Consider the following 288,358-nt stretch of genomic DNA (forward strand, 5'->3'; position numbering starts at 1 on the left):
GAGTCAGTAGATAAATGTTCCGACTCCGACTCGGGAGTTTTCTGTACTTCCAACTCCGACTCCGACTCCCCGACTCAGACTCCTCTGTATTAATATGCAAATGTATTTTATAAATTTCTTGAAGGAAAGAAAGGCAACATACATGTCATTACTACAGGACTACTGGCTGGGAAGCCAACAGTCTACTGTATTAAACAGTTTGAGTGCTGATCTGCTGCTGAAGATAGGGCAGTGGGAGGATCCAGGTTGGGGTATTTATTATAAAACATGATTTCCCTAGTAGAATCCCATAGTCATGTTTAAAGTTTAAAGGGGTACTCCTCCCCTCGACATCTTATCAGAGGCGGCTCTCTAATTAGGCGATTTAGGCGACCGCCTAAGGCCTCGCGCTAAAAGGGGCCTCGCGGCCGCCTAGATCGTGTGATTAGGACAGTACTTTCCCTCCCCGTCGCCACAGGGGAAGGGAAGTTTGTGTGCGCTGGCCTGAGGCTGTAACAGGACCTGCGATGATGTCTCCGTCATGTGATCGGTCACATAAAGGAGGAGTCACATGATCAGCACTGTACAGGCATTCAATCGCTGCAAACATCCAAGGACCGTGGCAACAGTAATTACACATGAGGTATTTACTTATGAGGGCTGTGTATATGAGGATGGGGGTGGCGTATATGGGGATAGGCTGTGTGTATGCAGGGCTGTGTATATGTGTGTATGCAGGGCTGTGTATATGTTTGTATGCAGGGCTGTGTATATGTGTGCATGCAGGGCTGTGTATATGTGTGTATATGTGTGTATGCAGAGCGGTATATATGTGTGTATGCAGGGCTGTGTATATGTGTGTATGCAGGGCTGTGTATATGTGTGTATACAGGGTTGTATATATGTGTGTATGCAGGGCTTTTTATATGTGTGTATATGTGTGTATGCAGGGCTGTGTATATGTTTGTATGCAGGGCTGTGTATATGTGTGTCTGCAGGGCTGTGTATATGTGTGTATATGTGTGAATGCAGGGCTGTATATATGTGTGTATGCAGGGCTGTGTATATGTGTGTATGCAGGGCTGTGTATATGTGTGTATGCAGGGCTGTGTATATGTGTGTATGCAGGGCTGTATATATGTGTGTATGCAGGGCTGTGTATATGTGTGTATATGTGTGTATGCAGGGCTGTATATATGTGTGTATGCAGGGCTGTGTATATGTGTGTATGCAGGGCTGTGTATATGTGTGTATGCAGGGCTGTGTATATGTGTGTCTGCAGGGCTGTATATATGTGTGTATGCAGGGCTGTATATATGTGTGTATGCAGGGCTGTATATATGTGTGTATGCAGGGCTTTATATATGTGTGTATGCAGGGCTGTATATATGTGTGTATGCAGGGCTGTATATATGTGTGTATGCAGGGCTGTATATATGTGTGTATGCAGGGCTGTGTATATGTGTGTATATGTGTGTATGCAGGGCTATGTATACGTGTGTATGCAGGGTTGTATATAGGTGTGTATGCAGGGCTGTGTATATGTGTGTATGCAGGGCTGTATATATGTGTGTATGCAGAACTGTATATGTGTGTGTATGCAGGGCTGTATATATGTGTGTATGCAGGGCTGTATATATGTGTGTATGCAGGGCTGTATATATGTGTGTATATCTGTGTATGCAGGGCTGTATATATGTGTATATGCAGGGCTGTGTATATGTGTGTATGCAGGGCTGCATATATGTGTGTATGCAGGGCTGTGTATATGTGTGTATGCAGGGCTGTATATATGTGTGTATGCAGGGCTGTGTATATGTGTGTATGTGTGTGCATGCAGGGCTGTATATATGTATGTATGTAGGGCTGTATATATGTGGGTATGTAGGGCTGTGTATATTTCTGTATATGTGTGTAGGCAGGGCTGTATATATGTGTGTATGCAGGGCTGTGTATATGTGTGTATATGTGTGTATGCAGGGCTGTATATATGTGTGTATGCAGGGCTGTATATATGTGTGTGTATGCAGGGCTGTGTATATGTGTGTATATGTGTGTATGCAGGGCTGTGTATATGTGTGTATGCAGGGCTGTATATATGGGTTTATGCAGGGCTGTGTATATGTGTGTATATGTGTGTATGCAGGGCTGTGTATATGTGTGTATATGTGTGCATGCAGGGCTGTATATATGTGTGTATGCAGGACTGTATATATGTGGGTATGCAGGGCTGTGTATATGTGTGTATATGTGTGTATGCAGGGCTGTATATATGTGTGTATGCAGGGCTGTGTATATGTGTGTCTGCAGGGCTGTGTATATGTGTGTCTGCAGGGCTGTATATATGTGTGTATGCAGGGCTGTATATATGTGTGTATATATGTGTATGCAGGGCTGTATATATGTGTGTATGCAGGGATGTATATATGTGTGTATATGTGTGTATGCAGGGCTGTGTATATGTGTGTCTGCAGGGCTGTGTATATGTGTGTATATGTGTGAATGCAGGGCTGTATATATGTGTGTATGCAGGGATGTATATATGTGTGTATGCAGGGCTGTGTATATGTGTGTATATGTGTGTCTGCAGGGCTGTATATGTGTGTGTATGTAGGGCTGTGTATATGTGTGTATGCAAGGCTGCATATATGTGTGTATGCAGGGCTGTGTATATGTGTGTATGTAGGGTTGTATATATTTGTGTATGCAGGGCTGTGTATATGGGGGCTGTGTATATGTGTGTATATGTGTGTCTGCAGGGCTGTATATATGTGTGTATGCAGGGCTGTGTATATGTGTGTATATGTGTGTCTGCAGGGCTGTATATATGTGTGTATGTAGGGCTGTGTATATGTGTGTATGCAAGGCTGTATATATGTGTGTATGCAGGGCTGTGTATATGTGTGTATGTAGGGTTGTATATATGTGTGTATGCAGGGCTGTGTATATGGGGGCTGTGTATGTGTGGATATGAGAGTAAAGTTTGCAGAGGGAAACTTTTTGTTTTTAATGAAACATGTTCTGCACGGTGTGTGTGTGTATACATTTTAAAATTCCCCCCCCCCCCTACTTTTGTCACCGGCCCCCCATGTGCCACCCCTAAATATGAATGCTGATGATCAGGGGGTGCTGTTCTAGGCCTCAGCATACCCCTACGTCCCCCAGCGTCCCTTAGCTTCACCCTCCCCCTGTGGCCCAGAGAGGGGAAGTATGCAGAAGCTGCGCCGGCCCAGTGTAGTGACCCATGCCCCAGCGTCCCCCTCCCTCCAGTGGCGCAGTGAATGATTGCCCTGCCGGAGCCCTGAGTCGGTGCCCTGCCGGAGAGGGGAAAAACGGGGAAGAAAAATGGCCTGCTTAAGGTACTGTACCATGTCCCTCCCTCCCCCCCCCCTCTCACCCATGTTCATTCCCCCCCTCTCACCCATGTTCATTCCCCCCCTGTCCACCCCCCCCCTCACCCATGTCCATCCCCCCTCACCCATGTCCATTTCCTTCTCATCTTCTGGGAATCATAACTCTTATATAACCATCCACAGACCCGTATGAGGCTTTTTTATTTTTTATTTTTGCATGACCAATTGGTTATGACATTGCTCATTTTACCATAAAATTTACAGCGAACCCAAAAAAATATTATTTTGTGGGGAAATTAAAAAGAAGACCACAATTTTGCAGCTTTTGGGGGGTATAATTTTTAAGCAGTACACTATATGTTAAAAGGGGCATATTTTCTTTATTCTGTAGGTCAAATTTAAAATGATACCCATGAGTACATGCTTTACTATTATTGTACTGGTTTAAAAAAAAAACCTCAGACTTTTTAACAAAATCAGTATGCAAAATTGCCCTATTCTGCCCCTATAACTTTATAATTTTTCCATGTACGGCGATGTATGAGCGTTGCTTTTTGGCACTGTTTATCTGTAGTTTTTATTGGTTTTACTTTAGTGAATATGTGACTTTTTGTTCACAATTTCATTTTCTGAAATAAATCATGTGACCAAAAAGCAGCAATTTGAGGTTGTTTGTTTCTTTACGTATACACTATTCACTGTATGGGATCATTAACATTATATATTATTTTAATCGGGCACCAAAAGCCAGAAGAAGACCGGGGCCGGAGGAGGGGACTGCGGTATTGGCGGCACCTGGGGAGCGGTGAAAGGTTAGTTAAAGTTTATTAGTATTTTGGCAGCCTGGACATAGTGGATGAATTTTTTTGTTACTGAAGTTCTCTTTCTGGGTACATTCACACGCTCGTAATGAGAAAATCCGCTGCGGGTTATGCTACCATTCATTTTAACGGTTCTGCAAATCTGCCACTATTGCGGACTGTCCATGTACCCAAACAAGTGAATGGTGGTGTAACTTGCAGTGGAAACCTACTGCTAGTTACAAATGTGTGAACGTTCTCTTACACACAGAAAATATTTACAATAAATTTTAGATGTGGACCCTGATACGTTTGTATTATGGCCTTTGATACGTTTCCCCTAATTGGGATCTTAGGCCGTATTCACATGGTGCGTGATCAGTAACTTAGTGCTGTGTATTCTACAGGGTGGGCCATTTATATGGATACACCTTAATAAAATGGGAATGGTTGGTGATATTAACTTCCCGTTTGTGGCACATTAGTAAATGTGGGGGGGGAAACTTTTCAAGATGGGTGGTGACCATGGCGGCCATTTTGTCGGCTATTTTGAATCCAACTTTAGTTTTTTCAATAGGAAGAGGGTCATGTGACACATCAAACTTATTGGGAATTTCACAAGAAAAACAATGATGTGCTTGGTTTTAACGTAACTTTATTCTTTCATGAGTTATTTACAAGTGTCTTGCTGGAAAAACTCAGGGAACGTGCCAGCTTCAGTGCATAAAGAGGGAAACACATCATCATGTAGCAATTTCGCATATCCAGTGGCCTACATAATGATGTGTTTCCCTCTTTATGCACTGAAGCTGGCACGTTCCCTGAGTTTTTCCAGCAAGATGGTGCACCACCACATTATGGGAATCCGGTCCGAGCATTCCTAGATGAACAGTTTCCTGGAAAGTGGATTGGTTGTCGTGGGCCAGTTGAATGGCCCCCAAGGTCTCCCGATCTGACCCCCTTAGACTTTTATCTTTGGGGTCATCTAAAGGCAATTGTCTATGCTGTGAAGATACGAGATGTGCAGCACCTGAAACTACGGATACTGGAAGCCTGTGCTAGCATTTCTCCTGCGGTGTTGCTATCAGTGTGTGAAGAGTGGGAGAAGAGGGTTGCATTGACAATCCAACACAATGGGCAGCACATTGAATACATTTTATAAGTGGTCAGAAACTTGTAAATAACTCATGAAAGAATAAAGTTATGTTAAAACCAATCACATCATTGTTTTTCTTGTGAAATTCCCAATAAGTTTGATGTGTCATATGACCCTCTTCCTATTGAAAAAACAAAAGTTCGATTCAAAATGACCGACTTCAAAATGGCAGCCATGGTCACCACCCATCTTGAAAAGTTTCCCCCCTCACATATACTAATGTGCCACAAACAGGAAGTTAATATCACCAACCATTCCCATTTTATTAAGGTGTATCCATATAAATGGCCCACCCTGTATATCACAAAACAGAGGAAACCAGGAAGATCTTTGGTCACGTAATTCAGGGCCCTATTTTTAATTTTGCTCAGGGCCTTACTTAGTCTAAAAACCGGCCCTGGTTGGATACCAATGTATGACTTAGCAATGATAATTAAAATGTATCTGAACCATCGCTTTCAATTCCAGCGAATCCTTGATAAGGTTAATAAAAAAAATCAGAGAGAATGTTCTGCTTTGTTCCCATTAGGTAGATGGTTGAGGAAAAAGCGACACTTTCCAACAGATACTTTTAATCAATTTACATTGGGTTTTATGCACTTACAGAGGGACATTGAATTGTGTTGGTAATAAAATGGACACTGTTGCAATCTTACAAAGAGTCATGTGACAGATCCCCGCACAGAACATCATTATGGTGATGAAAAAGACACAAAAACAACATCAGACACCATCAAATGTTCTAATAGAGAACATAATAGACAGAAGAGATAAGCGGCATCATCACAGCACTGACATCATTGCATTGTGAATCATGTCTAACCCAGCTCTGCATGTTCTCCGAAAATAAAAATAAGATGGCTGCCATTAAAAGAAACCAGTCATAAGAATTTAGGATATATATATATATATATATATATATATATATATATATGTATATATATATGACCACTATGATTACATTACAGCTGTCAAAACAAATGAATAGGTAAATTTAGATTGTGAGCCCTAATGGGGACAGGGACCAATGTCAGTGTACACTGTACAGGACTGTGGACTATAATGGCGCTATATTAATAAAGGAAATTATATTATAAGATGCAAGGTAGTTTCAGTTATCCAAAAAGTGCATAATGAGTTTTGTTCACGCTTTGCTTGTCAATTATGCCATGACTAGTTGCACCCTGCTCCTGACCTTCATGACTACCTGGGGCCAATCTGCATACGGTGCATGCATGAGAATAAAACTATAATTTCTGGCATTTTGGATAACTGAAATTACCCTACAAGACATGGTAGGGAAGTTTTTATTAACAGCTATAATTCACTTCCAGTGGTTACATAATGCTAAATTCTGATGACAGGTCCCCTTTAGATCAAATATGCTTCAAAGTATTCTAAACAACTGCTAAACAAGCTTAAAGAGTACCAGAACACAAGCTTGCATTCCTTAAAGGGGTATTCTGCCCCTAGACATTTTATACCCTATATCCTTAGGGGATAAGATGTCTGATCATGGGGGATCTGGTCGCTGGGACTCACGTAATCTCCGACCCAGCACCCAGGCGTTCGGAACACTTATGCTTAGAATGCTAGCAATGCTAGGCTTCGGGCGACTGTGGTCATCACCCCCCCTCCATTAACTTCTTCAGGACGCAGGGCATATGCATATGCCCTGCATGCTGAGACCTTAAGGATGCAGGGCATACAAGTACGCCTGTGAGAATTCCAATCCCCACCGCTCGCCGGGCGGGGACCGGACCGGAGTGACGTCTGATATCTATCAGCAGGCACCCCGTGCAAACCCCTGGGGGGGTCCAGCAATTTGCAGCTATTCCGGGTTAATCGGGTCTCTGGTCTGGTGACCCGGTGACCCCAAAAAAGGGGTGAATGGGGCTGTCTGAGACAGCCCCATTCACCCTTACCCAGCAGGAGTGAGGTGGCACGGTTGCCGCCTCACGATCACGTGATTGATCGATCGGAACGACCCCGGTGGCGGTGACAGGAGCAGCAGGAGTGGTGGCAGCAGCGGCGGTGGTCCCGATGGCAGGATAAAGCAGGAGGTGAGGCCTGTTCACCTCCTGATGTTTCTTAGCAACAACCCTCAGCATGCAAAGCCAAAGGACATGCTGGGAGTTGTAGTTTTGCAACAGCTGGAGTTCCAACAACAACTCCCAGCATGCCCTTTGGTAGTATGTGCATGCTGGGGGTTGTAGTTATGCAACAGCTGGAGGCACATTTTTCTAGGAAAAAGTGTGTATCCAGCTGTTGCATAACTACAACTCCCAATATGCACAGACTACCAAAGGGCATGCTGGGAGTTGTAGCAGTGTGCCTCCAGCTGTTGCAAAACTACAACTCTCAGCATGCCCTTCAACTGTCAATACATGCTGATTGTTGCAGTTTTGCAACAGCTGGAGACACATTGGTTGCAAAACAGAGTTTGTTACCTAACTCAGTGCTTTGCAACCAGTGTGCCTCCAGCTGTTGCTAAAATACAACTCCCAGCATGCACTGAGAGACTGTACATGCTGGGAGTTCTAGTTTTGCAACAGCTGGAGGCACACTGGTTGCAAAACACTGAGTTAAGTAACAAACTCTCAGTGTTTCACAACCAATGTGCCTCCAGCTGTACAACTCCCAGCATGTATGGTCTGTCAGTGAATGCTGGGAGTTGTAGTTTTGCAACAGCTGAAAGTCCCCCCCACCCCATGTGAATGTACAGGTTACATTCACAAGGGCGGGTTTACAGCGAGTTTTCTGCTGCAAGTTTGAAATGCAAATGACTGTCCAGGCATGCTGGGAGTTTTGCAACAGCTGGAGACACCCCATTTGGGAAACACTGCCGTAGGGTATTTTTGTGGCGGATTCAAATCCCCAATTTAGGCCTCAAATGCGCATGGTGCTCTCTTGCTTTGGAGCCCTATTGTATTTCAAGGAAACAGTTTAGGGCCACATATAGCATATGTCTGTACTCGGGAGAAATTGCGTTACAAATTTTGGGGGGCTTTTTCTCCTTTTACCCCTTATGAAAAGGTAAAGTTGGGGTCTACACCAGCATGTTAGTGTAAAAAATTCCTGTAAAAGGAAAAAAAGACCCTCAAAATTTGTAACACAATTTCTCCTGAGTACAGAACTAACCCATATGTGGGCGTAAAGTGCTCGGCGGGCGCACAACATGGCTCAGGAGTAAGAGCGGACTATGTGTATTTGAGGTCTAAATTGGTGATTTGCACAGGGGTGGCTGATTTTACAGCGGTTCTGACATAAACACAAAACAATAAATACCCAGATGTGACCCCATTTTGGAAACTACACCCCTCACGGAATGTAACAAGGGGTGCAGTGAGCCTTAACACCCTACAGGTGTTTGACGAATTTCCGTTAAAGTTGGATGTGAAAATGAAAAAAAAAATTTCACTAAAATGCTGGTGTTAGCCTACATTTTTCATTTTCACAAGGGATAATAGGAAAAATGCCCCCCAAAATTTGTAGCCCCATTTCTTCTAAGTAAGAACATAACCCATATGTGGATGAAAGGTGCTCTGCGGTCAAACTACAATGCTCAGAAGAGAAGGAGCGCCATTGGGCTTTTGGAGAGAGAATGTGTCCGAAATTGAAGGCCATGTGTGTTTACAAAGCCCCCATAGTGCCAGAACAGTGGACCACCCCCCATATGTGACCCCATTTTGGAAACTACACCCCTCACGGAATGTAATAAGGGGTACAGTGGGCATTTACACCCCACAGGTGTCTGACACATTTTTGGAACAGTGGTCCGTGAAAATGAAAAATTTTATTTTTCATTGGCACAGCCCACTGTTCCAAAGATCTGTTAAACTCCAGTGGGGTGTAAATGTTCACTGCACCCCTTATTAAATTCTGTGAGGGGTGTAGTTTCCAAAATGGGGTCATATGTGGGGGGTTGTTCTCTTTTCTGGCACCACGGGGGGCTTTGTATTCCAACCAAATTCTCTCACCAAAAGCTCAATGGCGCTCCTTCTCTTCTGAGCATTTTAGTTCACCCACAGAGCACTTTACATCCACATATGGGTTACAAATTTTGGGAGGCTTTTTCTCCAATTACCCTTTGTGAAAATGAAAAATTTGGGTAACACCAGCATTTTAGTGAGAAAAATCTAATTTTTCATTTTCACGTCCAACTTCAGTGAAAATTTGTCAAGCACCTGTGGGGTGTTAAGGCTCACTGTATCCCTTGTTACATTCCTTGAGGGGTGTAATTTCCAAAATAGTATGCCATGTGGTTTTTTTTTTTGTTGCTGTTCTGGCATATAAGGGCTTCATAAATGCGACATGCCCCCCAAAAATCATTTCAGCAAAATTTGCTTTCCAAAAGCCAAATGTGACTTCTTCTCTTCTGAGCATTGTCATGCATCCGCAGTTCACTTGACGTCCACATATGGCGTATTTCCATACTCAGAAGAGATGGGGGTTACAAATTTTGGGGGGCATTTTCTCCTGTAACACCTTGTAAAAAATTTTAATTTGGGGGAAATCCAGCATTTTAGTGAAAACATTTTTTTATTTACACCTCCGACTTTAACGAAAAGTCGTCAAACACCTGTGAGGTGTTAAGGCTCACTGGACCCCTTGTTACGTTCCTTGAGGGGTGTAGTTTCCAAAATAGTATGCCATGTTGTGTTTTTTTTGCTGTTCTGGCACCATAGGGGCTTCCTAAATGTAATATGCCCCCCAAAATCCATTTCAGAAAAATTCACTCTCCAAAATCGCTCCTTCCCTTCTGAGCCTTGTAGTGCATCCACAGGGCACCGGACATCCACATATGAGGTATTTAAACTCGAGAGAAATTGGGTTACAATGTTTGGGGGGCTTTTTTTCCTTTTACACCTTGTAAAATTTCGAAAACTGGGTCTACAAGAAACATGTGAGTGTAAAAAATGAAGATTTTGAATTTTCTCCTTCACCTTGCTGCTATTCCTGTGAAACACCTAAAGGGTTAAAAAAAACTTTCTGAATATCATTTTGAATACATTGGGGTGGGTGGGGGTGCCGTTTTTATAATTGGGCCATTTATGGGCTATTTCTAATATGAGGCCCCCTCAAATCCACTTCAAAACGGAACTGGTCCCTGAAAAATTCAGATTTTGAAAATTTTGTGAAAAATTGGTAAATTGCTACTGAACTTTGAAGCCCTTTGATGTTTTCCAAAAGTAAAAATATGTAAATTTTATGATGCAAATATAAAGTAAACATATTGCATATGTGAATCAATATATAATTTATTTGGAATTACCATTTTCCTTACGAGCAGAGATTTTCAAATTTGTGAAAAAAATTTTCACCAAGAAAGGATGCAAGTAACAACGAAAATTTACCACTGTGTTAAAGTAGAATATGTCACAAAAAACTATCTTGGAATCAGAATAATCGGTAAAAGCATTCCAGAGTTATTACTGCATAAAGTGATAGTGGTCAGAATTGCAAAAACGGTCTTTAAGGGGGAAAAGGGCTGAGTCCTTAAGGGGTTAATGTCTATGGGAGGGGGTGTGATGGCTGTGGTCGCGCATAATGCGGCACAGAGCAGAGTTCTCTCGATGCAGTGGATTACTGGAATGTCAGAGATTGAGGGGGTCCCAGCAGCAAGTACAAGCTACAATACAGCAGAGAACATAAGCAGCTCAAATTTGTTTCGCCAGCTTTCTACTCACTAAGTGCAAAAGTTCACCCCAGAATGTATGGAGGGGCAGGTAATCAGTCCATGCAAAAAGTCGAACCCTCACAGTCCACCTATAGGACTCGCCTTAATGTGATCAGGCCCATCACGAGTTTTAGAATGCATAATCCTATACTGCGTCTTCCGCCACACCTCATTTACCACTGTTTTCCTGACTTTCAACCAGCCCACTAGTATAGGTTTGTTAAGGTCATTTCTCTTCAGTTTGGTTTCCCAATTGTTAAATAAAGATGCTTAAGAAGTGTCCAGCAGCGGTAAAAAAGTGAGTGGATGGTCATCTTGAATTTGCCAATTTTTCAATTAGGTCAACTTTTTTACTGTTGATTTTGATGTCCAAACGTACAAAATTAAATGACAGATTACTTAATTTTGGAGGGGGACCAAAAGCTTACAGGTCATTTCTTAAATAATGAATAATGAAATTTTTACACCAAAGTCTGGTTTATGCAGCTTGAAAGTGTAGTACACAGCCTAGTGGGAAAACCAGCAGAAGAGAGAGCCCCTGAGCTGACTGGGCCCAGTGGTTTCACATGTCAGGTGACCTTGAGTGGTCCTGCAGGATGTCCATTGTTCTGTGGGCGGGCACTGTCTTTCCCTGAAAATACGACATCCCCAAAAATAAGGCCTATTGCTCATTTTGCATTCTGGCTAAATATAAGGCCTTCCCCCCAAATATAAGGTCTCCCGAATATAAGGGCCCCTGAATATAAGGACCCCCCCCCCCCGCCCCAGAAAAAAAAAATCTATGTCAGAAAGCACGCTGTCACTTTCAACTAGTGAGCTGCGGTGGCCGGCTCTCTGAATGATGATTGCGCAGGGGGACATCACTTGTCATCCCAGAACCCACGCAGTCACACCAGGACTACGGTAGTCGCCACCTGCTCCTTGCTCTGTGACAGTGAGTGAGTCGCGTGGGGCAGGAGGCGGGCAATGTGTGTTAAAGGGGGGGAATGTGAGGTGGGAGGGGAGACGAGACTCATGAACCCCACAGGATTCTCTAGACTCCCCCCCCCCCCAGCTTCACCGCTGTTCTGTGGCAGTGGATTCAGTCCAGTGGCACAGGGATGATGCTAAGGGGAAGGGGGGGTAGAGACTAAATAATCCAGGCAGGAGCAGTCAAGCGCCGATAACTCTGATCACAGGCGTGTTAATACACGCCAGTGATCAGCATGAGAGATCAGTGTGTGCAATGTTATAGGTCCCTATGGGACCTATAACACTGCAAAAAAAAGTTTAAAAAAAGTGTTAATAAAGGTCATTTAACCCCTTCCCTAATAAAAGTTGGAATCACCCCCCTTTTCCCATAAAAAAAATTAAACAGTGTAAATTAAAAAAAATAAACATATGTGGTATCGCCGCATGCGTAAATGTCCGAACTATAAAAATATATAATTAATTAAACTGCAAGGTCAATGGCGTACGCGCAAAAAAATTCCAAAGTCCCAAAAAGCTTCTTTTTTGGTCACTTTTTATACCATTAAAAAATTAATAAAAATGTATCATAAAGTCCGATCAAAACCAAAATTGTACCGATAAAGACTTCAGATCATGGTGCAAAAAATGAGTCCTCATACCGCCCTGTACGTCGAAAAATAAAAAAGTTATAGGGGTCAGAAGATGACATTTTTAAACGTATACATTTTCCTGCATGTAGTTATGATTTTTTCCAGAAGTACGACAAAATCAAACCTATATAAGTAGGGTATCATTTTAACCGTATGGACCTATAGAATAAAGATAAATGTACTGTGTAGAAACGGAAGCCCCCAAAAGTTAAAAAATAGCATTTTTTCTTCGATTTTGTCGCACAATGATTTTTTTTTCCGTTTCGCCATGAATTTTTGGGTAAAATGACTAATGTCACTGCAAAGTAGAATTGGTGACGCAAAAAATAAGCCATAATATGGATTTTTAGGTGGAAAATTGAAAGGGTTATGATTTTTAAAAGGTAAGGAGGAAAAAAATGAAAAATGCTGAGTCCTTTAGGGGTTGAAGAGTAATCACATCCAACAACAAATAAATAATGGAAAAAGCCCTGCAGTGGGGCACTGCAAAAGGATGTACTGATGGCCATCTTCTTATGCAAAGGAAAAATCCCTTATCTTTTATCATGAGTGAAATTAAAGGACAGAAACAATTACCTAATCCTGGACCCTTTAAATTCATGCACAATTTTCCAACAATGCAAAATGTTTTACGTTGCCTGTACGCAGTTTTGGCAGGCATCTGATAAAGTGTGCGCTATTACTGTGAAAAATGTTGCATTGTGGGAAAATAAACCTTCTTGTGCTTATACATCTACTGTGTTAATGTTCAGTCAGCGCCTCATGAAACCATCTATAGGGCTGATTTGAGTATAAGGAGAGCTGACTAAATACCTGGGTCCCAGCAGCTTTTTCTAAATCAAACTCCATTTAAGAGGAAATAATAGTGCGCAAGATAGCACTTCCTGTGTCTGTTTCACGCTGCCTGCTGTTTAGGCAGCATAAAACGGGTAACAGGTTGCTTTGCTTAATTTTTTCTTAAAAAGCTAGGCTCCCTCTGGAGCTGTAATAACAGCCATAATACTTGTCACCCATTTTCCCCAGACACATATATAAAGATTTTTTTTTAACATCAACTGGTGCCAAAAAAGTTAAACAGATTTGTAAATGAATTCGGGTAGAAAACCGACATGGTGCACATCTACAATCTTGTATGATGATCTGATTGCTTCTCAGCATAATATCAAAAACTTAACAGGTTGTTAGTATACATTTTTGATCAAAAAGTACAAGCCCACTCGCCACGTCAAGGCCACCTATTTAGAGTGAGTCCCTAACGTCCCTAGCATAAAATGGCGTAGCACTGGGCGGTGACCACCACCGCCGCGACACCAGTGCCCACGGGGGGGGGGGGGGGGGGGGGGAAACGACCCACTGGCAGAGCGGCCCCAATGCCACTCAAACCAGTCTATGGGTCGCACCTCCCCGCAGACACGGCGCCACGGCAGCAACGGACACCGAACAGCACCACACCAGTGTGAACAAGGTGTAATAGCTAACTTACCATGCTCTCCCAGTCAGACTGGGAGGCTGCTAGGAAAGAAATGGCCCTTGTGTAGCTAATTACTACTTATATAGGGTTGGGCTGAGGGGGTGGGGAAGAGTGCAGCACATGTTAAAGCAAAAAAAAAAGGGGGATAGAAAACACAGTGTGAATTTGGGTAGAAAACAGACATGGAGCACATCTACAATCTTGTATGATGATCTGATTGCTTCTCAGCATAATATCAAAAACTTAACAGGTTGTTAGTATACATTTTTGATCAAAAAGTACAAGCCCACTCGCCACGTCAAGGCCACCTATTTAGAGTGGGTCCCTAACGTCCCTAGCATAAAATGGCGTAGCACTGGGCGGTGACCACCACCGCCGCGACACCAGTGCCCACGGGGGGGGAAACGACCCACTGGCAGAGCGGCCCCATTGCCACTCAAACCAGTCTATGGGTCGCACCTCCCTGCAGACACGGTGCCATGGCAGCAACGGACGCCGCACAGCACCACGCCAGTGAGAACAAGGTGTAATAGCTCACTTACCATGCTCTCCCAGTCAGACTGGGAGGCTGCTAGGAAAGAAATGGCCCTTGTGTAGCTAACTACTACTTATATAGGGTTGGGCTAAGGGGGTGGGGAAGAGTGCAGCACATGTTCAAACAAAAAAAAAAAAGGAGGGGATAGAAAACACAGTGTGAATTCGGGTAGAAAACAGACATGGTGCACATCTACAATCATGTATAATGATCTGATTGCTTCTCAGCATAATATCAAACACTAACAGGTTGTTAGTATACATTTTTGATCAAAAAGTACAAGCCCACTCGCCACGTCAAGGCCACCTATTTAGAGTGGGTCCCTAACGTCCCTAGCATAAAATGGCGTAGCACTGGGCGGTGACCACCACCGCCGCGACACCAGTGCCCACCGGGGGGAAACGACCCACTGGCAGAGCGGCTCCAATGCCACTCAAACCAGTCCATGGGTCGCACCTCCCCGCAGACACGGCAGCAACGGACGCCGCACATAGGTGGCCTTGACGTGGCGAGTGGGCTTGTACTTTTTGATCAAAAATGTATACTAACAACCTGTTAGTTTTTGATATTATGCTGAGAAGCAATCAGATCATTATACAAGATTGTAGATGTGCACCATGTCTGTTTTCTACCCGAATTCAGATTTGTAAATGACTTCTTTATAAAAATCTTAATCCATCCAGTACTTATCAGCTGCTGTATGCTCCAGAGGAAGTGGTATTGTTCTTTTCTGTCTGACCACAGTGCTCTCTGCAAACACCTCTGTCAGGAACTGTCCAGAGAAGGTGAGGTTTGCTATAGGAATATGCCTCTGCTCTGGACAGTTCCTGACATAGACAGAAGTGGCAGCAGAGAGGCACTGTGGTCAGGCAGAAAACAGTATACAACTTCCTGTGGAGCATACAGCAGCTGATAAGTACTGTAAAGATTCAGATTTTTAAATAGACTAATTTACAAATCTGTTTAACTTTTTGGCACCGGTTGATTAAAAAACAGAGTACCCCTTAAATCATGACAACGGACGCATGGACCCAAAGAGAAAATACTCTCCCTTTGGGAGCCATAGTTCTTAGCCTTTTTGCAGTGTCAATATGCGGCAGCAGTCTGTGGATTCAGTGACTGACTGGAACATAACCAAGAAGGGCGATTCTGTTCAGTATCAGCAACACGCGTGTCCCATGTTACATGATAAATATTTGGGCGTCAAGGAATACTAGATATTTTATAATCTGCTACTGAATATACAAATACAATAAATCTCACAGCTGACAATTTGTTGTAGTGTTATCTAGGTTTTTTACTGGACTTGGGATACAAGTTTTGTATTAGAGCTCAGGAATTTCACGTGGCACCTAGAGCTTAGTCTTCTAGTCACCTTAACCTTGTGTAACATTCATTCCATTGTTTTTAATTGGAATTTGCCTTAGTTGGCATTGTAAATTGCTGCTCATATTTTTGTGCACCGTGTAAATTTAAATCTGCGTGGAAAATCTTTAGTAGCATGTCACTTTTTGATGTCCTTTCCACAGGGAAAATGGAGAGTGGAAAAGGGCAGCAGAAATCTAAGGTTATGTCTTCTGCTGTGTAATTTACAGAGCAAGACATGCTCTGGTTATATAGCCTGAAATATACATTTCATTTAGATCTAACAGTAAATTTTAAACATAATGTCGTAAAAATCTCTGCCGAAACAATTAGCTCTACCCATAGAGAGGCCCCACCAGTCAGTAGCAGTAGCATCAGGACGGGAGCACAACATAGGGCAGACACAGGTCAGTGGGATCTCAGGCTTTCCTGATTGTGCTGGGTTTGGCCTTCGTCCAGTGCTGGAGTCTCCTGCACATATCACACACATCTGGTGCCGCTCAATGCTGGGGCCTCCCCTGGTATTGACACACAGTATATATTTCTTTGATATATGATGCTGTGATATTCTGAGGGGGCAGACGCTAACACATGTAGATCCTATACACATTCACATCTCCCCAGGCAAACAGAGAGAATATACATTCCAGGACTGTTAGGCTGAGTTCACATATCATATTTTAGTCAGTATTTGGTTAGCATTTTAGCTAACATCAGTAGTGAGTCCAAACACAGAAAACAAATCTGAAAATCTTTCCTTTATAGTTTTTTACTTGGTTGGTTCCACTCCTTGTTTCAGCTAAAAAATACTGGCATGTGTGGTGTCACAGTGCAGGAGTTCCAGCTGCTACCCACTAAAGATTGTCAGGTGGCTATGTATTAAAAGGTTTTCTGGATGTTGTGTATTTCAGGTACTGGAGACATTCACTGTGTTTTTGTACATTACCTTTTAATCTAAAGCATACACTGAGGTATTAAATATTTCTAAGGGTTAAAGTTGATCACATGTCTTGTATTTCATTGTACAGCTGAATGACCATTTGGTCACTTATGGTCTCCTATTCAGAAATTGCAAGAGAGTTTCTAGCCCAGCCTTCCTCTCCTAGGGGTCCAAAGGGGTTCTAGTTAATGCAGGCATGTCCTTTGCCAATGCCACATGTTTTTCCCTCAGCTCTGCTATCCCAAGTATTGTGGACCTAGGTTTACTAAAGTCAGGCATACCTTACAGGCTTCATGTAACCTGCTAACAAGTCATTGTTCCTAATCCAAGTTCCATGTCTATACTGTGAGGATATTTTTCTACATTATCTTAGCCCCCAAGAGGGAGATTTTGTCTTACAAGAAAGGCTAGAGCTGAACAAGGGCCTTTTTGTCTTTCACTGTTCTCTTTTATTGACCTCTGTTTGGGCCAGTACTAACCTGTCTTCCAAATCAGGGGAACTTCCCTGAATACATCTTTCTGTGTGTTGTGTCGCAGATTATCTCCAAAGGGATGAGTAAAGTGGACTCCTATATTGCACCTTACACCACGAGTAATCAATCCATGAAGGTTCTCATCCAGTAGCTTTAGTAATTTGGACTTTTCGACAGCTAGAGAACCTTAAAGGGGTCTTATGGGCTTTTTTTTCATAGTGGTCTCGGTATTCTTATAAGATCTTTGCCTCAAAGTTTATTTTTCACAGCATACAAAATGACTGGCGTCTCAAGTTTTCCCAGGTTTCAATGCGGTTCGAGAAAATACATCACTAGTCAGGTGTTCAGAAGGAGCCTGTCTTTGCTTTAATGGGTGGAGTGACCCCTGGGTGGGAGGGAGATCATTCTGCAAGAATTGTAGTTTTGCAACAGCTGGAGGCACCCTGGTGAGAAAACACTGGTCTATTACATGGAAGGGATCACAGGTGTGTTTCAATGAGTGGGATGGCTGATGTGTGGGAGGGAGTAAAGTGATCTCACAATTACAAGCAATGAATCATAAGACTTATAGTTTGGGAGAACAGACTCCAACAGGAAAAAGCCAGTTCACTAAAAGATAGCCTCAGTGTTATGGTAATCTCACAACATAAAAATCCAACAATAAGTATTCACCCAAAGTGTGTCAAATCGTCTGCAAGATATTGGTAGGAGACATGTAAGGCTTCTCAGGCTTCCATGTGCAACTGCACTAGCACTCTCTCATTCAGCCGTCTCCATACACTGCAGGTCTGGTAGGAACGTCTGCAACGTTTCAGAGGCAACGCCTCCCATGTCAAGCATGGTGCAAATTCCCATCACCACAATACATAGATCAGAAACTCTCGCAAGATTTCACTTCTCAAAAAACATGTTACAAGAGAGAAAATCATTTCAATGTACCGTATATGGATTTGGATAGAAGCAGCAAAAATATTCAAAGGAACACATTAAAGTTACAAATCTCGTTGATCCCATGGGGCTGTAAAGTGTCCAGCGTACCTCACTTCTTAATAGTTTTGTTTTAATCTGTTCTTTATTATCTCCTTCTATACTCTCCAAAATCTGCCATCTCAATTCATTAACCTTATGTCTCTTTGCAAAAAAAATGTCTAGCTACACTTGTTTCAAATTTTTCTTTCTGTTTCTGACTACTTTCTTCGGGTCCTTTTTATATGTACGGATGGCGCTTTTATGTTCATTAATCCTCTGTTTAATGGTTCTCATAGTTTGCCCCACATAACCTTTCCCACAGGGGCACTTCAACAGATAAACCACTTGGGTACTATTATAGGAATGCCATCCCTTGATAGGAATTTTAGTCCCCCTCATGCGATGTGTTACTATGTCAGCTTTGATGATAGTATTACAGTTCTGGCACGACAGGCAGGCAAATGTGCCCGACTGGCCCCTAGGAATGTCTGTTTCCCTGTTTTTTTATCTTTCACATCTGCCCTTATCAGATAATTGGCAATAGATTTATTCTTCCTATATATAAATCTAGAGTGATCTCGAAACAGACGGCCAACCTTCTCGTCTGCGTTCAACAAGCCCCAGTATTTACAAATGGTTTGTTTAATAATTTTTGAGTGACAATAATAGGTAGAGAAAAAACCAACCTCTGTCTCCTGTTGTTTTTTCTTAGGTTTATTCTTCCTCAAATCCTCTCTAGGTAATGCACCAACCTCTTTACTAATTTCCTCCATTTCCTTCTTATCAAATCCTCTCTGTACAAATTTTTCAATCACCATTTCTTTATTTTTCTCAAACTCACTTTCTTTATTGCAAATCATTTTTGTTCTAATTATTTGGCCTTTTGGTATACCTTTGGTAAAAACCTGTGGGACATGTCCACTGTCACGATGTAATAAATTATTCCGATCTGTATCTTTCACATATTATGTGGTATCAAGCATCCCTTCTGGGTTTTTCATCACTTTTACATTTAAGTAATGTATCTCTTTTTCATTCATCTCACATGAGAATTCAATGAGAGGATGGCATCCATTAAGATATTCTACATTTTCGAGAAGCTGGGGTCATGCGCTCGTCCAGAGGACGAACACATCGTCCCCATAACAGACCCACAGACCCACCTTCTCACTCAGGACATGCCCTTTAACAAAATTATCCTCAAATTTACACATAAATATGTTAGCCAGACTTGGAGCCACAGGGGACCCCATCGAAGTCCCATGTTTCTGGAGGGAAAACTCCTCCCCAAATCTGTAATAGTTTCTGTAGAGAATGATCTCCAGTAGAACCATCAGAAATAAAATTTTAGCATTGGTTAAAGTGCTATCTTTAATAAGATGTTCCTTAATAGCAAGTATACCCTCTTGTGTAGGGATGTTCGAGTATAAACTCTTAATGTCTCGAGTGCATAGCAGAGCCCCCTGGACATCTTTTAGCTACGCTATACAGTCCAGAAACTGATTAGTATCACTTAAACAATTAGGAAGTGATGCAACAATTTTTTGAAGGTAGCTATCAACTTAGATTGCCAAAGGGCTCAAAATGGAGTCAACCCCCGAGATGATGGGACATTATAAGGGTTTCTCTCCTTTTAAGTGTGCAAGAAAAAAGTGCTCTAATGAATGATTTTCCCTGCACCCCAGTGCTGTATTTGTTGCCAAAGGTGCACAAAAAATGACTCAATTTTGAACCCTTTGGCAATCTATGTTGGTTGATAGCTACCTTTTAAAAATCGTTACATCACTAATTGTTTATGTGATACTAATCAGTTTCTGGACTGTATAGCAGAGCTAAAAGACGTCCAGGGGGCTCTACTATGCACTCGAGACATTAAGAGTTTATACACTAACATCCCTACACAAGAGGATATACTTGCTATTAAGGAACATCTTATTAAAGATAGCACTTTAAGCATTGCTAAAATTAGATTTCTGACAGATCTACTGGAGATCATTCTCTACAGAAACTATTTCAGATTTGGGGAGGAGTTTTTCTTCCAGAAACAGGGGACTTCGATGGGGTCCCCTGTGGCTCCAAGTCTGGCTAAAATATTTATGTGTAAGTTTGAGGATAATTTTGTTAAAGGAAATGTCCTGAGTGAGAAGGTGGAGCTGTGGGTCCATTATGGGGACAATGTGTTCGTCCTCTGGATGGACAGATGACCCCAGCTTCTCGAATATGTAGAATATCTTAACCCCTTAAGGACCAAGCCCCTTTTCACCTTAAGGACTAGAGTGTTTTTTGCACATTTTACCACTGTCACTTTAAGCATTAATAACTCTAGGATGCTATTACTTATGAATTTGATTCCGAGAATGTTTTTTCATGACATATTCTACTTTAACATAGCGGTAAAATTTTGTCGATACTTGCATCATTTCTTGGTGAAAAATTCCAAAATTTCATGAAGAATGTGAAAATGTAGCATTTTATTTAACTTTGAAACTCTGTGCTTGTAAGGAAAATAGACATTCCAAATAAATTATATATTGATTCACATATACAATATGTCTACTTTATGTTTGCATCATAAAGTTGACATTTTTTTTTACTTTTGGAAGATATCAGAGGGCTTCAAACTTCAGCAGCAATTTTCGAATTTTTCACAAAATTTTCAAATTCAGAATTTTTCACAGACCAGTTCAGTTTTTAAGTGGATTTGAAGGGCCTTCATATTAGAAATACCCCATAAATGACCCCATGATAAAAACTGCACCCCTCAAAGTATTCAAAATTAAATTCAGTAAGTTTGTTAACCCTTTAGGTGTTTCACAGGAATAGCAGCGAAGTGAAGGAGAAAATTCAAAATCTGCATTTTTTACACTTGCATGTTCTTGTAGACCCAGTTTTTTTTATTTTTACAAGGGGTAAAAGGAGAGAAATTTACCCAAAATTTGTAACCCAATTTCTCTTGAGTAAGGAAATACCTCATATGTGGATGTAAAGTGCTCGGCGGACACAGTAGAGGGCTCAGAAGAGAAGGAGCCACATTTGGCTTTTAGAAAGCAAATTTTGCTGAAATGGTTTTTATGGGGCATGTCGCATTTAGGAAGCCCCTATGGTGCCAGAACAGCAAAAAAAAAAAAAAACTCACATGGCATGCTATTTTGGAACCTACACCTCTCAAAGAACGTAACAAGGGGTCCAGTGAGCCATAACACCCCACAGTTGTTTGGCGACTTTTCGTTAAAGTCAGATGTGTAAATGAAAAAAAAAATTTCACTGAAATTCAGTTTTTTCCCCCCAAACTTACCATTTTTACAAGAGGTAATAGGAGAAAATGCCCCACAAAATATGTAACCCCATTTCTTCTGAGGAGCGCCATTGGGCTTTTTGAGAGATACTTTGTTTGGAATGGAGGTCGGGGGTCATGAGTATTTACAAAGCCCCCCGTGGTGCGAGAACTGTGGACCCCCCCACATGGGACCCTATTTCGGAAACTACACCCCTCACATAATGTAATAAGGGGTGCAGTGAGCATTTACACCCCACTGGCCTTTGATAGATCTTTGGAACAGTGGGCTGTGCAAATGAAAAATTCAATTTTTCATTTTCACGGATGACTGTTCAAAAAATCTGTCAGACACCTGTGGGGCGTAAATGCTCACTGTATCCCTTATTAAATTCCTTGAGGGGTTTCCAAACTGGGGTCACATGTGGGGGGGGGCATTGTTCTGGCACCATGGGGGCTTTGTAAACACACATGGCTTTCAATTCCAGACACATTCTCTCTCCAAAAGACCAATGGCGCTCCTTCTCTTCTGAGCCCTGTAGTTCACCCACAGAGCATTTTACATCCAGATATGGGGTATTTATATACTCATAAGAAATGGAGTTACACATTTTGGGGGGCTTTTTTTTCCTATTACCCCTTGTAAAAATGAAAAATTTTGGATAACACCAGCATTTTTGTAAAAAAATTCATTTTCATGTCCAACTTTAATGAAAATTCGCCAAACACCTGTGGGGTGTTAAGGCTCACTATATCCCTTGTTACGTTCCTTGAGGAGTGCAGTTTCCAAAATGGGGTCACATGTGAGTGAGTTTTTTTTTTTGTGTTTATGTCACTACCGCTGTAACGGTCAGCCACCCCTGTGCAAATCACCTCAAATGTCCATGGTGTGCTCTCACTCCTGAGCCTTGTTGTGCGCCCGCAGAGTATTTTACGTCCACATATGGGGTATTTTCGTACTCAAGAAATTGCGTTTTGGGGGTCTTTTTTTCCTTTTACCTATTGTGAGAATGAAAAGTATGTGGCAACACCAGCATGTTAGTGTAAAAAATTAAAAAATGTTTTACAATGACATGCTGGAGTAGACCCCAACTTCACCTATTCATAAGGGGTAAAAGGAGAAAAAGTCCACCAAAATTTGTTAGGCAATTTCTCCTGAGTACAGAAATACCCCATATGTGGCCCTAAACTGTTGCCTTGAAATACGACAGGGCTCCGAAGTGAGAGAGTGACATGCGCATTTGAGGAATAAATAAGGGATTTGCATAGGGACGGACTCCGATACCAAAAATACCCTGACAGTGTATCCCCAAACAGGGTGCCTCCAGCTGTTGCAAAACTTCCAGCATGCCTGGAAAGTCAGTCGCTGTCTGGCAATGCTGGGAGTTGTCTTGCAACAGCTGAAGGCTCTGTTTTGTAAACAGTGTCATACGAGAATTACATTTTTTTATTTGGGGGGGGGGGGCTGTGTAGGGGTATGTGTATATGAAGGGGGCAAACCTCCAACTGTTGCAAAGCTACCACTACCAGCATGCCCTTTGGCTGTCCGTGCATGCTGGGGGTTTAAGTTATGCAACAGCTGGAGGCACACTGGTTGCAAAACACAGTTTGTTACTTAACTCAGTGTTTCCCAACCAGGGTGCCTCCAGCTGTTGCAAAACTACAACTCCCAGCATGCCCAAACAGCCGAAAGACATGTTGGGAGTTGTAGTTTTGCAACATCTGGAGGGCCTCAGTTTGGAGACCACTGTGCAGTGGTGTCCAAACTGTAGCCCTCCAGATGTTGCAAAACTTCAACTCCAAGCATGCCCAGACTGTCCAGACATGCTGGGAGTTGTGGTTCTGCAACATCTGAAGGGCCAGATGTTACAGAACTACAACTCCCAGCATGCATGGACTCTCTGGGCATGCTGGGAGTTGTAGTTTTGCAACATCTGGAAGGGCTACAGTTTCGACACCACTGCACAGTGGTCTCCAAACTGTGGCCCTCCAGATGTTGCAAAACTACAACTCCCAGCATGCCCAGACAGCCTTTGGCTGTCTGGGCTTGCTGGGAGTTGTAGTTTGGCAACTCCTGGAAGGCAGCAGTGAAGATCACTTATCACTGATCTTTATTGCTGCCTCCGCCACTGCCTCTGCCGGTCCCGATGCTGCCTGCAGCAGGTCCAGCCACAATCGCCGGTCCCGGCACCCGCGGCCATCTTCCCCCCACTCTGCCCCGACATCCAGGGGTTGGCAGAGCAGGGGATTTCAACTTTAACCTCCTGCCATTGGTCGGCTAGTCCTAACGACCGATGGCAGGGGATAGGAGAGAGGTAGCAGCTGCCACCTCTTTCCTATCCCTCAGGATGATCGGAGCTGTCTCTGACAGCTCCGATCATCCCTATTTTCCAGGCTATCGGATCACCAGAGACCCGATCAGCCCGGAACCCTGCAAGTCCTTGTCATTAGTCAGTCACTGACTGACTAATGACAACGATCAGCAGCAATGGACCCTTCTGATTGGTCCCAAGCTGCATAATGTCATCGACCAGCTGTTCAGAACAGCTGCGATGACGTTTCTATCACCATTCCAACAGACATGGAGATAGAAAATGTATTGGACGTTTATGAACATCCATTTGCCTTAAGTTACAGGAAAAATGGAAGTTCATAAACGTCCATTTGCTGGAAGGGGTTAATGGATACCATTCTCTCATTGAATTCTCATGTGAGATGATTGATAAAGAGATACATTACTTAGATGTAAAAGTGATGAAAAACCCAGAAGGGATGCTTGATACCACATAATATGTGAAAGATACAGATCGGAATAATTTATTACATCGTGACAGTGGACATGTCCCACAGGTTTTTAAAGGTATACCAAAAGGCCAACTAATTAGAACAAAAAGGATTTGCAATAAAGAAAGTGAGTTTCAGAAAAATAAAGAAATTGTGATTGAAAAATTTGGACAAAGAGGATATGATAAGAAGGAAATGGAGGAAATTAGTAAAGAGGTTGGAGTAGTATTACCTAGAGAGGATTTGAGGAAGAATAAACCTAAGAAAAAACAACAGGAGACAGAGGTTGTTTTTTTCTATTGTCGCTCAAAAATGATTAAACAAACCATAAGTAAATACTGGGAATTGTTGAGTGCGGACGAGAAGGTCGGCCGTCTGTTTCGAGATCGCCCTAGATTTATATATAGGAAGAATAAATCCATTGCCAATCATCTGATAAGGGAAGATTTGAAAGATTAAAAAACAACTAAAATTCCCATAAAGGGATGGCATTCCTGTAATAGTACCCAAGTGGTTTATCTGTTGAAGTGCCCCTGTGGGAAAGGTTATGTGGGGCAAACTATGAGAACCATTAAACAGAGGATTAATGAACATAAAAGCGCCATCTGTACATATAAAAAGGACCCGAAGAAAGTAGTTAGAAACAGAAAGAAAAATATGAAACAAGTGAAGCTAGACATTTTTTTTGAGAAAGGACATAAGGTTAATGAGTTGAGATTGCGGATTTTGGAGAGTATAGAAGGAGATAATAAAGAACAGATTAAAACAAAACTATTAAGAAGCGAGGTACGCTGGATTCAATTGAAATGATTTTCTCTCTTGTAACATGTTTTTGTATGCATTTACCTGAGAAGTGAAATCTTGCGATAGTTTCTGATCTATGTATTGTGGTGATGGGAATTTGCACCATGCTTGACATGGGAGGCGTTGCCTCTGAAACGTTGCAGACGTTCCTACCAGACCTGCAGTGTATGAGAGTGAATGAGAGAGTGCTAGTACAGTAGCACATGGAAGCCTGAGAAGCCTTATATGTCTCCTACCAATATCTTGCAGACGATTTGACACACTTTGGGTGAATACTTATTGTTGGATTTTTGTAACATTGATTTAAAAAAAAAAAAGAAGAAAAGAAGAATTGTTGCATTAACTATAGCGTATGTGCCTATTTTTTGACTGAGATTATACTGGGTTTGTAAAGCACCCAGCCACTACGCTTTCACCCGAATACCAGGTATCCTACACTGTGTTTTGAAAGCTTTTATGAGGGACCAGATGGACAAAGCAATCCAGAATGAATCCCCATGCTGTTTCCCAACCTTTTCCACCTTGGGGCATCCTTTGGAAGAAATATTTAACTCTGGGTAAATTACTGTACTGCTATATGCAGAGACATACATCTTAGGCTCCACATTTTTCCTTGATATCACACGCAGAAAAGTGGGTAGACAAGTGGGTTGGTCGGATCCCGTATGTAGGACTCCCTTGTAGAAAGGACCCCCTTTAGGTAGTTTGCCCCTATAGGCAAGACTTCCTAAAGATAGTTTCCCTCTCCTGTAGGAAGGACTGAAGGTAGTTTGCCCCCCTGTATGTAGTTTTTCCCCCTGTAGATAGGACCCCCTAAGGTAGTTTGCTCCCTCCTTGTAGCTAGGACCCACCTAAAGGGAGCCCCCGCCAATGTATGTAGAATCCTCTGCAGGTAGTTTGGCCCTCTGTAGGTAGAACCCCTCCTTAAAAGTTAAAAAAAAATAAATAAAACAGTGGAAGAGACACTCCTAGCCTCTAGTGGCCACAGATAATGGCCTAGAAGAGGACAATGCTAAGCACATGTTAGAAGATCTGCAGAGTTCTTGGGGCATCCATTTGCCATCTTACGCACTGGACTGCCTCGTTTAACCCCAGTTAGGAAATAGGAACCACTATACTAACCACTGCATATCAGGAACATCCCAGCAGACCTGCCATTTTGAAGATGTTAAGACCCATCCATTACAATTTGGCCCCTGATAAAGTTGTTCAGCTCCTTACCCATGCCCATTTTTCCGGCCTCCAGCGAACTGACTTTGAGAACTGACTGTTCTCTTGCTGCCTAAACCCCTCAACAGATGTTATTACCACAAAATAAATAAGGTTAATCTTGTCACTTGTCAGTGATTTTAATGTTACAGCTGATTGTGTATATTGGTGTGTATGTGAACATCTGCTGAGGGATGTGCTAGTCCAGAGACATGGATTTGATCCATTTTAATTCATACGATAGTTTTATTGCATTCTTCTCTATAATCAGACCATCAGCTACAAGGACATGAAGCATCAAGCCTTGGACACCACTGTGATTGCTTTACAATGATATACTGAGAGATTGCATCCACTAAACACTAGATATGAGCATCCCTGCTGTCTGCCTCAGCAGAAACTCTTTGGAAGTTCTGCACTGCCATCTTGTGGTAGACCAAATTTACTGCAACCTGTTCTCCTGAATGACTACTCTGCCGCTTAGCTATGCAGTTATATAGGGTTGGGTGTTGTATGACATCATGGCTGAATCATGTTTATATACACCCTTTTTCTTGCCCAGTGGTGGTACTAACCCCTTTGGCCCCTCTGCCATTACGCTTGGTCTTGTCTTACTGCTGTGGTATCCCGGTACTGGACCTTGGCCCTTACCTTAGTCGTGGGTCCCCATAGTCAGAGTTCCTCCGTGCTGATAGGGCTCTCTTGGTGGATTACCCCTAGTCGCCTCCTAATGTCATTAAAACTGTATATATTTGTAATGAATGTACAGGACCTTAGGTCATGTGATATTTAATAATTCTGTTATACTAAGGTTAAGGACCTTTGGGTCATGTGATAGGTCATGTGATGTACCATAATGCTTTTTACTAGGACTGACAGGTTTGGGGAACCAATAAGATTTGATCCTGCCCCTTCTGTATATAAGGGTGCTGTATCCAATAATCGCGCTCTTCTCTCTTGTATCCTGGATATGAAAGAAAGCAGATCTGTTATTGCAGTGATAAGACAATCTAGGCCTGAAGCCTTCCACTTCAGCCGCATTCGAAACCGTGAGTTAATACAACTCCATCCTACCAAATCCTAGGTGACTACTGAACCTAAATATACCCCTAAATTCAGTGGAACAGCATACAAAAGGAATCAAAGCTTATTTTCTACAAAGTCCCAACCAACCTGTGAGGAGCCTAAATCCCGGTCCTCTTGTAAAGACTGTTAATTGCATCCTACATAAAATCTGCAGTAAAGTTATTTCAATTTTATTACAATTCCGGCTGTTGACAATCCTTTATTCCTCCCTATCGCTCTTGGGACGGGCGGTGGTAGGACATATAGATACAGAGGAAGCCCTCACCCTGGCATCACAACAATAAAGAGTTAATCCTATACCCAGCAACACTACATTGCAACACCCCTGTTCAGCCCTATACCCCCCAAGCTACCACACTGCAATCTAAGTTTATTATTCTTCTATTTGCTTGACTGCGTGTACTGGAGCAACTAGAGACCAGAAGTACCCCTGCAACAACAACAACAACAACAACAAGACCTACTCACAGAGGACCCAGTTTAATCAGTAGTGGACACACAAAGCCACAATCCCCTTAACGTGGGTTTGATTGGAGGTGCAGAGTCTAATGTATTGATTTTATTGCAGGTGGATCTCCAGGTTACGGTCCCCAGAATACTTTTGGATTGGTAGCAGTTATGCCATGCAGGGCCGCCATCAGGGGGGTACAGCCAGTACAGCAGTAAGGGGCCCATGCTCCCAGGGGGCCCAGACCCCAGCTGCACCCCCCTGCAGCAGCCCCCGCACAGAAGCAGGAGACCGCTGTAAAGCAGTCTCCTGCTCCCAGAGCCATACTGATGGTCGGGCATTTCCTGAGCCAGAGGGGGCCTGCTGCTGCCACATTTTTTCTTTACACCTGCATAGCACAGGGGCTGCACTGTCTGCCTGAGATGAGAAGAGTAGAGAGGTATGGCCCTCCTCTCCCCCCTCACACTATTGGTGATGCAGGGGCACATGTCCTGCTCCACAGACTCTGATACCAGCTCACCGTTGGGAAGAGGAAGCCTTCCAATGCCTACAGCTGGGTCCTGCCCATCAAAAAGTAAGTAAGTTTCTAGGAAGGAGGGGGGGGGGGTCGTTTTGTGTGTGCAGGATGCAATTTGGGGATTATTGGGAAGTATATAGGCATTATCCTATTATCTAATGCAACAGATGGAGGCACCCTGGTTAAGAAACATTGTGATAATGTCTATTTACCTCCATCTCATTGTTTCTTAACAAGGGTGCCCCCAGCTGTTCCAAAACTGAAAAACTACAACTTCCAGAATGCCTTTGACTGTGTGGATATGCTGGGAGTTGTAGTGTTGTAACAGCTGGAAGTGCACTGGTTGAGAAACAATGAGAGTGTATATTTACCTCCATCTCTTTGTTCCTCAACCAGGGTGCCCCCAGCTGTTCCAAAACTACAACTCCCAGCATGCCCACATAGCCAAAGGTATGCTGGGAGTTGTAGTTTTGCAAAAGCTGTAGGCACCCTTTTTGAGAAACAACGAGTTGGAGGTAAATATACACTATCTCATTGTTTCTCAACCAGGGTGCCTCCAGCTTGTTTAACCCTTATCACTCATGACGCCAGGGTGAGGGCTCCTCTGTATATGCTTGTCCCATCGCCACCTGTCCCAAGAACAATAGGGAGGTATAATAAATGATTGTCCACAACCGGAGGTTTTCAGAAAACTGTCGGAACTTTTACTGCAGCTTTTATGCAACATTAAACAGGAACAGTCTTTGTACAAGAGTCTATTAAGATCCTGACAGTTGGTTGCGACCTCGTGAGTTCTGAGCTTAGAAAAGGCATAAGTGCTGTTCCGCTGGATTTAGGGGATTGAGTTTAGGTCCAGCAGTCACACTAGCTTTAGCGGGGATTGATATCGTAACGCACGATTAGATTCAGGCTGAGGCTGGCAGGCTTCAGGCCTAAGCTTGTCTTTGTAAGTTGCACGCATCACTTCTCTATCTCCATTAGTCCGGAACCCAAGAGATATGCTGCTTGCTTTGCAGTACAGGAACAAGAGTGCAAGGATTGGCTGGCAGCTCCCTTATATGGGCAGGGGCTGGCCTTGAGCTCATTGGACCATACCATCTTTCATTCACTTTACAAGGAATTATGGTCTAACCATGTGACCACACGAGACCTCCAAAAGGTCCTTCAACACACCTTACTAGAATTAACATGAGTCATGTGACCTAAGGTCCTGCGACACTATATAACTAATTAAACTTATAATTATTTATACATGTAAACATCCCAGAATCAAAGAAAGAGGTGACTAGGGGCTATCCCACCAGGAGGATGCTACTGGAACCATATTACTGACTTTGGGGACCACCACACAAGGTACGGTATACAATACGGTACCGGGACACCACACAAAACTACAACTTCCAGGATGCCCAGACAGCCAAAGCCATCTATCTATTTCATATCTATTATATCTATCTCATATCTATTTATCTATTATATCTATCTCATATCTATCTATATCTATCTATCTCTCATATTTAGATGCGAAAAAATGCCAGCAGCACACCCGTTGTTAAACTGCAAAAGGTGGGATTTTATTGACCCATATCAAGTGCGACGTTTCGACGGCATCCCGCCATCTTTTTCAAGCATGGTACACAGTGTTCACAAACCCCATTATATCAGGTGTACAATTAACAGATAATTAAATATAAAATACAGCATAGCAGTGATCAAAATCAGATATATAAATATACATATAATAAAATATAAAAAAACCTAAATTGTGCAAAGTATATATATATAAGCAACACATTATCCATAAATCATCCATAAAAAACACTTCAAACCATAAAAAATATATAATACAATATTTTCCCGCTTAGTAAAAACACAGGTGTGATGTGTCTGTAGTGAATAAAAAAAAAATTAAAAACAACAGTTGTACCTTAGAGACAGATCCATGCTTCCATGCACCCAGAGACGCCATCACGGCGTTCCTAACTTCCCTGTTAGCGTCCAGCGGTCACATGACTGTCATGTGACCAAGCTGCGTCACATGAGTCTCGTCAGCCCCAGCCGGCCGACTCGGTCACTGCGCATGCGTCACTATGGTGTAATAAAGTATAGAATCAAGATTTATTTCATAAACTTATTGTATTGTGTTTCACTGTATGATCATGAGTTATAAAGTTTCGTACTGAATAGAAATATAGAGAACATCACTGCGTTCAACAGAACCTCAGTGAAGCCGCAGACTAGTGTGAATAGTGTCTATGTAGTGTGCAAATGAAAATGTGGTGTGAATGTAGTAGATAACGTGTGGAAAAACATTTATAGCTTAAATCTAAAAGTAGTGCATTACCCAGACTTGTGTGAAATGCACCAAAGACGCTACTTATGTGAATGGTACGTTTAGGGAACTCCCCTGGAGAGCTATCTCCAGGAAAATCCCCCAAATAAAAAACTAAACGGGTGGATGTTCAGTGGGCTACCCATTAAAAGGGAACGCACTGAAATCACATATAAGTGTGAATGGCAATCTACAGAAAATTGTCTGCAGAGAATCCTCCGCAGAAAATTTCCAAAAAAATGACTGGTCATCTAGATAAATACGTGAAGGATGCGAGTTAAAGTGAAAAATAAAATGGTGACTGGTGTCAAGTGACGAGTGTCCAACTAATGTGTTAAAATATAGATGTGTTAATTTCAAAACATAAAATGAAACACCAAAGTGATGTGTAACATAGTTCTTTTCAAGAAATGATTCTAAATAAATTTTCCCATAATTCATATCAACTTGTCATACTGGTAAATGGGTCAAAGGGAAATGTTGGATCTGTCGCTCCGGTCTCACAAATGCATTGAAATCTATAAGAAAAGAAAAATAGTATCAGTATAACCAGGCTATCATATCTATATAGCATAGCAGATAGTTATAAACAAATATATTCAGTTGTTACTTCCTGTGCACTGAACTCCAATTCTGGACACCAGTTCTAGGCTTTATAGATGGAGGGGGTTATGGTAAAATCTACATTAAGTCCCATCGGACGTAAAGTGTTCAACTCAAAAATCCAGAAAAGTTCTCTTTTCTTTAGGAGACTAGTTCTGTCCCCACCTCGTTTCAAGACTGGGACATGGTCAATCAGTGTGTATCTTAGGTCGCCCTCTGTATGACCCGCCTCAACAAAATGTTTGGACACCGGTAAATCCATCCTGGCCTTCCGGATGGAGTACCGGTGTTGGTTGAGGCGGGTATGGAAGTCAAGAGTTGTCAGAATATACACTACATGGTCAGAGGTACATGTTAGGTAATGGGGGATTTTGTATTCTCGATTGGTCCTGGGGTGTGTAAATGTCGGTCCTTTATTCATGCGGGGACAATTAATACATCCCTGACATGGGAAGGAACCTTTTAGTTTAACAGTCAGATACTTCTGTTGGTCAGCTTGTTTCAAGGACACATCGGTCTTTACCAGCTTGTCCTTTAGACTTGGTGTCTTACGATATGCCATCAGCGGGGGTATTTTAAATTCAGAGACTGTCGGATGGCAGTCTCTGATAATTGACCAGTGTTTGCGGATAATATTCGCAATTTTACCCGAATGAGAATTATATGTGGAGACAAACGCAATTCTGGGGGGCCCAGTTTTTTTCTGTGTAGAATGTATAAGTTTTTTTCCTGTCCATATCCAGGACTTTCTGTTTACTGTCACATAAAAGGTCAAGAGGATAAACCCTCTTCCTAAAGTTAGAAATCATCGTGTTAAGGGCAGGTTCTAATTTCTCTTCCATCCCCACCACACGGCGGACCCTCATATCTGGCTTGATGTGAGGGACCGAACCATGGGGCGGGGATGATGACTATCGTACCTTACAATAGAATTACTGTCTGTCAGTTTTACGTACAGGTCAGTGTTTAAATGGTCTCCCTCAATTAAGACTAACGTATCAAGAAATTGTGTAGATATTGAGGAGGATGTCAGAGTAAATTTGACATATTCATCAGCCTGATTCAAAAAGCAAAAGAAATCCTGAAGTTGTGAGTCAATCCCTGTCCAAATGAGGAAGATGTGGTCAAAGTAGCGCAACCACCCCAGCACATGGCTGAAGTGGTGACACACATAGACGACATCTTCCTCCAGGGCCGCCATGAACACGTTAGCGAATGTGGGCGCCACGTTCGTGCCCATGGCGGTCCCTGTTAACTATAAATAAAAAGAATCATTAAACATAAAATAGTTGTTTTTAACCCCTTCACGACGAGCGATGTACATGTACGGCGCCGTGAAGTGTCACTTGGCGCGTGGCGACGTACATGTACGTCGCGGGGTTCCGGGAGCGCCGTGTCACCGGTAGCGGTGATCGGGCCGGGATGACTGCTGTTATCTAACAGCAGGCATCCCGGCACATCGCCGAGGGGGGTCCTGAGACCCCTCTATTACCCCGATGCGCGCAAATCGCAGGTCAATTCAGACCTGCGATCTGCGCGATTCCGGGTCATACGGGTCACTGGTGACCCGGTGACCCGGAAAATAAGAGGGATCGAGGGTGTCCGAGACACCCTCGATCCCCCTAAAGGGATAGGAGTTTGGTGGTAGGGGTGCCACCCCTCCTATCCCTGCTATTGGTCGGCCGAGCGACCGACCGATAGCAGACCAGGGGAGGGGGGGTTAAAGTTCGGTTCCCCCGCTTTGCCCACCTATCGGTGTCCGGGCAAAACGGGGGAACCGTCCAGGGAAGGTCGGCGCCGAAGGTCCCTACCTGGATCCAAGATCCCCGTTCGCGATCCTCCCCCACGTGCGGCGGTGGCAGCAGCAATATTTCCGGGTCCTGCTAGGTGAGTTGTTGCCTAGCAACATCCGGAGGGCCACAGTTTACAGTGGTCTCTAAACCGTGGCCCTCCAGATGTTGCAAAACTACAACTCCCAGCATGCCCAGACAGCTGTTTGCTTTGTGGGGATGCTGGGACTTGTAGTTTTGCAATATTTAGAGGGGTTCAGGTTGTAGATCACTAAGTGGTCTCAAACTGTAGCGCTCCATATGTTGCAAAACTACAACTCTCAGCATGCCCAGACAGCAGTTTGCTGTCTGGGCATGCTGCGAGTTGTAGTTTTGCAACATCTGGAGGGCCACAGTTTTGAGACCACTAAACAGTGATTTACAACTTGAACCCCTCTAAATCTTGCAAAACTACAACTCCCAGCATTCAGGAACAGCATAAGGCTGTCTCTGCATGCTGGGAGTTGTACTTGCGTGCCTCCAGCCATTGCATAACTACATCTCCCAGCATGCCCTTCTGCAATCAGTACATGCTGGGAGTTGTAGTTTTGCAACAGCTGGAGGCACACTGGTTGGAAAATACTGAGTTAGGTCATAGAACCTAACTCAAGGTTTTCCAGCCAGTGTGCCTCCAGCTGTTGCAAAACAACAACTCCCAGCATGCATGGTCTGTCAGTGCATGCTGGGAGTTGTAGTTTTGACCCCCCTCCCGTGTGAATGTACAGGCTACATTCACACTGGCGGCAGATTACAGTGAGTTCCCCGCTACAAATTTGAGCTGCGGCAAATTTTCCGCCGCAGCTCAAACTCCTACCGGGAGACTCAGTGTAATCTGCCGCCAGTGTGCCTAAACAAATTTTGGGGGGCTTTTTCTCCTTTTACCCCTTATGAAAAGGAACAGTTGGGGCCTACACCAGCATGTTAGTGTAAAAAAAGAATTTTTACACTAACATGCTGGTGTTGCCCTATACTTTTCATTTTCACAAGAGGTGAAAGGGAAAAACGCCCCCCAAAATTTGTAACGCAATTTCTCCCGAGTACGGAGATACCCCATATGTGGGCGCAAAGTGCTCTGGGGGCGCACAACAAGGCCCAGAAGGGAGAGTGCGCCATGTACATTTGAGGTGATTTGCACAGGGGTGGCTGATTGTTACAGCGGTTCTGACAAACGCAAAAAAAAAAACACACCCACATATGACCCCATTTTGGAAACTACACCCCTCACGGAATGTAATAAGGGGTGCAGTGAGAATTTACACCCCACAGGTATCTGACGGATCTTTGGAACAGTGGTCCGTGAAAATAAAAAATTTTGCACAGCCCACTGTTCCAAAGATCTGTCAGACACCAGTGGGGGGCTAAATGCTCACTGTACCCCTCATTACATTCTGTGAGGGGTCTAGTTTCCAAAATGATATGCCATGTGTATATTTTTTGCTGTTCTGGCACCATAGGGGCTTCCTAAATGCAACATGCCCCCCGAGCAAAATTTGCTCTCAAAAAGCCAAATATGACTCCTTCTCTTCTGAGCATTGTAGTTCGTCCGCAGTGCACTTCAGGTCCACTTATGGGGTACCTCTATACTCAGAAGAGATGGGGTTACAAATTTTGAGGGGGTCTTTTCTGCTATTAACCCTTTAAAAAATGTGAAATTTGGGGGAAAACCAACATTTTAGTGAATTTTTTTTTTTTTTTTTTTACATATGCAAAAGTCGTGAAACACCTGTGGGTATTAAGGCTCACTTTATTCCTTCTTATGTTCCTCAAGGGGTCTAGTTTCCAAAATGGTATGCCATGTGTTTTTTTTTTGCTGTTCTGGCACCATAGGGGCTTCCTAAATGCGACATGCCCTCCAAAAACCATTTCAGAAAAACGTACTCTCTAAAATCCCCTTGTCGCTCCTTCACTTCTGAGCCCTCTACTGCGCCCGCCGAACACTTTACATAGACATATGAGGTATGTGCTTACTCGAGAGAAATTGGGCTACAAATATAAGTATACATTTTCTTCTTTTACCCCTTGTAAAAATTCAAAAATTGGGTCTACAAGAAAATGCGAGCGTAAAAAATGAAGATTTTGAATTTTCTCCTTCAATTTGCTGCTTTTCCTGTGAAACACCTAAAGGGTTAAAACATTTACTGAATGTCATTTTGAATACTTTGGGGGGTGCAGTTTCTATAATGGGGTCATTTATGGGGTATTTGTAATATGAAGACCCTTCAAATCCACTTCAAACCTGAACTGGTCCCTGAAAAATTGCGAGTTTGAAAATTTTGTGAAAAATTGGAAAATTGCTGCTGAACTTTGAAGCGGTTGTTACAGCGGTTTGGTGTCTTCCAAAAGTAAAAACTCGTCAATTTTATGATGCAAACATAAAGTAGACATATTGTATATGTGAATCCCCCTCAAAAAATTTTTGGAATATCCATTTTCCTTACAAGCAAAGAGCTTCAAAGTTAGAAAAATGCAAAATTTTCAATTTTTTCATCAAATTTTGGGATTTTTCACCAAGAAAGGATGCAAGTTACCACAAAATTTTACCACTATGTTAAAGTAGAATATGTCACGAAAAAACAATCTCGGAATCAGAATGATAACTAAAAGCATTCCAGAGTTATTAATGTTTAAAGTGACAGTGGTCAGATTTTCAAAAAAGGGCTTCGTCCTAGAGGTGAAAATGGGCTCCGTCCTTAAGGGGTTAAGTACCATCTCCAATAATGTCAAAATGAACTGGCTTTTTTCAATTGAGAAATCTGGTGAAATGACATTCCTCACTGCAGCCAATCCCGCCTCATGGGGAATGGACGTATACAGGGACGTAACGTCCAATGAGGCGAGGATGGCACCAGGAGGAATCTTGATATTTTCAATCTTCAAAAAGTCTTAAGTATCACAAATAAAGGATTTTGCGCCTGTTGCGTATAGAGGCCACACGCGATCCAGAAAGATGGAGATGGAACTTGTAATAGACCCCCGCCCGGAGACTATTGGTCTTCCCGGTGGGTCTATTAAAGAATTATGAATTTTTGGTAAAGTGTATAAAAAAGGAGTGGTAAGGTGCATAACATACAAAACTTCAAACAGAGTTTTGTCAATCAAACCATCTTGTAGTGCAGTTGTCAAGTATCTACATATTTTTTTATCAATTTCACCTTTGGGATTTGTGTTCAGCTTCCAATATGTAGAAATATCCGAAAGCTGCCTATACACCTCACCCAGATATTTTGATCGGTCCATGACCACAACCGCACCACCCTTGTCAGCCGACTTAATGATGAGGTTGTGGTCAGGAGTGCTAGACGCTGAGCATGTGACAAATTGGGATGACCATAGTCCTGACTTTCTAACCTGAGTTTTTCTAGATCCTGTTTCACCAAGATACTGAAGGTATCAATAGATTTGGAGCCAGTCTGGGGGTTAAAGTTGCTGGGGACTCTCAAATCGTAGTCCACAGCTCTAAAGCCCACAGGATGGCTTATAGTAGAGGTTGTCACAACCGGGTTTGCGGGTCTCTCAGCAAACCAGGTTTTTAATTTCAGTTTCCTAAAAAATTGCATACAATCTAATTCCATTTGAAACCAATTGGGGCTATAGGTGGGACAAAAGCTGAGTCCTTTAGCTAATAATTGTAATTGTACATCAGTAGGGTTGACAGAAGAGATATTTACCACTTCCTTTTTGGATAGGTTTTGATCTGTGGTCCTTTCTTATTGCGTTGTCTCGTCTTCACGCTGCTGCCGGTGGCACCGACCTCTTCGTCTGGTGAGGTGTCGCTTGCGTGATGTTGTGACCCTAAAAAATGTTGTGGAACAGAACCAGAGGATATGGAGGATTGTGCAGTATTTGACTGTCCAGTCAGAAGATTGACCTTTCCTTCCTGTGGTCTTTTGGGTAATCTCTTGGTAGTAGATGTCTGTGTACCCCAAAGGTATACACGTTTGTTGACATAATCGGCAGTGTCTCTAAACCATTTATGTCTTTTAGTTTTTTCCAACTCTGTCTTGGTCTTCTGTAGGTTTGAGGCATATTTAGATTGGATTTTTTCAAAATCCTTCTCAGCGAGTAAGGATTTGAGAGTAGCTTTCGCACTCTTCGTTTTTTCTTTTGAGATAACGATGTCAGTCTGCAGAAAGTCCATATTTAGTAGTATTAAATCAAGGGAATACCTGTTAGCGATCAGTTCATACTGTTGCCGGAATTCCAGGTTCCCCATATGTGCGGTGTCCCGTGGCTGTATGCGCATGCCTCTGCGCTTTGAAATATTCTCCAAGTGTAGATAGATGTAACGTGAGGGAAAGAAGACGTTTGGATTCATATTCAAACTGCCTCTGTATGTCCATTGCTGTAGGAACATGCAGAAATGCCATGTCCCCCTCCACCGAGCCCAAAATCCTGTTGATGTCCTCATTAGAGATCCTGACAGTTGGTTGCGACCTCGTGAGTTCTGAGCTTTCTAAGCTATTCTAAGGAATAAGTGCTGTTCCGCTGGATTTAGGGGATTGAGTTTAGGTCCAGCAGTCACACTAGCTTTAGCGGGGATTGATATCATAACTCACGATTAGATTCAAGCTGAGGCTGGCAGGCTTCAGGCCTAAGCTTGTCTTTGTAAGTTGCACGAATCACTTCTCTATCTCAATTAGTCCGGAACCCAAGATATATGCTGCTTGCTTTGCAGTACAGGAACAAGAGTGCGAGGATTGGCTGGCAGCTCCCTTATATGGGCAGGGGCTGGCCTTGAGCTCATTGGACGATACCATCTGTCATTCACTTTACAAGGAATTATGGTCTAACCATGTGACCACACATGAGACCTCCAAAAGGTCCTTCAACACACCTTACTAGAATTAACATGAGTCATGTGACCTAAGGTCCTGAGACACTATATAACTAATTAAACTTACAATTATTTATACATGTAAACATCACAGAATCAAAGAAAGAGGCGACTAGGGGCTATTCCACCAGGAGGATGCTACTGGAACCAAATAACTGACTTTGGGGACCACCACACAAGGTACGGTATACAATACGGTACCGGGACACCACACAAAACTACAACTTCCAGGATGCCCAGACAGCCAAAGCCATCTATCTATTTCATATCTATTATATCTATCTCATATCTATTTACCTATCTATTATATCTATCTCATATCTATCTCTCATATTTATCTCTCTCTCTATCTCCTATCTATCTTTCTCATTTCTCATATCTATCTATCTCTCTCTTTAGCTGTGCGGTGACTAAAAAAGGGTGTCTGGTTAACCCTTTCTATTCGTAACGCCAGGGTGAGTGCTCCTCTGTAATGCTTGTCCTACCGCCACCCTTCCCAAGAGTGATAGGGAGGTATAGAATAATTGAATGCCCACAACCGTAGAGTTTGCTGAAAACAGTTGGAACTTTACTGAAGATTTTATGCAAGCTTCATAACCAGAACAATCTCTATACATGCAAAGTCTCTTAGAGATTGACAGTGGTTGAGACCTTAAGCAATTTAGAGTCCTTAGACTGATATGCGCTGTTCCACTGGATTTAGTTTCGGTCCAGTAGTCACGCTAGCTTTAGCTGGGATTAGTTTAGAACTCACGGTTTAGTTTAGGCTGAGGCCGGTAGGTTTTCAGGCCTAGCGTGTCTTTGAAAGTTGCGCAGATCCGTCCTGCTAGTCTGGCATCCACGAGAGCGATAATTGGCTACAGCTCCCTTATATGGGCAGGGGCTGGACTAGAGCTGATTGGTCCAGTACTTCTGTCAATCATCTTTACAAAGGGTTATGGGTAAACATGTAACCCAAGGACCTCCAAAAGGTCCTCCAACATACCATAGAGGAATTAACATAGTCACATGACCGAAGGTCCTGCGACACTACCAAGGTAAGTATACTAATAAGCATTATATTAAATATACACATTATTATTAAATATGTACATATAAGCATCACAGAATTAGAATAAAGGAGAGGCGACTAGGGGCTGTCCCACCTGGGGGACCCTACTTGAACGTAGTTACTCTGACTTTGGGGACCACCATACAAGGTATGGTATGCAATACGGTACCGGGACACCACAAACCCCCTTACTTAAAATAAGTCGGCCTCGACGTCTGTCCCCTAAGACAGAGGGACGAAGTGAAGGTTGCTTTATAACAGTCCTGAGCATAACTTTTCAATATCCATTAATCAGGCTGTATAACACTGTATAGCTATTTAACTTTTTTGCGGTACATACATATGCATGGTTAAACTCATGAACAGGATTACTTGGTTCATGAATTTAGTAACAGGATGATATTATTATACATGAGATACATCCTACTTAACATTTTTGAATCTCGCTAGACATTTTTGAATCTCACTAGACATTTTTGCCACACTAGTTACCTGTTTAGTACACTGAGGGTTTTACTGGCTTGCCTGAGGCTATCTACCAATAAATTAGCTACTAGGGTCCATTGGCTATACGCTCTTATCCCTAGAACACAACAGATAAACCTAACCTAGGTTACCTTTTTGATTACGTGTATTATTTTAGCTCGCAAGAGCACCTACTGGCCGGGCAGGGCATCTCGCACACGTAAGAGAAAGAAGAGAACAGTTAGTGTACATAACAGTGGTAGGAATTGGAACATGACATAGGCTACAATTCCCAAAGCATTTACTTGAGTGTGAGATATTTTTGTTGTTTGGTGTACTAGGTTTAAGTGAGGTGAGTAAACTTAAGTGATTAGTTTGAGGTACTATGTGTACAGTAATACGTGAAAGGTCAGTCTTGGTGCCTTAAGGGTAGTTTCCCTTGTGTAGACCTTTGAGACCGACGCAACACCACTTCCTGACTCTCAGGAACCTCATCAAACGACATTTCTCTAGAAACTTCAGTCCCCGAGGGACCAACTTGAGGGCTGGGAACAGGAGTCATATCTTCTGCAGAACTGGTGTGACCCATGAGGCTTGGTGAGGCGAGTCCTGGAGTACTTGGATCTTTCACTGGAATACTTGGAGCTGTCACTGGAGTGCAACTGATGCTGGGCGAGGAGATCAAGGACGGTTGGGCTAAAGCTGAACACGGTACGCCATAGATCATTGCAGGCTGATGAGGGGAGTACAGTGGCATGTCAATTGCAGGATGGATTCCCTCTCCTGGAACATATTCTCTCATTGGCCTGGCTTCTGGGGAAGCAGGAGGAGGCGGCTCTGGCAAGTCGTCCTTCACACACAGTTTTATCCTATTTCGGTGGACCACTTGTGGTTGAAACCCCTCCTTCTGTACTTCGTAAACATCCGTGTCGGGAAATGGCATTGCCGTAACAGTGTAAGGCTCCGTCTTCCACAGAGAATCCAGCTTATGTGACCGAGGGAATTTTCTGAGCCACACTCTGTCTCCAAGTTGCAGTGGCTGGGCGGAGGCATGCCGATTGTAATCCTTTTGCTGCCTGTACTGTGCCTTGCCCATTTTCTTTTCTAAAATATCCTTGGCTTCTTCAATCTTCCTTCGATGCTCAGAAACCCAATCTTGAGAGGTTTGAGGGGAATTGTTGAAGGGTGCTTGTAACCCGAAGGCTCTATCCTTGGGCAGTTGGCCATGTCGGCCCATCATAAGGAAGAAAGGAGTGTATCCTGTGGAGAGGTGGATAGTATTGTTGTAGATCTCCAACAGTTAAGGTAGAAGTCGGGGCCACTCTTCGTGTTTTGACACAGATGCTGCCCTTAGCATGTGGATGAATACCTGATTAATCCTTTCGCACAACCCATTCCCCTGAGGGTGATAGGCGGTGGTCCGAAGCTTCTTGCAATCATGGAATTGGCAAAGTTCTTGAAATAACTGAGCCTCGCACGCAGTCCCTCGATCAGTGAGGACCGATTCAGGACATCCCAAGGGTTGGACCCATTGGCTGTAGAAGAATAGAGCAGCTGTTCTGGCAGTAAGATCCTTTAGGGGTACAACGACCACCCACTTAGAATAATGGTTCACCATGGTCAGGGCATAGGTATATCCTGATCGGGTAGGGGATAACTTCACGTGGTCCAGAGCAACCAGTTGATTAGGCCTCTCGGAATGGATGGGGTGTAGAGGTGCTCTTGCGTCCTTGCGAGGATTCTTAGTGATGTTGCAGATGGTGCATTCGGCACACCACTTCTCAATATCTCCACGCATTCCCACCCAGTAAAACCTTCTTCTGATGGTAGCCTCGGTCTTGTGGACCCCAAAGTGGCATTAAGGCATTAAGAACCATGGCTGCATCCCTTCGAGGGACTAAGATCTGATGCAGGCGTTCTCCTGAGACCGGATCCAAGGAATTTCTGCATAGCAGTCCCTTGTGGAACGCTCTTCTGCAATAGATAGTCCAAGAGATCCCCCATGACCCAACTCTCATCTTGCAAGGTCTTCCAGGTATACAGATCTTTGGGAACCTTAGGAGGCCCAGGGTCATCACCTTCTTGAGCCGTCAGGTTACTCTGACTCACGAATTGCTGGTAAAAGGGCGGCATCTCTACATCTTCCCACATATCTTCCATGGGTGGTTCCTCACTGGGAGCCATACGGGAGAGCACATCCGCATTGACATTGGTCTTCCCACTTCGATACTTGATGTTGAAGTCGTAGTTGGCCAATCTAGAGGCCCAGCATTGGCAGTGTTAAGGTGTTATCGGTGTAGACCGTAAAGGGAGTAGCCGTCAAATAGAGCTTAAAATTTTCAGTGACCTCCCAGACCAAAGCAAGAAGTTCTAGCTTGAAGGAGCTATATGTAGCATCCTTTCTTTCTGCACCCCGTAGGTTCCTACTGGCATAGGCTATAACTCTCTCTTTACCATCCTGTATCTGCAAAAGAATGGCCCCCAAACCTTCAAAGCTGGCATCAGTGTACAGTCGAAATGGCTAGCTGTAGTCAGGGTACGCTAGAATGGGGGGTTCAGTAAGGAGGCGCTTCAGGGCCCGGAAGGCTATTTCTTGATCTTCATCCCACTGTATCGGGAGTCTGCCATTGTAGTTTTCCTTGGCAACTCCCCGCAACAGAGCAGTCAGAGGCCCAGCAATTTGAGCGAAGTGAGGGATGAACCGTCTGTAATAGCCCGCAAATCCCAAGAAACTCCTTAGGTCACGTACAGTTCTAGGCGTGGGCCACTCTTTCACAGCACTCACTTTATCAGGATCAGGTTGTACTCCTTCGACACTGACGACATGTCCCCGGTAGTGGACTTTGGGCTTCAATAAATGGACTTGGAGGGCTTGACTTTCAGTCCATATTGTATCAGGACTTGGAAGACTTCTCTGAGATGGTCCAGGTATTCCTGGTATGACCGAGAGTAGACAATGACATCATCCAGGTAAAGAAGAACACTTTGGAAGTTAAGGTGCCCAAGGCATCTTTCCATCAAACGTTGAAAGGTAGCCGGTGCATTGCAGAGTCCAAAGGGCATGCTTTTAAATTCAAAGAGCCCCATCGGGGTCACAGACGCTGTCTTCTCCCTATCTTCCTCGGCCATGGGTACATGCCAGTAATCACTGGTCAGGTCTAGTGTAGAAAAATAGGCTGCGGATCCCAAGGCAGTGAGGGACTCTTCTATCCTAGGAAGAGGGTAGGCATCTTTGTGGGTTACATCATTCAACTTCCTGTAGTCCACACAAAATTGAATGGTTCCATCCTTCTTTTTAACAAGCACCAAAGGAGCAGCCCAGGGGCTCTGGCTCTCCTGAATGACATCGGCATCCCTCAACACCTGCAGCATTTTCTTCACCGTCTGGTACATCCCAGGCGTGACTGGCCGGTGTCTCTCTTTGATGGGCGGACTATATCTGGTGGGGTGCTTACTGAAAGCTTCCTGGAATTGTCTAGCCACTTGAATGACTCCTCCAACCTGGTCCCGGGGAGTATCTTCCTCCCCTATCTGCAACTGAGTCCACCATGGTTCCACTGGACCCTTGTTGGCCCCTTGGGCAGCCTGAGCAGTCCACTGTCTAGCAACTTGTGGTTTCGACATCACATCTTGGGAATCCAGGTGATGTAGCTGAGCTATGGGAGTATAAGTGGTTAATCTGGTAACGGCCTGGGAGAGGTCAGCCACTCGAACCGGAACTCTTCCATTTTTCACAGTCACAAGGCTTCTAGCTGCGCGTACCAAAGGGTAGTCCTCCAGTTGCATGGGTTCCAAGAGTGCTTGGTTATCTTGATTCTTCACCTCTGGTCGGGCACGGCACCAAATAATAGTCTCCGTCTGCGACTGCAGGGTAACAGCCCGTATGTCTTGGATTCTGACCCGGCAGATCTCCCCTCGAGGGTTGACAAACTTTTGTTCAGCTTGGAGTGTCCTGAGGTGGTGTTGCGCGGCTCGCTGGCCAGAGGGTGACATGTAGGGAAGCGAGGCATGCAATGAGTTAACTATGTCATAAAAACAGTATCTCATGATGTTCATCTCTAAAATAAACTCAGCTGCATGTTCATCGCCAACACTGGTAACAATAACACCTTGTCCTCTAAGGACATGATTCCCTACCTGCACCGTGGGCTCCCAGTAACCCTGCCTGGGTACTGGTTTCCCATTTCCCGCAATCACCCGAAAGTCTACATCATTAGGTTCACATAACATTTCAGGACCCCGATATTTGTAAAACACCCCTTAAGGAATAGTGGACACTTGGGACCCAGTGTCGATCAGGGCCTGCAGTTTAATCCCTTATACCACAATTTGCACATAGGGGCAGGGGGCAACATATATCGATAGTCCTATTTTAGTGCTAGTTGATCCTGAACCTTCACTGAAACTTGAACACTTGATAGAGCCCCTCAAAAATTCTCTCTACTGTAGCCTTGTCGGCCGGTGGCCAGGTGCGTACCTCCTCCAATGCAGGCCCTTGCAACTGCCCTGTAAGTAACTGCACCTGTTGATGAGGTGGAAAAGCATAAAACCCGAAGAGGCTGTATATCTTCTCCTTGAAGTCCCTCAATGTAAAAGGGTCACCGTTGTAGTTTGGAAGGACCGGATTTCCCAGGAAGACAGGTGCGGTGGCAGATGTTCTTGAGATGAGTGCAGCAGCTGGAGATGAATCAGGTTGAACTGGGCCCGCTGACTGTGCTGGTTCTGTGGAGAAAACCACCGGAGCACCACCATCTTGCTGAATAGGGGGTGCAGGTGCCGAAGGGGGCTGGAACAGGCATTTGAGCAGGTTCTGGAGGTGGAGCAGGTCCTGGAAGCAGTATTGGTGCTGCCGGATCCGACATTTTGATAAACGGAGCCAGCCCTTAAAATGAAGCTCGGGAACGTCGGTCCCTTTAAGAGACACAGCTGTTCTTTAATCTGGAACTTGAGTGCACAGATCTCGAACTTGAGAGCGCTGATCTGGAAATTGAGTGCGTTGAGCTGGAACTTGAGTGCGACGATCGGGAGCCGTGGCTCTGTAGACCTCGGTGGGCGGAGTTTCAGGATCACACGCGCGGGAAGGACCAGCGCTGCTTTTAAACCCCTGCGCTGCGAATTGCGGCTCAGCTTTTCTTTTCGCCTCCCCCCTTACACCCGTATCCTGTTTGTGACGCCAAAAAGCTATGTGATAGCCTGGGGGAGTAGGGTATATGGGGTGTAGCTGTGCGGTGACTAAAAAAGGGTGTCTGGTTAACCCTTTCTATTCATGACGCCAGGGTGAGGGCTCCTCTGTAATGCTTGTCCTACCGCCACCCTTCCCAAGAGCTATAGGAAGGTATAGAATAATTGAATGTCCACAACCGGGATTAGCGGGGATTAGTAAACTAATCCCCGGCTTTAGCGGGGATTAGTTTAGAACTCACGGTTTAGTTTAGGCTGAGGCCGGTAGGTTTTCAGGCCTAGCGTGTCTTTGAAAGTTGCACAGATCCGTCCTGCTAGTCCGGCATCCAGGAGAGCAGCAACCCAAGAGAGCGATAATTGGCTACAGCTCCCTTATATGGGCAGGGGCTGGACTAGAGCTGATTGGTCCAGTACTTCTGTCAATCATCTTTACAAAGGGTTATGGGTAAACATGTGACCCAAGGACCTCCAAAGGTCCTCCAACATACCATAGAGAAATTAAAATAGTCGCATGATCGAAGGTTCTGCGACACTACCAAGGTAAGTATACTAATACGCATTATATTAAATATAAACATTATTATTAAATATGTACATATGAACACCACAGAATTAGAATAGAGGAGAGGCGACTAGGGGCTGTGCCACCTGGGGCACCCTACCTGAACGTAGTTACTCTGACTTTGGGGTCCACCATACAAGGTACAGTATGCAAGACGGTACCGGGACACCACATATATCTCTTTCATATCTATCTATATATCTCATATCTATCTGTCTATCCACACCAAAAAAACAGGGACCGCAGCAATTCCAATGTGGGAAGGTGAAAAAGATTTATTGACCTGACATCAAGGAACAACATTTCAAGCTCAAGCTTGAGAAAGACTGCAATTGGGCAGTTGAAAAGTTGTTCCTTGATGTCAGGTCAATAAATCTTTTTCACCTTCCCACATTGGAATTGCTGCGGTCCCTGTTTTTTGGTGTGGATATCTATAGGACCCCTGACCTGGGACCTTTTCACCGCTTGCACCCACTGTTCCCTTTAAGAGGTTGTGCTGCTCTCTTTGCTTTTTTGGCTGTCTGTCTATCTATCTCATATCCATCTCTCTGCCAGCCCTTCATTCCAGGTCTTCGGGCTAACACCCTTCACTTAGATGCCAGGATGGGCTGAGGGCCCTTTACAATCAGCACCGGGGCTGCTACTATCTACCCGGGGCATTACTTACCTGGTGGAACTACCTATTGGAGGCGTTACCTACCTGGGGGATGGCTACTGATGGCACTTCCTACTAGGACATTACCTACCTGGGGGGGGGGGGGGGACACTATTTCCTGGGAGCATTACCTACCTGGGGGAATAACTTACTACCTACTGGGGGTATTATCTACAACCTATCTAGCTGCATGATGTACTGCCTACCTACTGGGACATAACCTACCTGGGAGCATTACTGAGGGCATTATCGACCTACTGGTGGGGTTCTACCTTAAATAACCTACCCTCCACCCTATCCCCCTACCCTTTTCTCCAACACACTTAACTACTTCCTTATACTATTCAGGGCACCAAGTAAGGCATTATTTGGGGGCACTTAGAGTAGGGAACATGTGGGAAATGTGCTGAAAAAGTGTGAACATAATATATTTGTTAATAAGCAGGAGGGGAAGAGATGCCGGCACATACGTAATCAAGCAACACTCAAAGCGGAAGATACACCCTTGGATGAGATTCACAGAAAAGCCTGTAGCTGAGGTGCGTAGCCAGATAGAGAGCACAATGTGAAGACAAGAAACAGGCAGAGGCCTCACTCACCAATCAGGTCTTTTATTCCAATCCAGCTGGCATAACGGTGGCTACAGACGGGGGAGCAGGATAGGAGGTGGGGAACTCCGGGACAAGTTGTTTTGTGCAACTTAGCGCACTTCCTCTAGCACTTTCCGGCTAGAGGAAGTGCACTAAGTCGCATAAAACAACTTGTCCCGGAGTTCCCCACCTCCTATCCAGCTCCCCCGCCTGTAGCCACCGTTATGCCTACTGGATTGGAGTAAAAGACCTGATTGGTGAGTGCGGCCTCTGCCTGTTTCTTGTCTTCGCATAATATATTTGTTGTCTGGCAGATTCTGTGAAGAGGAGTAATGGTTGGAAGAAGACTTTATGAGGGTCAGAGCAAGATAGAAAAGGAAAGAGAACCACTCCAAGAAGACACCTCCTGTGAGTCAGCTGATGTTACTGCTCTGTTATCACAGGAACTGCAATACCAGGGTCACTACTATGTGGACTTTGTATGGGGGGATATTGGTCTATGTTCAGCGGTTTTATTTCAATCACTATGTGGTGGTCATGGTGTGGCGGTATTATTCTTACATTTATACTAGTATAATATTTGAATAATCTCCTATCAAAAATTGCACCAAACAAAAAAATAAATGAAGAAACAAATTTTATTAGACAAATAATAATAAATAAAAAACATAAATAGTGAGATCAGCAATAGCCAGAAAGATATATATGAGGATCCAATATAAAATGCTCCTAGAACATTGCCATTATTAGTGAAGCATATAAGGCAGTAGAATCACTGTCACAGTGTGCATACATGAAAGAGGCAAATATTAACATAATTAAAACTAGGAGAAAGGAGACAACGTGGATATATGATCACGAAGGTGTACTATGAGAGCCTGGAAGCCTGGAGGCAGTAATGTAAACCTTTCCCACTAAGGGGAAAGAAATATGTTAAAACCAGGCTCCCACAAGACATCCACGATCACCGCGTCATACTCACGGGGAGGATAATTTTCCTCCTTGCATACTGGTATTATTGATAAAATGGGTCTCAGTACACAGGATTTGGTCAGTAACTGTAAGATGGTAATATTTATAGTGAGATTTCCTCTTTCCTTCCTCTTTAAATTAAAGGGCTCTTGTTTTTCTTGACGTGTGTTTTAAAATATTTCTTTTCATAGACAGTGGGTAAGATAGCAGGCGGGCACTGGGGCAGACTTGGTAGTGGGCCATGGGAGGGGAGCCCAAGCCTTGAGCTGTGTAAGGAGCCTCAAAATTTCTGATGGCAGCCCTGATGCCATGGATGGATATACATGACTACATGATTACCATGTCTCTACCTGCAGTGTACTTCCAGTTGTGACTGTACTTTTGTGCTTTATGATGAATGAAATATATATATATTTTTAATGATATTGTATTTAAATAAAGCTTTGGATATTATTTTGGTAATGGTGTCTTATTTTGGGGTACATTTCGATGTAACAATAGACCTGTAGGTGTTGGTTGGTGGGACTATTTTCCCACTTGTTTTTTTGTGTATAACATGGTGAAAAATTCCAAAATTTCATGAAAAATGTAAAAATCTTGCTTTTTTTTTTTTTTTTTTTTTTTTTTTTACTTTGAAGCTCTCTGCTTGTAAATGAAAGTGGACATCCCAAATAAATTATAAATTGATTCACATATACAATATGTCTACTTTATGTTGACATCATAAAGTTGACATATTTTTACTTTTGGAAGACATCAGAGGGCTTCAAAGTTCAGCAGCAATTTTCAAATTTTTCACGTAAATTTCAAAATCAGATTTTTTCAGGGACCAGTTAAGTTTTTAAGTGAATTTGAAGGTCTTTATGTTAGGAATACCCCATAATGGACCCCATTATGAAAAGTGCCCCCTCAACATATTCAAAATGACATTTAGAAAGTTTGTTAATCCTTTAGGTGTTTCACAGGAATAGCAGCAAATTGGAGGTGAAAATTCAAAATCTTCATTTTTTTACACTAACATGATCTTGTAGACCGATATTTTTTTATTTTTACAAGGGATAAAAGAAGAAAAAGCCCCCCAAAATATGTAACACAATTTCTCTCGAGTAAGGAAATACCTCATATGTGGATGTAAAGTGCTCTGCGGGTGCACTAGAGGGCTCAGAAGAGAAGGAGCAACAATGGGATTTTGGAGAAATGGTTTTTGCGATGTCACATTTAGGAAGCCCCCATGGTGCCAGAACAGCAAAAAACACTCCACATGGCATACCATTTGGGAAACATCACCCCTCAAGGAACGTAACAAGGGGTACAGTGAGCCGTAACACCCCACAGGTGTTTGACGAATTTTCAATAAAGTTGGACATGAAAATGAAAAATGTGGGGTAACTTTTTTTTTTCATTTTCACAAGGGGTAATAAGTGAAAATGTCCCCCCAAATTTGTAACCCCATTTCTCTCGAGTAAGGAAATATCTCATATGCTCAGAAGGGAAGGAGCAACAATGGAATTTTGGAGAGAGTATCTGTTTGGAATAAAGTCTGGGGCCATGTGCGTTAACAGAGCCCCCATGGTGTCAGAATAGTGTCCCCCCCCCCCCCCCCGCCACATGTGACCCCATTTCCGAAACTACACCCCTCACGAAACGTAACAAGGGGTGCAGTGCGCATATACACCTCACCGGCGTTTGACAGACCTTTGTAACATTGGGCTGTGCAGATGAAAAATTTTATTTTTCATTTTCACGGACCACTGTTCCAAAAATCTGTCAGACACCTGTGTGGTGTGAATGGTCACTGCACCCCTTGTTACTTTCCGTGAGGGGTGTAGTTTCAGAAATGGGGTCACATGTGGGTGTTTTTTTGCGTTTATGTCAGAACCGCTGTAACCAGCATCCACCCCTGTGCAAATCACCAATTTAGGCCTCAAATGTACATGGTATGCTCTCACTCCTGAGCCTTGTTGTGCGCCCGCAGAGCATTTAACTTCCACATATGAAGTATTTCCATACTTGGGAGAAATTGTGTTACAAATTTTGGGGATCTTTTTTTTTTTTTTTTTTCCCTCTTATGAAAAAGTATGTGGCAACAACAGCATGTTAGTGTAAAAAATTAAATTTTTTTTACACTAACATGCTTGTGTAGACCACAACTTTACCTTTTCATAAGGGGTAAAAGGAGAGAAAGCCCCCAAAAATTTGTAATGCAATTTCTCCAGAGTATGGAGATACCCCATATGTGGCCCTAAATACGACAGGCTCTGAATTGAGAGAGTGCCATGGGCATTTGAGGCCTAAATTAAAGGGGTACTCCGGCTCTAAGACATCTTATCCCCTATCCAAAGGATAGGGGATAAGATGCCTGATCGCGAGGGTCCCGCCGCTGGGGACCCCCGTGATCTTGCACACAGCACCCCGTTATAATCAGTCCCCGGAGCATGTTCACTCCGGGTCTGATTACTGGCTGCCACGCCCCCTCGCATAGGCTTGCATTAAGGGGGCGGAGCGTGACGTCACACGGGGGCATGATGTCACAATGCTCCGGCCCCCGTGATCGCCAGTAATCAGACCCGGAGCGAACGTGCTCCGGGGACAGATTATAACAGGGTGCTGTGTGCAAGATCATGGGGGTCCCCAGGGGGGGAACCTTCAGCTGTCGCAAAACTACAACTCCCAGGATGCACTGAGAGACCATGCATGCTGGGAGTTGTAGTTATGCAACAGCTAGAGGCACACTGGTTGGGAAACCCTGAGTTAGGTAACAGACTACCGCAGTGTTTCCGCACCACTGTCTGTTTCCTAACTCAGTGATTCCCAACCCATGTGCCTCCAGCTGTTGCAAAACTACAACTCCCAGGATGCACGGTCGGTCAGTGCATGCTGGAAGTTATAGTTTTGCAACAGCTGGAGGCACATGGGTTGGGAAACACTGAGTTAGGAAATAGACAATGTATCCCAACCAGTGTGCCTCCATTTGTTGCAAAACTTCAACTCCAAGCATGCCCAGACTGCCTAGGCATGCTGGGAGTTGTAGTTCTGCAACATCTGAAGGGCCAGATGTTGCCGAATTAGAACTCCTATTATGCCTGGACAGTGTCAACATGCTTTGAGTTGACATCTGGAGCGCTACAGTTCGGACACCACTGTATAGTGGTCTCCAAACAGTGCCCTTCCAGATGTTGCAAAACTACAACTCCCAGCATGCCTTGAATGTCCAGGCATTCTGGGAGTTGCAGTTCTGCAACATCTGAAGGGCCAGATGTTGCAAAACTACAACTCCCAGCCAGGGTGTCTTTGGCTGTCTGGGCATGCTGGGAGTTGTAGTTTTGAAACTCCTAGAAGCAGCAGTGAAGATCACTGCGATCTTCACTGCTTCCGCTGACGTTGTCGCCGCTGCTTCCACTGGCCTGCTCCTCCTTTCTGCCGCCGGTCCCCAGTTCTACGCAGGTAACTGCCGCCGGTCTCCCCCATATCCATGGCCCCTGCACCATCCCCCGCTCTACCCGGACTTCCAGGGGCAGGCTGAGTGGGGTATCTGAACTTTCACCCCCCACCCCTGCGATTCACCAGTCAGTCCTGACCGGCTAATCGCAGGGGATAGGAGGAGGTGGCACCCCTGCCACCTCACTCCTATCCTTTAGGATGATCGGGGCTGTCACATTGATGGAGTGGTTCAAGTTTCTGTGTATGCCCTATGTTCTTTACAATGACAATATGATCGAATTGTGCCTGGGTAACTGGTGTCTAGTGTTCCACCTAGACAATATGAACATATAGTCATTGACAAAAAAGTGCTACAAAATTTGGCATGCAGTTATGTCTCAGATAGACATGTCTCTACAATACACGCAAAGACATTTTGCCCAGTTGACAGACTTTATAGAGGATGCATCATTGCCCGTCACCTAGGCGGTTTTGACTAAGCTGGTAGAAGTAGTGGTCACACATACACGATGAACAGGCTCTGAATGGCACACACAGGCCACCAGTAGACAGGATTGTTGGATCCACCAAAAAGCAGCAGCTCCCACAGTTTTCTTGTCAGCCATCTAGACACAGGGGGCACCTTCATTATCCCGGTCTGTGCCTGGAACATTTCCAGATGCTTAGCAGAGGCAGAATTGTGTTATGGCACCTACTACACATCCTGTGATTGTCAGCTTACCAACATGGCCTTAGTTTGCAGTAGTGTTGTAAATTATAAATGTGGCATACTGTGAATAGTGTTGGGCGCGAATATTCGCATTTTGATTTTTTATTGCGAATATCGCAAATTTGCGAATTTTACAAATATATTCTCTATATATTCGAAATTGCGAATATTCACTTTTTTCTGCATATGCGCATATTTCTTCTTTTGACTTGTGGGCCAATTAGAATGAGGCAAATACACTTGTCAGAGGTTATCAACAACATCCCTAGCAACCAATAGTAAAGTGGGCAACTTTACCCCCTCACTGTTTTCTTCCTCGAATACGTGAATATGCAAATATTCACATATGCGGATATAGGACGAACATCATCTATATATTCGCGAAATATCGCGAATTCGAATATGGGCAATGCCGCTCATCACTAACTGTGAATTGGAACTGTATTATCACTAGTGACGGTCTGGTTCAAGTATGGAGGCCTTGTGGTGAACACTTCAATCTTGCCTCTGCTGGGAACACACACACTGCTCAAACTGCTTCTGTGATGATCTGGGGCAGTGTTTCCCAACCTTTTTCGGGTCAGGGCACACCTCTGGAAAAAAAAATTCCGCGGGGCACCGCGACCGAGGTTGACAAGCAAAAAAAAAAGGAAAGAACGGTAAAAAACACAATGCATCTATTTATGAGTGGGTATGTAGTTTAAAGTGCTGCTTTATACAGCAACTCACCAATGACGTCTTCTCTAATTTGCATCGTTGCCTTCTCTTCTCCATCTGGTCCGGGCCGTCATCACAATTTCTTCCACACACAATTCTTCACAGTTAAACCTGCAAAACAAACCTATTAGGCTCCACACTTTTTTCTTTACATGGGTGACAGAGGAGTGTAGAAGAGTGTACATGGGTGACAGAGGGGTGTACATGGATGAAAGAGGGGTGTAGAGGAGTGTACATGGGTGACAAAGGGGTGTAGAGGAGTGTACAGAGGGGTGTAGAGGAGTGGACATGGGTGACAAAAGAGTGTAGAGGGGTGTACATGGGTGACAGAGGGGTGTACAGAGGGGTGTAGGGAGGTGTACAAGGGTGACAGATGGGTGTAGAAGAGTGAACATGGGTGACAGGGGCATAGGGGGGTGACAGAGGGGTGGACAGGGGTTGGACATGGGCGACAAGGATGTGGTCAGATGGATGGACAATAGAGGGTGAACATGGGTGACAGAGGGTTGGATGGGGGGGTGGACATGGATGACAGGGGGTCAGAGGGGTGGACAAGGGTGACAAGGGGTAAAAGGGACAGGAGTGACAGAGAGGGGTGGACTGAGGTGACAAAGGGACAGATGGGTGAACAGGAGGGTGGACATGGGTGACAGGGTAGACTACGGGGGTCGACGGGAGGGTAAACATGGGTGACAGGGGAGGGGACAAGGCGGACATGGATAACAGGAGGGTGGACATGGGTGAGAGGGGTGGTGGACATGGGTGACGGGGATGATTGGAGGGTGTACATGAGTGACGGGGGGCTGAACATGGATGACAGGGGGGGTGAACATGGATGACGGGGGGTGGACATAAGTGACGGGGGGTGGGCATGAGTGACGGGGGGGTAGAGGGTGGACCTGGGTGACGGTGGTGGGGAGGGGGTTTGGACAGGGTTGAGAAGGGGTAACAGAGAGGTGGAAACGGTGCGGTACCTTAAGCAAGCCGGCCCGCGCAGCTTGCAGTTCCACGGCAGGCATGGGAGTCCGGCGCAGATGCAGCTCGTTCCGCCCCAGGGCACCATTTTCGGCTCACTGCGCCGCAAGGGAGAGAGGGATGTGGTGTCCCGGTACCGTATTGCATACTGTACCTAGTGTGGTCAGAGTAACTACGCTCAGGTAGGGTCCCCCAGGTGGGACAGCCCCTAGTCGCCTCTCCTCTACACTAATTCTAGAATGTTGATACATGTACATATTTAGTAATAATGTATATTTAATATAATGTATAGTACTTACCGTGTTTAGCGTAGCAGGACCTTTGGTCATGTGACTATGTTGATATCCTCTATGGTATGTTGGAGGACCTTTGGAGGTCCTTGGGTCACATGTTACCCATAATCCTTTGTAATGGTGATTGACACTGGACCAATTAGCACTAGCCCCGCCCCTGCCCATATAAGGGAACTGTAGCCAATTATTGCTCTCTTGGGTTGCTGCTCTCGTGGATGCCGGACGGATCTGCGCAACTTGCAAAGACACGCTAAGACTGAAAACCTACCGGCCTCAGCGGAACTAAACCGTGAGTTCTAAATTACTCCGCGCTAAAGCTAGCGTGACTACTGGACCGCAACTAAATCCCCTAAATCCAGTGGAACCGCGCATATTATCCTAAAGACTCTAAATTGCTAAAGTCCCAAACTTTGTCAATCTCCAAAGAAAGCTTGCATGTATAGCAACTGTCCCGTTTATGAAGCTTGCATAAAATCTTCAGGAAAAGTTACAACTGTTTCAGCAAACTCTCCGGTTGTGGACATTTCATTATAATCTGCCTCCCTATCGCTCTTGGGAAGGGTGACAGTAGGACAAGCATTACTGAGGAGCCCTCACCCTGGCGTCACGAATAGCTAAGGTTAATAAGCACCCTTTTAGTCACTGCACAGCTACACTCCCCATACCCTACTCCCCCAGGCTATCACAGGGACGCAGGGGGGCGCTTTGTGCGCACGCAGGCTTTTTTCCCCTGCGCCGTCAGTCATAAGCGCGCAGGCCGGGGCGGGACATTTAAAAAAAAAAATAACGGCAAAATCCTGTGGCACCACGGGCAGTGCTGAACGGCACACACGTGTGCCGTGGCACCACGGTTGGGAATCACTGATCTGGGGAGCCATTGCATACGACAGTAATTCTGCTCGCTTATTCCTCTCCAATTCATTCAGCAGTGCCATACCCCATAGTATTTAGTTAACTTTCCTCTCCTCAGTTCACACTAGCGGAATTCTGTCACAGAATTCCGTTCCACATGAAGAATGAACCTGTTCTTTCTTCATGCGGAATTTCGGCTCGTAACTCCATAGAAGTCAATGTAAACATTTTTGGCAGTCTGCCACGCTTCTGCGTGGAATTCGCGCATTACTGTGTGTCCTATCCTCTTTAATTTCTGCAAGGAAATCCGAGCGGAGTTCCACGTGGAAAAAAAAACTGCGTTTTTGAGTGGATTTTTTAAGCGAACATTCCGCTTACACCTTAACCAGTGTGAACATACCCTTAGTAATGATAAGAGAGATATTAACAGCTCAGCGATTTGTGCAGGACATCCTGTGGCCACGTGTTGTCTCTCATAGCAGGGGTTCAACTTACATTTTTCAGCTGACTGATGCTCACCCACACACAGCAAGAATTTCCAAGGAATATCAGCAGGTTCAACAACCTATAGGTATGCAAGTCCAGTTGCAACATCAGTGGGCAAATGTGCCATAAGGAACCTGTATGCCTAGTTACTCAACTATATCTCATCTTGCAAATTGCCACCACCCCCACACCCCTTGTCGTTCTCAAGTAATCTGTGTTTTTCTGGCTCTGTTAACCAACTAAAGGAACGTTGTAGGGAACATATCTACAACAATTGTTAGTTTCCTGTGTCCAACGCCCCCTCCAGCTATACAGTATTTAACATCCGGATGTAATCACCTTCTTCCCCAATCAGGTTACAAAACAAAGAGATTTTATGGTCTCCTAACCAGACTGCAGTGTCCTTGGGACTGCATCAAATTACATGGCGTGCTCCCCCTCCTTCTTAGATCGCATTTATTCTGTCACACAAGGAGTTAACTGGGTGGGTCTCCTCAAGGCTCAAGATTTCATTGAAAAGAAACACGTAAAACAAGCGCAGCAGAGCAGGCTCTGAAACACATATAACAGGCCTTTTAACGGAGCAACTTTACAGTGTGAAAGGGGCCTTATATTATGGAACATGCCGGGTAACATTTCTCCATAGACAGTCTGTCATGTGATGGTAACAGACCTCTCATATTTGCTTATTGTATCTTACACACATTTACAGGATTGTAAAGACAATTGCAACATACAGTGGTCCCTCAACATACGATGGTAATCCGTTCCAAACGGATCATCATTTGTTGAAACCATCGTATGTTGAGGGATCCATGTAATGTAAAGTATAGGACCGTGGTCTACAACCTGCGGACCTCCAGATGTTGCAAAACTACAACACCCAGCATGCCCGGACAGCCAACGGATGTCCGGGCATGCTGGGTGTTGTAGTTTTGCAAAATCTGGAGGTCCGCAGGTTGTAGACCACTGTTAGAGAAAGTTGTACTCACCTGTCCTCGCCGCTCCGGACCGTCACCGCTTGTCACCGCTGCCCTGGATGTTGCCTTCCATCGCTGTCGCCGCATCCCCGAGGTGTCCCCGACGCTCCGGCAAGGCCTCTGCTTCCCCGGCAACCGCGCTCTTCGTCGCCTCCATCATGTCGCTACGCATGCCGCTCCTATTGGATGACGGGGCGGCGTGCGCAGCGACGTGATGACGTCGATGGAGAGCTCCGACGATGCAGAGGACGTGCCGGAGCCCCGAGGACAGGTAAGTGACCATCACCGGAGCTCACGGGGCATTGTAAACGGCTATCTGGTGGCAGCTGAAGCAATCTGCGCTGCCGGATAGCCGTTTATGCGATGGCCTCGACATAAAAAAGCATCGTATGTTGATGCTGCCTTGAACATGCGATGGCCTTTGAGAGGCCATCGCTTGTTGAAATTATTGTATATCAGGGCCATCGTATGTCGAGGGGTCACTGTATAAGGCGGTAATGAAAGAAAAAGAAAGAAAAACTATCACAGAAAGATCTGCCCCTTTTTCAATGCTTTGGCTAAAAATACTGATCAATTACTACGGCCGACATTTATCATTGTCTTTACACAGTTTTTTTTGTGTCTAGAAAAGTCACCAAAAAGGCGCAAGCAGGGTTTATTTGCGCCTTTTGGTTTACACATTTCTGCTGATTTTGATTTGCAATCCACTGATATTGGCAATACACATGATATGGAAGGGTTTTATGAACTGTGCCTTTTTGTCAAAAGTCGCAGAAAAGGCGCAAAGCCACTGAAAAGTCTCCAAAACTACACCAGCCCAGACTTAGCTTAGCTTTTTGGTGTATGTGAAGAAAGAAATTTCAGAAAATGTGACTTGCACAAAATGTATCAAATGCTCTGTGACCATTTAATAAATCTGGTTCTCCTACACATTACAGTACACAAAAAAAAGGTGTAGAAAAATGCTTCACTTACACCTACAATGATAAATGCTTCACTTACACCTACAATGATAAATGCTTCACTTACACCTACAATGATAAATTCTTCACTTACACCTACAATGATAAATGCCAGCCTATATGTGTAAACCCAGCCCAAGTATTTATAGCTGGATCCCACCATCACACTGAATCCACTTTTGGCTAGAGGAGTTCATAGTGGCATGGGACTCTATCAGGGCCAGGACAAGATAAGGGGTGCTAGGAGAACATCTTACACACACACACACACACACACACAAATACAGTATATATTGTATGCCTCTAAGCAATAATCTTTCAGCTGCTAAATAATGCTAGACTAGTATACAAAAAGCAGATATCACATTACATATTAACATCATACTGTTAGGGTATGTTCGCACAATGGAATTTCCACATGGAGATTCCGCAGCAGTGGGATTCTGCTGCACTGTGCACACAGTGGAATTTTCAATTCTGGAATCCGCAGAAACAATAGACATGCCCATTCTTTCTGCGAAGTCCACAGGGAAATGCATAGCTGCCTATGAGAGGGCACATTTCCAAGCAGTTATAGCGCTTGTTCTGCCGGTGCTTTGCTGTCAGTGGAATGTCCGCATGGAAATTTTCCGTGTGGACATTCATCCATCTGAACATAACCTTACTGATCAAATCCTGTATACCAAGACCAACATAACCTATAATGACAGCATACAAGGGATAAATAAAACCCCACACACAGTGATTGGCTGTGGCTTTGGTTTCAGTGGGGGAGATTTATCAAAACCTGTGGAGAGAAAAAGTTGCTGAGTTGCCCATAGCAACCAATCAGATCACTCCTTTCATTTTTGAAAAGGCCTCTGAAAAATGAAAGAAACAATCTGATTGGTTGCTATGGGCAACTCCATTCCTTTTCCTCTCCACAGGTTTTGATAAATCTCATCCAGTATGTGGGAATTCAGCCTTAGGCTTTGTTCATACTTGGGAATGTCCGCACGGAAAATCTTCGTGCGGACATTCCGGAGACAGCAATGCATTCCTTGTGGAGTCTGCAACAAGAATGAACATTCTTCCTGTGGACACGGAATTTGGAATCATGTTGAATTCAACAGGACTCTGCTGCAGCGGAATCTCTGTGCAGAATTCCAATGTCGAATTCCGCATGGAAATTCTGAGGTGTGAACATAGCCTTAGTACGAACACACTACATTTCTGCCCCCCATTAATCATATCCGGCAGCATCCTGCTGAAAACTGGGTGCCGACTATACTGTTAAAGGGAGCAATGGACCCCATTCACTTCTATGGCCTAGTGACACTTTTCGGGATGTATGCGCCATTTCAAAAGCACAACAGCCCCGGTCATGAGTCCATTTCAAATAGTGCATTCTTTACGAACAAAGTCACTAGGCATGACTCTATTGTCCATAGAAGTAAATTGGGCCCACTGCTCTCTTTAACAGTATACTTCGGCATCCAGGTTTTGGCAAGATGTCAATGGATACGATTAACGGGGGCAGAAACACAGCACCGATAATGCTGATCAGTGCTGTGTCCTATACATAACACTGAACAGTATTAGCAATCAACTGATTGCTATGAATAGTTCCCTATGAAGACATAAAAAGTGTAAACAAAAAAGTAAAAAAAATGTAAAATAAAAAAGTAAAAAAAATGTGAAAAATCCCCTCCCCAATAAAAAAGTAAAATGTCCGTTTTTCCCATTTTGCCTTCCAAAAAAGCGTAAAAAAAATGAATACACATATTTGGTATTTCCGCGTGCGTAAAAGTCTGAACTAATAAAATATATTGTTAATTATCCCGTACGGTGAACGGCGTAAACGTAATTTTTTTTTTTTTAAAGTCCAAAAATTATGCTTTTTTGTCACATTTTATTCCCAAAAAATGTATAAAAAATTAATAAAAAGTAAAACCTAAACAAAAGTGGTACTGATAAAAACTACAGATCATGGCGCAAAAAATTAGCCCACATATCGCCCCATATACGGAAAAATGAGAAAGTAATAGGTGGTCAAAATAGGGCAATTTCAAACATACTGATTTTGTTAAAATGGCTTGAGATTTTTTTTAAGTGGTACAATTATAGAAAAGCATGTAACATGGTTATCATTTTAATCCCACAGAATAAAGAAAACATGCCATTTTTACTGGAAAGTGTACAGCGTGAAAACAAAACCTTCCAAAATTTGCTAAACTGCGGTTTTCTTTTCAATTTTCCCACATAAATAATATTTGTTTGGTTGCGCCGTACATTTTATGGTAAAATAAGTGATGTATTTACGAAGTACAATTGGTGACGGAAAAAACAAGCCCTCATATGGGTCTGTGGATGAAAATATAAGAGAGTTATGATTTTTAGAAGGTGAGGAGGGAAAAATGAAAATGCAAAAACAAAATGGGCCTGGTCCTTAAGGGGTTAAGGCCTGCTGTCATGTGATTGTAACCCAGGAAGGTACCAGTGACATGTGACCTACAGGGTGACCTATGAGACCCCTCAGAGTCTCCCCCATATAAGTCCAGGGTAGAACCTCTGCTCACTCTCTTTCTGCTTAGCTGAGTACCAGTAAGGTCAAGTCCGAGGTGTGTGTCTGGATTCCGGAAGAGGCCTAAAGTCTACCACACAGCCGCGGATCCACAAGTCCACTACCCCCCAGGTCCAAGTCAAAAACTGGTAAGCTACAAATGGGGTATAGTCAGTCTCCGTCAAATCAATCCAAGTCAATCTGTCTCAAGTCAGCGTGGCTCTGCAGCAAATTGTCCCAGTCCACTATAAGTCCCAGCAAGCCCTGTGGTCTCAGAAGTCACTGGTCAACTCTGTGGACCTAGCCAAGCTGTATAGCCTATTATATCTGTTACATCAGTAAAGCTGCCGTTGTTCCGTAACTTGGCATTGGAGTCATTATTTGCTCCCGTGCCTAGCCCAGAATCCAGTGGCCTACCTTCGGTTGGTGAAGTAGTTAAACCACACCCTGGCGTCACGAACACAAGGGGTTAAAGGGGTATTCCAGGCCAAAACTTTTTTTTATATATCAACTGGTTCCGGAAAGTTAAACAGATTTGTAAATTACTTCTATAAAAAAATCTTAATCCTTCCAATAGTTATTAGCTTCTGAAGTTGAGTTGTTGTTTTCTGTCTAACTGCTCAATGATGATATCACGTCCCGGGAGCTATGCAGTTCCTATGGGGATATTCTCCCATCATGCACAGCTCCCGGGACGTGACATCATCATTGAGCAGTTAGACAGAAAACTTCAGAAGCTAATAACTATTGGAAGGATTAAGATTTTTTTAATAGAAGTAATTTACAAATCTGTTTAACTTTCCGGAGCCAGTTGATATATAAAAACAAGTTTTTGCCTGGATAACCCCTTTAATGCCGACTGCCCCTAGGTTAATTCCATCTGCCCTGCATCACACCCTCACCACATATATATATGAATACAGCTTTGCAAGACTGGCTGACAACTATTGCGTATGGCTACCTTTTAGGCTAGGTTCAGACTACGGAATCTCCGGGCAGAAAATTTCCGCCCGGAGATTCCAAGTTCCGCCTGCGCCGACTGAATTAGTCGGCGCTAGGACCGCGCGGACACTGCAGTCTCCTATAGACTGCTATGTGTTCCGCTCGGATTTCCGCCTGAAGAAAGAGCAACCCCTTTCTTCAGGCGGAAATTTTCTAGCGGATTTTTCATCAGAATTTGTGAAGCGGAAAATCCGGAAGTGTGAATTTGTGAACGGAAAACCATTCACTACACTATGCATTATAGTAAGCGGAATTTCTGCCGGAAATTTCAAAGCCAAAATTCCGGCGGAAATTCCGTAGTCTGAACCTAGCCTTAGGGTACGTTCGCACTACAGAGTTTTCAAAGGGAATTTCAATGGGAGGCTTCAGCTCCATATACACTGAGGTACTTCTGACAAGAAACTGATTCTGCCAAAAGTATAAACATTTTTGTTCTTTTGGTGCAATCCACCCTGAAGGGCACTATCGCCTATAGATGGCACTTAATGTCCGCGTAGACATTAAGCACTGATTGCAGAAAAGACTGCTTTCTACTGAAAATTCAGAACTTCTGTTGAGTGAAGCCTTAGGTCGCTTTCATGTACGGATAATAGGAATGCATGTTTGTGTCCCAATCTGGGGGATCTATAATGCTAACAGTTGGGGTCACCAGACCCGTGGTTGGGCAAGGTCCAGCATCTATAATACTAACTCAAAAGTGTCCATGTGGCATGTAAAAGCGATCTTAGTACTCATTCACACTTTTATATAAGAATATGAATATTAAATACGGATGTGTAATGCAGATTAACCCCTTAAGGACTCAGGGTTTTTCCGTTTTTGCACTTTTGTTTTTTCCTCCTTACCTTTTAAAAATCATAACCCTTTCAATTTTCCACCTAAAAATCCATATTATGGCTTATTTTTTGCGTCGCCAATTCTACTTTGCAGCGACATTAGTCATTTTACCCAAAAATGCACGGCGAAACAGAAAAAAAAAATCATTGTGCGACAAAATCTAAGAAAAAACGCCATTTTGTAACTTTTGGGGGCTTCCGTTTCTACGCAGTGCATATTTTGGTAAAAATTACACCTTATCATTATTCTGTAAGTCCATACGGTTAAAATGATACCCTACTTATATAGGTTTGATTTTGTCGCACTTCTGGAAAAAATCATGCAGGAAAATTTATACGTTTAAAAATGTAATCTTCTGACCCCTATAACTTTTTTATTTTTCCACGTACAGGGCGGTATGAGGACCCATTTTTTGCGCCGTGATCTGAAGTTTTTATCGGTATGATTTTTGTTTTGATCGGACTTTTTGATCACTTTTTATTAATTTTTTAATGGTATAAAAAGTGACCAAAATACGCTTTTTTGGACTTTGGAATTTTTTTGCGCGTACGCCATTGACCGTACGGTTTAATTAATGATACATTTTTATAGTTCGGACATTTACACATGCGGCGATACCACATATGTTTATTTATTTTTTTTTTTTACACTGTTTTATTTTTTTTATGGGAAAAGGGGGGTGATTCAAACTTTTATTAGGGAAGGGGTTAAATGACCTTTATTAACACTTTTTTTTAACATTTTTTTTGCAGTGTTATAGGTCCCATAGGGACCTATAACACTGCACACACTGATCTTTTACACAGATCACAGGCGTGTATTAACACGCCTGTGATCAGTGTTATCGGCGCTTGACTGCTCCTGTCTGGATCTCAGGCACGGAGCAGTCATTCGCCGATCAGACACCGAGGAGGCAGGTAAGGGCCCTCCAGGTGTCCGGTCAGCTGTTCGGGACACCGCGATTTCACCGCAGCGGTCCCAAACAGCCCGATTGAGCAGCCGGGTCACTTTCACTTTCACTTCAGAAGCGGCGGTCAGCTTTGACCGCCGCTTCTAAAGGGTTAATACCGCACATCGCCGCGATCGGCAATGTGTGGTATTAGCCGCGGATCCCGGCCGTTGATGAGCGCCGGGACCGACGCGATATGATGCGGGATCGCGGCGCGATCCCACTTCATATCGCGGGAGCCGGCGCAGGACGTAAATATACGTCCTGCGTCGTTAAGGGGTTAAAGACGGTTTTTTTTCCATTTTTGCACTTTCGTTTTTTGCTCCTTGCCTTTAAAAAATCATAACTCTTTCAATTTTGCACCTAAAAATCCATTGGATACCTTATTTTTTGCGCCACCAATTCTACTTTGTAATGACATCAGTCATTTTGCCCAAAAATCTACGGTGAAACGGAAAAAAAAATCATTGTGCGACAAAATTGAAAAAAAACCCAGCCGTTTTGTAACTTTTCGGGGCTTCCGTTTCTACGTAGTAAATTTTTCGGTAAAAATGACACCTTATCTTTATTCTGTAGGTCCATATGATTAAAATGATACCCTACTTATATAGGTTTGATTTTGTCGTACTTCTGGAAAAAATCATAACTACATGCAGGAAATTAATACGTTTAAAATTGTCATCTTCTGACCCGTATAACTTTTTTATTTTTGCGTGTATGGGGCGGTATGAGGGCTCACTTTTTGCGCCGTGATCTGAAGTTTTTAACGGTTCCATTTTTGCATTGATAGAACTTATTGATCGCTCTTTATTAATTTTTTCATGATATAAAAAGTGACCAATTTTGGAATTTTTATATAAAATTTTTCATGATATAAAAAATCACCAATAGAACTTTTTTGCGCGTACGCCATTGACCGTGCGGTTTAATTAACGATATATTTTTATAATTCGGACATTTCCGCACGCGGCGATACCATACATGTTTATTTTTATTTTTATTTACACAGTTTTTTTTTTTTTTATGGGAAAAGGGGGGTGATTCAAACTTTTAATAGTGGAGGGGTTAAATGGTCTTTATTCACTTTTTGTTTTCACTTTTTTTTTTTGCAGAGTTATAGCTCCCATAGGGACCTATAACACTGCACACACTGATCTTTCACATTGATCACTGGTTTCTCATAAGAAACCAGTGATCGATGATTCTGCTGCTTGACTGCTCAGGCATTGAGCAGTCATTCGGCGATCGGACAGCGAGGAGGCAGGTAGGGACCCTCCGGCTGTCCTGTAAGCTGTTCGGGATGCCGCGATTTCGCCGTGGCTATCCCGGACAGCCCACTGAGCTAACCGGCAGTTTTTACTTTCACTTTTAGCCGCGTGGCTCAGCTTTGAGCGCGCGGCTAAAGGGTTAATAGCGCGCGGCACCGCGATCAGTGCAGTGCGCTATTAACGGCCGGGTCCCGGCTTCACTATGACACTGGGCCCGCCGTGATATGATGCGGGGTCACCGTGGGACCCCGCATTATATCACGGGAGTGGGACCAAGGACGTACTCATGCGTCCTTGGTCCTTAAGGGGTTAAAGGGGTATTCCAGGCCAAAACTTTTTTTTATATATATCAACTGGCTCTGGAAAGTTAAACAGATTTGTAAATTACTTCTATTAAAAAATCTTAATCCTTCCAATAGTTATTAGCTTCTGAAGTTGAATTGTTGTTTTCTGTCTAACTGCTCTCTGATGACTCACGTCCCGGGAACTGTGCAGTTCCTATGGGGATATTCTCCCATCATGCACAGCTCCGGGACGTGACATCATCATTGAGCAGTTGGACAGAAAACTTCAGAAGCTAATAGCTATTGGAAGGATTAAGATTTTTTTAATAGAAGTAATTTACAAATCTGTTTAACTTTCTGGAGCCAGTTGATATATATATATATATATATATATATATATATATATATATATATATATATATATATATATATATATATAAAAAAAAAGGTTTTGCCTGGAATACCCCTTTAAAGGGGTACTCCAGCGCTAAGACATCTTATCCCCTATCCAAAGGATAGGGGATAATATGCCTGATCGCAGGGGTCCTGTCGCTGGGGACCCCCGTGATCTTGCATGCAGCATTCCCTTATAATCAGTCCCTGGAGCATGTTTGCTCCGGGTCTGATTACTGGCGATCACGGGGGCCAGAGCATTGTGACATCACGCTCCGCCCCCTCAATGCAAGCCTATGGGAGGGGGCGTGACAGCTATCACGCCCTCTTCCATAGACTTGCATTGAGGGGGCGGATATAATAAGGTACTATGGCAGCCAGAGGCGTTTACTAGGCCTCCATGGCTGCCATAATAAGGTTCTATTCACGCGGCGGAATTCAACCTTAAATGAAGGCCCAATACACGTCTATGGGATTCCTCACTACCGTTGACATTTTAGAGATTCCGCTATTCTGCAAGCAGGATTTCCAAAGTGTCAACGAGAGTGCGGAATCCCATAGAAGTGTATTCGGCTTTCATTTCAGGCGGAATTCTGCCGGTGGAAATTCCGCCCCGTGAATAGGCCCTAACTCTGCTGATACAGTCTGCCTCAGGCTGTACCAGCAGTGCATGAATCTAACTGATCAATGCTAGGGTATTGTATCTAATAATGGTTTATAAAAGTCCCTTAGAAGGATTTATAAAAGTATAAAAAATGTAATATTTTTTTTTATCATATTTGGTATCAATGTGTGTGGAAATGTCCAAACTAATAACAATTACGTTACTGATCATGCATGGTGAACAGGATCGATGATTGCTAGACTCCAAATGTTGCAGAAAAAAAATCTATACAAAAACAAAGGATAAAATAAATCCACTCCAAAATGGTACAGAGAAAAGCTACAGACTATGGCACAAAAATAAAATAACCCACATACAGCCCTGTAGATAAAAAAAATTTAAATAAAAAAATTTAAAATTACAGGGGTCAGCATTGGATGATTTTGAGCATATTTTATTTTTTTGTTTTTATTTTTAAGATTTTACATTTTTTTTAACAGTAGTAAAAGAAATTAAAAGCTACATAAACTGGGTATAGCTGTAAACCTACTGGATCAAAGAATAACAGGTCTGTTTTACTGTGAAGTGCACTGTGTAAAAACGAAAGCCCTCAAAATGAGCAAAAAATAGTCTTTTTGTATTATTATTATTATTATTATTTTTTTTTAAATAAAATCCCACAAATCTTTTCTATCAGTTTTCACATGATATTTTTATGGTAAAATGAAAGGTGTCATTACAAAGTACAACTGGTTGCACAATTGTACTTTGTAATGATTCCTTATATATTTATGGTGAGAGTGGAAACTTTGGTTAAGGATTGTTTGTATTTACTGCCACAATAGACTGTCAGCAAATAAGTCCATCCCAATGTAGTGAATGTATTGAATCCACGTCCCATCCCCCAGCTTAGACCCCACCTCACATTCTTGCTCTGCACAGAGCAGCCAGAGAACTTCCCTCTCCCCAGCCAAGAGATCCTCAGAGAAGTCTCCCCCATTGAAGAAGATTCCTGCTCATCACTTTTAAGGTACTGACTATTCAGATGTAGCAGAGCCCTGTGGGTAAACCTCAGGGTGTGTTATCTGTGGCTTTACATGGGACTGCAGCCTGCAGGCAGGACCTTCTGCATTATCTGAAGGAAGAGAAGAAACATCTCTGCTACTCTGTTGCTTTCACTAAATACAGTATCTTGATCCTCTGGGTGTTTCTTCAGAGCTTCACAACATTGTGTCTGGCTGAGCTGTTGCAAAACTACACCTCCCAGCATGCCCGAACAGCCAACGGCTGTCCGGGCATGCTGGGAGGTGTAGTTTTGCAACAGCTGGAGGCGCCCTGGTTGGCAAACATTGGCTTATGCTATATGGGTGTTGCCCAGCATGGCGGGGCTTTAGCAATGTATCTGGTCACATGAGTCTTGGGACAATCTGTGGGCACAGTCCAGACTGTTACTCCCAGGTGAAATGTTCTGCAGAATGTACCCTTTTAGTTGGAAGGCGAATAAGATGGGGGGGGCTGCCTTAGAAAACATCAAGCCAATGGGGAATACAGGGCAGCCATAGTCTTTGAGGCAGGGGCAGGGTTGTTGCCTTAAAGAAGCTTTCTAGGAATTAGTATTTATTTTGCTTATACAGCAAAACATATTATTCTCTAATATTATTAGAGAATAATGCGAAGGGTACAGGGGGATATATAGTTACGTAAATCACGCTCTTTTCACTTCCCATTTGGCTGGGGGTATGTCATGTGACATGTACATCCCCCCACCCCACACGTTTTAGCAAAGTGCATGTTCTTCATAACAAAGTAGCTTAGATGTAGTGTGGTCTGGGATGGTGTGAGATTGCGCAAGAATTCAGGGCCATTTTGGTCGCAGTTGGTAGATCTCCGACCACTGCGAAAAACTAACCATGTCTCACTACATTAACATTTTTTTTCTCTTGCGTCTAAATGCATTGTGTGTTTAAAAAAAAAAAAGCTGCAACTCCTCCCCTTGTGTTAACTGATGTGGCAGGCATGGGATAGGCTCCATTTGGATGTAAATTCATCCCTGAATTGGTTCTGTAGTGCGGTCTTAATTTCCCAGTAATCCTCTGGCTTTGGGTGTGGCGTTTAATCACTGCACCTGGTCATCTACTCAGGCTGCTGATGTTCACCCAGGAGAACTCATAAGGCTGGGTTCACACCACGTTTTTGCAATACAGCTCCTGTATACGTTTTCAATTTGAAAACCGTTATTGAAAACCATATGCATTGACTCTTCATTGAAAACCGTATGCATTGACCCTCCATTGAAAACCGTATGCCAAAAGATGCATCCGGTTGTGTCCCTTTTGCATCATGTACAGTTTTTTTCCCGTACCCAAAACCATAGCCTACCACGAATTTTGGTCCGGGTGAAAAACCATATACTTTTTTTTTAACATTAGAGTCAATGGGAACCGTACAGAACCACCTGTGCGTACGGTCCATCCAGTTTTCACCATAGGGTTTTTGACACCAAAATGTTTTTTTTTTTCTTGGAATTTCAATAAAACAAGTGAAACTTTATTCATAATGGAGTGAAAAGTTAAAAACGTATACAGTTTTTTCTTAAAAGACGGATGCAACTGGACATCATATTTTCAAACCGAATACGGTTTTCAACTGTATACGGGTTAAAATTTTTACACCTTTTGATACAGTTTAGTATGGTTTTGAGGAATGCAAAAACATAATGTGAACCCAGCCTAACTGGGTTGTGGTCATTTTTTTTCTCCCCCTTTACAAAACTTAGAAGTAGTAAATTTTGAAAGAAAAACACAAATAAAAAATTCTCATGACAAAGCGAAATGTAATTGTTTCATTGTACTTTAAGAATCAACTTGATATTAAACTCAGGCAAGATGATAGAAATTCATTGATTTCCTTAAAGGGGTTGTGCGCTGCCCTGCCTTTTGGAGCTCCGCACGTAGCGTCCAGAAGTTCATTACTCCGAACGCTGTGTGCGGGCTTCCGTGTTCGCGGCTGCCGGTTGTGCCCCCTTCCCATAGACTTTCGTTGAGGGGGCGGGCGTGACGTCACGCCCAGCGGCCGCGAACACGGAAGCCCGCACACAGCGTTCGGAGTAATGAACTTCTGGATGCTGCATGCGGAGCTCCGAATGGCAGGGCAGCGCACAACCCCTTTAACATGTACAACTAGTGATGTACGCACACACACACACAAAGCAGCAATCCTAGTGACCCCATTCAGGATGTTGTGAATGGAATGTGCTGTTTCCGTTAACAGTAACGTCAGCATCCCGTTTTTGACAAGATGTCGATGAATAGGATTTAAAAGGGCATGAACGCAGTGTGGACCTTGCCTTATCCAGGGATAGAAAAACAGCTAAATTCTTCCAAAACAGGACCCTGTCCTCAGGTTGTGTGGAATTGCAGCTCAGTTCCAATAAAAGTGAATAGAGCCAGGTTGTAATACCCCACACAATCTGAGGTCAGGGATGGTGCTGTATTTGGAAGAAATTAGCACTGTTTCGCTATCCCTGCATGAGCCCATTAATCTACAGTGGGTTTCACATAGTAGTGTATAGAAGGGTTGATGTTGGTTAAACATGGCTATAGTGGATGTAGAGAGATTACTTCCTTTGTAGTAATGATTACTAACAAAAAAAAACTAAAACACAAACTTGGCTAAGGGGAATTTCACTTGGAAATTCTGTGCAGCAGGGTCCCATTGCTGTCAATGGAATCCCACTGCACAGTGCACACTACAAAATTTCTGAAATCAAAATGAACCCATGATTATAAGTCAATGGGGTCTGTGATGCATCAAGTCCAGCAGCACTATCATGATTCCTGTTGTAACAGAAACCATGATTTAAGTGTGAACAGAGACTAATTCTTCAAGTATATTTAAAGGACAGGTATCATGTAAAAAAAACTTATCTATGTGATCTCCTGTTTAGAGCCCTGGCTCTCCTCTATAGCGGCACACGACAAAACCCCTGCCCCCTATATAGTTCTGTGGGAGAGCCGAAGATTGCCAAACTGCTCTCCCATTGAACTATATGAAAAGGGCATGGCGGTCCCCGCTTCGGGCGGGGGTTGTGATGCATCGCTGTATAGGAGAGCCAGGGCTCTAAACAGTAGATCGTTGGCACCTCAGCTGTTGGCTGTCCAGGCATGCTGGGAGTTGTAGTTTTGCAACATCTGGAAGACCACTGGTCTAAGGTGTGTGGGGGTGTCTTCCTGACTCTTTGCAGAGAGATGATGTTGGAGCCACCTTATCTCTTCCAGAACAATAGGGCCGGGAGTGGAAATTCTAGCACACCCGACCCTATTATTCTTGGAGGGATAAGCTGGCTCCAGAGCTGTCTGGCTGCAGCTTAGGCTGCTTTCACACTATGAGTATTCATCCGTTATTAAACATCTGTTTTCTGTATTGTATAATTAAATAACGGATGAAACAACGGTTGCTAACGGAGGAATAATGTCCGTCAAAATAACGGGCATATTCTTCCGTTAAGACCCGTTATAACATCCATCATGTACCGTTATTTTAACACCTCTGCCTACAGATTCCCGCAGCCGGGACTACTACTACTCCCATCATGAAACATACTTGTTTACATGATGGCAGTAGTAGTTCCCTGGCTGCGGGAGTTTGCCAGTTGCTGGGGAGGATACATTAGTGTTTGTACTACTACCTCCATCATGGAACATACTTTGTTCCATGATGGGGGTTGTAGTACATGGACTGAAAGATTGATGGCACCATGCCTCACTTCTGGGACCCAATGCGATCAGAAGTTAGTAAACAGGGCAGCAGGCGGCATGCTCTGCTCCCCTGCGATGTACGGTTTATTTTTACTTAAACTTTTAAATTCCCCGCCGGGAGCCCTGAATGGCCGGTACTGAGGAGCCATTCAGGGCTCCCGGTAGGGTTTTTAAACTACTAATTTGACCCCCAAATGTATGCCCCCCATGCATATTTATAATAATTCATTGGCCCCAGTGTGCTTATCCTTATCCCCCCACCCCCCAGTGTCCTTATTTCTGCTCCTGCTGCCTGCTCCTCATTTTCTTGGAGCAGGGCAGCAGCTGGACATGTCGGGAACCGGTGGCAAGACATGTCCCGCCTGTAGGCTTCATTTATTCACCGCCGCCGCCTGACATGTCCCCGCTGCTGCCCTGCTCCTAGCGCAATCAGCGCACTGCTGGGACATGTCTATTCTCTGCTGCTCATCTCCGTCGGGTACGGAGATGTGGTGTCGGGGCATATGGTGTTGCCCAGGGGTAGATGGTGTTAACCCCTTAATGTTCGACACCAGGGCGTGGTTTGCCAATGTAACCACCCGAAGGTAGCACCGCTAGTCCTAGTTTAGGCAGTGCAAATAATAGTCCAAGGCCAGGTTAGGTTAACGGCAGCTTTTACTGGGGTAGACAGATGGCACAGTCTTTACAGATAGGCCAGGATCCCAGAGAGGGGACCTCAAGGGACACAAGGGACCTCCCAGCTTGCTTGGACTTTCAGTGACTTGACAGACTTTAACACAGCCACACTGACTATAATTGACTTGACTGAAGATAGGGACAGCAGACATAGATGACTTGACTTACTGACTTGTGGCTACAATTCAGGCTTGAGGCCTCCAGATGTGCTGGACACCAGCTCTGAGACATCTGGACTGGACTTGACCTCAGGATCAAGTGAAACTCGAGAGAGATATTGTAGTACCTCCCCTCTTAAAAAGGGGGGCTGAGCAAGGAGCCCATAGGCCAGCTGCGGGTCACATGGTGCTCTCTGGGTAACAAAACATATGACTTAAACATGTGACAACCCTTATCATGTGACTAACAATCATGTGACCAAGGTCCTTTACCCTTAGTATACAACTTATACACATTATGGGGGGACACTGCAGGGGAGCCCTGAGGACATACAGGGACTCAACCTGACAGGACTGTAGGAGCATATCCCATAGTGGGACATCACAGAGATAAGCAGCAGAGAATAGATATGTCCTGGAGGTGCGCTGATTGTGCTAGGAGCAGGGCAGCTGTGGGGACATGTCGGGTGGCAGCGGTGAATGAATGAAGCCTACATGCGGGACATGTCGGCTTCATTCATTCACCGCTGCCGGTTCCTGACATGTCCCACTGCTGCCCTGCTCCAAGAAGATGAGGAGCAGGCAGCAGGAGGGGAAATAAGGACACAAGGGGGGGGGGGGGGGGGAGATAAGGATAAGCCCACTAGGGCCAATTAATTATTATAAATAGGCATGGGGGGGTATACATTTGGGGGTCAAATTAGTAGTTTAACCCCTTAAGGACGCAGGACGTATTCAAACGTCCCCTTTTCCGAGTCCTTAAGGACTCAGGACGTTTGAGTACGTCCTGTCAAATCCCGGCCCCCCGCCGCTAGCCGGAGGGGAGTCGGTGCCTGATGCCTGCTGAAATCGTTCAGCAGGCATCGGGGCATATCGCCCAGGGGGGTCATTATGCCCCCCCATGTCGGCGATGGCCGCAGATCGCTGGACAATTCAGTCCAGCGATCTGCGGCAGATTCCGGGTCAATCGGGTCTCCAGTGACCCGGTGACCCGGAATTACAGGCTGTTCGGGGCCGTCTCCGACGGCCCCGAACAGCCAGAGCCTGCAGGGGTGAGGTGGCACTGGTGCCGGCCGACCAATCAGGGCGCCTGCTGCGGGTGTCACTCCCGCAACCCGCTCCGCCCCTCTTCCGGAGGACGTGAGCGGGTGCGGGACGTGCACCCCGGGTGCTGGGGACCCCGATCTCCGGCGTCAATGTTGGGATCGGGGCCCCAGGAGCGACGGCCGCGGCGGAGACGACGAGGGACTGACCTGTGCGGCGAGGATCGTTGGAGGTGAGTGACAGCCTCCTGCTGTTGCTTAGCAACAGCTCCCAGCATGCAAAAAGGGCATGCTGGGAGCTGTAGTTATGCAACAGCAGGAGGCAGACCACCACAACTCCCAGCATGCCCTTATGGGCATGCTGGGACTTGTAGTTTTGCAACAGCTGGAGGCACATTTTTTCTATGGAAAAGTGTACCTTCAGCTGTTGTGTAACTACAACTCCCAGCTTGCACCAACAGCTAAAGGGCATGCTGGGAGTTGTAGTAGTGCATCTGCTGGTTGCATAACTACAACTCCCAGCATGCCCGTTGGCTGTCGGTGACTGCTGGGAGTTGTAGTTTTGCAACAGCTGAAGGCACAGTGATTTATGTAGCAAACCAGTGTGTCTCCAGCTGTTGCATAACTACAGTCCCCAGCATCCCCAGCCAAAGTAGTATGCCTCCAGCTGTTGCATAACTACAAGACCCAGCATGCCCTTCCGCTGTCCGTACATGCTGGGGGTTGTAGCTTTTGCAACAACTGAAGGCACACTGGTTGCAAAACACTGAGTTTGTTACCAAACTCTGTGTTTCACAACCAGTGTGCCTCCAGCTGTTGCAAAACTACAACTCCCAGCATGCACTGATAGACCGTATATGCTGGGAGTTGTAGTTTTGCAACAGCTGGATGTTCCCCCCCCAATGTGAACGTACAGGGTACACTCACATGGGCGGAGGATTACAGCAAGTATCCGGCTGCAAGTTTGAGCTGCGGCAAATTTTCTGTCGCAGCTCAAACTGCCAGCGAGAAACTACTGTGAACCCCCGCCCGTGCGACTGTACCCTAAAAACACTACACTAACACACAATAAAAAGTAAAAAACACTACGTATACACATACCCCTATACAACCCCCCTCCCCTCCCCAATAAAAATGAAAAACGTCTGGTACGCCACTGTTTCCAAAACGGAGCCTCCAGCGGTTGCAAAACTAGAACTCCCAGCATGCACTGATAGACCGTACATGCTGGGAGTTGTAGTTTTGCAACAGCAGGACGTTCCCCCCCCCCCCCCCCCAATGTGAACGTACAGGGTACACTCACATGGGCGGAGGATTACAGTAAGTATCCGGCTGCAAGTTTGAGCTGCGGCTCAAACTGCCAGCGTGAAACTACTGTGAACCCCCGCCCATGTGACTGTACCCTAAAAACACTACACTACACTAACACACAATAAAATAAAAAGTAAAAAACACTACATATGCACATACCCCTACACAGCCCCCCTCCCCAATAAAAATGAAAAACGTCTGGTACGCCACTGTTTCCAAAACGGAGCCTCCAGCTGTTGCAAAACTACTCCCAGTATTGCCAGATAGCCACTGACTGTCCAGGCATGCTGGGAGTTTTACAACAGCTGGAGGCACCCTGTTTGGGAATCACTGGCGTAGAATACCCCTATATCCTCCCCTATGCAAGTCCCTAATTTAGGCCTCAAATGCGCATGGCGCTCTCACTTTGGAGCCCTGTCGTATTTCAAGGCAACAGTTTAGGGTCACATATGGGGTATCGCCGTACTCGGGGGAAATTGTGTTACAAATTTTGGGGGGGTATTTTCTGCTTTTACCCTTTTTAAAAATGTAAATTTTTTGGGAAATCAAGCATTTTAGGTAAATTTTTTTTTTTTTTTTTACATATGCAAAAGTTGTGAAACCCCTTTGGGGTATTAAGGTTCACTTTACCCCTTTTTACGTTCCCCAAGGGGTCTAGTTTGCAAAATGGTATGCCATCTGGGGTTTTTTGCTGTCCTGGCACCATAGGGGCTTCCTAAATGCGGCATGCCCCCAGAGCAAAATTTCCTTCAAAAAAGCCAAATGTGACTCCTTCTCTTCTGAGACCTGTAGTGCGCCAGCAGAGCACTTTTCACCCCCATATGGGGTGTTTTCTGAATCGGGAGAAATTGGGCTTCAAATTTTGGGGGGTATTTTCTGCTATTACCCTTTTAAAAAATGTAAAACTTTTGGGAAACCAAGCATTTTAGGGATTTTTTTTTTTTTTTTTTTACATATGCAAAAGTTGTGAATCACCTGTGGGGTATTAAGGTTTACTTTACCCCTTGTTATGTTCCCCGAGGGGTCTAGTTTCCAAAATGGTATGCCATGTGTTTTTTTTTTGCTGTTCTGGCACCATAGGGGCTTCCTAAATGTGACATGCCCCCCAAAAACCATTTGTCGCTCCTTCCCTTCTGAGCCCTCTACTGCGCCCGCCGAACAATTAACATAGACATATGAGGTATGTGCTTACTCGAGAGAAATTGGGTTTCAAATACAAGTAAAAATTTTCTCCTTTTTACCCCTTGCAAAAATTCAAAAATTGGGTCTACAAAAACATGCGAGTGTAAAAAATGAAGATTGTGAATTTTCTCCTTCACTTTGCTGCTATTCCTGTGAAACACCTAAAGGGTTAAAACGCTGACTGAATGTCATTTTGAATGTCATTTGAATATTACTTTGGGGGGTGCAGTTTTTATAATGGGGTCATTTATGGGGTATTTCTAATATGAAGGCCCTTCAAATCCACTTCAAACCTGAACTGGTCCCTGAAAAAAAGCGAGTTTCAAAATTTTGTGAAAAATTGGAAAATTGCTGCGGAACTTTGAAGCCCTCTGGTGTCTTCCAAAAGTAAACACTTGTCAATTTTATGATGCAAACATAAAGTAGACATATTGTATATGTGAATAAAAAAAAAAATATTTTGAATATCCATTTTCCTTACAAGCAGAGAGCTTCAAAGTTAGAAAAATGCAAAATTTTCTAATTTTTCATCAAATTTTGGGATTTTTCACCAAGAAAGGATGCAAGTTACCACAAAATTTTACCACTAAGTTAAAGTAGAATATGTCACGAAAAAACATTCTCGGAATCAGATTGATAACTAAAAGCATTCCAGAGTTATAAATGTTTAAAGTGACAGTGGTCAGAATTGCAAAAAATGGCTGAGTCCTTAAGGTGAAAAAGGGCTCAGTCCTTAAGGGGTTAAAAGGCTCATACGTTTACCATAGACTTCAATGTTAACATTTTTACAGACTTTATTCTACTGTTATTTTTGATGGAAGAAAAATTTGTGCATGTTACCTTTTTTCTTCCGTTACAAATGACGCCAGTTATTCATAACGGGCTATAGTTGGTGATAACGGATACTCAAAAAATCACATAGACGTGAATGTGATGCTGGTTTAAGGGTTTTCTAATGGAAGTTTATAGCAGCTCTTTTAATGAAGCAAAAGTATAGTGTGAAAGCAGCCTTACCCTACCCCATAGTGAACACATGAGGTCGGGAGCAATAACTGTTAATAATGCATGGCCGCCTTATTCTGTATGCAATTTTCTCAAAATCCCTTTATTGTAATTGGTGTAGCTGCCTGTTCAGACTCTGGACTGCAGTACAGAAGTGGGTTAGCTCCATAGCGAGCATGTTGCAAATATTGAACCCTATGATACATTTATTGTTTATATGCATAAATTACCCCATTGATGCTCAGGCCATAAGAACAGCTGAGCCAAGTGACAAGGCACCATCAGGACTTCAGTAATTTGATCAACCCTCATGTAAAGGTTATGTATTTATAGCTGGGACTACAGCTCATAACCACTGTCAGAAACTGTGTACAATGTACAAGTACTCCAGACAGATGACATCTGTGCTTGCTGTCATTCCACATATCCATCTATTTCTCATCTGGTACTGGGCTAACAGCTTTTCCCTAAGGACGGCTAACGTTTAGGTTATATCTAGAATAGAAAGCTTAACCACAAGGATCCCCTTAGGAGCCAGGGATCACTTTATTAATCTCAGTTTCAAAAACCCAGGGCACGAAGCCCAGGGCACGTGATCCCTTTAGGGACAACCCCTTTAAAATGTATATGCATTATAAAATCTTTAATGTACACCAGGGGCATACCTAGAGCATTTGGCACCCAGGGGGGACCCTTTGTTTGCCCCCCCCCCCTTAATTACACCTACCTCTCTCCCCCCTCCCCTTTTAATTAAACCCACTCCCTTCCCACCCCCCAGGGGCAGACTAACAACACTCGGGACCCTCGGACCAAAAAAAGGCAAGGGCCCCTGCTGGGCTCTGCAGCTCGTCAATCTTCTTCCATGCCCCTATTCCACGCAAATCCCCCACACACAATAAACTAAAATTTATATACGTAAGAATCACTTTAACATAGGTAAATTTTCATGACCAATAATACTGGAATACAAGGAGTAAATATATACCACCACACAATAACTGGATAATACCGCCATACTGTACTGAATAAAACCTCTATACACAGACCAGTATAGTATACAGGATCTGTATGTCATTTATATACAGGACCATATGGCGGTAGATATCAGCTGTACACAGAATGTGTATACCATATAAGTTAATACAGTTACATTTTGGGACTCACAATTACGTCATTTCTAATCAGCGGCCTCCTCTTTCCTTTTTTTTCTCCGTCCGGATAAGACCACCATGTAGATCTCTTAACATCTGCAGGAAAAACATGTCAGACTCTGCATTTTTCCAGTGCCCTCCCTTCCTCTACACAATCTCATCTATAGTCCCACAAACTGTAATAATGCCCTCCTTGGTGTCCTGCACAGTAAAAGGGCAGGTAGGTAGGTAGCCAAGTAAATAGGTAACTAGGTAGGTAGATCAGGAAGCCAGATATGTAGGTAGGGGACAAGTTAGGTAGGTAGGGGGCTAGCTAGGTAGTTAGGCAGCCATGTATAAAGGCCAGCTTTGTACATAGTTAGGTAGCTGGGTATGTAGGAAAGTAGTTAGACATCCAGGCATAAAGTTAGGTAGCCCCCCTTCCCTGTAGGTATAGGCAGCAGGGTTACCCCCTCTTCCCCCAAGGTATAGGCAGCAGAGTTAGCCCCCACCCTCCCACCCTTCCCCATAGGTATAGGCAGCAGAGTTAAACCCCCTTCCTAATAGGTATAGGAACAGAGTTAACCCCCCTTTCTCCTTAGGTATAGGCAGCAGAGTCCCCCCACCTTTCCCCGTAGGTATAGGCAGAGTTAACCCCCCCCGTTCCCCATAGGTATAGGCAGAGTTAAACCCCTTTTTTCCCATAGGTATAGGCAGAGTTACCCCCTCCTTTCCCTATAGGTATAAGCAGAGTTACACCCCCTCTTTCCCATAGGTAAATGCAGTTACACCCCCCCCTCTTTCCCATAGGTATATGCAGTTACAACCCCCCTCTTTCCCATAGGTATATGCAGTTACACCTCCCCCTCTTTCCCTTAGGTATATGCAGTTACATCCGACCCTCTTTCCCATAGGTATATACAGTTACATCCCACCATCTTTCCAATAGGTATATGCAGAGTCACACCCCCTCTTCCCCATAGATATATGCAGAGCTACACCCCCCCTTCCCCATAGGTATATGTAGAGTTACACCCTCCTCTTCCAAATAGTATTTACAGAGTAACCCCCCCCATCTTCCCCATAGGTATATGCAGAGTAACCCCCCCATCTTCCCCATAGGTATATGCAGAGTAACCCCCCCCCCCCATCTTCCCCATAGGTATATGCAGAGTTGAGACAAAAAAAACATGTTTCATCCTCAATGCCCTTGCTGATGGAAGGAGGTTTTCACTCAAAAGCTTACGATACATGGCCCCATTCAATCTTTACATGGATCAGTCATCCTGGTCCCTTAGCAGAAAAACAGCCCCAAAGCATGATGTTTTGCTTTTGTTACTTTGGTCTCAGCTCTCTGCAGGTCATTCACTAAGTCCCCCTCATGTGGTTCTAGGATTTTTGCTCACCGTTCTTGGTATCATTTTGACACCACTGGGTGAGATCTTGCATGAAGCCCCAGATAGAGGGAGATTATTAGTGGTCTTGTATGTCTTCTGTGGTGGTAGTAGCCGGCGAACTCCTGTACTGGGCCATCGCTTCATCCCACACTTTTCCCAAATTGCAGAACCCCTCACAACTCTCCTATGGGGTATGGTGAAGGAGAATTACAATGGAAGACTACATATTGAATGGTCTGAAGAGCAACACAAACAGCGTTCTGAGCTCTTAAACATCTATTGACAGAACCACCCATTTTGGCATGTCCAGACTACAGTCAGCCGTTCCGGCTATATACTGATGCCAGTTTTGAAGGTCTGGGAGCTGTCCTGTCTCAAGTTCAAGATGGACAAGAGGGAGTGATTGCCTACACCAGTCGTAACCTGCCAGGAGCAGAGAAGAACTATGCCAATTAAAGTTTATTCAAATTGGAACTTCTCACCCTGGTATGGGCTATGACAGAAAAATTTAAAGATTATTTGGCTGCCACGCCATTGACTGTCTACATGGATAATAACCTTGCTGTCACTGAACAAACACAATTGGCTAACAGGCAATTGCGTAAACTGGATCCTATCATGAACTAACTACACCAACAAAAGAAGATACCAGTATACTGATTTGAATACAAAAATAGTGAATAATCTTTATTCAAGTGCATTATAAAATCATACATAAAATACAAGGTACTATACAGATGAAAGCTACAGAAAGAGGTAGTGATACTAAATCCACAATGGTAAACAGTACAGACGGCAGGAATACAGTCCACAGATGTCAAATTGCAACATGCCCATAGATAGTAAAATTAAATAATGGAACATACATATAATGAGTGTACAGAGCTGGTATATATCCTCAAACGGGCTATGAGTAAAGTGCACGTAACAAATTATATAGCACCTAGCCCTGTTCAGAGGTAAATCAGCAGCATTATATAATAGAAAAGAGGAGAGCATGAAAAACAGCAAAAAGTAACAAATACCTGCCATACACCAATAAGGGAGATCACTACCTGTACCCCAACGCGCGTTTCGCGTATGGGCTTCGTCAGGGGGCCATTTACTGTCTACATGGATAATAAGCTGTTGGTCCACCTGAATACTGCCAAGTCGGGTGCCCTTGAACAGAGATGGGCTTCAAGATTAGCTAATTACAGCTTCACCATCAAGTACAGAAGCGGCAAGTCAAATGTCAGTGCCAATGTACTGTCTCCGATGATCCCCCGGCGAAGAACCACCTGTCGAAGACGTGTGGGAAGACGTGGAGATGCCCCCATTTTACCAACGGTTTGTGAACCAGAATGTTGTGACCGCCCTCATGGATGGTGAACCCAGGTCAGAAAATGTTAAAGACCTGTACACTTGGAAGACTCTCGAAGATGAAAGTCTAGTTATAGGGGATCTGTTGGACTACCTTCTGGCAAAAAAGGTACCAACCCTATGTCTATGCTGGGCCCATAGAGACTACGAGTTGAAGCATCTCCGGCAACAGAGGAAGCGACTGACTGTGCACAAAGGACTGTTGTACTGAAATTCTTTGGATCCGGTCTCTGGTGACCGACTTCATCAGATTCTCGCTCCCTGGAGAGATGCAGTGATGGTCTTTAACGTATATCATGACCAGTCAGGGCACTTTAGAGTTCACAAGACCGAAGCCACTGTCAGGCGAGAAGCCACTGTCAGGCGAATATTCTACTGGATTGGAATGCGGAACGACATTAAGAAATGGTGCAGTGAATGTTCTGTCTGTAACATGACCAAGAATGTGCGCAAGGACGCAAGACCACCCCTTCATTCCATCCAGAGTGACAGACCCAACAGTTGGTAGTGCTAGACCATGTGAAATGCTCTCACCATGTGGATCATTACTCCAAGGGGATTGTCGTTGTTCCTGTCAAAGATCACCTACCTACCTACTCCTTGGGCCTAACTGAGCTGTAAAGACTATTCGATCTGTCTACCTCAGTAAAGCTGCTGTTGTTCCGCAACTTGGCGTCGGAGTCATTATTTGCCCCGTGCCTAACCCAGGATCCAGCGGCCATACCTTCGGGTGGTGTAGAGGTAAAACCACACCCTGGCGTCACGAACACAAGGGGTTAATGTTATCTGCCCCTAGGGTAATAACATCTGCCCTATCATCGAACCATCACCACAACTTTCATTTTCTAATAATTGCTCCCACAGTTGATTTCTTCACACCAAGCTGCTTGCCTGTTGCAGATTGTCTTCCCAGCCTGGCGCAGGTCTACAATTTTGTTTCTGATGTCCTTTGACACCTCTTTGGTCTTGGCCATAGTGGAGTTTGGAGAGTGACTGTTTGAGGTTGTGGACAGGTGTCTTTTATACTGATAACACGTTCAAATAGGTGCCATTGATACAGGTAATGAGTGGAGGACAGAGGAGACTCTTAACCTGTTGGGGACAGAGGGCGTACCTGTACGCCCTTCGCCCACTCCCTTTCTATAATATGGGGCCACGCTGTGGCCCCACGTCATAGCGGGTTGAGCCGGGACCTGTGGCTAATAGCGCACGACACTGATCGCGGTGCCACACGCTATTAACCCTTTAGACCTGGTGTTCAAAGTTGAACGCCGAGTCTAAAGTTAAATGAATGCCGGTAAGCTCAGGGGGCTATTTGGAATTGCAGCATCCTGAACAGCTGTAGGACAGCAGGAGGGTCCCCTTACCTGCATCCTGGTGTCCAATCGCCGAATGACTGCTCAGTGCCTGAGATCCAGGCGTGAGCAGTCAAGCAACAGAATCATTGATCAATGGTTTCCTATGAGAAATCATTGATCAATGTAAAAGATCAGTGTGTGCTATAACATTGCAAAAAAAGTGAAAAAAAGTTAATAAAGATCATTTAACCCCTTCCCTAATAAAAGTTTGAATCGCCCCCCTTTTCCCATTAAAAAAAAAAAGTTTAAACAAAAATAAACATGTGATATCGCCGCATGCAGAAATGTCCGAATTATAAAAATATATAGTTAATTAAACCGCATGGTCAATGGCGTACACGCAAAAAATTCCAAAGTCCAAAACAGCGTATTTTTGGTCCCTTTTTTTTTATCATGAAAAAATGAATAAAAAAGCGATCAAAAAGTCTAATCAATACAAATAGAAATGGTACCACTAAAAACTTAAAATCACGGAGCAAAAAATTAGCCCTCATACCGCCCCGTACTCTGAAAAATAAAGTTATAGGGGTCAGAAGATTTTAAACGTATTAATTTTCGTGCATGTAGTTATGATTTTTTTCCAGAAGTACGACAAAATCAGACCGAATATAAGTAGGTTATCAATTTAATCGTATGGACCTACAGAATAAAGAGGTGTCATTTTTACCAAAAAGTTACTGCATTGAAACGGAAGTCCCCAAAAGTTACAAAATAGCGTTTTTTCTTCAATTTTGTCGCACAATGATTTTCTTTTTTCGCTGTAGAATTTTGGGTAAAATGACTGATGTAATTACAAAGTAGAATTAGTGGCGCAAAAAAATAAGCCATCATATGGATTTTTATGTGCAAAATTGAAAGGGTTATGATTTTTAAAAAAGTAGGAAAAAACTAAAGTGGAAAAACCCTCTCTCCCCAAGGGGTTAAAGAAGTTGTTACAGGTCTGTAAGTCAGAAATCTTGCTTGTTTGTAGGTCACCAAATACTTATATTCCACCATAATTTGCAAAAAAATTCTTTAAGAATCAGACAGTGATTTTATGGATTTTTTTTTTCTCATTATGTCTCTCATAGTTGAGGTATACCTATGATGAAAATGACAGGCATCTCATCTTTTTAAGTGGGAGAACTTGCAAAATTGGTGGCTGACTAAAATACTTTTGTGCCCTTATTGTAATTGGGATTAGGTTGCTTCCATTTTAGATGCCAAAGTTGATTGCAGTGTATAAAGGGTTAATGCTGGACATTGGCCCGATCTTTGATGTCCGGCATTAGCGGCAGGTCCTGGTTGCTGATCGCAACCAGGACTCACCAGGTATGAAGAATGCTCAGCCCCTGAGCATTCTTCATACAGCGGGAGCAAGCAATGGACATAAATAGATGTCCATTGTCGTTAAGGGGTTAAACTAACACATGGTTACTATCCACATTTTAATGAATTTTATGATATTGAATGAAATTTTTATACTTATGGTGTCTTTTTATCTACAGTATATAGGGATAGACATAGGATCGTGTGGTCAGGTTCTTATAGGTAGGTGATAAAAACATCAAGGATATATGATCAGCCATAGTAAGACATTGTCAAGCAATGACCGTAGCATCAGAATAAAAACACAAGCAGTAGCAGAATGTGATAAATAGCTGTCTTTAAGGGTATGTGGTAAACTGGGGAATAAAGAGTTGTGGGGTGTAGGGTAGTTAGGGTGTTGTTGTTCAGAATAGTAAAGGGCGCTGTTAACCCTTGTCACTCGTGACGCCAGGGTGAGGGTTAAATTCTGTAATCTCGATAGGCCTATTGCGACCCTTCCCAAGAGCAATAGGTGATGCAGAAATAAAGGATTGTTAACTGAAAACTGGCAGGAACTTTTACTGAAGAATTTCTGTACATGCAGCAATGGTACCAGTCCAGATAACAGAGTCTCTCTAGATATAGCTAAACAGCGATTGACAGTTGGCTGGGATCAGATAAGCTCAATTTAGCTTCTTAGGGATTTTGTAGCATCGATCCGCTGGATTTAAGGGTGCGTTTAGGTCCAGTGATCTTGCGGTGAGTAGCAGGGAATATCTTAGTATATCCGCTATGTTATAGGCCGAGGCCACAAGGCTTTGGCCTAGTAAATTGTCTTGTAAGCTGCGGAGGTCCTACCTCTTCCAGAACCAACAACCCAAGAGAGCGATCAAGATGGCCCAGCTCCCTTATATGGGCAGGGGCTGGCCATTTTGGATTGGTCCATAACGACTGTCACTCACCGTTACATTGCATTGTGGGTGAACACGTCAGGAGAACCACCAAAGGTCCTGTAGCAAAACCATAGAGTTCTAACCTAATCACGTGACCTGCAGGTCCTGCTACGCTCTGAACAGGTAGATTACTAAATATATACACTTTTATACTTATATTTATAAGAACTTCTATACAGTCATAGACTGAGGGGTGACAAGGGGATAACTATAGGAGAGGGACCCCGACATTCCTCGGGACTCTGACTATGGGGACCTCTACAAAGGTAATGTATGAAATACGGTACCGGGACACCACAGGTATGTCCACATGATGGCGTTTCCGTGCAGAATTCCGAAGCAACAGTGTCCCATTGATATCAATGGGATTCTGCTTTTCTGTGTACACAATGGAATTTCTGCAGCAGATGTTTCTGCTATGGAAATCCAGATTCCGGAGTCTGCAGAAAGAATAGACTGTGGAGTCCGCACGGAAATGCATTGCTGTCTATGAGACGGCGCATATCCGAGCAGTCCTAGAGCTAGCATATTCTGCTGGTGCTCTGCTGTCCAGGTAATGTACGCACAGAGATTTTCCATGCGGACGTTCCATCATCTGAACAAAGTCAAAGTTCATTAGTGTGGGGTGTGACCTAGGAATCTGTAGTACAGGGGTGTCCTTTATTGTATGTCAAAGTGTGTGTACTCCTTAATGCAGTCAGTGACTTATCCCCTTCTCCTTTAAAATAGGGATACATTTCTAAAGTGCATAACCCCTTTAAAAAGGTATTGCAGTGAAAAACTTTTTTTTTCATATCAACTGGCTCCAGAAAGTTCAACAGATTTGTAAATTACTTCTATTAAACAATCTTAATCCTTCCAGTACGTATCCGCTGCTGAAGTTGAGTTGTTCTTAAGTGTTCTTTGCTGACACTTCTGTCTGTCTCAGGAACTGTCCAGAGGAGGAGCAAATCCGCATAGCAAACCTCTCATGCTCTGGACAGTTCCTGAGACAGACATAGGTGTCAGAAGAAAGCACTGTTGTCAGAAAAGAACAACTCCACTTCAGCAGCTAAGTACTGAAAGGGTTAAGATTTTTTAATAGAAGCAATTTACAAATCTGTTTAACTTTCTGGAGCCAATTGATATGAAAAAAGAATGTTTTTTTTACTGGAAGACCCCTTTTAAGATCGATATGTACTAAGAGACCTTGGGGGTAATCTTAATGGAATCATAATAAAACAGAAAGGATGTGGTGAGTTAACTCTTATGCTAGAGCCCCCCCCGCCCGCACTCTCCTTAATGCAGACTGAGAGAGCAGCCAAATTACATTGCTCTCTAAGACAATGGATACGACATAACAGCCTGTAATGTTCAATTTTCCAAGTGCAGGGCTAAGATATTGGTTCCTCGAGTGCAGCCGAGGAGTTTATGGTTGGATTGTTCTTTCTGCTTAAAGGGGTATTCCAGGATTTTTTTTTTCTTTTATTTGACTATGCTACAGGGGCTGTAAAGTTAGTGTAGTTCATAATATAGTGTCTGTACCTGTGTGGGATGATTATTTCACAATTCTTCTGTGATTTTCACTCCAATATTTATTTTTACCAGCATACAAAATGACTGTTGTCTCAGATTTTTTCCCAGCTTGCAATGCGGCCGAGACCTGACTCACTAGTCAGCTGATGACAGGGAGCCTGTCTGCTTCAATGGGTGGAGGGATCGCATGGTGGGAGAGAGATCAATCTGCAACTAATGCAACAGCTGTAGGCACCCTGATTGAAAACCACAGGTCTTTTGAATGGATGCAGCTCATTTATGTTTCAATGGGTGGGGTGGCTGATTTGTGGGAGGGAGGAAGATGGAATTGTGGGATTTGTAGTAAAAAAAAAAAAAAGTCAAACAGGAAATACCAGTTCACAAAAAGCTAGCCACAGTGTCATGGTAATCTCGTAACATAGCCATTAAGCCCCAAGACAAGCGCAGATCCTTCTTAAGCCATGTCCATTACTGCCTGCCAGGTATGTACTAAAATCACCCCTTAAGGATAACCCCTTTAAGCCACAACTTCAGTGCATTCAGGAAGCTTTCTATTTTATGTTGTGGCTTTTAAGTTTTCCCACATCATTCTGCACTCAATATTCCATAATGACAAAGTGAAAACAAAATGTTACAAATGTTTACTAATTTATTAAAAAGGAAAAAAACTACAATATTCAGACCCTTTACTTGTGTTTTTTTTTTTTTTTTTACAATTAAATATATATATATATATATATATATATATACATGTATATGTATAGGGGATGAGTATCTAACTCTGCAGGCATTCTGGGTAGGGGAATATGCAAAGCAGCTCATTACACCAACTTCTCAGGCGATGTTCCCTGGTATCAGCTTAGCTCCAGTTACGGAATATAAAAATACTGATCGGGATTAATGCCAAGCCAGACTTACTCCCCAAAAGGGATGTTTCTACCCATCTGCAGACAGCTGAGAAGGTGATCTAATGAGCTGCTTTGCATATTCATATATATATATATAAAAGCAGCAGCAACACCGTTATAAAGTGCAAGATAGTGTCTTTATTCACACAACGTGAGGCGACGTTTCGGTTTGCTCACCAAACCATTTTCAAGCTTGAAAATGGTTTGGTGAGCAAACCGAAACGTCGCCTCACGTTGTGTGAATAAAGACACTATCTTGCACTTTATAACGGTGTTGCTGCTGCTTATCTGTTTGTATCTACCTGGACCCCTGGACCTGGGATCTCGCTGACGGCACCCGTGAACTTTATCGGGGATGTGCGGCTTTCCTTGTGGTGTGTGTGTATTATATATATACATATACATATATACCACAAGGAAAGCCGCACATCCCCGATGAAGTGCATATATATATATATTTTTTTTTTTCCTTAAACCTGCCAAATAACAATGCGAAAAGTGAAAGGTCTGACTGATATCTTTCTCAATGCACTGTATATTTTACTATAGGCTCATGTCATTTGGGATAAAACAAACACATACACTGTTAATGTTCTTCTTTGTTAAAAAAAATAAATAAATAAAACTGTCTAGTCAATGAGCATCTATTCCCTGTATAGCAGTGGATTAGACGTGGCTTCCCCAATCATACCCTCATACACCTGTCAGAGCTGCAGTCATATGGGACTTTACATCTGCATTTTATATCATAAATAATACATATATAATTTCTCACATTTCTAGGGGTTTTCTGTAGGAAAATATTGGTTATTTTCTGCTACAAATATCTTTGTTTTTGTTCAAACAGAACCATGGAAATGCCGGATTATGGACAAGCTGCTCCACTTCTCCATTCAGGATACCCGATGAACCCAGGTAACACTGGACTTTCTTCAGCTGATTGTTTGGAGATTTTCAGCATGAATGATGAGAAGATAGAATGACAAATGTATTATATAACAAGGCTTGGACCCCAGCCTTTGGCATACAAACGTTTGCAGCTTTCCCCCTTTTCACACAGTTCATGGCACCTTTGAAAGTAAGCAGGATATGGCTGCCTACGGCTTAACAGAGTTACCATATGTTACTCAGGCTTTTAGGGGGTTTAGATTTTAAAGTGACACCTCTTATTAAATTTGGTGCATGTTGGAATTTTCCCTTTAGACCTGGCATGATAAATTCCCAGTGTTTTGTGGACTTTGCTGTGGGTTTGCAGCATTTCCACATAATCCTCTGCAGAATTAAAACCTGCACCACAGTTCAATTAATGTGTAGATTCTTCATACAGTGTGTGCAAGATCTCTTAAAGGGGTACTCCGCCCCTTATCCCCTATCAAAAGGAACAAAATGTTCCGAACGCTGGGGCAGCGGACTACCCCTTTTAACCTCTTCAAGATGCAGGGCGTATGCATACGCCCTGAGTCCTTAAGGACTCAGGGCGTACAGGTACAACTGTGGTAATTTTGGTCCCTGCTGCCAGCGGGTCGGGGGCCGGACCAGAATGCCTGCTGAAAACATTCAGCAGGCATCCCGGCACATCTCCGAGGGGTTCTGAGACCCCCCCCCCCCCCCATATCGGCGATCGCTGGTCAATTCAGAACGTCAATTTTCGGCGATTACGGGTCTCTGATGACCCGGAAAATAAGGGGGATTGGGGTTGTCTGACACAGCCCGGTCCCCCTGAAGGGATAGGAGTGGGTGGCAAGGGGGCCACCCCTCCTATCCCTGCAATTGGTCAGAAGCGACCGGCCAATCGCAGAACGGGCAGGGGGGGGGGCTAAAGTTCAGTTCCCCTGCTCTGCCAACCCATTGGTGTCCTGGGGGAACGGTGGTGCTCACCCGATCCAGGGCCAGGCGGCAGCGGGTGCGATGACGTCATCGGACGGCGATCCTGATGTCGTTGCGACGGCAGCGCATAACTTCAGCGGCAGTGATCTGGGTAAGTGGCCTGGAGGTCTGGGGGACCACAGTTTAGAGTCTCTAAGCTGTGGCCCTTCAGATTTTGCAAAACTGCAAATCTCAGCATACCCAGACAGCAAATGGCTGTGTGGGCATGCTAGGATTTGTAGTTTTTGCACAATCTGGAGGGCCACAGTTTAAAGATCACTGGGCAGTGGTCTCTAAACTGTGGCCCTTCAGATGTTGCATAACTACAACTCCCAGCATGCACTAACAGAAAAATGCTGTCTCGGCATGATGGGAGTTGTAGTTGTGTGCCTCCAGCTGTTGCATGGTCTGTCAGTGCATGCTGGTAGTTTTGCCACAGCTGGAGGCAGACTGGTGAGGAAACACAGTTAACAGAACCTAACTCAGTGTTTCCTCACCAGTGTCCCTCCAGCTGTTGCAAAACTACAACTCCCAGCATGCACGGTCTGTCAGTCCAGCTGGAGAGGTTTGTGCCCCCCCCCCATGGGAATGTACAGGGTACATTCACACGGACGGGGATTTACAGTGAGTTTTCTGCTGCAAGTTTGAGCTGCAGCTAATTTTCCAGCTCAGCTCAAACTCTTAGTGGGAAACTCGCTATGAACCCCCGCCCTTGTGACTGTACCCTAAAAACACTATACTACATTAAATAAAGGGTAAAACACTACATATACACACCCTTACACAGTCTTATACGGGGCTGTTGCAAAACAACTCCCAGCATTTCTTGACGGCCATTGACTGTCCAGGCATGCTGGGAGTTTTGAAACAGCTGGAGGCACCCTGTTTGGGAAACACTGCTGTAGTGTATTTGTGGTGGCGGAGGCAATTATAACTCTTGCATCTGGGTCTTCCCCTGTGCAAATCCCTAATCTAGGCCTCAAACGCACATGGCGCTCTCTCACTCTGGAGCCCTGTCTTATTTGAAGGCAACAGTTTAGTGCAACATATGGGGTATTTCCGTACTCTGGAGAAATTGTGTTACAAATTTTGGGGGATTTTTTCTCCTTTTACCCCTTATGAAATGGAAAACCAGTATGATTTGCACAGAGGTGGCTGATAGTTGCAATGGTTCTGACATAAACGCAAAAAAAAAAAACACATGTGACCCCATTTTGGAAACTACACCCCTCACGGAACGTAACAAGGGGTATAGTGAGCCTTAACACCCCACAGGTGTTTGCCAAATTTTCATTAAATTTGGACCTGAAATGGAAAAATGTTTAATTTTTTTTTTCACAAAAAAGCTGGTGTTATCCCAATTTTTTTTTCACAAGGGGTAATAGGAGAAAAAGCCAATTCTTTGGAGTATGGAAATACCCCATATGTGGATGTAGATTGCTCTGTAGGCGCACTACAGGGCTCAGAAGAGAAGGAGCGCCATTGGGCTTTTGGAGAGGGAATTTGGCTGGAATTGAAGGCCATGTACATTTACAAAGCCCCCCATGGTGCCAAAACAGTGCCCCCCCCCACATGTGACCCCATTTTGGAAACTACACTCCTCACGGAATGTAATAAGGGGTACAGTGAGCATTTACATTACATTTACATTACAGGTGTCTGACAGATTTTTTGAATGGTGGTCCACGAAAATGAATTTTTTTTTTTTTCATTTGCACAGCCCACTGTTCCAAAGATCTGTCAAATGCCAGTGGGGTGTAAATGCTCACTGCACCCCTTATTACATTCTGTGAGGGGTAAAGTTTCTGAAATAGGGTCACGTGGGGGGAAATCCACTGTTCTGGCACCATGGGGACCATGTTCTGAGACCTGTAGTGTGCCAGTAGAGCACTTTACGTCCACATATGGGGTATTTTCTTAATCGGGAGAAATTGGGCTTCACATTTAGAGGTCCATTTTCTCCTATTACCCCATGTGAAAATGAAAAGCACCATCATTTTTAGTGTTAAAAATCAAATTTTTTATTTTCACATCCAACTTCAACGCATACCTGTCAAACACCTGTGAGGTGTTAAGGCTCTCTATACCCCTTGTTATGTTCCTTGAGGGGTGTACTTTCCTAAATAGTGTGCCATGTCTCTTTTTTATTTTTTTATTTTTATTTTTTTGCTGCTCTGGCACCATGGGGGCTTTGTAAATGCAACATGTCCCCCATTTCAGCAAAATTCACCCTCCAAAATCCCACAGTTGTTCTTTCCTTCTTTAGCCATGTTGCTAGCCCACAGAGCACTTTACGTCAACATATGAGGTATTTCCTTACTCGAGAGAAATTGGGCTACAAATTTTGTGGGCTTTTTCTCCTTATAACCCTTGTAAAAATGAAGAAAAATTGGGCTACATGAATAGGTTAGTGTAAAAAATTGAGATTTAGATTTTTCTCCTCCACTTTGCTGCTGTTCCTGTGAAACACCTAAAGGGTTAACAAACTTTCTGAATGACATTTTGAATACTTTGAGTGATGCAGCTTCTATGATGGGGTCATTTGTGGGGTATTTCTCACAGAAAGGCCCCTCTAATCACTTAACTGGTCCCTGAAAAACTCAGATATTGAATTTTTCGTGACAATTTTGAAAATTGCTGCTATACATTGAAGCCCTCTGTCTTCAAAAAGTAAAAACATGTCAACTTTATGATGCCAACATAAATTAGACATCTTTTATTTGTGAATCAATAAATAATTTATTTGGAATGTCCATTTTCCTTACAAGCAGAGAGTTTCAAAGTTCGAAAAATGCAAATTTTTCAAAATTTTCATGAAATTTTGGGATTTTTCACCATGAAAGGATGCAAGTAACCATATTTACCACTATGTTAAAGTAGAATATGTCGCAAAAAAACTATCTTGGAATCAGAATGAAAGGTAAAAGCATCCCAGAGTTATTAATATATAAAGTGACAGTGGTCAGATTTGCAAAAAAGGGCTGTGTCCTTAAGGTGAAAATGAGCTGCGTCCTTAAGGGGTTTAAATCCCCTCTATAAGGCTGGTACTGCAATATGTGGCAGATCTTTCTACAACAAATCCTCAGTGTAGCCTTCCTGTGTGAAGGTACTTTAAAGCTGTGATACAACCATCACTGAGGTATGCACAGATTGATGGAATCGTGCTTCTGTGGTGGCCCAGTACAGGAAATGCACCCCTGTACCCTTTCTGTCCTGGCTGGCAGACTCTTTTGCGGTGTCCCCTGAGTCCCCCCTTAAGCTGTGTATTATAAATGGTTAACAAGTGCCTTATCTTATCTATTGCAATGTATGTATAATGTTATGTACCTTTTAAATGTTGTTGCTAAGTCATGTAACCAGGGAAGGTGTCAGTGATCAAATAACTTGTGGGTGACCTATAGGACCCCTCCAAAGTCTCCCCCATATATACAGGAGAGGAGCTCGTCATGTGGCCCGCCGCCAGCCTACACCTTTTAATCTCGCTTTAACAAAAAAATAAAAAAAAATAAAAAAAAGAAAGCCGCCTCTTCAGTGCATGGGCAGCAATCCTTCCTTAGGTCCTCCTGGTCCTCCGCCTCTATGGTTGTACGTCAGTGACGTCCCGTGTGTACAACCATAGAGACGCTGGAGGAACAGGAGGACGCGCGCAGGCCCTGGTAAGTGACCGGCGGCGCATTATCTTCTTCAGCGTTCCGGTCACCGCTCGACCGGTCCTGGCACCTACTGCTATGGTCCATAGGCCATAGCAGTAGATGTGACCCCGGGACGGAGGAGTGGGGGCAGGACACAGACATACAGCCTCCAGCCATACACTGTATATGGCTGGAGGCTGTATGTCTGTGGGGAGGGGGGGGGGGTGCTGCCAACCTAATGTGGGGGGAACTATACTGCCAACTAATGTGGGGGGAACTATACTGCCAACTAATGTGGGGGAACATGCTGCCTACCTAATGTGGGGGGAACTATACTGCCTACCTAATGTGGGGGGAACTATACTGCCAACCTAATGTGGGGGAACTACAAGGTACTGTACATTGCGGTAGGAGGGGTAGTCTTATATGGCGAGTATATCCCAAACTCTTCATTTTAACTGTAAAAGTTGGGGGTCGTCTTATACACCCAGTCGTCTTATACGCCGGCATATACGGTATGTGGGGGGGGGGGGAGGGGTCCTACAGATATAACCGGCCCTTTGAGGGTGACCAAACTGCTGATGCGGCCCCCGATGAATTTGAGTTTGACACCCCTGGTTTAGAGCATGCTGAGGAACAGTCAAGACCTGGAGAGAGTGTCTGGTGTCCTGAGGAGACCCAAGGCCTACCACGCAGCCACGCTTCCACTAACCAAGTGCCCCACAGGTGAACGTCAAAACCTGGTAAGCTACACAAGGGGTGAAGTCTAGTCAGTCCTAGTAAAGTCAGTCAAGATCAGTCTGTCTAAATTCAGCATGGTCCTGCAGCAATTAATCCAAGTCCACTACAAGTCTCAGCGAGCCCGCAAGTCTCTTAAGTCACTGGTCACCTCCTTGGGCCTAACTGAGCTGTAAAGACTATTCCACCTGTCTGCTTCAGTAAAGCTGCCGTTGTTCCAAACTTGGCATTGGAGTCACTGTTTGCCCCACACCTAGCCCAGGATCCAGCTGCCATACCTTTTGGGTGGTGTAGAAGTAAAACCATGCTCTGGCATCACGAACAAAAGGGTTAATGCCATCTGCCCCTAGGGTAATAACATCTGCCCTCATCACACCCTCACCACACTTCCTCTCCAGACAGTAAAGTAAAACCTCTTGGAGACAACCCCCAAACATGCATTAAAAAGTGGTTTAGAGCGGTGGTATTGTTAAGGAAAATGGCCTGCGATAGTGCAGCTGAACACTTGTCACAGGAAATCTGGTCGAGATATTGATCTTCTGTTTAAAGAGGTGATTTTCTGGGGGGTTTCACAGAATTTTCTGATCCTGTCTCAAAATAGTTGCAAAAGTATACAAGTTTCTTTAACCGGCATTTCAAAAGTAGAGTTAAAATGACTCGAGATATGAACTATAATACGTATTTTGTTTTCACATTAATCTAGCAATGCCTCCTGGGCCACCTTACCCAGTTGCTATGAACCCTGCAGTAGCTCCAGGCTATTACCCTTCTGTCAACACACATGCACCTCAGATGGCACCTTATCCCCAGTTTTCTGGCGTTCCTGGCTATGAGGGGCTGGATGGTACTGACAATGGTGAGTAAATAACTTATTTTATTTTCATTGCACATGACTGTACTGAAAAGGTTGAATGTATATAAAGACTGATCATAAAAATGTTTGCACCACTATATTTGTTTAATTCCTTAGTCTGCTGAATCTCATTGAGTGGGAACATTCTTGACGTTCAGAGACTAAAAAGAGGCCATAGAGGCCAAATACTAATCAACTGAGATTGTATCCAAAATAGAAAATGATCAGAAGCTATACAGTCCGTAATCCAATACAGGGGTGTAGCTAAGAGTATGGGGAAGCTTGAGCGTGTGTAGTCAGAGAGGGGCAAACATGGATCTCTGTAATTCCTACCCTCAGTCTATTTGTGCTGCAGTAGGTTGCTACAGTAGGTTACAGCATCTGGAGCTTCTGTCTGGCTGTTGTAACATGATTAATGTTACAGTGTTGGGTTGGACAGATGAGTGAGTTGGAAGGAGATAAGCACCTTCAGGAAGGAGGCACTGATCTGAACTTCGACAAGCAATTATTTGATTGCTCTTTTATATCTGTGCTCTATTGACTTTTGCATTGGCATTGCTGACAGGCTGTTGTCCAGCCATTAGGCACAACCAAACATGTTCTGTGCAGTGAGCAAGTGAAAGTCTATGGTTCCCTTTTTTATTTTTGCCAAGGATGCTGTCACTGACTGCTCCTACCTGGACAAGGAATGGCTTATGCCTAGAGTTGGGCATCCTTTCTCTTTTATCCCCTGCATATGAGATGATACAGGACGTACAGTTATCAAACCCCTAGCCATTAACCAGGTGTTCAGGGAATTTTAAAGGGACCTCTGCACTAGAGGACTGCAATGAGATTGGCATCCTGTAGGACTCCTTATAAAAATATGTGGGAGGTTGCAGAACATATAACGGGTCCCGCAAACTTTTAAAAATGGTTCAAGGGGCTGATGAAATGGCTTAATGTGCTATCTCTAAAATCTGTAACAAAATGTGTGCTGGGGCGGGTGGTTATTGGTCAGAAATCCAGTGGGAACAGACAAGAACAGGATTAAGGATATATCTCGTGCAGGGCCCTACTGTGCACTTCCAGATGTACTGATGCTCAAGGTGTGGTGACCTCCTTCTTTGCGGATCTTACCATTAAAAGTCTGACTAGTGCGCAAGAGGCTACCTTGGATAAAGTGATAAATACACTTAAGACAGTGTTAAAGGGGTATTCCGGGCAAAAGCATTTCATCCCCTATCCAAAGTATAGGGGATAAGATGTCTGATCGCGGGGGGCCCGCTGCTGAGACCCCCCGTGATCTCCCTGCAGCACCGGCTTTCTATGCGGGTGCTGAATTTCCAGTTTCGGAAACCTCCGGGTTTCCGGGACTGGGGACATGACGTCACGCCACGCCCCCTACATTCATTTCTATCGCGGGGGTCTCGGCAGCGAGCTTCCCCGCGATCAGACATCTTATCCCCTATCCTTTGGATAGGGGATAAAATGTTTTTGCCCGGAATACCCCTTTAAATTAACCTAGACAGTGTAATATGCACCTGGTGTATCTTTCAAACTGTCTAATTGAAGTTTGCACCTTCCAAAAGTTGGCTTAGGTTTTTGTGCATTTATGGGCCAATTGACGCTAGCTTCTTGTGGCTTCTTGTCCCTGTCCCTATGTCAATAATGATGACAAAATCTCTGAAATGTGACAAGTATTTTTCTTTTGTCACAATGAGGGATATTTATTAAAATCTGTGTAGAGGAAGAGTAATGATCAGATCGCTTCTTTAATTTTTCACAGGCCTCTTTAAAAATGAAAGAAGGAATCTGGTTGGTATGGGCAACTGTATCACTCTTCCGCTAAGCAGGTTTTCCCCAATGTATCAGTGTCAATAAAATATATTTGTTTGGAGAAGGTTATCAGCTTCTGGGTGTCAAAAAGTGTTCCCATTCACTATGAGCCTCAAAATGCTGATAAACTAAAACAAGAAGGAGATCTCTTCTAATAAAGCAATGTGCACATTCTGTCCAACCTATTCTTCAATGTCTACAGCCTTGTTAAGGAACAGTTTTGGATTAAGAGTGTTTTAATTGTCTGAGAAGTATAGTGCTGACATAACCCTCTTTTATTTTCAGGTGGTAAATATCTACCACCCCCACCAGCTTTTGGAGCAGAACCTGGCCATTTACCTGTTCCCACAAGCAAGGACTGGTTGTAAGTGCCTGTGTAACTTGATGGTATTTTATATAACTTATCCTGAAGTGTTGTAAATGGGTCCCCACTGACATTGGTCCCTGTAAGTAGACTTAGTAGGTAGGTGGCCAGTCTTTGAGAGACCATCAACAGAGGTGGCTATCATACCACAGAGGTGCCCCAACAGGTGTGATAATCATAAAATTCAGCTCAGACTGGCTTCTCTACAATCCCTGCAACATCAGTAAAAGGCTACTGGAATAAGTCATTTTGACTCTCACAATTTTTCTCCTGCTTGCACTCCCTCACTGGCTCTGCTTCTAATATAACCACTACCTAGTTCAAAGCTATGACTCTCTATACCCCATTACTCCCAGGCTCCCTTTCCCTGATATACACCTGATTTAATCGACCTCCCCCTGACACCAAAATCCCCTTTATTGCCCAATGGGGGACTGAGTTGGGTTTTGACCAATCTTTGCCCTGTTGGCATGCTTGTTGTCAGCAACTGGCCAAAGGTAGCTGGCAAGTGTTATTAGTGGAGACAGCCCTTAAAGGGGTTCTCCGGTGCTTATACATCTTCTCCCCTATCCAAAGGATAGGGGATAAGATGCCTGATCGCAGGAGTCCCGCAGCTGGGGACGCCTGCGATCATGCACGCGGCACCCCGTTTATAATCAGTCCCCGGACATGTTCGCTCCAGGTCTGATTACGGGCGACTACAGGGCGGACGGCGTGTGACGTCACGCCCCCGTGTGACGTCACGCTCCGCCCCTCAATGGAAGCCTACGGGAGGGGGCGTGATAGCTATCATGCCCCCTCCCATAGGCTTGCATTGAGGGGCGGAACGTCACACGCCGCCCGCCCTGTAGTCGCCCGTAATCAGACCCGGAGCGAACACGCTCCGGGGACTGATTACAAACGGGGTGCCGCGTGCATGATCGCGGGCGTCCCCAGCTGCGGGACTCCCGCGATCAGGCACCTTATCCCTATCCTTTGGATAGGGGATAAGATGTGCAAGCACCGGAGAACCCCTTTAAGGTCCTCCACTGTACCTATTATGTCCCTACTTGCTTGAACTCTATTTATCAGAAGGTCTCTTCCCCCCCCCCCCCCCCAATTGTTTTAGAGGGTGTTAGGTTGATGGCTCCATGGGGCTTATCTAGTGGCAATGCCTCATTGTTGCTGCCCTCTGGAGGCAAGTTGTGGACCTTATCTCCTCTGTTTTGGGCATGCGCTACCTGAGGCACCCCACTGTCTGTCTCTTGGGTGATAAGCCCTCCACTATAAAATATGCGTAAGTAAGATTTTATTATTGGAGAAAATGTCAGCAGTATGGGAAGTACTTCAACAGTACTTTATGGACCTATTCCATAAAGTATGGCAATCCTGGCCCGACTCTCCACATGCTTCAGATGTCTCCCTTTATCAAAGTCTTTGACTGTATACTGTAGTTTTTTTTCCCCTTGTACACACCCCTGATTTAGTTTTTATATCTGTAGTGTACGACCTGTGCCGCCCCTTCCCTTCACCGTCCTCCCTGTTTTGTTATCTTGTTCGTCCACCCCCATCCTATATGTTTTGCTTTGATTATTGTAACTACTCCGTTCTTGTATTTACTTACTGTTTATTGTATTTACCGTGCCCCAAATTCGGCAACTGTGTTGGCTCACCTGTACTTACCTACCTGTGTTTTCAATAAACAATTTTTTTATTTTTTTTTAACAAAAAAAAAAGTTACTGGAAAATGGAACATGTGAACCCCATTTACATGCTAATTGTTGCCTGTAAGCTGCCACACTTGTACTACTGCGCTGACAACCTTATCTATCCACAGGATTCCATCCATCAATAATGAGACTGCAAAGCATGCCTTGCTGGATTATGCCAATAGTAAGTGTTGTTACGGGTCAAGCCCAGCAGAAGAGATGGAAATTACTCAACTCAGGCCATACAACACCTATCGGGTAGGTGCTACCTCCTATTTTACTTGGCTGTACACTCTTTAATATTCTTTATGTTAATCTTAACTTTTTTTTTTGTTTTACTCCATTTTAGTATCGCCTGGAAACGTTTACAGAGTCTCGGTCATGTGAATGGGTGACTAAGCCCCTGACTGGTTAGTGATGCATATATGTTGCATATTTGTCATATCTCTGTGGGTGGCCACACAGCTTTGCATTCATTTACAGCTGTAACAAATCAAGAAATGGAATACTTCACTATTAAGGAATCTAGAAAAATAACTTAAATGGTGGCCATAACGCTTGGCACTCAGAACTTTGGCAGACTTCTGTTTGAAACCGTCAGTCTCCTTTTCTATAGGAGACCACCGATTAACAAAAAAACTACCTTACTAGCTGGAGTAAGTAAGAGTGCACTAAGAATCTGCAACAGCAACAAGAAAACTAATAGTGCACACACACCAAACTGAGATAATATAATATAAACAATCAATGTTTCTTGAATTTACAATGTACATAAAAACATGAGAGAAACAGAATAGAATCCAAAAGAAGGCAACAGAATACAAACAGACAGATAGGGAAAAGGACTGGAGAGACTAGAAAAAAATGTAACAAATGGACGTAAAGCAAAAGAATGTTACCATATAGGCATGCAATAAAGTGGAACATGGGCCAATGTACAAATGCCAGTGCAGGCAGAACAGAGAGGTGATACAGAGTGCCAGATCTTACCTACCAAACCCCAACAATCGTTTCGCATAAGACAATGCTTCCTCAGGGGGCGTGCCCCCTGAGGAAGCATTTTCTTATGCAAAACGATTGTTGGGGTTTGGTAGGTAAGGTCTGGCACCCTGTAGGTAAGGTCTGGCACCCAGTATCATCTCTCTGTTCTGCCTGCACTGGCATTTGTACATTGGCCCATGTTGCACTTTATTGCATGCCTTTATGGTAACATTCTTTTGCTTTACGTCTATTTGTTAAATTTTTTCCTAGTGTCTCCAGTTCTTTTACCTATCTGTTTGAATTTTGGTGCCTTTCTTTGGATTCTATTCAGTTTATCTCATGTTTTTATGTACATTGTAATTTCAATAGGAAATAGACTACATTTAGGGTATGTTCACACTGAGGAATTGGGGCGGAAATGAAGCAGAAATTTTCTGCCTCAAAATATTGTTACTTTTCCACAAGAACTCAGAGATTTCGCGCGGAATTGGCATGGAAATCACGCGGAATTCACGCAGAATTCCACGCGGAAATGCAGGTTTCATGTGGAGGAGGAGTATCAAGTATTTCTATTCATAATTAATTTTTTTCTTTTTTAATGCGGAAATTCCACGCCAATTCCGCGTGGAAATGCTTCTGACTCAAAAAATATATATAGCATTGATCTCTATGGGAGAACGACGCTGATTTCGCCTCAAAGAAAGAACATGTTCTTTCTTCAAGCGGAAAAGACTTCCTCGTCAGAATTCTGCTTGAGGAAATTCCTCAGTGTGAACTGAGGGGCAGAAATTCTGTACAACTCTATGGGGATTTTCACTGCTGAATGAATTGGAGAGGAAAAAGCCAGCAGAATTACTCGTGGAAATTCCTCTCCAATTCCTCAGTGTGAACATGCCCTTAGTCTCTTGACCCCTATGGTCCTGAAATATCTTTATGATGGTATTTAGCATGTATACCTGTGAAATACAGCCAAAATGCGACACAAGCCCCTTTTTAATTATGCTATTTTATTTTTTATTGTAGAGGGCGTTCTTGACTCTCCTGAAAAAGGTCCTGCTCCTCAGCCCTGGGAAATCCATGTGAAAACTCCATCTCTTTTCCACGATGAAACTCAAAAAGTGCCAGTTCCTCATACGACTTCCAAGAAGGTTAATACATCAGCCCAGCAAGGAAACAAAGATACAGTAGCAATGATATAGAACCATTCCAGTAAAGATCAGTAAAATGTAATTTTGTTTTGTCTTACAGTCCTGCCAAGAGTGCAATGGAAAAGGAAAGATCATCTGCCAGAAATGTAATGGAAATAGTCGGGTAGGTGTGTAATGTTGTAGTGTCAGCAGACAGAGGTCTGCCATATAAGTGACAGTACTGTCTATGGGTAGGTAAGGAGTGGGTTTACAAAGTTTTCCTTATAGATTGACAAGTACTATATTATGTTGGGATACGCCAACCTTATTTACAACAGTATTGATATTATGAGGTTAAACAGAATAAGGCTGTGTTTATATAGGCAAAAGGAATATTCATTCTTTTAGATCCATTATTGTTATCGAACAGACCTAATTCTAACCAGATTTTAACAGTCTGTAATTTAAAATGGTTTCTCGGAAAGGTATGTAAAAATAACAGACCGTTCACATCAGTTTAAGAAAAATATGTAAAATATGCTATAGTGTGCCTCCACCTGTTACCGCCCCCTGTGTGCTGCTCGCAGAGGCAATCTGCCGGTACGAGCAGCCACACAGGGACATTCAAGTTGCCACGTGCATACATAGTGTACTCAAATATTGCAACCGCACGTCCCTGTGTGGCTGCTTGTTGCGGTGGATTGCCAGTGGTACACAGGGGGAAAACAGCTGAAGGCACACTATAGGGTCGGGTCATCGGTGGATCAGCAGTGTAAAATAAGCTGCGGATCTGTTACATGTGACCCTACCCTAAGGGTGTATTCACACGTACAATATCCTGCGCATATTTGAAAGCTGCAGATTTTATGCTACAAAATTCATTGTAAACACAGCTTCAAAACCTGTACATCAAATATGTGCAGGATACTGTACGTGAGATTACACCTGAAATAAGTTTAAAGATCTATTGCTGTTGAATTGGCCGCACTTCCTTAGTTTTCACATCCGTTACATTCCGTTATTGCAACTGAGACTGAAGCTATAGTCACTATAGACTTCAATGTTAGTTAGTAATTTCTGACAGAAAAAAAGTGCATTTTTCATTTATTTTCATCAAAATAACTGATTATAGTGGAGATTTAAATTCACCCATTGAAATGAATGGGATCCATTAATTTCAGTTTCTCAGCCTTAATGGATCTAAGGAACGGAAATGAAAATCACTGATGTGATCCTAGCCTTAGAATGTATTTTCTATTTTCTGTGTTTGTAGGAGAGATGTGAGCACTGTAGTGGATCTGGAAAGCGCTTAGAGGAAGAGTGTGAACACTGCGATGGGACTGGAAATATAGGGTATGTTGTGTGGGGGAGATCTTTGGCTAGGGGATCAGAATAGTCTTCATACTGCCAATGATGCCACCCAAAGCTATAGATTACATCTCTAACTGTGTAGTTGCTATCAGGGCCAGACTGGGGCTAAAAACCAGTCCTGGAAAAATTGTCATACCAGCCCCACAGCATTGTGTCATTATGGCAGCCGCTGGCTGCAGGGAAGGGTCAGGGAAGCCTGGCACTTGATTTGCCATGCCTCTATAAGAGAACTATGCTGTGGGTGCAGCCTCAACATACAAGACAGTAATGTGGTATTAACGCTATGTAAAATCCACTTGGGGAAAACCGTAAAAAATAAAAGCAACCCTCTCTTTTTTGCACTTGCGCTACCGCCAGAGTCACGGAACTCAGTTCCCAGTGTCCAGCACTTCTGGGTTAGGTTACCTGATCTCACAAAGCTGCTCATTCAATTACGGGCCGAAGCAATGTTCAGCCTCAGGCACTGATTGGATGGCTGGCCATGTGATGTCACGTCACCTAACCAAAAGTGCCAGATACCAGGAACAGAATTCCGTCATTTCAGTGGCAGTGTAAAAGCGAGGAATTTTAGTTTTTTTTTTTTTTTTTTACTGTCCCCCTCCCGTAGTAGATATTGCATAGGGTTAAAATACAGTGGGAAGCATAACACTGGTGCAGGCATTGCAACATTGAGACAGTTTTATAATGCTACCAGAATACAGGTAAATAGTCACAGGGGCGGGTCCTGTCGGCTGCTCCCTGCCCAGCCGGCTTGATTGACACGTCTCTCTTGTCTCTAGCAGTGTATACGGAGACCCTGGAAGACAGTGGTCAGCACTACAAAGTCCAACACTACACCTTTTCACGACTTTGCAGGTTCCTGCATACAGACTGGGTGCTCAATCCCAATAGTTTATAGCAGTAAGCATAACAGTCTCACAGTAGAACATTATTGGAAGCACTCACCAATCAACTGGGTGACATTTCCTTTGCACAGGCTTTGATAAATCTCCCCTAGGTCTCCAAACTGTGGACTGTTAGCTGTTCCAACAACAGTCTGTGCATGCTGGGAGTTGTCATTCTGCTGGGAGTTTTGGTTTAGTAACAGCTGGAGATCCACAGTTTGGAGACCACTGATACAGGGAGAGATGCGTCACCTGCCCTGCTGAGACCCGCCCTGAGGACTAATCACCCACTGTTTGGGCAACATAAAACTGATAACAGGTTCCCCTTAACTGTAGTTAAATATAAAATATATATAGTTATTTAGAAATAATGAATAAACAACTTAAATTGCAAAAAAAGAAAAAAAAAAAAAAAAAAGAGAGAGAACCAAAGTGGCCCTCCCTTACAAAGTAGTAACAGCAGGTCTCCTCTTCCCAGAACCTACCCCCTTACCCCACATTACAGGTCCCCCCTCATCACAGGCCTCCATGTCTCCAGCCCCCCTCCCATCTCCAGACCCCCACATCCCAGGTATCCCCTTTCCAGCCCCTCATATCACAGTTCACCCCGTCTCAAGCCCCCCACATCACAGGTCCCCCTCTGCAGCCCCTAATATCACAGGTCTCCCCCTCTGCAGCCCCTAACATCACAGGTCTCCCCCTCTGCAGCCCCTAACATCACAGGTCTCCCCCTCTGCAGCCCCTAACATCACAGGCCTCCCCCTCTGCAGCCTCTAACATCACCGGTCCCCCACTGCAGCTCCCCCCCCCCACACACATCACAGGTCTCCCCCTTACCAGGCCCCCATACACCACATAACAGGTCTGCCCCTTACCAGACCCCCCCACACACACCACATAACGGGACTCCCACCCTTTCCCTTACACAGTAATAACATTCGGTTCCTTTTCCTCTCACCCAGTATAATAGATCTTCCCCCGAGCAGCTGCAGTCACTGTGTGCCGACAGGAGGAGGGGCCAGGAGCAGTGAGGAGGCAGAGAGTAGAGGGGAGTGTACTGTCTGTACAGCTCCCATTACAGACTCTGTACCCCAGACCTCCGGACCTCCGCTCACTGTGTCAGCCTGTCAGGAGCCTCAGGATCTGTGTGTGATGCTGCAGCTGCGGAGCACACAGTTCCAGACACTGCTGACAGACTGACACAGTGACTTGTCGGCAGGGGCGTAGCTAGAAATCACAGGGCCCTGATGCAAAAAATTGTCCTGGGCCCCCCTACCCTCGACGGCTCACTTCCCCAATCCCTGACGAACCCCTTACACGGGCTCAACGGCACAAACATAATAACTTACAGGCAGGGCCGGAATGGGGCCAAAAATAGGCTCGGCATTTTAAAATAAGCAGCCCATTTTTCTGGTGGGGGTACGACTTCTTAGACCCCCCACCAATCACCTTGGTTCAAGTGGCTCTCCAGCTGTTATAAAGCTACAACTCCCATCGTGTCTGGAGATCCTCAGGCATTATGGAAGTTGTTGTTTTGCAACAGCTGGAGAGCCACAGATTGGGTCAGACAGAACACACAGTGATATCAGTGACCTGAGTGACATCTTCTCTGTTGTCTTTTCTTTCTCATCTCGTCCGGGCACCAGGTCTTCTTCCAGCTCCATCTTCTCTGCAGAGTCTGACGGCCGGACATCATTGATTCCTCAGCTTGTCAGCAGATCTCCATTCTCTATATAAAGACATTAATCATTATTATCTTGCCAAATACTGTGCCCCCTGAATATAATACTGCCAGAAACTGTACCCCCTGAATATAATATTACCACCCATTGTACCCTCTAAATATATTATTGCTACACACTGTACCCCCTGAACATAATACTGCCACACACTGTACCCTCTAAATATATTATTGGTACACACAGTACCCCCTGAATATAATACTGCCAACCAGTGTACCCCCTGAATATAATACTGCTACACACTGTAACCCCTGAATATAATACTACCACCCACTGTACCCTCTAAATATATTATTGGTACACACTGTACCCCCTGAATATAATACTGCCAACCAGTGTACCCCCTGAATATAATACTGCTACACACTGTAACCCCTGAGTAAAATACTTCCACAAACTGTATCCTCAGAATATAACCCTGTCACATACTGTTCCCATAATAATAATACTGTCACACAGTGTTTCTCCATAGTCCAGCTGAATCCCACCCCTGCACTGTCCTCCTCCAGACCCATCTATCCTCCTCCAGGCTTCTCTGTCACCCCCCCCCACCAAGACCCCTACATCTTTACCCAAGTCATTACCTCATGCACCGCCATCCACGACCCCCCTGGCATCCCATCCTCAGTCTCCTCCTTATCACCTCATACATCACCCCCCCCCCCGTATCCCATCCTCAGTCTTCTCATACACCGCCACCAAGTCCAACCCCCCCCTGCACCCCACCCTCAGTCTCCTCATACACCACCACCCAGTCCAACCCCCCAGCACCCCATTCTGTCGATCCCCCTGAACCCCATTCCCCAACCACGCCCCCCCATTCTCGGTCTCATCAAACCATCCCTTCCCCCAGCTCCCACACACAGACACACACACACACACACACCCCATCCTCGGTCTCCCCATCAATTAGGCCCCCCCCCCCCGCCCTTTGTCTCATCAATCACCCCCTCCCCTCACCTGCACCCCATACTTGGTCTCCTCATCAATATCCCCCCCCCATCCTATCCTCGGTCTCCTCATCAATCCCCCCCTCCCCCCCATGCACCCCGTCCTTAGTTTCCTCATCAATCCCCCCACCCCCCGCCATCTGTCTCACACCAATCAGTCTAACCCCTCATGAAATTATCACCCCCAGCAACCCCCTCCAGCAGCCCGTCCCGTGTCTCCTCACCTTCCTGGAGATCACTGCAGCGATGTCGGGCGGGCGGCTGCACCTGCCACTGCCTCTGCCTGGTATCGATATCATGGGGTCAGAGGCAGAGACGCATCAGGGGCTTGGAGCAGACGTGCGTGCGTACCTGCGCGGAGCACGTCTACTCCCATCATGCCTCTGGCCTCCCAGCTGATTTTTAAAGGGCCGGTGCGCAGGTAATTAAAAGTTAGTAAAGATTGCTGGCAGCGACGGGTGCAGCCTGAGTGGCGGACCTGTTACTGCAGCTGCATAGTGTAGTGGCAGGGGGCCGGGTCGCAATTGCCATCGGGCCGGGTCGCAACTGCTTGTTGGGATTCAGGCAGCCTGCGCTCCAGCCACTGCCGGCCCACAGTGCAGCGGCCTACCGAGAATATTCCAAATATCCCACTAAGCCAGTCCGGCCCTGGTTGCTATTTGATCCTTTTACCATTTAGTTCATTTTAGAAAAGTATCCCTTATGGTTGTCTTCACCCCCGAGAATCCTAATAAATACCTCCTTAAAGGGGTACTCCGGTGAAAACCTTTTTTCTTTTAAATCAACTGGTGGTAGAAAATTAAACATATTTGTAAATTACTTCTATTAAAAAATCTTAATCCTTCCAGTACTTATTGGCTGCTGAATGCTACAGAGGAAATTCCTTTCTTTTTGGACCACTGATGACATCACGAGCACAGTGCTCTCTGCTGACATCTCTGTACATTTTAGCAACCATGCATAGCAATCATATGCTAAGGGCAGCATGGTGGCTCAGTGGTTAGCACTGCTGCCTTTCAGTGCTGGGGACTTGGGTTCAAATCCCACTAAGGATGACAATAAATAAAGCCTTATTATTATTATTATAATAAAGTCAGCAGAGAGCACTGTGCTCGTGATGTCATCAGTGTTCCAAAAAGAAAATAATTTCCTCTGTAGTATTCAGCAGCTAATAAGTACAGGAAGGATTAAGATTTTTTAATAGAAGTAATTTACAAATATGTTTAACTTTCTGCCACTAGTTGATTTACAAGAAAAAAGGTTTCTACCGGAGTACCCCTTTAAGGGTGTGTTCACACCCTAGTAACTAACAGCGGGTTTCCTGCAGCGTTAGAACCGCTGTGAGTTACGCTACTATTCATTTGAATGAGTCTCGAACAGTCCGCAATAGTGTCAGATTTGCAGACTGCCAGAGTTTGAACACACCCTAAAAGACTTAAAGGCAAGAAAACATCCCTTAACTTTAAATACTGATCTCCTCCAATAACCATGCATGAAACGTAAAGCTCATCCCAAGTCTTTGCTGTTAGTTTGCATTATGGTTTTAGGGATTTCTCCTCCACCAGACTTTACAGCTAACCCAATGCCCTCAATGAGACACTTGTGACTATACCAATCACTTCTAATGTCTGTCTATGGAGATGATGTCATTGTATGCTTGTTCTTATGTATTTTGTAGACTATTGTAGAGCACTGTGCAATACAGTTGCCGCATACGCCCCCCCCTTCAACACAAACCTAGCCTAAGGAGAAAAGTAGAGTGAAAAAGGCACAAATTATACATTTAATACACATTATAGGGAATTTATCTAAGCACGTTATGGGTGTAGGTTTTTTTTTTTTTATCACATTTTTTTTTTTTATTATTTAGAGCATTAAAGTTTTAAAATTTTTATCAATTTACAGATGCAAAACCTGCAACCAGACCAATGTCCAGACTTGTCCAGGCTGCAGTGGAAAAGGCCAAGTGATGACATACATTGAGATGACTGTAACATGGTGAGGACATGGCTATTGCAGTAGCTAAGCTTCCCTATAGTGGGTGACTTTTAACCCACAGATGAATTATTTGAGACGCCAATAATAAATCATAACTGTTCTGTCTGGAAACCCTGATAAGTTATTCAATTGTTTCTACAGTCGGCCTCTCCCCAGGCTGATGAAGTGAACATTAGATTGCATTCAGCTAAACAGGACATTGAGATCATGTATTGTCCTTTTGTAACAGATTGGTGGTGATTTGGGAGCAGCACTGGGTTCACTGTGGATTTTTATTGTTTTGTAGGAAGAATAATGTTTTCGAGTTCATCCCCGATCACCATTCAGAATTCCCGACCGACCTCTTCAAGAAAGTGACTGGGGAGAAGATGTATTCAGATGAGCAGCTACTGGTAGGAAACCAATATATTTGAGAATTGATTTTTGGGGTGCACTGGGGCATTTTCTTATCTAAAGTTATTACAGTATGAAAACAGTGAATATTCATCTGTAGGTTTGTGTGTTTATATGTAGGTTCCTCCTATCATCAATTTTCCCGAGCCGTCTATAAATCAGACCTCTCAGACTGCGGTACAGCAGCATTACTCCCAGTTCATGTCCTCAAGTCGGATCCTGATGCAGGTAAGTTCTAAGCAGCAAGGTCATTCCAGGAGTGGTTTTATCTGTGAGGATATGTTTTTAGGCAGTTTTTTGGGATGGCAAAAACTTTGACTTTCACCCTAATAAAACATACCAGGTGGGGAATAAATGTCTGACTGCTGGAACCCCTTCCCTCCACACCCAACCTCCTGTGCGGGACCCAATTCTCGCCAGTCTACTTACCATGCTCCTGAGCACTCCGACGCCCACCTTCACAGATGTGCAGAAGTGATGGCCTGCTCAGCTAGTCACCAGCTGAGACTGGACTATGTCTCAGTCAGTTATTGGCTGAGCTGGCCGTCACACGAGTGCGACTATGAAGGTGGAGCTGGAGTGTTCAGGGGAGAAGCTGCTGAATGGTTAATTCAGTGCAGGAGCTGGGCTCTGTACAGGAGAGGGCGGGCACCCCCCCCCCCCCCCTAAGGATAGGGGATAAGTTGCAGATCGCGGGGGGTCCGACCGCTGGGGCCCCCTGCGATCTCCTGTACGGAGCCCCGACAGCCCGCGGGAAGGGGGCGTGTTACCCACCGCACGAAGCGGCGGCCGACACGCCCCCTCAATACAACCCTATGGCAGAGCCGAAGCGCTGCCTTTGGCAATCTCTGGCTCTGCCATTGAGATGTATTGAGGGGGCGTGTCGGCCGCGCTTCGTGCGGGGGGTCTACACCCGCTATCTGGCCGGAAAGCCTGGCCCCCGTACAGAGAGATCGCAGGGGGCCCCAGCGGTCGGACCCCCCGCAATCTCAAACATATCCTATATCCTTAGGATAGGGGATACGTTTTTCACCACTGGACTACCCCTTTAAGTGCCTGGCCCTCCTATTTATATCTGTATTTTGACATATAACTGTGAGTGCAAAATATGACCCAAATAAAGAAATATTTAGGCTGTAAGTTTTGCTACAGCCCAAAAGTAGAAATGGAAAAAAAAATTCTCAAAAAACTTTAAAACAATTTTTTTCCTTTTTGAGCTGTAAAATAGGTTTCAAAGATGTCTACACATACCCATAGAGCTAAATGTCAAGTTAAAGCATCTACGAATACTACCTCCTAAGTAAAATAATAGAATTTCTATAATACTGTCTCGTATAGTAGTTATATTCTTGTATATAGAAGGCCATATTATAATATTGTGTACAGAACACAGTATGAAAGTAACATGTTACCGACTCCTATGTACAAGAGTATAACTACTATAATACTGTTCCCTATGAACAATAGGTTAACTACTATAATACTGCCACAATGTACAAGAGTATTGCAGTACATTACAGCATATAATTGTCACATCAATTTCTATGGTTTCTCTTGTTTTCAAAGTGATGTAACCTGGGATTTCGTGCTAGTGTTGCCCACAGTTCCTTCTGCTTCCTATGCACAAGAATATAACTACTTTACTACCCCCTATGTACAGTAACATAACACTACTTTATCCCTGCTCCAATGCTGGTTTCTGACATGTTTGTATAATAATACTTTCCGCAGAGACAAACCATTGAGCTGCTGCCGCTCACTAAGGTTGAGTACAGCTGGAAGGGTAAGAACTGCAATTACTTTGTGTATGGACGGGAGAATAAAGTGGAGACCAAGGATTATCCATCTACGTGCTGCTGCGTCATCCTGTGATAAATTCTAATAAAGAATCACAATATAGAATTGTAATCCGCCACCTGATTATTGGCCCTATGTTAGTGGATGTTGCTAAATGTTATATACTGTCTGGCTGCTAAAATACTCTGGATGCTATAGATTTGTATTGTATGTGATCTGCACAGTGTTTTTATACTTTTTTTATTTTCCTTATTTTAAACCTGTAGTTGCTTCCTGTATTCCGGAGTAGCAAATATTAATTGTTAATTTGGCTTCTGTAAAGCTGTTTGAATATTTTACCAAGTTACCAATATGCTAAATTCCAACGACCAATATGACTGCCAGCATACCTCTTTAATTGGTTGGCAGACATGCTGCCATAGTGCTGAATGGTTATTCTGCCCAGGGAAGTGATGGTATATGAATTTAAAATGCACTACTGCATACCTGTTTAGCATTGACAGTAAGGAGTCTGGGATCCCTGATAAACAACCCATGGGGGTGATAATTTATTCATTACCTGAAATAAAAAGAACTTACAGCTGTATAAAGCTTTACTTGCATATTGGTTGTCACCAAGCTTTCCCAGAAACTGATCTAACCTATAATGGATGAACAGAAGAATAACTGGATATAAGGCAACTGAAGGTTTTATATTTACTGGATTTTTCCTATTATTATTATTTTTTTTATTGAGGGGGTACCCTTTAATTTTAAAGGGATTGTCTGATCCCCAGAGAACTATACTGAAAACATATATGCAAAGAGTGTTTTACTGTGTTGTTTAAAGAACTAGATCTGCTACGTTCCTGTGTCCTAGCATGTTTCAGTTTTTGTTCCTATTTTATGATTGTACAGTAAAGGCATCACTACCTGTTATAGTATCAGTGCAACCGCTGTGTATGTCAATGAGTTTTGTTTTAGATACTCTTGTTTTCTTAAAGAATCCTTTTTAAAATAAATACATTTTTAAACATAATATTGTGTTTTGTCTTAAGGGAGGGGTTGGAGGTCCAAATTAACCCCTTAAGGACCCAGCCAATTTTCACTGTAGGACACGGCCATTTTTTGCACATCTGACCACTGTCACTTTAAACATTAATAACTCTGGGATGCTTTTACCTTTCATTCTGATTCCGAGAGTTTTTTCGTGACATATTCTACTTTAGTGGTAAAATTTTGTGGCTACTTGCATCATTTCTTGGTGAAAAAAATTGAAAATGTTGCATTTTTTTCACTTTGAAGCTCTCTGCTTATAAGGAAAATGAATATTCCAAATAAATTATATATTGATTCACATATACAATATATCTACTTTATGTTTCCATCATAAAGTTGACATGTTTTTACTTTTGGAAGACATCAGAGGGCTTCAAAGTATAGCAGGAATTTTCAGATTTTTCACCAAATTTTCAAAATCGCAATTTTTCAGGGACCAGTTCTGATTTGAAGGGCCTTCTTATTAAAAATACCCCACAAATGACCCCATTATAAAAACTGCACCCCTCAAAGTATTCAAAATGACATTCAAAAGGTTTGTTAACCCTTTGTTTCACAGGAATAGCAGCAAATTGAAGGAGAAAATTCAAAATCTTCATTTTTTACACTCGCATGTTCTTGTAGACCCAGTTATTGAATTTTTACAAGGGGTAAAAGGAGAGAAATAATTCCTAAAATGTGTAACCCAATTTCTCTCGAGTAAGAAAATACCTCATATGTGTATGTCAAGTGTTCGGCGGGCACAGTAGAGGGCTCAAAAGGGAAGGAGCGACAGTGGGATTTTGGAGAGTGAGTTTTTCTGAAATGGTTTTTGGGGGGGGCGTGTCACATTTAGAAAGCCCCTATGGTGCCAGAACAACAAAAAAATAAACACGGGGCATACTGTTTTAGAAACTACACCCCTCAAGGCATGTAACAAGGGGTCCAGTGAGCCTTAACACCCCACAGGTGTTTGACGACTTTTCGTGAAAGTTAGATGTGTAAATGGTTTTTTTTTTTCCACTAAAATGCTAGTTTTCCCTCAAATTTAAAATTTTTACAAGGGGAAATAGGACAAAATGCCCCCCAAAATTTTAAACCCCATCTCTTCTGAGTATGGAAATACCCCATGTGTGGACATCAAGTGCTCTGCTTGCGCACTACAATGCTCAGAAGAGAAGGAGCGCCATTGAGCTTTTGGGAAAAAAATTTTTGAAATGGAAGTCAGGGGCCATGTGCATTTACAAAGCCCCCCGTGGTGCCAGAACAGTGCACCACCCCCCACATGTGACCCTATTTTGGAAACTACACCCCTCACAGAATTTAATAAGGGGTGCAGTGAGTATTTACACCCCACTGGCGTTTGACAGATCTTTGGAACAGTGGGCTGTGTACCACTGTTCCAAAAATCTGTCAGACACCTGTGGGGCGTAAATGCTCATTGTACCCCTTATTACATTACATTACGTGAGGGGTGTAGTTTCCAAAATGGGGTCACATGTGGGTATTTATTTTTTTGCGTTTGTTAGAACCGCTGTAAAATCGGCCACCCCTGTGCAAATCACCAATTTAGGCCTCAAATGTACATGGTGAGCTCTCACTCCTGAGCCTTGTTGTGCGCCCGCAGAGCATTTTACGCCCACATATGGTGTATTTCCGTACTCAGGAGAAATTGCGTTACAAATTTTGGGGGTCCTTTTTTCCTTTTAGCGCTTGTGAAAATAAAAAGTATGGGGCAACACCAGCATGTTAGTGTAAACATTTTTATTTTTTTACACTAACAAGCTGGTGTAGCCCCCAACTTTTCCTTTTCAAAAGGGGTAAAAGGAGAAAAAGCCCCACAAAATTTGTAGTGCATTTTCTCCCGAGTACGGCGATACCCCATATGTGGCCCTAAACTGTTTCCTTGAAATGCGACAGGGCTCCGAAGTGAGAGAGTGCCATGCGCATTAGAGGACTAAATTGGGGATTGCATAGGGGTGGACATAGGGGAATTCTATGCCAGTGATTCCCAAACAGGGTGCCTCCAGCTGTTGCTAAACTCCCAGCAGGCCTGGACAGTCAGTGGCTGTCCAGAAATGCTGGGAGTTGTTGTTTTGCAACAGCTGGAGTCTCCGTTTTGGAAACACTGCCGTACAATACGTTTTTAATTGTTATTGGGGGGGACAGTATAAGGGGGTGTATGTAGTGTTTTACTCTTTATTATGTGTTATTGTAGTGTAGTATTTTTAGGGTACATTCGCACTGGCGGGTTACAGTAAGTTTCCCGCTACGAGTTTGCGCTGCGGCAAAAAATTTGCCGCAGCCCAAACTTGAAGGAAGAAACTTACTGTAAACCTGCCCGTGTGAATGTTCCCTGTACGTTCACCTGGGGGGGGGGGGGGGGGCAAACCTCCAGCTGTTTCAAAACTACAACTCCCAGCATGTACTGACAGACCGTGCATGCTGGGAGTTGTAGTTTTGCAACAGCTGGAGGCACACTGGTTGGGAAACCTTCAGTTAGGTTCTGTCATCTAACTCAGTATTTTCCAACCAGTGTGCCTCCAGCTGTTGCAAAACTACAACTCCCAGCATGTACTGATCACCATAGGGCATGCTGGGAGATGTAGTTATGCAACAGCTGGAGGTACGCAACTACAACTCCCAGCATGCCGAGACAGCTGTTTGGGCATTCTGGGATTTGCAGTTTTGCAACATCTGGAGGGCTACAGTTTTAGAGACCACTGCAAAGTGATCTCCATACTGTGATCCTCCAGCTGTTGCAAAACTACAAATCCCAGCATGCCCAGACAGCAAACAGCTGTTTGGGCATTCTAGGAGTTGTAGTTTTGCAAGATCTGGAGGGCTACAGTTTAGGGACCTATATAGTGGTCTCAAACTGTAGCCCTCCAGCTGTTGCAAAACTACATATTCCAGCATGCCCAAACAGCTGTCTGGGCTGTGCTGGGAGATGTAGTTTTGCAACATCTGGAGGGCTACAGTTAGAGACCACTAGAGATGAGCGAACTTACAGTAAATTCACAAACTTCTCTGCTCGGCCGTTGATGACTTATCCTGCATAAATTAGTTCAGCTTTCAGGTGCTCCGGTGGGCTGGAAAAGGTGGATACAGTCCTAGGAAAGAGTCTCCTAGGACTGTATCCACCTTTTCCAGCCCACGGAAGCACCTGAAAGCTGAACTAATTTACCTGTCACTGGCCGGAGTACAGAGCAGAGATGTGAGCGCTGTATAAGCTGCTCCCCATATTTATCACATGCCATTTGACTTTTTCAGAAATCTGGTGCACATACATATTGCCACTACAGAAAAGTGTTGCAAAATTGTTCATCTACACCAAAAATGTCCCCTTTTAGTCAAACTGAGGCTAATATCCATGTGCCGGCAGTGTCCCTGATGTATACGTCCACTGTATACCTAAAATAGATCTGTCATACATATGCTGATCGTTGTAAATCTACCCCACAAGGCTAAGTTCACACGACGGAATTTCCACCTGCAATTCCGCTTTTAAATTGCAGGGGAAATTCCGCTTGCTCAAATGTATAGTGTAGTAAATGGGTTTCCGTTCACAAATTCTGAAGTGTGAATTTGTGAAGTGGAATTTGTGAACAGGAAATCCGCTAGGAAATTTCCGCTTGAAGAATAGCTTTGCTCTTTCTTCAGGTGGAAATACTCGCGGAACACATTGCAGTCTTTTGGAGACTGCAGTGTTCGCGCGGTCCTAACGCCGACTGAATCAGTCAGCGCTGGCCGCACTCGGAATCTCCGGGCAGAAAATTTTCTGATTCCATAGTCTGAACCTAGCCTAAAAGTAACAAGAAAAACCTATAGATCTGCACAAAAATTAGCCATCACATCGATTTTCAGGAAAATATAACAGTTACAAGGGGTCAGAAAATGGTGAAAAAGCTACCGTATTTTTCGCCGTATAAGACGCACTTTTTCTTCCCCAAAACTGGAGGGGAAAAGTCGGTGCGTCTTATACGACGAATACACCCCTATCGCGGCGGTCCCTGCGGCCATCAACGGCCGGGACCCGCGGCTAATACAGGACATCACCGATCGCAGTGATGCCCTGTATTAACCCTTCAGACGCGGCGATCAAAGCTGACTGCTGCGTCTGAAGGGAAAGTGACACTAACCCGGCTGTTCAGTCGGGCTGTTCGGGACCGCCGCGATTTCACCGCGGCGGTCCTGAACAGCCCGACTGAATAGCCGGGTTAGTGCTTACAGGACACCGGGAGGGACCTTACCTGCCTCCTCGGTGTCTTCTCCATTCAGGGATCCCCTGTATGGCCGGCGCTCTCCTTCCTCGTCATCGCGTACGTGCGTAACGACGTGATGGCGGCGACGGAGAGCGAGGATACCCGGCCGGCAACAGAGACGTTCCGGAGTGACGGGGACACGGCGACAGCGATGGAGCGACATCCAGGGCAGCGGTGACGGGTCCGGAGCGGCGGGGACACGTGAGTATTACCTCCTATGCAGTGGTCTTCAATCTGCGAACCTCCAGATGTTGCAAAACTACAACTCCCAGCATGCCCGGACAGCCAACGGCTGTCCGGGCATGCTGAGAGTTGTAGTTTTGCAACATTTGGAGGTCCACAGGTTGAAGACCACTATTGGGTTCAAAATCTTTATTTTTTTAGATTTTGCACCTATAAATTGGGTGCGTCTTATACGCTGGTGCGTCCTATAGGGCGAAAAATACGGTATTTTGTTTTATTTAAAACAAAACATAAAAAACATTTTGGATTTAATATAGAACTATAAATTTGTGTGACTGTACTGAAAATAAAGTTAATATGTTGTTTATACTGTACTGTGAACTTGGTGTGTGCAATTGTATGTATTTATTTCCTTCAGTGTTACCCTACAAATCATTGTGTTCACTAAATCATTTTATGGTAATATAAAGGGTGCCGATAAAAAGTGCATCTTGTCCTGCAAAAAACAATTCCTACGTTTTGACACAGGTTTTTTTCTGGCATTTTTTGGACAACTGCCGCTGCAGTTTTTGAGCCGAAGTCAGAAATGAATCCAGTAGGAAGGAGAAGTGTAAGTCCTTCCTTTATATGTCCTATTCCTTTTGAATACATTTCTGGTTTTGGCTTGAAAACTGCAGGGGCTGTATTCCAAAAAAATGCCAGAAAAAAACGGTGTGGAAACCTAGACTTATATAGCTCTGTAGTTGGATAAATAATGTGTCATGATCACTTTATTTCTGTCATGGTGTTCATGACATGGATGGAAAAGAAGAGTGTGCTTTAGGGAATTGTATGGGGCACATAGTCCTGGATGTGGATCACAGTAGGGGCCCCAGTCAAATCCTGCTGATAACTCGAGCTGCACTGATGAGAGAGTCTGATAAAGAGACCCGATACTGAGCCTACTCACTGCACACTGCCCATGTTACATAGTTAGTATGGTTGAAAAAAGACATACGTCCATCAAGTCCAACCAGGGAATTGAAGTGAAGGGTGTAAGGGGATAAGGGAAAGGGATGTAGTTTTATAATTCTGCATAAGCATTAATGTTATTTTGTTCCAGGAATGTATCTAACCCTGTTTTAAAGCTGTTAATTGTTCCTGCTGTGACCAGTTCCTGAGGTAGACCGTTCCATAAATTCACAGTCCTCACGGTAAAGAAGGCGTGTCGCCCCTTTAGACTAAACCTTTTCTTCCCCAGATGGAGGGAGGGCCCCCTCGTCCTTTGGGGGGGTTTAACCTGGAACAGTTTTTCTCCATATTTTTTGTATGGGCCATTTATATACGTTTATCATATCCCCCCTTAAACGTCTCTTCTCAAGACTAAACAATTGTAACTCCTTTAATCGCTCCTCATAGCTACGATTGTTCCATGCCCCATATTAGTTTAGTCGCGTGTCTCTGTACCCTTTCCAACTCTGCAGTGTCCCTTTTATGAACAGGCGACCAAAACTGAACAGCATATTCCAGGTGAGGCCGTACCAATGATTTATAAAGGGGGAGTATTATGTCCCTGTCCCTTGAGTCCATGCCTCTTTTTATACATGACAATATCCTGCCGGCTTTGGAAGCAGCAGCCTGACATTGCATGCTATTCTGTAGTCTGTGATCTACAAGTACACCCAGATCCTTCTCTACCAGTGACTCTGACAGTTTAATCCCCCCTAAGACATACGATGCATGCAGGTTATTAGTACCCAGATGCCTAACTTTACATTTATCCACATTGAACCTCATTTGCCAAGTGGATGCCCAGACACTTAGTCTATCCAAGTCATCTTGTAACTTATGCACATCCTCTATAGACTGTACTGTGCTACAAAGCTTGGTGTCATCTGCAAAGATAGAAACAGAGCTGTTAATACCATCCTCTATATCATTGATAAATAAATTAAACAACAGCGGGCCCAATACTGAACCTTGGGGTACACCACTAATTACCGGGGACCAATCAGAGTACGAATCATTGACCACCATTCTCTGGGTACGATCCATGAGCCAGTGTTCAATCCAGTTACAAACTAAAGTTTCCAAGCCCAAAGACCTTAACTTACCTGTCAGACGTCTATGAGGGACAGTATCAAATGCTTTAGCAAAATCCAGAAACACTATATCCACAGCCATTCCTCTGTCAAGGCTTCTACTCACCTCTTCATAAAAGCAAATTAGATTGGTTTGACAACTTCTATCCTTAGTAAACCCATGCTGGCTATCACTTATAATACTATTATCCCCTATGTATTCCTGTGTGTAATCCCTTATAAGTCCTTCAAACAATTTACCCACAATGCACGTTAGACTTACCGGTCTATAATTGCCTGGCGAAGACCTAGAGCCCTTCTTGAAGATTGGCACCACATTCGCCTTGCGCCAGTCCCTTGGCACAATACCAGACACCAGAGAATCTCTAAATATCATGAACAAGGGTGCAGATATTACTGAACTTACCTCTCTAAGAACTCTTGCGTGTAGTCCATCCGGCCCTGGAGATTTGCTTACATTTACTTTACTTAACTTACCTTGTACCATCTCTACATTAAGCCAGTTCAGTACATTACATGTGTTACCAGCACTGACCTGGCCAATGTCAGCTCCTTTTTCCATAGTGTATACAGAACTAAAGAACCCATTCAGTAGCTCCGCCTTCTCTTGATCGCCCTTGACAACCTCCCCATTATCATTATTAAGGGGTCCTACATGCTTTTTTTGTATTTATATATCTAAAAAAATATTTAGGATTAGTTTTGCTTTCTTTGGCCACCTGTCTCTCATTTTGAATTTTTGCTGTTTTTATTACATTTTTACAGATTTTATTAAGCTCCTTGTACTGTTTAAATGTTATAGCTGACCCATCAGATGTTAGTGCAATCACTGCTGAGCCTACTTCAGGCTGCAACTTCCCGTCCCAGAACTGATGACTGGTTCCGGCGGCACAAACACTAGGGGCTACCACTGGTACTTTACTGATGTGGTGCCCTGCTAATTCCTCATTTGCCAGTGAGGATCACGGCACCTACCTTCCTCTGCAGCCTCCTTGTCAGCTGTACAGTGAGTACTGGCTCCTTTTAAACAGTGCTGCTATTCCAGGCTCTGCAAGTACACTGTGTAGAGCCGGGGAGTTTCATTAAGAATGGGTGATGTAAAGGTAGTAGTTCGGCACGTCCGCTGTAGGTGGTGAACGAGGATTGGTAGGCATATAATAGAAAAGGAGTCCCAGCACTCACCAGAAATTCAAGCACAAGTGGTAGTTTATTTCAAATCCTTCTGAAACATGACATCTTTCGGCCCTTAGACAGCAGAGGAAACCTAAGGGCCAAAATGCGTTCCTGTTTCAGAAGGATTTTGCAATAAACTACCACTTGTGCTTGAACTTATGGTGAATGCTGGGACTCATTAAAGGGGTATTCCAGGCAAAAACTTTTTTTAAATATCAACTGGCTGCGGAAAGTTAAACAGATTTGTAAATTATACAATGTAAAGAGGTAGCGTGCACTCACCGCGGGTAAACAGCTGCAGGCCCGAGGTCCGGGATCACCACGGCATAGACGGAGACGGTAAGGGGCACTCAGAGGCTACGCCGGCTGTTTCGGACGTAGGAACGTCCTTCTTCCGGCTTTGTAAATTACTTCTATTAAAAAATCTTAATCCTTCCAATAGTTATTAGCTTCTGAAGTTTTCTGTCTAACTGCTCAATGATGATGTCACGTCCCGGGAGCTGTGCATGATGGGAGAATATCCCTTGCATGATGGGAGAATATCCCCATAGGAGCTGGACAGCTCCCGGGACGTGAGTCATCAGAAAGCAGTTAGACAGAAAACAGCAACTCAACTTCAGAAGCTAATAACTATTGGAAGTATTAATATTTTTTAATAGAAGTAATTTACAAATCTGTTTCACTTTCCGGAGCCAGTTGATATATAAATACCCCTTTAAATACCCCTGGAATACCCCTTTAAGAATGGGGGCATGGAATGGCAGGACATGACCCTAAAAAACAGGAATGTCCTGCCGGATCTGGGACGGTTGGGAGGTATGATGTACACACCTCTCACTGAACACTAGATGTTCATGTGACCTAGTAACCCACAAAATGTTACAGATAAACGCAAATCATTTCTAGTGTTGGGCGCAAATATTCGCATTTCAATTTTTTATCGTAAATTTGCAAATATTGCAAATATATTTGCTATATATTTGAAATAGCGAATATTCGCTTTTTTTGAGCATATTAGAATATTTGCATATTCCTTCTTTTCACTTGTGGGCCAATTAAAATGATGCAAATACTCTTGTCAGAGGTTATCAACAACATCCCTAGCAACCAATAGTGAAGTTGCCCACCCCCTCACTGTTTTCTTCTTCGAATATGCAAATATAACGAATATGTGAAATTCACGAATATAGGATGAATATTCGTCTATATATTCACAAAATATTGCAAATTTGAATATGGGCAAAGCCGCTCATCACGAATGATTTCTGCAGTCCCATTTGGAATACACACCATACACGCCACTGCAAAGGCCCCTAATGAGAACATGCCCTGTCTCCGAACATTCACTGGAGGGAGCTCCGTACATACAAATGTTTGTTTCCAAATGCGTTTTATCCTCTAATGGTGTTGTATAGCAATGAATAGAGCCTGTGCCGTCTGCAGCTTGAGAGGTGGGGCCCCATTGTGGCAATTGTGGGGGGGCTTCTTCCACTCTAGTTAAAAGGGTATTCCATGAAAAAACTTTTTTTTATACATCAACTGGCTCCAGAAAGTTAAACAGATTTGTAAATTACTTCTATTAAAAAATCTTAATCCTTTCAATAATTAACCCCTTAAGGACCAGGCCATTTTACACCTTAGGACCAGAGCGTTTTTGAACATCTGACCACTGTCACTTTAAACATTAATAACTCTGGAATGCTTTTACCTATCATTCTGATTCCGAGAATGTTTTTCGTGACATATTCTACTTTATGTTATTGGTAAAATTTTGTCGATATTTGCATCGTTTCTTAGTGAAAAATTCCAAAATTTGATGAAAAAATTGAAAATTTAGCATTTTTCTAACTTTGAAGCTCTCTGCTTGTAAGGAAAATGGATATTCCAAATATATTTTTTTTTTATTCACATATACAATATGTCCACTTTATGTTTGCATCATAAAATTGACGTGATTTTACTTTTGGAAGACACCAGAGGGCTTCAAAGTTCAGCAGCAATTTTCCAATTTTTCACAAAATTTCCAAAATCACAATTTTTCAGGGACCAGTTCAGGTTTGAAGTGGATTTGAAGGGTCTTCATCTTAGAAATTCCCCACAAATGACCACATTATAAAAACTGCACCCCCCAAAGTATTCAAAATGACATTCAGTCAGCATTTTCACCCTTTAGGTGTTTCACAGTAATAGCAGCAAAGTGAAGGAGAAAATTCACAATCTTCATTTTTTACACTTGCATGTTCCTGTAGACCCAATTTTTGAATTTTTACAAGGAGTAAAAGGAGAAAGTGTATACTTATATTTGTAGCCCAATTTCTCTCGAGTAAGCACATACCTCATATGTCTATGCAAATTGTTCGGCGGGCGCAGTAGAGGGCTCAGAAGCGAAGGAGCGACAAGGGGATTTTGGAGAGTAGGTTTTTCTGAAATGGTTTTTAGGGTGCATGTTGCATTTAGGAAGCCCCTATGTTGCCAGAACAGAAAAAAAACAAACACATGGCATACCATTTTGGAAACTAGACCCCTTGAGGAACGTAACAAGGAGTAAAGTGAGCCTTAATACCCCACAGGGGTTTCACGACTTTTGCATATGTGAAAAAAAATTTTACAAAAATTTCACTAAAATGTGTGTTTCCCCCCAAATTTCACATTTATGCAAGGGTTAATAGCAGAAAATACCCCAAAATTTGTAACCCCATCTCTTCTGAGTATGGAGGTACCCCATAAGTTGACCTGAAGTGCACTACGGGCGAACTACAATGCTCAGAAAAGAAGGAGTCATATTTGGCTTTTTGAGAGCGAATTTTGCTCGGGGGCATATCGCATTTAGGAAGCCCCTATGGTGCCAGGACAGCAAAAAATACCCACATGGCATACCATTTTGGAAACTAGACCCCTTGAGGAATGTAACAAGGGGTACAGTGAGCATTTAACCCCCCCCCCCCACTGGTGTCTGTCAGATCTTTGGAACAGTGGGCTGTACAACATTTTTAATTTGCACAGCCCACTGTTCCAAAGATCTGTCAGACACCAGTGGGGTGTAAATTCTCACTGCACCCCTCATTACATTCCGTGACGGGTGTAGTTTCCGAAATGGGGTCGCATGTGTTTTTTTTTTTTTTTGCGTTTGTCAAAACCGCTGTAACAATCAGCCACCCCTGTGCAAATCACCTCAAATGTACATGGTGCACTCTCCCTTCTGGGCCTTGTTGTGCGCCCCCAGAGCACTTTGCGCCCACATATGGGGTATCTCCGTAGTCGGGAGAAATTGCATTACAAATTTTGGGGGGCTTTTTTCCCTTTTACCTCTTGTCTAAATGAAAAGTAAAGGGCAACACCAACATGTTAGTGTAAAAAATGTATTTTTTTACACTAACATGCTGGTGTAGACCGCAACTTCACCTTTTCATAAGGAGTGAAAGGAGAAAAAGCACCCCAAAATTTGTTAGACAATTTCTCTCGAGTACGGCGATACCCCATATGTGACCCTAAACTGTTGCCTTGAAATACGACAGGGCTCCGAAGTGAGAGCGCCATGTGCATTTGAGGCCTGAATTAGGGATTTGCATAGGAGTATTCTACGCCAGTGATTCCCAAACAGGGTGCCTCCAGCTGTTGCAAAACTCCCAGCATGCCTGGACAGTCAACGGCTGTCCGGCAATACTGGGAGTTGTTGTTTTGCAACAGCTGGAGGCTCCATTTTGAAAACAGTGGCGTACCAGACGTTTTTCATTTTTATTGGGGAGGGGAGGGGTGCTGTGTAGGGGTATATGTAGTGTTTTTTACTTTTTATTTTATTTTGTGTTAGTGTAGTGTAGTGTTTTTAGGGTACAGACACACCGGCGGGAGAGTTTGAGCTGCCGCGCAAAATTTGCTGCATTGCAAACTTGCAGCCTGATACTCACTGTAAGCCTCCTGCCCATGTGAATGTACCCTGTACATTCACAGGGGGGGGGGGGGGAACCTCCAGCTGTTGCAAAACTACAACTCCCAGCATGCACAGTCTATCAGTGCATGCTGGTAGTTATAGTTTTGCAACAGCTGGAGGCACACGGGTTGGGAAACACTGAGTTAGGAAACAGACAATGTTTCCCAACCAGTGTGCCTCTAGTTGTTGCAAAACCACAACTCCCAAACATTCCCAGGCATGCTGGAAGTAGTAGTTCGGCAACATCTTTAGAGCCAGATGTTGCCGAACTACAACTCCCAGCGTGCTTGGAGTTGTAGTTTTGCAACATCTGGAGGACTACAGTTTGCAGACCACTAATACAGTGGTTCCCAATCTGTGCCCTTCCAGATGTTGCAAAACTACAACTCCCAGTATGCCAAAACTGTCCAGGCATGCTGGGAGTTGTAGTTCTGCAACATCTGAAGGGCCAGATGTTACAGAACTACAACTCCCAGCATGCCTGGACAGTAAGGGCATGCTGAGGATGTGTAGTTTTGCAACATCTGGAAGGGTACAGTGGTCCCAAAACTGTGCACCTCCAGATGTTGCAAAACTACAACTCCCAGCATGCCCAGACGCCAAGGGCTGTCTGGGCATGCTGGGAGTTGTAGTATACAGGGTCCCAATACAGCAATGCATGTCGCTTTACGGCGACGTGCATTGCTGTAAAGGGCCCGACCGCGGCTGAAGAGGAACTCACCTGTCGCCGCCGTCTTCATCGCCGGGATCCGGGTCTTCAGGGACGAGGTAAGTACCGGGGCCGGGCCCCAGCACTCCCCGCCCCCCACCGCGTCCTCCGGTCTTCCTCTCGTCCTCTCCAAAGGCTGTCCGGGCATGCTGGGAGTTGTAGTTTTGCAACAGCTGGAGGCACCCTGGTTGGGAAACACTGAAATAGACTTAGATTTACAGCTCCTAGCATATCTTTCTTACTTTTATATGTATGGAATTGCTTTATCTATATTAGTTATCTACTTATTTATCTTTAACCCCTTAAGGACCGGAGGTTTTTCCGTTTTTGCATTTTCGTTTTTTGCTCCTTGCCTTTAAAAAATCATAACTCTTTCAAATTTACACCTAAAAATCCATATGATGGCTTATTTTTTGCGCCACCAATTCTACTTTGTAATGACGTCAGTCATTTTGCCCAAAAATCTATGGTGAAGCGGGAAAAAAAATCATTGTGCGACAAAATTGAAAAAAAACCGCTGTTTTGTAACTTTTGGGGGCTTCCGTTTCTACGTAGTACATTTTTCGGTAAAAATGACACCTGATATGTATTCTGTAGGTCCATACGATTAAAATGATACCCTACTTATATAGGTTTGATTTTGTCGGACTTCTGGAAAAAATCATAAATACATGCAGGAAAATTAATACGTTTAAAATTGTCATCTTCTGACCCCTATAACTTTTTTATTTTTCCGTGTATGGGGCGGTATGAGGGCTCATTCTTTGCGCCGTGATCTGAAGTTTTTAACGGTACAATTTTTGCATTGATAGGACTTTTTATTCATTTTTAAATGATATAAAAAGTGACCAAAAATGCACTATTTTGGACTTTGGAATTTTTTTGCGCGCACGCCATTGACCGAGCGGTTTAATTAATGATATATTTTTATAACTCGGACATTTCCGCACGCGGTAATACCACATATGTTTATTTTTTTTTTTATTTACACTGTGTTTTTTTTTATTGGAAAAGGGGGGTGATTCAAACTTTTAATAGGGGAGGAGTTAAATGATCTTTATTCACTTTTTTTTTTCACTTTTTTTTTGCAGTGTTATAGGTCCCATAGGGACCTATAACACTGCACACACTGATCTTCTATGCTGATCACTGGTTTCTCATAAGAAACCAGTGATCAACGATTCTGCCGGATGACTGCTCATGCCTGGATCTCAGGCACTGAGCAGTCATTCGGCGATCGGACAGCGAGGAGGCAGGAAGGGGCCCTCCCGCTGTCCTGTCAGCTGTTCGGGATGCCGCGATTAGCCGCGGCTATCCCGAACAGCCCGACTGAGCTAGCCGGGAACTTTCACTTTCACTTTTAGCCGCGCGGCTCAGCTTTGAGCGCGCGGCTAAAGGGTTAATAGCGCGCGGCGCCGCGATCGGCGCTGCGCGCTATTAGAGGCGGGTCCCGGCTTCACTATGACGCCGGGCCCGCCATGATATGACGCGGGGTTACTGTGTAACCCCGCGTTATATCAGAAGAGCAGGACCAAGGACGTACCGGTACGTCCTTGGTCCTTAAGGGGTTAATCCTCACTTTTTCCTATTTTTGGATGACATTTTGGTGGCTTCAGAACAAATTATCAAGTTTCCATAGAGTTATGGTCTCAACATACAATGGTTTCAACATACAATGGTCATCCTGGAACCAATTAATATTGTAACTTGAGGGACCACTGTACAATAAGAATATTGTATCCCAGGGTTATCCCAGGATTACAACTTATGGCCTGTCTATAGGATAGATAAGTGATCTCCACTGATCACATAACTGGGGGTCCCGAGTGCCCCTTTATTTTTGCAGCTTTATTTTTTTTATATTTTTTTTTATTTTTATGACCCATTTCTAAAAAAAAAAATTAAAAAAAAAAATTATACAACCGAAGGGAGCAAAGGCACACTATACTCCAGGGATATTTTTCTAAGTAGTTTCCAAAATAGGGTCTTATAACAAAATGCATGTTGTAAAAATTTCAAGCATGTTAAATGCAGGGAATGGTGAGGAGGGGGCGCAATAGCAAAATCTGTTTGGCTCACATATAATAATTTGTATAAAAGGAAATATTGTCTTGTGTACTGTGTATCACTAGTCTGTTAGACAATATATGACCTATAAGAATTCCTACAATCAAACCTAGTCTAATATATTTTCCTACATGGATACAAAGAATAAGGAAATAATTGTAAACCACAGAAAATATATCAACCCTATACTTGGCTATAGGATAAAAATCAGAGAACAGAAACAGAAAGTGTTGAGCTCCCTGCACACAGTGACTCTGACAGGGCGGGGAGTCACCCGTCCTCCATGTAATCTCTCACATGTCTGCACTCCAACAAGGAAGAGGAAGTCAGATGTGAACTTATTTACTTATTTCAATCACATTCGGTGACTATGGAGGAACGCAGGGAGATCAGGTCAGTGACATATTCATATTTTTTGTTACTTTGTATCAGTTTTACATGGGGAACTGTTTATTATACAGTAATACCTCCTTAACGTTGCCTTTATTTGATCTCTTTTTCTTTTTTACTAAAACTTTGGTGGCATTTTTCAAGTCCTATAAAGAAGAAACAAATCAGAAAAAATGCCAAAATATGGGTATGCCACCGGTACATAAAAAGCAACAACACAATAAATCTGGCTGCAGGGTTTTTAAACCCCCAAAAACCACAAAAATAGAATGCCAGGAAAAACGCGACGTAAAACATCTTCCCACAAAACATTTCCAGGCAGGAAAGGGGATTGTCACTGTAGTACTACAAATGATAACATGTCATGTCACATATTCTCTAATCATAAAGTTTAACACCTAGGAGTCTGAACTAAACCTGAACATTATACAGTATGAGCCCTGCACATTAGTCTTATGCTGGTGGCTGGGAATTTCCAAGTCACATGATATCATTCTAATGTAATTAGAACAGGAAATTCTCTAACTACTGTTATTAATTATTCATCTAGCCCAGAAAGGAGACATTCAGTGTAAATCGTGGGCTACATTGCAATTTTTTGTAGCGCTACAAATTGATTTGTAGCTACAGCTGCAGGCTAAAGCAATACATTGAGACGTATGGAATCTCGTGGACTGCAGATTGACCTGTAGACTTTGCTATCACACCCCCTGCATGTTCTGCTGCTGTATGTGGCTTCATGGTTATGGCCATTTCTACACCACTGCCAAAAGTTTTATATGCTTCTGGGAAGTCATCCACCTTTACTAGACAAAAAAGAGTTATGCAACAAGTTAGCAATAGGATTTGAAGGGGTTATCCAACATAAGGTGACTTTAGTACTTACCTGCCAGACAGTAATGGACATGCTTAGAAAGAGTTTGTGCTTGTCTTGGGGCTAAATGGCTGTCTTGTGAGTCCACCATAATGTTGCTTTCTTTTTGTGAAATGGCTCTTTCCTGTTGGAGTTTGCTCCCTGCAACTACAAGTCCCAGGATTCCTTGTTTGTAAGTGTAAAGTCACTTTTCCCCCTCTCACACATCAGTCACCCCACCCATTGCAGCACAGCTAAGCTCCCGTCCATGCATGCTGTGCTTAAAGAGGTACTTCGCCCATAGACATCATATCCCCTATCGACACGATAGAGGATAAGATGTCTGATCACGAGGGGTCGGAGCTGGGCCCCCCGCGGCTATCTCTGCCGGGGCACCTAATTGATCCGGTGCACTGAGCGAACTCCACTCTGTGTCGGATGATGGCCAACCACAGCCGTCACACCCCCTTCATCCATGTCTATGAGACGGCTAGCACATAGCCGTCACACCCCCTCCCATAGACATTAATGAAGGGGGCGTGGTGTAACGAACATGGAAGCTCCAAGCTTCAGTGTTCATGTATGCCATGGCATCGGGGGGCAAAGATCACATAAAAATTGCAAGATCAGCCATCACACACAGGTACAGACACTATGGGGGAGATTTATCAAAACTTGTGCAGAGGAAAAGTTGACCAGTTGCACATAGCAACCAATCAGATCGCTTCTTTCATTTTGGACAGGCCCTTTTTAAAATGAAAGAAGCAAACAGATTGGTTGCTATGGGCAACTGGGCAACTTTTCCTCTGCACAGGTTTTGATAAATCTCCCCCTATATTATAAACTACACTAACTTTACAGCCCCTGTAGCACAGTCAAATAAAAAAAATCCCAAAATACCCTTTTAAGGGTGCGTTCACACGCTAGTAGCTAGCAGCGAGTTTCCTGCTGCGAGAAACCCGCTGCGAGCTACGCTACCATTGATTTAAATGGGTCTGCAGACAGTCTGCAAGTATGACACTATTGCCGACTGTCTGTGGACCCATTCAAATCAATGGCAGTGTAACTCACAGCAGGGTTCCCGCAGCGTGAAGAACTCACTCTCAGGAAGTATTGTATAATTAAAACAAAATAGCCATTCAGGAGTTGGGAAAGCTGAGTGACAGATGCTATGGAGGCTTTCCCAGGAACAGACATGCTGAAAAAGAAGGGGGATAGGTTTGTGTTGAGATTTTTATATCTATTGGGGATGTCTTTTAAGTCTGGGGGAGGTCAGGAATTGTTTTAATCATTTTTTATCTCAACCAGAACTCCACACTCTGCAAACTATGGAGCGATGGGGCAGCCATTTGGACCCAATTACCCGATGCCTCAAGGTATGATATGTTCCAGGATTTATCCAGCGTACTGGAAAGTTCATCTATTTTCTAATACACTGGCCCTGAATTATCAAAATGTGTGAGAGAAACACTGGAGAAATGTTGCCCATAACAACCAATCACAACAACTATCTTAAAGGGGTTGTCCAGGAGCAGAAAAACAGAGCTGATTTCTTCCAGTTGTGTGTGGTTTTGTGGCTTAGTTCGATTGAAGTGAATGGACAACCCCTTTAAAGGGGTACTGTGCCCCTAGACATCTTATCCCCTATCCAAAGGATAGGGGATAAGATGTCTGATTGCAGGGGTCCTGCCACTGGGGACCCCCGCGATCTCGGCTGCGGCACCCCAGACATCCGTTGTGTGGAGCGAACTTCACTCCATGCTAGATGATAGGCGATGCGGGGCAGAGGCTTGCGACGTCACAGTCACGCCCCCGTTCGTGATGTCACGGCCATGCCCCCTCCATGAAAGTTTATTGGAGGGGGCGTGACTAATGTCACGCCCCCTCCCGTAGACTTGCATTGAGGGGGCGTGGCCGTGACATCACAAGCCTCCGGCGCTGCACCCGATGCTCTTAATGAATGCCAGGTGATGCAGGAAGATCGCGGGGGTCTCCAGTGGGACCCCAGTGATCAGACATATAGGGGCAGAGTACCCCTTTAACGAGCTGTGGTAAAGTGAAAGCTGAGCTGAGATTGGTTGCTGTAATCAAGATCTCTCCAGTTTTTCTCCCATGTTTTGATGAATTTAGGCTGCTATGTGTCAACTCTTCTATGAACACTGGAAACATATGTAGTTGGACACCACGCATATACTTCCCTTCTCATCAAATAGGATGTAGATAAGGCAACACCATGTACAAACTTTCAGACTTTTAAGACGGTTGATCCAGGAATGTTGCAATGTAATGTTACTGACATCGTTTTGAAATAAATTTGGCAATTCTTAGGTTTTCTCAGAAAACCTAAGGAAATCTGCAGCAGAATACTCACACGAAATCATTAGCAAAAGACAAACCCTGTGTTGCCATATAACTTCACTCCATCGGCCTCCTCTGTGTGATAACTCATAGACAGTAGAAGAGGGAACAGATAGATAGTTTATTACTGGATCCCTGATTGATTTCCGCCTAAAACCTATATTTGGATTTTTCTGTGGTCTCCATTAGATCCTGAAAGGGCCCCTCTGCTCCCTGCATCATCAAACTATCCAGATAAAGCCATGACTTCAGCACAAATGAATCCAGCTATGGTTCCAACTATGTTTTCAGAAGGGGCATTTCTTACTAATCCTGCAGTAGTCACTGATGGGCCGACAGTGCCGGACTGGGAGACTATTCCAGGTTATGAAGGGATGGGTAGCAATGATGGCGGTAAGTGAGCTATGAACATTTATTTTGATTATCCTTTTTATACAATTGTAGTATTTTAAGAGGTTGTCTATATTTGGAAACTCCTCTTTTAGTTGCAGACCCTATACCATAAGACAAAGTCTAGAGATAAGTCCCTAGTCACATTGGTCAGCAGAATATGGCAGAAGTTTGCAGTCTGGCGTGCCTGCATCGAAACTGATAAAAGTGAATGTGGTTGTGTTATTGCATGCGACAATTTGTGGTTTGCAAAACAACATCAATTACTTTCATAAGTTGTGATTCAGACACATGACACTGGGATCTTTGGCCAGCATTACTGTCCCCTAGAGCCTGAAGATCTCATGATACAAACTCCAATCAGAGTACAAGTTGCTCACAGCCTCTCCTGCAGATTGTTAACCTGTTTTGTAGGCACAGTAATGGGAATCCTCTAGCATCTGTGCTGACTTAGGTCAAACTATAACATAGACTGGCTAAAAAAAAAGGTAATGACAGGCCCCACTACCAAGCATGCTTATTAATCCATTAAAAAGCAGACCCATTAAAGAGTACCTGTCACCAAATAAAACTTTTAATATAGTGTTCTTTGTGTAATTAGCAGACACATTCCCTTTCACTTGCTTTTAAAACTATCACCGGAAATATGTTTAAAATGTAATATAAAAAACGGCCACTAGGTGGCTCTGTTCCCTGACACAATTAATACAATGAGTTTGGTCTTCTCCTGGCCTGGCAGGAGTCCAAACTCAGGAAGTGTTTCTCTGCACTGAGCTTGATTGACAGCTGCACAGATAGTGAAAGCTCCACAGATTCTTACAGAAAGCTGCACAGACTGAAAGCTGCAGGGAAGCCTCACTGATAGCAACACAGACTGAAACATGCACAGAGCCTGAGGTCTTCTATTCATCATAGCACTGCAACATTGTGAGGGCGGAAGTGGTCCCCTAGCAGGCTTCAGTGATGTCATGCCTGCTGGGAAATGCCCACTTTCTCCTGCTGGGAAATTGCACTATGTGAGCAGGAATAAATGTCACAGTGCTTTTTAAAGCTTTTTAAAGGGCTGGAGAGGTGTTAGGAGTAGTTAGGGAACATATCCTGAGTTAGTTTAGAGCAGTTTATTTAGTGACAGGTACTGTTTCACAAACTTACTAAATGTCCCATAGCAGCTATGGTTTGCTAGGGTTTTTAAACTACCCCTGAATTTCTGATATCTCGTCTGTTTTTTCATTTAATGAGATATGCACTTCTTAAAATCTAATAGATGTATTTAACAAGTTCCTTGGGGAAAAGTGGGAATCCAAGACCACCATTTCTGTCAGTGTCTCAGACTAGATAGATTTCCTTTTCAAGAAGCTAGGGAAGAGTCATGTGTTGTTCAATTATTTTTTATGAATGTTGGCTTATAAAAAGTTTCTTATAATGAGAAGTTTTCTGCCACAAATTAGTGATGCTGAAAAATTATATTCCCGGAAGGCAAAATCTTTGGACAGCCTTAGCTCAGCAGCACAAGGTTAAGTAATACATAAAGTATTTTTGGAAATTTTATGAACTGTAAAAGATTTAGAACCTAATTTGTATACAGAAGTACCACAAATACCTGCAACTGCCCACTTGAAGAGAACCCTTCACCAAGTAAAACTTTTAACATAGTGTTCTTTATGTAATTTCCAGATACTTTCTCATTCACTTTATTTTAAAATTATTCACAGAACTATGTTAATAATTTTGATTGAAAAAATTGCCACTAGGTGGCGCTGTTCTGATCCATGCTGCAATATATACAGTGAGTTGGGTCTCCTTCCGGCCTGGCAGAAGTCCCCGCTCACTAAAAGCAGGCCGAGCCTCGGTGCAGCGCTGGAGCCCGAAGAAGAATGCTCAGCCTGAGCCTACCTGACTGATAGCTTCTATTCTTCACAGCATTAGTTTTACCTACAGGGAGACAGCAGCAATGAGAGGGCAGAAGCGGCCCCCAGCAGGCTTCAGTGACTTTGCGCCTGCTGGGAAGAGCCCACTTCCTCCTGTCGGCAGCTCAAACTCTGTGAGCAATAATGAAGGTATGATAAGCAGCTTTTTAAAGCTCTGAAAACATTTTTAAGGGCAGGAGGGGTGTTAGGATAGTTAGGGAAGATAGCCTGAGTAAGTTTAGAGTAGTCTATTTGGGGACAGGTACTCTTTAAGCTAAGTTCAGGAGCAGGGACTCCTGTCAAAGGCAAGTCCCTGCTCTCCTATTTTTTTTATTTTTATAATAAATTCAAATCATTATTAAATCATTTTGCTCAACTCTAGTGGTTGGTTTTCAATTTTTTTATTTAATAGGTCAAAACCATGTATTATGGAAAAAAAAATAATATATATACATATTTAAAAAACTTGTTCAAATTCCTCACCTTTTTACAGTAAGATCTCTGCTTGTTTAATGTGAAAATTATTTTGTAATCCTAAAACTGCAACCCTGCTCTAACAGTTATCTGTGGGCTAAACAGTTTAACCTCCAGACTCCATACATTTTATCTGAACTGATATAGTGTAACAAACTATCAGGACAGACAAGAGACTTGTGCAACTGAGGTTAAGCCCAAAGACTGTCTGGACCTGATACATTTGGGAGAGATGTATTGGGTCCATACAGATTTTTAGCTTCTAAATGTTTAACAAGAATCTTCTGAATTGTTCACAGCAAGCAGAGATATTACAAATTCCAATATCTAATATAGAATGTATTTCTGCCCACAGGTAAATTTCTGCCTCCCCCACAACCGGGACCCATCCCTGGCACTGTGCCGACACCTGCAAATACCAGCTGGATGTAAGAGAACTTCTGGTATTATATACTAAATAGGTGATAGGCGATAGAGGAGCTACGACTAATATTCATTTGATCGATTCCTTGACGCAGTGATCGTATACCTGTAGCAAAACTGCAACTCCTAGTGTGGCGAAGTAGTGGGTGAGATGCAGGCTAGATGAGAGTTGTAGTTTTGCAAAAGCTAAAGGTCCACAGTTTGGAGACCTAAGCTGTATTAGGTGAGTGTCCTTTTTTGTATTGAGGCCCAGGGTCTTGTTGGGACATGGGAAATAGAGATTATTGGCATTTGGCCACTCCCTTGGCATCTCTTGTAGAACCATCTCAAAGGGGAGTAAGCTGGGATATATCATTTTCTATGCATATGTTTTTTGTTATAAAAAAAAAAAAAATAGTCCTGGCAGAACTGAACTCTTATACCTAGTACAAGGTCTGGAGAGGGGACCATGGCACAGGAGTTCTTAGGCAGTATTCACACAGTACAAAGTACATGTGTATTTCAAGGCAGTAATGCTTCTAAAATGTGTGTGTGTGTGTGTGTGTTTTCTTAGAGGTGTTCTTTTCATTTGTATGAGTGTTTTGAAGCGTATTGCTATCATGTTGTATTAGAATACAGTCTAATACAATACACAGCCCTTCTTTTATTGCTTATAAAAATTACACGTGTAAAAAAAAGGGATATGAGAACGATTTTATACTTCAAAATGCACCTTTAAATACACAGTGTGAACATAGCCTAAACCACCAAAGAGATCATTCATACCATGCCCCACCTCCTTTATTTGCCATCACACCGTGTACCAGTTTTTCCTGAAATGTTCCTATAATGAATCCTATAATCACATTTAGATCACTGACTGCAGTGGTGTCTCCATATTTGCAGCATCCCTTCTATCTCAGAAGATGAAGCTAGAAATGCGCTGATGGAATACGCCAACGATAAATGCTGCCATGGCTCTACCCCTGCAGAAGAAATGGACTTCCATGAACTCCGACCTTTTAATACATACCGGGTATGGAGATTTCCTAACTCCTTCGTTTAAAGAGAAAGCAACACTGGTTATAGACTGGTTATAGACTGTCCTTTTTTTTTTTTTTTTTTTTTACAATATACTTTGTTTAAATAGCATTTTACTTTGCCTTTAAGTATTACTGCTCATTGTTTTCAGTGAATTAACATTTTACATTTTTTCAGAAAAATGCTAATATGTTGCTTTATTCCTAGTATCGACTTGAGACGTTTACAGAGTCACGGACATGTAAATGGGTGACCTTACCTTACACTGGTCAGTAGTTAGCTTTTTTGCTTGCCTTGTTTTGGGGTTATGGTTTGCATTCTGACAAGAGTTTGCTTTCTTCCCGTTTGCATCGGCTTCCTCTTATTCTTTATAAAAAAAAAAAAAGGTGATTTAAACAAAATGTTTCATGTTCCAACCACTCTATGGCCCCAGATGGTATCATTGTAATGCATCCCCCTCTTGTAGCTGAACAGAAAAATGCTATTTGTTTCATTTAATGTATTGAAAAGATTTTGGTAGGAAGCGCCAGCTCCTTCTGCCACTCCATACTCTAGCCCTGGCTGTGGCATATCACTAAGATACCCACCAGTTGTGAACATGAAAGGGATACAGAGCAGCACTGCTGATTTTTTGCATTCCCATTCACTGTTCTTCCCCTGCATAGACTAGTGGGCAGGGCCACTGTGCAGAGGAAAAATAGGAAGCATTTAGGATTGGTAGGGGTACCCAGATGTCAGACCAACACTGATCATAGAGGGATGACATAAGCTTTATAAAGGGCTGTAAAGCCTCCAGTTATCTGCTTGTATGTCAATTGCATAATTATTAATTATAGTTTAAGATTAATTAATTTTAATTGTCTATTCTGTTATTACTTACAGGTCAGCCTGTAGACTCATCGGTATTTGGAATCCCCCCTCAGCCATGGGATGTACCCATCCAGATCCCAGCTATGTTTAGTGATAAGGAAAAAAAGATGCCTGTTCCTCATACATCTTCCTTAAAGGTAAATATACAAACTTTAGAGATACCAGTTTATGGTTCTTGCATATATTTCAAGATAAGAATATCTCCCCCTTATCACTTGTGTGAGAGCACAGAAAAAAGAGGCCGTTATGGAAGTAGGTTTTGCAAGCTTCTTTTACTGGCTTCTTTTTACATATGTGAACATACCCTAATAGATGTTCATCATTGTTGCTGCTTTCTCTTCCAAGTATTTAGTTTTTATTCACACTTTAAAATAAACACGTGCTGTACACTGGGATTGCGCTTATGTTTGCAGTTTATTCAAAAATGTCTTAAATGCCAAACAGCAGTTTCAAACAGGATACAAACAATATATTCACCTGGTGTCAAAGTCTACGGAACTCCATATGAATTACGGCATTTTCAGAATATATTCACCTGATCTGAGGTCTCTCATTCCCGGCCGTTCCAATTTGCCTTTCCGTAGGGAAAAACTGGATCGCTCACAAGCCTGTGAGCTTCACAAGTCGGGTAACGTTTCAGGAGTGTTACCTCCCTTTCTCAAACCTGACGTCAGTGCACCCATCACCATGTTACATACTAATCAGATCTTGAGAGATTTTACATCTGAAAAATGTAAATAACATTAAAAACAGTTATACATCAATCAAACATAATTCTGTATATTGACCAGAGCGAGACAGTGGCCCTCATTTACTATTGCAAACCCGACATGTTTTGTCGCGCTGTGCGCCAGTTTCGGGCGCATTGCGCCTGAAATTCTGTCTGCGCCAGAATATGTGCCTGAAATTCTGTCTGCGCCAGAATATGTGCCTGAAATTCTGTCTGCGCCTGAATTTGCGCCTGAAATTGCGCCAAAATTGAAAAACCCCAACTAACTCTCCATTTTGCTAAGAAACCCCGAAAAGGGGGTGTGGTCATTGGGTGAAAGGGGGCATGGTCACAGAAAGGGGCGTGTCCCCGACATTTTCAAAAAATCCCAACATTTTTACTAAAGTTTCCACAGAAAATGTGGTGGATTTCAGCTGAGGAAAACCCTAAAGGTCAGAGCATGTGTAAAAAATGCTAAGTGTAGGGAAAGTGAAAACTGTAGGGAAACCTTAGTAAATACCGTGGAAAATAAATAGTAGGGAATTAAAACCAACAAAGAAACCTACACAACACTCTTAGTAAAGAAGGGCCAGTATCTTTCTTTCATTCATACCATTCAGAACAAGCGACTCCATCCGTTGAATCCAATATACCTCACGCTGGTGTAGTTTTCTTTTAACCTGTAGAAAGGTACCTTTATTACTAGCTTTAAGGAACGTTTGACTGGATTCCTAGTTCTTTTTATGAATATCAGACCTGATCACACTGATTTAATTTTACGAAAGATAAATCTAGGTTTTTGTTTAAACAGGGCACCATATCTCATATCTGCCTTTAGTATACTCCAGTACTTATTAATTACTCTACAGACCAGTTTAGCATTCCCGTCATACGTGGACATATAAGTGAATATGTCTCTTCTCCTGTTTAATTCCCCTCTTACTCTTTCTCAGATCTTCCCTAGAAGTATTATCAACTACCTCTCTCACCTCATTTATTTCTGTTCTATCATATCAACGCTGCACAAACTTTTCTATTAACATCTTTTTTTCCCCTTTTTTTCTTATTAATTGTGTCCTACACATTTGTTTAGCTCTTATCAACTGTCCTTTCGGTATCCCTTTGAAAACCTGTGGTGCATGTCCACTAGTCACTTTGGTAGTTTCCAATCTACCTTGATTATTCTTTACTTCCGCATCCAGATAATGTATTACTTTAGGATCACATTCACATGTAAATTGAATTAATGGATGACAACTATTCAATGAGTTGTGGATGAGTGCCCGTCCAAAGGACAAACACGTCATCCACATATCTCAACCATTTTTTTTATGAGAATGCTCAATGGGTGTGTTGGAACATAACCTCTTCAAATTTGTTCATAAAAATGTTAGCTTAACTTGGGCCACAGCGGTCCCCATCGAAGCCCCCTGTTTTTTGAGATAATAATCCTCCCCAAAACCAAAATAATTTTTGTTTAATATCAATTCCAACAGACTAATCAAAAAGCCCTTTTTTGCATCATCCAATGTAACATATTTAATCAATTCTTCCCTGATGGCTGACATACCTTCTTGTGTAGGAATATTAGTATAAAGACTCTTTATGTTAATTTGTGGTAAATTCAGAAATATGGTCTAAAAAATTGTTGGCATCTTTAAGACAATTAGGAAGCTATTTTACTATTTCCTGTAAATAAGACCGCCATGTGGATCTCTTAACATCTGCAGGAAAAACATGTCAGACTCTGCATATTTTCAGTGCCCTCCTCTACACAATCTTTCCATCTATAGGCCCATAAACTGTAATAATGCCTTCCTTGGTGTCCTGCACAGTAAAAGGGCAGGTAGGTAGGTAGCCAGGTAACCCCCTCTTTCCCATAGGTATATGCAGAGTTACACCCCCCCCTTTCCCATAGGTATATGCAGAGTTACACCCCCCTCTCTTTCCCATAGGTATATGCAGAGCTACGCTACACCCCCCCTCTTTCCCATAGGTATATGCAGAGTTACACCCCCCCCCGCTTTCCCTTAGGTATATGCAGAGCTAAACCCCCCATCCCCTCTTCCCCATAGGTATATGCAGAGCTACACCCCCCCTCTTTCCCATAGGTATATGGAGAGCTACACCCCCCCCCCTCTTTCCCATAGGTATATCTAGGGCTGGGCTGTATACCGGTTCATACAGAATACCAAATTTTTGGGGCTGATCGATATGAATTTTCCCCCATACCGCAATACCATTTGGGCCCTTCCCCCTCGGGAATGTATTATCAGCCCAGCGCAGCGCTGTCCCCACATCAGGGAACTAATCCTATGTTACCCGCCAGCACTGTTCTGCTCCCCCAATGAATGATCAGCCCAGCTGGGTACTACTCACATATGTCAAGCACTGCCCTCCTCCTCTTTGTTGGGGGCCGCCGGGCGCTGGTACTCTATACTGTGTGCCAGTGGTCTCCAACCTGCAGACCTCCAGATGTTGCAAAACTACAACCCCCCCCCCCCCACACACACACATGCACCCCCCTTAATTATACCCTCTCCCTCCCCTCCCCCCAGGAGCAGACTGACAACACTCGGGGCCCCCAGACCAAAAAATAGGCAAGGGCCCCTGCTTGGCTCTGCAGCTCATCAATCTTCTGCCACGCTCCTATTCCACCCAAATCCCACACAAAATAAACTAAAATTTATATATGTAAGAAACACTTTAACGTAGGTAAATTTCTATGACCAATAATACTGGTATACAAGGAGTAAATATATACCACCACACAATAACTGGATAATACCTCCATACTGTACTGAATAAAACCACTATACACAGACCAGTATACTATAACGAATCTGTATACAATATAAGTGATTATATACAGGACCATATGGCGGTAGATATCAGCTGTACACAGGATGTATATACCATATAAGTGATTACAGTTACATTTTGGGACTCACAATTACGTCATTTCTGATCAGCGGCGTCCTCTTTCCTTTTCTTCTCCGTTCGGATAAGACCGCCATGTGGATCTCTTAACATCTGCAGGAAAAACATGTCAGACTCTGCATATTTTCAGTGCCCTCCTCTACACAATCTTTCCATCTATAGGCCCATAAACTGTAATAATGCCCTCCTTGGTGTCCTGTACAGTAAAAGGGCAGGTAGGTAGGTAGCCAGGTAACCCCCTATTTCCCATAGGTATATGCAGAATCACCCCCCCCCCTCTTTCCCATAGGTATATGCCGAGTTACACCCCCCCTCTCTTTCCCATAGGTATATGCATAGCTACGCTACACCCCGCCTCTTTCCCATAGGTATATGCAGAGTTACACCCCCCTCTTTCCCATAGGTATATGCAGAGCTAAACCCCCCACCCCCTCTTCCCCATAGGTATATGCAGAGCTACACCCCCCCTCTTTCCCATAGGTATATGGAGAGCTACACCCCCCCCCCCCCCCTCTTTCCCATAGGTATATCTAGGGCTGGGCTGTATACCGGTTCATACAGAATACCAAATTTTTGGGGCTGAACGATATGAATTTTCCCCCATACCGCAATACCGTTTTGGCCCTTCCCCCTCGGGAATGTATTATCAGCCCAGCGCAGCGCTGCCCCCACATCAGGGAACTAATCCTATGTTACCCGCCAGCACTGTTCTGCTCCCCCAATGAATGATCAGCCCAGCTGGGTACTTCTCACATATGTCAAGCACTGCCCTCCTCCTCTTTGTTGGGGGCCGCCGGGCGCTGGTACTCTATACTGTGTGCCAGTGGTCTCCAACCTGCAGACCTCCAGATGTTGCAAAACTACAACTCCCAGCATGCCCGGACAGCCGGCGATGGAACTCTCTGTACGCCAGTGGTCTCCAACCTGCGGACATTCAGTTGTTGCAAAACTACAACACCCAGCATGCTGGGAGTTGTAGTTTTGCAACAGCTGGAGGTCCGCAAGTTTGAGACCACTGCTGTACGCTGTATACCTATGCCCAGGATGCAAAAGATACAGAAAATAAACTTTTAACTCACCCACGTCGGCCGCACGCTGGGGACGGGAACGCCGGACAGTCGTCAGCCTATCACCGGCCAGAGCGATGCCCCGCACCTGCCAGTGATAGGCTGAGCCCACTGTCATGTATGAAGCCGGCTTCTTACATGACAGTGGGCTCAGCCTATCACTGGCAGGGGCGGGGCATCGCTCCGGCCGGTGATAGGCTGACTGCTGTCCTCCCCCTGTCCCCAGCGTGCGTCCGACATTGGGGGAGTTAAAAGTTTATTTTCTGTATCTTTTGCAGCCCGGGCATAGGTATACAGCATACAGCAGTGGTCTCAAACCTGCGAACCTCCAGCTGTTGCAAAACTATAACTCCCAGCATGCCCGGACAGCCAACGGCATGCTGGGAGTTGTAGTTTTGCAACAACTGGAGGTCCGCAGGTTGGAGACCACTGGCGTACAGTGAGTTCCATCGCCGGCCGCCCCCAACAAAGAGGAGGAGGGCAGTGCTTGACATATGTGAGAAGTACCCCGCTGGGCTGATCATTAATTGGGGGGAGCAGAACAGTGCTGGCGGGTCACATGATTTTTTTTTGGGGGCGGGGGAGCCGAACACCGCACGCGGGTCACATGATAGGGGCGGGGGGGGGGGTTGGGGGGGGGGGGCAGAACCGCGCTGGCGGGTCACATGATATTTTTTTTTGGGGGGGGGAATACCGGTATATACCGTGGAACCGCCGTAAGTTAAAAAAATACCGTGATACACATATATGGTCATATCGCCCAGCCCTAGGTATATGCAGAGCACCCCCCCTCCCCCTTCCGTATAGGTATATGCAGAGCACCCCCTCTCCCCCCTTCCCTAAAGGTAAATGCAGAGCACCCCCCTCCCCTATAGGTAAATGCATAGCACCCCCTCTCCCCCCCTTTCCTATAGGTAAATGCAGAGCACCCCCCTCTCCCCCCTTCCCTATAGGTATATGCAGAGCACCCCCTCTCCCCCCCTTCCCTATAGGTATATGCAGAGCACCCCCCCCTCCCCTATAGGTAAATGCAGAGCACCCTCCCCCCCTCTCCCCTATAGGTAAATGCAGAGCACCCCCCCTCTCCCCCCTTCCCTATAGGTAAATGCAGAGCACCCCCCCTCCCTATAGGTAAATGGAGAGCACCCCCCCTCCCTCTTCCCCTTCCCTATAGGTAAATGCAGAGCACCCCCCCTCTTCCCCCCCCCCTCCCTATAGGTAAATGCAGAGAGCACCCCCCCTCTCTCCCCCCTTCCCTATAGGTAAATGCAGAGCACCCTCCCCTTCCCTGTAAAAAAAAAGAAAGCTCACCTGATATCCCACGCAGAGATCTCCTCAGCAGGGCCCTCGTCTTCTCCCCTCCACAGTACAGGCGCCGGATGAGTGACGTCATTGGCACCTGTACTGCGTGCTGCGTGGGTCACGTCTCCTCTGTGTAGCTGCAGATGCGTGTATCGCGCATACAGGAGAAGGCACCGCTGTCTGCTGGGGATCTTAAACGAGCGTCCCGGACCTGAGCAGCGGCGGGTCAGTCTGCCCCTGGCACCCCCCTTGAGAGTGGCACCCGGAGCGGGACGCCCCCCCCCCTTGGTATGCCACTGGGCCCCAGCCATTTTTTGCACTTCTGACCACTGTCACTTTAAGCATTAATAACTCTGGAATGCTTTTACCTTTCATTCTGATTCTGAGATTGTTCTTTTCGTGACATATTCTACTTTATATTAGTGGTAACATTTTGTCGATACCTGCATCATTTCTTGGTGAAAAATTCAAAAATGTTATGAAAAAATATAAAATTTAGAATTTTTTGAACTTTGAATCTCTCTGCTTAGAAGCAAAATGGATATTCCAAATAAATTATATATGGATTCACATATACAATATGTCTACTTTATGTTTGCATCATAAAGTTTACATGTTTTTACTTTTGGAAGACATCAGAGGGCTTCAAAGTATAGCAGCAATTTTCCAATTTTTCACAAAATTTTCAAAATCGAAATTTGTCAGGGACCAGTTAAGTTTTGAAGTGGATTTGAAGGGCCTTCATATTAGAAATTCCACATACATGACCACATTATGAAAACTGCACCCCTCAAAGTATTCAAAATGACATTCAAAAGGTTTGTTAACCCTTTAGGTGTTTCACAGGAATAGCAGCAAATTGAAGGAGAAAATTCATAATCTTCATTTTTACACTGGCATGTTCATGTAGACCCAGTTTTTCCATTTTTACAAGGGGTAAAAAGAGAGAAATCTTCTTAAAATGTGTAACCCAATTTCTCTCGAGTAAGGAAATACCTCATATTTGTATGTCAAGTGTTCGGCAGTTGCAGTAGAGGGCTCAGAACAGAAGGAGCGACAATGGGATTTTGGAGAGTGAGTTTTTCTGAAATGGTTTTTGGGGGGCATGTCACATTTAAGAGGCCCATATGGTGCCAGAACAGCAAAAAACAAACAACCAAAAAAAAACACATGGCATACTATTTTGGAAACTACACCCCTCAAGGAATGTAACAAGGGGTACACCCCACAGGTGTTTGACGACTTTTCATTAAAGTTGGATCTGTAAATGATTTTTTTCCACTAAAATGCTAGTTTTCCGCCAAATTTTACATTTTTACAAGGGGTAATAGGAGAAAATGCCCCCCCAAAATTTGTAACCCCATCTCTTCTGAGTATGGAAATACCCCATGCGTGGACGTCAAGTGCTCTGCTGGCGCACTACAATGCTCAGAAGAGAAGGAGTCACATTTGGCTTTTGGAAAGCAAATTTTGCTGAAAAGGTTTTTGGGGGGCTTGTCGCATTTGGAAGTCCCTTTGGTGCTAGAACAGCAAAAAAACAAAAAACAAACAAACAAACACATGGCATACTATTTTGGAAACTACACCCCTCACAGAATTTAATAAGAGGTGCAGTGAGTATTTACACCCCACTGGCGTTTGACAGATCTTTGGAACAGTGGGCTGTGCAAATGAAAAATTTAATTTTTCATTTTCACGGACCACTGTTCCAAAAATCTGTCAGACACCTGTGGGGTGTAAATTCTCACTGTACCTCTTATTACATAACATTAGGGGTGTAGTTTCCAAAATGGGGTCACATGTGGGGGGGGGGGTCCATTGTTCTGGCACTATGGGGGCTTTGTAAACACACGTGGCCTTCAATTCCGGACAAATTTTCTCCTTAAAAGCCCAATGGCGCTTCTTCTCTTCTGAGCATTGTAGTGCGCCAGCAGAGCACTTTACATGCACATATGGGGTATATTCTTACTCGGAAGAAAAGGGGTTACAAATTTTGGGGGGCTTTTTTTCCTATTTTCCCTTGTGAAAATGAAAAATGTTGGATAACACCAGCATTTTAGTGAAAACATTAATTTTTTCATTTTTCCATCCAAATTTGCAGAATTTTCATTAAACACCTGTGGGGTGTTAAGGATCACTATACCCCTTTTTACATTCCGTGAGGGGTGTAGTTTCCAAAATAGGGTCACATGTGGGTATTTTTGCTTTTATGTCAGAACCGCTGTAAAATCAGCCAGACCCCTGTGCAAATCACCAATTTAGGCCTCAAATGTACATAGTGCAGTCTCACTCCTTATCTTTTTTGTGTGCCCACAGAGCATTTTATGGTTACATATGGTGTATTTACATACTCAGGAGAAATTGCGTTACAAATTTTGGGGGTCTTTTTTTCCCTTTACCGCTTGGGAAAATAAAAAGTATGGGGCAACACCAGCATGTTAGTGTACATTTTTTTATTTTTTTACACTAATGGGCTGGTGTAGCCCCCAACTTTTCATAAGGGGTAAAAGGAGAAAAAAGCCTCCAAAATTTGTAGTGCAATTTCTCCCGAGTACGGAAATACCCCATATGCGGCCCTAAACTGTTTCCTTGAAATTCGACAGGGCTCCGAAGTGAGAGAGCGCCATGCACATTTGAGGACTAAATTAGGGATTGCATCGGGGTGGACATAGGGGTATTCTATGCCAATGATTCCCAAACAAGGTGCCTCCAGCTGTTGATGAACTCCCAGCATGCCTGGACAGTCAGTGGCTGTCCGGAAATGCTGGGAGTTGTTGATTTGCAACAGCTGGAGGCTCCATTTTGGAAACACTGCTGTACAATATGTTTTTCATTTTTATTGGGGGGGACAGTGTAAGGGGGTGTATATGTAGTGTTTTACCCTTTATTATGTGTTAGTGTAGTGTTTTTAGGAGGCAGGGATGGTCAGCTCTCAGGATTCCCAGCACGGCTGTGTACTCCAATATAAGGCAACAAACAGGAAAGGTAGCCAGTGGTGTCGATGAATTCTGTTTATTCGAATCCCATAAAAACCGCATACAAGCGGGATATCAGCCAGCAAACAACAATCAGTAAGCGTGGATGCGTTTGGGGTATACACCCTTCGTCTTAGCACATTATACTCTACTGACAATCAGGTATAAATGGGGGTTTAAAGGGGAAAGGGTGGAGTCAGGACTTAGTCCAAAAATTAACTCTTTCCACTCCCCAATTAAACCAACCCTTACAAACTTATAAGATTGAAGCTGATATATCACAAAACACTGTAGAAAAATAATTTATTTTATGAACCATTTCCGCAAACTGCTGTGTGGGCATGCTAGGAGTTGTAGTTTTGCAAGATCTAGAGGGCCATAGTTTACAGACCACTGTATAGTGGTCTCAAACTGTAGCCCTCCAGATGTTGCTAGGCAACTCACCGTAGGATCCAGGGGGCCGCATTGCCATCCTCTTCTGCCACCACCGATCGTCGCCTCCGCCGCAGCCGATGGATAAGTGGACCTTCGGCGCCGGTCCTCCTCGGTTTCCCCATTCTTCCTCGCCTATTGTAATTTAAAAATAATTTTGAGCCACACTATTTAGTTCACTGTCTGTTGAAGCACCATTAAACATATCAAGATCACTTTTTACCTCTCTTTGTCACATCTGGTATTGTCTCTTTTCTTCTGCCCAGGTGTATACCCTATCAAGTTGATAATCCTTTGTACCTTTTACAGCAGAGGTGAAAGAAATGTTGAGTAAAAAAAAATTCCCTGGGTCCCAGTACTGTATCTACTGCCCCCAGTACTGTATCTACTGCCAAAGGTGACAAAGGATATGAGTCGTCCCCTATCGTATCCGGACTCAATCCTATATCCTGTGGATGGTTATTTACAGGAAATAGTAAAAAAGCTCCCTAATTGTCTTAAAGATACCAACAAATTGTTAGACCATATTTCTGAACTTGCCACAAATTAACATTTGTTGTTATGTACATTAGACAAAGAGTCTTTATACTAATATTCCTACCCAATAAGGTATGTCAGCCATCAGGAATTGATTGAAGATTTTACATTGGATAATGAAAAATTGGCTTTTTTATTAGTCTGTTGGAATTGATATTAAACAAAAATTATTTTTGTTTTGGGGAGGATTATTATCTCCAAAAACAGGGTACTTCGATGGGGTCCACTTTGGTTCCAAGTTCAGCTAACATTTTTATGAAAGAAGTTATGTTCCAACACACCCATTGGGCATTCACATAAAAAAATGGTTGAGATATGGGGATGACGTGTTTGTCCGTTAGAGTATTTGAATGGTTGTCATGTGCTAGTTCTATTTACATGTGAATGAGATTCTAAAGTAATACCTTATGGATGTGGAAATACATAATAATCAAGGTAGATTGGATACTACATTGTATGTTAAACAAAGTGACAGGAATAATTTACTACACAAGAAAAGTGGACATGCACCACAGGTTTTGTGCAACGTGAATATGATTGAACAGAATTAAATGAGGTGAGAGAGGTAGTTGATAATACTTCTTGGAAAGATCTGAGAAAGAGGAAGAAGGGAATGAAACAGGAGAAGAGAGACATATTCATTTATATGCCCACATGCTAAACTGGTCCGTAGAGTAATTAATAAGTACTGGAGTAAACTGAAGGAAGATACGAGATATGGTGCCCTGTTTAAATAAAAACCTAGATTTATCTATCGGTCAAATAAATCAGTGGCTAACTATGTGATCAGGTCTGATATTTGTAAAACGAAGGCAAAGTTTCCTTAAAGGGGTACTCCGGTGAAAAACTTTTTTTTAAATCAACTGGTGCCAGAAAGTTAAACAGATTTGTAAATTACTTCTATTAAAAAATCTTAATCCTTCCTGTACTTATTAGCTGCTGAATACTACAGCGGAAATTCTTTTCTTTTTGAAACACAGAGCTGTCTGCTGACATCATGAGCACAGTGCTCTCTGCTGACATCTCTGTCCATTTTAGGAACTGTCCAGAACAGCATATGTTTGCTATGGGGATTTCCTTTTACTCTGGACAGTTCCTAAAATGGACAGAGATGTCAGCAGAGAGCACTGTGCTCGTGATGTCAGCAGACAGCTCTGTGTTTCAAACGGAAAATTATTTCCACTGTAGTATTCAGCAGCTAATAAGTACAGGAAGGATTAAGATTTTTTAATGGAAGTAATTTACAAATCTGTTTAACTTTCTGGCACCAGTTGATTTAAAAAAATAAAGTTTTTCACCGGAGTACCCCTTTAAGGCTAGAAATAAAGGTACCTTTGCATGTAGAGCTTGCTAAAATTGCAATAGCATAATCAAGGGGGATTCGATTTTACATCCCAGAAAAGGTATGAAAATTCCCATAAAGGGCTGGTTTACATGTTTTACGAAACACGTGGTATACCTGTTAATATGCTAGTGCGGGGTGGTATATATTGGGTAAACATCTAGGTCCATTAAAATTAGATTGAACGAACATAGACGCTCAATCAGGAATTATGTGAAGAAACCATAAAAAGGCAATGTAGAGGAAAATAATGAGGGATATGAAGAAACAAGTTTGGCTAGACATTTTGTAGAAAAGGGACATCAAATATGTGAATTGAGGTGGATGGTCCTTGAGGACATTCATGGACAAGGACAGGAACAGGTTAAAAGAAAACAACACCAGCGTGAGGTATTTTGGATTCAACGGATGGAGTTGCTTGCTCCGAATGGTATCAATGAAAGCTTACATTTTAGGGTATTCTTATGAAAAGAGATACTGGCCCAGATTTATCAAACTGTGTGAGAGAAAAAGTGGAGGGATATTCCCACAGCCACCAATCACAGCTCAGCTAACGAGCTCTGGTAAAAGGAAAGCTGAGCTGTGATTGGTCGTTGTGGGAAAATCACTCCACTTTTTCTCTCACACAGTTTGATAAATCTGGGCCACTGTCTCGTTCTGGTTAATATACAGAATCATGTTTGCTTAAAGTATAACTGTTTTAAATGTAATTTTAAATTTTCAGATGTAAAATCTTGTGAAATCAGATTAGTAGGTAACATGGTGATGGGAGTCAGGTTTGAGAAAGGGAGGTAACACTCCTGAAACGTTACCTGACTTGTGGAGCTCACAGGCTTGTGAGCGATCCAGTTTTACCCAATGGAAAGGCAAATTGGAACGGCCGGGAATGAGAGACCTCAGATGAGGTGAATAAATTCTGAAAATGCGGTAATTCCTATGGACTTTCGTAGACTTTGACACTGAGTGAATATATTGTTTGTATCCTGTTTGAAACTGCTGAATGGCATTTAAGAAATTTTTGGACAAACTACAAACATAAATGCAATCTCAGTGTATCTGTTTACAGTATTTTGAAGTGTGAACTGGTACTTATGCTGGAGTAGTGGAGCCTCCAGTTAGACACGTGAGAGTTACTAATTCAGCAGTCTGAACATTATTGTGTATATTGAGATTTAGTTTTTGTACACTGTAAAATAATGACAAACTGTGTCTCGTTTGTTGGGCAGATGTCGTAGATCCTCTTTCTTGCACTTTACTGTCTTTTGAACAATTAGCTTCCCGATGGGATCTCCCTCCCTCTGAAAGGACCCACTATCTGCAGCTTCACCACTACTTGTCCTCTAAGCAGAGGTCTTTGGTTGTATCTCTACCCTCGAGCTTTGAGCGACTCTGTCGGAGTGGACTTCTCTCTGATATCTACTCGGTTTTTCTTGTCTCCCCAGATGGTGTGATGCCATCGCACCGTTATATGCAATGGTGGGAGGAGGCCCTCAATACCTCAATTTCCCTCCCTCAGTGGCGGGTGGTTTGGAAATGTGCTTCTAAGCTTCTAAGGCATCTATTTGTACGGCTTACAAGGAGACTTAATATAAGATGTTAATGGGATGGTAACACACTCCTGTATTACTTAAAGGACATCTGCAGCAAAAAAAAAAAAAAATATCCCCTAGCCCCAGGATAGGGTATAAGTGTTTGATCGCATGGGGGGGGGGGGGGGGAACTGCTGGGATTGCTGCTCTATGTGAACAGCTAATGCGTGTAGCCCCCTCCATGCCCACTCCCCATACAGTTCTATGGGAGAGGCAGGGAGGAAGGGTTTGTTGTTTGTTACAACTGTATGGGTAGGGGGCACGGAGGGGGCTACGTTGGTTGTTGCTGCAGATGTTCTCCCATGGAGGAGGAGTTTTGGCCATGACATCACGCTGCGGCCAGCACGCCTCCTGCACCGGAGAGTCGGGGCTTCGTTTGGGATATCCCGGGTGGGTGGGGGGTCCTAGCGTTCTTAACCCCCCCCCCCCACCCCGCGATCAAACACTTATCCCCTATCCTTTGGATAGGGGATAAGTTGTTTTTTGCAGCAGCCGTCCTTTATTAAGCTGAATCCTATGATCCGTCCTCAGTGCTGCCATTGTGGAGTGGGCTTGGGTTCAGTGTTTCACATATTCTGCTCATGTCCACTTATTGCGGGCTACTGGAGGATAGTGCAGCAATTCCTTTCTGTAGTTTTGGGTGTGTCTGTTCCCCTTGATCCCTTGACCTACCTCTTACACCTTTCTTACCGGGCCCTATCAAGGAAGCCATTCAAACTTTTTATGCATATAACCCTGGCTGCAAATACTCTTATTGCGAAGAACCAGAAATGCACTCTTCCTCCCTCTGAGGATGACCAAATTGCCCATGTCCGTGATATCCGGTCTCAGGAGTCTCTTACGGTCTCTTTGAATGACACAGTGCCTTTGTTCCTTTCAGTCTGGGAACCATGGGACCACTATACCGATCGGCAACCCCCATGAACTTGTTTCTCTCTACTTTATCTACCTTTCCTTCTTCCTGCTGTCTTTTCTCCCTGTAATTTGTCCTTGTTGTCTTGTGTACTTGTTTTTTGGTTTGTTCGTGGGGATTCCCCCCGGATTGTCCTATTGTCTGTTATTAGTTTTTGGCCCTTCCCCTCCCCCTTCCTTCCCTTGTTTTGATTGTCTTACCCAGGCGCTTGATTATCTTACTAAAGTTTGGCTTCGGCTTTGTGAGAGGTGGGTGTGGAATGGGTAATACCACTGCTCTTTCTCATGTATAATGTTTATTATGTCACCTGTCTCTTGCCTATTTGGCTTTTGGATACCTTTGCAGTGTTTTGCCTTATTGTTTTTCTTTTCATGTAACGTGAAAATACTTAAATAAAAATTTACAGTTGAAGGAAAAAAAATGATAAACTTTTATTTCAGGCTTGTCCTCAGTGTCTAGGAATCTGCAGAACAGTGTGTAAAAAATGTCACGGAACATGTCGGGTAAGTGCTATGTATATAAACCACATGACTGGGATATAGAGGCCATAGGGACAAGAGTGGGATTTAAAGGGTTACCTACCCTGCGTGATGGGCACCTGCAGTTGAGTGCAACAAGGAATAATTTTTCTACTCTAGTAATCAAATGAACCAATTCCCAAATCAGATTAACACCTCTGTAAAAGTTTTTCCATGTGAAACTATGGCCTCCAGTTTGACCTGAACATTTCAGCACATTCAAAGGCAGAATACATAGTATTCATTATGCCCAGACTGCCATCTCCATTCGGCCCTCACCGCCATGACTTTTTCCAGCTACATTTTGCCTCTGCATGGTTTTGCCTTTGAGACATATTTGACTCCCCTTTAACCCTTTAACGATGCAGGACGTATATTTACGTCCTGCGCCGGCTCCCGCGATATGAAGCGGGGTCGCGCTGTGACCCCGCATCACATCGTGTCGGTCCCGGCGCTCATCAACGGCCGAGACCCGTGGCTAATACCACACATCGCCGATCGTGGCGATGTGTGGTATTAACCCTTTAGGAGCGGCGGTCAAAGCTGACCGCCGCTTCTAAAGCGAAAGTGAAAGTATCCCGGCTAGTCAGTCGGGCTGTTCGGGACCAACGCGGTGAAATCGCGGCATCCCGAACAGCTTGCAGGACACCGGGAGGGCACTTACCTGCCTCCTCAGTGTCCGATCAACGAATGACTGCTCCGTGCCTGAGATCCAGGCAGGAGCAGTCAAGCATCGATAACACTGATCACAGGCGTGTTAATACACGCCTGTGATCAATATGAGAAATCAGTGTGTGCAGTGTTATAGGTCCCTATGGGACCTATAACACTGCAAAAAAAAAGTAAAAAAAAAGTGTTAATAAAGATCATTTAACCCCTTCCCTAATAAAAGTTTGAATCACCCCCCTTTTCCCATAAAAAAAAATAAAACAGTGTAAATAAAAATAAACATATGTGGTATTGCCGCGTGCATAAATGTCCGAACTATAAAAATATATCATTAATTAAACCGCATGGTCAATGGCGTACGCGTAAAAAAATTCCAAAGTCCAAAAAAGCGTATTTTGGTCACTTTTTATACCATTAAAAAATGAATAAAAAGTGATCAAAAAGTCAGATCAAAACAAAAATCCTACCGATAAAAACTTCAGATCACGGCGCAAAAAATGAGCCCTCATACCACCCTGTAAGTGGAAAAATAAAAAAGTTATAGGGGTCAGAAGAAGACATTTTTAAACGTATAAATTTTCCTGCATGTAGTTATGATTTTTTCCAGAAGTACGACAAAATCAAACTTACATAAGTAGGGTATCATTTTAACCGTATGGACCTACAGAATAATGATAATGTGTCATTCTTACCGAAATATGCACTGCGTACAAACGGAAGCCCCCAAAAGTTACAAAATGGCGTTTTTTCTTCAATTTTGTCGCACAATGATTTTTTTTCCCGTTTCGTCGTGAATTTTTGGTAAAATTACTGATGTCACTGCAAAGTAGAATTGGTGACACAAAAAATAAGCCATAATATGGATTTTTAGGTGGAAAATTGAAAGGGTTATGATTTTTAAAAGGTAAGGAGGAAAAAACGAAAGTGCAAAAACGGAAAAACCCTGAGTCCTTAAGGGGTTAATAACAAGATCCTCAGCCCAGTTCCTCATAGTGCCACATATGGTGTCCCTAAAAACAACAGTTACACATATTGTGCCTTCTGAAAACTAAAGTCCCATACTCTGTCCCCCGAAATATATGCTATTCACTAGGCCCCCTGGTAAATATTATATGCTGTGCTACCAAAAATAAGTAATGCATACTGTGCCCAATAAAATTAATTACAATATACAATGTGCCTCTATTATTAATAATAATATACCTTTTGGCGAATACATTATAGTATGTAATTATAGTAAACACAGTGCCACCTTATAATTTATTATAATACACATTGTACCCCTAGAAATTAATTACATTACACATCAAGCCCTGTGACATTATTTAAAACACACTGTACAACTGCTATTAATTATAACACAGAGGGCCTCATTTACTAAGCTGAAACCAACCAGTTTTTGTCTGGTTATTTTGGCGCAGAGTGTCTGCGACATGTCTGCACCAGTGTGCGACAGTGTGCGCCTGCAGAATCCGACAAACCTGACATTGCACTGTGAAAAGTCGAGAAAGGGGCATGGTCTGTCGCAAAGGGGGCGTGGACGGCCCAAAAAGGGAAATGGTTTCACAGAAAATCCTGTGGATAAATGGCTGGAAATATCCACCTAGAAAAAGCTGGTCAGAAAATGTTCCCGACTTTTCCCAATAGTAAATAGAGAGGAATCCTGCAAGTCTAAAACAACATTTCCCACTAGTAAAAACCCGACACTCTTCGTAAATGAGGCCCAGTCTGTGCCCCTAGAAATATATTCACCTGTCCTCATTCCTGCTTTGTAATGCAGACATACTGGTCTAGAGTTTAGACAAGCTTAGCTCCTGGTAAATGGTGGGGTATGAAGTTGATTATTAAATTGTATCCATGTCTTAAAGGGGGTTTACAGACACTTTTATGACACTTTTATGTAACCTGACTCCAGGTGCACTGAAAGCAAGAAAGAGGCTATACTCACCTCCCCTGCACCTTGCTGCTTCTGTCCAGTTTCCCAGTCCCTGCTGCAGTCCTCTTTTTCCTCCTACTGATGACATTTCATTTTAATCACTGAGCTGAGTGAGAAGTCTCTGCATGTACAAAACATGATCAGAAAAAAGGGGATCACGGCAGGGCCCAAAAGACTTGACAGTGGCAGCAGTGGGGGAGTAGGGGAGGTGAGTATAGCTTCATTGTTGTTTTCACTTCACCAAGAGTTAATTTACATAAAAATGCTGCAACCTGGAAAACCGCATTAAAGAAGAGGTTACAACCAATTAAGGGCTACCAAGTCGGGTATCTGTTTTTCTTGGCTCACTAACTCTGCACATGGATCAATAAGAAGAATATTGATTACAATATTCTGCTGACGGACCATGCATTTACTAGAGTTTACAAGTCACAGGCATGAGAGTGTTTTTCATTAAAAGTATTTATATAATCTCATATACATATCCCTATGGTCAACTGCAAAAATTTGTTTGTGAGGTCAGTTTACTTTGGTTGACATGGATGTGTTTTGTACCAGAGAATCACTTATGGCAAGTAAAATATCCCTTTTGTTGACTACTAGATCTATTACTTCATCACTTTTGGCAACTAAAGTTAATTGAGTCAATTTTTGATAAAGAAAAAACTTGTATCATGTATTATATCATTTTATCTGCAAGCCCTTGTGTATCAAGTGTAATATCATTACCACTAGATAAAATATAAAATATGGAAGTACGTGTCCTCAACATTTTTGATAAATCCCAACATATTTACTAAGGTTTCCACGGAAAATGTGGGGGATTTTAGCAGGGAAAAGCCCAACAGATCAGAAGAGTTGTAAAAAAAAAAAAAAAAAAAAAAGTGCAAAATGTAGGGAAACATTAGTAAATACCTGTTGGGAATCAAAACCCACAAAGAAAACTACACTCCAGTATTAGTAAATAAACCCCATTGTGTCCATTACAACATCAATTATGTTAAGTGTAATATCTTATTATTATTGTTATTAATAACAAAACTGTTGAAATGTTACGATATGAGGTAAAAATCTACAGAATAATTTTGCCTTTTTTTATTTATTCCTGCCTACAATTGTCCATATGAAATTCACATTCGAGTCACTATGTAAATGTCAGAAGTTGGCCCACAAGACAAAGTTAATTCCAGGAAGGAGGGAAACATTTTCTGTTCTGAAAATGTTGGAACAGACATTTTAAGTTACAACGGAGCCAATACAGGGTAATACAGTAACATTATCATTGATTCATTCTTTATTTATAGGCCACTTTTTGCTCTTGTGCAGGTGAGGTGCTGGGTTTGCAATGGAAATGGGAGCCGTTTTAATGATCCGTGTCACCACTGCAGGGGACAAGGAACAGAAAGGTGGGAGAAACTTTTCAGTTCATAGTTATGTTTATTTTTAATTTGATCAAAGGTAAATAAATTGATGAGAGATAGATAAATAAATTGATGAAGATACAATTTTTCTGTAACCATAAACATAACATTGTCAGTGGAGCCCAATGAAATTAGTGGTATTCGCGAGCAAAAATGTGTTCCTGTTCTGTTATTTCCTTTACTTCCATAAGATGGAAAAAAAAAAAATCCCTGGCTTTTGACTATACCTGCTGACCATATTGAATTGGCAAATGGACAAGCCCCATCTATATGATACATTTGGATGTCATAGAGGAACCTCTCTCTATGAGTTAGAATGGAATGACATATCTTTTTTGGCTTTTTATGACACACTTACTGATGTGTTTGACACATGAACCCCAATAGTGTATGCACACTTTTGCAACCAATAGTTCTATTATGCCAGTATTTCTAATTTAACCCCTTAAGGACCAAGGACGTACTGGTACGTCCTTGGTCCTGCTCCCCTGATATAACGCGGGGTTACACGGTAACCCCCACATCATATCACGGCGGGCCCGGCGTCATAGTGAAGCCGGGACCCGCCGCTAATAGCGCGCAGCGCCGATCGCGGTGCCGTGCGCTATTAACCCTTTAGCCGCGCGCTCATTGGGCTGTTCGGGATAGCCGCGGCGAAATCGCGGCATCCCGAAGAGCTTACAGGACAGCGGGAGGGCCCCTACCTGCCTCCTCGCTGTCCGATCGCCAAATGACTGCTCAGTTGCCTGAGTTCCAGGCATGAGCAGTCATGCGGCAGAATCGTCGATCACTGGTTTCCTATGAGAAACCAGTGATCAATGATGAAGATCAGTGTGTGCAGTGTTATAGGACCCTATGGGACCTATAACACTGCAAAAAAAAGTGAAAAAAAAAAAAAGTTAATGTCATTTAACCCCTCCCCTATTAAAAGTTTGAATCACCCCTCTTTTCCCATTAAAAAAAAAACACAGTGTAAATAAAAATAAAAATAAACATATGTGGTATCACCGTGTGCAGAAATGTCCGAATTATAAAAATATATCATTAATTAAACCGCTCGGTCAATGGCGTGCGCGCAAAAAAATTCCAAAGTCCAAAATAGTGCATTTTTGGTCACTTTTTATATAATTTAAAAATGAATAAAATGAATGAATAAAAAGCGATCAATAAGTCCTCTCAATGCAGTCCTAAAATGGTACCGTTAAAAACTTCAGATCACGGCGCAAAAAATGAGCCCTCATACCGCCCCATACACAGAAAAATAAAAAAGTTATAGGGGTCAGGAGATGACAATTTTAAACGTATTAGCTTTCCTGCATGTAGTTATGATTTTTTCGAGAAGTACGACAAAATCAAACCTATATAAGTAGGGTATCATTTTAATCGTATGGACCTACAGAATAAAGATAAGGTGTCATTTTTACAGAAAAATGTACTGCGTAGAAACGGAAGCCCCCAAAAGTTACAAAACTGCATTTTTTTTTCAATTTTGTCGCACAATGATTTTTTTCCCCTTTCACCGTAGATTTTTGGGCAAAATGACTGATGTCATTACAAAGTAGAATTGGTGGCGCAAAAAAAAAGTCATCATATGGATTTTTAGGTGCAAAATTGAAAGAGTTATGATTTTTTAAAGGCAAGGAGCAAAAAACGAAAATGCAAAAACGGAAAACCCCCTGGTCCTTAAGGGGTTAACAAATGAAGCAACTTAACAGATCTTCTAAATGTTGTGTATATAACTCTTATCCTGCAGTCCTGTGTTACTCCACTGTGTCTGCCTTTCTCTTGAAAAGATAGTGATTAGAGATGAGCGAATCGAAGCTGACGAACCCAAATTCATTATGAATTTCAGGAAATATTCGATTCACAATGAATGCGAATCTCGTCATGATTCTATTGCACGAATCGCTTCATTAAACTCCATTTAATGTGGTTCAGGCTCCAGGGCATCTAAAATGGCGGATCCATATGTCAGTACATGGGGCAAGGGACGCTGGGAAGGCGGGAAGGGAAGTAGGCGGGATGACCCTTAATCACATGCAGATGCAGCCTATCAGAAGCCAGTCACCCCTCTGATGTCACAGCCCTACATAATCGGCAGCCATAATTCCGGCTCCTCACTTCATTACAATACACTGCAGAAGGATCATAGGACACAGAGCATGTGTGTGTGTTACAGCAGAGAAAAGCGCAGTCCAGCAGGGTTTAACATCCTCCTTGTTACATCAGCATTCTCGTGGACAAAGAGCATTGTTTTTTCCACTGAACAGGATTTTTACTGCAACTGCTCATTAACCTCCCAGTCATACAGAGAGGGGCACATAGTCGTTGGGAATCCATTTTTATCACCCCCCATGTAGGCGCAAATCTGGTCACATGGCGAAGATACATAGACGATATTTTTATGATATGGAAGGGAACAAATGAAGACCTGCAACTGTTTTTAAAAAATATTAACTCGAATGATTTTAATCTAAATTTTACTCCATGTATTAGCACATCATATGTCGAATTCTTGGACCTAAAAATCTCAACAAAAGACAATAAACTCGAATGTCAGACATACAGGAAACCAACCGCTAGAAATTGCTTTATTCTATTCGAGAGTTGTCACCTCCCAAGGTGGCTGATCAATGTCCCCCAGGACCAATGCAGGAGACTCAAACGCAACTGCACGAGAAACGAGGTATTTGAAGAAGAAGCGAAGTCACTATCCAGAGATTTTTTACAAAAGAATTATCCAGAACATATAGTCACAGAAGCCCTGGACAAAGTCAGGAGCCAAGCCAGGAAGACATACTTCGGAAAACAGAAAGAAACAACTGGCCAGAGGAACAAACAATGAAGATCGTACTACCATTAAACAACCAATTCAAAAAGATAGAATGGATCATCAACAAACATTGGCCATTGCTCTAACAGGATAAAGTCCTGGCCCCCCTACTAACCAAAAGAGCCAAGATTATTTACACAAGGGCACCAAATCTCGGACTCAAAATAGCCCCTACAACAAAACATCCTAATCCGAAAGATCCAAAACCTTCACAAACATGGCTCTCCTTGAAAGGTTTCTTTAGATGCGGGAAGTGCAGCAATTGCAAACAGACGAAATTCCAAAAGAAGACAGAATCCGTAATTTCCACCACCAACTCACATAAACATGATATTGAAGAACTACTTACCTGCGACAGCACATCAGTGATCTACATGGTAACTTGCCCTTGTAAAAAGCAGTACATAGGACGCACAAAGAGGAAGCTAAAAACTAGGATAAAAGAACATATCCACAACATTAAAATTGGTTACCCCAACCACTCTCTATCAGCCCATTTTAAAGACTACCACAACCAAGACCCATCCTGTCTTACCTTTTCAGCAATCCATTCTGTAAAGAAAGATTGGCACGGTGGAAATCACATTGCTAAAATGGCTAGGATCGAAAGCAGGAATATATATGAGTTCCAGACACTTGCCACCTATGGGCTTTATGCAGAATTAGAAATCTTTGGCTTCCTTTCATAATCTCTCTTAAATACCCTTTTACCATATTTTATTTCATTTTATCCATTTTTATCCATCTTTATCCATTTTTATCCATTTTATTCTCATCTTTTTATTTTATTTTTATATTTTATATTTTTTAATTATTAATTATTTTTTAATTTTTAATTTTTTTATTTTAATTTATATTTATTTTATTTTATTTTAGTTGAATTTTATATATTATTTTTATATCACATTTTGATTTATTACTATTACTAATTTATGTCCTCTATATCCTCTGTTACCTCTAGATATACCTAGATTTATATTTATTTATATTTATTCTATTTTTACACATTATGACACCTCCACTACAAATGTTTATTAAATATGGCTGCCCTTCTAATTATCATATAGGTGACTTTCCTAAATATCGCCTTCTGCTAAACTATACACTTTATTTTCCCACGATTAAGGGATATCAGATCCAGCTTTAATCATACATCAGTTTTTGTCCATAATATTTGCCCTCTACACCATCTGTCTTTCTCACATTTATTTATTTCTTCTGTTTATTTATCTATTTTCTCTATATTCCAAATATCCAAGTAACATTAGTTTTTAAAGCTAATACCTCCCATTATATTTAATTATATCTGCCTATATACATATACCCACACTCACATAATCCGCACAATGCATACAACATCCCATTTTTCAATCCAATCCAGACTTTCCATTCACCCTCATTACACACTTCCAGTCCAAGGTACCATTCCTGTTTTTTCTAATTGCCTAGAAACTTTCCCGCCAAATTTGGCTACTTAAACCCAGACATCTGCTTACCCTCCATGATCACTGAGGATGGACCACGTAGGTCCGAAACGCGTTTGATCTCAGCTTGCCACCCACCACAGTCACTACAATTCCTAATCAGAGCATCAACCAACATCCAGGACAACATCACCCTGCGATTTGCTGCACCTCTAACTCCGGGACCGGCACCGCAGTTTCCACCACTGCCGCTACCACCACCACCATCTGCACTCTCTTACAGCAGAAGCCGCAAGCCACAGACACCACGAGGACCGAGGATGGGAGCACCGGAGGCCTGACTTAGGAGACGGCGAATATAGCTGACGACCGGCCTGTCGGGAGACAGACCGCATCACCTAACCACTACATCGCCGGAACCACCAGGTCACCAGAGACTCCCCAGTCACCTACGGTCGGGTAAGCGGTATAAGGAGGCTCCAGAGGTTGCAAATTGAATCACCCAATTCAGGATTATAAAATGTTCGAACCAAAGAACTGTGGACTAATATATCTTTAAGGACATTCTGTGTGGCATTAATATATATATATATATATATATATATATATATATATATATATATATATATATATATTTCTTTTTTTTTTTTTTTTTTTTAACCCTATTGTAACCTTTATTGTATTTTCTTTACCCCATGTACATTTTTTGGAGGGGATTGCAAGGGCCCTGCATATCCCTTTCCTGCATGTATGTTTTTTATGCTTTATAGAACTTAATAAATCACCATTGTACCTTGGACAGCTTTTGATTATTCAGTCATACAGATACATTACTGAGCTACATTATTTACCAGTTTTTCACCAAACAAGAACATAGTAACATTCAGGACATTAGATACATTCTCACTGACACTTATACTGTTATCTAAACATCTACATATACTATTTTCTCCTGACCATCCTCACATTATCTCTATTACTGTTACCACACAACCCCTCCACCTATCCGTTTTTCTTTAAACATTACACACACCACTGATTGTATACTCAACAGATACAACTACTGATACAGTTACATTCCATATCCCACAGTTACATTAAACATTCTACACATCACCTGTTTCACTTGTAACTGATTCAGTTACTGATACAGTTATACTCCACATCCCACAGTTATACCACACACTATACATACAAATTGGTATATACTGTATAACATTCTATTCCACCAATACTATTTTTCTATATAAATCTGTACCACTTCTCAGGTCTTAATACTATGTACTAATTCTCACACACTATACATAGATTAATTTCACCTACAGCAGCTAGAGGAACTAGAGGGTTATGAGGAAGGTGAGACAGAGGACCCAGACACACCGTGGCAGTATGCAGTGGAGATGGAGGCAGGGAGTCCCTCCAAGTCACTTACACAAATGGCACAATGCATGCTCACCTGCTTGCGTAGTGACAGCTGAATTGTCACCATTCCGCAGCGGGATGACTTCTGTCTCTCCACCTTATTGAACCCTCGCTACCTTCCACTGCCATGGCTGCTGAGGAGGGGTGGGGTGGCAGGAGCAGTACCAGCTCCATCAGCAGCAGCCTGAGTCTACAATCGCAGATGAGTAGCTTTCTTCACCCGCATAGTTGAAGGTAGACCTGGAGAAGGACCTGAACCAGCAGGTGGTGGCATACCTTGATATGCCCATGCCAACACACCTTGAAGATCTGCTGGAATTCTGGGCAGCCAAACTTGATTTGTGGCCACAACTAGCAGAGTTTTCCCTGGAAAAGCTGTCCTGTCCTGCAGGTGTTTAGTGCGGCGGGGGCTATAGTCACCCCAAGGAGAACTAGTCTGTCCAAGAAAAATGTGGAGAGACTGACCTTTGTGAAGATGAATCAGGCATGGATTAGCCAGGATTTCCAACCACCAATGCCTGATGCATGAGAGTAGATTGACTATGGTGCCACACCAACACTTCACAAATATGGATAGTGTCAAACAGATTTAAGGTGCTGCTCCCCAGTGACAAACATTCCTACGCATCAGACCTTTTTTCACCCACCTTCCTCGCCAGGTACTGGTATTGCCACCCACCGCACCACTCTGTCACTGTGTCACTTTCAGGACTCCTGATGCTGCTGTTGCCACCTCCAGGCTGCTTCATTCAGCCACTATATGGTCTCTTCTCATGCATCAGCCAACTCCAGGCTGTGTCATTCAGCCACTATATGGTCTCCTCATGCTTCAGCCATCTCCAGGCTGTGCCACTCATCCAATATATGATTTAATGATGCTTCAGCCAGCTCGTCTGTGTCATTCAGCAACTACATGGTTTAGTGATGCCGCTGGACCTAGGACATTACCTATATATGTTTATTGTAGCACTAGGTACCATACATCTTTAATGGAAATTTCAATATTCATCTTTTATTCTTAGAGATTGTGAGGCCCTATTGTCTCCTCATCTGCCGCCAACTCCAGGCTGTGCCATTCAGACACTATATGGTCTTCTCATACTGATGCCATCTCCAGGCTGTCTCATTCAGCCACTATATGGTCTCTTCTCATGCTTCAGCCAACTCCAGGCTGTGCCATTCAGCCACTATATGGTCTCTTCCTACCGATGCCACCTCAGGGCTCTGTCATTGTGCTGCCATGTGACATGTGACTCCTTGTTAGATTTGGTCCTTTGTAGCCACACACCGGGGCCCAGGACACTAAAACTTGGTTGTTAAAAGTTCAATTTCAAAACCCTCAATTTCAATTTAAAAATGTTAAATTTAAATTTAAAAATCATAAATTTCAATGGTCTCCTCATGCTTCTGCCAACTCCAGGTTCTGCCATTCAGACACTATACGGTCTTCTCATTCGTCAGCCACCTCCAGGCTATGCCATTCAGCCACCCTATGGTCTCCTCATGCTTCAGCTAACTCCAGGCTGTGCCATTCAGCCACTATATGGTCTCATCCTACTGATGCCACCTCCAGGCTCTGTCATTGTGCTGCCATGTGACATGTGACTCCTTGTTAGATTTGGTCCTTTGTACCCACACACCGGAGCCCAGGACACTAAAACTTGGTTGTTAAAAGCTCAATCTCAAAACCCTCAATTTAAATTTAATTCCTTGGGGATGGGAGCATTTTTTGCAATTCTGACCACTGTCACTTTAAGCATTAATAACTCTGGGATGCTTTTACTTTTCATTCTGATTCCGAGATAGTTTTTTCGTGACATATTCTACTTTATGTTAGTGGTAAATTTTTGTCGATACTTGCATCATTTCTTGGTGAAAAATTTCAAAATTTGATGAAAAAATAGAAAATTTTGCATTTTTCTATTTTTGAAGCTCTCTGCTTGTAAGGAAAATAAGCTTTCTAAATAAATAATATTTTGATTCACATATACAATATGTCTACTTTATGTTTGCATCATAAAGTTGACATGTTTTTACTTTTGGAAGACATCAGAGGGCTTCAAAGTTCAGAAGCAATTTTCCAATTTTTCACAAAATTTTCTAAATCGGAATTTTTTAGGGGCCAGTTCAGTTTTGAAGTGGATTTGAAGGACCTTCATATTAGAAATACCCCATAAATTACCCCATTATAAAAACTGCACCCCTCAAAGTATACAAAATGACATTCAGTAAGTTTGTAAACCCTATAGGTGTTTCACAGGAATAGTAGCAAAGTGAAGGAGAAAATTCAAAATCTTAATTTTTTACACTCGCATGTTCTTGTAGACCCAGTTTTTGAAATTTTAAAAGGGGTAAAAGGAGAAAAAGCCCCCCAAAATTTGTAACCCAATTTCTCTCGAGTAAGGAAATACCTCATATGTGTATGTCAAGTGTTCGGCGGGCGCAGTAGAGGGCTCAGAAGGGAAGGAGCGACAATGGGATTTTGGATAGGGAGTTTTGCTGAAATGGTTTTTGGGGGCATGTCGCATTTAGGAAGCCCCTATGGTGCCAGAACAGCAAAAAAAAAAAACACATGGCATACTATTTTGGAAACTACACCCCTCAAGGCCCTTAACAAGGGGTCCGTTGAGCCTTAACACCCCACAGGTGTTAGACGACTTTTCGTTAAATTCGGATGTGTAAATGGAAAAAAAAAAATTCACTAAAGTGCAGGTTTTTTCCCCAAATTTACCATTTCTACAAAGGGTAATGGGAGAAAAATCCCCCCAAAATTTGTAACGCAATATCTCCCGAGTACGGAGATACCCCATATGTGGCCCTAAACTGTTGCCATGAAATATGACAGGGCTCTGAAGTGAGAGAGCACCATGCGCATTTGAGGCCTGAATAAGGAATTTGCAGTAGGGGTGGAACCGGTTCCAACGATGGGGCTTGTCTCCACCAAAACCCTACAGCAGTGTTTCCCACAGGGTGCCTCCAGCTGTTGCAAGACTCTCAGCCTGCCAGGACAGTCTATGGCTGTCCGGCAACACTGGGAGTTGTGGTTTTGCCACAGCTGGAGGCGCCGTTTAGGAAACACTGCCGTATGAGACGTTTTTTCATTTTTATTGGGGGGAGGGGCGACGTGTAAGGGGGTGTATGTGTAGTGTTTTACTTTTTATTATTTGTTAGTGTAGTGTAGTGCTTTTAGGGTACATTCACACAGGCAGGGGTTCACAGTAAGTTTCCTTGAAGGAAACCCACTGTAAACCTGCCCGTGTGAATGTACCCTGTACATTCACAGGGGGGGGGGCACCCCAAACCTTCAGCTCAGCTCAGCCTTCAGGCTTTGTCATTAAGCCAATATATGGTTTATTGATGCTGCTGTGCCTGGGTCTGGGCCTAAACATTTTTTATGGTAGCATTAGCAACCCTAAATCTTCAATTTAAATTTCAAAATTCGTCTTTTTTTTTCTTAGGGATTGTGAAGCCCTGGTGTCTACTCATGCTGTTGCCAACTCCTGGCTGTGCCATTCAGACACTATATGGTCTCCTCATGTTTCAGCCAACTCCAGGCTGTGTCATTCAGCCAATATATGGTTTACTGATGCTGCTGGGCCTGGGCCGGGACCTAAAAATTTATTATGGTAACATTGGCTACCATAACTCTTCAATTTAAATTTCAAAATTCATCTTTTTATCTTAGAGATTGTGAAGCCCTAGTGTCTACTAGTGTCAGGCTGTGTCATTCAGCCACTATATGATCTCCTCATGCTGCCAACACCTCCATGCTGTGTCATTCAGCCACTATATGTCTCCTCATGCTTCAGCCTCACCCAAGCTGTGTCATTCAGCCACTATATGGTCTCCTCATGCTGCCAACACCTCCACGCTGTGTCATTCAGCCACTTTATGGTTTCCTCATACTGATGCCACCTCCAGGCTCTGTCATTGTGCCGCTCTGCGGCAGTGATTCTAAAAGCAATTCCTGTAATCTGCATGTTATTCTGAATAACAGTATTATGGCACTACCCCAGCACACTCCATATGCATGTTAGAACACAACAAAGTGTTCTACACCCCTATTGAGGCTCTTTGTAGGCCAGAAATAGCCATTTTTAATATAGATTCGCAAATCGGCTGAATCAAATTTTTCAAGAGTTCGCTCATCTCTAATAGTGATGCTTTATGTCACCATTTGGAAGCTAGATCCAGCAGTGATAACAGGATCACAACCAGGAACTGGAACCTGGGACATAAACGCCAGAAGCAGTCCCGCAACTATAACCAGAACCACAGGAATGAACCTAGGAGTAGGAATGTGGCCACATCACAGGAAACAATACCAAGGGTCATCACTTGGAGGGCAGTTCACTAACCAGGTTTAATATCCAAGGGACAAGTCAGGAGCATAGTCAGGAACAGCCAACAGTCAGAACCAGATGTAGTACTACAAGAACCATATGGAAAACTCAACAGATGACGCAGGTATACTAAACCAGAAACATTGTCAGAAAGAATCTTGAAGACTAGGAACTATGCAGGCTGAAGCAGAAAGTGTCACCAGACTCAGTAGATCAGAAACTGTTCTGGATTGATACTCACAGTGAATGAGAAACCTGACTGGGTATAAATAGCTATTCCATGAGAGCATAGTACAGACAGATGTTTCACAAACTTTTTTTTTATAAGTGTCTGAATTAAAGTGTTGTCAACAAAATCTTTTTATATAATGTAGATAATACCATTATATGTATATTTGTAGCATACATTTGGTTAAAATAAAAATTGTGTATATTTTTGGGTGAAAAAATGTTGTCCCTGCAGCTGTGCGTCTCTATGAAGAGCCCAAAAACAGGAAGTGAGGGTAGGACAAGCAGGGCTCTGTGCAGGCTCCTGGCTTTTCAATCATCCTGATGTATGAGCCAGGAGCATGTTATAGAGCCTCAGTGCACACTGCCCTGCTTTTCTTTAGTGCACAGAGTCCTGCTTGTCCTCCCTCACTTCCTGTATTTGGACTACTCATAGAGACACATATGCAATAGCTGCAGAGACAAAAATATACACTTTTTTAACCAATGTATATAACAAATATATATAATGGTATTATCTACATTATATAAAAAGTTTTTGTTGACGACGGGTACGCTTTAAAAACTGTCTTTGATGCCCACAGCAACTGATCACAGCTCAACTTTAATTTTAGCAGACCAGTTTAAGAAATGAAAGCTGAGCTCGGTTTGGTTGCAATGGGCAACCAATACAGTTTTTCTTTTAGACACTGATAATAACGGGGCATGTTGCAGTAGTTCTTAGAATAGTTCACTTCTTTTTTTCCTGCAGCTGCAGGGTGTGGTTGTGCAACCTGGACAGAGTGACATTGGCACTCAGACAATATTCAGATCAAATGATCTCGTCATGTCTCTTGCATAGCAATATGGTGCATGTTGTGAGCAAACACAAGCTGAAGCTAAGGTGGGAGCAGAAAGAACAGACCTGACAGTGCTGTTCACGACACTGTAGAAGGGGTCACCTATAAAAGGGTTAAGGAGGAACTGACACTAAACCCAATACACAGGATTATAGTGCAGGTGAACCAGATTAAAATTATGTATTACTCACCCAGATTCGTGGTCTGGTTCCAGAGATAGATCGGTTATTAGCCACTATTGCTAATATATCAATCGCCGGCTATGCGCAATGGAGACTGGACCTGGCAAGGAGGCAGGGATGGGTATTGGGTATAGTGTAAGTAAGATGGCTGTCAGTTTTCCTCAGGTTCTGGAGATACGTGCTATTTCTCGGGCGCTCTTCATTGGGGGACACAGACTGATGGGTATATGCTCTGGCTACTAGGAGGCGCTGACAATAGGAAAAAAAAGTTGGCTCCTCCCTGGCAGGATATACCCGCTCACTTGAAGTGAGGTAATCAGTTTTAACTAGTGTCAGTAGGAGGCAAGACACAGGTCTGGTGCTCTCCAGACCTGGTCTTTTTTTTAATTATTTTCTAGTAAGGGATGTTTAGTTATGTTTTTTCCTCCCTTTTGTTTCCCATTTTCAGGTGGGGGTTCAGGAGCATGGCGCTACCTGATCCCCCATGTGTGATGAAGGGCACAGTACATGTTCTTGCCAACGGCCAGCGCCTGGAGGTTGTACCCTGGGTCCAGGTCCCCCACTGCCCCTGCTTGCCTCGCTATGGCAGCCTGGCATGATGCAGTGTGGCCATAAGCTGGCTGAAGCCGTCTAGGTGAGTATGTGAAGATGCAGTCTGCAGGTGAGTATGTCGGGTGAGTATGAATCCCTACCCCCCCCTCTTCTGTCAGGGCCTGTCGCAGGACTTGAAGGGTTAATATTCTCCCTGGGTATCTTTTAGTGCAGTCACTTTGTGGACTGGCGCTTGTGGTTTGAGGATATGCTGGTCCTCAATGGGGCAATTTAAGGGACCATGGTCCCGATCTTAAATGGGGTCTGGATTTCCACCAGTAGTCTCACCTGGAGTTACGGTGGCCGTTTGGTCTCAGGGCAGCCGCCGGCTTTTGCGGCGGCTCCCTGTACTTTCTGCGGCCACAGATTACCCCACCCCTTTGTCGCGGCTCTTGAGCTCCTCCGGCACTGAGCTGGCTGGCGGGAGCCATAATGGCGGCAGGTAGCTCCGCCCCTCTTCTTCCCGAGTTCAGTGTAGGAATCTGGGGTCTGCTGCCTTCAGAGCACCCAACAGGGAATGATCAGCACCTTTCATGCGCCTCTCATGAACGGAGCTTAGCTCCGCCCCTCTCCTCTCTGCAGCGAGACCTCCGGGCTTGGTGCGCTGCAGGGGTCATAAATGCTACCAGGGATATTAGAGGCTATATCCCTCCTCTGAATCCCTGGTTCAGGGCCGTAGTCTCCCAGCCCGGTGAGAACCTTCCCAGCCATGCGCCGCTGTTACCCCCTGGTTCGGAGCAGCGGGTACTTTTACAGCACACTGCTCGCCGCTCCTTTGAGGCAGCTGAGCATCGCAACTGGACGCTCTCTGACACCTGCTGCTTCACAGAAGACTTCTACGCCATTTCCCCCTGTCAGCTGCTCTCTCCCACTGCTGGATGGACGGGGATTCGGAGCTTAGCTCTGCCCCCTGTCCCCTCTCCTGCAGCGGGAAAGTAGAGTTGTATTTCTACTCCCCAGCCGGTCGCTATTATGGAGTTGGGGGGAGTCGGCATAGCTCCGCCCTCCTTCTCCTCCTCCCCCCAGGAGGAGAAAAAAAAAAACTATGATAACTAAAAAATAAATACGGTACATATATGTTCAAACGCCCCTTGTGTTCGTTTACTGCATTCCTCCTCTTGGTTTTCTTCTTACGAATGAGTTCCCTCTGGTGGCAACTTTGTGTGCTGCATGCTTGCAGTAACTCCATGTATGTTCTTTTACCTATCTAATTGAGCCCCTGTCCACAGGCAGAACTTATGCGACCCACTGTGGCGGATCGTTTCCAGGGATGTATGCTCCCTTGGAAGATCCTGGGGATACATGTTCTGTCTGTTTTCCCCTACTGTCTGTTACCACGCCCCTGTGCCTAGCGAGTCCGCCATATGGCTTTTATTCCCGGGAGGGTACTGGGCATCTGGAGCAGTGGTTTTCTTATCTGCCGGTCATCCATCAGGAAGGGATTTTCCTCTATGATTCCCTCCTTTACAGGTCACCAATCTCATATTGGCTGCATCCGAAGCTGGCATTCCGGTACCCCACTGCAAGTGTGAGGTGTACGAAGGAGTGACCCATTGTATACTATGGACCCATACCAGTAAACCAGACAGTGGTCCGCATGGTTTCCTCGGCCACCTGTCATTTATCACTTGGCTAATGTATCTGCGGCTGGAGTTCCGGTGCCCCACTGCTAGTGCACTGTGTCCGAAAAAGTGTCCTGGCATGTCCTATGGACCCTATACTGTGCGGCTGGGATACAATCCACGGCTCCTCAGCCTCCCCCGATCTCCCACATGCGACAAAGGGGCACAGTAATCGCCTATCTGTCTGTTGTCCCCTTTTGCCACGCCTGGAGGTATACTCGTTAAGCCAGACTGTTGTTGGCACAGTTTCCGCCGCAGTCGGTCTCCCTTTTCCCACATGCAAGGCTGGGGTTTCCCGTACCTCTCTGCTGGTGCGAAGGAATCTGAAAGAGGGTCCCAGCAAGTACACAGGACTGATGCTAGTCAGCCAGACATTCGTCTGCATGGTCTCTTTACACCACCAGGTTGTCCATTGGATTGGCCACACTCCATTACCCCACTTTCTGTGGGAGGCTTCAAAGAAGTGACCCTGTGCCTTCAGGAATCCTATACCAGTCAGCCGGACGGTTGTCTGCATGGTTTACTAGTACTTTGGGTCACCAACCATACATTGTACCGTGGCGCAAGTTCAGGTAACCAACTGCCAAGCTGTGGTTCCGATGTGAGTGACCCCTTGTTCCTTCATGGGCCTTATGCAACGCAACACATTGTGGTTTGCAGGGTTCCCTGCTTCCCCAGGTCCCTCTCCACATGCCTGCTGCTCTCACGGATGAGGGTTGGTAACCTACTTACAGTGTGTGGTTCTGAATGAGGAACCCCGTGAGTCCACGGTCCCTATGCCAATTGGCCAGACTGTGTTTGCATGGTTTTCTAATCCACCAGGTTACCTTAAAGGTCATTGGACCTTTATATCTGTAAGCCAGACACTGTCTGCATGTTTCCTGCGCCACACACATCAGTCATTTTCTCGTCTGTGACCACAGTTGAGAGATGGGGTGTGGGCGTTTCCTGCTGGTTCTATGGACCTTTGCAGTAACAGCAGCACTCTCAGTTTCCCTTTCTACAGGTGTTATGTTGGTCTGCTAAGGGCATCATTGTAGTAAAAAGAAAAAAAAGGAACAAAGGGGGCGCTATCTCAGTGCCGTAATTATGATAATATTGAGAGATATGCTTAGAAAAGTGAAAACTGTGTTCATGAGTTGTATATTGCCCATGAGTAAGTTTTTCGCACTTACCTTATCGTGTTGCGCTATCTCAGGCACAACACTGGTTCGCTTTGTGAGTGCTCTTTACTCTTTGGGTTCCTCTGGGGTGCCGAGCATCTGTCCCGATGTCCTGTGATATCGGTCTGGTCAAAGGTAGTGTTGGTGCTGGAGGGTTTCCGCAAGGTGCTTGTCCAGCCCGGGTGAAAAAGATGATGCTGCTTCTCTGGGGCACCTCAAAAGGATGCATGTGCTCGAACCTCCGACCCAATGCTGGGTTATGGAAGGATGAGGCAAAGGTCGGGGGTACTTTTAAAAAGCTTTAAACAGACGATGCGTTTCGCAAGGGGTCCCTTGCTTCATCAGGTCATAGTAAAATGAGGTACAAACATTCTTTATATACACTAAAATATTTTTAAAAAGTGCGGGAGTTTGTGACGTGTGCTACACGTCATTTGAGTGCCGGATGTGACGTGTCGGCTGAGAGCGAGGATGTTCATTCATAAAAATGATACTATTTTGTTTATGTACGTGACTCTGGTAGTGTTGCCGGTGTATCAGTAGGTTCGTATATTTTGGAAACCTGAAGTTATTATTGTGATGGAATTGGGCGGTCTGGGGTGCTGTACGGGTTTGATTAAGCATTTTGTGTATACATGTGAAAATGCCGGTTTACTGGTGTAGTGGATGTCATTCGTTCGGTGCTGGATTACTTGCACAGTGAATGACATTCAATGGTTGGGCCCATGCAGTTCAGTGTGTGATGGAACCCTTTATTTAGCTGCAGGGCCGTGTCGTGCAAGCGACACGTCACATCCGGCACTCAAATGACGTGTAGCACACGTCACAAACTTCCGCACTTTAAAAAAATATTTTAGTGTATATAAAGAATGTTTGTACCTCATTTTATTATGACCTGATGAAGCAAGGGACCCCTTGCGAAACGCGTTGTCTCATTAAAGCTTTTTAAAAGTACCACCAACCTTTGCCTCATCCTTCCATAACCCAGCATTGGGTTGGAGGTTCGAGCACCTGCACCATTGTGAGGCGCACCAGAGAAGCAGCATCATCTTTTTCACCCGGGCTGGACAAGCAAGGGCATCGTTGTGACAGACCATTGGGTGCTGAGCCTGTTTTCCATACTGCCAGACATTTGGATGTCTGCAATTCCTTTTGTGGGTGCTTAGTACTCCACTACTTTCGTGAGGTAACCATGTCGGTGTCCCTTCATGGGCTATGGACACTCGGCACATGTAAAGCCCTCCTCCCCTCCTTTCCAGTGGGGTGTACCTCGGGCCTTCCTGTGATCTTGTTTCCACAAGTCTGCAGCGGTTGAGCACCTCTGTTCTGGCAGGGGGCCTGATGGGATGACACAGTCTGTTTTTTAGCCTCCCCCCCCCATGCCTCCAGAGGTCTTCCTGGGTTCCGGTGCTGGGTGGCTCAGGCGCCTGCTCTGTTGCCTTAGACCAATGCTTCTCAATTATTTTCTGTCATGCCCCCCCCCCTCCCCCCCAGGAAGAAGAAAACATTTTGCGCCCCCCCGCGCGACTGTAAATAGTATCATTTGTCTATAAAATTGCTATAAGTACACCTCTGCATAACATTGTATCTTCATTAACGTATATGAGGCTCTGTACACTGACAACAAGCAGGGCTCTGTACACTGACAACAAGCAGGGCTCTGTACACTGAGGACAAGCAGGGCTCTGTACACTGAGGACAAGCAGGGCTCTGTACACTGAGGACAAGCAGGGCTCTGTACACTGACGACAAGCAGGGCTCTGCACACTGACAACAAGCAGGGCTCTGCACACTGACAACAAGCGGGGCTCTGTACACTGACAACAAACGGGGCTCTGTACACTGACAACAAGCGGGGCTCTGTACACTGACAGCAAGCATGGCTCTGTACACTGACAACAAGCAGGGCTCTGCACACTGACAACAAGCGGGGCTCTGCACACTGACAACAAGCGGGGCTCTGTACACTGACAACAAGCGGGGCTCTGTACACTGACAGCAAGCAGGGCTCTGCACACTGACAACAAGCAGGGCTCTGCACACTGACAACAAGCGGGGCTCTGTACACTGACAACAAGCGGGGCTCTGTACACTGACAACAAGCGGGGCTCTGTACACTGACAGCAAGCATGGCTCTGTACACTGACAACAAGCAGGGTTCTGCACACTGACAACAAGCGGGGCTCTGCACACTGACAACAAGCGGGGCTCTGTACACTGACAACAAGCGGGGCTCTGTACACTGACAGCAAGCAGGGCTCTGTACACTGACAACAAGCAGGGCTCTGTACACTGACAACAAGCAGGGCTCTGTACACTGACAACAAACAGGGCTCTGTACACTGACAACAAGCTGGGCTCTGTACACTGACAACAAGCGGGGCTCTGTACACTGACAACAAGCGAGGCTCTGTACACTGACAACAAGCAGGGCTCTTTACATGGAGGACAAGCAGGGATCTGTACCTGAGGACAAGCAGGGCCTGTACGAGAGAGAGCAGGGCGGCGGGCGCACTGCTCGGCGACATAGTGAACTCCGACATGGTGGGCTGCTGCACTTAGACGTGACCTTACCCCAGTGACGTGACCTCACGTCTGAACGTAGCAGCGCGCCACGCCGGAGTTCAAAGCGCCTCTCCCAGGCAGCCACACTGACAACCCAGGGCCGTAAGTAAGATCCAGCCATGAGTCGGGCCCCCCTTTACGGAGCCTCAGGGGGGCGCGCCCCACTATTTGAGAAGCACTGCTTTAGACAACGGCCAGGATGGCTCAGATGCTGCATGTGCTTCTTCTTTGCATTCATAGTCCCATCTTTTATCTTTACCAGCTCCAGTGTCCAGGATTCAGATCCCTCTGGGGCCACAATTGCCTTGGTATGTTTTCGCAGGGTTCCTGGAGGCTATGTCCACCAAGTACCTTGACTGTTGCCATAGGGTGGCATTTCCCCGCTCCTACAGTACCTGACGCACTTTGGCAATCCCCCTTCCACAGGGGGTACGGGGTTCAGGGAGCTTGGCACGGTCTGTACCTGAGTCTCATCTCCACCACCTTGTTTTCCCCTCCACCATGGGAACTGTTTAGCTGAGCACTTTCTTCTGCCAAGATGGAGCCATCTCTCTTCCCCTTACATGGGTGGGGTGCCTGGCTGGGCCCTTGTTTTTTTGTGAAGAACACTCAGAGTTTTTTTTCACCAGCAATGCTTGTGTGCTTACTGCCCACGATTGCAGCCTGGCTCTCCACCAGTTTCTTGGTTATCTACGGCTGTAGGAGGAATTTATGCAATTATGTTTGACTCAGCGACAACCGTCTGTTGTTGGGTCCTGCTGTTGCTCTCCTCCTCCCTTGGCGCAATCTCCCTGAAGGGCATGTTCATCCTTCCCTTTGACAGTGTCAGTTGTGGTTCTCTGACACAACAGTCTTTTGGAGTAACCTTCCTGTGCCCAGCACCTGGGAGTCCCTGCTGGGTTCCCTTTTGCTTCTCCCTCAGTTCCCATCCTGACGGGAGTACTCTGGTCCGCTCGGACCGCTGGGGTCCAAGACCAGTTAGTCTCCTTGTATTGGGCATTCTCCTTGACTGCTGTGGCGTACCTTATTTTCTAGGTTGGCCCTCCTGGTTCTTCAGGCCTTTGTGATGTTTGCGGTCACAGGCATGTATAGGGATCCAGCCCAGATGTCTCAACGATCCCCTTGTGGGGCGGTCTTTCTGTGCTGCCCTTCTTGTCTCAACATAGAAAGTGTGTTTCCCAGAGCGTTTCGCAGATATTGTGTTTGCTCCCCCTACAGGTGGGGAACCTCCAGGTGACTCGGGAGCCTCCAGTTTCCATGTCGACGGTTCTAGGATGCTCCTTACTTTCTGTCTCCTCCTTCAGGGTCCATGTACTCCTGGGATGGAGGACAAACCAGTCTACTAGATTACGCCAGTCAGGCCAATTTCGGCTGATGCGTGGGTGTGGTTCTTTCCCGCTGTTCCGCCTCTGTGTCACACTCTCCAAGTCCGCTTTTCTCCCCGGGTGCTCACACTGTGCCCCTGGGACTGTGGTTTTTGGAGTCTACTGCTTTTTGGTTCAGATCTTCTGTACCACGCCTCTCCGGGGATGGTTCCCATCTCTCTTTTTCCAGAAGTTTCTGGTCTTCACCTTGACTGGCTTGCCTTAGACTCAGGCATCCACAGCTCTCTCTGGCGTTTTCTCGCCATGTTTTCTGGCTTCGGTTGGTTCTCTGTATGGGGTTTTTCTTGTTGTTCCCTTTTCCTTTTTTGTTTGCCAACTGGGCTCTCCCTTTGTCTGGTTCTGTGCTTCTTGGATTTGGTTTCCTACCTCCTTCCAAGTTGGTTTCTATGTAGCCCAGGGTCTCATCCGTGGGCCTTACAGCCAGCTGGGGTTCAGTCTCCGAATCTTCCTCTGGTGGTTGTTCTTTCCACCCCAGACTGCTTTGGTACATCTCATCAATCTGTGTCCCCCAGTGAAGAGCGACCGAGAAAAGGAAATTTTTTTGTACTCACTGTAAAATCTCTTTCTCATAGCCTTCATTGGGGGACACAGCACCCACCCATTATTTATTATTTTCCTGGTTCTTGGGTTTTAATCCGGGATTCTTTCCTTCACACATATCTCTTGGCTGGCTTCTCCTACTGCTTTGTAACAAAACTGATTACCTCACTTCCAGTGGGTGGGTATATTTTTTTCCTAGTGTCAGCACCTCCTAGTGGCAAGAGCATATACCCATCAGTCTGTGTCCCCAGTGAAGGCAACGAGAAAGATTTTATGGTGAGTACAAAAAAATCTCCTTATTAGCCCCCATTGCTAATATGTTCCTTGCCTTCGTCCTCTTTGCTCCAATATGACCTTAGACCTCATGCTTACATGGGTGAAGATTCCACTGCACAAAGGGGGTTAATTAACATTTTAGCAACGGAGGCTCATATATTGTGTATCCCCGGAACCATGGATCTGGGTGAGTGATACATTTAATCCGATTTACCCACTCTTTAAACGTGTGGGTGAACCAGTTGGTTGTTTTAATTTAACCCTTTCTCGACCCATGACGTAACGGTCGGATGAGGGGATGGAGCATGTTGGTGTGGAGTTCCTAAAAGGGAGAAAGTGAGCTCCTGTCTACACTTTAGACCATGTAATTTTCTGGAGGTCAGATTGATGGTCACATGACCCAGCTGCAGTAATAAAATGTATAGATGCAGCTGAGCTGGGATAAAATAGATGACATTGCAAGAATACTAGTGGTGAGTAAGTATTATATGGACAAAAAAAATATTGAAGTGGCTCTTTAAGGTAGCTTTATGATTACGGCAGACCACATAATGTGTAAGGGGGTGCCCTGACTCTCAGATGCTGAAGGAGGGAAGTATTGGGCATGTTAATTTTCAAAATAAATTTGTTTTATGAGAGATGAAGCTTCTTCCACAGCTGTTTGACAGCAGTTTATTCCCTTCTTCTAATTGAAGACATGTATGCTTGTTCTGTGGAGCCAAATGTTCATGAATGAATATGGTGGGGCCAAAAGAAATAGTCATCGGCCAAGTGTAAGGCAACCTCAACATATGACTGCAGGACCAGACAACGCAAGATTTGTTTGCAGTCTGCAGCCATTTAGACATTTAGGTCTGCATTGGAGGTGTATATGCAAAATAGCCATTTTTTATCAAAACTATTTTCAAAATTGTTTCTTTTTTATTTTAAATAAATTTATTTCAAAAGTGTACATTCCCTTTAAACTGTAACTGGCTTTTCAAAAAACATTTGATGTGTCATAGAGACATATTAAACATATTCAATGGTGATGGTCTGGGTGGTAAGACCCCTCATCAAATGAAAAAAAATTAAATAGATTCAGAAGGGAGAAGCACACGTTTAAGCACCTAGCCACTCCCTTCTCCTCGCTGGTTTCAATGGGATTCTGCTGCACTGTCCACACGACTCTGGTATTTGCAGAAAGAATAGACATTAAATTTTTTTCTGCAGATTTTGTGTGAAATGCATTGCTGTCTATGAGTCGGGGCATTACCAAGCAGTCCTGGTGCCCTCTGGATCATGCAAATGTGCAGAATGTCCACACGTGTTTTCCAGGCGGACATTCTGTACATTTTACACTGTGTAAACATGGCTTTACACTTTCAAATCATTTTGACAGCTCCTGGGAGGGTAAATTTTTTCTGATTTTTTTCATTCACAGCTGCACAACTTGTAACAGTACCAAATATGAGAGATGTATAGGATGCTCTGGACGTGGACAGATCCTGAACTACATCGAGCTGACTGTCACATGGTAAGGAGAAGAGAGTAGTAATAACCTGCAGGGGCTGACCTAAATAGACAAGTAATTGGTAATAAAACAAAGAGTAAACTTTTTAAGAAATTGACTGTATTAGGTTATTGGCAGCAGCATAGTTTTTTGGAAGCCCTTGGGTACCAATTTCTTATTTAGTGTTTATTGTTGAGGTGGTTTTCTATAAACCTACACATGTTCCCCTTTCTCAACTTCTTCCAAAGTGTCCAAATTTCAGGGTGAAATGACAAGACCAGCATCAGAAGGGTTAGGAAAGTAATCCTGGTTTACATTTAGGTTCCTTTGTTTTGATCAATAATTTTCATTTTGTCTCTTTGCAGGAAGAATAATATTTATGAGTTTGTAGCGGATCATAATTCAGAGTTTCCTACTGAGCTCTTTAAAAAGGTCAACGGAGAGAAGATTTTCATGGATGAGCAACTGCTAGTGAGAAGACATTGGCTCTGTACTTTACATAAATGAGACAATAGATACTGTACAAAGATAAATAGACACCATAGCTAGACAGACAGAGACAGACAGACAGACCTATTATCTATTTATCTGTTGATTTCTTTCTCTCCTTTTTTCTCATTATTGTTACAGTTGGCTCCACTGGTTAATTTCCCAGCTCAGGCCATAAATCAGGCTTCCCAGAATGCCTTGCAGCAGCATCATGCCCAGTTTTCTTCTACAAGCCGGATGCTTAGACAGGTGTGTCAGGAAAATAACAACAAAAGTGAATAATTGTGAGAAGCAATACCATAGAGAGGAGATTCTATGGGGTCCATTGATTAATGCCCTAGATTCATTTCTCTAAACAATGGACAAGGTGATCCCATGCTAGTTTTAATGAATATTTCTCCTATTCTTGCAGAGACACGGCATTGAGTGGCTGCCTCTTACCAAGGTGGAGTATATCTGGAGGGGGAAACGCTATGATTACTTTGTATATGGAAAGGAGAACCAAGTGTATACTGACAACTATCCACAGAAGTGCTGCTGCACTGTCATGTGACTTATGAAGGTCAACATAACCCTTTCATCATGTCTACTGACAACTATCCACAGAAGTGCTGCTGCGCTGTCATGTGACTTATGAAGGTCAACATAACCCTTTCATCATGTCTACTAACTATCCACAGAAGTGCTGCTGCACTGTCATGTGACTTATGAAGGTCAACATAACCCTTTCATCATGTCTACTGACAACTATCCACAGAAGTGCTGTCGAGTTGTTATGTGACTTATAAAGGTCAACATAACCCTCTCATTATGTCTAAGTTCCTCATGGGTAAGGCAATTGGTCTGACAGAAGCTACCATGACTTTCTTATATGAGGTTCTTCTGGTAAATAATGATAATCCTGTGTATTACACTATTAAAGAGCTGTAGATGACAACTAGATCTCATTATTTCATGATGTGATATTCACATATTGCTGTACTATGGCAAATGTGTAGTGTCAGGAGTGTACTATGAGATAGCTGTAAGTCTATTGGCTTCTGCTCCAGCATTGCTATGCTATACTTTTAAATGGATTTATGTATTTATAATGAATAATTCTCTGGATAAAAAGTAAAGAAACTTCTACTGTGGGTCATGAGTTATGTCATATGGCTTTTTCACATATTCATATTGCCTAAGCTTGTAGCCTAGTAAGAGCCCTATGTATGTGTTTAAAAAGTGCATGTACATAAAAGCCGCCTATTTAAATGATTAGATTCTGTCCATTGTTGTTATTAATGATAACATTCTAAAAGACCAACATGTTATCTATGGTGGAAATGTAAAGAATCATTTTCTTTGGGGAAAATTACTCACTTCACATATCCTGGTGTGTATTGCCATTTAAGAACTAGTATCACTTTGGTAAAGTAAACATCAAAACACAGGCTGGGTGGTAAGGATGTGCAGGCCTGTGTTCCATATTGAACCCCTTAACGACGCAGGACGTATATTTATGTCCTGCGCCGGCTCCCGCGATATGAAGCATCATATCGCGTCAGTCCCGGTGCTCATCAACGGCCGGGACCCGCGGCTAATACCACACATCGCCGATCGCGGCGATGTGCGGTATTAACCCTTTAGAAGTGGCCGCCGCTGTGAAAGTGACACCGCGGCGTCCCGAACAGCTGACCGGACACCGGGAGGGCCCTTACCTGCCTCCTCGGTGTCCGATCGGCGAATGACTGCTCCGTGCCTGAGATCCAGGCAGGAGCAGTCAAGCGCCGATAACACTGATCACAGGCGTGTTAATACATGCCTGTGATCAGGATGAGAGATCAGTGTGTGCAGTGTTATAGGTCCCTATGGGACCTATAACACTGCAAAAAAAATGTAAAAAAAAAAGTGTTAATAAAGGTCATTTAACCCCTTCCCTAATAAAAGTTTGAATCACCCCCCTTTTCCCATAAAAAAAATAAAACAGTGTAAAAAAAAAATAATAAACATATGTGGTATCGCCGCGTGCGTAAATGTCCGAACTATAAACATATATCATTAATTAAACCGCACGGTCAATGGCGTATGCGCAAAAAAATTCCAAAGTCCAAAAAAGCGTATTTTGGTCACTTTTTATACCATAAAAAAATGAATAAAAAGTGATCAAAAAGTCCGATCAAAACAAAATCATACCGATAAAAACTTCAGGTCACGGTGCAAAAAATGAGTACTCATACCGCCCTGTACGTGGAAAAATAAAAAAGTTATAGGGGTCAGAAGATGACATTTTTAAACGTATACATTTTCCTGCATGTAGTTATGATTTTTTCCAGAAGTGCGACAAAATCAAACCTATATAAGTAGGGGATCATTTTAACCGTATGGACCTACAGAATAATGATAAGGTGTAATTTTTACCGAAATATGCACTGCGTAGAAACGGAAGCCCCCAAAAGTCGCAAAATGGCGTTTTTTTTTCGATTTTGTCGCACAATTATTTTTTTTTCCGTTTCGCCGTGCATTTTTGGGTAAAATGACTAATGTCACTGCAAAGTAGAATTGGCGACGCAAAAAATAAGCCATAATATGGATTTTTAGGTGGAAAATTGAAAGGGTTATGATTTTTAAAAGGTAAGGAGGAAAAAACGAAAGTGCAAAAACGGAAAAACCCTGAGTCCTTAAGGGGTTAAAGGGGTTATCCAGGATCAAAAAAACAGAGCTGATTTCTTCAAAAAACAGTGCCACCCCTGTCCTCAGGTTGTGAGTAATATTACAGCTCAGTGCCATTTAAGTGAAAGGAGCCAAGTTGTAATACCACACATAACCTGAGGACAGGTGTGGGGCTGTCTTTTGAAGAAATCCGTTTTGCTTTTCTATTCCTGGATAACTCCTTTATTGAAGACATAGGTGTAGAGAACGCTTAATTTGTCACTCTTCTCAAAAACTGGTACAAGTCACTATGTGGTACTATGATTTCTACATAATGGAACAAACTACACTTTAGAGTCACTACTACTTCAAAAAGGCCCCAAACCAAAAATAACTGAACTGTGTATGACTGGCACCCAAATTCATGTTAACAAAAGGATTGCAACCTGACATGAGTTTTTGGTGTCAATGGGTGGATTGTGAATGGAATGCACAGTACGTGACGCCAGGGCAGTGTTAACCTCCACGTTAAAATAGCTCTCCTGTGCCAAGTGCGGAGAAAATGATGACACCTCTCTCCCCTTCATAGACTCTGCTTGCTCCAACCTCTTACATAGGTAGACTTAGTTAGTCCTCAGGATGCCCATCACCATGCCTTAAAGACTGTCAGCAGCTATTTATGCTCCAGCATAAGCAGCCAAAGCTACTTGTTGGTTCATCATCCTATCACCGTAGGCCTCACTAGACAAATCATAACCTTTAATGTGCACTGTCAGATACAAAAAATCTTGGCAAAACATAAACCTTTGTAATATACATTTCTAATATTATGACTTATAAAATCATGGCTTTGTCCAAGCTAAAACACAAAAATGGACAAAGTCCTGTAAGTGAGGGTAGGCTAGCACTCCTCTGTGCTGTCTCCTGTTTGATAGTACTCCTCTGTGCTCTCTCTTGACTGATAGTAACATAATAACATAGTTCATAAGGTTGAAAAAAGACCAGAGTCCATCAAGTTCAACCTATAACCCTAATCAGTCCCTATTGAGTTGTTCCAGAGGAAGGCAAAAAAAAAAAAAAACTCATACTAGAGGTACAAATTCCTTCCCGTCTCCAAATATGGCAGTCAGAATAAATTCCTGGATCAATGTACTGTCCCTATAAATCTAGTATCCATAACCAGCAATTTTATTACTCTCTAAAAATGCATCCAGACCCCTTTTAAATTATTTTACAGAGTTAACCATGACCACCTCCTCCGGCAGAGAATTCCACAGTCTCACTGCTCTTACAGTAAAGAACCCCCTTCTTTGCTGGTGTAGAAACCTTCTTTCCTCAAGACATAGAGGATGCCCCCTTGTTATAGATATAGTCCTGGGTATAAATAGATCATGGGAAAGATCTCTGTAAGGTCCCCTGATATATTTATACATAGTTATTAGGTCTCCACTAAGCCTTCTTTTTTTCTAAACTAAATAACCCCAATTCTGATAATCTTTCTGGGTACTGTAGTCCTTCCATTCTCTGTATTACTCTGGTTGCCCGTCTTTGAACCCTCTCCAGCTCCACTATATCTTTCTTGTACACTGGTGCCCAGTTCACAGTATACTATGTATGTTCTGACTAGTGATTTGTACAGCGGTAGAATTATTTCCTTGTCGTGGGCATCTATGCCCCTATTGATGCACCCCATGATTTTATTTGCCTTGGCAGCAGCTGCCCAACACTGGTCACTACAGCTAAATTTACTATTAACTAAGACTCCCAAGTCCTTTTCCACATCAGTCGTCCCAAGTGTGATCCCATTTAATACATATTCCCAGCCTGGATTTTTCTTCCCCAGGTGCATTACCTTACATTTATTAGTGTTGAACCTTTTTTTTTTTTTTTTCCTCGATATATATTATTGCTACTGTATTTCGCTTGGCTGGAGCAATTTATATATGTGTAAATTTTCCTTGCATTATAATATGACAGGGATGGACAGGGGGTGGACAAGGAGGACATGAATGACAGGAGGATAGATATGGGTGAGGGGGGGGGAGGATGGACATGGGTGAGGCGGGGGGATGGACATGGGGGGATGGACATGGGTGAGGGAGGGGGGAGGATGGACATGGGTGAGGGAGGGGGGATGGACATGGGTGAGGGAGGGGGGGTGGACATGAGTGAGGGAGGGGGGGTGGACATGGGTGAGGGAGGGGGAGATGGACATGGGTGAGGGAGGGGGGGATGGACATGGGTGAGGGGGGGATGGACATGGCTGAGTGAGGGGGGGTGGACATGAGTGAGGGGGGGGTGGACATGGGTGAGGGAGGGGGGATGGACATGGGTGAGGGAGGGAGGGATGGACATGGGTGAGGGATGGAGGGATGGACATGGGTGAGGGAGGGGGGGATGGACATGGGTGAGGGAGGGGGGGATGGACATGGGTGAGGGAGGGGGATGGACATGGGTGAGGGAGGGGGGGAAGGAAATGGGTGAGGGAGGGGGGAAGGAAATGGGTGAGGGAGGGGGGGAGGACATGGGTGAGGGAGGGGGGATGGATATGGGTGAGGGAGGGGGAATGGATATGGGTGAGGGAGGGGGGGAGGACATGGGTGAGGGAGGGGGGGAGGACATGGGTGAGGGAGGGGGGGAAGGACATGGGTGAGGGAGGGGGGGATGGACATGGGTGAGGGAGGGGGGGGATGGACATGGGTGAGGGAGGGGGGGGATGGATACGTTACAGTACCTTAAGCAAGCTACTTTTCTTACCCGTTCTTCCCCTCTTCGGCAGGGCACCGACTCAGGGCTCCGGCAGGGCAATCATTTAATGCGCCGAAGGGGGGAGGGGGACGCTGCGGCACGGGTCCCTACACTGGCCCGGCGCAGCTTCCGCACACTTCCCCTCTCTGGGCCGCAGGGGGGAGGGGGAAGCTAAGGGAGGCTGGGGGACATAGGGGTACGCTGAGGCCTAGAACAGCGGCTCCTGATCATGTAACTCCTTCCCCATGTGACTGATCACATGACATCATCGCAGGTCCTGTTACAGCTTCCGGCGCACGCTCACAAACTTCCCTCCCCCCTGCGGCGCCGGGGAGGGAAATTTAAAAAAAAAAAATTACGGTTGGGAATCACTGCGCTCTGGATGCGCAGGTACTGGGTTGAGTGGCGGGGCTGGGAGCCTACAGCTCATAGCTCCACCTCTCTGTGGCCGCTTCACCCAAGGTCCTGACTTAGTGTCAGCACCTTGTGTGAGTGAGTAGCCACTGTGTTGCCGCACACAGGCCGGCCCCTGCCGTCCCTCTGTGCGGTCGGCCTACTGGGGATTTTCCTGGTATCCCGCTAGGCCAGTCCGGCCCTGGTAACAGTTCACTGTCCTCTATAGTGTTTACCACTTTACAGGGTTTAGTATCATCTGCAAAGATTGCTACTTTACTATTCAACCCCTCTACAAGGTCATTAATGAATATATTAAATAGGACAGGACCCAAGACTGACCCCTGTGGCACCCCACTAGTAACAGTCACCCAATCAGAATTAGTACCATTAATAACCACCCTCTGTTTCCTATCACTGAGCCAGTTACTTACAGACTTACACACATTCTCCCCAGCCCAATACTTCTCATTTTATGCACCAATCTTTTATGTGGCACTGTATCAAATGCTTTGGAAAAATCCAGATATACGACATCCAGCGATTTCCCCCTGGTCCAGTCTGGAGCTCACCTCCTCATAAAAGCTAATCAGGTTAGTTTGACAGGACCGATCCCTCATAAAGCCATGCTGATATGGGGTCATACGTTCATTTTTATCAAGATACTCCAAAATAGCATCTCTTAGAAAACCCTCAAAAAATTTACATACAATGGAGGTTAAACTAACAGGTCCAACATTCCCGGGCTCACCTTTTGACCCCTTTTTAAATATTGGCACCACATTTACTATGCGTCAGTCCTGGGGATTGGAACCTTCCCTGTCACTATAGAGTCCTTGAATATTAAAAATAGGGGTCTGTCTATTACATCACTTAATTCCTTTAGAACACGGGGGTGAATGCCATCTGGACCTGGTGATTCGTCTATTTAGATTTTTTGTAGGCGGCACTGTACTTCTTCCTGGGTTAGACAGGTGACCTGTACTGGGGATTTTACCTTATCTCGCTGTATTTCACCTGGCATTTCATTTTCCTCAGTGAATACAGTGGTGAAGAATTTGTTTAACCTCTTAAGGACGCAGGGCATACCTGTACGCCCTGTGCCCGCTCCCGGTGTTTAAAACTGGGTCACGCCGTGATACCGCATCGCACCGGGTCGGTCCCGGCTGCTAATGATAGCCGGGACCCTGGGCTAACAACGATCTGTGTCGCGCACTATTAACCCTTCAGATGGGGCGATCAAAGTTGATTGCCGCGTCCAAAACGAAAGTAAAAGCTTCCCGGCAGCTCAGTCGGGCTGATCGGGACTATCACGATAAAACAGCGATGTCCCGATCAGCTAGGACACGAGCGGAGGTCCCCTCACCTGTCTCCGTCGCGTCCGATCGGCGTTTGATTGCACCTAGCCTGAGCTACAGGCTTGAGCAATCGAGCCCCTAGAACGCTTATCCATGCAAAGCTATGGCTTTGCAGGGATCAGGGTAAAAGATCAGTGTGTGAAGTGTTATTAGCCCCCTATGGTTGCTATAACACTGCAAAAAAAAAAAAAGTGAAAAAAAAAAGTTAATAAAGGTCATTTAACCCCTTCCCTAATAAAAGTTTGACTCACCCCACTTTTCCCATAAAAAACTGTGCAAATAAAAATAAACATATGTGGTATCGGCGCGTGCGTAAATGTCTGAACTATAAAAATATAAGGTTAATTAAACCGCATGATCAATGACGTACGTGAAAAAAAATTCCAAAGTCGGGCGGGTCCCTGGCTGTGATCAGCAGCCTGGACCTGCCGCGCATGATCCGGGCATCGCTCTGATGCTGGCGGTTATGCTTAGGACATAAATGTACATCCTGGTGCATTAAGTACCACCTCACCAGGACGTACATTTACGGCGCTCGTCGTTAAGGGGTTAATATATTTGCTTTTTCTTGATCCCCGCTTATAATTTCTTCCTCATCATTTTTTAAAGGGCCTACACTTTCATTTTTGCTTTTTGCTATTTATATAGTTAAAGAACATTTTGGGGTTAGTTTTACTCTCTTTGGCAATGAGTCTTTCTGTCTCTATTTTTGCGTCTTTTATCTTTTTTTATTTTATTTTTATTCTACTTTGCAGTGACATTAGTCATTTTACCCAAAAATTCACGGCAAAACGGAAAAAAATAAATAATTGTGCGACAGAATCGAAGAGAAACCGCCATTTTTATAATTTTGGGGGCTTCCATTTCTACGCAGTGCATATTTCGGTAAAAATGACAACTTCTCTTTATTCTGTAGGTCCATACGGTTAAAATGATACCCTACTTATATAGGTTTGATTTTGGCGTACTTCTGGAAAAAATCATAACTACATGCAGGAAAATTTATACGTTTAAAAATGTCATCTTCTGACCCCCTATAACTTTTTTTATTTTTCCACGTACAGTGTGGTATGAGGACTCATTTTTTGCGCCGTGATCTGAAGTTTTTATTGGTATGATTTTTGTTTTGATCGGACTTTTTGATCACTTTTTATTCATTTTTGAATGGTATAAAAAGCGACCTTAATACGCTTTATTGGACTTTGGAATTTTTTTTACGTGTACGCCATTGACCGTGCTGTTTAATTAATGGTATATTTTTATAGTTCGGACATTTACGCACGCGGCGATACCACATATGTTTATTTTTATTTACACTGTTTTATTTTTTTATGGGAAAAGGGGGGTGATTCAAACTTTTATTAGGGAAGGGGTTAAATGACCTTTAGTAACACTTTTTTTTACTTTTTTTTTTTCAGTGTTATAGATCCCATAGGGACCTATAACACTGCACACACTGACCTCTTACACAGATCACTGGCGTGTATTAACACGCCTGTGATCAGTGTTATCGGCGCTTGACTGCTCCTGCCTGGATCTCAGGCACGGAGCAGTCATTCGTCGATGGGACACCGAAAAGGCAGGTAAGGGCCCTCCCGGTGTCCTGTCAGCTGTTCGGGACGCCGCAATTTCACCGCGGCAGTCCCGAACAGCCCGACTGACTAGCCGGGATACTTTCACTTTCACTTTAGAAGCGGAAATCAGCTTTGACCACAGCTTCTAAAGGGTTAATACCGCACATTGCCGCGATCAGCGATGTGTGGTATTAGCCGCGGATCCCGGACGTTGATGAGCACCAGGACCGACGCGATGTGATGCGGGGTTGCAGCGCGACCCCACTTCATATCGCGGGAGCCGGCGCAGGATGTAAATATACGTCCTGGGTCGTTAAGGGGTTAAGTCTAGTAGGGCAACCCCTCTGGTTGGGCCCCTGCACCATTTGGGACAGAAAATTGTCTTTAGCTTTAGTCATAAACATCAGCTTCAGCTTGGAAAAAGCCATGGATTCTATAAAAAAACCTTTTTCTTATGAAGTATATTAGAAAGGTTTTGCCAAGATTTCCAAAAGTTTTTGAATCTGACAGTGCCCATTTAAGCAGCCTCCTGACACTGGGAGTCCAATAGCTACATTACTTACACCACCGACCTGATCACTGACATCATCCAGCTGACAGCAACTCCATCCTCATTGGTCTCCCAAAGAGCAGACAGATTCTGGCCTACTCAATATGTGCAGACCAATTACAGGCTCCTTGGGGCCCCCACACGGGTAAACCAAGCACTTCTGATGGTGCCAAGAACACAGCCTTATATCCACTCTCACAGCTCTACCCCCAGCATTGTGACGTGGTGCACCAGCATTGCAACATGCTCCTCCCTACAACTGTCAGGCACAGTCCGAGCTGAATCTTTCTCACTGTTAGCCAATGTGGGGGATTCTGTAAGCAAGTCAGTTACAGTTACAACATTCACACTGCTCAAAAAACATAAAGGGAACACTAAGAGAACACATCCTAGATCTGAATGAATTAACTAATTGTGGTGTAGCCCTGAGGATGGGTATGGTGAGCGGAATGTTGCTGTGCAGGTTATAAATAGTGTTGAGCGGCATAGGCCATATTCGAATTCGCGATATTTTGCGAATATATGGACGAATATTCGTCATATATTCACTAAATTCACATATTCGTAATATTCATGTATGCGAAAATTAGCATATTCGTAAATAAACATATACAAAAATTAGCATAAGCGAAAATTTGCAAATGCAAAAATTTGCATATGCAAATTTTCGCATATGCGAAAATTCGCACACCAGTCTCACACAGTAGTATTAGAGCCTTCTTTACACCACACAAGCTGGAAGCAGAGAGGGGTGATCACTGTGATGTGTACTGTGAAGAAAAAGGAAAAAAACAAAAAACGAATATTCGTAATTACGAATATATAGTGCTATATTCGTGAATATTCGCAAATTCGCGAATATGCGATATTTGGAATAAAATTAGCATTGCGAATATTCGCGAACAGCTGTGTGTCTTGGCCTATCGCCACCCTTCCCAAGGACAATAGGTGCTTGCAGAATAAAGTATTGTCCACAACCAGAGCTTTGCTGAAAACTTGCATAAACTTTACTGAAGATTTTCTGTAGCATGCAAACATATGAACAGTCTTTGTAACAGAGTCTATTAACAGCTTGGCTGAGATTGACCGTTGGTTGGGATGTTTAGCAAGTTCTTGAATCTGTAGTAATTTAGTATGCGCAGATCCGCTGGATATAGGGGTATATTTAGGTCCAGGGTCCTTGCAAATAATTGCTAAGTATTTAGAATAACTCACTGTGCTATTCAGCCTAGGCCACAAGGCTTTGGCCTAGTAATTGTCGTTAAAAGTTGTGGAGGTCCTACCTCATTCAGTGACAGCAATCCAAGAGAGAGAATCATGGCCGCAGCTCCCTTACATGGGCAGGGGCTGGCCGTTCTAGGATTGCTCCACGCCATCGGTCAATCAGCCTCACAGAGCATTGTGGGTATCACATGGCCTGTGAACCTCCAAAGGTCCTTTGCATTAGCTATAGAGACTAAACCTCGTCACGTGACCCGCAGGTCCTGCGACGCTATGGCAAGGTAAGTGCCATTTCCATATACATTTATATACATTTAATTATGCAATATATTAGCTATCTAAGGGGTGACTAGGGAAGGACTAAACCTGAGGACCCCACGGTTCCTAGGAACTCTGGCTTTGGGGACCCATACCAAGGTACTGTATATAATACGGTACCAGGACACCACAAACCCCCTTACTTAAAACAAGTCGACCCCAACGCCTGTCCCCTAAGGCAGAGCAACTAGGATGAAGGCTAAATATGAAATTATTATACATATATACATTCGGACACATTTTATGACTAGCAATATTTTCACTAGACATTTCTAAAGCTCTCTTTAAAACCATTCTCAAGCTTTTCTAGACATTTGTACATAGCTCTCTAAACATTTAAGAAGCTCTCTAAACATTTATTCTCAAGCTTCCTGGATTTTTATACAGGTCTCTATAACATTTAGTCTTAAGCTGTCTAGACACATATATCTCACTAAAACATTTTACTTTTTTGCCATTTAAGTTTACCTGTTAGTACACAGAAGGGTATATTGGCTTGCCTGAGGCTATCTACCAATAGGTTAGCTACTAGGGTCTATTGGCTACACGCTTCTTACCCCTAGAACACAACAGTATAACCTTACCTAGGTTACCTTTAGTAAATATGTGCATCACTTTTTAGCTCGCAAGAGCACCTACTGGCCAGGTAAAGCATCTCACACACGTAGAGAGAAAATAAATTAGTGTACCTAACAGTGGCAGGAATTGGACAATGACTTAGACTACAATTCCTAAAGTGTTTTTTTTTTTTTTATTAATGTGAGATATATTTTATTTTGGCATACTAAGTTAGAATTTACTTACTTCATTCTAAGTGATTTGTTTGGTGTACTAAGTGTATAGATACTATTTGGAAGATCAGTCTTGATATCTTAAGGGTAGTTTATTCTGTGACAGGTGCTAGCGATTGGTGACAGTAATGCTACTCTCGGAGGAGCCGGGAAAGTCACCCTTTTAGCAACTACTAAAACACAGTTTAAAAGTTTCTTATGTATGTACAGGTGTACAAGAATTATTTACATTTTATTATTTGTGTACACGTGCATTCTAGCAGACATTTTTCTGTGTACAACAACTGCTTACATTTTTATATACGCAGACACAAGGCTATTTTTCTGTGTACAATAACCAGTTACATTTACTTGTACTAGCAGAGATATTTATTAGGACACTCCATCAAGGTTCAGGCGCATACACTTGATAAGTGCAATTTTAAGCAAGAAGTCCTCACGTTACTACGGAGGTATGAGGTATATACACAAAACTGGCGTGTAAGGATCTACAGTCCACCTACACTAGGAGTCCTTTTTAACACGGCCTTACCACAAATCAGCCGGGCACAAAACTTACGAATCTCCTAAAGGCTAGGAGTCTCTTGACTTAAGGGTCAGGCACAAGCTTAATGGTTACGTTGCAAAACTTGGAACAGTCTTAGCACAGTCCTGCTAGGCACATCCTCTTGAACTTTGTTGCTGAAAAACAAAAGGGTTAGTACGGGAAAAACAAAGATTAGCAAATATCAGTCCCCTAGAAGACATTCCTCCGAATTCTTCCAACTCCTCTTCTAGACCCCCTAGCTCTTCCAACATCTGGAGCTGGCTGGCAGTTAATGTAGCTCTCCCACACCACATTGGTGAGAGTAGAGTGAGATACTGAAGGATTCAAATTGACCAGAGGACTACTGGTCGCCTTGGTTACTGGTTTCAAAGTTGGTGCGGTTTGGTTCAGCCCCACCTCCATGTCAGGAGCGGGTTGCAGCACTTTCGATGGTACCTGAGAAGAAAGCCAAATCTCCTCGCCAGGAGAGGGCCTAGGTACGGTCTTTGGCGCCCGAAGGTTAGGCCTCATTTCTTTCTCTTGAGCAGGCCTGGGCACTTGACTGTAGTCAGGAAGAAGTGGTTGCTGCTGTCGTACATCTCTCGCTGCAGTTGCTTCCGCGTAGGCAGGAGGAGCAGACCACGTTGATTTCAAGTTGAAGGGATCAGACTCCCAATCAGTTAAAGGGAAGTATTTGAATGGTATTTGCGTTGGAGCTGCAGGTCTGGTCACTGCCGCAGCCCATTCTCCACGAAGACCCCGGGCAGGGGTATATTCAACAATCTCACCCACCTTCAAGGAGTGAAACCTCTTTTCCAGATAGTGCCTCTGTACAGCTCGCCGGTTTACGAGGAGGGTTTGCCCTGAGTGGCAAACCATAAGTGTCCCGTACCCTCTGACCTTGTCAAACTTTGTTACAGTGGCTCTGCATCTTCTAAAGGCTTCTCCCCTTCTCGGGGGTAGTCCCATTTCCTGATGTAATGCGCTTCAAGTGCTTTTGTATTCTCTTGGTAGCACACTTGCTCCTCATAGGGCAGATGAACGTGTTTTGGTGCATATAGTTCCCTGTGTCGGGCCTTTATCTTTGCCATCAAGTCAGCCAATTCAGCCTCCTGACGGGCCCTTTCTCTTGCTGTGGTGGGAACTGGTGGGAGTGGCTTCCAAGGTATGGGCTGGAGTACTGCATGCATGTATTCAATTAGCTCCGGTTCATCCCCAAACACCCACTAAGGTAGTCTTGGTGAGCGCGGTCGTGCACTCTGCAAACTGGACAATGGTATCTCAGGTTCAGGGCTGGAGGAGGAAGTAAACGCCGCCTCGGGTGGGGTACTCACTGATGACTCCTCCGACGGGATCTCGGCCCATGAGCCCCAGGTCCTCTGGTGAGGGGGCAATCTCACTGGTGATGCACCTCCTCTTCATCAAATGACAACTGCTGCAGACGGTCAGCTAAGTTTTGGAAAAGTTGGGCTGCAACCGCCACAACTTTCCGTTGCTCCGGTGCCATCTTTGTGCTTTCGCCCTGTGGAACGCTGCTCTGCTCCATGTCTGTACTCTCCGGCTCTCTGTGCAGACTAAAGAGGTCGCTGTGCAGGGTTTCCTTTATACTGGGCTTCTCCAAAATGGCGGCCGGCAGGAAGGACGTCATCGGTGCAGCCCCAACTTCCGGTCCTCCCAGGAACAACTTCTGTACACTTAAGTTCCCCTTTGGCTGCAACACAGCAACTTGGCAGCCACGCCCAGGGGTGGGTCATGGTGCAGCGCAGGACTTTTTCACGCGCTTTTCCGGCAGCAAGTTAACTCTTGGCATGCTGCCCGGACCAGAGGATCGCAGCATATATTCGCCTCTCTCTTTACACATTTGCGCAGCATACAAATCTTTGCCTCCCCCTTACTTTTTGTGTGGCCCCCTTGTAACATACACCACACACACCGCTCTTGTACATGGAAATGCGGTTTACAGCACATGAACACAGTCTCTTAAATAAACACAGTCTCTTATATAGGGGGAGTACACTTTCACTGGTGGCAACAGCAGCAGGCACACACCCGTATCCTGTTCGTGAGACGCCAAAAAGGCTTTGTGGTGTAGCCCTAAGGATGGGTATGGTGAGCGGGATGTTGCTGTGCAGGTTATAAAGGGTGCTATTAACCCTTGTCACTCGTGACGCCAGGGTGAGGGTTAAATGCTGTGTGTCTTGGCCTATGGCCACCCTTCCCAAGGACGATTGGTGCTTGCAGAATAAAGTATTGTCCACAAACAGAGCTTCGCTGAAAACTTGCATAAACTTTACTGAAGATTTTTTGTAGCATGCAAACATATGAACAGTCTTTGTAACAGAGTCAATTAACAGCTTGGCTGAGATTGACCGTTGGTTGGGACGTTTAGCAAGTTCTTGAATCTGTGGTAATTTAGTATGCGCAGATCCGCTGGATATAGGGGTATATTTAGGTCCAGGGTACTTGCGAAGAATTTAGAATAACTCACTGTGCTATTCAGCCTAGGCCGCAAGGCTTTGGCCTAGTAATTGTCGTTGAAAGTTGCAGAGGTCCTACCTCATTCAGTGACAGCAACCCAAGAGAGCGAATCATGGCCGCAGCTCCCTTATATGGGCAGGGGCTGGCTGTTCTAGGATTGGTCCACACCATCTGTCAATCAGCCTCACAGAGCATTGTGGGTATCACATGGCCTGTGAGCCTCCAAAGGTCCTTTGCATTAACCATAGAGATTAAACCTCGTCACTTGACCCGCAGGTCCTGCGACGCTATGGCAAGGTAAGTACCATTTCCATATACATTTATATACATTTAATTATGCAATATATTAGTTATCTAAGGGGTGACTAGGGAAGGACTAAACCTGAGGACCCCACGGTTCCTAGGAACTCTGGCTTTGGGGACCCATACCAAGGTACTGTATGTAATACCTTACACCACATAATCATATGAAATACTTTTGTCTTTACATAGTTTAATGTGCGGACAACAAAATCACACAAAAATTATCAATGGAAATCAAATTTATCAACTTATGGAGGTCTGGATATGGAGTCACACTCAAAATCAAAGTGTAAAACCACACTTTAGGCTGATCCAACTTTGATTTAATGTCCTTAAAACAAGTCAAAATGAGGCTCAGTAGTTTGTGTGGTCTCCATGTGCCCGTATGACCTCCCTACAACTCCTGGACAGTATGTCGTGCAACATGGCGTTGGATGGAGCGAGACATGATGTCCCAGATGTGCTCAATCGGATTCAGGTCTGGGGAATGGGCGGGCCAATCCATAGCATCAATGCCTTCCTCTTGCAGGAACTCCTGACACACTCCAGCCACATGAAGGCTTGCATTGTCTTGCATTAAGAGGAACCCAGGGCAAACCGCACCAGCATATGGTCTCACAAGGGGTCTGAGGATCTCATCTCAGTACCTAATGGCAGTCAGGCTACCTCTGTCAAGCACATGGAGGGCTGTGTGGCCCCCAAAGAAATGCCACCCACACCATTACTAAGCCACCGCCAAACCACGGCATCTCCAGACTCTGCCACATCTGTCACATGTGCTCAGTGTGAACCTACTTCCATTTGTGAAGAGCACAGGGTGCCAGTGGTGAATTTGCCAATTTTGGGGTTTTCTGGCAAATGTCAAACATCCTGCACAGTGTTGGGCTGTAAGCAAAGCCCCCCACCGGTGGACGTTAGGCCCTCATACCACCCTCTTGGAGTCTATTTCTGACCATTTGAGTGGAAACATGCACATTTGTGGCCTGCTGGAGGTCATTTTGCAGGGCTCTGGCAGTGCTCCTCCTGCTCCTCCTTGCACAAAGGAGGAAGTAGTGGTCCTGCTGCTGGGTTGTTGCTCTCCTACGGCTCCTGATGTACTGGCCTGTCTACTGGTAGCGCTTCTATGCTCTGGACACTACGCTGACAGACAAAGCAAACCTTCTTGCCACAGCTCGCATTGATGTGCCATCCTGGATGAGCTGCACTACCTGAGCTACTTGTGTGGGTTGTAGACTCCGTCTCATGCTACCACTAGAGTGAAAGCACCGCCAGCATTAAAAAGTAACCAAAACATCAGCCAGGAAGCATAGGAACTGAGTGGTGGTCTGTGGTCACCACCTGCAGAACCACTCCTTTTTGGGGGTGTCTTGTTAATTGCCTATAATTTCAACCTGTTCCATTTGTCTGTTCCATTTGCACAACAGCATGCGAAATTGATTGTCAATCAGTGTTGCATCCTGAGTGGACAGTGTGATTTCACAGAAGTGTGATTGACTTGGAGTTACATTGTGTTGTTTAAGTGTTCCCTTCATTTTTTTGAGCAGTGTACATATAACCTACTGTATATTGAGACCACAGAGGAAACAACTGAGCAGTCTGTCAGATAACAAAGAGTTCACTTAGAGAAACATACAAAGGGAAAAAAATATAAACGGTCTGATTCTCAGACAGTGTAGACTTAGGGCTCGGTAATCGCCATGTCTAATAGGACCAGTGATCAGCCGATGTATAAGCAAACACTCGTCAGCTGTTTGGGTCATCTTGATCTGTCAAATAATCATCGGCCATTGGTCACATCTCTCCCCATTTAGTTGGGGAAGTACGTCCGGCTTCTGAATACAGCAAAGGGCCACATGAACAATCTAGGGATCAGGTTTTTAATTGCAATTATTGAGTACAAAGTCAGGAATAATAGAGGACACATACTGTATAATATTTTGAGTGGCTTTCTGGCTTGGAAGGCTGTGCACCTTATGTATGATTGTTTTAGCACAATTTTTTTTGCAGTTTGCGCTCACTTCGTAATTTTTGTATTTTTGCACATGGAGGGGGCATGGCTAAGTGTGCATAGAAGGATTTGCTGTTATTGTTTTTGTAAAATAAAAATTGTAAAAAAAAATTGCACCAGTATACACCACTCCTTAGGTGGCATTAGATGTTGGAAATTTTGTTGTTTAAATTTCAACACAAAAATCCTGCAAATGAAAACCAAAATTGCACAAATTTTCGCAGAATTCCGCGAATGGAGATTCCATCTGGCATCCGCTGTAGAAAACACTTCGGCAAAAGAACCATGTTGCACTGCGCCCTCACCATTGACGGCTATGCAGAGCTCACGGACTTGGTTTTAAGCAATGTGTCCCAGATTTATCAAACTGTGTGAGTGAAAAAGTGGAGAGATTTTCCCACAGCAGCCAATCACAGCTCAGCTAAATGTGGTAGCGGGGTGTGATGAGGGCAGATGTTGTTTCCCTAGGGGCAGAGGACATTAACCCCTTGTATTCGTGATGACAGGGCGTGGTTTAGCCTATAACCACCCGAAGGTATACCGCTGGATCCTTGGCTAGGCACCAGGACAATAAAGACTCCGACGCCAAGTTACGGACAATGGTAGCTTTACTGAGGGTAGACAGTTGGTAAAGTCTATACAGTTCAGCCAGGGCCCAAGGAGGTGACCAGTGATGCAGAGACCTTAAGGGCTTGCTGGGACTTGTAGTAGGACTGGAAAATTAAATGCAGACCACGCTGACTTGACAGATGACAGGGACTGACTTGACTTGACTCATAAAGCTGTGACTTTTGCTTACTTGAAGTGATGGTGGCTGCAGGACTGGACTTTGAGGCCTCCAAAACTCTGGACACACACACTAGACACGACTGCACTGGACCTCAGCAGGCTAAGAAGAGCTAAGAGCTCAAAAAGAGAGAAGCTAGCTCCACCCAGGGCTTATAAGGGGGAGACTAGCAGGGGGCCCATAGGTCAATCTTAGGATCACCTGGTCACTGATACCTTCTGGGTAACAATCACATGACATAACTATCAAAGAAACAACACATTTTTATAATACAATACACTGCAGAACATATGTACAGGGGGGAAACAGGTGCAAGGGGCCCTCGGGACACTGAAGGAGGCTGCCTGACAGGGAAGCAAAGGTACGGGGTAACATCTCCCGTACTGGGCCACCACATAACGAGCTGTGGTAAAGTGAAAGCTGAGCTGTGATTGGCTGCAGAGGGACAATCTCTCCAACCTTTTCTCTCACACAGTTTGATAAATCTTGGCCTGTGTATTTAGTCCACCAGACATTTTAAGATTTTGAAATAAAACTGGATATATTTTAATCCATCCTTGAGTGCTGGACTCACTTTTTTTTTCCCATTGACAACTACCACAGAGCTGCTGTCTGCTACACATCCCATGCACCTCGGACAGGATATCCCCGTAACAGGCATTATGGAGTGGTGAGCTGTAAACAACTTTTTTTCTTGCATATATTTTCTTCTGCTGATTTCGTTACCAGTTTCTATGGACCAACTTTTAAAGGGAACCTACTCTATATTGCACAGCTTGTGGTTGTGGCACATGAAGCAACACCCTAATTTGAATCTTCTAAGGACGCACTTTGCTGGCTTCATGAAAGCGTCACCTATAAGGCATGGAACGGGACTGACGCTGCTTCTTGTTTTACAAGGTGTTCCCCAAGGGTCCTGTGCTACTATGCATTTCTATTTACTGTGACTGAGCCCAAAAGTCACTGTTTCGTAGCGGGACTGCTTTACGTTCTTTATGGTGCCTTTCCCTATGCTAAATTCTTGTGCCGGCAAATGTTATCTTTAGCTGTGCCTTTAGCTATGTTAGCTACATTTTATGGATTCTGCTGCCACCTGGAGTCCTTATTGTGTCATCACCACTATTGCGTTTTATTTTATTATGTTCCTATGCTATTACTTTACCTTGAGTATTATTCCTCTTTATTTACACCTCTTTGGTAAGGATTTTCTATTTTTCTTAGTGTTACTATCATTAGCTGGAATGTGGGGGGCTTGGGGATCCTTGTAAAAGGTTTGCCTTATTTGATTCTATTCACCCTTACCTTTCATTGGTTATTTGTCTGCAGGAAACTCATTTGTGCAAGGATAAGCTTTCATTACTGCATAAATCGTGGGTGGGAGATGGTTTCCATTCACTACATTCTGGGTACTCTCGTGGCATTATCATTCATGAGCATAAGTATTTACTGCTTGAATGCTTGGGCTGATGGGTGGACGTGGATATGTCTGCACTATTGTTTTTTTTGCTAAAGAATATATATTGGTTGTTGTATATGTACCTCTTCCTATTTTGCAGTGGTGCTCCATGATATTAAAATCCTCTTGCAATAGCATAGTAAAGGTGGGAGGAGGTCAACAAAAGACATTTAATGTTCCATGCCCCAGTTGGAATAAGCAATGACGTGATGACAAATGTCATGTATGGGATGGGAAGGGGTGCACACTACACTCTCCCACTCCCCTGTCCCTGCCTACTTACATACCTGCCCTAAATGACAGGTCAAAGTAATAAACTATAATGACACAGACTCAAGTCAGGGGACAGTAGGATACAGACAGGCTAACAAAAAAGACTAAACACTCATACAATAAGTCCAATGTCAACTATCCGTGTCTAAGGAGATGTAAGAATACAAAATCGCTGAGCCAGAGAGAAGTCGACAACAAGCCAAGAGGTAAAAGATGCCAAGAAAACCAAAATACACAGGGAAAGCACACTAGCTACTGGAGCAAAAAGACTCTTTCACAGGATGAGAGTAACTGTCAGGCTAAATAGGGAACCCACAGGTGTTCTCATCAGAAGGTCAGCTGACCATCCAGACAGCTAGATGTAACCTGGCAACAAAAACAAACAAAGAACCTGTCAGAACCTTTTAACCCTAAAGGGTTCTGACACCCAAGATCTAAATTTGGGAATTTGTTGTAAGAATTGGGTCTGTATGATTTATGGAAAATGTGCCATTCTGCTGTATAGCAAATCTCCTGTCTCATGATACACTCTCCTGCATAGCCCAGGTCCTAGGTTCTCAGCAAATAGTCAGATTCCCTCAGGTCCTTGCCTATGGGCCTTAAAGGGGTACTCCGGTGGAAAAAACTTTTTCTAAATCAACTGGTGCCAGAAAGTTATGCGGATTTGTAAATTACTTCTATTTAAAAATCTATATTCTTCTAGCACTTATCAACTGCTGTATACTCCACAGGAAGTTGAGTTGTTCTTCTCTGTTTGACCACAGTGCTCTCTCCTGACCCCTTTGTCCGTATCAGAAATTGTCCAAAGTAGGAGCAAATCCTCATAGCATACCTCTCCTTCTCTGGACACTTCCTAACATGGACAGAGGTGTCAGCAAAGAGTACCAGGGCCAGTCATTCCTGGGGGCCCAAAGCAGCTAGCCCTTTAGCCAGCCCCATGTAAGAGCAGCTAGCTGCCGCTGCCGGTCCAGGCGGTGCCAGCCCTGGCTGCCGCTGCACCGCGGCTCACAGTCTGCCCCGATTTACTCATGCAGACGTTCTTCTCTCCTGCGACAACTGCAACGTTCCTACGTTGACTCGCGCAGCAGATGTCATGCGCAGTTGCGACTGCCACTGGAGAGAAGAAGGCACGCACACTGCGGACACAGTGCACCACCTGAGCCAGCTGGACTCACAGGCCAGGTGAGTGTGTGTTAAGGTGAGGCAGCAGTGGCGGGGGTTAATTAAACAGCACAGAGGGGAGGGGGGTTAATGAATTGGCACAGTGGGGAGAGGGGTTAATGAATTGGCACAGTGGGGGGGAGAGGAGGGGGTTAATGATTTGGCACAGGGGGAGGAGGGGTTAATGAATTGGCACAGAGGGGAGGGGGGTTAATGAAGTGGAACAGGGGGAAGGAGGGGAGGGGGTGTTTAATGAATTGGCACAGGGGGGAGGGGGGTTAATAAAATGGCACAGGGGGAGAAGGGGGGGTTAATGAAATGACACAGGGGATGAGAAGAGGGGGGCAATTAAATGGCACAGGGAGGGGGATTAATGAAAGGCTAAAGTGATGGACAAGTTAATGAAATGGCACAGGGGGATTGGAGGGGGAGTAATTAAAATGGCACAGGAGGATCATAGGGGCCACCTCAATTCCCAATCCACTGATCCCCCCTGAGACATTTCAAACTCCTCCCCTCTGATCCCCCTGTGCCATTTCAATTCCCAGTTACCCCCCTCCCAGGGGCGTAGCTAGAAAACACAGGGCTCCGGTGCGAAAAATTGCCCTGGGCCCCTCAACCACCTGACGACCCACTTCCCCAATCCCGGACGAGCCCCTTACCATGCCTTGGCCGCACAAAGATATCAGTGACTACAGCACTGATGGGACACAGTCAAGAGAATACACAATGATATAAGTGACTAACAACCAGGGCTGGACTGGTATCAAAAATAGATATTTTAAAATAAGCAGCCCATTTTTTTGGTGGAGGTCTGAATGCTGGGACCCCCACCAATCACCCTGGTTCAAGTGGCTCTCCAGCTGTTGTAAAGCTATAACTCCCATCATGCCTGTAAATCCTCAGGCATTATGGGAGTTGTATTTTGCAACAGCTGGAGAGACAAGCATGGGTACAGCCATCATCACTGTAGACCTTACAAGTGACTCCAGCTGATGGGACAGTCAGAAGAATACACACAGTGTATTCACTGTGACAATGAATATAATACTACCACCCACTGTAGCCCCTGAATGTAATACTACCACACACTGTGCCCCTCAATAAAAACCCACAAAATATAACCCTGCTATACACTGTACCCTCTGAATATAAACTTGCCACACATTGTACCCTCCGAATATAACCCTGCCACACACTGTGCCCATAATAATAATACTGTCACACAGTTTCTTCTCAGTTTAGCTGAATCACACCTGTCCTCCTATAGACCCCTCTGTACTCCTCCCGGCTCCTTTGTTCCACTCCCCCCACCCTCTCAGACTTCTAAGTCCTCTCTAGGCTCCTCTGAACCCCCCGTCCCCCCCAGACCCCTATGTCCTCCTACATGCTCCTCTTCCCCTCTCCCTAGACACCCAGATTCTGCTCCAGGCTCCTCTGCCCCACTCCCCAGAGCCTAATGACCGACCTGTCCCCAATCACCCCCTGGCCCCTCACCCCCCTGCATTGATGTACAGTATATGTATTTATGTATGATAGATGTGTATGAGACTTGTATATGTATGGTAGATGTGTATATGTATGATGATAGATGTGTGATACATCTGCACATCATACACCCATCTATCACACACATACAAATCTATCATACATACACACACCTATCATACATACACACATTTATCATTCATACATACATACATCTATCATACACATAAACATCATACATACATATATTATACATTCACACATCCGTCATACATACATCTATCGTACATACACACATCAGTCATACATACATACATACATCATACATACACACATTCTATCATACGTACACATCCCCAACCTCTCACCCTCCTGGAGATTAGCACCGCGGCCTGCCATTCACCAGGTGCCGGGGATGCAGTGAGGCAGAGGACATTATACTGCTGGTGACTGTAGGGAATGGAGTTGAGCAGAGGCTGCTGCTTTTTCTGCTGGTGCTGTGGATGTAGCAGCAGTCGCAGGCAGGGACTTGTCAGGGGCTTGGAGCAGATGTGCTTACCTGCGTGGGGCATGTCTGTTCCCAGCAGCACTCTGCTCTTAAGGTTCCTGTCCAATCTAACTGCGCTAACGGCTGGCCCAGAGTGGGGCTCCTGCAGGAGGAAAAGCGGCCAGAGCTTGCCCTTAGCTTTTTTTTATTTTTTATTATTGTTATTATTATTATTTATTTCTTTATTTTTAAGGGCCCTGCATTAGAATAAATAAAAGTGTGCTGACAGCAACAGGCCTCCCCTTCAGACCTACAGCTTACACAAATCTATCAAGCATAGATACAGACACATCTATGATATGTGCATTCATACAGACACATCTATCATATGTGTCATACATACAGACACATCTATCATACATGCATACATACAGACACATCTATCATACGTGCATACATACAGAAGCATTTATCATACGTGCATATATACAGACACATCTATCATACTTGCATACATACAGACACATCTATCATACGTTCATACATACAAACACATCTATCATATGCACATACGTACAGACACATCTATCATACATGCATACATACAGACACATCTATCATATACACATACATACAGACGCATCTATTATACGTGCATACATAAAGACACATCTATCATATACACATACATATAGACACATCTATCATAGGTGCATACATACAGACACATCTATCATGTGTGCATACATACAGACACATCTATCATACATGCATGCATACAGACACATCAATCATACATGCATACACACAGACACATCTATCATACATGCCTACATACAGACACATCTATTATATGGGCATACATACAGACACGTCTATCATGCACACATACATACAGACACATCTATCATATGTGCATACATACAGACACATCTATCATACATGCATACATACAGACACATCTATCATATGTGCATACATACATACAGACACATCAATCAAACATGCATACATACAGACACATCTATCATACATGCATAAATACAGACACATCTATCATACATGCATACATACAGACACATCTATCATATGTGCATACATACATACAGACACATCAATCAAACATGCATACATACAGACACATCTATCATACATGCATAAATACAGACACATCTATCATATGTGCATACATAGGAATGCTCGGACCTAACACCCATAATGTGGTGGTGCACCATCTTGCTGGAAAAACTCAGGGAACGTGCCAGCTTCAGTGCATAAAGAGGGAAACACATCATCATGTAGCAATTTCATATATCCAGTGGCCTTGAGGTTTCCATTAATGAAGAATGGCTCCACTATCTTTGTACCCCATATACCACACCATACCATCAATTTTTGTGTTCCAACAGTCTTGGAGGGATCTATCCAATGTAGGTTAGTGTCAGACCAATAGCGGTGGTTTTTGTTTGTTAACTTCTCCATTCACATAAAAGTTTGCCTCATCACATAACAAAATCTTCTGCGTAAACTGAGGGTCCTGTTCCAATTTTTGTTTTGCCCATTGTGCAACACCTGAAACTACGGATACTGGAAGCCTGTGCTAGCATTTCTCCTGCGGTGTTGTTATCAGTGTGTGAAGAGTGGGAGAAGAGGGTTGCATTGGCAATCCAACACAATGGGCAGCACATTGAACACATTTTATAAGTGGTCAGAAACTTGTACATAAATTATGAAAGAATAAAGTTACGTTAAAACCAAACACATCATTGTTTTTCTTGTGAAATTCCCAATACGTTTCACATGACCCTCTTCCTATTGAAAAAACAAAAGTTGGATTCAAAATGGCTGTCTACAAAATGGCCGCCATGGTCACCACCCATCTTTAAAAGTTTCCCCCCTCACATATACTAATGTGCCACAAACAGGAAGTTAATATCACCAACCATTCCCATTTTATTAAGGTGTATCCATATAAATGGCCCACCCTGTATAATGCATGCACACATACGGACACATCTATTATACATGCATACATACAGACACATCTATCATACACGCATACATACAGACACATCTATCATAAATGCATACATACAGGCACATCTATCATACACGCATACATACAGACACATCTATCATACATGCATACATACAGAAACATCTATCATACATGCATACATACAGACACATCTATCATACATGCATACATACAGAAACATCTATCATACATGCATACATACAGACACATCTATCATACATGCATACATACAGATATATTTATCATACACACAGACACATCTATTATACGTGCATACATACAGACACATCTATCATATACACAAACATACAGACACATCTATCATACATCCAGACATCCAGACACATCAATCATATGTGCATACATACAGACACATCTATCATACGTGCATACATACAGACACATCTATCATACGTGCATACATACAGACACATCTATCATACATGCATACATACAGACACATCTATCATATACACATACATACAGACACATCTATCATACACGCATACATACAGACACATTTATCATACATGCATACATACAGATACATCTATCATACACGCATACATACAGACACATCTATCATATACACATACATACAGACACATCTATCATACGTGCATTTATACTGACACATCTATCATATGTGCATACATCCAGACACATCTATCTTATACACATACATACAGACACATCTATCATATACACATACATACAGACACATCTATGATACGTGCATACATACAGACACATCTTTCATACGTGCATACATATAGACACATCTATCATTTACACATACATACAGACACATCTATCATATACACATACATACAGACACATATATCATACGTGCATACATACAGAAACATCTATCATACCTACATACATAAAGACACATCTATCATACACGCATACATACAGACACATCTATCATACAGGCTTACATACAGACATTACTATCATATACACATACGCACCCATCCTTGGTATCTTCCCCCTACAGTTCACTCACATACAGACACATCTATCATACATGCACAAATACAGACACATCTATCATACACGCATACATACAGACACATCTATTATATACACATACAGACACATCTATCATACATGCATACATACAGACACATCTATCATAAACACATACATACAGACACATCTATCATATATGCATACAAACAGACACATTTATGATACGTGCATACATAAAGACACATCTTTCATACGTGCATAAATACAGACACATCTATCATTTACACATACATACAGACACATCTATTATATACACATACATACAGACACATCTATCATACATGCACACATACAGACACATCTGTCATATACACATAGATACAGGCATATCTATCATACGTGCATACATACAGACACCTTTATCATATACACATGCATACAGACACATCTATCATACACACATACATACAGACACATCTATCATACAGGCTTACATACAGACATTACTATCATATACACATACGCACCCATCCTTGGTATCTTCCCCCTACAGTTCACTCACATACAGACACATCTATCATACATGCACAAATACAGACACATCTATCATACACGCATACATACAGACACATCTATTATATACACATACATACAGACACATCTATCATACATGCACAAATACAGACACATCTATCATAAACGCATACATACAGAAACATCTATTATATACACGTACATACAGACACATCTATCATACAGGCTTACATACAGACATTACTATCATATACACATACACACCCATCCTCCATATCTTCACCCTACAGTTTACTCACCCGGCTCCTGGGGATCACTGCTGCGGCTTGCTGCTTACCGGGTGCCAGACAAGAAGCAGGGTCGACACCAGAGGAGATCACGGTGCAGGTAACCGCAGAGGATGTGTGAGGTGCCGGGATGTTGCTTCCGTTTAATGTGGCAGGGGTGAGCGCAGGGACGTGCTTGGTGCCGATGTGACCCAAAAAATTGCTTGCCCAGGGTCCAATCAAAATTAACCCCTTCCCGCAGAATGTCATATATAAACGCCGGGTTGTGCAGTGCGTTCGCGCATCCCGGCGTTTATAAATGACATGCAGTTAACCCGGCGCTGCACAGCAGCGCAAGGGTTAACAGGCAGAAATCCCGTGCCCAGCGGCGGGAGACAAGTTCTGCTTGACATCCCAGGACCATCTGTAATTGGTCCTGGGATTAGAGCCCTGTGATTGGTCCCTGTGGACCAATCACAGTGTATCAGTGTCTTTGTTACAATAACACCGGCTCCGAAGCTTTCAGTTCGTTCTGAACAGCGATCGGAGCCGGTGTTAGTGTTAGGACAGAAGACAGAAGAGTGTTAAAAAGCTTTTCTAAAAGCTAAAAATTTAAGTGGAAGTAAAAGAACCCCCCCTGTAGTGCCCCTTACCCTGCTGCTGCTGCCGCCGTCTGAAGTCTGCAGCCTGTCCGATCTGACAGGCTGCAGTGAAGATCCTAGTGACTGTCACTGTATATAACAGTGACAGTCTTGTATAAATCTGTGCCCCAGTAGTGCCCAGCAGTGCCCCCCAGTGCCCATCTGTGCCCATCTGCTGCCTCCTAAGTCTGCAGCCTGTGCGATCTGACAGGCTGCAGTGAAGATCCTAGTGACTGTCACTGAATATAACAGTGACAGTCTAGTGCCCATCAGTGTCCAGTAGTGCCCATCAGTGCCCAGCAGTGCCCATCAGTCTCCAGTAGTGCCCAGCAGTGCCCCTTCCAATTGCTGTCCTCCCTGTCTGAAGTCTGCAGCCTGTGTGATCTGACAGGCTGCAGTGAAGATTGTAACTTGTAACTGTAACTGAATATAGTTACATTCTACAGTACAGTACAGTAATAAAGTTTCAGTGCCCATCAGTGCCCCTTATCCTGCTGCTGATTCATTCATTCGTTCATTCATTCATTCATTCATTCGTTCATTCATTCATTCGTTCATTCATTCATTCATTCATCAGCTGTGAAGAAATTGAAGTCTGTCACTGACCATAACAGTGACAGTGAAGAATAATATAAAATACTGTCAGTGCCCCTGAAGTGACTGTCACCCTTTCATCCCATCACCACCTTGCACACCTCCATACTACCCTGTTACGTTTTTTCCTGGTGCGTCACTGATTAGTGACAGCAGTGACAGTTCGCCGCTGTTTTTTTTTAGTTCTAGTGGCGCTTTTTGTTTCAGTTTTTCCGTTGTTATAAAAAAAGTAAAAAAGTAAAAAAAATATATAAAAATATAAAAATACAAAAAAAATATTGTTCTAGTGTTGTACATCAGAGACACTTCGCCACTTATAGTGTCATCCAATATGTCAAGGCGTCGCATGTACAGCACTGAGGAGGCATATGCCTTCTTGGCATCTTCCTCTGGTTCAGATAGTGGTGAAGAGTTGTTATATTTGCCCTCTTCTTCTTCCTCTTCCACTGATTCTGACGAGGAACCTCCCCGCCACCGCCCTAGGCCAGGTCCTAGTACCAGTCCTAGTACCAATATTGAGCCAGGTCCTAGTGCCATCTCTGAGTGGGCTCCAGCTTCAAACTTTATACCCAATTTGCCTGAGTTTGTGGCCACTGCAGGCATTCGTGTTGACACCGTGGGGTTGAAAGAAGCTGATTTTTTTCAGCTCTTCTTTTCAGAAGAGCTGATTAATTTGATAGTGGAGGAAACCAACCGGTATGCTGAGCAATTCATTGCGGCCAATCCACAGGCATATCATGCTAGGCCTTATCAATGGACGCCAACCAATGCACTAGAGCTCAAAATTTTTTTTGCCCTTTTGTTTAACATGGGCATAGTTAAAAAGCCCACAATTCGCTCCTATTGGAGTAATGATATGCTTTACCATACTCCACTGTACCGGTCGGTCATGCCAAGGAATCGGTTTGAAGCCCTCCTCAAATTTCTACATTATGCTAATAATGAAAATTGTCCACCTCCCAGTGATCCAAATTTTGATCGCATATATAAAATTCGGCCCCTTGTTAATTATTTAAATCAAAAATTTTCTGAAGTTTACACCCCAGAAAAAGAGATTGCAGTGGACGAATCTCTTGTGCACTTCAAAGGAAGGTTGCACTTTAGGCAATACCTGCCTAACAAACGGGCCAGGTATGGGGTAAAACTTTATAAGTTGTGCGAGAGCACAACCGGCTATACGCACAAATTCAGAGTCTATGAGGGGAAAGACTCTAAAATAGAGCCCCCAGAGTGTCCTCCCGTACTAAAAACAACGGGAAAAATAGTATGGGATCTAGTTCACCCCCTGCTAGATCAAGGGTATAACATCTACCTTGATAATTTTTACACTAGCGTCCCATTACTACAATGCCTGTTTGCCAAGGGGACTGTGGCCTGTGGTACCATCAGGCGAAATCAAAGGGATCTGCCTAAAATTTTTGTACGGCAAAAGTTGAAGAAGGGGGAAAGCAAGGCTGTGTGCAAGGACAACATGCTTGTGAAGTACCAGGACAAGCGTGATGTTCTTGTACTAACCACCTTACACCCAGACAGATCCACCCCTGTCCAAGTCCGTGGTACCACAGAGAGTGCCCCTAAACCGGTGTGTATCCAGGACTATAATAAGTACACTGCCCTACGCAAAACTAAGACCTGGTATAAAAAATTGGCACTGCACCTCTTCCAAATTACCATGTACAATTCATTTGTGGTGTACAAACGTGCAGGAAATACATGCACATACCTGCAATTCCAGAAAAATGTTATTAAGGACTTTCTGTTTGGGGATCCGGAAGGGGAGGAAAGCAGAGCCACAGGATCGGAGAACAGAATAGTTCCAGGGCAACATTTTCCTGCGGTAGTTCCCTGTAGAGAATCGGGGAGTAGGCAACAGAAGCGGTGTCGGGTGTGCTCCAAGCGTGGCATTAGAAAATGCACTATATACCACTGTGAGACATGTCCCCACAAACCCGGTCTGTGCATTGAAGACTGTTTTAAAATCTATCACACAACATATGATATCTAATTTTGTCCCCTTTAATTATTTTTAGAATGACTTTGGATAACTCTACCCAATGCACCCTTGGAATGACATGTGAGCAATTCATTTATTTCCCCCTTTTTCTCCACTAAACTATTAAAAAAAATCTAATTGGCAAACCCCTAATAAAACTAAAAATTCCCATTATACCCCTAGATGAATACCTTGGCAGGTATAGTTTTATATTTTCAACATTTTGCTAAACCCTTAACAAAAAAAAAATTTCCATTATACCCCTAGATGAATACCTTGGCAGGTATAGTTTTATTTTCACTATCTTGCTAAACCCCTAAACAAAACTTAAAAAAATTTCCATTATACCCCTAGATGAATACCTCAGCAGGTTCCCGGGGTTCTGGCTCCATAGGGGCTTCCTAAATCCGACATGCCCCCAAAAAATTCTCTCTCCAAATTTTGCTCCTTCCCTTCTGAGACCTGTAGTTCACCAGCAAAGCATTTTACGTGCTTTTATGGGTTATTTCCTTGCTCAAGGGAAATGGGGCTACAAATTTTGGGGTAATTTTTCAGCTATAACCCCTTGTAAAAATGAAAAATTTGGGGAAAAACAAGCATTTTAGTGATTTTTTTATTTTATTTTTTACATATGCAAAAGTCGTGAAACACCTGTGGGGTATTAAGGTTCACTTGACCCCTTGTTACATTCCCCAAGGGGTCTAGTTTCCAAAATGGTATGCCATGTGTTTTTTTTTTTGCTGTCCTGGCACCATAGGGGCTTCCTAAATGCGGCATGCCCCCAGAGCAAAATTTGCTTCAAAAAAGCCAAATGTGACTCCTTCTCTTTTGAGACCTGTAGTGCGCCAGCAGAGCACTTTTTACCCCCATATGGGGTGTTTTCTGAATCGGGAGAAATTGGGCTTAAAATTTTGGGGGGCATTTTCTGCTTTAACCCTTTGCAAAAATGTAAAATTTTTGAGAAACCAAGCATTTTAGGTAAAAAATATATATATTTTTTTACATATGCAAAAGTCGTGAAACCCCTGTGGGGTATTAAGGTTCACTTTACCCCTTGTTACGTTCCCCAAGGGGTCTAGTTTCCAAAATGGTATGCCATGTGGTTTTTTTTTCTGTCCTGGCACCATAGGGGCTTCCTAAATGAGGCATGCCCCCAGAGCAAAATTTGCTTCAAAAAAGCCAAATGTGACTCCTTCTCTTCTGGGACCTGTAGTGCGCCAGCAGAGCACTTTTCACCCCCATATGGGGTGTTTTCTGAATTGGGAGAAATTGGGCTTCAAATTTTGGGGGGTATTTTCTGATTTAACCCTTTGTAAAAATGTCAAATTTTTGGGAAACCAAGCATTTTAGATATTTTTTTTTTTTTTTTTTTACATTTGCAAAAAGTTGTGAAACCCCTGTGGGGTATTAAGGCTCACTTAATTCCTTGTTACGTTCCTCAAGGGGTCTAGTTTCCAAAATGGTATGGCATGTGGGCGGTTTTAGCTGTTCTGGCACCATAGGGGCTTCCTAAATGCAACATGCCCCCCAAAAACCATTTCAGAAAAACATACTCTCCAAAATCCCCTTGTCGCTCCTTCGCTTCTGAGCCCTCTACTGCGCCCGCCGAACAATTAACATAGACATATGAGGCATGTGCTTACTCGAGAGAAATTGGGCTACAAACACAAGTAAAAATTTTCTCCTTTTACCCCTTGCAAACATAAAAAAATTGGGTCTACAAGAACATGCGAGTGTAAAAAATGAAGATTTTGAATTTTCTCCTTCACTTTGCTGCTATTCCTGTGAAACACCTAAAGGGTTAAAACACTTACTGAATGTCATTTTGAATACTTTGGGGGGTGCAGTTTTTATAATGGGGTCATTTGTGGGGTATTTCTAATATGAAGACCATTCAAATCCACTTCAAACCTGAACTGGTCCCTGAAAAATATTGAGTTTGAAAATTTTGTGAAAATTTGGAAAATTGCTGCTGAACTTTGAAGCCCTCTGGTGTCTTCCAAAAGTAAAAACTCGTCAATTTTATGATGCAATCGTAAAGTAGACATATTGTATATGTGAATAACAAAAAAAATGTATTTTTAATATCCATTTTCCTTACAAGCAGAGAGCTTCAAAGTTAGAAAAATGCAAAATTTTCAATTTTTTCGTCAAATTTGGGGATTTTTCACCAAGAAAGGATGCAAGTTACCATAAAATTTTACCACTATGTTAAAGTAGAATATGTCACGAAAAAACAATCTCGGAATCAGAATGATCAGTAAAAGCATTCCAGAGTTATTAATGTTTAAAGTGACAGTGGTCAGATTTGCAAAAAACGCTCTGGTCCTTAAGGCCAAAATGGGCTTGGTCCTGAAGGGGTTAAAGACAGCTCTGAAGAGCACTGTGGTCAGACTGGAAAGAAAAACTCAACTTCCTCTGTGGTATACAGCAGCTGATAAGTACTGGAAGGATTAAAAAATTTTCATAGAAGTAATTTACAAATCTGTTTTACTTTCTGGCACCAGTTGATTTGAAAAAAAAAAAAAAGTACCACTTTAAATAAATCCTTTTTGGCTTGTTTTGGGGGGTTAGTAGAAAGAAGTGTTATTTGGGAAGCTCTTAAAGCCTGTCTCAATGGTTTAATTATTCAAGCAGTTAGCCTTTAAAAACAAGAACAAGACAATTTGTGGAATTCCTGTAACATTGGGGTAAGATAACGGTGGCTAAATATAAGGAGTCTGGTGTTTGCTGTTATTCAATTTCTCCTCTTTCCTCCAGTATCTGCAGCAAGTTAGAAGATCCCAAACCCTTAAAATGTGACCCTACCTTCAACAAAGATGGCAAGTTATTGTAATTTAAAAATGATGTATTCCTTTCTTTTGTTATTCATCTTGTTGCAACTGCCAGTTGCAAATGGCTTCCTAGAGTGGAGCTGCATGTCTTCAGCATGAACTATAAAAGTTCAATCAGGTGCCACATGTACACAGATAGTCTCCCCTATAAGAAATGCTTGTATGGGAAAATTTTACTTAATAATCTCTTTAACTCTCCAGGACCTTATACACATTTGTGGTATCCCAGTACGGGATATGCTCCTATAGTCCTGTCAGGTTGAGTCCCTGTACGTCCTCAGGGCTCTCCTGCAGTGTTCCTTCATAATGTGAATAGGTTGTATATTAAGAGTAAAGGACCTTTGACATTGGTCACATGATTGTTAGTCACATGATAATGTTTGTCACATGTTTGTTACCCAGAGAGCACCAGGTGACCTGCAGGTCAGGTTCAGTTCAGTCCAGACATCTCAGGGTCAGTGTCCAGCACATCTGGAGGCCTCAACCTAAATTGCCACCACAAGTCAGTAAGTCAAGTCGTCTTCATCACCTGTCATCATCTTCAGTCAAGTCAAGTCAATTGAAGTCAGTGTGGCCTGCACCTATAGTCTGTCAAGTCACTGGAAGTCCCAGCAGGCTGCAAGGTCCTCCGTGTTACTGGTCTGCAAGGTCCCCCGTGTTATTGGTCACCTCTCTGGGATCCTGGCTGAACTGTATAGACTGTACCATCTGTCTACCTCAGTAAAAGCTACCGTTAACCTTAACCAGGCCTTGGACTATTATTTGCCCCTGCCTAACCTAGGACTAGCGGTACTACCTTCGGGTGGTTACATAGGCAAAGCACACCCTGGCGTCACGAACACAAAGGGGTTAATACGATCTACACCTGGGCAACACAATCTGCCCCTTACACTTCACCTCACACCCGTGCCACATCACAAACTTATGCATTAAGAAAATATTTTGTAGCATAGAATCTGGAACAGTTGTCCTGAGACACTAAAGATTCTCTTAGAGATGACTGATATCCCTTCACATAGAACTGTGGATTATTAGATTTTTACTGAAGTCCAGACAGTATCTCCATGTGGTCCTGTGAAAGGGTTGCAGCCAAACTGAGTAAAGAGACAGAGCACTTCTGACTCCCTGACTTACTACACATAAGACCATGTTCACACAACGTAAAAGGTGCATAATGTCTGCACGGAAAACACATGCGGATATTCTGAACAATTGAATAATCCAGGGGTGCTAGGACCACTCAGAAATGTGCCATCTCATAGATAGCAATGTATTTTCGAGTGAAATCTGCAAAAATAATAGACGAGTCTATTCTTTTTGCAGACGCCGGAATTTGAATTTGAAATCAATGGGACTCTGCTGCTGTGGAATGTCCGTGCAGAATATTACGGCGGAATTCGGCATGGACATTCCGCCGTGTGAACATACCCTAACTTACTGGTCTAAACTATATTCCTGCCTTCTAGCTAAGATGCCAGGCTATGTAGAATTACCCCACACACTGCCCCTGATTTACTAAGAGTGAAGTGTAGTTTTCTTTTGTGGGTTTTAATTCCCTACAATCTTTTTCCACTGTATTTACTAAGGTTTCCCTACATTTTGCACTTTTCCCTACATTTTGCTTCTTTTACACATGCTCTGATCTGTCTGGTTTTCCTCAGCTCAAATCCACCACATTTTCTGTGGAAACCTTAGTAAGTATGTTGGATTTTTGTAAAAATGTCGGGGCCCTTTTTCGGGTTTTCTCAGTAAAATGGAGAGTTAGGGTGTATGCACACCACGTTTTTGTTATACAGTTCCCGTATACGGTTTCAAGTTAAAAACCGTATGGAACTGTATAGAAAACTGTATGCATTGACATAACATTGTAAACTGTATGTCAAACGCATCATCCAGTTTAGTCCGTTTTGCATCTCATACAGTTTTGTCCAGTTTTTTACCCGTATCCAAAACTGTAGTCTACCATGTTTCTTGGTCCGGGTGAAAAACTAGGTTAAACTGTATACAGTTTCTTTTTTAACATGGGAGTCAACGGGAATCGTACAGAACTGTATGTGCATACGGTTTCATCCGGTTTTCACCATACGGTTTTTGACTTTGCATAGTTTTTTTTCTTGGAATTTCAATCAAACAAGTGAAACTTTATTCAAAATGGAGTGAAAAGTTAAAAACGTATACATTTTTTTCTTAAAAAACGGATGCAACCGGACATCATTTTTCAAACAGTATACAGTTTTCAACCGTATATGGGTTAAAACTTGTACACACTTTTTGATACAGTTTAGTCAGGTTTTGAGGAATCCGTTTTTCATCAAAAACCTGATACAGGAACGGTATTGCAAAAACATGCACCCTTAGTCGGGTATTTTTTTTTTCATTTTGGCACAAATTCTGGCACAGACAGAATTTTTGGCACTATGCGGCAGAATCTGGCGCATAGCCCGACAAAACATGTCGGGTTTAGAATAGTAAATCAGGGCCACTGTGTAGCTGTCTTAGTAAAATGTTGGGAGTTGTAGTTTTGCAACAGCTGGTTGGGAAACACTGGTAAAGACAGAAATAGAGTTTACTACTAGTGTTTGGAGCGAATATTCGCAATGCGAATATATCGCGAATATTGCATATTCGCGAATTTGCGAATATTGTGAAGATAGCTCTAAATATTCGCAATTACGAATATTTGAATTTTTTTCTCAGTGATCATCCCTCCCTGCTTCCAGCTTGTGGTGTAAACAAGGCTCCAATACTAGTTACTGTGTCAGACTGGCGGGCGCCCGGAAATTCGCTGGCTAAAATTTTTACTAAAATACTGTGTGTGAACCAAGCCTTAAAGTGCACTTTAGGGAACTAACCTTCAGTAATCTAATCCTGCCACTAGATGCCGCAGTTGCTGCAGAGGATCCATTGGTTTGATTCCTGTGATGCCACAACCGATGTATAATCAATATTCATTGTATTTCATTCCCCCTGAAACAAAGTATGTGCCAGCAGTGGGGAAGTACCTTCTATTGTTTGTTTTTAATTGCATTTATCGCTAGGTTTATTGATCAGGCACAGAATGTGCAGTTTACTTTCTTCCTTGTAGTTTACCTCATCGCTGATGTGGCCGATAAAACTTAAGTGAATATTTTAACAAAACAAACAAAAAAACATGTGTACATATATCTACATTTCAAACAATGGCATAGAAAAGAACTGCTAAATTACTTGTCCGACTGCCCGCTTTTGACATACTGAATATACAGACTTAATATCTTACCACTCTCAGTTCATGCATGTAATGTATTATAGATTACAAGCACATATGTATGTATACTCATTGACAAAACTTCAAAAAATAACGCTCCAAGAAGAGTTGTTGGAATTGAATGAAACTTATAAGTTTGATTGTAATGATGTTATATTAAAGTAGTGTTTCTCAACTCATGAGTCGCCGATCCCATGGTCCCGGTGGACCTTCATTTTAGGACAATGTAGTGCATGATATGGCACACAACGCAATCATCAGCTGATCTGTCAGATTTTGCTGCGGCCCGCAGAAGTACACGCAACTGTCAGTGTACGGCAGTACGGGAGTACCTCACTGTGGCTGGCCGCACAGTGAGGGTGGGGATAGCTTAAAGGGGTACTCTGCCCCTAGACATCTTATCCCCTATCTAAAGTATGATCGCGGGGGTCCTCAGCGGCGGTGACCCCAGACATACGGTGCACGGAGCGAACTTCACTCCATCCCGGATCACTGGCAAAGCGGGGTGGAGGCTCGTGACGTCATGATTGCGCCCCGCTTGTGAAGTCACGAGCAAGCATGGCCGTAACGTCACACGCCTCCGGCGCTGCACCGGATGCTCTAAAGGAACGCCAGGTACAACAGGGAGATCGCGGGGGTCCCCAGCGGCAGGACCCCCGTGATCATACATCTTATCCCCTATCCTTTGGATAGTGGATAGGATGTCTAGGGACAGAGTACCTCTTTAACTCAGCTACATGTTTGTTCGACATCCTTGCCCTCGCTTTTCGGAAATTCTTTTGAAGAATTTGTCAAGAATGTGCATGAGCCAGTAGCCACCATTAGACGGGTGTGAATTGGAGTAAATATTGGGAAAAGGGCGGAATTATACAATCAGAGGGGTGTGTATGAGGCAAACACGCCTTTCAATGTAAAACATTTACACCCCTGGCTGTATAATCTCACCCATCACCTGATATTACCCATTACACCGCCCATATAAAAGTACGTTTACACCCATCTGACCGATTCCCTGAATTGTCAGGATATTAAAACTAACATATCTCAGGAACAAGAAAGTGTATCAAGAAACTGTTAAAAGGTGTCTGTGCAGGTCACCCAAAGCTTCAGTATTTACTCACAGTAAAATCTAAATATTTTTGGGGTTGGCCACACGTCCTCTTAAAGGATGCAGGGCATAAATTTACGCTCTGCACTAGTATTGAGCGCGAATATGCAAAATGCTAACTTTTACCGAGAATATCGGCTCTTTGCGATTTCGCAAATATTTAGAATATAGTGATATATATTCGTAATGACGAATATTCTTTCTTTTTTTTTTATACAAATTTATGTGAATATTTATGCGAATATCGGCACTTCCAGACTGGACACTGATCCCTCCCTTCTATTAGTTGAAAGATATAATTGTGCATGCGCACTATGTGAATTTCATTACTTGAAAAAAATGAATGAAAAAAAAAAAAAAAGAGAACGAACATAGCGAATGTGCGAATTTCTCGAACATGAGACGAAAATTCATCCATATATTTGTGAAATATCGCAAATTCGAATATGGCCCCTGCCACTCATCACTACTCTGCACCAGCTACAAGACTTTAAAGTGAACTCAAAGCTGAAAAGTAATGGCTGCTATCAGCAGCCAATACTCACCGTTGATGCTGGATTCCACATTAGAGTTTGATTTCACCCTACAATTTTTTTTTAGGTTTCGTCTAAAATTTGTACCACATGACAACAAGTCCTCATATGACTGACTGACAAGTCCTCATATGACTCTGTAGGTGGTAAATTGAAAGAACTACATCTATTTAAAGGCAAGGATGAAAAAATGAAACCACAAAAATGAAAAATTCCTGCGTCCTTAAGGGGTTAGTGACCAAAGACAGGTTCACGGGTTGAAGAACACTGTATTAATATGATAAAATTATTAGAGAAAAAAGTGAGATACAAAGTGAGATACAGTTAGGATACCTGGAGATATACAGGTTCAGTATGCAGCACATTTGCACACAGATGTTGCCGCTGGTCCTGCAGATCCTACACACTTGTAGGTTGGTGAAGTTGGCTTGACACAAATACTTGATCAATTATATATTTTGTGACCAGACCAAAGAAGTGCAATCAAAGATATTCTTGGTTTTACCCTTGCTGTGTGTGTGGCGAGCATTAACCTGCTGAGAAATGCCATTTGAAAGAAGGGCAATTGCAAGATTTTTTATTTACATGGAGAAGACAAGAATCAATTGCCTGACTTCCGTGTAGATACCAACAGTGACACACAGGTTATGCCTTCTTGGAATCATTTCATTTCTTCTCCAGACTGTCATGATGACTTGTTTAAGTAAGTAATTAGGTAGCCACCCCAGTAGGCAAGTAGTCACCTAAATAAGCAGGTCCCCCCAGCTCTCCCCCCCCCCCACACCATTTGGCCAGCTAGTCTCCCTCAGCAGGCAAACAGTAGGTAGACAATCAAGAGATTAGCCAAATAACCACCACCCTAGTAGGTAGGCAGTTCTCCCAATTTGGCAAGTAGCCCACCTCCAGTAGCCATGTAGGCTCCAGGTAATATCCCCTCCCCCTGGTAGGAAGGAAGTCTCAAGTAATCCCCCCTAGTGGGCATGTAGTTCCAAGGTAATCCCCACCCAGCAGAAGACAGGTAGTCTCCAGGTAATCTCTCCCCCAGCAGGGGCAGTTAGTCCCCAGATATTTCCTCCCTTCCAGTAGGCAGGCAGTTCCCCCAGTAAATCCCCAGTAGACTGGAAATCCCCAGGTAGGTCCCCTTCCCCCATTGTCAGGAAGTCCTTCTCGCTTGCTATAATAATAAAAACAAAAAGATCATACTTACCTCCTCTCTTTCGCAGAACACCACTATACCGCTTGCATTAAGACAAAGGGCATGCTCCCCCCTGCAGCCTAAGAAGCCCTGATTATAAACCATAGGTTCAGGTGGATTGGAAGGTGGGGTCCTTTGGTCCCTGACTGGGCCTACCTGTCCACTGGACCCCATAGCAGTGGCATACCCTGCCTCTATGGAAGCTACTCCACTGGCTGGGGATTTGGAGTCCCCTAAGGCAGTTTTTTAAGCAGCCTTATGTAATCACCAGCCCTGTTTGGAAGCCATTATAGGCAACACATGTGGCCCCAGGACATCCTGCACATATTTTTCCCTCATATAACTACTAGGGATGACAGACTGTTATATGTGAAAGCTCCCAGACCAGCAGATGGGGCAGAGTGTCGATTGATGCTGTGGCACCTAAATTCCTTTTGCTTAAATTCTGTAAATGGTCCGAGTAGAGACAAGGGTGTGTAATGAGGGTTCCACCTGTGTCTGGATGGTAGTAAAAGGGGTACTCCGGTGAAAACCTTTTTTCTTTTAATTAAACTGGTGGCAGAAAGTTAAACATATTTGTATATTACTTCTATTAAAAAATCTTAATCCTTCCTGTACTTATTAACTGCTGAATACTACAGAGGAAATTCTTTTGTTTTTGGAATTCTCTCTGATGACATCACGAGCACAGTTCTCTCTGCTGACATTATTATAATAATAATAACACTTTATTTATTGTTATCCTTAGTGGGATTTGATCCCAAGTCCCCAGCACTACAAGGCAGCAGTGCTAACCACTGAGCCACCATGCTGCCCTTAGCATACTTCTGCTATGCATGGTTGCTTAAATGGACAGAGATGTCAGCAGAGAGCACTGTGCTCGTGATGTCATCAGTGTTCCAAAAATAAAGGAATTTCCTCTGTAGCATTCAGCAGCTAATAAGTACTGGAAGGATTAAGATTTTTTAATAGAAGTAGTTTACAAATATGTTTAACTTTCTGCCACCAGTTGATTTAAAAGAAAAAAGGTTTTCACCAGAGTACCCCTTTAAGGAAACTTTGGGAGAAGCTTATGGGCAGATTAAGTGATCCTGTCTACTGATGGTCTGCCTGGGTTGTCTGGGGTCTGTTTGCCATGTGTGCATGCCCTCATGTAACTATTGTTCCTGGCTCCTCCTAACGGTTTGGTCAGAACAGCCTAGATAGTGGGCAATTCATCGAAACACTCACCTTGTTCTCTCAGTCCATTGATGCTCCCCATCTCAAAGCCTGTGAGTGCATAGTAGAGGAATATCTTGCAGTCAATTATTTGCTTCCAAAAGGTACACTACTTAAAAGAATAAAAACATAAACAGTAATGCAGTAAAACAACTTTATTTAGCAAAGTATGTTAATTTATTAGACAGCTTAAAATAGGTTGTATCATTGGAAAATCACCTCTTCCTAAATAAGGCACTGCAGTAGCTGCTCTTGTGCCGTGCTTATGACATCTATGCTTGCTCTGAGATAGCATCGTTTTCAGCTAGCTCTCTACCTTTATAAACCCCACCCCCTCAGTCTACAAAGAGTTAATTTTTACACATAAAACTGTAATGGTTTGTTTAAAATTTACAAGAAAGCAAGTTATACTCATTTTGTGACCATTTAAAACAAACCATAAAACAACATGACTTAAAAGCTCTGGTCCTGTGCATGATGTCAGAAGCTGCAGCACTGATCCCTGGGGCTGGTAAAAAGGAAGATATATTTCTCTGCACTCAGCAAACCTGCTCTGCTATTAGTGAGAAGCACCGGTTGGTGGAGGCCATCACCTCACACTCCCACTTACCTGTGTTTTACAAAGAAGCACTTTTCACTGATCAGGAGGTAGCCCTGAGTTGATTCGTTGCTCTGTAGTCTCAGTAACATGGATCAGCTAGACAGCTTATCTCATGCTGGCCAGAGCAGGTCTCACCCCCACAACACGTCACTCATCTCACTGTAAGCTGCTGCCTATGGGACAGCTGATGATGTCAGAGGTCCGACACAGGCAGCATGATACAATCAGTTCATCGGTTCCCTGTGCTGAACCTCTAATGTGCATAAAATAAGACCAATGCAATATGTATATAGGTCTCACTTACCTACACCTGTTGTTCACCCAAATCTTCACCCTAGCAGCCATTGGGTACCTTCAGTTGGTGCACAGATGGGGCTCCACAATATCACTTGGAGTAGGCTGACACTCAAAATGTCATGAAACGTATATAAATGTCTTTTATCTATACATGAGTTCAGGGTGCCGTGTTGTAGGACAGGAAAAGAAAGATTTCAGGCTTACCCTTCCACAAGCTTTAAGTCAAGTCAGTCCAGCTTTAAATTTCTCTTTACTGCTTATAGAGGACTTTTATGCTACCAGCCCTGGATATTGCTCACCATGCTAGTAGATCTTGCTGCTGCAAGACTCTTTGAACCAGGACCCTGACAGGCTTTTACTCTGTGTCTTCTCTATGTTCTCTCTTGCTGGACTCAAGAATCCAAGATGTCCATGAGCACGTGTCCAGGCTCCGCCTATCCCCAGCTAAAATCACTGCTCACTTAATTTGTTTGTGCAGTCCGCCATCCACTGGACATTTCATTAAATTTCAGGGTAATAACACAACAGTAATCCTGGGGGGTAACAGATAACATTCAAAAGACAGAGAATGATAGGGGGCACCTTCATTTGAAATAATCAAAAGAAGCAGGCTAGATTCAATTGTTCATTTAGCCACACGGGTGATACTGTTTATACACGAAAACTCCATTTGTGGTGGCCCAGTATGGGAGGTGTTACCCTGTACCCTTGCTGCCTTGTCTCTTCAGTGTCCCCTGGGCTGCCTTGTACTTGTTTCCCCCCTTTACATATGTTCTGCATTGTAATGATATACAAAATATCTTGTTGCTTTAAGAGTTGTACCATGTGATAAGTCATGTGATTGTTACCCAGGAGATATCAGTGACCAGGTGACCCCAAGGGTGACCTATGGGCTCCCTGTTAGTCTCCTCCATGTAAGCCCTGGGTGGAGCTAGCTCTCTCTCTCTTAGGAGATAAGTCTTTGTTGAGGTCAGTCATGCCTAGTGTGTGTGTCCAGAGTGTTGGAGGCCTCAAAGTCAAGTCCTACAGTCATAGCTTTGTCAGTCTTCAGTCAGGTCAAGTCAGTCCCTGTCGTCTGTCAAGTCAGCGTGGCCTGCATTACATTGTCCAGTCCTACTACAAGTCCCAGCAAGCCCTTAAGGTCTCTGAGTCACTGGTCACCTCCGTGGGCCCTGGCTGAACTGTATAGACTTTACCATCTCTCTACACTCAGTAAAGCTACCGTTAGCCATAACTTGTCGTCGGAGCCATTGTTGCCCCCCGTGCATAGCCCAGGATCTAGCGGTGTATCTTTGGGTGGTATTGAGGGTAAACCACGCCCTGGTGTCACGAATACAAGGGGTTAATGCCATCTGCCCCTAGGGTAACAAGATGACTGCCGTCATCACACCCCGTTACCACAACTTTTGGCAGCTTATAAAGAGGATACGGGTGTGTGCCTTATGCAACAAGTCCTTCCCACTAGTTTGAACTGTGTCCAGTAATAATCGCATGCTGATGCGAATTAAGTTTGCGCAAGAAGGTGTTCGGGACTTTGTCAGAGGAAAGTGTTTTACTCGTGGGGCTTGTGAAATAGAGGGGGAGGTGAAGAAAAGACTGTTATCTGCTACTGTGAACTGTACAGAGGTAGTACCTGAAAGGGTTAAGTTGGACAGGTATATTCCCTGTGGTTATGCCTCTTCAATCAAGCGAGGAGGAACCAAAGAGCTGCCCTGTGTTGAACAGGGAAAGATTTTGCCGACCGGACCAAAACAGGAAGTTCCCTAGGCGCAGCCATATTGGAGGTTTCAGCTGCTGCGTCTGGCTCTGCTGCTATCCATCAAGCACCCGCTGCAGCGCAGACTCTGCAAACACCAACGATTGTCAGTATTAAGTCTCCGGTGTCAGTACCTGCTAGTATTAACCTATTAGTATCTGCAACTCTGGTTGCAAGACAGATTACAATTGGGTGCCTGCAAAATAGAGGGGGAGCATCCATTACAGTACCCCCATCAGTCAAGTCCAAGCTGCTGCAGCACTTCAGCAATCAACTTAAAGGGGAAAGTGCCTTATTCTTCTTAAAGTGACAGCACACTCAAAACCCAGCTCTCCAGATCAACCAGGCAACAGCGCCACTTCATTTCCAGCAGCGAGCTCATCACCTGCCCTAGCAGCCAAGATCTTGCCAGCCCTGTCTGCAGTCAGCATCAATAGTCCTGGTGTTCCAGTGTCTGCACCAGGACTATTGATGTCTGATTTATTGATGGGGCTCATAATAAGTGGGACAAAGCCCAGCTGAGAAGAGGTTAGAGGTCCAAAATCCCAGTATGTCCTTCCCCGCTTTCAAAAGACTGGCTATCCAAGTGATTGAGTCCAGGACTGATTTAGAGGAAATTTAAACACCACTTACACCTGTTCAAGAGCCCCTAGGGGCGGTAGCCAGACCTATACCACAACCGTCACCACCCCCTGCCCCAGTGTCATCTACTTTGCCAGTCAATGCAGCCTCAGATCTCCAGAGTGTTAGGCAGGACAATGAACAACTGACTAAGGTTGTGAAGGAGCTTGCCACCCGGACCGCTCCACCTGACCGTGAACTGCCCTTGTCTAGAAAACCTGTCCCTGCTCCTGGTCCCCGCAATTTCAATTACCGCAATCCTCCATCCAATAGACCCTCGGGGACTCAAAGACCCTTTTGTACTTACTGTAACAAGTAAGGACATTGGAAAATGCAGTGGGAGTGGAGTGGTGCTGGCGGCTATCTCTCAGGACTTAGACTTTGTTTTAGAACTGGTGGAGTAGAAGGAGTAAGATGTATTCTGCACTTAGGGGTTGCAGTTCTGGTAGGGTCATATACATCTTATCCCCTATCCAAAGGATAGGGGATAAGATGTTTGATCACGGGGGTACCCTGGCAGGGATCGCTGTCCCCTGCTATCACTCTGCAGCACCTGGCATTTGTTTAGAGTGTCGGGTGCAGCGCCGGAGGCTCTTGATGTCACGGCCGTGCCCCACTCGTGACGTCACGGCCATGCCCCACTCGTGACGTCACGGCCATGCCCCCTCAATGCAAGTCATAGACTTGCATTAAGGGGGCATGGCCATGATGTCATGAGCGGGGCGTGATGTCATGAACCTCCGCCCCGCATCGTCAGTCATCCGGCACAGAAGGAAATTAGCTTCATGCACCGGATGTCTGGGGTGCTGCAGCCGAGATCACGGGGGTCCATTTTTAAGCTGTCCAGAGTCTCTCTAGTGGATGAATTACACACAACAGTAGAGGGTATGTTTAATTCAGCCACGGCATGTATAAGTGTATCTCATCCAGGCGGTATTTTGTTCTTGAAAAAACCCTGGCTTTGTGTTGTATTTCATTCCAAGTCCACCATATTAGATCCAGAACCCTAGTAAATAAATTCACTGTATTAGTCCATGCTGTAATGTCTCTTTTCTGGAGCAGTCTGCTTAGCAACAGTTCAGTATTTCTTTTAAACCAAGGTTTGATATTTACATTTTCACACACATCTTTACTTTTATCAGCAGGTATATTTGTCATTTGTGGATGACCAGGAGCAGGTAGGGTAACAAGGAATAAAGCCGCTTGCTTTTTTGCATCATGTCTAGCAAGAACAAAGTATCTTCGTAGCATATAAGGCTTATTTCACACTGCAGTTGCACCCCGTTAAGAACGGGCATCAAACTTTTTTTTTTAGTTTGACGGCCGTCATTTTTATGGGGTGCATCGGGCAACAGGGCTCCCAATGGATACCATATAGTCAATGGTGTCCGTCGGGCGCTGTTTTTCAGCGGGAGTAGTGGGAGGAAAAGACGGTGCAAGGATTTTTTCTACTGCTATTTTCCCTGGCAGCCCTGACAGCTGCTACACTACCATGTGACAACGGTAGTGTAAAAGAGGCCTTTTATATATTCATTATCACATCATTGCTATGGTGTATAACACTGCTAATTTCACCAGTTACGTGATATTTTACACTTTGGCATATGTTGGCTGTACGTGTAACAGCCTGATTTAAGTACATTTTATCTCTGTGGTCCTTTATTTGTTAAAATAACGGAAATGCAAATCCTAATAGGAAAGCTATGACCCCTCTGGTTTAATTCACTACTTTTTTTCTTTATGGACAGTGCTTTATTATTTAGTTTCCTTATAGCTGTATGTCACTTATTAAGTATGATATTTCCTGACAGTATTCACCTTTATATGATATTTAAAGCTATTTCCCCTATGGCAGCTATGTCGCTAATGTAAGAATTTACAATTTATCATGGGGGTTATTATAGAAGAACCATGTACTTGGTATTTAAATATATGGTTCTGTTCTTTTAAACCTGATAGAATATGTTGCGCACCAAATACAATACACTTATAAAAAGCATTTAGCAGTTATGCTCATAACAGATATCTTTTTCATTATTCTTGCTAGCTCTTCCTACGAGGTCATCAACAATAGTCAAACTTACCTTGTTAGGGAGAAACAGCTCATCTACAAATGTATTCAACAATCCGTCAATAAATCTGATGTTAGGAAAAGAATGAGACAGGTCATCAGTTGTTTGCCAACATGAATGAAACCAAACAATAGAATCGGGGTTGTGTGATAAGGGAGTTACAGCTTTATGCAAAAGTTGCTTTACAAAATAACACTTTCTAGAGTTGGATAGTCCAGCTAAAATACATTAAAAAGTATGTTGTACCAGGGTGTCCATTATACTAAGTCAGAGAGCGTTAAAGGGGTACTCCAGTGGAAAACATTTTTTTTTTAATCAACTAGTGCCAGAAAGTTAAACAGATTTGTAAATTACTTCTATTAAAAAATATTTGTCCTTCAAGTACTTATTAGCAGCTGTATGCTACAGAGGAAATTCTTTTCTTTTTTAATTTATTTTTTGTCTTGTCCACAGTGCTCTCTGCTGACACCTGATGTAAGTATCAGGAACTGTCCAGGAGAAAATCCCCATAGCAAATCTATGCTGCTCTGGACAGTTCCTGACACAGACAGAGGTGTCAGCAGAGAGTACTGTGGACAAGACAAAAAAGAAATTAAAAAAGAAAAGAATTTCCTCTGTAGCATACAGCTGCTAATAAATACTGGAAGGATTAAGATTTATTTATATTAAATAGAAGTAATTTACAAATCTAAGTGGAAGAAAGGGTAAATGCCAGCGAGTAAAAAACCTCACCTTTATTTTGTCATATTAAAAGCATTGACATGGAAAATCCTCAATAAACAACATGGATAAAATCTTTGGAAAAAGCGCCCAGCATGACGCGTTTCAGGTCATGTGACCTTTCATCAGATGCATGTGGGAAGCCAAAAGGCGAAGGATAAATAGGGAAAAATAAGTACAACAGGTGAGTAAAACCCTGACTGGGATTAACCCCATATGTTCCAAAATATATTCTCCTTTCGGCTGGACACCATGACATGGACAAATACAGTGCAAAAGTTAAAACAATAACATAGCCCAAACATGGAAAAATCTTGCAACAGAACAAACAATTTATTGTAACAAAAATAATATATTATGACAAAGAAAATATGTTAAAATATTGTCAAAAAAATACTGTGGTTCATAGAAAATAATATAACAAGACAATATTGAGCCTAACAGAAACGATCAGCAGAAGAAAATCAATAATGTAAAATAATGTCCGATCTTAAATTAAGACCAAACGGTTGAAAGGTACAAAAAGAATAAATCCAAAAAACTTCCCTATTATGCAGTGTTTTGATGCGATCACCCCCTCTATCTGGTAAATTAACAATTTCCATCCCAGAAAACAAAAAATCTGATGTATCATCTGCATGTATCTATTTTATTCTTACAATTTTTTTGCTTATGTGCGACTGGTTTCAGCCTGTTGATACATTTCTTTCACATAAGCAATTTTTTTTTTGCCTTGGTAGTGGCTTTTTCTGCTCCATGTCTGAGCTGGAGTAAATTTAGTAGGTTTTTTCATGTGATGCAACTTATTTGCAACTTTCGCACTTTGGTAAGCAAGATTCTTTTTTTTGCATAGGACACAGCACAATCAATAAGTCACAGAAAAAAGAGAATAGTCGCGACTTTTTTTGCGACAATTTTAAGCAAAAAAAATCTACTAAATGCTTTGATAAATGTCCCACAAAGTGTTTAGAAACATTGGAGGCGTTCAAGTATGTCATGTCATCACCTGCTCCTGCAGCCAGGGTCCTGTCCCTCTTGCTTCCAGCAAGTAACAGTCCTGGTGTTTCCACGTCTGCACCGGTATTCATGGGGAACCTTGTCCTTCCTACCTACAATGGAGACCCCTTCACCCTGAGGGATTTCAAAGAGAGGATCCAGAGCTTGTTTGGCTTTTACTCTTTCTCTCCTTACCAATAGTGATGAGCGGCATAGGCCATATTAAAATATTTCGCGAATATAAAGATGAATATTCATCCTAAATTTGCTAATTTTGCGTATTAGTTATATTTGCATATTTGCATATTCGTGGAAGAAAACAGTGAGGGTGGGGCAACTTTACTATTGGTTGCTAGGGATGTTGTTGATAACCTCTGACAAGTGTATTTGCATTATTCTAATTGGCCCACAAGTGAAAAGAAGGAATATGCGAATATTCACATGTGCGAATATGCGCATGTGCAAATATTCACACATGCGGAAAAAAGTGAATATTCATAATTTCGGATATATAGTGAATATATTCGCAATATTCGCAAATTTGCAAATTTGCGATATTCGCAATAAAATTCGAAATGCGAATATTCGTGCCCAACACTACTAACCAACAGGTGCAACTGCTAACAGGACAACTCCAGGGACTGGCACTAGAGGAAGTCTACACCTGGCCAGCATCTGAGAAGGCGACAGTGGAGCAGATCTTTGAAGTACTGTACCAGGTATTCGAGTCACATTCTCCATCAGAGGTACGTCTCCAGCTGTATGAAAGGTGACAGAAGCCAGGTGGGACCTCAAAAGCATATGTTGTAGCCTTACAGAATGCCCTAGAGACTGTCCAGAAGTTAGATGGTATAACTCATGAGCAGGGCAACAAAGTGTTAATGGACAGATTCATTGATGGAGCCCATAACAAATGGGACAAGGCCCAATTGAGAATGTTAGCAGTCCAAAACTTAAATATGTAATTCCCTGCTTTTAAAAGACTGGCTATCCAAGTGATTGAGTCAGGGACTGAGTTAGAAAAAGTTTGTACTCCCCTTATACCTGCTCCAGAACCACTAGGGGCGGCAGCCAGGCCTATACCATCACTGTCCCCTGTTTTCGCCCAGTGCAACCCACTTTACCAGTCACTATAGTCTCGGATCTACAGTGTTAGGCAAGACATTGAGCAATTGAGTAAGGCTGTTAAGGAGCTTGCCACCCAGCCTTCTCCACCTGACCGAGAATTGCCCTTACCCAGGAAACCTGCCCCTGCTCCCCGGAATCCCAGTTACCGTAATCCTCCACCCAATAGATACTCGGGGACTCAGAGACCTTTTTGCACCTATTGTAACAAGCCCGGCCATTGGAAAATGCAGTGCTGGGATTGAAACGGATTCACCTTGAGGTCGAGGACCGGACCTCAGGAAAACATTCACATGGAAGGTGTACCTCAAGAGGCGTTGAAAGATACAGGGTCACAAGTGTCTACCATATCTAAAAATGTTTTTTACCAGTATTGGGATGCTAGTCTAGAGCCTGATGATATTAATTTCAGAGTAGTTGCAGGTAATGGGCAACCAGTCCCCAGACATGGATACTGGGAGACAACCATTCAATTGGATGAACTTAAGTCGTAGGGAGTGATTATAACCAATGTGTCAGATAAGGGGTCAGCTGAATTTATATTGGGGATGAACATTATGAGGAATTGTTTTACTGAAATTTTGGATGCCTTGTATGCCTGTCTCCCCCATATGCCCCCTTAAGACCAGTGGACCAGTGACCAGGTGCAGCACCACCTGAAAGTCCTACATGCAGAACAGAAGTTTGCTAACAAGCAAGGCGAGATCTGCAGAGTACGAGTTCAAGACATCAGGTCGGTGACCTTACAACCCAACACTGAAACTATCATATAGTGCTGTGCACATCCCGGAGTCAGGAATCGGGATTATCAGGCTTTGCTGGAACCCCTGCTGCTAGATAGTCATTCTTTAGTCCGAGCTGCGAGGAGTCTCGTCACTGTCTTCAATGAAAGAGTCTCAGTACGGTAAGGGAACCTGTCTGATTCTACTACTGTTTTACCCAAGTATACGCCAGTGGCTCAGTTGTACCTCCTAGAGTCAAAGAACATCGTGACATAGCATCTAGTGGCCCAACAGTGAGCGGCTCAAGTTACCCGTGGATCCAGTACTAATCTCCCAGAGCCCAGGTGGGCACAGCTCCAGGTTGGGGACAACATGGGCAACTGCCTAAAGACTAGATGTTTGGGTTGCAAGCCCCGTTCAACAATTCCTTACAAGCTTCCCTCGAATGGGTTTCCAATCATCAGAGGAGGATTCAAGAGGCCAAGGAGATTGTCAGTAAGAAAATGGGCGAGGCCCGACATAGGCAGCAAGATGATTACAACCGCCATGCCTCAGCCCAACCACTCCAGGTGAGCGACAATGTCTGGCTACGGAAGTTCCCGAGAATGGACAAATTGGACTCCATCTGGGAAACAGAGCGATACACAGTGATGGCTATACCCTATCCCGAGTCCGATGTGTACGAAGTTTTGAAGCCTGGGTATGAGCCATAAGTCATCCACCAAAATCGTATCAAGATCTGCCTGAAGGAAGATCTACCATTACTTCCACCGTCGCCTCCTCCAGATGTCAGACCTGCAAGGGAATTTGTTCCTGGCAAAAGGATCCATCTATCCTTGGATTTCCCTTTACTCTCTCCCAGTCAGCCAGCCAGCATTCATCTGTTTTCCTCCAGCACCAGGACTGGTCCAGCAAGGGGTTAGTCAACATGCCAGTTCCTGCTCTATCACTGTTGGCTCCAGCTTATATACCTGTTTCCAGAGTGCCAGCACTAGCTCCAGTTTCTCTAATTCAAGTACCAGCGGTCTCGATTCAGCAACTCCTGAACAAATTCCAGCCCCTGTGTTTGTGGAAGAAGAGCCTGCTGAAGTTTCAGAAGTTCCGTCAGTTCCAGATTCTCCAGAGTTGGTGCTGCACTGATCCCACAGATCCACACAAGGCCAAATACCAGAAAGGTATAGAGAATAGACATACCTGTGTACATAACAGTTATCCAGTCCATAAGTATACTATTGTTTAGTTAGTTTAGCATAATTAATTCTAATGTTATTTTGTGTACAGATAGTCAGCAATGTACATAGCATATCTTATGTATATAAATAGTCACATATCTAGTCAGGACTGTAGTTAACCAGTTTACATATCCAGTCCACAATAGTCATCAAAAGTCTTAACAAATGTCTAATGTCTATTGTTTCCTGTCCTTCGTGTACAGGGTGCTCTTGTGGCCAGAGAGTTTTCGTGGAGGTGTAAGTAATACGTACAGTAACAGAGCTGTGTATATAGGTAACAGGAGTTGCACCCCTGTACCATTGCTGCCCTGTCAGGTGAACTCTATTTCAGTGATTTCTTCTATGTTCCCTAAATAGTTAATAAGCACCTATGTTATCTAATGTAATTTATATATATATATATATATATATATATATATATACATATATATATATATATATATATATATATATATATATATACATATATATATACCGTATTTATCGGGGTATACCACGCACCGGCCTATAACACGCACCCTCATTTTACCAAGGATATTTGGGTAAAAAAAGTTTTTTACCCAAATATCCATGATAAAATGAGGGTGCGTGTGTGCGCGTGTATACCCCGATATACCCCCAGGAAAGGCAGGGGGAGAGAGGCCGTCGCTGCCCGCTTCTCTCCCCCTGCCTTTCCTGGGGTCTAGAGCGCTGCTGTCGGCCCTTTTAACCCCTTGGTTATCGACGCCGCTGCCCGTTCTGTCCCCCTGACTATCGGTGCCGGCGCCGATAGCCAGGGGGAGAGAAGCGGCGCCGACAGCCAGGGGGAGAGAAGGGGCAGCGGCACCCATTGCCGGCGCCGCTGCCCCGTTGCCTCCCCCCATCCCCGGTGGCATAATTACCTGAGTCGGGTCCGCGCTGCTCCAGGCCTGAGTGGGGACCAGCGTCGTTTCTATGCACGGCGCGGCGCTCTGACGTCATGCGCCGCGCCGTTCAGCGCATAGCAACGACGGAGGCCTTGAGCAGCGGAGCAGCGCGGACCCGACTCAGGTAATTATGCCACCGGGGATGAAAACCAGGGGGTGAAAAGGGCCGACAGCAGCGCTCTAGACCCCAGGAAAGGCAGGGGGAGAGAAGCGGGCAGCGACGGCCTCTCTCCCCCTGCCTTTCCTGGGGGGGTATCGGCGTATAACACGCACACAGACTTTAGGCTAAAAATTTTAGCCTAAAAAGTGCGTGTTATACGCCGATAAATACGGTATATATATATATATATGTTGTTATGTGCCTTTAAAGGGGTACTCCGGTGAAAACCTTTTTTCTTTTAAATCAACTGGTGCCAGAAAGTTAAACAGATTTGTAAATTACTTCTATTAGAAAATCTTAATCCTTCCTGTACTTGCTGAATACTACAGAGGGAATTATTTTCTATTTTCTCTTTGCTGACGTCATTATAATATTTTTTAATAGAAGTAATTTACAAATATGTTTAACTTTCTGTCCCTAGTTGATTTAAAAGAAAAAAGGTTTTCACCGGAGTACCCCTTTAAATACTGCTGTCATGTGTTGTAACCAAGGAAGGTACCACTGACCATGTGACCTATAGAGTGACCTATGGGACCCCTCCAGAGTCTCCCCCATAAAAACCCTGGGAGGAGCTAGTTCAGTCTCATTAGTTTCTGCTTAGCTGAGATACAGAGCACTGAAGTCCAGAGAGAGTGTCTGGTGTCCTGAGAAGGCCAAAAGCCTACCACACAGCCACAAGTCCACTACCTGGTAAGCTACATATGGGATGAAGTCTGTAAAGACAGTCTAGTCAAGATCAGTCTGTACCAAGTCAGCGTGGACCTGCAGCAAATTATCCAAATCCACTATAAGTCCCAATGAGCCCTAAGGTCTCTGAAGTCACTGGTCACCTCCTTGGGCCTAAATGAGCTGTCAAGACTATTTCACCTGTCTACCTCAATAAAGCTGCCATTGTTCCGTAACTTGGCATCGGAGTCATTATTTGCCCCATGCCTAGCCCAGGATTCAGCGGTATATTTATGAGTGGTGAAGAGGTTTTAACCACGCCCTGGCGTCACGAACACAAGGGGTTAATGCCATCTGCCCCTAGGGTAATAAAATCTGCCCTCATCTAACCCTCACCACACAAGATTGTCTATTGCCCTCCGTGTTGCATTTTGATCCTTTAGATCTCTAATGCGAGCTTCCAGGTGGGCAACATGCTCAAATCTGCCATAGTGGTATTCCCCCTGAAGCTGCTGCTCCAGAGGTGCATACAAATGGCACATTGGGCACTGAAGAAAACCTCCAATCCTGCTGTCCATATCCTTTATGACAAACAGCTGTGAATAATAAAAAAGGAAAAGTAATACTTACAGTTACTTTAGGCTCCTGCTTCCAACTCCTGCTTTTTTCAACTTCTGTTTTTAAAACTTCACACGTACATCCTCAGCCACACTTTAGTCCACAAGCCACAGATTTATCCACAAGCAGTCTCAACCAGACATATTTTTCTCATATAAAACAAAAGTGTTTATCTACCACCCAGGAGCAAAACATGTTTTGAGACATTACAGAGTCACTAGGAGACTCAGTTTGGCCATAGAAATCAATGGGTCCTCATCTCCCATTAACAGTGTACATTGGCATCCCGTTTTTGGAAGGATTGCTGACAGACATGACTAACAAGAGTTCTAAGGTATGAACTTTACTTAAAAGGTGTTTTAACATTTTGAGCATGTGTTAACAAATATAATTTTATTATTTTCAAGTGTATAAAAGATATATGTTAGAAGAAAACAAAGGTGTGGTGCAGGGGTCAAGTCCTGGGAAAAAAGTGGGGGAACTCACCCAAGATTTCCACTCAAGGGCTGGTCCTGCAGGACTCTTGCTAATGGGAGCGCAAAAAAAGTGCAGGAACTCAGTTCCCACCAGTTCCTGCAGGACTTGAGCCCTGGTGTAGAGTGAACCCATCCATCCAGCATCCGTTTTTAGCATCCGTTATTTAGTAACATGGCTCCTCTGAATTTATTCCCCAGATAATGTGATTGATTTAGGCCTCCAGCAATGTTATGTTTACAGCGGAGGGAAGACAGTGAATAACTCCTGAATTATTAATTTTCTATGGATTTCTCTGAGGGAAGTAGTGGTATCTGAGCAATGAGTTTATCTATGGAAATGACTATTGATCTATGGAATAACTAAGTTATGGTGTCCTGTTCTGGAAAAGATGTTGCAGAACCAGGTTTAGAGAGCAGTGTTTCCGAAAGTGTTTCCAGCTGTTGCCAAGGCCTATCCGCGCATGTTGGGAGTTGTAGTCTGCAACAGCTGGAGGCACTTGTGATAGCCTGGGGGAGTAGGGTATATGGGATGTAGCTGTGCGATGACTAAAGGGTGTCTGGTTAACCCTTTCTATTCGTGATGCCAGGGTGAGGGCTCCTCTGTAATGCTTGTCCTACCGCCACCCTTCCGAAGAGCGATAGGGAGGTATAGAATAATTGAATGTCCACAACCGGAGGGTTTGCTGAAAACAGTTGGAACTTTACTGAAGATTTTATGCAAGCTTCATAACCGGAACAGTCTCTATACATGCAAAGTCTCTTAGAGATTGACAGTGGTTGGGACCTTAAGCGTTTTAGAGTCTGTAGACTCATATGCGCTGTTCCACTGGATTTAGGGGATTTAGATGCGGTCCAGTAGTCACGCTAGCTTTAGCGGGGATTAGTTTACAACTCACGGTTTAGTTTAGGCTGAGGCTGGTAGGTTTTCTGGCCTAGCGTGTCTTTGAAAGTTGCGCAGATCCGTTCTGCTAGTCCGGCATCCACGAGAGCAGCAACCCAAGAGAGCGATAATTGGCTACAGCTCCCTTATATGGGCAGGGGCTGGACTAGAACTGATTGGTCCAGTACTTCTGTCAATCACCTTCACATAGAATTTGGTGTAAACATGTGACCCAAGGACCTCCAAAGGTCCTCCAACATACCATAGAGGAATTAACATAGTCACATGACCGAAGGTCCTGCGACGCTAACAAGGTAAGTACTAATATGCATTAAATTAACTATACATTATTAAATATGTACATAGAAACATTATAAAATTAGAGTAGAAGAGAGGCGACTAGGGGCTGTCCCACCTGGGGGACCCTACCTGAACGTAGTAACTCTGACTTTGGGGACCACATACAAGGTACAGTATGTAATATGGTACCGGGACACCACACACTCTGGTTGGAAAACACTGATCTAGAGACCATCAGAGTGCTGCATACAAACCTTCCATTTATCATAAAATGTATACTACTGTTATGAATCTAGGAGCCAGCAAAAAAGGAGCCCAGATGCCACTCGTCAAGTAACGGGACGTTATGAGAAGTCATTTGATCAGTCATTAGAGTCCCCTCATCTCCCCCTGTGTGTCCCTTATTACTGTCCCCTCCTTTCCCTGTGTGTCAGTCATTAGTGTACGCTCATCTCCCCCCTGTGTGTCACAGTCATAAATGTCCTCTCATCTTAACAAAAAAAAAAAAAACCCAACCAACTGTTTTACTTGCCTCCACCTCCGTTCCAACACTGATCCTCCGTTCTACCTTCGGTGTTTAGCATCAGAAGTCTTTGGTTGGTGCTCTAGTGCTCAGTAGGGAATGTCTTTGGTTGGCGCTTCGGTGTCACATGACTACCGCAGCAAATCAGCAACCTCAGCGGTGATGATTCTTTGTACTTCTGTAATGGAGTATCCGCTGATTGGCTGTGGTGGTCATCTGACGAAAGCTGCCTCTGTAACACTGTAGAGCCACCAATTGGTAGAACAGGAAAGCAGCGCAGGAATGGAAGCGAAGGAAAGTAAAACAGTCTGGTTTTGTTTCTTTATTTATTTTTAAGATGGACAGGGCTGAAAAAACCTGGGCCACCACAACATTTTTAGTCGCCATGGCTACCTGGCGACCGGGATTTGGGAGGCCCTGGCATACTGTATTACTGGACAGGCTGGGAGTGCATGCTGGGAGTTGCAGTTTTGCAACAGCTGCATAGTCATAGGTTGCCAACCACTGATATCATTTCATATGTGCAGCACATACTATTCTATGGAACATTGCATTGTATGACCTCAATAAAGAAGCACTTTTCTGATCTTTTCAATTCTATCACTTCTTATCCATACGCTCAGGATAATTCCTTGCAGTGCTGAAGGAATCCAGGAAAATCCATTATTTATTAGGTGAAGTTGTTGGAGGGGTGTGAATAATTTAGCACTGCACTCTTGGAGAGGTTATTACAATCCCGCAATCTGGCAGTAAATGAATCGGGGGGTCATTTGGGGGCTTCGATGTGAAGACTGAAAGGAAATTTTATGTTACTATCCTTCAATTCCAGGAAAGTTGGATGATGGCCAATATCGTCACTATTACAGTCCCCCAAAAGGATTGTTATCCAGCTTTTCCAGGCTACAGAATGGCAGTATGTTCAGTTATGCAGCAATTACTGTGCACTTCAGGAATATGGGAAAACTGGGCTACAGCCCATTGATTCCCAGAATCGGAGAAAACTGAATTGAGATTTAAGTATCTCAACTTGAGGAAATTCCCCTTAATTTTTAAGGGAAAGAGAAAAATGTAGGAATTCCTACAGGTTTGTCCCATTTCCATTATTTCCACTAGAGGCCGCTAGTAGACTGCAGAGTGAGCGCTCCTTTGCAATGTAGAAGGCTACAGAAAGAACATATGGGTATGTAGATGCTTCCTAGTATTCCCACACCACGCCACTGTCCTTAGATGTGCAATAAAATTGTTGCTTTATGTGCATGCCTAGTGTATATATGATTTTAAATAAAAGTTATTAATATATTTATCCAGAAAATGGATAAGAATTGCACCGAGATAGGCTACAGAGGGCAAGTCAGTGCTGGGCTATGGGTATGTCGGCTCTCCTGTCTGGGGGCACATACATATATCTTAATTTTTGGGATAGAAGAGGTTAAAACAAATTAGAAAAAATAGAATTTCAGCTAAGTAGGAGTCAGCGATATTACTGAGGTAGGAGGCATTCAGTGATAGTCTACAGAATTGTTTCCCAACCAGGGTGCCTCCAGCTGTTGCAAAACTACAACTCCCAGCATGCCCGGACAGCCTTCGGCTGTCCGGGCATGCTGGGAGTTGTAGTTTTGCAACAGCTGGAGGCACCCTGTCTGGAAAACACTGTTTTGCAGAGCCCTTGCTTACATACAGGCATCAGGTCTGTAGTCTTTGAAATATGGGAAATTCAGGCGCAGATATAATCACCGCAGCCCGGTGTATTCCAGTCACACACAGGAGGTTAATATAATTTATACCGCTCTGGAAATTGTTATGTTTTATGTACATGAATATCAAATAGCTTCGGTGTTAATATCCAGAGGTGTATACGGCCAGATGATGAGCTAATCACAGCTGAGCCGCAGCGCCGTATATCACCAAGAGACACCGTAATAGTCATGAGTGCCGTATATGTATCATGGAGTAATCCAAGCAGTCAATTCATCATGGGCGCATGATAAATAACGGTACAGCTATGTAAGAGAGTGATGCCGCACTGGCACCTGTGTATCCTCTGCCATTCATTTCTTTTCATTGCTCCATTATGTTGTCTGTGCTACAAAAAAAAGTTTTGGTCAGGTGTTTAATCTACCTTTGTTGCTGACACTGTTTCATGTTGTTTGATGCTGCAGACTGGTTTACTTCTCAGCTGTGATTTGTATGCAGGCAGTGTGCTGGCTGTGAAAGGGTTACCCACTTTCAAACTTTGGTACCTGGATTAATTGGGGCACCTGCTACAGTTTCTGTCGAGCCTGCCTGTACCAATTGTTAAAGGAGTAGTCCAGGTTACAAAGACATATCCCCTATCCGCAGGATAGAGGATAAGTTTCAGCTTGTGGGGGATCTGACCACTTAGACGCCCACAATCTCCTGTCCGTCACCCCGCCTCTCCCCATGAATGATGCTGTGACATCCTGCGCTCCGGCCGGGAGCGCACTGTCCCCTCTCCTTCGCTGGCCGGCGGGGCTGGGATTCGCACTGCAGGACGCGCCCGCATGCGAATCCCAGCCCGTCACTCACCGCTGTCTCCTGCTGTGCCCTTACAGCTCTGGCGTGTGTGTCCCCGCCTCCTAGGGCGCATGCGCGCTGGAGCTCTCAGATTTAAAAGGCCAGCGCGCCCGTAATTATTGTTCACACCTGCATATTTATTATAAGTTTCTGCACCTCCCCCCACTTGCCGGATCTTTGTTTGCCTTAGCGCCTTAGAAAAAGCAATCTATAGTGTTCCTTGCCAGACCTTGCATTCTGTGACCTGTCTGTGTTCCTAGTCGCCTGCCTATTGACCTTCTGCTTCTCTACTGACTATGCTCCTGTGCCGCCTGTCCTGACCTCTTGCCAGCCTGACTATGTCCTGCCTATTCCTTCTGTGCCACGCTTCACCTCAGCCACCTGTGGGGTCGAGTCGTGCCAGGGGTAGCGACCTGGGTGCCGCCTGCCGCAGCAAGTCCATCAACTTTGCGGCAGGCTCTGGTGAAAACCAGCTGCACCTTAGACTCTGCTCCCTGGAACGGCCCGCTTCATCCTCCCCACAGAACCAGCGGATCTACTACATCTCCTGCTCCAGACCCCCGTGGTATTACGGATCTACTACCTCCTGGGTACCTGTCATCTGCGGGGAGTCTTACAGATGCTGTGTTGAACACGGCACAAAGCTGTGGCCAACACGCCCCCTACATGCATCTCTATGGGCGAGCCGGAGATACACGAATGCTGTATCTCCGGGCAGGGAATTGTGGGGGTCCCAGCGGTTGAACCCCAGCCCCGCCCCCACACTTTGACACTTATCCCCTATCCTGTGGATAGGGCATACGTTTTTTAAACTGGACTACTCATTTAAAGGGGTACTCCACTGGAAAAAATGTTTTTTTTAATCAACTGGTGCCAAATAGTTAAACAGATTTGGAAATTACTTCTATTAAAAAAAATCTTAATCCTTCCAGTACTTATCAGCTGTTGTATGCTACAGAGGAAGTTCTTTTCTTTTTGAATTGCCTATCTGTCTGACACCAGTGCTCTCTGCTGAGACCTCTGTCCATGTCAGGAACTGTCTAGAGCAGGAGAGATTTGCTATGGGGATTTGTTTCTACTCTGGACAGTTCCTAAAATGGTCAGCAGAGAGCACTGTGGTCAGACAGAAAGGAGATTCAAAAAGAAAATAACTTCCTGAGGATCATACAGCAGCTGGAAGTACTGGAATGATTAAGATTTTTAAAATAGAAGTAATTTACAAATCTGTTTAACTTTCTGGCACCAGTTGATTTAAACATTTTTTTTTTCCAGGGGAGTACCCCTTTAACCCTTTGTCACAAATGGACGTTCATTAACGTCCATCTGTGGCTCCCAAAGTATGATGCGTGCTCAGCAGGTGAGCACGTATCATACCAGGTGGGTCCCGGTTGCTATAAGCAACCAGGACCCACGGTTAATGCCGGACATTGCCGATCGGACTGTTGTCCAGCATTAACTCTTTAGACGCAGCAATCAAACTTGATCGCCGCGTCTAAAACTAAAGTAAATATTGGCGGTTAGCTCAGGGGTGCTGTTCGGGACCGCTGCGGTGAAATCGCAGCGTCCCGAACAGCATGCAAGATGCAAGGAGCGTCCCCCACCTGCCTTCTTGCTGTCCGATCTACGAATGACTGCTCTGTGCCTGAGATCCAGGCAGGAGCAGTCAAGCGGCAGAAACACTGATCAATGCTATGCTATGGCATAGCATTGAATAGTATGAGAGGTCAATGTAATGCATGTTATAGTCCCCTATGGGGGCTATAACACTGTAAAAAAAAAAAAAGTGGAAATAAAAAGGAAATAAAGATCATTTTTACTATTAAAAGTTTGAATCACCCCCCTTTTATCATTTAAAAAACCAGTGTAAATAAAAATAAACATATATATGGTATCGCTGCATATGTAAATGCCCGAACTATGAAAATGTATAGTTAATTAAACCGCACGGTCAATGGTTTACGTGCAAAAAAAAAAATCTATAGTGTATTTTTGGGCACTTTTTATATCATGAAAAAATTTATAAAAGTGATCAAAAAGTCAGATCAATACAAAAATGGTACCACTAAAAACTGAAATTCCTACACAAAAAATGAGCCCTCATACCGCCCCATGCGTGGAAAAATATGAACGTTATAGGGGTCAGAAGATGACAATTTTAAACATTAACTTTCGTGCATGTAGTTATGATTTTCTCCAGAAGTACGACAAAATCAAAAATTTATAAGTACGATATCATTTTTCTTGTATGGACCTACAGAATAAAGATAAGGTGTCATTTTTACCGAAAAATGTACTGCATAGAAACGGAAGCCCCCAAAATTTTGAAAATGGTGTTTTTTCTTCAATTTTGTCGCACAATGTTTTTTTTTTTTTTTCGCCGTAGATTTTTGGGTAAAATGACTGATGTCATTACAAAGTATAATTGGTGGCGCAAACAATAAGCCATCATATGGATTTATAGATGCAAAATTGAAAGGGTTATGATTTTTAAAAGGCAAGGAGGAAAAACTGAAAGTGCAAAAACAGAAAAACGCTCGGTCCTTAAGGGGTTAAATTCAGCGCCTCCATCTTGGAAGTGGAAATGTTTACTCATTTGAAAAAAAATTGTAAGTAATCTTTTGTAAGTTACCACTGTCTCTTGCCACTTATTTTCACACCAAGGGCATCCAATCCAACATCAGCCAAGAGACCACACACACACTGCAACTGCCCTGGGGGTCTAAAACCACCATAATCTATAAATGCAATGCACTCTACCAGCCCTTGGATCGTGGGAAATCTAGTGGAAGACCCCAGCCACTATGACCACAGTGAACCCCAATGTAATACAGACCATGACATCAAAGGACTACAACCCTCAGACTACATTCACTGTATTAAGATTACTTGTGCAGGGGGCGTTGCTGAAATCTATTGGCTCTAAATACTCTAAGACATGGGCCGTCACCATTGATGGCAATGCAGTCTGCTCGGATTTCCACCAAAGGTATAAAAGGGGTATTCCAGGAAAAAACTTTTTTATATATATCAACTGGCTCCAGAAAGTTAAACAGATTTATAAATTACTTCTATTAAAAAATCTTAATCCTTTTATTACTTATGAGCTTCTGAAGTTAAGGTTGTTCTTTTCTGTCTAAGTGCTCTCTGATGACACCTGTCTCGGGAAACACCCAGCTTAGAAGAGGTTTGCTATGGGGATTTGCTTCTAAACTGGGCGTTTCCCGAGACAGGTGTCATCATAGAGGACTTAGAAAGAAAAGAACCTTAACTTCAGAAGCTCATAAATACTGAAAGGATTAAGATTTTTTAATAGAAGTAATTTACAAATCTGTTTAACTTTCTGGAGCCAGTTGATCTATAAAAAAAATATAATATATAATTTGTTTATGTGAATTCTGTGGCATGGTGCAGCGGAATCCCATTGAAGACAAGGCTTCTGGATTTTTCAAGTGGAATTTCTGTACTCAGAGATTCTGCATTGTGAATGTAGCCTTATTTTTCACCCACCAGCTCTGTCCCATTACACTCCCCTGGTTAAGCATATTACAGTTATATCATATAGTTTTGCAAAAGTATTTCCCCCTCAACTTTTCTTGTATCTTTCTCCCATAGACCTGACTAATTATGGTTTTAGAGTTGCTTGTGCATTTATGTAATAAACATCTTATCCATTGTCTCACAACATTTACTGACACAATTTGCTTTTCTGATGTGTGTGAACAGGCACCTCCTACCGCATCTACTTATCAGCCAAATTCAGAAACACACACCACAGCAATGGTATGCTTTCAAATCCTCTATACTTTATAAAGTGCAAAATTTTGTGGTGACCCAGTACAGAGTCACAAGTTCTTCTGTACTCCTGCCTATCCTGTGTGGCAGATGCTGCTTCATGTCCGTCTTGGGCACACTCTCCTCAGGACTCTATATAATTCACTATATAATTCAATGTTATATAATGGTTAATGTATTGGTATTTTCTATGCACTTGTTACTTTAAGAAACCTGTTGCTATGAACCTTGTTGTTAGGGGAGTATGCAGAGGTGAATCAGGTGACTTATCCGGCCAATGGGATCTCTCTAAATTGCTCCCATATATAGTGAGGTCAGAGTTCAGTCACGTAGTAGTTGCTGAGGTACAGTTTGGTAAATTGTGAAGTCTGTCTGTGAGGTGATTCTGAAGGAGGCCTGAGGCCTATTCCAGCAACCACACATCTACTACCAGTTAACCCCACTACCCAGGTGAAAGTCATAGCCTTGCGGTAAGCACTAAGTCCAGGGAATTTAATTCAAGTCAAGTCCAGCATGTAAGTCAAGTCCAAGTCTCTAAAGTCTAGCGTGGGCTGCATGCAAGTCAAGTCAGTCCTATACAGCACAATCAGCTATAAGTCCCAGCAAGCCGATAAGATTCCCAAAGTTCACCCTACATCTCCTTCATGCTAACCTGAGCTGGAATGGATTATACCATCTTTCGAACCTCAGTAAAGCAAGCCAGTTATCCGTAACCTTGCATTGGAGTGATTATTTGCCCCGTGCCTGGCACCAGAAAAGCTGGTCTACCTCGGGTAGTGTATAGGTCAACCAAGCCCTGGTGTCACAAAAAAGTTAATTACACATTACCATCTCCTGAGACCACAATGTTACATACAACAGTAACAATGTTACTCATTAATGTCTTGTTTTTTAGATGTAAAGTAATCACCCATCAGTACTCAAATGTCTGAAATTCACCGGCTCACAACAGGATTTTAAACATCAGTTCAACCGGCAGACCAATATGAAACACAGAAAGTGGCTGTGGGGCTTAGCTAGTGCATTGCTGAATGTGTGTATACATCCTGATGTGGTAGCCACGGGTGCTGTAGGGAATACCTTATCACTTTTTGATGCCAGGGCACCGTTAGCCTGTACATGGTCCGAGGTTGGAGAAAGCTTCTCCTGGGCCAGACACAGGGAGTAAAATAACACACCAATGACAGGTTTTGGATAACTGCCTTTACTGAGCAGGGTGCAGACGGTATTACACACAGTATGGTATAGAGTGAGAGGATGCAGTGTGACCCCCTTGGGAGCGCTGTTGCCTTGCTGGGACTTGTGGTGTTTTCACCCAATAAATTGATACTGACTAGTATTGGGCGTGAATAGTAGCAATGCGAATATTTATCGCGAATATCGCATATTCGCCAATTCACGAATATTGCAAAATATAGAGCTAAATATTTGCAATTACGAATATTCACATTTTTTTTCACAGTACACATCAGAGTGATCATCCCTCCCTGCTTCCAGCTTGTGGTGTAAACAAGGCTCCAATACTAGTTACTGTATCAGACTGGCGGGTGCCCAAAATTTGCATATGCGAATAATCCCTCCCTTCTTTTAGCTCTTTTATCATGTGATATTGCGCATGCGCATGCAAATTTTATGGTGAATGCGCATACGCATGTGAATTTTATGGTGCATGGTAAAAAAAGGCTGCAAATATTGCGAATATGTCAACTTTGCGAATATATGAGGAATATTCGTCCATATATTTGCGAAATATCGCAAATTCGAATATGGCCTATGCCGCTCAAAACTAATACTGACTTGAGAGACTTGAAGATTGATCCTGGTAGCTAGGGTTCTGTCAAGGTCTTGTAGCTTTCTCCACCAGGGCATTATCTTCCACACTGGTGCTCAGGAACAACTGGAGATGAACTGGGGCAACTCTTCCCCAACTACAATATATGGACAAGAATTTAGGGGTTCCCATTGGCAGGCAGGGTCACATGGGGTGCCCTGCTCCTCTCTAAAAGTACAATAACATATTTAAATAACACACCTAGAAATAACACAACAGAATAATTATGAAAATATATTAACTCTTGGCAAAGTGCTGGCACATAATAAACACAGCAATAAGTCCCTCAGTGGGCCCAACACCTGTGCTGCTGGTCTGCCTGAGGAAGTCCAAAGACACAGGACAGCCTTTGGTGCTGGGACACCACACTCAGCATGTCAGTCTCCTCCAGAGGGTCCATGTTGTCCTTCAGAGGGTTCACACCATGCCTTAAAGATAAATCAAAGCACCAGACTTATCTCTTACCCCATCATGTTCTTGGAAGATGTTTCTTGTGTAAATGCATGAATGTAATGCTCTCTCCCTTCTCTTTAGTCATCATCATTATTATCAGTTGCAGTATTTCACTGCTAACACTAGACTGATTATGTGATGTAACCCTTTCCTTGCTGTGATCCTTTTGCTGTGATCTTTTCTGCTCACATAGCACCAGTGCATCAATAACCCATTTCTCACCCAACACACCATGTTAATCGGCCCCAGCACAGTGCCAGCCTGTTCAGTCCTGTGTACTTTCTCCAGCACTATGTCAGACAGCAGACAGGAGCAGGTGCTCTTCTGTGATTGGCTAGAGAAGTTAGGTAAAGGAAGAAAAGATATGAGTACTGTTGGCAAGCAGCCCTGCTTTGGTCTTGATCTATAAAATGTAGCAAATGAGAATTAGCTGTGCACCATGGAGGGACGCTCAGTATCAGCAGTGAGAGCACTAAAATCACCTTGTCACAAGTGTTAAAAAGGGTCTGTGGCCAATGATTATTATTATTTTTTTTTACAGATAAGAGGAGGTACCAACACAATGCTGTCCTTTCCAAGGGAAAGTAAAACGATGTCTCCTTTAATTTTAGCAAGCCGGATCAGATTGGATGTTGGGAGTTTTGAGAACACATTGCCGGCTTTGGGGATCTGAATAATGAAGCGCAGACTTTCCAAACATAAGAATATATAAAGCTCATAAACGTTCAGCAATTAAGCTTATACTGCAGCAGTAAAAGCCGCAGGTCTCCTGGATTTGTGATTCTCATTAATGGAAAAAATACATTTCCCTCCCTGAGTCCCCACTATTGTCTTCTTTTTCCCTTAAATGCGCAGCCGTGTCATACAGAGGTGACTCAGAAGACAATCAGGATTCAACATCCTACAATGTATACATTAACCTCGTTCTGCCACTGTCTAGTTATGAAAAACCCTTCATAGATCACAAAAACATAGACTATCCATTGCAACCAACAAGGATTTCTCCAGTGTTCTGTTGCCTTAAAGGGATACTACACTCCTAGACATCTGATCCCCTATCCAAAGGATAGAGGATAAGATGTCTGATCGCAGTGGGTCCCGTCACTGGGGACCCCCGCGATCTCAGCTGTGGCACCCCAGACATCCGGTGCATGGAGCAAACTTCACTCCGTGCCGTATGACTAACGATGCAAGACTTGTGACGTCATGCTCCGCAAGCCCCTTAATGCAAGTCTATGGGAGGGGGTGTGATGGCCATCACAACCTCTCCCATAGACTTGTGTGGTGAGGGTGTTGAAAGGGCAGATCTTGTTCACTCGGACATCCTATCCCCTATCCATTTAGATTGGTGAATAAATTAATTAAATAAAATAATTAATTATCTTCATATTGAGATTATAGTTTTAGGATATTGTGAGACTTCATTCTACCTGCAGAAGAATCAGGACTCATAATCTATCAAAGAATTAAATCATTGCTTAGACATTGATAGAACTCCTACTTGCCAAACTAAGTGTTATAAGTATATTTCCCACACATGAACTTGTTTCAAGTTCTTCCTCCTAAAATATAGTCTAGCGAGATCATAAAACTCTGCTATTTGTCTTAATGTTTTACCAAGGTTATGTATAGAAAATAGTCCAGAATGGGGTGGAAGTATATCATAGTTCTTCCATGTTTATTTCTTAATGGATTTGCTCATTCTTGGAATCATGTGATGTGTAGTTGGTTAGAAGAGGGCGGGGAGTGTATTAAGCATTCCATATTGATATGTCTAATTCGATATTGCCCATCTTAATATCATGAGGTTCCTCTGGATAGAGTGATATGTAACCTTTTTCTTAGATGATATTCCTAACCTAGTAGCTTTTTTTTTATTGTAACAAGTTATTTACTATTCACATGTATTGTTCTACTATATGTAAGCAATTAACAAGCTTGTAATGTGTACTAATATATCTAATTGATATTCATTTGCATATATCATTGTGTTTCTTACTCATTTATAGTAACCATAACCAATAAATCTGCCTACTTTATAATACCTGTGTATTATTGTATATTGCAAAACTACATCCCGCGTTAATGTCATCCTGTCAAGAACTTGTTGATATTTGAGGAAATAGTCGGACTCAGATGTGAATTGTATTGATTGGCTTTGTCTACAATTCACCAGGTCATAATTTTGATATTTTTAATAATGTTCAATTGTTTTATTTTTTCATAATTAATAATTTTTATGACCATAATTCATCATTGAGTTATTACCGCACGACATCTTTAACAACTTGATAGAAGTTAATGCTTCCAGATCTGATATTTTGGGATTTTAAGGAGGAAACTCCATTCATGACAACATGGAGGCTGGATGCAGGTGTTATGGAGGCGCATTCATATTCATGTCAGGCGGCTTCTCTCTGCTCAGCAAATTGTCACCGGTCTCTTGTGCACCTGAGAAATGTCATACAGGCCAAGTCCAATCTATAAGTTTCTCTAATTATAATGTCAATCACATAGCTCCTCCCACTTCCCATCACACAGCGGTGCAGGCAGCAATAAACACTGGAGGAAGCTTAAATGGAAACTACAATTTCTGTTGGAAGGAAATTATTTATCTGTCCTAAGTATGAATGTGACAAATCTCTCATTTCAGGTCGTTGTGGAAGGTAGGACTGGACGGTTTCTGTGAAAAATGTGGAACCGATTGGGAAATGTTTTTTACATTCAGAACAAGAGCTAATTGGCCTCCATCTTAAAGGGCTGCATCTTAAAGGGATAACTGCCCTTATAAATATGGAGACTGAGGGAAGATCACTCATCACTGGATCAATTAATCAAATCCACCATTATTTTCTGCATGTGAGGGGAGAATATTTTTAGTACCTCATTTATATGCCTCTACTTTTTTTTCTCACTTCATACAGTCATTTAAAAATCTATTAGTACCCCTCTGTATGTCCCACATTATTGCAGATATGTCACCCTAAACAGAATTTGATCATAAATCACAATGTAATATGAGATGAAGGAACCTTAAAGGAAAACTGTAAGTGGGATGCTGATTAATATGCTGCCTACCATGCTCGGATCTGCCCTGCCGTTCGCTTGTTATCTTCATTCTTCTGTATATGCAAATGAGCTGCTAACTGGCACAGGCGGGGTTACAAGGCTACTTCTGACACTCTGATATCAGCGCCGCTCGTCCGCAGCGCCGCCTGGCTAATGAATATTCATTCCCTCCCTCCAACTGTTCCTCCCCTCCCCACTCTGTACTGGACTCCACTGAGGAGTGAGGGAATGAATATTCATAAGCCGGGTGGTGCTGCGGACGAGCGGCACTGATGTCAGAGTGCCAGAAGGAGCCTTGTAATTAATCACATGACATATAAATCACATGACATGTAATCTGAATAATTTCACAGATGGAGGCTAAAACTTTCTATAAAAAATGCTGTCTAGTTCTTCGTTCTTCGTAAAATGGTCTGACCTCTGTGATCCTCCCCTGCAATCCCTTTAATGGAACCCCCTGTGGATAGTTTATCTAAAGTGGAGTACCTCTTTAAAATTATTGAGTCTTCCTGGGATAGACATGCCGATCCTCTCCTTGTGGGACATATTCTACTCGCTCCAAACCAGCAAATTTTTAATCATTAATGTTATTTTTATGGTGCTCTTTCATATGTGTGATAAAACGAGTAGCACCCTTGCCGGCCTGGTGTGAGTAGAGATGCTCACGTATGCGTGTACATAATTTTTTCTTCGTTTTGCCAACATAAAAAAATTTACAAGAACAAATGAGAGAGTACACAACATAACTCTTTTGACATGAGATAAACTGGCTCACAAAAATGTTTATACCTCCTAAAATAAAATTGCGTTTTGCTAAATTCAGTTTGCAATATTTGCAATTTTTCCATGAGTAATTCCCTATTGGAGTGGACACAGTGAGCCAATTCTCTTTTTTCACATTGGATTTTCACATTGAGTTTGACGTTTCACATGTTTTATTGTGTCACCTATTGTTTTTGTTTGCCAAAAAGTTATGATGGGTATTTCCTTCGCATATTCATGTAGTTAGGGATTATGTTCAAAGATGAACCAATTATTCAAAATGCTTCTCTTAATTCTATTTTTCATACATGTACCTGCAAAGGAAAAAATGCATCTTTTATTTTCTCGTTTTTGTGGCATTTTCTCAGCAACTCTTTTCTACTCTTTTTCTCTATCTAGAAAACCTAGACTTTTGCCTCCAAAACTAATTGCAAACAGCATATTCATACTGTTTACTTGATTAAGGTACTGTACAAACATGTTGAACTCTGGTTTTGTGACTTTCCAGACCATCAGTATATCATCGGCATATCTGAGATAATATTTGAAATATTGCATATATGGGTTATATATTTCGGCATAAAAGCAGTAACATTCCAAAGGAGGGTGAGATCCAATGTGATAATGACCAATTGGGTTTCAGGATAGTCAGAGATTTTTCAGAAGATGAACAAAGATGTGTAGAATACCTTAGTGAAATAATGGCTGACAGTGACAACATAAGTGACGCCTCCAGTGCTATAACAGAAGCACATACAAAGGTTTTCAGTGGTGGAAATCAATCCACCTTTAATCCCCTGGTAACCACAGGGAGCACGGTAGATCTATTTTACGAAGCTGTACTTAGGGATGTTAAAGCCCTCATTCATCCCCCTGTCACACATAATATCACTAAAAGAAAAAGAGATCATCCATTGGTTAGGCACACAAGATAATCTACACATTACAAAGGCCGATAAAGGTGGAGCAGTGGTGGTTTGGAGCCCCACCATCTATAATAAGGAGGTCTAACGCCATCTCAGCGACACGTTACATAGTTACATAGTTATATAGTTAGTATGGTTGAAAAAAGACATACGTCCATCAAGTCCAACCAGGGAATTGAAGGGAAGGGTGTAAGGGAATAAGGAAAAGGGATGTAGTTTTTTAATTCTGCATAAGCATTAATGTTATTTTGTTCCAGGAATGTATCTAACCCTGTTTTAAAGCTGTTAATTGTTCGTGCTGTGACCAGTTCCTGAGGTAGACTGTTCCATAAATTCACAGTCCTCACGGTAAAGAAGGCGTGTCGCCTCTTTAGACTAAACCTTTTCTTCTCCAGACGGAGGGAGTGCCCCCTCGTCCTTTGGGGGGGTTTAACCTGGAACAGTTTTTCTCCATATTTTTTGTATGGGCCATTTATATACTTATATACGTTTATCATATCCCCCTTAAACGTCTCTTCTCAAGACTAAACTATTGTAACTCCTTTAATCGCTCCTCATAGTTAAGATGTTACATGCCCCATATTAGTTTAGTCGCGCGTCTCTGCACCCTTTCCAACTCCGCAGTGTCCCTTTTATGAACAGGCGACCAAAACTGAACAGCGTATTCCAGGTGGGGCCGTACCAATGCTTTATAAAGGGGGAGTATTATGTCCCTGTCCCTTGAGTCCATGCCTCTTTTGATACATGACAATATCCTGCCGGCTTTGGAAGTAGCAGCCTGACATTGCATGCTATTCTGTAGTCTGTGATCTACAAGTACACCCAGATCCTTCTCTACCAGTGACTCTGCCAGTTTAATCCCCCCTAAGACATACGACGCATGCAGGTTATTAGTACCCAGATGCCTAACTTTACATTTATCCACATTGAACCTCATTTGCCAAGTGGATGCCCAGACACTTAGTCTATCCAAGTCATCTTGTAACTTATGCACATCCTCTATAGACTGCACTGTGCTACAAAGCTTGGTGTCATCTGCAAAGATAGAAACAGAGCTGTTAATACTATCCTCTATATTATTGATAAATAAATTAAACAACAGCGGGCCCAGTACTGAACCTTGGGGTACACCACTAATAACCGGGGACCAATCAGAGTACGAATCATTGACCACCACTCTCTGGGTACGATCCATGAGCCAGTGTTCAATCCAGTTACAAACTAAAGTTTCCAAGCCCAAGGACCTTAACTTACCTGTCAGACGTCTGTGAGGGACAGTATCAAACGCTTTGGCAAAATCCAGAAACACTATATTCACAGCCATTCCTCTGTCAAGGCTTCTACTCACCTCTTCATAAAAGCAAATTAGATTGGTTTGACAACTTCTATCCTTAGTAAACCCATGCTGGCTATCACTTATAATACTATTATCCCCTATGTATTCCTGTATGTAATCCCTTATAAGTCCTTCAAACAATTTACCCACAATGCACGTTAGACTTACCGGTCTATAATTGCCTGGCGAAGACCTAGAGGCCTTCTTGAAGATTGGTACCACATTAGCCTTGTGCCAGTCCCTTGGCACAATACCAGACACCAGAGAATCACTAAATATCATGAACAAGGGTGCAGATATTACTGAGCTTACTTCTCTAAGAACTCTTGGGTGTAGTCCATCCGGCCCTGGAGATTTGCTTACATTTATTTTACTTAACTTACCTTGTACCATCTCTACATTAAGCCAGTTCAATACATTATATGATGTGTTACCAGCACTGACCTGACCAATGTCAGCTCCTTCTTCCATAGTATATACAGAACTAAAGAACCCATTCAGTAGCTCCGCCTTCTCTTGATCGCCCGTGACAACCTCCCCATTATCATTATTAAGGGGTCCTACATGCTCTGTCCTTGGTTTTTTTGTATTTATATATCTAAAAAAATATTTAGGATTAGTTTTGCTTTCTTTGGCCACCTGTCTCTCATTTTGAATTTTTGCTGTTTTTATTGCATTTTTACAGATTTTATTAAGCTCCTTGTACTGTTTAAATGTTATAGCTGACCCATCAGATTAGAATTTTTTTAAGGCTATTTTTGTTGTTGTTTATTGCTCTTTTAACCTCATTTGTCAGCCATGTAGGATTTAGTTTTAATCGTTTATATTTGTTCCCCTTTGGTATATATTTAGCTGTATAGTTATTTAGAGTTGATTTAAAGATGTCCCATTTACCGTCTGTATCAGTATTTGAGAACACCTCCCCCCAGTCTATGCCCTGTAGTGCAGCTCTCAGCCCAGGGAAATTTGCCATTTTAAAGTTATATGTTTTTGCCTTCCCCGTCTGTCTTTGTTTTCTACATTTTAAGTCAAAAGTAACTATATTGTGGTCGCTATTACCAAGGTTTTCCCGCACAGTTACATTACCAATCAGCTCTGCGTTGTTGGAAATGATCAGATCCAACAAGGCATCACTTCTTGTTGGGTCCTCCACAAACTGGCCCATAAAATTATGCTGCAATAAATTTAGGAATTTTCTCCCCTTTGTAGTTTTAGCCAGCCCCCGGCCCCAATCTATATCTGGATAGTTAAAATCTCCCATTATTACCACTGTACCTGCCCGGGCGGCCCTCTCTATTTGTTTATACAGCCGACCTTCTATCTCTTCAGTGATATTAGGGGGTCTGTAGATTACACCAAGTATTATTTTTTCAGTATTTCCCTCCTTTTGTAATTCTACCCACAGTGATTCCACCTCCTCAGAATCATCACACACTATGGCATCGTTCACACTGACTTTCATACCACTTCTTACATACAGACAGACTCCACCACCTTTTCTATTCATTCTATCTTTGCGAAACAATGTAAATCCCTGCAGATTGACAGCCCAGTCATGCGAGGAGTCCAGCCATGTCTCAGTGACCCCAACTATATCAATATGTTCCTCCAGTATCAAGGCCTCAAGCTCCCCCATTTTATTTGCTAGGCTTCTGGCATTTGTGAACATACACTTTACATTTCCCTTAAGTTTTACACATATAGTCTCACTAATGGGATTTTCAGAGTTATTGGGGTTAATGTTATTATTTGAGTTATAAGGGCTAATTGTACTATTTAAGTTATTGGGGCTAATGGGATTTTTTGAGTTATTGGGTCTAAAGTTATTATTTAAGTTATTGGGGCTAATGGGATTTTTTGCGTTATTGCGTCTAACGTTGTTATTTAAGTTATTGGGGCTAACAGTATTTTTTGAGTTAATGGGGCTTATTGTAGTTATTGAGTTATTGGGGCTAATTGAATTTTTTGAATTATTGGGATTACAATTTTTCGGGCTACATTTATTTTTACAGCTGGTTTGTAACGCATGAATCTCCTTATCCACTGCTCTTAACCTCCCCGCACAGGACTCCTCTCCACCCACCATTGTGACCCCTCTCTAACCTATCCATCCCACTGTCTGCTTTCTTTGCTTTATTATCCTCCCCCCACTCACCTAGTTTAAATACTCAGCCACCCCTTCCATATAATAAATTGAAGGACAAATCCTATTAGACTTGCCACTGAAAATTCACGCTCTTTACTTAGACGTCAAGTTGAAAATAGCATTTTGTCTGACAATATGGTGAATAAACTCCTTCCAAGTAATCTTAAACCAGCTAAATGGTACGTGGTCCAAACAGTGCACAAATCCACCACTGACCCCACAGGGCGACCCATTGTCGTCAGCATCGGCTCGATTGCCAAACCCCTATCTAGCTACCTAGAATGGCTTCTCTCCCCATTACTAAAAGGCATTCCCACCTTACTAAAAGACACCAGTGAGCTACTGACCGCCTTTGACGACTTCATTTGGCTGGATACTGTCCAACTCGTGTCAGTTGACGTTGAGAGCCTGTACACCTGCATCCCTCATGATGCGGGTGTACAGGCTACTCTGTCCTTTTTGTCCAACCTAAACAAGTCCCCTTTTTTCATTTCTTTCATTAGTGAGGCTCTAGATTTCGTTCTAAAGAACAATGTCTTCTTGCATGATGGACAATGGTACAGGCAGGCCCTTGGCACAGCCATGGGCACTCCTGTAGCGTGTACTTATGCAAATATTTTTGACCATTTTTGAACAGCAATATGTTTTTACACATAATAACCCATATATCCGACATATCAAATATTACTTCAGATATGTCGATAATAAACTGAAGGTTCGGGAAGGCACAAAAACAGAGTTCGACATGTTCATACCGTACCTTAATAAAGTAAACAACATGAATATGCTGTTTACAAGTAGTTTTGGAGGCAAAAGTCTAGATTTTCTTGATGTGAGACTGGAAATAAAAAACATCTGGTTATCGCAAAAGCATAGCAAAAAACTTCTTGCTACACTATGAGAGTTCCCACTTAAAATACGTAAAGCATAATATCCCCTATAGTCAGATGTTAAGGCTAAAAATAATAAACAGTAACCCTGAAACCCTTAAACACCAATTACAGGAACTGAACATGAACATGGATATCCAAAGTAAATCATTAACAACTCTCTAGAAAAAATAAGGAAAAAGAGTAGAAATGAGTTGCTGAGAAAACCCCACAAAAAAACTGAAAATAAAAGATGCATTTTTTCCTTTGAAAATACATGTATGAACGATAGAATTAAGAAAAGCATTTTGAATAATTCGTTCATTTTTGAATATGCAAAGGAAAGACCCATCATAACTTTTCGTCAAACAAAAACAATAGGTGATACGATAAAAAATGTGAAATTTCAAGCTCAAAAGAAAAAGAGAATTGGATCACTATGTCCACTCCAGTAGGGAATTACCCATGTAAAAATGGCAAACATTGCAAATTGAATTTAGCAAAACGCTATTTTATTTTAGGAGGTAAAAACATTTTTGTCAGCCAGTTTATCTCACGTCAAGCGAGTTATGTCGTGTACTCTCTCATTTGTTCTTGTAAATTTTGTTATGTTGGCAAAACAAAGAGAAAATGATGTACACGCATACGTGAGCATCTCTACTCGCTCCAGAACGGCAAGGGTGCCACTCGTTTTATCACACATATGAAAGAGCACTATAAAACTATTATTAATGATTTAAAATTTGCCGTTATGGAGCGAGTAGAAAATGTCCTACAAGGAAAGGATCAGCATGTCTATTTGCTTCGTAGAGAAGCATTCTGGATTAACAAGCATTGGGCCCGTTAGGGTTAAATGAAAGGAACGACCTCTCCTCCTTTCTTTGAAATCACTGCTTTTCAGTTTTTTGTCTTTTTGGACAATTTGGTAGTTTTTGCTTATGTTTTAAAACTCACCAAGTGTATGCATTTTGAAGTTTGCTGTGTACTACTAATATTTATGCATATTAATCACTTACCTGTATATAAGCACTATTACCACCACAGATAGACGTACTGCTGACCGGACGAACCGCTCTAATGAAGTGAAACTAGTTGTAATCCAGTGGTACACCCCCGCACCTGAGAGCTACGTCTCGCTCCCCGCACATCCAGCTTTTGTTTGCCTTGCTGAAAAACATCGCAATAAAGATTGATCTTTGGCAACATCCTTCGTGGGTGAGTGCAGCCTTCTTACGTAAACTATTAACACCATTTTAATGTCTTACTTTTCAGCATATTTCCTAATCTCCCCACACCTTTTGCACAGTACTGTATATCTCTAAGGCCTCTTTCACACTGCCGTTGCGCTCCATCAAGAACGGCCATTAAAGTCTTTTTTTTTTTGTGCCTTTTCTGACGGGGCACAATGGGCAACAACGAGTCCCGAAGGCTCCCATTCACTATTATAGTGTCCATCAGGCGCTGTTGTTTTTTGACGGGAATAGTAGGAGAAAAAAATAGCACAAGCAGTATTTTTTCTACCGCTATTCTCCCTGGCTCCCCTGATAGCCATCACACTGCTGTGTTATAACGGCAGTGTAAAGGGGGCCTAAGATAGTGGCCATGTCAAAAAAGGAATCCCCTCAGTTCTATACACCTTCATTGATCATTTTGTTTCCAGCACATCGCACAAATGTTCAGTTGAATTGCCTTTTTCCTATACTGCATCATGGCCATGGCAGTGTCATACTTTAGATAACGTTATGCTAGAAAAACTTAGGTCCTGGCATCCATGTGGAGATTATTTTGATATAAACCACTTACCTAAACATCAAATATGCAGATGCTTTTTAGTAGGATACTGACTTAGTCCTGGAATTTAAACTGATCGACATCTGTGGTTTGTGGTGGAAAACTAGTCAAATCCATGTGTGGTGTCCCAGCACCGAAGGCTGTCCTATGGCTTCAGACTTCTTCAGGCGGACCTGCGGCACAGGTGTTGGGCCCACTAAGGGACTGATTATTGTATATTTATAATGCTCCAGCACTTTACCAAAAGTTTAATATATTTTTACAAGTATCATGTTATGTTATTTCTACGTGTGTATTCATATATGTTTTCTACATTTAAGAGAGGAGCAGTGCAAACCCATGTGACCCTGCCTGCCAATGGGAACCCCTAAATTCTTGGCCATATAGTGTAGTGGGGGGGGGGGGAGGAGTTGCCCGAGATGAGTCTGAGCTCCAGTGTGGTAAAGGTGTGAGGTGTGTGGAGAAGCTCTAAGGAAAGGACCAGAACAAATCTATCTTATCCAGTCATTCTGCAAGGATCGCCCTGGTGGAGAAAGCTCAGGACTTTAACAGAACCCTGGATACCAGAATCAATCTTCAATCCTTTCTCAAGTCATTATCAATCTATTGGGTGAAAGCACCACAAGTCCCAACAGGATGACAGGGCTCCCAACGGGTTATGCTGCATCCTCTCCACTCTGCACCATACTGTATGTGCAATCCCATCTGCACCCTGCTCAGTAAAGACAGTTATCTGTAACCTGACGTTGGGGTGTTCCTTTGCTCCCTGTGTCTGGCCCAGGAGAAGCTATCTCCAAACTCGGACCGTGCATAGGCTAACGGTGCCCTGGCGTCACAAAGTGTATTTACCTACACCACCCGTGGTACCACACATGAAGGTCCCACCTTGCCACAAACAGGATTTCAGATCTGCTTCTAATGTCTTGGTGCCATATACAATAGGACCCCTTGTGGGGACATGTCTCATTGGTTCAGACCTGTTTAAGCAGCATGGGCAGACCTACAGGTGATGTAATTTAATGTTATGACTTATTAGTCTATGTGTGTGTTACTGTGTACACTACATGTATGTTACTGTGTATAGGTATATATGTTGTGAGGACCATTTGTACAATGCTGTAGATATACAAATATATGTGTGTGTGTGCGTATGTAGTCACTAGCTATGTTGCTGTATTTGTATCGGCTGCAGGAGATGGATTAGATGTAATAACAGTCTCTGCAGCTGCTCATGTATTAATACCATCAACCATGTACAGCTCTCTGCTGTGTCTTATGCCCCCCCCCCCCAGTTCCTAGAGCATCTGTCCACTTAAGCATACCCAGCTGCAATCCTCTGCAGAGATCGTGCCCCTCCCTACCTGATCATCCATAGCAACGGCTCACAAGTACAGGATCTCCACCCCAGCAAAGGTGCACAACAGCACTTGGGGTTGAGTTTCCTGCTAAAACCATGTTCATGCAAATATAAGCCGACATGTCTTTGCTCAAGGCTTATACTAATGCACCCTTTTATCTTATTGGGTAGCATTAAGGTTTCACCTGTGAGGCCTGCTATAAATGAACCAACCAAGGGTGGGGCTTGTAGCTTGTCTCCCACCTCCCATTGTATGTGTGCTTAGTTCACACTGGAGATAACTGGGGAAGAATCTACAAGTCGGACCTAAGGCTACTGTAAATCGGTTCCTGGTTTTATTTATCTGGCAAGGTAGGTTAGTTGATAGGTCTCGCACCACTTGAGAAACCTTGGCATGGTGTGGGGGCTCAGGTGTGTCCTTCATATAAGGATATACTGGCTAATGTCTCAATTTTACATCAGTTTTGAGGGTTAGCTTATGTAATTGTTTACATCTGCCACAGGAGTGAATCCATATTGTGATCCATAGGTGCGGGTTCTCCACTCCAATGCAGGTGCACAACTGTACTTGGGGTTGGGCACCTTGTATCACCTTTTGATCATGCTAATATAATTGTTTAAAGTTAGTCATGACTAGGTATCCACATACACTTTTATTGGTGTTACTGTGGTACTTGTGACTGTCTGCAGGCATCCTCCATTGTATGCAATTTTTTGCTGGGGATCATCCATAGCAACAGCTCAAAAGTACAGGATCTCCACCCCAGCAAAGGTGCACAACAGCACTTGGGGTTGAGTTTCCTGCTAAAACCATGTTCATGCAAATATAAGCCAACATGTCTTTGCTCAAGGCTTATACTAATGCACCCTTTTATCTTATTGGGTAGCATTAAGGCTTCACCTGTGAGGCCTACTATAAATGAACCAACCAAGGATGGGGCTTGTCGCTTGTCTCCCACCCTCCCATTGTATGTGTGCTTAGTTCACACCGGAGATAACTGGGGAGCAATCTGCAAGTCGGACCTAAGGCTACTGTAAATCGGTTCCTGGTTTTATTTATCTGGCAAGGTAGGTTAGTTGATAGGTCCAGCACCACTTGAGAAACATTGGCGTGGTGTGCGGGGTCAGGTGTGCCCTTCATATAAGGATATACTGGCTAATGTCTCAATTTTACATCAGTTTTGAGGTTTAGCTTATGTAATTGTTTACATCTGCCACAGGAGTGAATCCATATTGTGATCCATAGGTGCGGGTTCTCCACTCCAATGTAGGTGCACAACTGCACTTGGGATTGAGCACCTTGTATCACCTTTTGATCATGCTAATATAATCCCTCCCTACCTTATACCACATTTCCATTTATAGCTATGTATGTCATCCTATCAGTGTTCAAAGGAAAACAAGAGGTAGAACTCCCCTATTCTTTTATTAGTTTATACCTGGTGTTATTTATGTGGCTGTATTTCACTATAATTGAAAGATCATCAGAAACCACATATAATATAGTAACACCATCACAAATGTAACTAACTTTACTGAATACAATAGTAATATTTAGGATTGTGGAACATCCGATGGATTGCAAGATGAAAAACAACATGGGTTTACTTCAGGGAGATCATGGCAAACTAATCTTATTGATCTTTTTGATTGGGTGACTAAGATAATATATTGTGGAGGTTCAGTAGACATTGCTTATCTAGATTTTAGTCTTTTGACACTGTCCCACATAGAAGACTTACAGTCATGGCTGTAAATGTTGACACCCCAAAAAGTATTTCTCACAGAAAAGGATTGCAGTAACACATTTTTTGCTATACGCATGTTTATTCCCTTTGTGTGTATTGGAACTAAACGAAAAAAGGGGGAAAAAAAGCAAATTGGACATAATGTCACACCGAACTCCAAAAATGGTCTGGACAAACTTATTGGCACCCTTAACTTAACCCCTTAAGGACCAAGCCCATTTTGACCTTAAGGACCAGGTAAATTTTATTTTTGCATTTTCGTTTTTTCCTCCTCCTCTTCTAAAAATCGTAACTCTTTTATATTTTCATCCACAGACTAGTATGAGGACTTGTTTTTTTGCGTGACCAGTTGTCCTGCGGAATGACATTACTCATTTTACTTAAAATATATGGCACAATGAAAAAAAATACTATTTGAGTTGCGAAATTAAAAAGTTTTCATGCCATAAAATATTTACGGCCCATAGGCTATGGCCCATAGGCAAGTAATCATAAGTAAAATGGCACCAATATGGTGAAATACAGAAGCTATTTATTTTCTTGATAGATATATAGTGTAGTGTAAAGTGATAACTCTGGTCATGGCTACCGGTGGCTGACATAATGCTGTGGGGCTGATATGCAATTATTTCCATAGGTGGTTTTCATCCCCATTGTGGCCCTAACATTCATAGCTATTCCATCTATTACTGCTGACATCCATCCTCTATATCATGTCTGAGAGGTTGTCACAGCCCCGCCCCCATTATTAACATCACTGGATACAATTACATTGTGATCGGACATAAGATCACACACCTTATGCTACAGTCCCATCTATTCCATCTATTACTGCTGACAACCATCCTCTATATCATGTCTGAGAGGTTGTCACAGCCCCGCCCCCATTACTGACATCACTGGATATAATTATATTGTGATCAGACATGAGATCACACACCTTATATTACAGTCACATCTATTCCATCTATTACTGCTGACAACCGTCCTCTATATCATGTCTGAGAGGTTGTCACAGCCCCACCCCCATTACTGACATCACTGGATATAATTATATTGTGATCAGACATGAAATCACACACCTTATATTACAGTCACATCTATTCCATCTATTACTGCTGACAACCGTCTTCTATATCATGTCTGAGAGGTTGTCACAGCCCCGCCCCCATTACTGACATCACTGGATATAATTACATTGTGATCAGACATGAGATCCACACACCTTATACTACAGTCACATCTATTCCCTCTATTACTGCTGACATCCATCCTCTATATCATGTCTGAGAGGTTGTCACAGCCCCGCCCCCATTACTGACATCACTGGATATAATTACATTGTGATCAGACATGAGATCCACACACCTTATACTACAGTCACATCTATTCCATCTATTACTGCTGACAACCGTCCTCTATATCATGTCTGAGAGGTTGTCACAGCCCCGCCCCCATTACTGACATCACTGGATATAATTACATTGTGATCGGACATGAGATTCACACACATTATACTACAGTCACATCTATTCCATCTATTACTGCTGACATCCATCCTCTATATCATGTCTGAGAGGTTGTCACATTCCGACCCTGTTATTGATGTCTATAGGCAATGGCACTTTTCTGTGTGGGCAAATTCCTATTATTAAAGGGGTTTTGTCCTTACATAATGACAATATCCGATCTTACCTGTGACTCCCTCTTATGTGAATTCAGTGAGTCACAAGTAAGGTATTCTCTGATTGCAGATGCCCTCTTTCCTTTTCATGTCCAGACATCTTGACCCCTCACTCCTCCAGTCATTCCCCACCTTTAGCAACACAAATTAAATCAGACCACAGAATGCAATGACTTCATTCCCTAGATCAGACTGCTAATTTCAGACCTTAGAAAATACACGTATACTATCCTTCTTGCTTTTTAACTTTTAACTCCTCTTCAGGTCCAGGCATTGCTGCATTGGGTTCTTGACTTCATCCAGTGCCAGGGGATGGAAAAGAAAAGCACATACAATGGCCCTCATTTACTATTGCAAACCCAACATGTTTTGTCAGGTTGTGCTCTAGTTTCGGGCGCATTGCGCCTGAAAATCTGTCTGCGCCTGAATTTGCGCCTGAAATTTTGCCTCAATTGAAAAAACCCCAACTAACTCTCCATTTTGCTAAGAAAACCTGGAAAGGGGGCGTGTTCATTTGGAAAAGGGGTATGGTCACAAAAGGGGCGTGTTCCCGACATTTTCACAAAATCCCAACATATTTATGAAAGTTTCCACAGAAAATGTGGTGGATTTAAAACCCTACAGATCAGAGCATGTGTAAAAAAAAGCAAAGTGTAGGGAAAGTGGAAACTGTAGGGAAACCTTAGTAAATACCATGGAAAATAAATAGTAGGGAATTAAAACCCACAAAGAAACCTACACAACACTCTAAGTAAATAAGGGCCAATGTCTTAATGCTAGACAGCATCAGTGCAGTGCTATCTGAACCTTTACAAGAGTGAGGAGAATAAGCATTACTGGACATTGGGGGACATTTTATTAATGTTACCTTTACAATGCCGTTTTTCCTGACAGAATTTGTTGAGCCTATTTTGGCTGTTGTGCATTAAATTTACTATACAGGTGCTCGGCCTTAATAAATATTGCAGCTTTTGGTTTTAACCTTCTGATTTGGCTGGCTCCAACCACAATAAAAGGTTGCCTCAACATGGAATGAATTTGAGGTTTGTTTAAGGACAATGCGCCTTTTTATGCACCCTTTTGCCAAAAGGCCCAAATAATAAATATTGTTTACTGCTTCGGAAAGTGCCCACAGCTAGATTTCACAGTCAGTTTTAAAAGAAGACATTTATCAAAAAGGCGCAACAAAAAGGTGCATTAACACACTGCGTTCAAGTGGGGCAGTTAGGGGCCTTGGGCACTGTTCGCTTTAAACTGAGCAATCCAAAACAAGGGAAAAAAGCTGTGTCCCACTGGGATTTCTTCTGAGCCTGAGGTTGGGATGCTTTATACTGTTTTCTACATGTATGCATTGTTGTATTATATTTTAAGTGCTGCCTTTGTACTACACACACACACACACACACACACAGACATACATACACAATACTATGAAACCTACAGAGGGATCTAAGGAGCTTGCACCGTCCACTCTCTACTGAGGTTAAAGGGTTACTCCGGTGAAAAAAAATACATATATATATATATATATATATATATATATATATATAATTATTTATTTTAAATCAACTGGTGCCAGAGAGTAAAACCCATTTGTAATTTACTTCTATTTACAAATCTTATCCCTTACAGTATTTATCAGCTGCTGTATGTTCAACAGGAAGTTATTTTCTTTCTGACCACAGTGCTCTCTGCTGACACCTCTATCTGTGTCAGGAACTGTCCAGAGCAGGAGCAAGTGAGCAAAAAAAAAAAATGTTTTCCATGGGAGTAAACCTTTAAGATTAGTTTTACTCTAGTATATCCTTGTTTGAGGATGTGATACAGTGAAAAGCTAGCCTCTCTACTGAGAGGTTGTCAGCAGAGGATATCAATGGACAGCTTGGATGATGCTAGTTTCTGCTAGTAATCTTGTTTAAGACAGGCAGGTGTCTTTCTACCCAGGGCTAGAGAAAAGTGAGGATATTTTTTTTTTGTTGATCTTCATTGATGGGATTTACAGAGAGAAAAGTGGATGTCAGTTCCCACTTCTGAGCTCTACAATAATTCATCTACCAGCTGCTTCAGGGAGAAAGTCATAGGGCTAGTGAAAAGAAGGACTAAAGTAAAGAGGATCAGCTCCAGGGACCATAGAGGCATCAACACCTTAGGTTACCCTGCTCTAGCCTAAAGCATGACTAACCTTAGTTTCCAAAACCTGTACATCCATGTTTGATGATCTTATTGAACTCTAGTAAGACAAATTGTAATCTGTTTTAGTTACCATTGCTAATTTCTTCTTGCAAATAGTTTCTTTTTTATTGAAAATGACCATCTGTTCAAACCTTAAAAATTATAACCCGCCACTGGCAAACAACAGCCTCTATATTATGAGAGTTTGTCACTGCCCAGTCCTCCCATTACTGATATCACTGGACTTAATAGTAATGTACATCAGACATGAGATCCACACATCTCAGCTGACAACCATCCTCTATATCAGTGGTCTCCAACCTGCGGACCTCCAGATGTTGCACAACTACAACTCCCAGCATGCCCGGACAGCCAACGGCTGTCCGGGCATGCTGGGAGTTGTAGTTTTGCAATATCTGGAGGTCCGCAGGTTGGAGACCACTGCTCTATATCATAATTCTAAACATCTATTAGATCCGCTCACACAATAACAACTGGTCTATTTCTTGGAGGATATAACATCATATTACAAAGCAAATTTACTTGTCACATGTCAGGATATCCCCTAATAGGAGGTTTACTGGACACTTTATTGGTTGTCACTCAGCTTTCCAGTAATTTAAGGTCACATATCTACATAGAATTTGTATTATTCTTTTTCATTTCACCAGTGGTTTAGGGTTGGATTTGGAATGGGCACCATCCTTGTTTATATGATTTGTGGCAGCTCCTGTGATGATTGTTATCACATTCGTCAAATTCCTAGTTGCCAACACTTTAATATAGTTTACGGGGACGCTTTGCAGCTGAGCTGAGGCATCTGAGCGAGTCACATGTGACACTGTCCCTGAAATCCTCATAATGCGTCAGCCTCAATCATGTCACATTTACTGAGAACGACTGTTACATTGTATTCAAGTTCACCTGCTGAATATGTAACAAAGTGTGAAGTGGAGACAGCGAGGAACCCAAGAAGCATTATGGGTCATATGCCTCAGGAGGACATTGATTTCTTATGAGCTACTATGATGAATTTGCATCACTTTGGAATCAGACAAGAAATGTTTGCATTTTGTACTGTATACTCAATATTTATGTTTCGAGAATTTAGAACCCAATGTGGTGTCCCGGTACCGTATTGCATCACCTAGTGTAGAGGTCCCCAAAGTCAGAGTAACTACGTCCAGGTAGGGTTCCTCAGGTGGGACAGCCCCTAGTCGGCTCTCCTTAATTCTAACTTTCATGTTCATAAATGTATATATTAGTAATTGTATCTATAATTGTATAGGAATGTATAGTACTTACTTTGTTCAGCATCGCAGGACAATCGGTCATGTGACCAAGCTAGTAACCTCTATGGTATGTTGCAGGACCTTAAGAGGTCCTTGGGTCATGTGATACCCAGCATTCTCTGTAATGGTGATTGACATCTGTATGGACCAATTAGCTTTAGTCCAGCCCCTGCCCATATAAGGGAGCTGCGTCCAATTATTGCTCTTTTGGGTTGCTGCTCTCGTGGATGCCGGACTAACAGGACAGTGTGCTGCACAACTTTCAACGACACGCTAGGCCTCAAAACCTACGGCCTCAGCAGAACCAAAAATCGTGAGTCTTATACTAATTCCTGCTAATACTAGCCTGAATACTGGACCGCAACTGATTCTCCAAATCCAGTGGAGCAGCGCAATAGTCTAGAGACTCTTAAAGCTAAAGTCCCAACCATTGTCAATCTCCAAAAGGAAGCTGTATTTATGAGAGGCTGTTATGTTGTTGAAGTATACAGAAAATCTTCAGTAAAGTTAACGCTGTTTACAGAAGCTTTCCGATTGTGGACAATGCGTTATTACTATCTACTTAAACTCAGTGTCATCTACCTCTCTATCGTTCCTGGGAAGGGCAGCGGTAGGAAAAGCTTTATTGAGGAGCCCTCACCCTGGCGTCACGAACAGCAAGGGTTAACAAGCACCCTTTGTTACCTGCACAGCTACACTCCCCATACCCTACACCCCCCAAACTACCACACCAACCTAAACCTTGGCTTCGCATGCTCATATGCCCCTGTTGGAACTGCTGATTTCTTATGAGACACCAAAGCTTTGGTCCTCATTCAGGAACCAGATTCTGGATTTAGCCTTCAGCCACTTCTCTGGGGCAGAGAAGAGTAGAGAATTGCTTAGATGGTAATCACCTTATATAGCGTAATTCTATGAATTGGTTGTGCAAGTGATTCCAGCTTAATCAAATCCATTACCAGAGAGTCAGATAATAATATTGGTTTTGTGGCTGTTATATAAATGATTGTCAATTTCCTGTGTAGATTCTAAGAGAAGACTCTTGACTGGGTTGTGTCCCCCCTGTTGATAGGGAGAGGACAGGTCACACTCTCCCATTCTGCCTGAGCGAGCAGGATGGATCTGACAGTAGATAAACAGGGAGAGAGATTAATTCCCTGGCGGGGAATTGAAGTCACAAACCATTAAACTCCCTGCTACAAGTTATCTCTTTATTGCATAAGAGTAAAGGTAAAAGGTATTATGCTGCAAGGGGACTCCAAGCATTTAACCCATTACTATGCATGTTATGGATGGGGGGGTTGGGGAAGGAGGAGTGATATGATATGTCCACTAAAAGTAAAAACGTTCTGATGGAGATAACTGCGTAAATAAAGTAACAACCAATATGGCTGCAATCTAGAGTGGTTGTCATTCAGCTGTTTTAGAGTACTGAATGGATTGTCTACTTGTCACGTAACTGGGTATGTAAAGGAGTAGGATACCTAGGTGACAGTCTAGTTGAATGTGAGTTAAAGGGAGTACTCCGCCCCTAGACATCTTATCCCCTATCCAAAGGATAGGGGATAAGATGTCAGATCGCGGGGTCCCGCTGCTGGGAACCCCTGGGATCTCGGCTGCAGCACCCTTCTGTTGCGGCTTCTGGCAGCACTGGAGGCTCTCATCCTAACGCCTCACGACCATGGTACGCCCCCTCCCGTAGACTTGCATTGAGGGCGGGGCATGACGTCACACAGGGGCGGAGTTGTGATGTCACAATCTCACGTCACTGTGGTCGGGAGCCAATGCCTCCAACGTTTCAAACCGCAACAGGTGAGTGCTGCAGCCGAGATCCCGGAGGTCCCCAGCGGCGGGACCCCCGCAATCTGACATCTTATCCCCTATCCTTTGGATAGGGGATAAGATGTCTAGGGGCGGAGTACCCCTTTAAAGTCAATGAAGAAAAAATTGCAAAAAAACATCAGGTATGAGACAAATCCATGTCTGCCATCTGTCCCATTTTTTTGCAGCAGTGTCTAGTTAACATGTCCTGCAAACATAGGTATTTCTGGGAGGTTTTGCAGGTGTTTCTGGACTTGGGACCCTTGGAAATAGATCAGTTGTCACTACAAAAGCAATATTTACATGAAAATATGGAGGAGGGGCATTTTTTCCCGTCATGTGTATGTGGAAAAGGGGAATCTGTAGCTCCCTCTGTTGTTGGACCCTTGTTTGCTGTCTGACTGGATGCCCTAGTGAAAAATGTTGTTCTAGCTCTAAAACGCATGTCGGGATGCAGTGATGTATTTACAAATAGACCCTCAAGGCACTGGCCTAGGGCGGCAGTTTAAGGGGGCAGCAGTCATGCTATCCCACGATACACCACTGAGCTGCCTGTTAGCTGCAGTTGCTAAGGTGTGGCTATGCGCGACAGACATCATAATAGGAGAGGGAGCTGCTGAGCAGTGGAGAATCCCTTGCTGCTGGGCGGTCGTGGCTGGATGCCTTGCTGCCGTCTAGTCCAACAGTGGAGGAGGTGAGGCTGTAAGGAGGCGAGCGACCCAGAATCTGCGTGAACAGAGTGGAGAGTTGAGGTGAAGAGCTGGCCAACCATGGATCTGCTGCTATCTTTAGTTGCTTACAGGCTGACAGCTAGGGAACTGGGAACAATCTCTGGTTGGCGGGAAGAGCTACGTTATAAACATCTTATTTTGCCCCCCTGTGTTTCATAAGTAAAAACTTTAATGCTTAGATCAAACCTCAATACGAGACTGTAGCTGTTGCAGATCCTACCCCTATCTCTTCAATAGATCACTTTTCCAGCAATAAAATAATAATTTGGAAAACTTACTGACATCTTTTTCTGTACTCTCTGCAGTCCTGTTAATGGCTTAATGGCCATTATATAACTTGTATATGAAATTTTTAGCAGCTTTATCGCTAATTTGCAGTTTTCTCAGAGCTGGTGGGTGGAGCTTCCTCCTTCTCCATCCATAGACTTGTATTGCTTGTCTTGCAGACACAGGAGCACAGAGGGGTCTATAAATATATATGGGGCACAGAGTGGTGTACAAATAGATATGGGGGCACAAAAAGGGGTCTACAAATATACATTTACATATTGTGGGGCAATACATGGGGAGTTTGTAAAAAAAAAGGGGCATTGTGCTGGAGAAAGGAGCCTAAAATGTTTGCCTGGCTGCTCCTGGGGGTTCTGTGGAGATAAGATTTGGCAAGGAGAAGTCTTCATGATGGCCCAGACTGACTAGTGAAGAAAGAAAAGTGAACGACCCCAATCAGATACGACGTCGCCTGTGAGTCAAAAAATTTAATTGTAAACACTTATACAGTCTGCAGGGCACTTTCTGGTATCTACCTCTATATGGTCAGTATGTGGGAATATTAGCAATTTTATAGGGCGGTTTTTAGAGCGTTTTTTTTTTTTTTTTAGCAATTTTATAGCATTCAAATTAGGGTTTTTTAGATTATACAGTACAGTGCAGTAAAAGTTTTGGCAGCACAGTATTTTACTGCACTACTATAATCTAATTACAAATATATAAGTAGAAAATAAAATAAACTTTGGGGTGAGTCTTGGGGGCGGACCTGGGGGAAAGCCATGGGAAGAAGAGGTGGCCCAGGTCTTGAGCTGTGTAAGCGGCCCTGAAATTTCTGATGGTAGCCTTGAGCACAGGTTCTGATAAATCTCCCCCTATTTGTACTATATACTTGCCTGGTATCTTGTATTATTCTTGGTGGCTGTCTGCAGTCTTGTGGCTCTGGAGTTGCCACAAGGCTTTCTTTTTTATTAACCTTTCATGATTTTTTTACCTTCATATAAATGAAGAAATAGATATTGATATTTTGCACAAAGGTCACTCTTTTCTTGACAATATTTGTATTATTGCATAATTGTATATAAATTCTGTATCTTTAGAAGCGACCAAGTCCTCAGGGAGAATCTGTGTGCTGCTTGCAGATACTTTCAGACTGTCGCTGCGTATGTTCTATAAATTATTCACATGTAGCCAGAATTGCTGCTCCTTCACCTCCTCCATGCTAATGACAAGTAATGGTGGAAATAAAAGATGCTTTTCTCTCGTTTGTAGGGAACATCCCAGGGAGGTTTATACTTTGCTATAAAACCACAAGGAGCAGAAACAGTCCATAAATATGTTTGTTTTTTACTGACTGGAAGAGGACGGCTGCAAATCTTTCATGTTCTCTAGATTTTGGAATAATAGCCAAGTAAGTGTGTGTAATTGTAAAATAACTACTATAACACCAGCCCACTATGTAAAAGAATATAATTACTATAATGCTGCCCCTATGTACAAAAATATAACTATTATAATACAACCCCTATGTGCACGAATATAACTACTATAATACTGTTGCTATATACAAGAATATAACTACTATATATCATCCTGTATGTACAAAAATGTAACTACTATAATAATATTCCCCATGTGCAAGAATATAACTACTATAATACTGCTCCTATGTACAAGAATGTAAGTACTATAATACTGCCCTGAATGTACAAGAATATAACTACTATAAACAGTCCAACAAGATGAGTGGCACTATTGTGTGGTCTCCCTTAGTAACAGGAAAGGTTCTTAGCATACAATACGAGGCTGTGCAGGTGGACTAATAATCCAGGCTAGACCTGGAGCTGCAGGTAATGATATAGTGTTCATATAAATCCAAGAAGCAGGTAAAGAAAGTAGTACCGCACTCACCCACTGTCAAAAGCCGGGAACAGGAGAGGTTTATTTCAGATCATAAGATCGAAGTAACAGGTGCAGGACGTGGAGGAAAGAAAAAAGCCACACACGACTAGTTTTGCGCCGGACGGCGCTTTCTCTGGCTGGCTTGGCTCAGGTAGCCAAGCCAGCCAGAGAAAGCGCTGTCCGGCGCGAAACTAGTCGTGTGTGGCTTTTTTCTTTCCTCCACGTCCTGCACCTGTTACTTCGATCTTATGATCTGAAATAAACCTCTCCTGTTCCCGGCTTTTGACAGTGGGTGAGTGCGGTACTCCTTTCTTTACCTGCTTCTTGGATTTATGTAACTACTATAATACTGTCCCCAATTTACAAGAACATAACTACTATAATACTATCTCCTAGTACAAGAATATAACTACTATAATACCGACCCTATGTACAATGATATAACTACTATAATACTACTCCTATGTACAAGAATGTAAGTACTATAATACTGCCCTGAATGTACAAGAATATAACTACTATAATACTGTCCCCAATTTACAAGAACATAACTACTATAATACTACCTCCTAGTACAAGAATATAACTACTATAATACCGCCTCTATGTACAATAATATAACTACTATAATACTATCTCCCTATGTGCAAGAATATAACTACTATAATAATGCCACGATATACAAGAATATAAGTACTATAATGGTGCCTCCTATGTTTAAGATGATAATTAAAATAATAATGTTGCATATGTGTAAGAATATAACTGCCTCCCATGTATAAGATTCTAACTACTATAATACCACCCCAAAGTACAAGAATATAACTACTATAATACCAACCCTATGGACAATAATATAACCCTTATAATACTACCCCCCTAGGTACAAGAATCTGAGTAATATATATATATATATATATATATATATATATACTCTCATATGTATAAAAAATATAGCTACTTTAATACTGCCTCCTTTGTACAAGGATATACTGTACCAGCTGTAATAATACCACTATGTACAAAAATAGAATCACTATAATACTGCCCCTTATGTACAAGAATATAACCACTTTAATACTACCCCTATGTACAAGAATATAACTACTATCATACTACCCTCTATGTACAAGAAGATAAGTACCATAATAATGTCTTATGTTAAAGAATATAACAACAATTAAACTGCCCCCTTTGTCCAAGAATATAACAACTTTACTATTACCACCATGTACAAAAATAGAACTACTATTATAATGTCCCTTATGTACAAGAATATATCTACTTTAATGCTCCCTCCTTTGTAAAAGTATATACCTACTATAATACTATCCCTATCTATAAGCATATAACTACTATAATACTACTTTGTACTATATTTTTAAATATTCAAGAATATAATTATTTTAATACTGTCCCTTATTAAAATACTTCGCCCTGTAGACAGCAATATAACCATCATCTGTACCACTACCTATTATGCACAGGAACATGTAGCAGAGGTTTTATGTTATTGTATTTGCTCTTAATACAGATTTCCTATTATTGGAGCAATGGAATTGTGGTTTGCACTTCGCTCACCACACAACCACAGCATTTGCCCTAGTTTCACTGTAGAAACCTGTAATCACACCATGTGAATATACCCTTACTTTGTTGCCGTTTCAGATTCTTCTGACCCTTTTTTATTCTACCACCAAATGATATCTCTAAGACCAAGGTGACAAGATGTTTGGGGAACATCACCGTGCATGTGGTTATATAACCTCTGTCTGAAGCAGCACTCCTCTCCTCCATGGCGGTGACATTGAGAAGCTCCATTACATTGCACATCTACATGAACACTTTAAGTGCTTCCTCCACATCTCCGTGATCCCAAAGGGGTAATTTAGTTGTTTTCTGCCATCAGATTCTATATTTCTGCTTCCTTTATACACAGTCACCAGGCAGCAGTGTCTGCGAGGCAGTGGAATGGTAATGCAGGTATCAAGAAGTGACTTCAACTCAGCGAGCGGCTGCAAAATCTATTAAATGATGACCAGAACAAGCTGCTCGATAATCCATACACCTCTAAACTGAAGGGAAATGTAATAGCAAACACAATACCGAAAGGAAACTTTCTTAGAAGGCAGGTAAGTACTCTTGAAGAACTATTCAGTATGAATCCAAAGATTGCAGATGCAGCAAGTTACCACAGGGTATAATAATCTCATTTATAATCGGATAGAAACAGCAGTATTTTCTAACAAGAATATAATTTTAGGATGACAGTGAAGACTGACACTTGCACAACAGGCCAGTTAGGCTACGTATCCATTTGTTTTTTTTCTGTGAGTTTTTGGATATCTGCCACTGCAGTTTTTGAGCCAAAGTCAGAAGTGGATCCATAAGGGAGGAGAAGTATAAGTCCTTCCTTTATATGTCCTATTAATTTTGAATACACTTCTGGCTTTGGCTCAAAAACTGCAGTGGCAGATATCCAAAAACTGCCAGAAAAAAATAAAATAAATTGGAAACTTAGCCTGAGAGAGAGCTAAAAGAAGTGGAGTTTCATTGTATATATCAATGTGTGGTGTCGGACGGGGTAATGTGTAATTAACCTTATCAAGACGCCAGGGTGTGGTTGACTTATACACCACCCGAGGTAGGCCAGCTTCACCTGTGCCAGGCACGGGGCAAATAATCAATCCTACACAAGGTTACGGTTAACTGGCTTGCTTTACTGAGGTTGGAAAGATAGTACAATCCGTTACAGCTCAGATTAACATGAAGGAGTTGTAGGGTGAACTTAGGGAAGCTTATTGGCTTGCTGGGACTTATAGTTGATTGTGCTGTATATAATTGACTTGTCTGGTATGCAGCCCACGCTATACTTAAGGGACTTGGACTTGACTAACTTGACTGAGGTAATCCCCGAGACTGTAGGCTTACCGCAAGGCTTTGACGTTCATCTGGGTAGTGGGGTTAACTTGTAAGTTATGTGTGGTTGCTGGAGTAGGCCTCAGGCTTCCTTTCAGATTTACCTCACAGACAGACTACTCACAAAACTGTACCTCAGCACGAGCTTAATCTGAACCCTGAACTCTAGCTACAGTACATAAGAGGACAATTTAGAGCCTTTCCATTGGCCGGATAAGTCACATGTTCCCTTCTGAATACTCCCCTCAACAACAAGGTCCTTAGCAACAAGAGATTTAAGGCAACAAGTAAATAGATAATACAAATACATTAACCCTTATGTAACAGTACATTAGACTATTAAATATAGAGAGTTCTGAGGAGAGGGGACCCATGACGGACATTGAGCAGCATCTGCCACACAGGATAGGCAGGAGTACAGAAGAGCACATGATTCTGTACTGGGTCACCACAAATGTATGGGATTGAAAGCCCTAGGAGGTGGGAGGCCCCTGCTTGGTCGACCAGTCCCCTCTATAGCTGGCTGGTGAATCTATAGCTGGCTGGTGAATAATATGAGTTAGACAGTGTAGAGCGCTCATTACAGTATAAAGAGCGTGGGTCGATGGGACATCAGCCCAGTAAATACTGTTGGTGCCAAGGAATATCAGTCTTTTCCAAGGAGTGATCTTCATTTAACTTAGAGTACCTGTCATGATCATGTTAAATTTTAAAATCCTCCCAGTTCACAGCCCCCATCATGATAAATCATCTCCTGCCTTTATTGTTATTATTTTTTTAGTTTTCTACCTTAATATTGCTCTGTTTTTTCTGCTTAGTCTCAGTCAGATTCACAGACTGGGAAGGGGTATTACCCAGCAGACGTGACATCATCTGAAGCCATACAGGGGAGAACTTCCTCCCTCACTCTGCTACACACAGCCCAGAGCAGTTTAGTGTGAGATGAGCTTTGATTGGCTAAGGCTGCATAACCCCCCTCAGTACTCCAGATTGCATTTCCTGATTTTGGACTTCTGCCAGGCCAGCAGGAGTCCAAAGTCTGTGCAAGAGATGGGGGAAATGTGCTCTGGACAAGTAGGGAGACCCATAGTGGCAGCTTTTTTAAACACAAATAAAACATAGAAAACATTTTTTTAAACAAAGTACATTAGAAAGATTTTTTATTTATTTTTAGTGCAATAGCAAATTTTTCGTTGCAATAGCACATTTTTAGTTCGCTCTGGGTCTGATTACCACCGACTACAAGGCAGGCAGCGTGTGACATCACGCCTCCGCCCCCGTGTGATGTCACGCTCCACCCCTCAATGCAAGTGTATGGGAGGGGGCGTGACAGCTATCACGCTTCGGGGACTGATTATAAACGGGGTGCCACGTGCATGATCCTGGGGGTCCCCAGCGGCGGGACTCCCGCGATCAGGCATCTTATCCCCAATCCTTTGGATAGGGGATAAGATGTCTAAGCACCGGAGTACCCCTTTAAAGCTATGACTGGCCATCAAAAGTTGCTAAACTGTCTGTTTGCCTACACCCCACAGTTGTGAATTACAGAGCATTTATGAAACTACAAGAATCACTGGTCTGCACCCCTTTGAAAAAGCACATTCAATTCTTCAGAGACTGAGCTGGAGAAGAATTTAAGGACCTTAATATCTCCCAAAACTTAAGGTATTCCCTTGCTCTTGCCTTCAAAGATGTAAAATAGTCACATTTATTGTTTGGCTCACCAGCAGTGCATTTCCTGTTATCCTGTTTTAATGGGAACTATTTTTTTTTAACCAATTTATTTTCTGGCTGCTGTTAAAACTGCACTGCCTACCTCATTCTACACTACCCTCTTAACCTTTGATAGAGCCTAAAGCAGCCCTATAGGCAGGGCCATGTCTACCACTGGTGGGACCTGTCTATCTACTGGAACAACCTACCAACCTAATGGGGGATCTACGTAAACCCCATCCCCCAACCCATCTACCTACCCATTTTACTGTGCAGGACACCAAGGGGGCATTATTGGGGCCCTATTGGTGGTGGTGGGGGGGGATCTAAGGAGAATAGAAGATGTTTGTCTGGCTTGTTCTGCAGAGATGAGTTCTTGCTTAAAGGAATTGTTCTGGTGATCTGAGCTGGTGGAAGATAAAAGGGAAAATTTATTATGTCACCTGTAAGTCACTGGATGTAAGGGCACTGTAGTCACTTATACAGTCAATATGGTCTTAAATGGCAAAGATAGGAGTCATGATAAAGTGAGGGGAATATATATTCTATCTGCGTCTGTATTTGATACCACCATGTACACCATCTATAAGTTGTGTTGACACTATTGCAAAGCAGCTTTCCTTCTGGGATGTTGAATTGGGGCTATACCGCACTTGTACTCCTTGTCTGAGAATTATTCATTTTTGTGGCATTGATTATTCTGCCAGGCTCATGTCTTTCTTCTATGTCAATCTCAGGCACATATGAATGAACCGCCCCTAGTGAATGAATGAACAAACTTCCTCTAACTCAGTCCCGGATTCAATCACTTGTATAGCCAGTCTCTTGAAAGCGAGGAATGGTATGTTCGGATTTTGGACTGCTAACATTCTCAGTTGGGCTTTGTCCCACTTATTAAGCACCCCATCAATAAATCTGTCCATTAAAATCTTGTTGCCCTGCTCAGGAGTTATACTATTTAATTTTTGGACAGTCTTTTAGGGCATTCTGCAAGGCTACAGCATAAGCTCTCAAGGTCTCACCTGGCTTCTGTCGCCTTTCATACAGCCGGGGTCGTACCTTTGATGGAGAATGTGACTCAAATACTTGGTACAAGCTTTCAAAGATCTGCTCTACAGTCATATTCTCGGAGGCGGGCCAGGTGCGGACTTCTAACGCTGGTCCCTGGAGTTGTCCTGTGAGCAATTGCACCTGTGTTATTAGGAGGGAGAGAGTAAAAGACAAACAAACTCTGGATCTTCTCTTTGAAATCATTCAGGGTGCAGGGTTCTCCGTTGTAGGTAGGGAGGACAGGGTTCCCCATGAATATCGGTGCAGACACTGGAACATCAGGACTGTTGACGTCGACTATAAGCAGGGCTGGAAAGAGCCTCCTGGCTGCTGGGGGATGGGCAGTTGCTGCCTGGTGGGCCGGCCAAACCTCCACAACAGCTGGAGTAGGCTGAGGCACTTCCGTTAGTGCCCGCTGACTAGGCCAAACCTCCTCGTTCCTAGGAGTAGGCCTGGGCACACTCTCAGATGACTTAGAACTTTCCCCTTCTAGGGTTGCTGGCCATTCGTCATCCTCCGGTAGCGGGATCAGGTGACAGGCCTCCTCGGCCCCGAGGGACAACCGTTGCAACCGGTCAGTGAGATCTGGGAAATGTTGCGTTTTCTCTTTAAGATGCTTTGAGTGCACTGTCGCTTTAAGATGATTTGAGTGTGCTGTCTCTTTAAGAGGCTTGGTGATGTATTGCAGCGGCTGAGTCTGACTTGGCTGAAATACCCTGGGTGGCGCTCCCCCACTAATTGACAAGTACCTGGGGACACTGCTGGGCACTAAGGGGTTACTGTGACTCGCCTCCGGTACCGGAGACTTACTTGCAATCATTGGTGTTTGCAGAGTCTGCGCTGCAGCAGGTATCCGTTCAGAATTTGCGGAGCCGGACACAGCCAGTGGGATCTCCAACACGAATACGCACATGGGACTTCCTGTATTGGTCCCTTCTGCAACGGGCTCTGGTAAAATGGCTGCTGGCTGGAAGGACATCATCAGTGCAGCATTGACTTCCGATCCCCCCGCAACAAGAGGTGTATCTTTATTTCCTCCTCGCACACTGAAGAGGCGTCATCGCTGGGGACTGACGGGGTGGAGCTGTGACCGCTCCTGCGTGTGGGAAACACCAGCCTATGTTTAACCCTTTCAGGTACTGACTTTACATATTCTGCAAAGTCAATTAACAGTCTATCCTCTACCTCACCCTCTACTTCAACAGTGCCTGCCAGCAACACTTTCCTGGCGCAAACTTTTTTGCATCGGCATGCGATTTTTCTTGGACACAGTTCAGACTCAGACTAGGGGGGAGGACTTGAGGCTTTATGGCTGTGGTACACACCTGTATCCTGTTCGTGATCCCAAAGTTTTGTGGTGGGCCACGGGGGTGTGATGTGAGGCATATGGGGCAGATGTTGTAGCCCAGGGGCAGATGGTGTTGACCCCTAAATGTTCATGACATTAGGGTATGGTTTTAACTGAGAACCACCAGAATGGTAGCACCGCTAGTCCTAGTTAGGCAGGGCAAATAAGAGTCCAAGGCCAGGTCAGGGTTAACGGTAGCTTTACTGAGGTAGACAGATGGTATAGTCTTTACAGCTAGGCCAGGATACAAGAGGACCTTGCAGCTTGCTGGTGTGGTGGACCACCAGTGTATGGTGGGACCATAGCTGTAGCGGTGTAGGTGGTGGGATCAGATGGTATTAACCCCGGGGGCAAGATGTAGTTAACCCCTGGTGTTTGTGATGCCAGAGTGGTTTTTGGTACCGAAACCACAATAACGGTATCTCCACTATTCCAATCGCTAGTTAAGGAAAGGAGAGTCCACAACCAGTTATGGTTTAATGGAGGCTTTGCTGAGTTTAACCTGTTAAGGACCAAGGGCGCGGTGCTGCACGCTATTAACCCTTTAGACGCGGAGTTCAAAGTTGAACACCGCGTCAAAAGTGAAAGTAAATCATTGCCGGTTAGCTCAGGGGGCTGTTCGGGATGTCCGCGGTGAAATTGTGGCATCCCGAGCAGGTGTGACAAAGCAAGAGGGTCCCTTACCTTGCCTCCTGGTGTCCGATCGCCGAATGACTGCTCAGTGCCTGAGATCAAGGCATGAGCAGTCAAGCGGCAGAATCATTGATCAATGGTTTCCTATGAGAAACCATTGATCAATGTAAAAGATCAGCGTGTGCAGTGGGAGCTATAACACTGCAAAAAAAAAAGTAAAAAAAGGGAATAAAGATCATTTAACCCCTTCCCTAATAAAAGTTTGAATAACCCCCTTTTCCCATTTAAAAAAAACTGTGTAAATAGAAATAAAAAATAAACATATGTGGTATTGCTGCGTGCAGAAATGTCCGAATTATAAAAATATATCACTAATTAAACCTCACAGTCAATGGTGTAGGCGCAAAAAAATTCAAAAGTCCAAAATTGCGTATTTTTGGTCACTTTTTATATCATGAAAAAAATTATAAAAAGCGATCAAAAAGTCCGATCAATACAAAAACGGTACCACTAAAAACTTCAGATTACAGCACAAAAAAATTAGCCCTCATACCGCCCCATACGTGGAAAAAAAAAAAGTTATAGTGGTCAGAAAATGACAATTTTAAACGTATACATTTTTCTGTATGTAGTTATGATTTTTTTCACAAGTATGACAAAATAAAACCTATAAAAGTAGGATATCATTTTAATTGTATGGACCTACAGAATAAAGAGAAGGTGTAATTTTTACCGAAAAATTTATGGTGTAGAAACAGAAGCCCCCAAAAATTACAAAATGGCGTTTTTTCTTTCAATTTTGTCTCACGATGATTTTTTTTCCATTTCGCCATAGATGTTTGGGTAAAATGAATGATGACATTACAAAGCAGGATTGGTGGCGCAAAAAATAAGCCATCATATGGATTTTTAGGTGCCAAATTGAAAGAGTTATGATTTTTTTAAAGGTAAGGAGGAAGAAATGAAAGTGCAAAAAACGGAAAAACCCTTGATCCTTTAGGGGTTAAGACAGATGGAATTATCTTCACAGCTAGGCCAGATTCCCAGAGAGATGGCCAGGAATCCAGAAGACCTTGCAGCTTGCTGGGACCAATTATCCTTGTAATAGATCTGAGACAATTATCTTGAGGCTTGAAAATATGCAGGACTTGACTACTTGTAGGGACAGCAGACATAGACTTTTGACTTACTGGAATGACTGTAGCTTTGTGGCCTTCCAGGTAGCTGATCACTAGCACTGAGATCTCTGGTGTTTGCTGGTTCTCAGTAAAGACTGATCTGAGAGAAATTGTAATGGCCGCCCCTTTATATAGTGGGGGGCTAAACTAAGGCCCATTGTTCAAGCTGCGGGTCATAGGTTAAGCTGGTGCTCTCTGGGAGAACATGTGACAACAAATCATGTGACTGCATAACATAACATGTGACAGGTCCTTGAGACAACCTCTCACAGGTCCTCTGCTCTATCCATACATAAGGATCATGTCTATACAATAAAGCAGTATACACAACATTCTGGAAAAAACAGGGGGAGACCCTGCAGGGGAGCCCCCAGGTCACTGAGGGTCTAAACCTGACAGGGCCTAAGGGTAGTACAGGACCATGTTCATTACTAGGACTTGCAGTGACTTGTACAGACTTTAGCACAGCCATGCTGACTATAATGGACTTGACTTGACTAAAGATAATGACAGCAGGCAGATATGACTTTACTTGACGCTGTAATTTAGGCTTGAGGCCTCCAGATGTTCTGGACACTAGCTCTGAGACGTCTGGACTGGACTTGACCTGAGCAGAATGTGTGGTGGAAGAGAGAGATTGAAGTTCCTCTCCTCTTATAAAGGGGGGCTGAGCAAGGAGCCCATTGGCTACCTGCGGGTCATCTGGTCACCTGGTGCTCTCTGGGTAACAAAACATGTGACTTTAACATGTGACAACAGTATCATGTGATCAATAACCATGTTACCATATCAAAGGTCTTTTTCACATAATATACAATTATACAGATTATAGGGGTACAGTGCAGGTAAGCCCTGGGGACATGCAGGGACTCAAGCTGATAGGACTGTCAGATGCATATCCTGTACTGGGACATCACACATGCACATTTGTGGCCTGCTGGAGATCATTTTGCAGGGCTCTGGCAGTGCTCTTCCTGCTCCTCCTTGCACAAAGGTGGAGGTTGCGGTCCTGCTGCTGGGTTGTTGCCCTCCTACTGCCTCCTCCATGTCTACTGATGTATTGTCCTGTCTCCTGGTAGTGCCTCCATGCTCTGGACACTACGCTGACAGACACCGCAAACCTTCTTGCCACAGCTCGCATTAAAGGACATCTGCAGCGTTACAAATAAGTGTAATGCCGCTGCAGTTGTCCTTTAATGTGCCATCCTGGATGAGCTGCACTACCTGAGCCACTTGTGTGGGTTGTAGATTCGTCTCATGCTACCACTAGAGTGAAAGCACCACCAGCATTCAAAAGTGACCATTTGCATAACAGCATGTGAAATTGATTGTCAATCAGTGTTGCTTCCTTAGTGGACAGTGTGATTTCACAGAAGTGTGATTGACTTGGAGTTACATTGTGTTGTGTTCCCTTTTTTTTTTTTTTTTTTTTTTTTAGCAGTGTATAAACACATCATATTCACTGTAAAATATGAATTACAATTTCAATAATTAGTACAAGTTCCTCCAGTTTTAAAACAAATAACACATATTATTATTTTTTACAAGCAGTGTAATTTTTATTTTTAAGAACTGTCCAGGAATTTACATGCTGACAACCCCAGCTCCAGCAATGAGATAGCTTGTTGACATGTGACCACTCCAGGCACTCACAAGCTGCAGCAGTCGCATGTCAACGCAACATCGCTGGAGTTGAGTAAGCAGAGACTGGAGGGTGGGCAAGGGAAGCGTTGGCATGAGATTACCAAGAATGCATTTTTTTTGTGTTTTTTATGTTACATGATTATAGTGGCTGTTTAACCCGAAAAAAGGAAACCTGCAACCATAACGGCAACAATACTTCCACAGGTTGGTGTGGATTTCTCTTGGTTACATTTTCCATAGAATAAGCAAATGTGTTAAAGGGGTACTCCGCCCCTAGACATCTTATCCCCTATCCCAGCGACCAGACCCCCCGCAATCTCTGGGCCGGCATTGCAGCATTCTGGACATGGAAGCTTGGAGCTTCCATGTTTGTGTCTTCACAATGGAGGGGGCCTCCATCACGCCTCCTCCCATTGACATGAATGGAAAGGGCGTGATGGCTGTGGTTGCACATCATCCGGCAAGGAGCGGAGTTTGCTCCATGCACTGATTGACTGGGGTGTTATGTTGGAGATCACGGGGGTTCCCAGCGGCCAGACATCTGCGAACAGACATCTTATCCCCTATCCAAAGGAATAAAATGTTTAGGGGTGGAGTACCCCTCTAAAGGGGTTATCAGGGATAGAAAAACAGAGCTTATTTCTTTCAGAAACAGCACCACCTCTTTACTCAGGTTGAATGCGGTATTGCAGCTCAGTTCTATTGAGGAGCCATGCGAAAATTCGTTATGAAATTAGCATAGTGCGCATACGCGATTATATCTTTCACCTAAAAGAAGGGAGGATCAGTGTCCAGTCTGGAAGTGCCGATATTCGCATGAATATTTGCATAAATATTTGCATTAAAAAAAAAATCGAATATTCGTCATTACGAATATATATATCAATATATTCTAAATATTTGCGAAATTGTGAAGCTCCGATATTCACGGTAAAAATTCGCATTTCGAATATTCACACTCAACACTACTTATGAAACACCTAAATCCTCTGGGTAAGACCCATATGACAATGGCGCAGTTATTTATGAAGCCTCCACGTCTTAATCTGAAGCTTCCTTCTCATTGACGAGGTTATTGATTATCTTTATTTGCTGCAATACGATAGCTTGGCTTCTTGTCCGCTGCTCTGTGGGGAAAGCGCGGAATAATAGCTACAAATGATTCATTATGAAGCGCCCTCATTCATGGCATTGACAGAGCTGATGACTGATGCCCTGGGGTGCATTGACCCTATGTTGCCACGTGGTGGCAGTGTGACATTATGGGCTCTAGACTGGCACATCACATAATGCGGAGCCTGCAGCAAGTAAAATGTTCGGCTCCTAATTCATCTTGGAGGTGAATACGCAGCAAACTACAGTGTGTGCAGAGCTAATGAGTGGGGCTGGGGGCTCGGATTAACCCTGTGTGCAGATCATTTCCTCTCCTCATCAGTTCCCCATTACATTTAGCATTCATGTATGAATACAGTATGAATACAGATGTGTTACCAGGAATTCAGTGCACAGATGTTTGATGGTCAGGAATCACAATTTCTGGTTGGGTTTTCTCATTTAGCTTTATGGCTTTGTGGGGTACGGAGAACAACACCCCACACTAGGAAGCTCTGTTTTTGTCGCACTTGGTCCTTAATATATCCCATATATCAATGTTTGCCTTTGGCTGTCCGGGCATGCTGGGAGTTGTAGTTTTGCAACAGCTGGAGGCACCCTGGTTTGCAAACACTGCCATATATAAACATAACCCCATCTCATTTCCATTACAGTTTTACTTAAAGGAGAACTCCTGAATAGGAAAATTATGGTCCATACTGCCAGCTGAACACAGCCCATATGAACATAAAGGGGCAACTGGGCAACTTTTCCACTGGACAGGTATTGATGAATCTCCCCCAAAGTCCCCTCCCCCATCTGACAAATTCACTGCTTCAGTCAAAGGGGACTACAAAGCCCAATAGCTCAGCAACAGGGGGAATCATCATGTTGTAAACAGGTATGTGATCAGAGTAACCACAGGTCCTCTTTAAGTGCCCAAAAAGTCCCTGTGCAAGATTTAAAGGAGAACTCTGGAATAGGAAAATTATCGTCCATACTGCCGGCAGTAAAAAAATAAACAGGTGCCGGGGCCGAGAACGTCACCCTGCCGCTCAGCCTATCGCCAGCCGAGTCAGGACTTCGTTGCGGCCAGTGATTGGCTGAGTGCAGTATGACTCGCTGACCACCGTCAACCAAGAAGAGGATCCCGGGGGAGCGAAGGAAGGTATGTACCTGTTTATTTTTTTTTACTGCCGGCAGTATGGATGATCATTTTCCTATTCCGGAGTTCTCCTCTAAATCTTGCACAGGGACTTTTTGGGCACTTAAAGAGGTCCTGTGGTTACTCTGATCACATACCTGTTTACAACATGATGATTCCTCCCTATTGCTGAGCTATAGGGCTTTGTAGTCCCCTTTGACTGAAGCAGTGAATTTGTCAGATGGGGGGACTTTGGGGGAGATTTATCAAAACCTGTCCAGTGGAAAAGTTGCCCACAGAAACCAATCAGATCGCTTCTTTCATTTTGCAGAGGCCTTGTTAAAAATGAAAGAAGCGATCTGATTGGTTGCATTGGACAACTTGGGCAGCTTTTCCTCTGGACAGGTTTTGATAAATCTCCCCCTTTATGTTCATATGGGCTCTGTTAAGCTGAGTTCTGTGCATTGCAGTGACAGTGTGGGGGGCGTACATATTTAAAGGAGAACGGAATATAAAAATTGTCGCCCATGCTGCTGGCAGTAAAAAAATAAAGATGTACATACCTTCCTCTGCTCCCCCTGGGCCTCCGGTAACCGTCTCCGGTCTCCGCCGCGATCCACTTCCTGGTTGCCGGTGGTTGGAGAGTCTTACTGCGCTCAGCCAATCACCGGCCGGAGACGGTTACCGAAGGCACCGGGGGAGTGGAGGAAGGTATGTACATCTTTATTTTTTTACTGCCGGCACTATGGAGGACAATTTTTATATTCTGGAGTCCTCCTTTAAAGGGGTTATCAAGCAGGAGTTTTTTTTATTTTTCAAAAAAATTTCCCATCGCCTGAGATATAAAAAAAATAAACCTTTACTTTCCTCCAGCGCTCCCACGATGCCTACAGTGTGCTGCTCCATTCCCAAATGCAATTTTCTCCCTGAGCTGCAGCGTGACTGTTGGGCCTGGGAGGCACCCTGGCCCAATGTGTCATACTGCCGCTCAGTGAAATGCTGGCAGAGGGGGGACATTGCGATTCGCGGAGTTGCAGTATGGCACATTGAACCAGTGCATCCTGGCCTGACATGTCACGCTGCCATGCATCCACTAATCTCTCAGTAAAGTAGTACTTCCTGATATTACTTTTAAACCTTTGCCCCTCTAATTTAAAACGGTGTCCTCTTGTGGTAGTTTTTCTTCTTTTAAATATGCTCTCCTCCTTTACCGTGTTGATTCCCTTTATGTATTTAAAAGTCTCTATCATATCCCCTCTGTCTCTTCTTTCTTCCAAGCTATACATGTTAAGGTCCTTTAACCTTTCCTGGTAAGTTTTATCCTGCAATCCATGCACTAGTTTAGTATCTTCTCTGAACTCTCTCTAGAGTATCTATGTCCTTCTGGAGATACGGCCTCCTGTTCTGCGCACAATACTCCAAGTGCGGTCTCACCAGTGTTCTGTACAGTGCCATGAGCACTTCTCTCTTTCTACTGCTTATGCCTCTCCCTATACATCCAAGCATTCTGCTAGCGTTTCCTGCTGCTCTATTACATTGTCTTCCGACCTTTAAGTCTTCTGAAATAATTACTCCTAAATCCCTTTCCTCAGATACTGAGGTCAGGGCTGTGTCAAATAATCTATATTCTGCCTGAGGGTTTTTACGCCCCAGGTGCATTATCTTGCACTTATCCACATTAAATTTCAGTTGCCAGAGTTCTGACCATTCTTCTAGTTTGCCTAAATCCTTTTCCATTTGGCGGATCCCTCCAGGAACATCAACCCTGAAGGGATTAGCATATGTAGTAGTGTAATAAAGAAATTGACAGACATTTATCAAGCAATTTAGTAACATTTTTTTTACTAAAAATGTCGCACAGATGTCGCACCTGTGACTACGCGATTTTTCGTGCGACATTTTGACTGGAAAGCGAGAAAAGCTATTTTTCCAAAACTTAACTATGTAGTAAGAATTTTAAAATGGACTATGGGTAGTCTGGTACTTATTAACTGCGGCAGTCGCAACTACGCAAAAAAAAGTCGCAACAAGGTTAAAAATTGACTAAATTTATTCCAGCTCAAACATGGAGCAGAAAAAGCTATTACCAAAGTAAAAAAGAAAAAATTGCTTACGTGAAAGAAATTTAGCAACAGGCTGAAACCAGTTGATAAATAAGTCACACATAAGCAAAAAAAAAGTAAAGAAAAAATTACTTAAAAAAGGAATACACAAGCAAACATTGATAAATGCCCGCCATTGAGATCAGGGCCTTGGTTCATGAAGACTATCCACCTGTTACACAATGGGGACTACAGTAAAACATTTTGATTGGGTCCTGTGCAGTTAGCATTGACCTGAGAGGTGGCTCCTCCACATGTAATGTTGTATTTAATTTGTGTTTTGAAATGTTTAAAGTCTACCTGTCTTTTCAGGCAACTTTTCAGGATAAGCTGCCCTGTATGTGCACATGAGAAGCAGCGCTATTTCTGGCCATTAAATAACAATATAATATACATTTCTGCTCTGCTAGTTTCAACCAGGGGCAGACTGATTGGCCGGTCTGATCGGACGTGGTCCGAGGGCCCGGACGAGTACAGGGCCTGCTGCTGCTGCCGTTCCTGAGAATCCAGGACATTTGTCCCGGATCCCCAGCAGACAGCACTGCCTTCTCCAGTATGTGTGGTACATGCACATACAGGAGAAGGCGTCCCCTTTGTGTGAACCGCGTCTGCGTCTACACAGAGGAGACGTGACCTCCGCCCCCGCTGCTCAGTGCAGGCCCAGATGATGTCAGGCCCCGATGACCCCGCTGCTTACACCTACTGTGGGGGGACCCTGCTGCTTACACCTACTGTGGGGAGACCTCGCTGCCTACAACTACTGTGGGGGGATCCCCGCGGCCTACACCTACTGTGGGGGGACCTGGCTGCCTACACCTACTTTGGGGGGACCCTGTTGCCCACACGTACTGTGGGGGGGACTCCGCTGCCTACACCTACTGTGGGGGGGACCCCTCTGCCTAAACCCACTGTGGGGGAACTCGGCTGCCTACATCCATAGTGGGGGAACTCTGCTGTCTACACCCACTGTGGGGGAACTCTGTTTCCTACACCCACTGGGGGGAACTTTGCTGCTTATAGCTACTGTGCGGGAACTAATATGGGGACAAACTATTAAACTAATAGGAGGGCTACCTACTACCTACATAGGGGTTTTTTATACAGGGGCAGCTATCTGGGGGATTTAACCACAAGGAGCATACCTACCTACCTAGGGGACATTAACTACCTGGGGGCATAATCTACTAGGGGCCACTACCTCCTGGGGACATTACCTACCTGTTACTTCCGTAAGCAACACCTTATTTTCTGTCCGCTAACACAAAATATTCTGATAGTGCCCCTCGCGAGACTAGACTCTGGATCCGCCACTGGGTGGAGGGAGGTGCTGGCTACATACTTGACTAATTACCTGGCTACCTAACTTTATATGTGGATGTCTAACTACCTACCCACATATCTTGCTACCTACCTACATACCTGGCTACCTAACTATGTACAAACCTGGCCTTCATATATGGCTGCCTAAGAACCTAGCTAGTCACCTACCTAAATATCTGACTTTCTTACCTATTTACCTACCTAGCTACCTACCTACTTGCCCTTTTACTGTGCAGGGCACCAAGGAGGGCATTATTAAAGTTTGTCAGTCCGCACCTGGTTTCATCTATAATTGTCAGTTCTTCCAGAGCTTCTGGGTTGAAACTAATGTGTATGTTGTCTCCCATTCATTGCACACACAGAGGGGGAGATCCTGCACTTCTTTGTCTCTATACTCAACCTAAACATTAGCAGCGTGGAAGGCATGATAAAGCAGCAGTGAGGAGTCTAAACTGTACATAAAGCCCTAAAGCCCTGGGTTTGCTCTTTGCTGTCTCTCTGCAGCTTGTGTGTGTTTCCAGGCACTCCCTCTCCTATGTCCCTTCTACTTCTGTAGGGCACTGTCCCATTACTGTAAGATTGGTGGATGCAGTCTATATTCCCCTGTTAGGGTCTTTTTATACTGCATCTTGCTTTTTTGTCAGTGTAAGGTTAGGCTTCCACTTGGTTTTTTTTCTGGCAGTTTTTGAGCCAAAGTAAGAAGTGGATCCATAAGGGAGGAGAAGTATAAGTTCTTCCTTTATATGTCCTATTCCTTTTGAATACATTTCTGGCTTTGGCTCAAAAGTTGCAGTGGCAGATATCCAAAAACTGCCAGAAAAAAAACCAAGTGGACACTTAGCCTTATACTTCAGAGAATTTCCTGAAGTATATCTCCAAAATAGAGTTATGACATGTAAACTCTCATGTCATACATAGCTTCCCGTGCTGTAAACTGCTCTATGAAACAGCAGAGCAGCCTGCACTATTCCATATGACAAATATACATAAACTCTTTCATAAACGATATGAACATAGACCAAACTGACATGTTGGGGAATTTAGGGAAACATTTTACGTATATATCGGGAGATTTTATGGTGTATATGGCAAATGGTCACTGAAAATGCAATGTGAAAAGAAGTCATTCTTCCACTGGTTAGTGCAGTGTTTCCCAATCTTGGTGCCTCCAGCTGTTGCCACACGTCTGGAATTTTCTGGTCGGAATTCCGTATTGAAATTCCACCGGAGATTTCAGAGCAGCAAAGTCCCATTGATTTACACAGGATTCTGCTGTGCTGTGTACGCATCTGGAATTTCTGAAATTCAATTTTCCTTGTCCACAGAAAGAACGAACATTTACATATTTTTCTGCCGACTCCACATGGAATGCATAGCCATCTATGAGATTCCTGTGCAGGCTTAGCGCCGGCATATTAGGTCAGTGCGCGCACTCTCCGGAATGTCTGCATGGAGAAGTTCCGTGTGGACATTCCGGAAGTGTAAGTCTAAGTGTATTATAGGAGAATCTTTTGTTCCCCATTATCAGCCACATCCTACTGGGAACAGGGGGTCTGTAGTGTTTTTCAGAAACACGCTGCCCCTGAATCACTACTATATGTCACCTATCTCTAGTACTAAGTAGAACTGAGAACAGTTTTCTGTGCTGCCCACTTTAGGTTGAGCGGGCCTTTAATAAAAAGACATTGCAGAAGCACTTGTAAGATAAGTGCCTTTAACCCCCCCCCCCCAAATCCCCACTGCCATCCCACCAATACTAGGTGCGCCGATCAATTCCATCATTACGAGTTAAAGTCGTTAGGCCGGGCTGCTAATTTCATAGGATATGTAGCTGACAGCTGGAAGGAGTTGAGGCTGCGAGAACGACAGATCCATGTGTTTAATTGTAGCTCATGTGCATTGGAAAAAGCCAATCGATACTTGTTTACAATTCATTTCCCTCGCTCTGCAGCTCGGTTCGATGTCGGCAAACATTAGCCGAGAGCATGTGTACATTTGTCAGGTGCGGAGATGTCAGGAAGTCACCTGCCTCATCTGGAGAATGGCGGGGGCTGTACAGAGGCAGCTCCAGGAGTCATCTCTACGGCCAGTAGGCTGAATGCATGCAGGTGACATTCCGATACATGCCTCATCACTGTCAGCAACGGCTCATTATATGCCAACAGCGGCTGCTAAATAGAGGATTGGAAAGGTACATTAGTGTGAGTGTCCATTCAGCAGGCACAGTGGGAACTGCATTGTATAGCTAAGTGCGAGGAGGGAACCCAAGAGGAATGTACTCCTTAATGCACATTCTTCATACGGCAGCCATTAGCGCCACAGCCGCACCGTGACAAAATTTTTCCAAGGAGAAACTAAACATTCTGAAACTGGTAGCATTAATGGTTCAATATGTGTTTATATATACAAAGGCGCAGAACACTTAAGGTTCAGTGAATGACTAAAAAAATGCAGCGTCAAACAAATAAACATGCCACTCTTCACCTCTGATCTACATTATAGATGATCTACAATTACCAGAAGATAAGTAATGTAATTGTATGTACACAGTGATGCTACTGCAGTGTCCCGCTTCCCGTATTCCAGTATATAAGAGGTTTTTATGTGGCTGAGAAAACTCTCTAACTGCCTTGAATCTGTGTATGGAGGCACTGTGAGTTAACTTGTAAAATGGTTTTTGTTCATTGCATTAATGGCATATACTAAGGTAGTTTCTTGTCAGAGGAGAAGAAAGTGAATAAGGGTCCCTCTGCGTACACTAATCTCTTTGGTAAGAGTTGGTGCTGTGTGGCTGACACTTTATGGAAGTTTCCTGTGTACGCCCAGTGCATAGATTATTGTGACTACACAAGCCTTGAGTAAAAGTACAAGTGTGTCACCATATGTAGGCCTATCACAGCAGAGTTTAAAGTAACTGGACTGTATCCTGTTACAATTGAATTACCACTGGCAAGCTTACCAGAACATATAAAAGTGCATTAAAGACTTTTCAGTCAGTATATCTGCTAGTGAGGTGATTCTTAAAGGAACATTGACCAATTGTTCACTTATCTGCTGTTCACAATATCCATGTGAGTGCTCTGCTAGAATAGCAGAGTGCAGGTGCCACTCCCTCACTACATTCTATGAGAGACCGGTGCCTGCGATCTGCAAGAATAGCAGAGCGCAGGCATCGCTCCCTCGCTAGAATCTTAGTGGGAGTGGCACCTGTGATCTTCTATTCTAGCAGAACACTCACATGGATAGAGGCTCCCACATTTTAAGGATGTGAGAGTGAAGATTTCTGCAGAACAGATGGGCAGGCATATGGGAGCACAGAGGAAGGAGGCAGGGAAGCTCGGAAAGCGGCTCCTGCCTCTGTTACGCAAAGTCCAGATTAGTTTATTAGCAACTGAGGCTTTAACTCTGCTAATGAACCACCGATTTATGTATGTGATACATCATTTTACTAAGGTTCACCCGCACTATAACCCTGTGTATTGGGTTTAGTGTGGGTGAACTGGCAGTCAGTTTCCATTTGAGTTAAACTTTACTGTCTTTACTATTTTACGCTATTTGCTTGGCTCTACAGAGCTAATCTCCTACAGTGTGTAGTGTCCCACATAGCCAACACAAATGGGAATGGTTAGTAAAGGTTTTAAGCTGTTACACGGTGCCTTTAAATGGGCACTGTCACTAAAAAAAAAAAAAAAACTTTGACTTGTAGAGACATCACATGTTTAAAGTTTTCATCGGTTGGGGTCTGAGTGTTCAGAACCCGACCGAATGCAAAAATGAGGCTGGGAAGAGCTTGCTAAACGAGACAAATTTAGGCTATATTCACACGGCATAATTTCCACACAGTAAATGCAAGAATAGCGTTCGGCACAGCACTGCATAAATGTGGCTTATGGCAAGTTCATGTGCACCTGTGTTGGGAATGGCAACTGCAGTGAATCCGAACTGGGGTGCTCAATTTATTGGAAAACAGTCCATATGAATGCAGCAATGAAAGAAGGTAAATGGCACTCACCAGTGTCGTGGTATAACAAACATGTTTATTCCATAAAGTGCAGCATAGTTACAGGCAAGGCAAGGGAGGACTCGGACGCCGTCCACGTAGCGGTGATAGCTATTTCGTGGGCAAGGCGCACTTCCTCAGTGGTCTGAGGAAGTGCGCCTTGCGCACGAAATAGCTATTACCGCTACGTGGACGGCGTCCGAGTCCTCCCTTGCCTTGCCTGTAACTATGCTGCACTTTATGGAATAAACATGTTTGTTATACCACGACACTGGTGAGTGCCATTTACCTTCTTTCATTGCTGCATTCATAATTTCCACACATCCGCACCAATTCCGCATTATGCGGAATTCGAGTGAAATCAGTACAGATTTGGTGCGGAATCCATGCAGAATCTGCATGTTATTCTGAAGTTGAATGGGAGTGAGGAATCCCATTGAAGTCTATTGGGCTTTAATTTGTTACAGAATCCGCATGTGGAATCCATTTGGAAATTCTGCCATGTGAATATACCCTTACAATGTAAGTCTTTAGAATTGTAAGCACATGCTTGTCCCCCCCATCCATTCTAGTCAATCTTACACCAGCCAGAAGACTCATACACAGGAAATGCCACCATTATACTTAAGGGACATCTGCAGCAAAATACAACTTATCCCCTATCCACAGGATAGGGGATAAGTGTCTGATTGTGGGGGGTCTGACCGCTGGGACCCCCCGCAATCTCCTGCATGGGACCATGGCTCTGCCGCAGCTCTCCCATGCAGGAGGCATGTCGGCCGCAGCGTGACGTTTTGGCCGACATGCCTCCTCCATATATCTCTATGGGAGAGGGGTAGCGTTCGTGCTGCAGATGTCCTTTATGTGCAACCCCATATTTTCTGTACCAGCCCAAGAAGTTTGGAAGGTTTATTGGAAAAAGACGCCCATTATGACCAGACTGTGACCCCTGAAGACTAAAAACGTTATCATCCAGACATTCCCCCCTGGACTGCTGAATACTTTCAGAATAGTGAGCACAGCTCTTGTGTATAATACAGGGTGTAACTCTGAATCATTACAAAATTAGTAATGGGTTGTATGAAAACAGTGACTTCACCAGCAGAATAGTGAGTGCAGCTCTGGAAGACAATACAAGCTTTAATTCAGGATCATTTTAAGATATGCAATGTAACTTATGAAAACAGTTACTGCACTAGCCCAATAGTGTGTATACAGCTGTGGAGTTTTTTTTCAGTAGAAGATAAGATCAGTGGAATGCATAGTATAAAGAGGATGTCCAATTTTGACAACCACTTTGTGTTTGATTGTTTCCCCACTGGAATCAGTTCTTGTGTAATGAGTGCATAAGTGTCATTCCTTCCTCTTGCTGTTGTTGTAAGCATGGCCATAAATACCTGGATATGTAATGGAAGCTGCAGGGGATGAGAGACTGTGTTACCATAGCATCCACCTGCTCTTACCCAAGTTATATCTTTCTAAGCAACTCAGGAAATAATCTTTCTCCTTCCAGGAAACATGCAAGGGAATTCAGTCAGTTGCAGTTGAAAGGATGGTTTCCATCAAATGTTAGCCTAAATAACCATATTCCTGTCATGTGCATAAATAAATCTTTATTGGGACATTAAAGAAAAAATATGGTGTGTTTACAGCATGCTGTCATGTGCTTAACAATGCCACAGGCAGTGGAACATACAGGAAATAATACAGCAGGTGCTGCACATTTACTGACTTCAGAGTAATATCTTGCTGTGTTAAGAATCTTCTGCAGCAGCTTTGGAACTAGCAGAAATGCTGTGAAAGAGGACTGGGCAGAATGGGAGGGATGTGATAAAGAGCTGAGGGAAAGAACTGTATTCTGGGAACTGTAGTACTGAGCAACTGCTTAAGCAGGAAATACCATGATTATCTGTAATGGGAGGAGAAACTACAGAGCAGCAAAACAAATAGATTTTTGATGGTTTCAGAACTAAGGGAGACAGTTAAGCAATGCCATATTATTCTGTAGCATTTGCAACTTTTTTTTTGCTACCTGATGTCGAAATACCTCTTAATATGTTTGAGATTATCCAACTATTTGTATTATAAGATAAAGTCAACTCGAAGAAACACAAAATGTGTAATTTAAATGATCATTCCATTTATTGAAGACAAAGATTTATCCAAAACCTTTATCACCTGTGTGAAAACCTAATCTCCGCAATTTAAACCTAATGACTGGTTGTGTCACCCTTGGTAATAACAACTACAATAAAACTTTATTTTAACCTACAAAGTCTATCACCCGCACCATAATGTGTCAGCAAAATATCACAAAAGAACCTACAAAAACTGACACTCACTCATATATGAAAATACAAAAACTTTATTAAAAATACAAATACAGAGAACCCTTACCCATAAAAATACCTGCCCTTAAAAACCCCAAAACATCCCAAAAAAACTACATCTACTGTATCCCCAACATCATGTATATATATATATATATATATATATATATATATATATATATATAGTACATATCAAGCAAAATGATCATGCATAAATTACATCAAATGTTAATTACCTGAATGGGACATGCTGGTATGAGGATTGATGCACCCCACCACCACCTCAACGCATGTTTTGTGCACCTTCCTGATGCGGCGATACCTAATTTTTTTTTCTTGTAAATACATTTTTTTTTTTTTTAAATGAAAAAAAAGGATGATTAAAATTTTAATTGGGGGGATTATTTTTAAAAAAATTTTTTTCCTCCCTCCCCAATATCATAACGATATCATAAGCCATCAGTAGATAGCTTACATAAATCAATGTAATCTGTAAGGGCTGCCTAAGACAGCCTTCAATATTCACTGAGCCGAGGAAGACACTGAGGAATGCATAAGACCCAGGCTTTCCTAGAAACCCATCGGCACCAATTACATTGCGGAGGTGCTGATGAGACCCCCAGACACCAGGAATTACTGGCATTTAATGTTTAAATGCGGTGATCGCTACTGATCACAGAATTTAACTACCGTATTTATCGGGGTATACCACGCACCGGCCTATAACATGCACCCTCATTTTACCAAGGATATTTGGGTAAAAAAAGTTTTTTACCCAAATATCCATGGTAGAATGAGGGTGCGTGTGTGCGCGTGTATACCCCGATACACCCCCAGGAAAGGCAGGGGGAGAGAGGCCGTCGCTGCCCGCTTCTCTCCCCCTGCCTTTCCTGGGGTCTAGAGCCCTGCTGCCGGCCCTTCTCTCCCCCTGGCTATTGGCGCCGCTGCCCGTTCTGTCCCCTTGACTATCGGTGCCGGCGCCCCATTGCCGATAGCCAGGGGGAGAGAAGGGGCAGCGGCACCCATTGCCGGCGCCGCTGCCCCGTTGCCTCCCCCCATCCCCGGTGGCATAATTACCTGTTGCCGGGGTTGGGTCTGTGCTGCTGCAGGCCTCCGGCATGCGTCCCCTGCGTCGTTGCTATGCACGGCGCGGCGCACTGGCGTCATGCGCCGCGCCGTGCAGCGCATAGCAACGACACAGGGGACGCACGCCGGAGGACTGCAGCAGCGCAGACCCGACCCCGGCAACAGGTAATTATGCCACCGGGGATGGGGGGAGGCAACGGGGCAGCGGCGTCGGCAATGGGTGCCGCTGCCCCTTCTCTCCTCCTGGCTGTCGGCGCCGCTTCTCTCCCCCTGGCTATCGGCGCCAGCAATGGGGCGCCGGCACCGATAGTCAGGGGGAGAGAACGGGCAGCGGCGCCAATAGCCAGGGGGAGAGAAGGGCCGGCAGCAGGGCTCTAGACTCCAGGAAAGGCAGGGGAGAGAAGCGGGCAGCGACGGCCTCTCTCCCCCTGCCTTTCCTGGGGGTGTATCGGTGTATAACACGCACATAGACTTTAGGCTAAAAATTTGAGCCTAAAAAGTGCGTGTTATACGCCGATAAATACGGTATTTAAATGATGAATATCAGAGTGATCTTCAATGTCCATCAGTACCGGCAGATGTCAGTTGCTGATAGCAATTTGAATTTGCTTCACACAATAGGCCATTTTCTGCTGACACATTCCTTTTAAGGTCCTTCCTACTTGGACCAATGGCACTGTTTAGAGTCTGTAAGTTAAACTGCAAGTGACTGTGGTTAGAGCACTGGCCCAAGTATTTCTTGCTTAAATATGTTACCAAGTTTGCCAATAAAGCATTAGGTTGAAGTCACTGTGTTTGTGTGTTTGCTAAGCTCCACTTTGCAGGTGAAACTCGAAAAAAAATTGAATATCGTGCAAAGTTCATTTATTTCAGTAAAGCAACTTAAAAGGTGAAACTAATTTATGAGAGAGACGCATTACATGCAAAGCAAGGTAGTTCAAGCCGTGATTTGTCATAATTGTGAGGATTATGGCTTACAGCTCATGAAAACCCCAAAGCCCCCCAATTACTATGATTTGGGGAGCCATGTCATCTGCTGGTGTTGGTCCACTGTGCTTCATTAAAGGGGTACTCCGGTGGAAAACATATATTTTTTTTTAAATCAACTGGTGCCAGAAAGTTAAACAGATTTGTAAATTACCTTTAGTAAAAAATCTTTATCCTTCCAGCACTTTTTTAGCAGCTGTATGCTACAGAGGAAATTATTTTCTTTTTTAATTAGTTTTTTGTCTTGTCCACAGTGCTCTCTGCTGACACCTGATGCCCATATTAGGAACTGTGCAGAGCAGGAGAAAATCCTCATAGCAAACCTATGCCACTCTGGATAGTTCCTGACATGGACAGAGGTGTCAGCAGAAAGCACTGTTGACAAGACAAAAAAGATATTCAAACAGCAAAGAATTTCCTCTGTAGCATAAAGCTGCTAATAATTACTGGAAGGATAAAGATATTTTATTAGAAGTAATTTACAAATCTGTTCAACTTTCTGGGACCAGTTCATTTAAAAAAAAAAGTTTTCCACTGGATTACCTCTTTAAGTCCAGGGTCAATGCATCCATCTACCAGGAGATTTTGGAGCATTTCATTCTTCCTTTCCTTTTAACCCCTTAATGACGCAGGGCGTATCCATGCGCCCCCGTTTCCGAGTCCTTAAGGACTCAGGGAATATTGGTGCTCCCTACATTCTTCCAGTCCCCACGGCTCACCGGGACCGGACCGGGATGCCTGCTGATATTGTTCAGCAGGCATCCCAGCATATCGCCTAGGGGGTCCTCAGGTCCCTCCATATCAGCGATTCCGGGTCATACGGGTCTCTGGTGACCCGGAAAATAAGGGGGATTGGGAGTGTCCAAGACACCAACAATTCCCCTGAAGGGATAGCAGTGAGGTGGCAGGGGTGCCACCCCTCCTATACTTGCTATTGGCCATTAGAAGCGACAGACCAATAGTAGATTGGGAGTGGGGGGGTTAAAGTTTGGTTTCCCCGTTCTGCCCACCCACAGTAGTGCGGGCAGAACGGGGGAACCATCCTGTGACCGGCACTGGAGGTCACTTACCATCGGCAGTGGCGGAGGCGACGATCGGCGGCAGTGATCGGCGGGCGGCGATGACATGTGTCTGGCTCCATGGTGCAGACTATGGAAGCCGGTGAGTTGCCTAGCAACATCTGGAGGGCTACAGTTTGTGACCACTATACAGTGGTCTATAAACTGTAACCCTCCAGATGTTGCAAAACTACAACTCCCAGCATGCCCAGACAGCGGTTTGCTGTTTGAGCATGCTGGGATTTGTAGTGTAGCAACAGCTGGAGGGCTACAGTTTGGAGATCACTGTGCAGGGATCTCTAAACTGTGGCCCTCTAGATCTTGCAAAACTACAACTCCCAGCATGCACACACTGATTTCCTTCACTGTTCACTTCCATGCATTTAAATGGCACTGATCAGTGTTATCGCCGCTCGACTGCCCCTGCTTGGATCTCAGGCCCGGAGCAGTCATTCGGCGATCGGACACGCAGGAGGCCGGTAGGGATCCTCCTAGCGTCCTGCAAGCTGTTTGGGACTTCACCGCGGTGGTCCCGAACAGCCCGACTGAGCTGCCTGGATGCTTTCGGTTTCACTTCAGACGCTGCAGTCAACTTTGATCACTGCGTCTGAAGGATTAATACCGGGCATCACCGCGATAGTGGTGACCCCGTGTTATATCGTGGAAGCCGGCGCAGGACATAAATATACGTCCTGTATCATTAAGGAGTTAATTAAATACAATGGACATTTGTATGATATTCTAATTTTTTGAGTTTAACCTATATGTTGTGGTGTTGTGTGCGTCTCACCTCCTTACTCATGCACCCAATACTTTCATTAAATACTGATCCAAAGTACTGCTTTGTGAAAATACCCTATATACATTATAGAAAAGTTATACAAACCCCTGGGAAGAGCGGACTGCTTAATGTGTATGGAGTCTTCTGACTCTTCTCCTATGGATGACAGACAAATAATGTCAGAGGAGAGAAGGGTTAGGCATATGAGACTTACAAGTTCTTGGGTAGATAGCCACCACAAGAGGGGTCTGGTCGCAGCTTACCCCCCACCTCTCCATCCAGAATCCACAAAAGCTTGGCAAAGCCCGTCATTCTTGTGTAAAGGGGGATTGTAAAAGATAACTGCTGGTTAAGCCAACGTTCAGTTTACAGCTATTTAAAGGGGTACTCAGGTGGAAACCTTTTTTTTTTTTTTTTAAATCAACTGGTGCCAGAAAGTTAAACAGATTTGTAAATTACTTCTATTAAAAAATCTTAATCCTTCCAGTACTTATTAGCTGCTGAATACTACAGGAGAAATTATTTTCTTTTTGGGACACAGAGCTCTCTGCTGACATCGCGAGCACAGTGCTCTCCGCTGACATGTCTGTCCATTGTAAGAACTGTCCAGAGTAGAAGAAAATCCCCATAGCAAACATATGCTTCTCTGGACAGTTTCTAAAATGGACAGCTATGTCATCAGAGAGCACTGTGGTCATGATTTCAGCACGTGATGTCAGCAGAGAGCACTGTGTCCAAAAAGAAAATAATCTGTTTAACTTTCTGGCACCAATTGATTAAAAAAAAAAAAAAAAAAAAAGTTTTCCACCGGAGTACCCCTTTAAGGTGCTTGGGCATTTTAAGAGACACAGATTATTTACACAACATTTTCACATATAGATAACAGCAGAAGTTGCTGGCCCAGGTTCACAGCTCGTCTGCGGAAACAATTAAAATTGATGCTCCATTAACATAAGAAAGAGCAGCTGAGATTGGAAGGGAAGGATCTGTAATGAGCTGCGCCATTTCTTCATCAGGGTTAAGTGCAGGTCGAGATTTGTCCTCATTGAACAATGACAGCAACAGAACAGAATCTCCAGCAGGAAGGAAGCAAGGAATACAACATACTGCAAAGAAGGACAAAGATGGAGGATCTGCTGTACTATGCTTGTGACCAGACCGGCTCTGCGGTACCATAACATTGGAAGAAGAAAGTTCCAAGGCCGAAAATAGAACAGTTTTCCTTTTTTTGTAATGTAAATAAAACCTAAATAGGACCAGTGGTCACTCCGAATAAAACCAGTTGCATTAACCAGTAGAATACTTTAGTGGGGCCTGATCACAAATCGGTTTACAGCATGATGCCTCCCTTTTTCTCAATTACAAGGCTTTGCAGTCCACTCTGACTGAATCAGTGAATCTGTCAGGTGGGGGGGGGGGGGGGGCGGACGGACTTTGTTTTCGTGTGTGTTGTGTATTCTGTGCAGTGAATGAAGTGGGGGGTATAGCTTCACATAAACATCAGATCTCCTGCCTGCGAGGTCACACCCTATTAAATATTCCCCTCCCCACTATAGTTACCGCATGGTCCCTGGACATGGCCCATGTAAAAAAAAGTCCCACCCATCTGACAGATTCACTGATTTGGAGGGGACTACAAAGCCATATAATACAACAAGGGGGGGGGGGGGGGGGGGCAGATCAATACAGAGTGACTACAGGTCCTCTTTATTCATTGCACAATGAAATGTCCCAATAGATTGTGAATGGGAACATTCTTATTCAAACGTTGTACTGAACTATTAATTCTCACAGTTTAGAGTTTGTTACTATTGTACAATTATATATTGTATCTTCTGTGATCTCCAGAATGATACATTTTACCTTCACTGATACGTTGTAACAAGCTATAATGGACAGAGAGAAACTTTTCTTTTTACTGCTTAGGCCTTGTTCACATCACCGTTTAGGAGCTCCGTTATAGATACTGATAATGGGGCCAAACGGCGAGTATCACAGTGGACATCAATGAATCCGACAGTTTTCATTGACTTTGAATGTGATCCGTCGGGTTTCCGCTCGATATTTGTTATTTTGCAGGATTTTACAGTAGAAAAACTGACCTGCAGGATTGTTTCAGACTTCTGTCTGAAAACCGAGAGGAGGGGTCACAGAGCAACCTGCGGTGATTGGATGAAGAGACTCAGCACAGCACATCACAGCAGACTCAGGGAGAAAGCGAATGAATGGTGAGTGAGGACGGTCTCAGTGCTTACCTCTGAAATGCCCCTTCCTAAGCAGTGGATTTCAGGATGAGTGAGCAGCAGGACAGAGGGATTTGTGAGCCAAATACAGAAGCTAGACACATAGAAAAAACATGTAATGCATCTACATGACCTTGTGAGTAACATATATAAGCAGTATTTTATTCTGTGATATGACAGGTATGCTTTCATTTACAGTATACAGAGATCTTGAAAATGATGAAGAATTAAAGCCAAATAAAATCGAAAGACTGAGAGCCCCATTCTGATTTAATAATTCTCGCAGCTGAGGGCTTGTTACAGTTGTATCTAGTCTAGACAACCCCGCAAAACAGACAACCCCGTCACTACGGTCACATTCAGTACAGCTTTGCCCCGTCTCCAATTTCTTCTTTGTTCTCCCATACTATCTGTATGATCCTATGTCTAACTATACACACATTTCCAGTATCATATTTACATGCTCCTATGCAGCCCTTTAATTGGCACCATTTATAAGTCTGACCCTTTGTCCTCTGTCTGCTCTCCCCAAACTTGTTGACCGTGCAGGTCCCCAGCCCTGTAATCACTAAGCCCTCAGCCCAATGACATGTAATTATTACGTGTCCAAATATCCTGTGAGGGTTTCCCTGAAGCGCTCGGTGCCGGCACCAGGTGTCAGGTTAATCAGTTGTTTGCCGTGTGCGCTTTGTAATTATTTCCTAGACTTTGGAAAGTTTCCACATTGCCCTTTATTGATTCATGATTTCTCTGTTAAAAATGACAAAATTACCAAAAGAGCCAGTTTTTCGATGAAAATGTAGAACAGTATTTACCAACCTTATCACAAAACATGGACAGTAGTACTTCTCGAATTGTTAATACATAAAATGATCCAACCAGGGTGGGGCTTGTAGCCTGTCTCCCCCTCCCATTGTAAGTGTGCTTAGCCCACCCTGGAGGTAACTGGGGAGCAGTCTGCAAGTCGGACCTAAGGCTGCTGTAATTTGGTTCCTGGCTTTGTTTATCCGGTAGGTTAGTGATTAGGTCCTGCACCACTTGAGAAACCTTGGCGTGGTGTGTGGGCTCAGGTATGTCCTTCATATAAGCATATACTGGCTCATGTCTCAATTTTACATCAGATTTGAGGGTTAGCCAATGTCATTGTTTACATTTACCACAGGAGTGAAACCATATTGTGGTCCACAAGTGCAGGTCCTCCACTCCAGCGTAGGTGCACAACGGCTATCCGGCAGCGCAGACTGCTTCAGCTGCCGCCGGATAGCCGTTTATGGTGCCCCATGTGGTCCGCTGACGATCACTTACCAGTCCTCGGGGCTCCAGCGCGTCCTCTTCGCTCTCCATCGTCGTCATCACGTCGCTGCGCACGCCGTCCCATCATCCAATAAGAGTGGCGTGCGTAGCTACGTGATGGCGGCAACGGAGAGCGAGGATGCTGGGGAAGCAGAGGCCTTGCCGGAGCGTCGGGGACACCCCGGGGAGGCGGCAACATCTGGAGGTCCGCAGGTTGTAGACCACTATCCTATACTTTTCATTGCATGGATTCCTCAACATATGATGGTTCATTTGGAACGGATTACCATCGTATGTTGAGGGACCACTGTACATAAAATAAGGAGAAAAACTGTCCTCTATACTGTATAACTGGTGAGACTATGCTATGGAAAGTGTTGTGAGTGAGTGAGTTTGTGACTAATTCGGCTACATCCCCAAACTGAAATAAATCAGCAATGAGGAAAGTATCTGAAAAAAGACTAGTTTCTTCATGATCCACATTATTAAGAGATTTTCTGATGGTATTTTTTGGTTGTGTTTGGCAGCAGGGCCGATCTATATAGGTGTGTGACCTGTATGAATGCATGTGGTGCATCACTCTTCTTCAACCATGAAGGGAATGATGCACTGAGCAAACTGTCAGGGAAAGACTTTTATCATGGGTTGCTCATGT

The 288,358-nt window shown here is 43.4% G+C and overlaps 2 protein-coding genes across 4 annotated transcripts; both read left to right on the forward strand.

Annotated features, from left to right (window-relative positions):
• The first annotated feature begins 535 nt into the window (after nucleotides 1–535).
• LOC130276098 (protein SSUH2 homolog) lies at nucleotides 536–108,064 on the forward strand. Of its 2 annotated transcripts, XM_056524998.1 has the most exons (14): nucleotides 536–622; nucleotides 4,080–4,144; nucleotides 85,698–85,765; nucleotides 91,790–91,942; nucleotides 94,043–94,121; nucleotides 95,938–96,067; nucleotides 96,159–96,219; nucleotides 97,814–97,938; nucleotides 98,039–98,101; nucleotides 99,191–99,270; nucleotides 104,770–104,862; nucleotides 105,149–105,254; nucleotides 105,376–105,483; nucleotides 106,987–108,064. In XM_056524998.1, exons 1-14 carry the CDS (start codon nucleotides 551–553, stop codon nucleotides 107,125–107,127), a joined length of 1,344 nt encoding a protein of 447 aa, XP_056380973.1. In that variant the 5' UTR covers nucleotides 536–550; the 3' UTR covers nucleotides 107,128–108,064. The 2 variants fall into 2 exon arrangements, with proteins under 2 accessions (XP_056380973.1, XP_056380974.1); XM_056524999.1 differs by lacking the exons at nucleotides 536–622; nucleotides 4,080–4,144 and adding an exon at nucleotides 65,727–65,842.
• A 14,666-nt stretch (nucleotides 108,065–122,730) lies between these two features.
• Nucleotides 122,731–172,141, forward strand: LOC130276099 (protein SSUH2 homolog). 2 transcript variants are annotated; one of them, XM_056525001.1, is made up of 14 exons: nucleotides 122,731–122,868; nucleotides 125,027–125,094; nucleotides 126,266–126,469; nucleotides 129,203–129,275; nucleotides 130,156–130,285; nucleotides 130,498–130,558; nucleotides 131,173–131,297; nucleotides 145,407–145,469; nucleotides 149,416–149,495; nucleotides 170,347–170,439; nucleotides 170,781–170,886; nucleotides 171,046–171,153; nucleotides 171,317–171,466; nucleotides 171,544–172,141. In XM_056525001.1, the coding sequence occupies exons 1-13, from the start codon at nucleotides 122,846–122,848 to the stop codon at nucleotides 171,455–171,457; spliced, it is 1,275 nt and encodes a 424-aa protein (XP_056380976.1). In that variant the 5' UTR covers nucleotides 122,731–122,845; the 3' UTR covers nucleotides 171,458–171,466; nucleotides 171,544–172,141. The 2 variants fall into 2 exon arrangements, with proteins under 2 accessions (XP_056380976.1, XP_056380975.1); XM_056525000.1 differs by having other exon boundaries at nucleotides 171,317–172,141.
• Nucleotides 172,142–288,358: the final 116,217 nt, after the last annotated feature.

The sequence above is a fragment of the Hyla sarda genome, chromosome 6 (genome assembly GCF_029499605.1).
Source record: "Hyla sarda isolate aHylSar1 chromosome 6, aHylSar1.hap1, whole genome shotgun sequence".
Lineage (NCBI taxonomy): Eukaryota > Metazoa > Chordata > Amphibia > Anura > Hylidae > Hyla > Hyla sarda.

Excerpts from the sequence above, each read along its gene's own strand:
- LOC130276098 (XM_056524998.1), top strand. The coding sequence starts at position 551 with ATGATCAGCACTGTACAGGCATTCAATCGCTGCAAACATCCAAGGACC. Across the intron at positions 623-4,079 it reads CAACAGTAATTACACATGAG|CCAGAAGAAGACCGGGGCCG; the intron begins GTATTTACTTAT and ends GGGCACCAAAAG. Across the intron at positions 105,255-105,375 it reads ATTCAGATGAGCAGCTACTG|GTTCCTCCTATCATCAATTT; the intron begins GTAGGAAACCAA and ends GTTTATATGTAG.
- LOC130276099 (XM_056525000.1), top strand. The coding sequence starts at position 122,846 with ATGGAGGAACGCAGGGAGATCAG. Across the intron at positions 126,470-129,202 it reads GATGGGTAGCAATGATGGCG|GTAAATTTCTGCCTCCCCCA; the intron begins GTAAGTGAGCTA and ends TTCTGCCCACAG. Across the intron at positions 170,440-170,780 it reads ATCGAGCTGACTGTCACATG|GAAGAATAATATTTATGAGT; the intron begins GTAAGGAGAAGA and ends GTCTCTTTGCAG.